At 32.1% G+C, this 272,124-nt stretch overlaps 42 protein-coding genes and 11 long non-coding RNA genes across 83 annotated transcripts; 22 read left to right on the top strand and 31 right to left on the bottom strand.

Annotated features, from left to right (window-relative positions):
• Positions 1 to 6,132: 6,132 nt before the first annotated feature.
• On the bottom strand, positions 6,133 to 9,786 carry LOC107365606 (carotenoid-cleaving dioxygenase, mitochondrial-like). Its single transcript, XM_015933139.3, has 7 exons — positions 9,436 to 9,786; positions 7,596 to 8,341; positions 7,239 to 7,532; positions 7,080 to 7,176; positions 6,743 to 6,849; positions 6,531 to 6,639; positions 6,133 to 6,460 (listed from the first exon to the last, which is right to left on the bottom strand). Exons 1-7 carry the CDS (start codon positions 9,653 to 9,655, stop codon positions 6,273 to 6,275), a joined length of 1,761 nt encoding a protein of 586 aa, XP_015788625.3. The 5' UTR covers positions 9,656 to 9,786; the 3' UTR covers positions 6,133 to 6,272.
• A 178-nt stretch (positions 9,787 to 9,964) lies between these two features.
• LOC107365381 (uncharacterized) lies at positions 9,965 to 11,188 on the bottom strand. The gene is made up of 2 exons (XM_089266016.1): positions 11,051 to 11,188; positions 9,965 to 10,993 (listed from the first exon to the last, which is right to left on the bottom strand). The coding sequence occupies exons 1-2, from the start codon at positions 11,163 to 11,165 to the stop codon at positions 10,083 to 10,085; spliced, it is 1,026 nt and encodes a 341-aa protein (XP_089122142.1). The 5' UTR covers positions 11,166 to 11,188; the 3' UTR covers positions 9,965 to 10,082.
• Positions 11,189 to 13,503: 2,315 nt separating this feature from the next.
• Positions 13,504 to 15,396, top strand: LOC107365382 (uncharacterized). The gene is made up of 8 exons (XM_089265989.1): positions 13,504 to 13,685; positions 13,788 to 13,957; positions 14,104 to 14,320; positions 14,385 to 14,451; positions 14,528 to 14,630; positions 14,698 to 14,841; positions 14,904 to 14,992; positions 15,064 to 15,396. Exons 1-8 carry the CDS (start codon positions 13,568 to 13,570, stop codon positions 15,251 to 15,253), a joined length of 1,098 nt encoding a protein of 365 aa, XP_089122115.1. The 5' UTR covers positions 13,504 to 13,567; the 3' UTR covers positions 15,254 to 15,396.
• Positions 15,397 to 19,463: 4,067 nt separating this feature from the next.
• LOC107365605 (carotenoid-cleaving dioxygenase, mitochondrial) lies at positions 19,464 to 22,553 on the bottom strand. Its single transcript, XM_015933138.3, has 7 exons — positions 22,053 to 22,553; positions 20,932 to 21,677; positions 20,576 to 20,869; positions 20,413 to 20,509; positions 20,157 to 20,263; positions 19,953 to 20,061; positions 19,464 to 19,878 (listed from the first exon to the last, which is right to left on the bottom strand). The coding sequence occupies exons 1-7, from the start codon at positions 22,270 to 22,272 to the stop codon at positions 19,700 to 19,702; spliced, it is 1,752 nt and encodes a 583-aa protein (XP_015788624.2). The 5' UTR covers positions 22,273 to 22,553; the 3' UTR covers positions 19,464 to 19,699.
• A 2,762-nt stretch (positions 22,554 to 25,315) lies between these two features.
• LOC107365508 (uncharacterized) lies at positions 25,316 to 48,468 on the bottom strand. Of its 9 annotated transcripts, XM_089266046.1 has the most exons (7): positions 38,902 to 39,153; positions 37,355 to 37,426; positions 35,576 to 35,735; positions 33,302 to 34,434; positions 32,899 to 33,149; positions 27,618 to 27,748; positions 25,316 to 26,470 (listed from the first exon to the last, which is right to left on the bottom strand). In XM_089266046.1, exons 1-7 carry the CDS (start codon positions 38,942 to 38,944, stop codon positions 26,221 to 26,223), a joined length of 2,040 nt encoding a protein of 679 aa, XP_089122172.1. In that variant the 5' UTR covers positions 38,945 to 39,153; the 3' UTR covers positions 25,316 to 26,220. The 9 variants fall into 9 exon arrangements, with proteins under 9 accessions (XP_089122172.1, XP_089122339.1, XP_089122227.1 ...); XM_089266213.1 differs by lacking the exons at positions 37,355 to 37,426; positions 38,902 to 39,153 and adding an exon at positions 48,030 to 48,468; XM_089266101.1 differs by lacking the exon at positions 37,355 to 37,426.
• Positions 42,640 to 48,012, top strand: LOC107365510 (uncharacterized). The gene has a single exon (XM_089266266.1). The coding sequence runs from the start codon at positions 46,760 to 46,762 to the stop codon at positions 47,723 to 47,725; it is 966 nt and encodes a 321-aa protein (XP_089122392.1). The 5' UTR covers positions 42,640 to 46,759; the 3' UTR covers positions 47,726 to 48,012.
• A 5,883-nt stretch (positions 48,469 to 54,351) lies between the features above and the next one.
• Positions 54,352 to 55,735, bottom strand: LOC107365417 (uncharacterized UDP-glucosyltransferase YdhE-like). The gene is given in 2 exon segments (NM_001323141.1): positions 54,352 to 55,615; positions 55,689 to 55,735. Coding segments are annotated over 2 exon segments (1,311 nt in total).
• An 889-nt stretch (positions 55,736 to 56,624) lies between these two features.
• Positions 56,625 to 57,486, bottom strand: LOC107365384 (CAP-Gly domain-containing linker protein 3-like). Its single transcript, XM_089266300.1, has 2 exons — positions 57,232 to 57,486; positions 56,625 to 57,143 (listed from the first exon to the last, which is right to left on the bottom strand). Exons 1-2 carry the CDS (start codon positions 57,362 to 57,364, stop codon positions 56,713 to 56,715), a joined length of 564 nt encoding a protein of 187 aa, XP_089122426.1. The 5' UTR covers positions 57,365 to 57,486; the 3' UTR covers positions 56,625 to 56,712.
• Positions 57,487 to 57,968: 482 nt separating this feature from the next.
• Positions 57,969 to 59,011, top strand: LOC107365576 (tax1-binding protein 3 homolog). The gene is made up of 2 exons (XM_015933110.3): positions 57,969 to 58,122; positions 58,224 to 59,011. Exons 1-2 carry the CDS (start codon positions 58,075 to 58,077, stop codon positions 58,551 to 58,553), a joined length of 378 nt encoding a protein of 125 aa, XP_015788596.1. The 5' UTR covers positions 57,969 to 58,074; the 3' UTR covers positions 58,554 to 59,011.
• Positions 59,012 to 59,019: 8 nt separating this feature from the next.
• LOC107365575 (uncharacterized) lies at positions 59,020 to 64,453 on the bottom strand. 2 transcript variants are annotated; one of them, XM_015933108.3, is made up of 5 exons: positions 63,830 to 64,453; positions 61,606 to 61,881; positions 60,467 to 61,503; positions 59,682 to 60,389; positions 59,020 to 59,596 (listed from the first exon to the last, which is right to left on the bottom strand). In XM_015933108.3, exons 1-5 carry the CDS (start codon positions 64,111 to 64,113, stop codon positions 59,445 to 59,447), a joined length of 2,457 nt encoding a protein of 818 aa, XP_015788594.2. In that variant the 5' UTR covers positions 64,114 to 64,453; the 3' UTR covers positions 59,020 to 59,444. The 2 variants fall into 2 exon arrangements, with proteins under 2 accessions (XP_015788594.2, XP_015788595.2); XM_015933109.3 differs by lacking the exon at positions 63,830 to 64,453 and adding an exon at positions 62,295 to 62,541.
• On the top strand, positions 62,560 to 64,741 carry LOC107365577 (uncharacterized). Of its 2 annotated transcripts, XR_001569459.3 has the most exons (3): positions 62,560 to 62,699; positions 62,780 to 62,873; positions 63,218 to 64,741. It is a non-coding gene; the product is annotated as an uncharacterized LOC107365577 (long non-coding RNA). The 2 variants fall into 2 exon arrangements; XR_003082863.2 differs by lacking the exon at positions 62,560 to 62,699 and having other exon boundaries at positions 62,778 to 62,873.
• Positions 64,742 to 65,381: 640 nt separating this feature from the next.
• nompB (intraflagellar transport protein 88-like protein nompB) lies at positions 65,382 to 69,777 on the bottom strand. The gene is made up of 7 exons (XM_089266337.1): positions 69,186 to 69,777; positions 68,474 to 69,107; positions 67,904 to 68,018; positions 66,739 to 67,617; positions 66,509 to 66,659; positions 66,329 to 66,444; positions 65,382 to 66,172 (listed from the first exon to the last, which is right to left on the bottom strand). The coding sequence occupies exons 1-7, from the start codon at positions 69,270 to 69,272 to the stop codon at positions 65,626 to 65,628; spliced, it is 2,529 nt and encodes an 842-aa protein (XP_089122463.1). The 5' UTR covers positions 69,273 to 69,777; the 3' UTR covers positions 65,382 to 65,625.
• A 388-nt stretch (positions 69,778 to 70,165) lies between these two features.
• On the bottom strand, positions 70,166 to 73,153 carry LOC107365553 (E3 ubiquitin-protein ligase RNF115). 2 transcript variants are annotated; one of them, XM_015933083.3, is made up of 7 exons: positions 72,926 to 73,153; positions 71,886 to 72,057; positions 71,634 to 71,713; positions 71,469 to 71,528; positions 71,177 to 71,333; positions 70,881 to 71,090; positions 70,166 to 70,415 (listed from the first exon to the last, which is right to left on the bottom strand). In XM_015933083.3, the coding sequence occupies exons 2-7, from the start codon at positions 71,964 to 71,966 to the stop codon at positions 70,221 to 70,223; spliced, it is 783 nt and encodes a 260-aa protein (XP_015788569.3). In that variant the 5' UTR covers positions 71,967 to 72,057; positions 72,926 to 73,153; the 3' UTR covers positions 70,166 to 70,220. The 2 variants fall into 2 exon arrangements, with proteins under 2 accessions (XP_015788569.3, XP_089122549.1); XM_089266423.1 differs by lacking the exon at positions 72,926 to 73,153 and adding an exon at positions 72,304 to 72,882.
• Positions 73,154 to 84,140: 10,987 nt separating this feature from the next.
• On the top strand, positions 84,141 to 85,416 carry LOC149094479 (uncharacterized). The gene is made up of 2 exons (XM_089266502.1): positions 84,141 to 85,166; positions 85,264 to 85,416. The coding sequence occupies exons 1-2, from the start codon at positions 84,198 to 84,200 to the stop codon at positions 85,414 to 85,416; spliced, it is 1,122 nt and encodes a 373-aa protein (XP_089122628.1). The 5' UTR covers positions 84,141 to 84,197.
• Positions 85,417 to 88,069: 2,653 nt separating this feature from the next.
• On the bottom strand, positions 88,070 to 90,104 carry LOC149094480 (uncharacterized). Its single transcript, XM_089266839.1, has one exon. It carries the CDS (start codon positions 89,642 to 89,644, stop codon positions 88,226 to 88,228), a length of 1,419 nt encoding a protein of 472 aa, XP_089122965.1. The 5' UTR covers positions 89,645 to 90,104; the 3' UTR covers positions 88,070 to 88,225.
• Positions 90,105 to 90,520: 416 nt separating this feature from the next.
• LOC107365518 (uncharacterized) lies at positions 90,521 to 110,497 on the bottom strand. The gene is made up of 5 exons (XM_089266519.1): positions 110,346 to 110,497; positions 109,420 to 110,093; positions 108,021 to 108,584; positions 93,388 to 95,950; positions 90,521 to 92,146 (listed from the first exon to the last, which is right to left on the bottom strand). Exons 3-5 carry the CDS (start codon positions 108,336 to 108,338, stop codon positions 91,017 to 91,019), a joined length of 4,011 nt encoding a protein of 1,336 aa, XP_089122645.1. The 5' UTR covers positions 108,339 to 108,584; positions 109,420 to 110,093; positions 110,346 to 110,497; the 3' UTR covers positions 90,521 to 91,016.
• Positions 92,564 to 98,316, top strand: LOC107365522 (uncharacterized). 2 transcript variants are annotated; one of them, XR_016198515.1, is made up of 10 exons: positions 92,564 to 92,702; positions 93,098 to 93,162; positions 93,231 to 93,314; positions 93,421 to 93,521; positions 93,853 to 94,371; positions 94,462 to 95,484; positions 95,683 to 95,994; positions 96,294 to 97,805; positions 97,913 to 98,019; positions 98,090 to 98,316. It is a non-coding gene; the product is annotated as an uncharacterized LOC107365522 (long non-coding RNA). The 2 variants fall into 2 exon arrangements; XR_016198514.1 differs by lacking the exons at positions 92,564 to 92,702; positions 93,098 to 93,162 and having other exon boundaries at positions 93,178 to 93,314.
• LOC149094481 (uncharacterized) lies at positions 98,867 to 101,435 on the bottom strand. The gene is made up of 3 exons (XR_016198528.1): positions 101,164 to 101,435; positions 100,032 to 101,085; positions 98,867 to 99,955 (listed from the first exon to the last, which is right to left on the bottom strand). It is a non-coding gene; the product is annotated as an uncharacterized LOC149094481 (long non-coding RNA).
• LOC107365520 (uncharacterized) lies at positions 101,898 to 106,153 on the top strand. 2 transcript variants are annotated; one of them, XR_016198483.1, is made up of 8 exons: positions 101,898 to 102,211; positions 102,277 to 103,229; positions 103,335 to 103,661; positions 104,189 to 104,543; positions 104,607 to 104,721; positions 104,791 to 105,000; positions 105,200 to 105,432; positions 105,530 to 106,153. It is a non-coding gene; the product is annotated as an uncharacterized LOC107365520 (long non-coding RNA). The 2 variants fall into 2 exon arrangements; XR_003082866.2 differs by lacking the exons at positions 105,200 to 105,432; positions 105,530 to 106,153 and having other exon boundaries at positions 104,189 to 104,442; positions 104,791 to 104,996.
• Positions 110,498 to 111,560: 1,063 nt separating the features above from the next.
• On the top strand, positions 111,561 to 114,150 carry LOC107365626 (MFS-type transporter SLC18B1-like). The gene is made up of 8 exons (XM_025161497.2): positions 111,561 to 111,996; positions 112,074 to 112,147; positions 112,210 to 112,357; positions 112,436 to 112,592; positions 112,814 to 113,052; positions 113,128 to 113,393; positions 113,492 to 113,585; positions 113,653 to 114,150. Exons 1-8 carry the CDS (start codon positions 111,703 to 111,705, stop codon positions 113,758 to 113,760), a joined length of 1,380 nt encoding a protein of 459 aa, XP_025017265.1. The 5' UTR covers positions 111,561 to 111,702; the 3' UTR covers positions 113,761 to 114,150.
• A 144-nt stretch (positions 114,151 to 114,294) lies between these two features.
• LOC107365625 (serine/threonine-protein kinase ICK) lies at positions 114,295 to 120,790 on the top strand. The gene is made up of 7 exons (XM_015933158.3): positions 114,295 to 114,915; positions 115,303 to 115,357; positions 117,520 to 117,641; positions 117,739 to 118,123; positions 119,424 to 119,988; positions 120,075 to 120,195; positions 120,554 to 120,790. The coding sequence occupies exons 1-7, from the start codon at positions 114,722 to 114,724 to the stop codon at positions 120,564 to 120,566; spliced, it is 1,455 nt and encodes a 484-aa protein (XP_015788644.2). The 5' UTR covers positions 114,295 to 114,721; the 3' UTR covers positions 120,567 to 120,790.
• On the top strand, positions 115,754 to 117,420 carry LOC149094482 (uncharacterized). The gene is made up of 3 exons (XR_016198568.1): positions 115,754 to 115,979; positions 116,260 to 116,307; positions 117,302 to 117,420. It is a non-coding gene; the product is annotated as an uncharacterized LOC149094482 (long non-coding RNA).
• Positions 120,791 to 121,370: 580 nt separating the features above from the next.
• Positions 121,371 to 122,157, bottom strand: LOC112539195 (uncharacterized). Its single transcript, XR_003082873.2, has 2 exons — positions 121,945 to 122,157; positions 121,371 to 121,851 (listed from the first exon to the last, which is right to left on the bottom strand). It is a non-coding gene; the product is annotated as an uncharacterized LOC112539195 (long non-coding RNA).
• A 1,183-nt stretch (positions 122,158 to 123,340) lies between these two features.
• LOC107365700 (sodium- and chloride-dependent taurine transporter-like) lies at positions 123,341 to 129,797 on the bottom strand. The gene is made up of 10 exons (XM_015933255.3): positions 129,515 to 129,797; positions 125,792 to 125,926; positions 125,486 to 125,727; positions 124,936 to 125,187; positions 124,757 to 124,860; positions 124,558 to 124,682; positions 124,382 to 124,494; positions 123,933 to 124,315; positions 123,618 to 123,750; positions 123,341 to 123,553 (listed from the first exon to the last, which is right to left on the bottom strand). The coding sequence occupies exons 1-10, from the start codon at positions 129,720 to 129,722 to the stop codon at positions 123,428 to 123,430; spliced, it is 1,821 nt and encodes a 606-aa protein (XP_015788741.2). The 5' UTR covers positions 129,723 to 129,797; the 3' UTR covers positions 123,341 to 123,427.
• Positions 129,798 to 131,112: 1,315 nt separating this feature from the next.
• Positions 131,113 to 133,235, top strand: und (methionyl aminopeptidase und). Its single transcript, XM_015933183.3, has 8 exons — positions 131,113 to 131,161; positions 131,269 to 131,393; positions 131,454 to 131,736; positions 131,811 to 131,972; positions 132,044 to 132,417; positions 132,498 to 132,601; positions 132,693 to 132,808; positions 132,872 to 133,235. Exons 2-8 carry the CDS (start codon positions 131,273 to 131,275, stop codon positions 133,122 to 133,124), a joined length of 1,413 nt encoding a protein of 470 aa, XP_015788669.2. The 5' UTR covers positions 131,113 to 131,161; positions 131,269 to 131,272; the 3' UTR covers positions 133,125 to 133,235.
• A 783-nt stretch (positions 133,236 to 134,018) lies between these two features.
• Positions 134,019 to 135,292, top strand: LOC107365648 (exosome complex component RRP43). Its single transcript, XM_089267053.1, has one exon. It carries the CDS (start codon positions 134,141 to 134,143, stop codon positions 134,978 to 134,980), a length of 840 nt encoding a protein of 279 aa, XP_089123179.1. The 5' UTR covers positions 134,019 to 134,140; the 3' UTR covers positions 134,981 to 135,292.
• A 4,890-nt stretch (positions 135,293 to 140,182) lies between these two features.
• Positions 140,183 to 143,240, bottom strand: LOC107365702 (uncharacterized). Of its 2 annotated transcripts, none has more exons than XR_003082882.2 (5): positions 143,100 to 143,240; positions 142,553 to 142,929; positions 142,336 to 142,448; positions 141,727 to 141,892; positions 140,183 to 141,405 (listed from the first exon to the last, which is right to left on the bottom strand). It is a non-coding gene; the product is annotated as an uncharacterized LOC107365702 (long non-coding RNA). The 2 variants fall into 2 exon arrangements; XR_016198473.1 differs by having other exon boundaries at positions 140,728 to 141,629.
• Positions 143,241 to 144,768: 1,528 nt separating this feature from the next.
• On the top strand, positions 144,769 to 170,356 carry LOC107365699 (uncharacterized). 2 transcript variants are annotated; one of them, XM_015933254.3, is made up of 4 exons: positions 144,769 to 145,181; positions 149,442 to 149,566; positions 165,220 to 165,392; positions 168,812 to 170,356. In XM_015933254.3, exons 1-4 carry the CDS (start codon positions 145,160 to 145,162, stop codon positions 169,827 to 169,829), a joined length of 1,338 nt encoding a protein of 445 aa, XP_015788740.2. In that variant the 5' UTR covers positions 144,769 to 145,159; the 3' UTR covers positions 169,830 to 170,356. The 2 variants fall into 2 exon arrangements, with proteins under 2 accessions (XP_015788740.2, XP_015788739.2); XM_015933253.3 differs by lacking the exon at positions 144,769 to 145,181 and adding an exon at positions 148,706 to 149,322.
• A 4,727-nt stretch (positions 170,357 to 175,083) lies between these two features.
• On the bottom strand, positions 175,084 to 177,325 carry LOC112539230 (uncharacterized). 2 transcript variants are annotated; one of them, XR_003082896.2, is made up of 2 exons: positions 177,118 to 177,325; positions 175,084 to 177,005 (listed from the first exon to the last, which is right to left on the bottom strand). It is a non-coding gene; the product is annotated as an uncharacterized LOC112539230 (long non-coding RNA). The 2 variants fall into 2 exon arrangements; XR_003082897.2 differs by having other exon boundaries at positions 177,104 to 177,316.
• Positions 177,326 to 178,296: 971 nt separating this feature from the next.
• Positions 178,297 to 180,553, bottom strand: Rad1 (Radiation insensitive 1). Of its 2 annotated transcripts, XR_016198371.1 has the most exons (3): positions 180,031 to 180,553; positions 179,313 to 179,974; positions 178,297 to 179,226 (listed from the first exon to the last, which is right to left on the bottom strand). XR_016198371.1 is itself a non-coding variant. In XM_015933020.3 (2 exons), the coding sequence occupies exons 1-2, from the start codon at positions 180,365 to 180,367 to the stop codon at positions 179,472 to 179,474; spliced, it is 840 nt and encodes a 279-aa protein (XP_015788506.1). In that variant the 5' UTR covers positions 180,368 to 180,553; the 3' UTR covers positions 178,297 to 179,471. The 2 variants fall into 2 exon arrangements, 1 of the variants encoding a protein (XP_015788506.1); XM_015933020.3 differs by having other exon boundaries at positions 178,297 to 179,974.
• Positions 178,567 to 179,276, top strand: LOC107365503 (transmembrane protein 242). Its single transcript, XM_015933023.3, has 4 exons — positions 178,567 to 178,681; positions 178,794 to 178,851; positions 178,918 to 179,018; positions 179,094 to 179,276. Exons 1-4 carry the CDS (start codon positions 178,643 to 178,645, stop codon positions 179,250 to 179,252), a joined length of 357 nt encoding a protein of 118 aa, XP_015788509.2. The 5' UTR covers positions 178,567 to 178,642; the 3' UTR covers positions 179,253 to 179,276.
• A 171-nt stretch (positions 180,554 to 180,724) lies between the features above and the next one.
• LOC107365502 (putative OPA3-like protein CG13603) lies at positions 180,725 to 183,953 on the top strand. Its single transcript, XM_015933021.3, has 2 exons — positions 180,725 to 181,125; positions 181,323 to 183,953. Exons 1-2 carry the CDS (start codon positions 180,815 to 180,817, stop codon positions 181,510 to 181,512), a joined length of 501 nt encoding a protein of 166 aa, XP_015788507.2. The 5' UTR covers positions 180,725 to 180,814; the 3' UTR covers positions 181,513 to 183,953.
• LOC107365498 (heat shock cognate 71 kDa protein) lies at positions 181,527 to 183,689 on the bottom strand. The gene has a single exon (XM_015933018.3). The coding sequence runs from the start codon at positions 183,687 to 183,689 to the stop codon at positions 181,725 to 181,727; it is 1,965 nt and encodes a 654-aa protein (XP_015788504.1). The 3' UTR covers positions 181,527 to 181,724.
• Positions 183,954 to 184,111: 158 nt separating the features above from the next.
• On the top strand, positions 184,112 to 186,949 carry LOC107365500 (uncharacterized). 2 transcript variants are annotated; one of them, XM_025161574.2, is made up of 9 exons: positions 184,112 to 184,264; positions 184,330 to 185,170; positions 185,295 to 185,464; positions 185,672 to 185,888; positions 185,953 to 186,019; positions 186,096 to 186,201; positions 186,269 to 186,412; positions 186,476 to 186,564; positions 186,636 to 186,949. In XM_025161574.2, the coding sequence occupies exons 2-9, from the start codon at positions 185,053 to 185,055 to the stop codon at positions 186,823 to 186,825; spliced, it is 1,101 nt and encodes a 366-aa protein (XP_025017342.1). In that variant the 5' UTR covers positions 184,112 to 184,264; positions 184,330 to 185,052; the 3' UTR covers positions 186,826 to 186,949. The 2 variants fall into 2 exon arrangements, with proteins under 2 accessions (XP_025017342.1, XP_089123101.1); XM_089266975.1 differs by having other exon boundaries at positions 184,254 to 185,170.
• Positions 186,950 to 187,344: 395 nt separating this feature from the next.
• LOC107365677 (MFS-type transporter SLC18B1) lies at positions 187,345 to 191,027 on the top strand. Of its 2 annotated transcripts, XM_015933227.3 has the most exons (9): positions 187,345 to 187,870; positions 188,585 to 188,844; positions 188,935 to 189,008; positions 189,067 to 189,214; positions 189,399 to 189,555; positions 189,803 to 190,041; positions 190,113 to 190,378; positions 190,456 to 190,549; positions 190,656 to 191,027. In XM_015933227.3, the coding sequence occupies exons 1-9, from the start codon at positions 187,795 to 187,797 to the stop codon at positions 190,764 to 190,766; spliced, it is 1,425 nt and encodes a 474-aa protein (XP_015788713.2). In that variant the 5' UTR covers positions 187,345 to 187,794; the 3' UTR covers positions 190,767 to 191,027. The 2 variants fall into 2 exon arrangements, with proteins under 2 accessions (XP_015788713.2, XP_089122865.1); XM_089266739.1 differs by lacking the exon at positions 187,345 to 187,870 and having other exon boundaries at positions 188,382 to 188,844.
• Positions 191,028 to 191,314: 287 nt separating this feature from the next.
• LOC107365431 (MFS-type transporter SLC18B1-like) lies at positions 191,315 to 193,743 on the top strand. Its single transcript, XM_015932922.3, has 8 exons — positions 191,315 to 191,790; positions 192,022 to 192,095; positions 192,161 to 192,308; positions 192,440 to 192,596; positions 192,759 to 192,997; positions 193,072 to 193,337; positions 193,416 to 193,509; positions 193,577 to 193,743. The coding sequence occupies exons 1-8, from the start codon at positions 191,515 to 191,517 to the stop codon at positions 193,661 to 193,663; spliced, it is 1,341 nt and encodes a 446-aa protein (XP_015788408.2). The 5' UTR covers positions 191,315 to 191,514; the 3' UTR covers positions 193,664 to 193,743.
• Positions 193,744 to 193,956: 213 nt separating this feature from the next.
• On the bottom strand, positions 193,957 to 202,588 carry LOC107365385 (uncharacterized). Its single transcript, XM_025161523.2, has 14 exons — positions 201,685 to 202,588; positions 200,718 to 200,849; positions 200,319 to 200,426; positions 198,842 to 198,962; positions 198,232 to 198,375; positions 198,103 to 198,174; positions 197,592 to 197,666; positions 197,107 to 197,172; positions 196,928 to 196,996; positions 196,047 to 196,190; positions 195,818 to 195,961; positions 195,511 to 195,740; positions 194,758 to 195,390; positions 193,957 to 194,578 (listed from the first exon to the last, which is right to left on the bottom strand). The coding sequence occupies exons 1-14, from the start codon at positions 201,902 to 201,904 to the stop codon at positions 194,229 to 194,231; spliced, it is 2,508 nt and encodes an 835-aa protein (XP_025017291.2). The 5' UTR covers positions 201,905 to 202,588; the 3' UTR covers positions 193,957 to 194,228.
• A 1,115-nt stretch (positions 202,589 to 203,703) lies between these two features.
• Positions 203,704 to 204,603, bottom strand: AP-2sigma (adaptor protein complex 2, sigma subunit). The gene is made up of 4 exons (XM_015933175.3): positions 204,450 to 204,603; positions 204,235 to 204,384; positions 203,998 to 204,171; positions 203,704 to 203,907 (listed from the first exon to the last, which is right to left on the bottom strand). Exons 1-4 carry the CDS (start codon positions 204,450 to 204,452, stop codon positions 203,806 to 203,808), a joined length of 429 nt encoding a protein of 142 aa, XP_015788661.1. The 5' UTR covers positions 204,453 to 204,603; the 3' UTR covers positions 203,704 to 203,805.
• Positions 204,602 to 206,383, bottom strand: LOC112539202 (uncharacterized). Its single transcript, XM_025161527.2, has 2 exons — positions 206,245 to 206,383; positions 204,602 to 206,145 (listed from the first exon to the last, which is right to left on the bottom strand). The coding sequence occupies exon 2, from the start codon at positions 206,075 to 206,077 to the stop codon at positions 204,818 to 204,820; it is 1,260 nt and encodes a 419-aa protein (XP_025017295.1). The 5' UTR covers positions 206,078 to 206,145; positions 206,245 to 206,383; the 3' UTR covers positions 204,602 to 204,817.
• A 1,500-nt stretch (positions 206,384 to 207,883) lies between these two features.
• LOC107365589 (uncharacterized) lies at positions 207,884 to 214,134 on the bottom strand. Of its 4 annotated transcripts, XM_015933119.3 has the most exons (8): positions 213,401 to 213,543; positions 212,815 to 212,909; positions 211,878 to 212,093; positions 211,525 to 211,587; positions 210,953 to 211,087; positions 210,084 to 210,705; positions 209,722 to 209,963; positions 207,884 to 209,174 (listed from the first exon to the last, which is right to left on the bottom strand). In XM_015933119.3, the coding sequence occupies exons 2-8, from the start codon at positions 212,901 to 212,903 to the stop codon at positions 209,123 to 209,125; spliced, it is 1,419 nt and encodes a 472-aa protein (XP_015788605.1). In that variant the 5' UTR covers positions 212,904 to 212,909; positions 213,401 to 213,543; the 3' UTR covers positions 207,884 to 209,122. The 4 variants fall into 4 exon arrangements, with proteins under 4 accessions (XP_015788605.1, XP_089122932.1, XP_089122917.1 ...); XM_089266806.1 differs by lacking the exon at positions 211,525 to 211,587 and having other exon boundaries at positions 213,401 to 214,134; XM_089266791.1 differs by lacking the exon at positions 213,401 to 213,543 and having other exon boundaries at positions 212,815 to 213,013.
• LOC107365590 (uncharacterized) lies at positions 213,459 to 215,494 on the top strand. The gene is made up of 4 exons (XR_001569465.3): positions 213,459 to 213,597; positions 213,905 to 214,059; positions 214,355 to 214,440; positions 214,513 to 215,494. It is a non-coding gene; the product is annotated as an uncharacterized LOC107365590 (long non-coding RNA).
• Positions 215,495 to 226,722: 11,228 nt separating this feature from the next.
• LOC107365526 (uncharacterized) lies at positions 226,723 to 231,564 on the bottom strand. The gene is given in 2 exon segments (XM_015933049.3): positions 226,723 to 229,887; positions 231,185 to 231,564. A coding segment is annotated over 1 exon segment (2,742 nt). The 5' UTR covers positions 229,759 to 229,887; positions 231,185 to 231,564; the 3' UTR covers positions 226,723 to 227,016.
• Positions 231,565 to 232,269: 705 nt separating this feature from the next.
• LOC112539193 (uncharacterized) lies at positions 232,270 to 233,847 on the bottom strand. Its single transcript, XM_089266503.1, has 6 exons — positions 233,812 to 233,847; positions 233,650 to 233,753; positions 233,492 to 233,582; positions 233,199 to 233,378; positions 232,612 to 233,099; positions 232,270 to 232,531 (listed from the first exon to the last, which is right to left on the bottom strand). The coding sequence occupies exons 1-6, from the start codon at positions 233,845 to 233,847 to the stop codon at positions 232,270 to 232,272; spliced, it is 1,161 nt and encodes a 386-aa protein (XP_089122629.1).
• Positions 233,848 to 235,201: 1,354 nt separating this feature from the next.
• Positions 235,202 to 241,112, bottom strand: LOC107365528 (uncharacterized). 2 transcript variants are annotated; one of them, XM_089268990.1, is made up of 23 exons: positions 240,903 to 241,098; positions 239,476 to 239,562; positions 239,048 to 239,164; positions 238,779 to 238,920; positions 238,410 to 238,480; positions 238,236 to 238,356; positions 238,117 to 238,161; positions 237,900 to 238,042; positions 237,800 to 237,836; positions 237,667 to 237,737; positions 237,582 to 237,593; positions 237,416 to 237,520; positions 237,222 to 237,350; positions 237,066 to 237,150; positions 236,809 to 236,982; positions 236,701 to 236,751; positions 236,541 to 236,641; positions 236,354 to 236,482; positions 236,252 to 236,290; positions 236,128 to 236,193; positions 235,851 to 236,057; positions 235,674 to 235,789; positions 235,202 to 235,598 (listed from the first exon to the last, which is right to left on the bottom strand). In XM_089268990.1, exons 1-23 carry the CDS (start codon positions 240,951 to 240,953, stop codon positions 235,343 to 235,345), a joined length of 2,355 nt encoding a protein of 784 aa, XP_089125116.1. In that variant the 5' UTR covers positions 240,954 to 241,098; the 3' UTR covers positions 235,202 to 235,342. The 2 variants fall into 2 exon arrangements, with proteins under 2 accessions (XP_089125116.1, XP_089125117.1); XM_089268991.1 differs by lacking the exon at positions 237,582 to 237,593 and having other exon boundaries at positions 240,903 to 241,112.
• Positions 237,483 to 238,083, top strand: LOC149094483 (uncharacterized). 2 transcript variants are annotated; one of them, XR_016199724.1, is made up of 3 exons: positions 237,483 to 237,602; positions 237,690 to 237,755; positions 237,853 to 238,083. It is a non-coding gene; the product is annotated as an uncharacterized LOC149094483 (long non-coding RNA). The 2 variants fall into 2 exon arrangements; XR_016199722.1 differs by lacking the exon at positions 237,483 to 237,602 and having other exon boundaries at positions 237,616 to 237,755.
• Positions 241,113 to 245,068: 3,956 nt separating the features above from the next.
• Positions 245,069 to 246,279, bottom strand: LOC112539194 (uncharacterized). The gene is made up of 2 exons (XR_003082871.2): positions 245,508 to 246,279; positions 245,069 to 245,414 (listed from the first exon to the last, which is right to left on the bottom strand). It is a non-coding gene; the product is annotated as an uncharacterized LOC112539194 (long non-coding RNA).
• Positions 246,280 to 247,306: 1,027 nt separating this feature from the next.
• Positions 247,307 to 253,969, bottom strand: LOC107365525 (uncharacterized). Its single transcript, XM_015933048.3, has 2 exons — positions 253,593 to 253,969; positions 247,307 to 252,298 (listed from the first exon to the last, which is right to left on the bottom strand). Exon 2 carries the CDS (start codon positions 252,237 to 252,239, stop codon positions 247,602 to 247,604), a length of 4,638 nt encoding a protein of 1,545 aa, XP_015788534.1. The 5' UTR covers positions 252,240 to 252,298; positions 253,593 to 253,969; the 3' UTR covers positions 247,307 to 247,601.
• A 4,270-nt stretch (positions 253,970 to 258,239) lies between these two features.
• LOC112539210 (uncharacterized) lies at positions 258,240 to 260,063 on the bottom strand. The gene is made up of 5 exons (XM_089266680.1): positions 259,867 to 260,063; positions 259,705 to 259,808; positions 259,551 to 259,641; positions 258,667 to 259,433; positions 258,240 to 258,591 (listed from the first exon to the last, which is right to left on the bottom strand). The coding sequence occupies exons 1-5, from the start codon at positions 259,900 to 259,902 to the stop codon at positions 258,330 to 258,332; spliced, it is 1,260 nt and encodes a 419-aa protein (XP_089122806.1). The 5' UTR covers positions 259,903 to 260,063; the 3' UTR covers positions 258,240 to 258,329.
• Positions 260,064 to 260,680: 617 nt separating this feature from the next.
• LOC112539208 (uncharacterized) lies at positions 260,681 to 262,522 on the bottom strand. Of its 7 annotated transcripts, none has more exons than XR_003082884.2 (5): positions 262,200 to 262,508; positions 262,028 to 262,131; positions 261,869 to 261,959; positions 261,084 to 261,727; positions 260,683 to 261,018 (listed from the first exon to the last, which is right to left on the bottom strand). XR_003082884.2 is itself a non-coding variant. In XM_025161541.2 (4 exons), exons 1-4 carry the CDS (start codon positions 262,233 to 262,235, stop codon positions 260,959 to 260,961), a joined length of 291 nt encoding a protein of 96 aa, XP_025017309.1. In that variant the 5' UTR covers positions 262,236 to 262,496; the 3' UTR covers positions 260,681 to 260,958. The 7 variants fall into 7 exon arrangements, 3 of the variants coding, with proteins under 3 accessions (XP_025017309.1, XP_089126198.1, XP_089126199.1); XR_003082886.2 differs by having other exon boundaries at positions 261,084 to 261,454; positions 262,200 to 262,496; XR_003082885.2 differs by having other exon boundaries at positions 261,084 to 261,429; positions 262,200 to 262,469.
• Positions 262,523 to 262,557: 35 nt separating this feature from the next.
• LOC149094484 (uncharacterized) lies at positions 262,558 to 265,162 on the top strand. The gene is made up of 3 exons (XM_089270069.1): positions 262,558 to 263,037; positions 263,274 to 263,712; positions 263,813 to 265,162. The coding sequence occupies exons 1-3, from the start codon at positions 262,696 to 262,698 to the stop codon at positions 264,232 to 264,234; spliced, it is 1,203 nt and encodes a 400-aa protein (XP_089126195.1). The 5' UTR covers positions 262,558 to 262,695; the 3' UTR covers positions 264,235 to 265,162.
• Positions 265,163 to 265,314: 152 nt separating this feature from the next.
• On the top strand, positions 265,315 to 266,273 carry LOC149094485 (uncharacterized). The gene has a single exon (XM_089270071.1). It carries the CDS (start codon positions 265,344 to 265,346, stop codon positions 266,076 to 266,078), a length of 735 nt encoding a protein of 244 aa, XP_089126197.1. The 5' UTR covers positions 265,315 to 265,343; the 3' UTR covers positions 266,079 to 266,273.
• Positions 266,274 to 266,385: 112 nt separating this feature from the next.
• On the bottom strand, positions 266,386 to 268,306 carry LOC149094486 (uncharacterized). Its single transcript, XM_089270070.1, has 2 exons — positions 267,658 to 268,306; positions 266,386 to 267,386 (listed from the first exon to the last, which is right to left on the bottom strand). The coding sequence occupies exons 1-2, from the start codon at positions 267,755 to 267,757 to the stop codon at positions 266,572 to 266,574; spliced, it is 915 nt and encodes a 304-aa protein (XP_089126196.1). The 5' UTR covers positions 267,758 to 268,306; the 3' UTR covers positions 266,386 to 266,571.
• Positions 268,307 to 269,567: 1,261 nt separating this feature from the next.
• On the bottom strand, positions 269,568 to 270,994 carry LOC112539200 (uncharacterized). The gene is made up of 3 exons (XM_025161522.2): positions 270,873 to 270,994; positions 269,954 to 270,720; positions 269,568 to 269,877 (listed from the first exon to the last, which is right to left on the bottom strand). Exons 1-3 carry the CDS (start codon positions 270,882 to 270,884, stop codon positions 269,616 to 269,618), a joined length of 1,041 nt encoding a protein of 346 aa, XP_025017290.2. The 5' UTR covers positions 270,885 to 270,994; the 3' UTR covers positions 269,568 to 269,615.
• Between the last annotated feature and the right edge of the window lie 1,130 nt (positions 270,995 to 272,124).

The following is a 272,124-nucleotide window of genomic DNA, read 5'->3' on the forward strand; positions in this document are numbered from 1 at the left end:
TAAATATGTAATGTATGAATTAGGTTTTTCTTTGTCGTATTCAGGACAAAGAGGATTATTAGCAACAGCATGTCTTTTCATTGCAGACGATATCCCTCCTCTAATACCTTTCTCCAACATTAATACTATATCTATATCATTTATGTGATCTATTTCAGCTTTTGTGAATTTTATTGCTGCTGTCCAAGTTAAACCAGGGGTAGACCAAAAATGTGTGGGATCTAACTCGAACTCTCTCAAACTCATGTTTCTGAAATTTTCAAAAATCGATGCTAGAAGTGCAACATCAAGTTGTAAATATATATCATGAAAGTCGCCGAGATTTTTACATTCGAAATCGACCCAAATCTGTTGTAATCTTGAATAAACCTCTTCCGAAATACTTTTTCCAGTTAAAGATGAATTGAATGTTTCAATTGGAGGTAAGCGAACATCTTCAAATTTTTCCCAGCTATCTAAATAATCATATGGTAAGCTCGCTTTTTCCAATAGTAACGAATGATCTGTTTTAGGTATAATTTGGTTCAGAAAATGTAATTTGTTTTCCTTTGTAAGGTTGTTAGCTAAAGAATCGAGACTCGCAGAAAGAAAAGCAAATGAATCAATAAAGGTAAATTGATCCATAGAAAATCCAATATATTTTTCGATAGTTTGTGGTATAAATGCGATTGTTTTAAACATCTCTTTTTTTAATGCTGAAACTATTAGGTGTCCATCGAAATTTTTGAGATTGTGAAATACTATTGGTATTTTATAGTTCCATTTCCATTTTAAATTACATAATTGATGAGCAGCTCCTCTGAATTTACCTGTGAGATGATCATGATCTCTAACTTTCGTGTCATCATGAGTAAATTTTTCTTTGCAAATGTGACAAACTTGTGAAAGGAAAAAAATAGTTTCTTGTTCATTATTCATCGATAAAGGCTTCTCTGATTTCCAATAAAGTTCATTAAGTTCGAATCTTGCTGTTATCAGTGATTGAATGAAATGGGATGCGGCATCACGTCCTCTATAAAACGATTTATCTACAACGTCACCTTTCCAATCAACGATAACTAAACCAAATGAACAGATATTGTGTTCTTGATACTCATATGAAGTTGCAGTTAGGTGTTTATCGATTTTAGATGCAAGCGTTTCAAAATCAGCATAGATAACAAAAGGTTGTTTGAACATCTTTTCGTGTGATGAAAATTTTATTGTTTCGCCTTCTTTAGGTAAAATAACTTTCTGTGGTGCTTTTGTTAAACAGTAAGTTTCATGTGATTTCAATTTCTGTAAATTAGCAAATCCAGATAAACATCGCAAACACCGTTTTGCTTTGTACCCACATCTATTTAGCAAACGGTCAAAGTTTTTGATAAAAAAGTAATGATTTTCGTGAAGCAAAAGGTTAACGTGTTTTTGTTTCATTTGATCATTCACTTGCAATGGAATTATAGTTTTCTTGTTTATACATAATGAATAAATATTCACAGATATGTTGTTTTTCTTTTCGAACTTGTGGATAGAATTCAACGGAACACATCCTCTAACCATACTGAAATCATGATCATTAATATGTTGGGAATAAGCAGTAGTTCTAGATCCATTTTTTGCTTTCGGGTATAAACCAGCAAGTACACTGAACATAAAACAATCTGTATTTGTACTTATGTTTAGAATTGCTTTCTTATTAGTGATTCTTTCTGGTAGTTTGCAATGTGAACACCCTCCTTGATGGGGTATAAACTTTGCAATCCTTATCTCGAGAGCTTTGATAGATTTAACTGTCCATCCACTTCCTTCATGAGTGAGTTGATCAATCCATGCATCTAATTCTTCTTTCGTTTCAAGAAGTGATGAATCTATCTTATCGGGTGAACAGAGCTCTTTCATTGCTGAAAAAATATATATTGTATTTTTATCACGTTCGTCTGAATCTTTAGCAGGTCTCTCTACGTCAACCCAACATCCAATGCGATATTTACAACAATCGAGTTGTTGTAAAATTGAGGTGAATAAGGATTTGAAGTTAGCGATTTCAGTCGTGTAAAGAGACTGAATATCTAAAAATGAAATGTCTGGCAAATAATACACAGCTAATATCCCATCAAAAGCACTTTTAAGCAGTTTAAATCGATCATGGTTAATTAGTTGTGGAATTGGTTCTTCTGAACATTCCTTTATATGTTTCTGAAAGTTTATCAATATTTTAAACTTTTTAGAACATTTATCACACTTATAGGAAACTTTACATTTATGATCCTTTTCGTTAACATCGAGACCACAATACTTGCAGAGTGTCATTTTTGCAATGAAAGTTTTCATTTTTTTATTCTATTTATATAGCATATTCTTAATTAGGTCATAAGAACGTCCACGCCTACGTTTATAATTTATTGTCTTATTTTGAACTGATTGTTTGCAATTTATTTTCAAGGTTGACTTTTATTGTTGTGTGTATCTTTTTAAACTACATTGTCTTGATAAGGTCATTGAACCTGTCTACACCTACATCCATAATTAGTGAACCTGATTTGAACCACCACCGTATAATAGGTTGTGGTGTCATTTCATAGTTCAGTTTTGTCATTGTTTGTGCCATTTTAGGTATATAATCTCCTTGAACCAAATATGTAATGTATTCTGGATAAAAAATCATTTGTTGACCATCAATCTCAAATTTTAAATTTCCTGATTCTTCTTTTGTGATTTTGATGGACTTTCCACTGGGTAAGAGTGTATCTATTTTTGATTCATCTTTCAGATATTCGATAAAGAAATCTCTTATTGCTAAGAAATCTAAAGTATCAAAATACATCGTACCACTATATCTAGATGAGTGTTTAGCAGATAGTGTTATCATTATTTTCGCAAACCACCGATTTAAACTCTGAGATGTAGTTGCTTCAATAGAAAGATTGTATGTGTCTGTATTTTTTAAATGATATGTTGCAACAGCAAATGTATACGTTTCACTGTCATCATCATTGACAATATCTTGATTATCTTTCCAAGAAAGGATATTACTTTCATGAATACCTTCAAAAGGAAAATTGCATTTACGTAGCGCCTTAGCAAATTTATCCTTGAAAGAACTTTCACGAATGATCGCTACTAAATCACTAGGCCATGAGAAATGTATATGACGGTATTTGATATCCATAGACCCACTTTTTGTAAGAACGTATGATGCATCTTTATTTGTCACTTTTATATCATTCTCAGTTATTAATTTCCTCCTTATTTCATTGAATAATTTAAAAGGAATCTTAGACGTCATTTCAACACCTTCCACGCTGTAAATTATCTGAATAGAAAATTTCCAAAACTTAGTATTTGTTAGTTTGCCTTGTAGAAAGATGATATAATGAACACCTTTAACAGATTCTGTGTGTTCAGCTAAATTAATTATATTACTCATTTTGATTTAGATTAATTTGATTTAAAATTTTCAGTTTGCGTTTGAAAGGTTTTACAAAAAAATCAATAAGCTTTATATAGATTTAAGAGTTTTTGTTTATGTATTTTATATGTAATTCTAATGAAGTAACCAATTTAATAACCGGTTTGGGTAGTGAGCCAGAGATGTCATTTTCTTACTACTTGTCAACATTTGGTCTACTTATCGAGTTAATCATTGCTTTTCTCGCTCGATCCAAATGAATCAAACAAAAATGTATTATAAATCTACATCTAATGTATTATTTATATCATTATGAATTTGAGTCTTTAATTGTAGATTGCAACTATCGGACACAGTGAAAAGAAATTCACAATCAGTTATGATTGGGGACTCTCTATTTAGTATAATTATATTAGTGTGAAGGGTTACTAGAAATATTGTATGGACAATGAAAATGGGAATAGTTTCATTACCAGCATCTTTACCAATAAAATTGTTATTTTGTTGATTGGAAACAACTTGGTTTAGAAAAATATCACATTATTACTATGTATACTGCTATAATTTAAACAGGAATGGTTGCCTTTAGGATATAGTTTCTCGAAAAGCGAAAAATTGGTATACTCAGTAATATACACACAAACACGAAGCAAACCCATATCTTGGACAGTTTCAGATTTGCAACCTTCTCTCTGCAATTGATGATCAGGCATCAGTAATCGTTACTGATCGCTTTAGATAAAATTGACTGGCATCGAGAATAAAAGATAGTGACTTGAAGTGAATTAGAATAATTCGATTTATTCAATACAGTATCATAGATTTTACATTTTCAGGATTATTCATATTCTTATTAAAGACTTCATTGACGACTTTCTGAAAATTTTTCAACCATTATTCACATTCAATTCATTTTCCACCCATTGGTGGTGCTCCGGGCGGTGATGCTTGTCGTGCAGAACGGGATCCAGTAACTGGTAACGTTGCTGAAACAGACCCAAGAATGGCAATAAGAGCCATTAGAAAGACAGAAGAAACATACTTAGTCAATTGCATTGTTATTTTGTTGATTGGATTTAACTTGACTTGGTTTAACAGAAAATTGAAATATCACTAATCACTATTACTTTGTATACTTGAAAATTTAACTGATATCATTTGAAGAGAAATGGTCGCCTTTTATACTTATGTGTCTTGTTTATGCTTTATTTAGTTTTATTTTTTCATTTGTCATGAATAATGTATAATTTCTATGATGAATTCATGACTCATTTAGTACTTAAGAAAAGCTGTGTTTATTTATATGAACAATTTTATAAAGTCATTATCTCTGAATGTCAAATTCAACTTAATTGATGCAGCTAGACTGCTCGTGTACACTCAGGAATGATTTCGCGTTATTTATATATAAGCAAACAATGATTCTATGACAATTTACTATCATCTGACAATCATTAAACTTAAGAAGAGCTATTCAGATCCAGCCACTGTGATGTTAAAAGAGGTTTTTTGATGGGGTTAATGGACCGAAAGTAGATTCTATTTCTGATATGAGTCACATAAGCCATCGCACTTGTACGACACGATAAGTCTAGACATATTAAGGGTTTTATTTGCAGTTTAGATATATTGACTTTGCAAGATTATTATTCATCAGAATAAAAAAACATTTCATGCAAATACTACGAATAAGCATTATTTTACCAAATGAATAATCAGTTATGCAAAATTAAAACAAATATAAAAATAAAACTAAATAAAGCATAAACAAGACACATAAGTATAAAAGGCGACCATTTCTCTTCAAATGATATCAGTTAAATTTTCAAGTATACAAAGTAATAGTGATTAGTGATATTTCAATTTTCTGTTAAACCAAGTCAAGTTAAATCCAATCAACAAAATAACAATGCAATTGACTAAGTATGTTTCTTCTGTCTTTCTAATGGCTCTTATTGCCATTCTTGGGTCTGTTTCAGCAACGTTACCAGTTACTGGATCCCGTTCTGCACGACAAGCATCACCGCCCGGAGCACCACCAATGGGTGGAAAATGAATTGAATGTGAATAATGGTTGAAAAATTTTCAGAAAGTCGTCAATGAAGTCTTTAATAAGAATATGAATAATCCTGAAAATGTAAAATCTATGATACTGTATTGAATAAATCGAATTATTCTAATTCACTTCAAGTCACTATCTTTTATTCTCGATGCCAGTCAATTTTATCTAAAGCGATCAGTCACGATTACTGATGCCTGATCATCAATAAATAATCAAACTGTCGGCCTAATCTTTCATTATCAAAAGAACATCTTTGTAACATGTTAGAGAGGTGATATCTGCAATTGGATTTGCAAATCTCTCTATTGGTTTATGTAACTGTTTTATTATCAAAAAAATAAGATGTAATCATTTTGATACGCAATCTTATTGATGTTTTGTGCATTTTGTATTAAAAATTTGAAATTTATCAAGATTTGCATTTCAATGCCAAATTAATATAAGTAAGCATATTCAGATGTGAGTAATTACAGTCCAGCAGCAACTGTATACTCTGTATAAGATGTTTGATTGTTGCGGAACTATTTCTTTCATTTTCGATGTAAAATTGGCAAACACGTTTGTAAAGGAAAGAACTTTTTTTAGTAAAAATTTCTGGTCAATACTGACAATAATCGAAAGCATATTTCGCAATCCAATAAGCTCCGTAAAAAATTTAAACATCTGAAGTTTAAAAGTTAAACTGATTTTTCATTTGTCTCTTTACTTTTGGGACATCCTTTACTTTAAAAATAAATAATCCAAAGTTCATTATTTAAAAATATTGACAATGACTTTAAAAGCAAACATATATGAATGTAATACAGGTTCATTTTAAGCTCATTTTATAATTTTGATAAGTTGGTCTGAAGATTCAACAGGATAGAATAAACCATGGAAATCACTGGTAATTGCAGATGGAGTTTTAAAGTGAGCTCTTGCCAATTCTTTAAATGATTTTCCATCCATAACCAGAAGGAATCCTTCATTTTCAATTTTCTCATACAAAACGGCAGATAAAATGACACCTTAAAAGATAAAAAGATATTGAAATATTTAAGGTTGTTATCAAAATTATTTTGATTAAGAAATAACTACCATCGTCTTCATCGATTGCTCCTGGTTTTGGTATAAAAACTGGCTCAGATGGTGTACATCCTGCATCAGACCAAATCACAGTTTCTTTAGTCTTTACATTGCATTTCAACTAAATTGATATTAAAAATATTAAAAGTTGAATAGTTAACATAGTATTTGATAAAAGTAACAGTAAAACTTGATCTGGCCAGAAATAAAATAATTAGACTAACCAATTGAGTTAGAAGATCTTTCCCCCTAGCAATCGAGTAGAAATATTGATAATTTTTACCATTATAATGATGATAGTTGATTTGAGGCATTTCAGCCATACTTGAACCTGTAAATTCATTAGAATATGTAAAATGAATAAGCATTAGCAAACATTTAAATATTTAAAGAAGCGCTTACAGCAACTTCGTTGGGCAGACACAAAGTCTGGTGAATGAATTAATTGAATAACTGTTCAGCTAAAATTAAACTCTATAATGACGTTAATGATTGTTCCAAGTTAACAGTCAATATAAGTTCTGCCAGTTAATGACAAAAAAGAGAAGCCCAAAAACTCACCAGTTGAAGTTAAAGGTTCGTAAAACACCTCAATCTCATTGCCATTACGTTTAGCTTTTGCTGATGATCCTTTGAGTCTGATGAGGTTTGTCGAAGACTGTAAAAGAAATTTATTAATGATTTGAGTATTTGAATATTCAAAGAAATAATTCATGATACCTCATTTGATGAATCAACATTCAAGGGTAAAACATAACGACGAGCCTGAGATTGGAGTGACTGAAATTCTTTAACAGATTCTGCTTTACTTTCAGCGGCTTGACTACTAATTTGAGACAATTTATCGGAAAATAATGCATTAACTATGGATCCATCTTGATAACAGCAAATATCACAAATAATATGACCATCCTCCTGGTAAGCGTTGATGGTGTGAAAGAAAGCAAAGGGTTCACTAACATAATTATTTGCAATTATTTCACCGTTAGATTTTTTTATCACATTGAAACGAGTCTAGATAAGGAAAATTCAAGATCATAAGTAAATTACAAGGAAATGACTAGATAATGATTTCACCTTAAACTCTGGTCGCCATTTTAGGGATGCACTAAAAGATCCGCCAGTAAAATGATTGAGAAGTATGGATGGAATTGATGAGACTAGAGGCTGCTCAATAAAGATGATAAAATCCTCCGTAACCAGAAAACTATGATAATATGATGGGTACATTGGATGACGAACTGGAATGCTAGTTAAAATTGAAGTTGATGCAAACCCTTTCGACGCATTAGGATCAATCTTAATTACATTGTAGCTTCCTTTTCCACTAAAATTGCTTCCTAAATTGTAGATCACACCATTGGGGTCAGTGTGAGGATGAGCCGTTTGAGTGTTGACAGCAACATATTGGGCCATATTAGTACTGCCTGTTGAATTAATTGTTTTAGGGTCAATTTTATGCAGAAAAGTTGATTCAGTAGAAGCATATAATTCATCACCAACTGGATAAATACTGACAGAGTCATTGTCTGTAAATTGTTTAAATGAAAAGTAACTCATGTACCTTCCAAGTAAACTTTTACATGGGTCAGGATAAGCACGAGTTCCGAAATCAGAAACAACAATTCGATTGGCCTTCATATTTCTTTTATAAGCTTCAGAGCGTAAAAATTTATTACGATAGGTAACATAACCATTATCAATAGTGAATTGGTGAATAAGCGCAAGACCATCAAATAAATGACGGTACTCATCAGGACCAATTTTACGTAGACCTGGACCATTACGTAGTAGATATCCTTTGACCCACGTCGGGATTTGTCCTGAAAATATGAAACAGAACAAGATTATGGCCTATTATATCACGATTAGCTTGTAAATTTACGGATGACACGAAGGCAAATATTGAAAATAAAAACAAAATCAAATAGTGTTTAATTAATGAACTTTAAAACGTTTTAATGGCTGTACTTTTGTTTTCTTAGTGTTTATCAGCATTCCGTTTTCTTCATGATGAAAAAGAAGAAGACGAACAAAGATCAAAGTAAATTCCAAAAATAAGAACCTTGCTTTAGGAGGTCAGAGGAAAGTATAAAGTTGGGAATGACAATATTTATTACAATACAAACACACGTCATTTTTCGCATAGAAGTTTGTTCAACACCTGATAACTATTCCAATAATCTTCAAATATTCTCATTAGCATTCTAAATTACTCAGTAGTGACACACGATGAACCCGGATGTACAGGGGCAATATGTTTGCGACTTCGTGTGGATTTCAACAAATGTCAATGAATCAAGAACAAAGAGAGCAATCAAAACAGCATGAATTGCGTCAATAAAAATAGTCTAAAAATGTTAGATTGATTATTCTCACTTTTTAAAAAAAAGTCGAAAATAAACTTTTCAAAATTTGGTTTTTAGTACTTATGAATCGCTTGTGTTTGATACAGAATCGAAACATCTGCAAACAAATCAATCTACGCTTAGTAGAAACAGGATATGAAATATAAAAATTGATAATTAATAAAAAATTTCGGGCGGCTAAAATTCATTAACTAAAACCTGTACAGCTATTAGCTTTTGATAAATATCAGGTTGCAAATTTACGGATGACACGAATGAAAAATATTGATAGAGATTAGGGTAAAAAGAGCGTAAAAGTAGAGTTTACGGGCATGAAAATGTTTTCGAATTTTTGTACTGCAAGACGAACTGAATTATTCGAATTCAAGGTAAACAACTAGTTCTGATTATTATACCAACAAGATATTGAAGTCATTTTTAAGTGGAAAAAGCGAGATTATCCTCGAATGTCGATTTATATTTGACCAAGATTCAGAGCCTTTATGCTAATGATATTATAGCAAAAACCGATTTGTACTTAACTTATGAAAAGTAATGAAATAACTTACCAACGACTTTAGCAGTAACAGGTTCCGAGCATTCTTGTAGACATGATCGTAGGCTAGGCGGTAAAGCTTTCACTTGATGATCAAAAGGTGTTGAAACTGACGATAATGATGAAGATTGCATTGCACTAAACTGTAACTTCGGAGACATGATATGATTCTGCCATAGTAAACTTGACAAACGAAGTATTAATAGTATTTCGGTGAGACTGTTTGGTGTCATAAAATCATCTTGAGTGAGTAAAGGAAAGGACTTGGTGAGAGAAACTATTAAGATGTCCAGTAATGACAATGTGATGGACCATTAAGAGGAAAAATCAATTAAGATTCAGCTATCACAAGATGAAATGACAGAGAGAATAAACCTCTCGATATCGTAATGATATCAAAATGACAAGGAAGCTTAATTATCGAGGTTCAATCATATCAGATGCTCAGATTTAACTAAAGGGTAGTACAATCAATTGGTCACAAAAGCAAAACCTAAATGAGTTCTATGTGCAGACACCTTGTAATTCACAGGTACCTTTAGGAAATTTTTCCTGGCTAACGCAGGGGGAAACTTTTTAAAAATATGCGCATCCATATTTTTTGACATTTGATGAAAAGTTTTTTAATTGTTATTTGTTAATAGAAAGGTAATTGTTAGACTAGAGTACATTGAAATGTTTAAACTGTTCATTTGAATCAAATTCAACATTATTTTCAGTTGAAAGTTTAGTCTTTTTACTCTGAACAAATCTTATCCAAAAGCTAACAGCTAATGGATACAATATGATTGACCCAACTAGAAGCATCACAGCTCCAGGTTGATGAGTGATTGTTAGAGTAAATACTGAAGTATACAAGAAGGTTGCACCTAACCCAACAATAGTTTCAAGTGCCGTTGAAAGAGTGAAAACTTGTGCCGATTCAGCAGAATCGACAGTAGAAACTATGAGACTTCTAATTGCAACGTTTGAGATTCGTCCACATGAGCCAATCACATATCCAGCAATGTAACCTCGAATAGACAAAAATATTCCTCTGATAATGAAAAATACAGACAATGATAGACATCCAAATATAGCGATACTCGCATCAGAAAAGCCTAAAAACTTGAGCAATGATGGACCGATTGAAGTTGCAATGGTTGGTGGTATGTAGCCAAGGGTCAAAAGTGATGTATATGCATCTTCAGTCAGTCCATAAACCCGCTGAGCAAACTGGTAGGCAATGCCGTCTTCACTAAAGAGTGCAGCATCACAAACAGCTCCTGAAGTAATTAATAATATCAATCGGAGTCGACCCTGATTCGGCCTTTTCTTCGTAAAAGTTGCAAGACATTCCTTGGCTCGGGATAAACGGAAAACGTCCTTCACAACCTGAGGGAAAGAAGCATCATCTTTCTCAGGATTTGTGTCAATAACAAAATTGGCTTTCATGAAAACTGCATAAATCAGTCCAAACACGTACATCAAAAGACTAGTCAATAAAACTCCAACATAATTCTTACGATGATCACCAAACCATGGCTTCATGGCAAATATAGCACCACTTGAATAACTTGCACCAAGCATTCCTGTAAATCATATTCAATTAAAAACTAATCATGTAAATTCGCAGACAACCTTCTTACCAACTTTGACTATTAATTCAATGACAGCAAATCTTATAAGCACAAGATGACTCGGTGTCCCCCATGAGATGGACGTATAAATAGCACTGCATAACAAAAATATGCCTCCGCACATTGAATAAGGAATATACGGCAATAATAAGGCCCACCAAGCTGGTTAATAAAAGATGTTCAATTAAGTTTACCATATTTATCATTACTATCATAATGGCCTATTAAAATGAATCAATACTCACGAGCTTTAAAGATGAAAAGATTGACTAGTAATAATAAAACTTTAAGAATGGCACCAAAAAAGACTGAAATAATCATGAATTTGAAATACTTGGGATAATTTCCTAGCCAATAACCAAGAAAAATGGACAGCAGTAAACATGGCGTATTGACGATGATGAATTGCCAGTTTTTGAATGAATTGGCGACTCGAAGTATCTCTTGTGTTTCACTCGAATCAGGGTGAGAAGTAAAATCTGAACAAAAACTTTCGTTCAATTTAAGGTGATTTAGGCACATTTTATCCTCCATCAATTGAGTTACAACCATGTTTTGTAACAAATAACCAATGGTGCAAAAAATGATCTCAAAGTCCCATTTCATTAAATTTAAAAGGGCGAGAAATGATTTTACATTCATTTTCAGTCTTGGGCTCTTTGATGCGCTTGTTTCAAATAATTAACATTCACTTGTCAAACAAAATACTGAAATGAGGCGATTGAATCGAGAAAACTTTTATACTAACTTTTCATTGCATAATTCAGATCTTATTTGCATCTATCCATCTTAACAAATCTAACTTGAGGATTGAATTAATCGTCAGATTAAACAAATTAATACTTTCGTTAGTGTGCTTGTCATTTTTGTATGCACTGAATCAATGTAATAAGAGACTTCAATTCTTTCAATAAGCCGTTGTTAGGACAATCTTGTTCGATTCCTGGTTAAATTTAAATTGATCAAATCTCAATTTGAATAGAAAGGCACGAAAATTTTCCTCTCGAGTTGTGTGTTTGCTTGAGCATATAAACTGACAATATTGAGTTTATAATTGCTGTCGAAAAATTTCTCTGATGGAGATTTTTCGATGAAAAAAAGGTTGAAACTTTCATCAAAATCATTTTCACTTTTGTCAACGAAAAAATTGACTCATTTTGAGGACCAAAATTTTCTGCTGCTGTAAAACAGGTAAGTTGGTGAGAGTCTAGTTATACGGACACATATAATAAACAGTGCTATAGATTCAAATAAATAATCGATTATTATCGCGCTCTAGGTCGGACTAGGTTAGGTTAGGTTAGATTAGGTTAGGTTAGGTTAGGTTAGGTTAGGTTTGGTTAGGTTCGGTTGGGCTTGGACGGCCTGGGGCCTCAATTAACGGCTTTGTTATTGTTTTGTGTCCGTATAACTAGACTGTTACCGGTAAGTTTGATTTTCGGTATACCTGACACATTCCGTGACCATAAGAGGTAGAGATCTGAAACTCATTATCCGTCGATGAAAATTGTTGGTACACGTCAGCAATAAAAGTAATAAATCCTCTGTAAACAGTTCTCTCATAGGATTTACTGTATTATCTTTTTAAACCTGCTAACACTGTTTCTGGTGTAATCGTATTAATGACGTGTTATTAATATTATATTATATCATTATATTATTTTATTAATAATACGTGGTAATAATAATTCAAGAATACACGTTGGAACTTTTAATCTTGATGCAATTGAAAAGTTAATGTCTAATCAAATTAAATTAAAACTCTCTCAACACATAGACAAATTATTCAATATGATTGTCGCCTCATCAGGAGTCCTAATTAACCAAGATCAGGTAAAAAGTTATATCAACCTCAAATGATTAAATTTTATCAAAATGAGCCCACTCAGCAACAAAAATAACAAATCAGTTAGTAATCATTAAATTACATGGGATTCTATCAAATATTTCATTTACTTATCCTCATGTTGTTTCTGTCCATAGTTGAACTACTTATTGAGTTGATCATTGCTTTTCTCGCTCGATCCAAGTGAATGGACGAAAAATTTATTAAATACTAAAATTAGTAAATGCTGAATACACAAATAACTGGATGAGTATTGGATTGTACCCATAAAAATTTGAATATCCAATTCAGATTAGTCCAAAGAGCATTGTCAATTTTATTCTAAGAATTATTTGCATTAATTTCATTCTCATGTAAATTCTCATGGACTAATATATGCCTTATGAAGTGAGATTAGAAATTCTTGGGTTTGAATAAAAAAATTTTTATTCAGACGCACGCTCAGACTTGACTGCTTTCAATCAACTGCATAAATCTAAAAAAAGTTTCTTGAAGGTTTTCAAAGAAATCGTTCTTCGCTGGATCGAGATCGATTAATTTTTTACAAAGAAAAATCGATAAAATCGATGTTGAAATCGGATCGAAACAACAGAGCTTACGTGTACTTTGTCTGTTATATTTGTTAAGTTGAGAGCAAAGGTTTTTAGTATTTTTTGAAACAATTAAGCATTTGGATCGTTATGGATTTGCCGTCAACCTTCAACTCTGATGTTCATGATGCGAACAAGATCAGTTCTTTAAGGAAACATTACAATTTTCTAGGAAACACCAAACTCGAAGTTTTCAAAGTTGGATTAGGTAAGTTTTATTTTCGATCTCATCTTTAATTTTAATACATTAATCTTTCACAACTGTTGACTGCCAGTTTTTACAAAATATTTGTTGCTTACAATTTTAAAGGAACTGGTATAAGCTTTGGTTTGGTTGATTTTGATGAAAATGGTGAACCTTTTGGGAAAGAGTATGAAATTCGAGCTGCGACTGTAAAGAAAGCTCTACAAGAAGGTATTAACTATTTCGATACTGCACCACTTTATGCCGCTGGTAAAGCTGAAAAGGTTCTGGGAAAGGTAAGTCTTGGTCAATTTTTTCAACGTTTAAATCTTACAACACTTGATTGGTTAAATTGTGTTTTTTATACAAGGTTATTTAAAGTCATTCGTAACCTGTTCTTGTAACTTCAAACGACTATATTAGTAACATTATCTTTTCATAGGCTATTCAAGGATTACCTCGAGAATCGTTTTACCTCGCTACTAAGGTTGGAAGGAACCACCAATGTCAATTTGATTATTCGCCAAGAGGAGTGAGAGAAAGTTTTGAAACAAGTTTACGAAATTTGCGAGTGGAAAGTGTTGATTTGGTAACCATTCATGATGTCGAATTTACCGATAATTTGGAATCTATCGTGAAAGATGTCATTCCAGTACTTGGTAACATTTTCAATATCTTTACATTTTTCGTTTACTCAAAAATATGAATATTTTTCCATTTCAGAGCAATATCGCAGAGAAGGAAAACTTCGTTACATTGGTTGTTCAGGTTATCCCCTGGAACCACTAGTGTAAGTTATTTTATTCATTGTTTATCTCATTGCATTATTAATATTTTTGTTTCATTTAATGTTTTGTTTGAATTAGTAATTTAACTGAACTAGCAAAAGGTCGATTGGATACTTGTCTCTCTTATGCTCGAATGACTCTTTTCAACACTGATTTGATGTCTTCTCCATTAATCAACAATGTAGGTTCAATATTTCAAAATTTTTCATAATTTCTAATGTCTAATGAATATTATTTTTCTTAATCAGTCTTCAATTGGATTGATCAATGCATCACCCCTTGGATGTGGCCTTTTGACACCTGATGTCCTTTCAGATCCTCCAGTTCCATATTGGCATCCAGCTTCCCCTGATCTGGTAGCAGCATGTCAAAAGGCTGCTCAGCTTTGTTTGGTTAGAACTGTCAATTTTTATCGTTTTCCCTGATTCATCTAATTGTTGTTTATTTATTTCAGAAAGAGGGAGTCAATCTGGCTAAAATTGCAACAAACTTTTCTTTAACGAAATGTCCTAAGGCTGCTCTTCATTTGATTGGCATGATTTCGTGAGTACCGCGATAAAATTTACTTTAAGTACTTTTTTACTAAAAACAAATCAATTTCCCTCATCATTTAGGCCCGCTCAACTTGAAAACAATCTGTCAGTTCTGAAAGGTGGCTTAACTGATCAAGAATCGAGAATACAAACTGAAATCAGCCAAATGTTCAAAGGTGTAAAAACACACTGGGAAGGAGTTGAAATAACGAAATATCGCCAGGATCCCAAAAAATTTGCTGATAACTTGCTTTACGGGCCCCAAGAATAAGCCAATTTATTCATTATCCAAATGGAAACAATTCAATAATGTAGTAATTCAGTAACTAAACATTTTTAATGTTCAATTTTGTATTCAAGATAACATGTTTCATGCATAGAATGAATCAATAAACTCGAAAGTTATAATTGCAACGTACCGATCGCCTATTAATATAATATATTGATTGACCCATCAATATCAAAATTTCATGGTGATCCCAAAATTTGATTTGATTATTTCTTTGCAATCAACTTCACCACGATTTTAACACTTTATAATATAACTTTGAAACTCAAGCACAAAGAGTTTTTTAGAATGAGATCTATTGGATCATGAGATCGAAAGTTTTCCTTTAAGAGCAAGCGTTCACCTCAGAGATAAATTAGATTGTGCCTAGACTCTCATCTTTACTTTTCAAGATTATCTTTATTCACAAGGCTTTCTTACTTTTTCTCTTTCTTTCAATTCTTGAACTGGCTTTTAAAATCGGGTTCAAATACAGTCGACCCAAGCCACATTATAATTTTTAAAATCTCACCAACCACAATCTTCTTCGGATTGAAATGAATTGTTTTTGAGAAAATTTTTTTTCACCGAGTCGGGTTCAAGCCCCTATCCTTATATCCCTTTTCCATGCTTTTATATTTGTTTACCTAAATTTCAGCGCTGTCAGTCCTCAATTTTAATTATCTAAACTTCAATTCCTTTTATAACGGGCGCTTATTTTATCCTTGACGGTCGTTTGGACTCATAAATTTTGAACCAGAAGTCGTATCTAGATGATATACGGTCAGTATAATTTCAAAAATCGAACCGTATTGCATACTTTTTCATGCATGGAAATTATTGTCGCACGCAATATTTATCATCGAACAACATCAGCTTTGAATACCTTCTCTTCAACCGACGTTTAGTTATCTATTAATGTAAAGGCATTAGTATCATGTACTAAATCATTAAAGGTAAAATTAAATAGAAGGAAAAATGAAAAATAATGAGTTGAAGTGAATTAGAATAATTTATTTTATTCAATACAGTTTCATAGATTTTACATTTTCAGGATGTTTCATATTCTTATTGACGATTGAATTGTTGGTTTTCGTAAAATTTTCAACCATCATTCACATTAAATTCATTTTCATCCCATTGTGTTGGTTGCTCCGGGTGGTGGTGGTGCTTGTCGTGCAGAACGCATTGGTTTATCGATAGCTGAAACAGACCCAAGAATGGCAATAAGAGCCATTAGAAAGACAGAAGAAACATATTTAGTCAATTGCATTGTTATTTTGTTGATTGAATTTAACTTGGTTTAACACAAAATTGAAATATCACTAATCACTATTACTTTGTATGCTTGAAGATTAAACTGATATCATTTGAAGAGAAATGGTCGCCTTTTATACTGATCTGTCTTGTTTATTATTTAATATTTTTTGTTTATTCATTTGTTTTTATTTTGCATAATTGATTAGTTTTTTGATAAAATAATGTCTCTTCGTAGTATTTTACAAAAAAAGTGTGTTTATTCTGATGAATAATAAGCTAGTAAAGTCAATATATTTGTCAAATTGAACCTCGATTTGGCTATACATATCGTAGGATACAAGTATCGTTACATGTTGATTTAGTCTAGTCAAACAATGACTTTATTTGAATTCAAAGTTATCTACCCCAAAAATTTAACTAAACATTATGCTTTATTTTTCATGAGGTGATCTAATTCTTGAATCTAATTAAGCATGAATAATGATCGTTATCTTTGGTAGACCATTTACAATGTCAACTAGCGTCCTGTTAATAAGTTACATTTTTTGTTTTAAAGTAAAACAAATGAGGGCATAACAATAATTGAATACAGTAAAAATGATAAAAATGAGACAAAAATTAAACGGCTTTAGCATATAAACTATTGAGTTATTAATATTCAAGCTTATTGTCTCAAACTCTCTGAATAGACTATTTGAAGCATTCAAATCAGTTTAGAAATGAAAAAAGGTCAATTTTGTATGGTCTTAATCATCGTTAAGATATATCAAAAGGAAATGCATGAAGTTTATACCAGAGTATACCAAAAAACCCTGAAATTTTAAAGACGCATCGTGGCATACAAGTATTAAATGTATTGGTTTATATTAGTTTTGTCTAGTCAAATAGGCTGTTTCTTGTCTGTTGATAGCACATAATGTTTGCGCTTGATTAACTGGTTTGAGGTAGATAACTTTGAATTCAAATAAAGTCATTGTTTGACTAGACTAAATCAACATGTAACGATACTTGTATCCTACGATATGTATAGCCAAATCGAGGTTCAATTTGACAAATATATTGACTTTACTAGCTTATTATTCATCAGAATAAACACACTTTTTTTGTAAAATACTACGAAGAGACATTATTTTATCAAAAAACTAATCAATTATGCAAAATAAAAACAAATGAATAAACAAAAAATATTAAATAATAAACAAGACAGATCAGTATAAAAGGCGACCATTTCTCTTCAAATGATATCAGTTTAATCTTCAAGCATACAAAGTAATAGTGATTAGTGATATTTCAATTTTGTGTTAAACCAAGTTAAATTCAATCAACAAAATAACAATGCAATTGACTAAATATGTTTCTTCTGTCTTTCTAATGGCTCTTATTGCCATTCTTGGGTCTGTTTCAGCTATCGATAAACCAATGCGTTCTGCACGACAAGCACCACCACCACCCGGAGCAACCAACACAATGGGATGAAAATGAATTTAATGTGAATGATGGTTGAAAATTTTACGAAAACCAACAATTCAATCGTCAATAAGAATATGAAACATCCTGAAAATGTAAAATCTATGAAACTGTATTGAATAAAATAAATTATTCTAATTCACTTCAACTCATTATTTTTCATTTTTCCTACAATAGATACTCTGATACTGAAGATCTAAAGATTTCAGCAACTTATACACAGCATTTCAGCAAGAACTTTCAACAGTTATAGAACTATTTTGCAAAAAGTTCTCAAGCAATTTATACGGTCTCTGATATGGTAAGTATCGATTAAAAGAAACTTAAAGGCTTCGAGTTAAGCGAATTCAGTTTGACTAGATTACATTACCATTTTTTGATTTTCCAATTGACTGGATTTGATTTTCTTGCATGAAATATCAATCAAAAAATTCGCGAATCCAGATAGCAATGAAAATTATAAGCGAAATCAATCAATCAAAGATTGAGAGTCATAGATTCGAGTGCCCGACGAATAGGCCAGATAAATAAATAATAAATATATAATAAATTGGTCCCAGATTCATTCCAGAATCAACTTTAAAATCTTCCTCTTTAGAGTTAGATTCGCAATTTTTTTAATTCTTGATTGATGTAAAATTAAATGATTCTCTAGATTGGAAACTGATTAAAAATTCTCGTTAGTTATATACTTTATAATTAGAGTGTTGCTCGACATTTTGTTTTGAATCGGACGAGGCTGAAACCTAATCAAATATTTTACAGGCCTGGTATAGTAATGTAATTTAGAAATCTCATTAAAAATCTCATTAAGTAATATTAATTTATGCACTTTCCCTTTTAGTTCAACGATATTCAATTTTTCAAACCTAAATTGTTTTTCACAAAAGAAGTCATTCAATATAATTTACTCCATCCCTGGATTAGGTGTTTGTATTTACTATGTGACGGAAATAGTGAATTATTGGTGCTCTTATGAATTCGTTACCTGTCAGCATAAATAAATAAACTTGTTTAGATTTAAAACATTAATTTTAAATTATTAATCAAGCAAATTTCAACTCTTGGTTCATATAAATTTTTAAACATAAGAAATGCAATATAATTATTTGTGGTCTAATTTATTTGATAATTGAAGACAATGAAGTCCTCATTATTAAAAATAAAAATTTTCAAGATTCAATACTAGAGTAATATAAAAATATAATTATTATTAATATTTAACAGTTATCCTACATAGCTGTATAAAATTGTCAGAAACGAAATCGATTATTGTTTTAACCCTTAATAAAGCAAATTAAATGATCTAGAGTCTGATTAGTTAATAGCTTATAAAGACAATTGAATTGAAAGAAACTGGAATAGTAAAAGGATAATTGTAAACAGTAAGTTTCAAATTGCAGAACAGAAGTGAGAATCGTTTTGGGAAATAAAAACAAAAAATGCCAAAACTTCAGTGTTGAATAATATTGACAATAGCTTTAGATATGAATGTAATACACGTTCATTTATGAATTTTAAGCTCATTTGTTACTCTTGATAAGTTGGTCTGAGGATTCAACGGGATTACAGTCCAGTAATGTGAATCGTATTTGAAAATAAATTTAACAAAAATTGCCAAAACTTCGATGTCCAATAATATTGACAATACATGTTATAGCTTTAGATATGAATGTAACACAGTATGTAATGTAATGTAATTCATTGATGGATTTTGCAACTTCATTTGTTAAGTTGGTCTGAAGATTCAATAGGACAGAATAAACCATGAAAATCACTGGTAATTGCAGATGGAGTTTTAAAGTGAGCCCTTGCCAATTCTTTAAATGATTTTCCGTCCAGAGCCAAAAGGAACCCTTCATTTTCAATGTTCTCGTACAAAACGGCAGATAAAATAACACCTTAAAAGATGGAAAGATATTGTAATATTTAAGGTTTTATCAAAATCATTATATTTTTAATAAGAAATAACTACCATCATCTTCATCGATTGCTCCTGGTTTTGGGATGAAAACTGGTTCAGATGGCGTACATCCTTCATCAGACCAAATCACAGTTTCTTTAGTCTTTACATTGCATTTCAACTAGATTGATTGTAAAAATATTTTAAGTTGAATAGTTAACATAGTATTAGATAATAGTAACAGTAAAACTTAATTTGGTCAGAATTAATACTAACCAATTGAGTTAGAAAATCTTTTCCCCTTGTAATTGAGTAAAAATATTGATAATTTTTACCATTATAATGACGATAGTTAATCTGAGGCATTTCAGCCATACTTGAACCTGTAAGTAAATGAATAAGCATTAGCAAACATCTAAATATTTAAATAAGCGCTTATAGCAACTGTTGTGCAGACACAAAAGCACGTCAATATAAGTTCTGTTATTTATTATAATAATTAATGACAAAAAAGAGAGATCAAAAAACTCACCAGTTGAAGTTAAAGGTTCGTGCGTTACCTCAATCTCATTACCATTACGTATAGCTTTTGCTGACGAGCCTTTCAGTCTGTTAAGGTTTGTCAAAAGCTGTAAGAGAAATGAATAAACAGTTTGAGTGAATTTTCAAAGAAAAGGCGACATAACTCATGATACCTCATTTGATGAATCAATATTCAAGGGTAAAACATAACGACGAGCCTGAGATTTGAGAGACTGAAATTCTTTAACAGATTCTGCTTTACTTTCAGCGGCTTGATTACTGATTTGAGCCAATTTATCGGAAAATAATGCATTAACTATGGATCCATCTTGGTAACAGCAAATATCACAAATAATATGACCATCCTCTTGGTAGGCGTTGATGGTGTGAAAGAAAGCAAAGGGTTCACTAACATAATTATCTGCAATTATTTCACCGTTAGATTTTTTTATCACATTGAAACGAGTCTAGATAAGGAAAATTCAAAGTAGGAGTAAATTACAAGGAAAAGACGAGATCATTGTTCTACCTTAAACTCTGGTCGCCATTTCAAGGCTGCACTGTAAGCACCACCAGTAAAATGATTGAGAAGTATGGAAGGAATTGATGTGACTAGAGGTTGCTCAATGAAGATGATAAAATCCTCAGTAACCAGAAAACTATGATAATATGATGGGTACAGTTGATTACGAACTGGAATGCTAGTTAAAAGCGAAGTTGATGTAAACCCTTTCGACGCATTAGGATCAACTTTAATCACATTGTAACTTCCCTTTCCACTAAAATTGCTGCCTAAATTGTAAACCACTCCATTGGATTCGATGTGAGGATGAGCCGTTTGAGTGTTGACAGCAACATATTGGGCCAAATCGATACTACCTGTTGTATCAATTGTTTTAGGGTCAATTTTATGAAGAAAAGTTGATTCAGTAGAAGCATATAATTCATCACCAACTGGATAAATACTGACAGAGTCATTGTCTGTAAATTGTTTAAATGAAAAGTAACTCATGTACCTTCCAAGTAAACTTTTACATGGGTCAGGATAAGCACGAGTTCCGAAATCAGAGACAACAATTCGATTGGCCTTCATATTTCTTTTATAAGCCTCTGAGCGTAAAAATTTATTACGATAGGTAACATAGCCATTATCAATAGTGAATTGATGGATCAGCGCAAGACCATCAAATAAATGACGATATTCATCAGGACCAATTTTACGAAGACCTGGACCATTACGTAGTAAATATCCTTTGACCCACGTTGGGATTTGTCCTGGAAATGTGCAACAGAACAAGATTATGGACAATTGTACAAAGATTAGCGTTTAATAAATATTAGGTTGTGAATTTACGGATGCCACGAAGGAAAAGTATTTCAGATAAAAAGATCATAAAAGTAGAGTTTTATGGACATGAAAATGTTTTCGAATTTTTGGTACTGTAAGACGAACTGATTTATTTTGATTCAGGGGTTGCAATCAGCTATTATTTTACCGACAAGATATTGAAGCCATTTTTAAGCTAGAAAACAGCGAGATTATACTCGAACAAGGATTAATATTTGATCGGCATTCAGAGCCTTCTTGCCAATGATAATAAAAACTGATTAGTATTAACTTAAGAAAAGTATAATAGTAAAATCACTTACCGACGACTTTAGCAGTAACAGGTTCTGTGCATTCTTTTAGACATGATCGTAGGTTAGGCGGTAAAGCTTTCACTTGATGATTAACATCAAAGGATGATGAATCTGATAATGATGAAGGTTGCATTGAACTGTAACTTCTGAGACATGGAATGATTCTGCCATAGTAAACTTGACAAACGAAGTAACATTTCGGTGAGACTATTTGGCGTAAGAGAATCATATTGAGTGAGTAAAGGAAAAGACTTGATGAGTGAAACCAGAAAGATGTCCAGTAATGACAATGCGATTGATGATTAAGAGACAAAAATCAATGAAGACTCAGCTGTCAATAGATGTGGTTAAAGAGAGAGGAAACCTTTTAATATTATCACAAAATGATGACAAGTAAGCTAAATAATTAAGGTCATATTAGTTGAAGATTTAACTAAAGAGTGTTTCAATTAAGTGGTCACAAACGCGAAACCTAAATTAGCTTCATGTACCTTGAACTTCACCTGTATCGTTATGGAACAAATTTGGAAGGATAAAAATTAAACAAAACTACCAGGTGATTGATCATGTGATAGAAAAAAATTAACTTGAATAGATACGTATTCAATTAAATACAATTCCAGATAATATTACGAACAAAGGTGATTGTTTTACAATATAGATGGAGCCAGAATAATATTTTTATGATATTGAGTTAAAACTTTGATAGTTATTGAAAACTCGCAAGGAGTCGGAGTTAGTTTATTTTTAGAAAGTTCCATCGGGAGTACATAAAAAGTATGAGATATTAAATGTCGTTTTTTTTGGTTACAATATTGGCACGTTCACTTATTGCGATTTCATCGAGTAGCAACCTAAAACATTGAAAAGTTTCGGCATCTTTAATCGAGCAAAAAAAACCATTTGGCCAAAATAACTTTCCACTGAGCATTTTATTTTGTATAGAACCTTCCGATAAACCACAATGGTTGAGAAATAGGGTGTAAATCATGAAATGGAGTCCTACTTTGGACGGATCTGGTGTTTGTAGTGCAGAACGAACTTGTAAGTTTGCTGCAACAGAATCATGAATGGCAATAAGAGCTATCAGAAAGACAGAAGAAAAAATTTAGTCAATAACATTGTTATTTTGTTGATTGGATTTAACTTGGTTGACACAAAATTGAAATATCACTAACCACTAAATTACTTTGCATACTTGAATCTTCGACTGATATCATTTGCAGCGAAATAATCGCCTTTTATACTTGTTTATTCTTCATTTTGTTTTATTTTTCATTTGATTTTATTTTGCATGCATAATTTATTTATGCTGTTTTTCCACCACATTTCAAAAAAATTTTTCAAAATATCATCACCCGCCGAAATCCACTAAATTTTAACAAAGTTTGGAGGGAATCTTGGCGTACAGAACGAACTCTTTTTGAATCAGTTGTGAGAAATTTGACATGAGTCATAGCTGAACAGAAACGAAGACGGCAATAAGAGTCATTTAAACGCCAAAGAGATACATTCTTGACTCATTGCATGCCTATTTACGTTAGCATTTGCTTCTACGCGAGATGGAAATATCACAGAATAACTTTGTAATCTCTGAATAAAAATAAGATGAATTGGCGATAAAATCAATTTATTCAATAATGTTTTTGAAGTAAATAATTTCGGTATTACTTCTTGACTAGACGAAGTCAACATGACAATCATCAATTTGAATTTAGAAATTATTCATTATTCATGGCAAACGAAAATAAAACTGAATAAAGAATGTATAAGAATGTAACACTATAAAAAGAGATACTTTTTCATCAAAGCATATCAGTTGAAGATACAAACCTACCGAAGTAATTTAGCTTTATTTCAATTTTGTGTTAAATCAAGTAAAATCCAATCAACAAAATAACAATGCAATTGATCAAGATAGTATGTGCTGTCTTTTTGATGGTTATATTTGCCGTATTCGGTTCTGTTACAGCGCAAATTGCCTCTTTACGAGAAGCTCGAGGAGTTCCTTTAAGAGAAACTAGAGGAGTGCCACTACGAGTAGCTCGAGGAGTCCCACTACGAGAAGCTAGAGGAGTCCCACTACGAGAAGCTAGAGGAGTCCCACTACGAGAAGCTAGAGGAGTCCCACTACGAGAAGCTAGAGGAGTCCCACTACGAGAAGCTAGAGGTGTCCCACTACGAGAAGCTAGAGGAGTACCTTTACGAGAAGCTCGTGGAGTTCCTTTACGAGAAGCTAGAGGAGTACCTTTACGAGAAGCTCGTGGAGTTCCTTTACGAGAAGCTAGAGGAGTGCCTTTACGAGCACTAACAACAAAATGACACCCTGGAAAATAGATGTACATCAATGTAAATTGTACATAAAGGCTGCTTTTCCAGGGGCTTATAACGATAGCAATAAGACAGAAAATGTTAAATCTATGAAACATTATTGAATAAATTGATTTTATCGCCAATTCATCTTATTTTTATTCAGAGATTACAAAGTTATTCTGTGATATTTCCATCTCGCGTAGAAGCAAATGCTAACGTAAATAGGCATGCAATGAGTCAAGAATGTATCTCTTTGGCGTTTAAATGACTCTTATTGCCGTCTTCGTTTCTGTTCAGCTATGACTCATGTCAAATTTCTCACAACTGATTCAAAAAGAGTTCGTTCTGTACGTCAAGGACTAGTAGACGCATCCAGAAGAGTCCATGGAAAATGAATCGAATTTGCATTTTCGTGAAAAATCTACGATTCAATAACGAGTCTTCAATATGAATATCAATAATCTAAATAAAATTTCATTATGAAAAGTCAAAAGCAATAAAATTTTATTGAATAAATGCAATTCGATTCATGCGAATTCGCGTTTTATTGTTATCCAAAATTTCATCTCATTTTATTTGAATATACAGCTGCGAAAATGGAGTTAGACCTCGATACCATATCTTTGGCGCATTGTTTGGTATCCAAGCATACCGATAGTCAATTTTTTTGAGATAAATTAAGCACAATCAACATCGATTCAATGCCTTGACCAATGAGTCTTGAGTTGATGTTGATTAGCAAAGGTCTAACTCATTTTCGCAGCTGTATTATGATAAATGGTATGAAAGTGGAGAAAATCGTATTAAATGTGTATTAAAGTGTATTAAATGTATTTTTTAGACAGTATCTTGAACACTGACCAGACGATCAAATGTATACCGAAATTCTAACAGCTATCAAGAGAACTTTCATCACATTGAATACTATTGAGAATAACTTTTTATGTTTGTGGAAACAATTACAATTGTGCATTCAGTTTATTGTATAAGGTTAAAAGGTAAAAATTTAAAGCAATTAAAGAGTTTATTAAAAGATTAAAAAGAACAGAAAAGGGAATGATTCAGAAGATGGAGAAAGCCAAAGAGAAATAGAAATGGCCATTTCTCTTTGGGTCAAAAATGTACATAAATAAATCACCTGATAATTAGATAAGCACTTAATCTACCTTTGACTCAATTGTATCAATTATCATTCCAACAGTGGAAACTCAACAAATTATTGAGGTTGTTCAGTACAATATGGAGGCCAATATTTGACTCAACAGCTTTTTGAAATGAACTTGGACTGAAGTAAACAAGCGATACGATATCATTCGCAAAGTGAGTTTTAACCAATTGTAATAGCAATTATAATATAATATTTATGGTAATAAATGATAATAAAATAATGATTAAAGGAGAAAGAGATAAACATTGAAAAGAAACAAAGAAATTGAATGAAAATTAAGAAAAATTTCTTTCTCGTTATTCAAGCGGCTTGATGATTCTTCCTTTACTCAATCCAAAAATGTATCCAATGGATGAGCAACTGATAAAAGTGTTAGTAAACAATTGATGATTGTAATCCAAAGGTGGGCAAAAGTAGGTGAGTCCAATTTCAAGCTCCAACACTAGAGAGACAAACGTAGACAATTTCAATAGTAAAAATTGAGACTTAAAATTTAAAGGTGAGAATTGGTGAAAATAGAAAGACCAACAAGTTTTTCTGGTGATAACGCTTGAAATTGAGTTCACAGATCAGCTAAAGAAACATAAATATATATTTATAAGTATAAAAAATAGTTTCTTCTATTCGATTGTTTCATGACGATTTCGAGTCTTTTGTTTGCTTGGCTCTGCTAATTTATCCACTATCCAGAGTAATTCAAACAACGACTTGATCAAAATGGTTGCTCTCTTTAAGTCCATCATTTGATTCATCATCATAATCTAAATCGGAGCTTGGTGAATCATTTCGTGAAGATACAGTTGGTGATACATTAACCCGACTCCTCCATTTTTCCTTGTGCTGTTCAACACCAAAGCCTTCATCATAATTTCCTTTAGCCATGAATAGTTGTTTGAAGTGGACGATACAGTAAAATTTACCTGCGGCTAGCGTATAATTTTCCAATCTACATGGTAAATATGAGATAAAGAGAATGAAAAAACAAAAGAAAAAAAAGATTAGTAAATGCAATTCATTAAAGCAAGAGACAGAAGATGAGTAACAGGAGGAGGTAATACAGGTGAATACATGTTTTTAGATGTAAGGTTCAATAAAATTTAACCAGATTCATTAAATAAAAGCCAGGGTTGTGTTGGCCTTTAGACTCACACAGTTACTGATAAGTATCATGTAAGAGCTAACAAATTGTGTATAAAATGTTAATCAATGATAAATAGGCATTTGAATAGAAACGATTCTTGCGAGACATTTCAAAGGGTAATGAAGAGAGTGTGAAAAATGGTTATCGTGACTCTCACCCTTTGAGAGCAAGTTAACGATTATTTAAGTTTCTCATTCTTGCATATTTAACCGATTCTCATAATAAATCTTGAAATGTTCACAATGATTTTTGAACAAAGATATTGAAGACATGAATAAAAACAATTCAAATATAAACCTAAAAGTTCTGGCAACGTTTCTACCACTCACAGTTCATGAGCAATATAAATACAAGAAGAAAAAAGTGATCAAAATGACGAGTATATTAATAGCTGTTGACTAAATTTAACTAATTAGTTAAAAGTATCCAAGTTGATCAGCTGAAACAGTGTTTCCATGCAAATGAAAATAGATTGTTATAAGAAAATAAACTGATAGCAGTAATAATCAATTGATTTGTGCTTGCAATGAATCTATTAGCATTTCTCACAACTATCAAGTAGGAAACAATTAGCCAAAAATGGTTTTCACGTTTCAGTCCTTGGCCCATATTTTGCCTTTACAATTGTATTGATTTTCATCTTGATCATCATTAGTTGGGAGAGAGAGAAAGAAAATTAACAAAAAGAAATAACAAATTACTGAAGCTAATCATGCACTTGAACCATATTTAAAGCAATTTAGATGAATTTGTTTCAACTGCAAACACAAATACAAAATAGATGATAGCCTGAGAGGTAAAAACGGATTCTGCATGTAAAAGGTAAATAGTAAAGAGTAAACATTTTAAACAATTTGATAGCTCAAGAGGTCATCTTGTGAGTGAAAAGGACAATAAAGCCGAAACAGGAGTAAACACTTGTTGAACCTTTGATGACTAACGATAATCTTACCTTAATGATGAGAAACAGTGACTACATTTGAAACAATTTTTGTGCATTTTCATGTCACTGAATTCAACCTTTTCCATTGGATAAAGACGTTTACCACAAACGGAGCAATCTTCAGTAATATTGGCTTCATTCTGTAAAAGAAATGAAAAGATTAAATGAATAATAGAATCGAAGATTATGAATTTCATGAAAAAAAAATTTTGATCAGCTTGACGACTAAGATCACAGTAATGAATAAAATTTTGCTCCAAGTTGATTTCAGCTGGATGAGGCCGTATTCAGTTATAGCTGACGGCAATCAGGAAATCAGGATTACAGATTGGTCGATAATCAGGGTTATTTTGTATTTAATAAGTTTGTAATCATGGTGATTACATGGAGCTAGATGAGCATCAGAAAAGGTTAAAAGAGGGAAATAGTAAAAGTAAAGGACAAGTTTCATGATGGCACTTGAATCCGGGTAAATGATCACCAATCCTGTTTTTAAAACAACCAAATCCACAGTAATTTTTGTTTCCTAAAGTAACGATTATTACATAGTTAACCAACTTTGTGTAGTTCATTAATTAAGCAAACCAAGAGATGGTCTTTACTCTAAACTTGAATCGTTACATTTGTATTAATTTGTTCATGATTTACCTTTAAATCGGGTTCAACAGGTTTCATACAAACCCAAAGTAAATACAAAAATCATCCATTATTAATGAATCATTAATAACCCAAAATGATAATCATTATCACATAAACATCATCTTCAACATTATTCTTATCTTGCCAAAGATATTATTTTCAATGTTTTCAGCTCCTTGTATAACTGAATACCTGTAAATGATCATGTTAATTATATGCTAAACAACTGTTCAAGATAACCGTTATTATGATTAAATTTTGCCAAATAAAATTGAATCACGAGTTTACATTTGAATATCGGTTTGAAAGTTCAAATTTGATGCTAAATTAACATTATTATCTTTATTATCAACTCAACAATTTGCAAATTAGCTAAATATTACATGTGTATCAACATGATGATATTGACTTTAACCATCATGACCAGTAATGTGATGATTAATGGTAAGAAATTGAGGAAAATCATGAAATTTTTACATGAAAAATCATGAAATTCAAGACACAGTTTCAACAATATGTATTTGAGTTATTACGGTGATAGAGTTAATTTTTAATTAAACTGATTAACAGGTCTAATTGCATAAACACTAGAGTTACATAAACATTGCAATATTTTTATAAAAAATAATGCTCTTTGCTTTAAATTAAAGTTGCTATTTTAACAAAATTATTAACACAATTTACAGGAAAACATGGGAAACAAAAATAGCAATTGTAAAGGTTAGTATTAACAAGTTTTATATTCATGTTAAAGCTAATTTTGAATAATTTAAGGAATAAGCACCCAAAATGACTTGGAACTAAAGTCAAAATGAATTGGATTCAGTTGATGGATAGTCTGGAAAATAAATTCACAAAAATATCTTTATATATTAATAGTATTTTTGCTATTTTCCTTGCGACAAGCAAAAGTTAAGTAACATCTTTTTGGTTATTCAGTGTTAGTTGAACAGATAAATCAGCTCGGGATATTTGGGTTACAGCCATAACCATTTAAAATCATAACGATATTGGAAACATTATTTCAAACGAATCACTTTCGTTTCATGAAAGATTTACTTTGCATGTAAAGGTTGATAGAAGATGATTAAATGTGAAAGAGAGAAATGAAAGATTTTTTTCTGGTAAAATAACTGAAAAAACTGGTGAAATTGAAAAAAATGGTGAAACAAAATAAACTTGAAATCAAGCTGAAAAATGGGTTTATTAATGTTTTCAATTGGGGATGAAAGGAAAGGTGAAAACAAAAAAATTATCAGACACAAAGTGAAATGAAGCTCTCTGTAAATAATAGTAATAATAGCAATAATTGTAATTGTAATAATAAATAATAGTAATCATAAGTAATAGCGATTATTAATTGCATACGAAAGCTTGAAGATTTGCTTTTGGAAGCTTCACTTTTGTTTTTTTTGTTTGATTGCTTGTCAATGTTGTTTCATTTGTTGATATTGCTTGTTGAATGATTAATTTATATTGTAAACATTTGATTTGATTAACCTTCAAGATGAACAAAAAATAATCAAATCGTCAGATTGACTGTAATAACAATTAACGGTTTTTTGGTAAATTTCATTTCATTTTAGACGGAAGAAGTTACTCTGAGACTTTAGTCACTTGCAAACCAAAACCAGTCCTAATCAATGGGGCGATCAAGATTACTGTCAAGTCCTTTGTTGTCCCAAATTATTTACATTTTCAAAATGATATAAATAGGTAAACAGCTAATTGATTGTTTACAATCAATTCAGTGGTTCATTTGTGTAAATAACAATTTAGTGTTAACATTAACATACAACTAATAAGTCAACATGAAAGGACTTTCATATACTTTAAGAGGTGATTTTTCAATGAGATTCAGTTGAACCAAAATTTAGCTCAGCTTTTGTGGGTTTTTTTGGTATCCCAATGTTGGGTGTCTTTGGTGTTATACAGTTGATGTGCTTCATTTACTGGGTAATATTAGACAGCAAATCAGAGGAAAGTAAAAATGGATAACTTTTTTTTGACTGCGGTTTAATGGAGAGTTGAGTTTCTCGTTTGCATTTATGGGTGTTTTTTTACACGCGATTTAGCTCCTTCTGTGTGTGTGTGCTTATCCTTTCAAAGAGCACGCATTCCGTTCCACTTATAATCTTGAATTTACTGTGACATTGAAAAAAAGAGAGATGATGATAGGGAAGGGAAATAAGGTCAAGAGACAGACAAAATTGTTACAGGTAAAGTGGCAATCAATCGGTCGTTTGACTTTCACACATTCAATGAATATGAAATGATGATCAAGCTTGAAGTTGTCTTAGATTTGCATCATTTAAAGTCTATCCAAATGGCATATTATTTATAACAATAATATATTATTAGAAAGGAAAAAGATGCGTAAAAAGGTTCAATTGTCACCTAACGTGCAAGATTTTCATGCATTAGTGTTTTTAATGAAAATATGAGTTAATTACAATTTGCACATTTAAGCAGTGACACAGCCATAATGGTTTGTCAAACATTCAATCAATCAGAAATTAAATGAATGAAAATGGAAGTAAAAATTGCTGATTAACAGAGCTTTTGATTTTTCAATTTTTGCCTTTAAATAAACTTGGATCAGATTGAATCTTAAATAGTAAATATTGATTGTTGAGCAAATAATGAAACTAAATTAGATGGTAAATTTCAATGATAATAATAAGCTTGATTCAAAGTATTGTATTTTGTGTTGGAAATGGTTATTATGGTTGAGGGTTGAGATGAATTATTGGCCATTGATATGGATCATGTTTAATAAATCAACTATGTTGATTGTTATTCCTTACTTTGAACTTGGCCTCTTTAATTGTTAACCAGTTTATATGCTTTCATGGTTATTATTTGGCTGTATCAATATCACATAATAACCAATAAATTAACCGTTTCATTGTTCAACTATTAACAATTGAAAGAGTTTAAATGATTACCTTTCAAATGAGCCTTTTGATTACTAACAATACAAATTAAACGTAGGATGATGGTTTTCATGAGTAATTATTGAGAATAAATAACAACAAATTAGTATAAACATAATAAGGTAATCTAGCCTTGTTGTGGGTTCAATTTGAAATGAATCATTTAATTTAAAGTTAACCAAATTTTGAAAAATTGCAAAAATTGTAAATTCAAAATTCAACTGATTTTACTCAATGAAACGGAAAGCTGAATCAACAAGATAACCAAAAAATGACGGAGTCAAGAGGAATTTCCGATCCAAATTGATTAACTATTGATTTGTTTCAAGGGTTCATCTGATTACGAGATGGGAAATTTGATTAAGAGTGTTGATCAATAGATTGATGGAAGACGGGAAATATGAAATTTGACAGTTTTCATACTCTATTTACATCTGATATCAGGATGAATCCATTAATGTTTAGTTGTTTAGTTGATCTAATTGTGATTAAATGTCTAAAGATTGGCTATTATTGAAATTAAGGTCGAAAGAGACTTGCAATTGCTTCAATAATTTCGCTATTCTTAAGCACTGACAATAACAAGAAATACTTTTTCTGATTTCTTTAGTTACCTTTTTTTTGAGCAAATTAAAACTAATGGCTTTGTTTTATCAAAGCTCTGTCTCGATTGCAATTAAGAGTTTAATTGGGTCGATAGTTGAGATGAATTCAAACTGATAATTTGATTGACTGGTGATCTGTTGCTTCAACAAAATTATGACACGATTAACATTAGAATTGAGATTCTAAGGTAAAAATGAAAAGTTCATTTCCCTTAAACCTTATTTTTGGTGCAAAATTTTTATTAAATTGTCATGTTTTTATCTTCAAAAGGCTCATGACTTTTTAAAATGATAAACTGAGTTATGATCTTTATATGAGTTCAATTCGTCATAATGAAACCTGGAAAATGGGAGGAAATTTAACCAACAAAAGTCAGCAAATATAAAGATAACAATAAATCGCATCAAAAAAAAGAGTTGGACAATTAAACTACTCCATTAACTATAGTCGAACCTAAAAGTATAAAAATTTATAACAATTGCATAAAAAGTAAAAATAAAAAAACCAGAATTAAAGGGTGAAAGTAGAAAGGTAAATTATTACGAAGCTACTCTGTATAATTAGTAGATAACACTTGAATTGATACAGAAATGTCTATAACAATGAACTCTACAGATGTCTACAGATTGTATTATGAAAGGAAAATACAGAATAATTTGAGATATTGAGTTGAAAAAGTGATATTCAGTCATTTGATTACAATGAAATCAAACATCATTCATGCAATAGACAAAATTGTTGAAGTTTGCAAGGAGACACACCAAAAAAATAAGCGTAAGTATATAATTCAATTGCGCTTTGCTTACTAATCACATTAGTACAGAGTGCGATTTCATTATTTCATCAAATAAAATAAAATTAATATAAAACGCAATAAAACATTAATGTGGATGCAGGTTGAAAAAAAACAGGCTTGGTTAAGAAATAAAGAGTGCAAAGGTGACAACATATCATGATGATGGATTTGATAAATGTTGCTATTAAATACAAAAAAATGTTATTATGTGATGTTTTGCCAAGCTGGTCGAGTTAATGAAATATCACTAATACAGTTAAATGATGCAAAGATGCAAAATATGAAGTAAAGTATAAATGAATGATAGACTTACCACAAAACGATTGACTCGAGTTTTGGTCTTTTCTGTTGGTTTGGTTGGACTGTCATCACGAATAGATCCAAATTTGGCAACCAAATTTTTAGTTATCCCATGAGCTGGTAAAGCATCTTCTTCTACATTAATTGAGTTGCGTTTGTTTTCCTTTTCATCAACTTGGGACCAGTTCTCAAATTTTGCGGTCAAACTTCGTGCCAATTTGGGCTCAACTGGAATCACATCTTCAGTCTTGTAGCTTGATTTAACTGAAGGAAAAAGGAAGGAAGAAAAGAAAAGGTTAAAGAAGGTTAGAGTTTAATTTTTTGAGGGATAACCAGAGATGGTATGGAGCAAGGCTGGTGGAAGGTTGAATGTTTGATGTTTGGGTAAATAATTGAAATTAAATTTGGTTAATTACCAATGTTGGGATCACGTTCGGTTTGAGGTTCATTTTCGATAACATCCTTTGTGAACTCTCTTGGTGGTGTGATGCGTTTGAGCGGTTTAGGTGTACCTCCAATGGGTTTATGTGAGATATTTTCTTGGTTCATTTGATTCTCCAATTGTTTAAATTTATTCAACATTTTAGAAGTTGTATCAATTTTTGGAATTTCATTGTTCACATCATTATTTGAGATTACAATATTGGCATCGGGTAAAATTTCAACTCTTGGTCCACAGTCCAAGGCATCACCACCATTACGAGGTGGAGTCATTTCACGAGTTTTACCAAACCCGTTTTCTTTGACACCATTAACCTCACTATCACCTTTACTTCCACTGTTAATATTATTTTGGTAACATTCAAAGAACTTGTATCTTTCTTGAATCTCTTTTGTTTCAATGACAACTTCCTCTTTAACACTTGGATCGCTGCACTTAATTATTTCCACTGGTTTATTTGAGGGCATTGTCTCAGGAATTGGTGTTTCTCGGTTACTGCGAGGACCATTGTTGTTATTGTTGTTATTATAATGGTGGATAACTGGTGAAACAGCTGTTTGCTTGGATAATGTAGCATCCATTTGTTTGAATAGATTTTTGGCTTCACGGGCTGCAGTTTCGGCTTCAGTGACCAATTTAAGATCTTCCTCTTTATCCTTCTTAAATCTTTCTAACCGTCCTTCGTCCGTTTCATTTTCAATTTGTCCTTTTTCAAATTTTTCTTTCAATGAGATAGCTTTAACAGATGATTCAATATGCAAGGATTCAGTCTTGGGTGATGGTGAAACAGACAGGTTGCCACCTTTTTCATAAACTTGTCTCATCGAAGCAGATCGACCAAGACATATTCTTTGTCGTAATTTGTAGAGTTCATCTTTGGTTCCATTATCTTCTCTGATGGGTTCGTCAAGACTTTCACCTCGAGGTACTTTACCAGTTTCCCATTGAGATCGAAGAGCCGACAAACCAACAAAAGGAACCTTTTCTTTTCTTTTGGTCTCACGAACTAAATGTAATTCACCTTCTTCGTCACTTGAATCACCTGAAGATGAGCAAGAGTCAGCTTCTTTTTCAGTCATCTTTTCACCTGATATTGCTGATTGGTATCTGTTTAACAAGAAAAATAAAAACACACAAAAATTAATAAAGGTAAACTATTTGATAGAGTAAAAGGGAAATTCAAGAGATACAAGGTTTTTTTTGGTAAAGTGAACAATAAAGAGTACAGTGTGTTAATGAAGGTTAATGTATAACTATATCAATTTGAACAATCAATGAAATTGTAAACCATTGAGAATCATGATTTTACACTGAACAAGTTACAAATTGACTTGAGTGTTGATTATTAGTTGGTTGAAGGATATCGTGCATTAAAGTTGTAAAACAGAAGTGAAGTGACAATGGTATTGAGTTTTCAATTTGTTGGTTTGTTTCTTTCACTGAATCATATTGGTGTGGAGAAGGTTAAAATAATAGCTGACAAAAGTGGCGCTAATTAACTCTGGGCTGTAAAAATTTGGCTAATAAATGTAATTAGACAGACAGAACAATTAATAGAGACAATACAACATCAAGTTACCTCGTAATGTATTTAACAGGTAGCATCAACTTGCAAATGATGATGAATACGGTTACTTAAGTAACTAAAGCTGTTGTGATAGCAATGACTAACTCTTCAAATTCATCTTCAATTCATCAAATCTCACTCGTTTTATTTACTTTTTCCCTCCTCTCTTTAAAGGTTCTTCAGCACAACAACACCGTATACAATCAATTGATAAATTAAACTATTTCCAAATAAGAAAATCAAAAGGTTCAGGGGTGGGTGAGGAAATCTGAAGCGTTTAAGGACAGTGAGAACAGCTCAACAAATAGTTGTGACACATAAACATTGGGCATTAGTTGTTTCTTCAACAATCACTTCTGTTTGATAAATATGATTGAAATGGTAAAGATATATTCCATTTGTTTAAAGTACAAAAATGAAATAAACAGATCATCATCGATCATTGAAATAAATAAACAATGAGAATGGTGTGTAAAAATCAAATCAAATAAAGCTTAATCAATTATTTATAAATTATAATAAAGAAGACAACATTTCTCAATGATACAGGCAAACAGATAAATCAAATTTCAATCATATTTTTGACACAATGATGAACAGATTTACTTGTAATATGGTCGAAGTCAAGATGAGAAGGTGGAATAATAGGGAAGAGAAAAAAATAAACATGGATAAACATACCTTTGTAAACGTATAAGAAGACTTTCAGATCGTTGAAGGGCTGATTTATCTGGAACTGGAGATGAGATGTACCTTTCTTCCGAACCTGACTCAAATCGTTGTCGTATGTTTGTTATATCAACTTGAATGTTTTCAAGACCATCATCAACTTTAGAGTCACCTAAAAACCGGCAATCAAATGAGTTGAATCAAACAGGAGGGAAGAGTGAGAGAGAGAGAGAGAGAGACGAGGTGAGATGAAGATTGAAACAAGCAAAGGGGAAAAAACAAAGTGGTGAATCTGAAGAGAGGTAAAGCAATGTGTGCACAAGAGTGTATTATATCATTAACAAGATAATTTGAAAAATGGAATAAATCTCGATTAACTTGATTATGATGAATAAAGAAACAAGTTGATTTTAGAGTAACCAATGGTTCCAGGGCAAGCCTTGTTTACCTTGCAACACAACAACACAACACATTACAAAGAGAAAATAAATCAACATCAACAACTTCCACATAAACTCAACAAAAAAACTGGTTGATGGAATACCCGGTAGACAAGAAGCAAAGAGCCGGGCTTTTGTCGGATAATAACAAAAAACTAACAGTGAGCAGATGAAAAAAAGCCCAAAGCCAAAATCCCTCTAACCCAAAAATGTAGAAAGAGAAGATATTCACAGACAGAGAGATAAAGGTGAAAAGAAGAAGGCAAAAAAATGAGAGAGAAAGAATAAAGGAAGTTCTTTGAAGGAAGGAAAAAGGTACGAAGGAATTAAGAATCCGTTTTGATTATGAAAAAGCACATCAACTAATAATAAATAATAACACCACTAGTAATGATGAAGAGAAACAAAAAAAAGAGGTTAAAGATGGTGATTGAACAATTACCAACTTACAAAGATACAAATGGTTTAATTAGGTTGTTACCAGAAGGAAGAAACCAGAAAATAAAGGAGAAAAAAATGAAACATTCAAAAAAGTGTCCTCTGACTATGTACTGTGTAGTTTGGTAATGGTGATATTGTTGAATGATGCCTTGATTGGTTCCAAACTAAAATTGAATTATCAAATGAAAACAAGTCTATCACAAGATAAATCACAAAAACAATTAAACTCGTAACTAATCAACAAAACAAGATAAACAAAAGGTGAAGACACAAAAAAGGATCAAAGCAGAACGAAAAATGGTGATGAAGAGATGGAAGTAGGTTTAAGTTGAGGTAATAGGTAAATGGGTTGTATTCAATTATGTACCTGGTAACCGAAGATGTAGACGATAACCTGAAACCCTTTACAACAGTAACAATAAGGGGAGGACAAGGAGGAGAGATGAAGATACTCAAGATAATTAACTTGTAAACTATGACACACACATCTAGCTGTGGGAAAGTAATGAAGAGGTCATTGTTAAGCTTTTTATTTTAAGCCGTTGTTAACTCTCATAGACTGCCATCTTCATTTTAATCCTAGAACTGTTTTAAACCAATGCCAAATATCAAATGATTTTATAATTGTCACCAACACCAGCATTCACCAGATTCAGTCAAAATCACCAAAATCATAATCATAATCATCTGCTGGTCTATTTGACTATAAATTATTGAACACCCAACATTTCTTGGGCGTAATGTGTTTCTTTTTGTTTGGTTATGTTTTGCTCATCAACAGTTATAGTTAACAATTGAATGGTTGATTAAAATCTCAAAAAGATATCCCAAAAATCAAATTAATATAAAATGTTGAAATTGATAAGGTAAGTGATAATAAAATAATAAAATGTGGATGAGGATAACTTACACCTTACAACATCAGGAGGCAATTCAATGGGAACACTTTCCCGTATTATCATCTCATACCGTTTCTGACGGTCTTTATTTAGTCATCATTATTAATATCATTATTTTATCCATTATCAGGTTGAGATGAGAAATAGAAAGATAGAGAGAGATGAGGATGAGGAAGATTGGGATGAAAAAATAATAATAAAAGAAACAAAAGTAAATGAAATGTAAAGGTTAAACAAGAAAAATGTGAAAACATAAGGATCGTTCTGATGAAGTTAATCAAGGCCAGGAATAAGCATTACTAGGAAATTGGTGATTTATACATAACTAAACTACAGTCTAATTAATGTCCAATTAATGACCAATTTATATGTGAATTATGTCTAAAAGTAAGTTGTTTATTATTCCAGGTTTCAACTGAATATTGGGTTCTGGTTAATTTGGGTTTGTAAACAGACTGGATCAGATATGGATAATGGATACAGACTATCGGATATTAAAGAGCCTTTAAGATATTTGATTGAATGGTTAAACGTTAGGGATTGAATTTGTTTAATTGTGACAGATGTAATTGCATTTTTGAGAAGTGTGATTATACAAATTGTTAGGACAAATCAGGGCAACAATTTAACTGTTAAAAAAGTGATGAATGAATAAAGTATAATGATGATAATAGACATGAATAATGGCGAGATGCAAAACAAAGCAAACAATTTATCAGATAGAATGCAAAAAAAATAATTGAAATAACATTTTCCGGATGGGATAAGATTCAATTAGCTGAATCAATTGCTTGATGAGATCATGCAAAAAAATCAGGTAACTTTTGTATGACAATTGTATGACAATTTGCTTCAACAATTAAGGTCATTTTTCAGTCAATTTTAAGTGTAAGCAAAGGAAATACAATGCACACAAATTAGCAGCACAAAAAATAGGATCAAGATGATTATGATGATGATTATGATTATTATCATCATTAATATGGTGTTAATAGGTATTATGTGAAGAAGTACCGAACAGATTAAATTAAAATTGACAATCCAATTATTGGGTTTCAATCATTTAATGGTGACTTTAGATGGCTTTAAGCAAGAAGTTAAATAATCAATTGAGAAAGATAATAGTGGATTAATTTGATTGAATTCACAATTGGATTGGATGCAGGTTAAAAAGACTAAATCAATATTACAATTGCTATTTCCATTGAAAACAATACATTTAACAATAGATTGATGTTGAAAAGGCAGAGTTAGACAAAAATTGTAATCAATAACCGTGAAGTTTAATTAGATCAACAATTGGCAATTTAAGCAAAAGCTATTTCATTTGACAATGACTTGAACACAGAAAGTCATTCACTTTGTTAGGTCAAACAATAAGGCAAAAAAAGCTTAGAGCTTAGTGTGTTTATGTGTTAGTTACAAGGTAACTTGCCATGCTGTTAATCAAGTTGTTTGATTGTTAACGATGATTGAGATTGTCCTCAGAATGATGGTTAAATTGGTGGATTAAACTGATCAAACAGCAAATCAAATGAAACAAAGATGGTTGACTTACATGGACGAGAGTCTTCATCAACGTCAAATCCTGGTTTAGGCATCGATTTTGATTTTGTTTTGGTCAACTCTTCCTTCCAATGGATGTTATTTAAATAAAGATTCCTTTGTTAAATTGGTTTAAAAATAACACAAACACAGAAGCACAATCAACTTGATTACACTTGGATAAAATTAAAATAATAATAACACCGTAATAAATAGGTTTACTCCGCTTTGGATTGACTTGGATCCTTGTCTTGAACGTCAGTGAATCTAAAGATGAAATGAAAAGGGAAGAAGTAAAAAAGATGATTTTACTTTCTAACGTAAAGTGCAAGAAGTAGAAGATGATGATAAAAAAAAGATGAAAACATTGTTATTAGCATGCGTGGTTATCAAGATTGCACATGATTATTCAGTAATATTGATTCCAATGCTATGCCAGATTATTCTTGAAAAAAAATATCAAAAACTTGACTCTTCAGTTGTCACCATTGAGAGGGTAACTCTATTTCGGGATTATCTGGTTATAAATACTTGTTCAGTATTTTTGCATCTTCATCATAATCTTCACAGTCTCTTCCATCAACGGCAAAGGCAAATTGCCAAAAAACAGTACAATTTCAACTGTTGTACATTTGATTGTTAATCAACTTTTTCCTTGTGCCTTTCAGAGTCAACCTTTCAAACTGCAGTAGATTCACATTAAATAGTCATTATTAATTGAATTTTAACAAGACAGGTCCATAGATTGTTTAGCCATTTTAAACAGTTAAATAATTCAATTAATCACCAGTTAAATGGATAAAATTGTGGCTAAAACATTGACAGTCCATTGAGGAAATGGTTAAACATGGCTTCCTGGTTTTTAGGTTCAATCTTTCCAGCAACATGGCTAATCTTGGAGGGAATAATCTTGTCTTTAAATTTGCTTCCAAGCGATTGTTTAGTCACATTTTCAGGCCATTTCTTGATCGTTTTTTGATTGTTTCTCGATCATTTCATCGTCTCAGTGGATGACACTTCATTGTTTGGCTGCGAGTCTAGACTTAACAACAAGTAACCGGAAATAGATTGATTTCTCTGTGATTTTTAAAACCATCTTTTTTTTCGTGTGAGTCAAACTTTTTCCGTCTTTTAGGTTCCTTAATTGCAGTATCAAATTTGGATGGAAGCCAAGGTAGAGTGAGAAGATAAACATAAGTTTAGGATGGTTTAAAGTGGTGATGCTTTTTGGATTGTTGCATGATGATGATGATAGAGATGGAGATGATGTCTTAGGAAGTAAACATATTCAAGTAAAAATCAACAATAACAATGAACATGATAAACAACAATGGTTAATGCTCTTATCCCATTAATTTTACTTCAACTTTTACCTCTTCTTCTTCGTTCTCCTTTTTGCTTTCTTCCTCCTCCACCATTTTACTCGTCATCATCATACTTTTGCCTCCAAAAAAACCATTCACTTTTCATCCCTAAAATCATGGTTTATAATTCAACTGAAATAGCTGGATCACAATTTACTATCTCTTCCTCTTTTGCCTTCACCAGTTTCTAATCTTCCTCCATCGTCTTGAACTTTCTCTACCAAGGCATCGACCAAACAACTCCAAAGTTTGATGACTTTCCTCGAGATGCCAACGAGAATAAGTTAAGGAAGTTAATTATTCACATCCATAAATTACTATTGACATTGACAAACATCCGTATAAATAGCCACCAGTTAGGTTTAATTAACTTTACAGTCCGATTAACCGACTTCCAATAAGCCAAACGACCAGTTTAAGATGGTTTGATTGGATCAGTAAACACGACTTTAAAATATTTACTACACTTGGACAACAAATGGTGAAGATTATTGTAATGAATCATCACTAATGATTAAAGGTTAACATTTTAAAGCTATTGTATTTAAAATCACTAATCTTAAAGAAAGACAAGATTAGCTTAACTAGATTACCAAGCGAGCGAAAACAAACAAAAGATCTTCTTGAATCTGATTGGATATTTGGTAAATCTTTTGCAAGTCAGACAAATTAGAGCGGTCAATTTGAATACAAAGCAAACTTGAATCAATCAATTTTTGGATTAATAGAGATTAAGTGATTAGCAAAAAATTAATAATATCAATTTGCGTTGAAATTGACAGTGAAAATTGTGCTAAACCCAAATTATTTAAGAAGCTTAACCATTTTTGAAAAATTCATTTTCTGGTTTCATCTTGAACCCAAAAATGGTGTGTCAATGGACAAACCCAATTAATACACATTTAACTATAATTATCACCAACTAATCAATATAATTTAGCCTTTGGGTTTAAAGGAATGATCAATGTGAAAAGATTTCAATGAAATACAAACACTGTTTACAGGGAACAACGATTCACTGTAGGAGATTTGTATTAATCAAATGACGTGACCGTTAAACATTTCATTATCAATTCTAGTCCATTCAAATTATGATTGAAATTTAGCAATCATTAAATTTGATCCAGTTGATTGAATCCTTTAAATTATCATAAATCCAATTCAACCATCAATAGACACACACACACAATTAACCAGCATCAATTAACTGTTTCAATAATAAATTTAAATCATCTTTTAACTTTAAACTCATCTATTGTCCATTTACTGTCAAAATAACATTATAAACATCCATTATTAACAATAGCTATTATCATTTTTATTATTTTCACTATTATTACTAATCTTTTTACAGTCCCTTTCCAATCCCAATCATTAATTGAACCAAAACTAAAATATTAATAGCGATAAAAAAGATCTCTTGATTGACCTAAATTATTCAAATCATGAAGGTCTACAAGCCAAGCCATCAAGCCATTGATCAATCTAATCATGGCCGAGTGACTGGACAATCAAAGACAAAAAGCTGAATAGATTAAGAAAAATTTAACCCAAAAAACCAGAAAATAACCAAAAATAATGAAAGACACAAGCAAAGCTTTAATTTCTAGGATAAAATCAAACTCAAACACCAACAGTAGTAATGAATGGCTGGAGCCAGCCATTTTATACTACTATCGCCTTTCAAAGCTAAATGATGAAAAATGTGAAAATACAATTCAAATTGAACAAGTGTTTTATGATTAGGAAAAGGCTAAATTGATTAAACTGGTAAAAATTGGTGGTAACATGATAATCCGGTATTCCTAATGAACATAAGGTTAAAAGATTAAAAATAAAGCAAAGTTGTTATTTTACAGTTGTTAGTAATAATAACAACACATAAACAACTCGGTCCAAGTCAACATCATTATTACATCTTTTTTTATCCCAATTTTCCTTTATCAATCTTCCTCATCCTCATCATCTTCGCCCTCTTCATTCATCTCTACATTCCTACTATTAGCTTAATTTTTGTTGATCAGCATCCTCATCAACAGGTTGACCACCATCTCGATCATCCCATTGACCCTTTTTAAATCAAATTATTTCTCCTCATTTCTCCTTCTTTCTCTCTTTCTCATCATCTTCATCTTCATTTTAATCATAAATATTATCTCAACCAATAAACAAATGTGTCTTCCAATATTTGTATCAATCTAAAACAAAACAGACATTGAAACCTCTCATTTCAATTCAAACAAACGCTCATATTTCATTTGAATTTCTGTTCATCCTCATAACAAAATTTCCTATCATTCAAATTGAAGTTATTGAGATTATTTAAACGTCTAATTGATCAATGTGAGCAAAATTAATTCTTAATCAATAATATTTTGAACATTATTTTTGTATTTGTTACGTGATTAAAATATATTCAACATTTCAATTGGTGAATTGTGTTAAAGTAATCGTTTCAATGTGTGATTTACAAGTGTGATCTCAATTTTAAATCAATAAACTGTATTAGTATATACAATAACATTGATTAACAATCATCACAATTTGAAACACTATTTGCATCAAAAATTTACATCTTGACACAACAAGATCAAAGAGTGAAATCAATCAAATGAAGGTTTGTACTGAACAACAATTTATCCTTAAATAATGAACACAAATTTTTTACTCTTAGACTCGAATTAACCTAATATCTTAACAAAACTAGAGCTGACCTCAACTGACCTTAACAACATTTTACAACACCAATTTGTTAAATAAATGACCTAAAAATACCAAGAAAAACCAATAACGAGAGAAAGAGAAAGAGAGAGAGAGAGAGATAAATATTTTTCTAGAATGACCTGATCTTAAGAGTCAACATCAACTCTCAACAGGGAACTTACAAGATTCTTGTGATACCTTAACAAGTCTATTTTTTAGCTTCTCATCAAAATTATCCGGTTTCTAGGTTTTTTTTTTTGAGTTGCAAAACCTAAGCTAAAAACCCTGAAAACCCTGAGATATTGACAAGCCTAAGTTATCGTTACATCTTTGGAATCTCTTGAACGTAAAAAATAGTATCATTATTATTCAAAGGTGATTGGTATTCCTCCCGTCCTTTAACCATTGATTTTCATCATCATCACACCCTTGTGTTTCTTGGCTATCAGGGTTGATCCATAGAGAGACTTTAAGTCAATATTGAAATACCGAATTGCTGGTGAACATAGACAGACAGTGATGGTCATTTTGTGGTCCATAATCCAAGTGAAAGAAATGAATTATGATTATGGATTCCTTTTGTGATATTGGTGATATTAATGAGTGTTATTTGAAAGCATCTTGTTCAATCTTGTCCAATCTTGTTTTGATGAAAAAGTCTTGCCCTTCAAGGTAGTAAAATTACATCGCTTTGTTGAGTCTTTTTTTTTGTTTTGACCAAGTTATCAGGACAATATTTTCATGTTATTACTTTTTATATGACATGTAATCATTTGCATTTACTTTGCTTCCAATTAACTATCCTCTTTGAGGTCATTGATCAATTTAAGACCGAAACAAGTTGAGAAAAGAGTTCAAGTTCAAGTTCAAGTTCGAGTCAGTTTTGGGCTTTTTTGGAGTAACCAAAGAGCAAAAAGAGAATCTAGATAAACAAGCTGAATAAGGTCATAAAAACAATTTATCATGATATAAGCAGCTATCACAAATACGTTACAGGTAAAAATTGTAGTTCACTGGCTTAGCCATCAAACCTTGTAGTCACTTTTTTCTTCAATTTTCATCTGTTCACCGATTGTAAACATCATGGACACAGTAGTTCTGGCATTCCGATTACCCTCTGCATAGTACAACGGTAATGATTAACCCAAAGTCCTTGAAGGCGAGAGGAATCAATAAAGAATTAACTGAATTTAAGAACATAATGATAATGGTTTCAATAATGACGATGCTGATGATGTCAGACGATTTCCTTTTGCAATAGGAAATCTTTGAGACAAGGTAGATGGTGATTAATTTTTGGCTTGTAAAGAGTGAGAAACTTGTATAAATGAATTTTTTGAACGATTCGGCATTGATCTTGTAATGATGAACAATTTAAGGGGTTTAATCTTTTCCTTAATCATCCTTGGAAGATTTGGTTTTTTATATGCTTATTGGGCATCAAAAAATGTTGATATCAACATTTTCATTTTTGAAAGAGAAAGCAATTTTCATCATCACCACCAAAGTCATGTAAATATGAGCTTATTTCATGGGCTTGTTAAACAGGCAAACAATCCTTTAACTAACGACGAGTTAGACGAGTGATTCTAATTTACTTCTTTTCATTTGATTCAGCTTTTCCTTTCAATCTTGAGTTAAACCCTTTTCTTTCAAATAAATTTCAAAAAGGCTCCTTTTTTCATCTCTTCAGTCAGCTTTTCAACTTCTTTTTCTTGGCAAAGTTTACTGGATAATTGCACGTTTAGGGCATCATTTTGAAGGAGGGAGAAGATGAAAAATTCACACTGAAAGATGAGGTAAAAGATGACGCCGAAAGATTGAGAAATGTTGATTAAAATGAAGAAAAAAAGATGAACCTGCCAATGGAGTTTCTTCAACAGATTATAATAAACCAAACCCAGGAGAGCATCGTGAATTATCAAACATCGGTTCAACACCTTTCGAGAGTTTAACAAGTAAAATCTTTATCCTCTGAATGAAATCATGCACTCTGTTTTACTATACTTTCCAGCTTCAATCCAGACTGCTTGACTTTCCCTTTCATAACCAAGTAGTTAACTGCTTCATTATGATGAGTAGTATAATAACGATGATAAGTATTATTATATTTTTCATGGTTCCTTCTCCTTCCCATGGTTTGGTGGTTAGGAAAATGTATAACTGATAGGTTGAAAAACTGGATTTCATGTTTTTTTTCTGAATTTCTTTTCCTTTCTCTTCAATCTCTTTCTTCTCTACAGTAAATTCAACGTAGCCAGAGAGGTTAAAAATTGCGAGAGATGAAAAATGATAAATGATAAACGATAATGAAGATGAGGATGAGATGATCAGATTATGTATATGTTGAAACTGTGGTTAAAAGTATCCTTGAGGTTGAAAAAGATGAAGTCAAAATGACAGCATTATAATGATGCAGTTGAATTGGAAACAAAATCAGGTATCTTCCCATAACTAGTGTTGAGTTGATTGCTGAGAGTGTATCTGGTTGAAATAATTATCAGCCGTGTAAATTACCAGAGTAGGCAATGGTTGAGGTATAATAGTTGAATTAACAAAGGCAGATTTTCATAAAAGATTCATGAAAAGTTGAGTACATTCAGAGGCCTAAACACGAGTAGAAAGGTTTGTAACCAACATACAATTGATGATATCATTCCAATGCCAAATCCTCAAAGTCCAATTGATGTCACCAGACCGGTGATGGCCTTCATGATTATCTTTGCTGAAAGACTCATTGAAAGATTACAGGGTAAACCTGGTTTGAACAAAAAGTTTGCTTGAAGTTAAATAATCTCGTTCTTTAACCGCCATCCATTTCAAGTCAAACACTTTCAGTTTTTAAAAAATTCAATTCATTGTTTGATCCATGAGCTTGTTCGAGTAGATTTTTTCATGAATTGAATCCATTGAGGGTATCCCATGAAACCCATTGTTGAATATATTCTCACTATTCATCAGCATATTTTTCATTGTTGAACAGAATCCTTAAATCCAAAAGAAATGTTGACTTGTTTCATACATTTGATGGTTTTGATGTTGCCCATAGAAAATGATGGTTAACTTTGCTTCATTAATACACCTATTGCTACTTGAGTTGTTGTTGATTATTGTTAGGGTTACACAATTATTTTAGATATAAGTTGATTGACCATGACGATAAAGAAAAGAAATAACCATGACCATCATTGTCCATTTTTGTTCCTTTGGCCAAACCATACAATGAAACAAGGGATGATGTAGATGATAAAATTTGTTTGATTGTTCTGTTCACCCAAATGTATAAACATATCTTATGGAGAGTGAAAATGTTAACTTGTAATTGTTTTGTTTCCTTCAATTTCTCCTTGTTTCCATTTTGCTTCCATGTCAATCAAACCAACCACATGAAAAAAAACTGGCACCAAAATAACTTGAAAATAACTCCAGACGATTTGGGTAATTCATTTGTTGATCACATTGTCGTTGGATTTCGGTGTAATTGGTGTAACAGGTAACCAAGATGTCCCTTCAGGTCCAACAGCTAGTAAAAATACTCCAGAGAGGTCATCCTGGTTTGACAATACGACTCCTAATTCACTAAAACCCAAGCTTTTCCAATTACCATACGAGAAAATAACCAATCCATTGTCCTCATTTATCTCCTGGATAACACGCAATGACCGCAATGTACGCATTTATGATAAACTCTATTTAAGTGGTAAATCAACAGGTCAAAGGTATCCCGGAGTTATAAATAAATTAACATCAGCAAGTAAAGCAAAAGCAGCCACAGTAACTAGTTCAAAGTCATTATCTTCACCAATGACGTCTTCAAGCAACATTAAACCATTGGCAGTTTCACCTTCAACCGATTTGTCATCGTCTGGTTCATCTTCACCATTGGCAGCCATTATTCCCTCCATAAGATCCTTTCCAGTTAACCAAAGACGTCAAGATATTTCGTCTTCATTTTCATTTACTCGTCCCTCTTTATCTTCTGCTTTCTCTTCCAGTTTACCAATTAATTCAGGACATAGGTCAAACATATTTGGCTCCAAAGACCTTCCTTCATCACCGCAATTTAGTATCTCCTTTCCACGATCAACACCAGCAAATAAACGTCAACTTTCACAGTTAACATTGGGTATGATTGCTAAATATAATCCTAAACCAAAGGTTTTTTTTATCCCCAAATATTACCCTTCACCTTATCAAGTTGCTGTTCCCTTTATAACTCATGATAAATTCCTAATACCACCTAATCAATCATTTCATGGTGGGAATAGAGGTGATGATGAGGAAGAAAATGAAGATCATGGAGATCGTGACTATGATAGGGATGAACACCGAATCAATGAATCAATTGAGAACAATAGTATGATGACAAATGAAAACCCTGATTCTATCGATGATGGTGATTATTATCGATCAAATAAACGCGGAAATCGTCGTCGACAAAATATACGCACTCAAAAAGCCAAGTCCAACCAGAATTACCGTCATCCATCTAAACCCGGATACTCTACAAACCATTTGGTATCATCTGTTTCATCTTACAATTCACCCATTGTAAACAAATTATCAACAGATAAACCCTTTCCACCATCAAAAAGACCCAGGCAAAGAAATAAATCTTCTTCTTCATCATGGAGAGTATTGAATAACAATTCTGGCTTCCATAGACCAGCGCCTTACACTGGTAAAGCCCAATATTCAACCATTGACAACAGTGCTGATCCAATGAGCCCTTCAGCTTCACAAGTTTTCCCCTTTTGGGTTAGACAATGAAACTTTGACACCAAATTATCTTTCAAATAACACCTCCAATTCCTAATAATTATATCCAGTTGATTATTGACTACAGCAATTGATTGACTAAACACATGAAATCAACTAATTGATAGCTTTCACGATTTTGATCGACCAATAAACCACCAAATAAGACATAATCAATGCAATCTTTCAACCCAACGTTTACATCTTTAAACATTTCTGTTTTTTTATCAACCTTTCATTTATACACAATAATATTAACCCAACAATTGTACAGCAATTAAAAATTTTTATCAAACAAATTAACATGATAACTCACCTTTATTTATTGTAAATCACTTGCAATGAAATTCCTGGAATTTAAAATATTTCACGTAAAATTGACTATTTGGTTAATAGAGTTGACCAGATGATGAAAGGTGTACCAAATTTTTGGGTGTTTTTGTAACAATTATGTAAAACAGTAATTTTAAATAACAGCAATTGAGAGCACCAAGGACAATTCAAATGAAGATGACACTTGATGGAAAGGTTGATAGAAGGACTCTGAATAAAGTACAAGATCAAGGGTCAAAACACAATAAACACTTAACCAGATTAAAATTAGTAACAAAGAGCTATTTTTTCTTCTTCTCTTCACCAACCAGATAAACAAATGATTTTAACTTGGTAGATGTATGTTGATGTGATGTGATGGTTTGATGAGTTATTGTTGATTATTGTTGTTGTTTCAGGCCGACTCGTTGTTTCAAAACAAAATCAGGTTTTAGCAGTAGTAAAAAAAATAACTCTACATCTAACTATCTTTCAACTAACCCCGCCAAATCTCACTTTTGCCTCATCACATGATCATTTTCCCTTTCTCTCCCTCCCTCAACCAACCTCACAATCTATGAAACCGGTCTTGATCATCATCATCACCACCATTACCTTTACCTTTTATCATCGTCATCAGCCTCTACATTTTCATCATTCTGTGTCTACAACACACAAGTTGACCTGAAAGTGGAATGGTCAGTAAGCCTCCGCCCATGAAAAAATCTGCACGATTTTTCTCATCGTTATCAGACGGACATTGAGAGCAATGGAGCCAGAAAAAGATGAAATAATCAAGTCCAGAGAAGCATCTAGGAGTAAACTTGCCCAATTTTTAATAACCTCCAAAGAGACGAAAATTTAACCCGATTTCTGGTCTTCTTCACCCAAAATTTTCTGGTAACTCATCTTCACAAGAGCTGCTCTTTTCCCTCCCACCTGCAAAATTTTGTTCACCTAAAATATTCATAAAATATAATCTCTTGAACCCTTTACTTGACCAAATGATTTTTTTTGACTTTTTTTCAACTGGTAATATTGGTGCAACTAGCCAACCATTTTAACTCATTTCTTTGACTCCTTGTTAACATGATCAGTATCATGGGAGAGGAATTTCATAAATTGAATGTTGCAAATTGAATTTGATTTTTTTCTGAAACTCAATTGGTCAACACTTGATATTTGTGCTCTTATAGATTCTGGTTGACCCAACGTTTTTTGTCGACATTTTGCTTTCCTTTCCTTCATTGTTGTCCTCTCTGTTTTTTTTTTCATTTCACTGACACTTTTAATTTTAACGTTAATTTTGATTTAAATTGATTAATGGATGTCATGTTGAATGAGTAAGTGTAACACTTAAAAATTGAAATGAAAAATTGTCCAAAAAAACATGTCAATCAAGATTGTTGCTATTGCTTTCACTGATTCGTCTGTCCTCATCGATTCCCAATTTTTGGTTGACAAACTAATTGGAAAGGGTAGGAAAGATGATTTGTTTGTAAGCAATCGGTTGCTTTTAAACAGGAAAATCATGAGATTTAAGAGATTTGTATAAAACAAATCTGGTTTAGGTTGTTACATGATAAATCAAATTCAATTGAAACTGGAAAAATATGAGCTTTCATTAATATTTGAAATGCATCCAAATGAAATTACATTACACTGTTCATTAACAACTTCAATTATCTTTGATCCATGATCTTTGTTACCAATTAAGGAGTTAACCCTCAACTGTTTCAAAATCTCGGACCTTAAATGGGTAATTTGGTTTAAAAAAACAGTCCAATGATTAATTCATTGTTGCACGTTATCTGCAGACGATAGGGTTATTTGGGATAATTGGAAGCCAGGTGATGAGCATTAGATTTGATATTTAAATCAGAGCTTGTCATGAGAGATAATCAGGAATAGCAAATGCTGGTAATGATGATTGTGTCATTTCTCATTATCATTGTCATTCCAATCCATCCTAATCAACATTTGCGGTCGACAATGAACGAAACAATGAGGCTTCCTGTTGAAGTACTGTATTCAAAAAGAGTAACATCAAGCTTCATCAAGAAACAAAATTAGCTTTCAAAAAAAAGATAAATTGTTACCAAGGTGTGTGCCAATTGTTTGTTTACCTGCGACACTGAATAAAAATGATTTCCATGATTACGGTTTCCGTTTGTTTGATAATGAAACTTGAATTGTCCTTCCATACACGAGTCATTAAGTTGAAGGTGAACAACAGTCCATTCATCTTAACACAAAAAATTTGTGTTTAGGTGACCAACATATTTACCAAAGTGATCCGAATAGTCTTGTCAAAGAACTCATTTTTGCTCCAATTTAACTTTTCTTATTTAATTTTAACAATTTATATTCGAAATATTTGTACTTATAATTTGATTTAGGAGTGATAAATCAAGATATTGTCTTTAAATAATAACAAGTATGAAAATTGTATCAAATTAAAGCTCAATAAATTCGTTATCATCGATAAAAACATAGTAAATATATTTTTATAACTTTCACTATTTACTTGGTTACCAGATCTGTGTTTACAGTAAAAAGATAGATTGAAATTTTGTAAATTCAATCCTATTTTTCTGAATTATTTTATGATAAACTTAAAAGCATGTTGCTGCCATTCATGAGGACTCCGAAGGATTTGGCTTTACATAGAATAGCTCCAGGATTCCGCTAAAATTAATAGTCCAATCTCATTTCTTCATTACAACACTATGTTAGGTGTTGTACTTGATATTTCATTCTTGACATGAATGAAATCGCAAAACGATATTAAAAACGCCAACTTCCCTAATGCTGATCCCTCAATAAGACCAAGATTTTCAACAATAAGTGTTCACATCATTGAAGAAACCTAACTGTCCTTAAATATTGTGTAAAATTATTCATTTTTCATTATAAAACAATAAACTCAATCATAAATCAATGCATTTGTTGCTGAAAAGACACAATAAACACATTTGTAACATTTATGCATCAAACTTGTGAACTAAATGGCCAAAAACGGGTAGAAATTGATTTCTTGCAAATTTGGATTATGTTGGCTTGTAGAGAAATAAAAACTGTGTCTTTTAGTGCTATTAAAAAATTTCTAAGATCGATAGTTTTCACGAAAATCGAGGTCAAAGTTGTAACTTCGATCGCATTTTGTACAGTTGTCTGAACAGATTTTTTCGTTAAACTTAATTCCCTGATGTAATTTTTGATGCTTAATCAGAAAATGCACTTATCTCGCGGAATGAAATTTTCTGTTTTCTGCAAAACAGATAAGTTCGATTTTCACTGAAAATGACCGATACCTGTGACTGTAATAGTTAGAGATCTAAAACTTATTTTTCTGCCATAAAAATTGTTTGCAAAAATCATGAATTGAATATTTTTTCAAATTTATCAATAGTTCTCTTGATATTGGCCATTGGTCTAAAAAGTTTGAGCCTCGATATTTCGAGAACGAAATAACATACAACCATCATTCTCTTACTAAATGTTAGATTTTATTATGGGCAATAATATGGTATGAGATAATGCCAGTAAAAGCTGAGTTAATTCCTTTAATAATGATATGGGTTTGAGCACCCATTTAACTTTATAAGCCAAGTTTAGAATCTGGTAACATGAGTACACCAATGCTATAACTTTTTACGTAGAATCTTGAATAATTTATTTTTTCAGCATTTATAGTACATAATAACATCTAATGTTTGACTAAAGAATGATGATCATAGGAAATGTCGTTCTCGAAATATCGAGGCTCGAACTTTTTAGGTTAATGGCCAATATCAAGAGAAATATTGATGAATGCGAAAAAATAATGAATCCATGATTTTTGCAAACAATTTCTATGGACGAAAAATAAGTTTCAGATCTCTACGTCTTTTGGTCCCAGAAATAAGTCGGTTTGATTAAAAATCGAACTCATGAGTTTTACAGAAAATATAAAACTTTATTTCTCAAAGTAAGTTCATTTTCTGATCAAGCATTCAAATTTACATTAATGAAATGCGTTTCATGAAAAAATCTGGTCAGACAACTGTACAAAATGCGATCGAAATCTCAACTTTGGCCTCGATTATCTCGTGAACTGGTGACTGGAGAAATTTTTCGTTAGCAATAACGGACACAGTGTTTATGCTCCTGCAGGTTAACAGAGTTATAATTTGCGCGAAATCAATTTTTACCAGTTTTTGGCCACTTTGTTCACAAGTTTGATGCATAAATGTTACAAATGTGTTTCTTGTGTCTTTTCAGCAACAAATGCATTGATTTATGATTGAGAATATTGTTTTATAATGAAAAATGAATGATTTTACACAATATTTAAGGATAATTAGCTTTCTTTGATGCATCGTTGTATTTTCCGGTTTAGTCTGAGTTTACAACAAGTTGATCAGATGAAAAAGTCTCTTTCTTTGTCTTGGCCAGTTAGACTTTTGGACTTCATGAAAACCCTTCAATTTATGCTGCTTTATGTAATATCAATCCAAACAAATCCCTTTATTACAACGCTATGTTAGATGTTGAACTGTTATTTGATTCTTGGCATTGATGATCGTAAAACGGTATTAAAAACGCCAACTTTCTCAATGTTAGTCTCCATGGGACCAAGATTTTTAAAGCTTAGCGTTAGCCATCATTGAAGAAACCTTATTGTCCTGAACTATTGTGTAAAAGTATTCATTTTTCATTATAAAACAATATTCTCAATCAAAGATCAATGCATTTGTTGCTAAAAGACACAATAAACACATTTGTAACATTTATGCATTGAACTTGGGAACAAAGTGGCCAAAAACGGGTAAAAATCAATTTCTTGCAAAATTAAACTCTTTGAGCTTGCAAAGACATAAAAACTTTGTCCAATAGTACTATTAAAAGATTTCTATGATCTATAGTTTTCGATTAAAGGGAGGTTGAAGATGAAACTTCGATCGCCTTTTGTACATTTGTCTGACCAGTTTTTTTTCATTAAAATCACTTAACTGATGTAATTTTTGATACCCAACCAGAAGATCAACTTACTTCGAGAAATAAAGTTTTCTGTTTTCTGCAAAACCCATAAGTTCGATACTGAACCAAACCGACGCATTTCCGTGACCACGATAGTTAGAGATCTGAAATTTATTTTTTGGGCGTAAAAAATGTTTGCACAAATCATGGATTGAATATTTTTTAAAATTTATAAACAGTTCTTGTGAAACTGGCCATTGGCCTGAAAATTTTGAACCTCGATAGTTCGAAAACGGCATTACTTACAATCACGATTCTCGGACAAAATATTAGATGTTATTATGGGCTATGATATGGTGGAATTTTAAATCAATCAAGATTCTACGTAAAAAGTTATAGTATTGGTGTACTTATGTTACCAGATTTCAGACTTGATTCATAAAGTAAATTGGGTACTCAAAAACAAATCGTTATTAAATGAATTAACTCAGATTTTACTGTTATATTTTCAATTCATATTATAGCTCATAATAAAATCTAATATTATGGCAAAGAATGCTGATGGTAGAAGATGCCATTCTCGAAATATCGAGGGTCAAACTTTTTAGGTCAATGGCCAATATATAGAGAACTGTTGATAAATTGAGAAAAATATTCAATTCCTGATGTGTGCAAACGATTTTTATGCTCGAATAATAAGTTTCAGATCTCTTACTGTTGCGGTCACAGAAATCGGTCTGTTTAATTAAAAATCGAATTTACGAGTTTTACAGAAAATATAAAAATTTATTTCTCAAAATAAGTTCATTTTCTGATTAAGCATTAAAATTTACATTAATGAAATGAGTTTCATAAGAAAATCTGATCAGACAACTGTACAAAATGCGATCGAAGTTTCAACTTTTACCTCGATTTTCTCGTAAACTGGTATTCTGAGAAATTTTTTGTTTCCACTAATGGACATAGTTTAATGTCCATATCGACCAACAGAGTTTAAATTTCCAAGAAATTGGTTTTTACCCGTTTTTGGCCCCTTTGTTCATAAGTTTGATGCATAAATGTTACAAATGTGTTTATTGTGTCTTTTCAGCAACAAATGCATTGATTTATGATTGAGTTTATTGTTTTATAATGAAAAATGAATAATTTTACACAATATTTAAGGACAGTTAGGTTTCTTTAATGATAGCTAACTGATAGTGCTTAAAATCTTGGTCATATTGAGGGATAAGTATTAGGGAAGTTCGTTTTTTAACAACGGAACTTGAAAGTTTAACTGTTATGCAAAAATGGTAGTAAATTAGAATAGTTTAATCAAAGTTAAGGTAAAACAAAAGTATTGGAAATGAAATATTTATTGGTAGTTAAAGTGATTTGTTTCGAGCAAGTTGTTCAATAAGAGAAACAACTTTATCCCTTGAATCAGACTGTTTCAGCTCTTCGCTTACTCGAGCGACATTTGAGTGAATCTCTTTATTTTTGAGCACATCTTCAATAGCTTTTAGTAACTTTTCACCACTAAATTCATGCAAATCTATCCTAACACCTAAACCAAGATCAACTATTCGTTGAGCATTATCAAGTTGATCACCAAATTGAGGAATAACTATCAATGGTTTACACTCAACTAAGCCTTCAATCAACGAATTGCTTCCTCCATGAGTTATGAATAAGTCAACTTTGGGTAAAAGAGCAACTTGGTTGATATATTTGTCTCCCCACATGTTATCATGGAGCTTGATCGAGTCACCATTAACACCAGTTGAAACGATGAAACGATGAGGTGAGTTGGCCAATGGAGTTAGTATCATTGTTATTAACTCAACTACAGATGAAGCCAATGTTCCCATCGAGACATAGATGAGCTTTCCTGGTTTATCTTTCAGTTTCTCTGGTATTTCAAAACTCGCCGTTTCTGGTGAGCGAATGGATGATTCAAGACGAACCCAGTTTTCTTTTGGTGGACCCAATTCATGGTAATCCAATGGACCAGGGTAAATGTAAATTCCTAGTTGCTTTGCATAAAGCTGTGGTTTGAATTCAACGTCAAACAATTTGTACAATTCCTTTGCTTTCGCTACAATATACTTTTCGCACTCTTCCTTCAACTTGCGATATTCAGACCAAAGCTGAGGTGGATCATGCACTGAATATCCTGAACCCATTGGTGGACCATTATACAGATCAACTGGCGATGCTGACCAAACAGGAATCACTGGACATGAAGCTTTAACAGTCCAAGGCATACACCAAATATGATCGACTAAACAGACATCTGGCTTTATCTTCTCAATCAGGTTCAACATTGCACAGTTTTCACCTTTTGCAAACTCAACTACATAGACTAGGCCATCCTCAGAATTTGCACCAGAATTAATTGACTCCTTCAAAATGTCCAAACTTGAGTGTTTCATCGACAGCTCGAAACGTTTCTTGAATACTTCGCCAAGATTGGGCAGCGCATTCATTATGGGATAATTTTTTTCATTGTATTCACACAATGATAAGTAGTGGAATCCATGCTTTTCAATAGTTTCCTTGTTTGCATCGTAATGGGCAAAGTAAATTTCATGACCGCGTTTACGAAGAAGGGAACCGATTCCAATGCATGCATGTAAATGGCCAAGGCTGGAAAAATAAAGAAACAAGTGAATACAATCAGCAAACTTTGCGATTCTGCAAAGACTCAATATTAACTCACCCAATCATTGAAGTCATTAAAACTTTTAGAGCACCTTTTTCATCCATTTTGCTTTGACTATTGCAAACGAATACAAATGAATGAAGCAGAATCAAGTTTATATAGTCGATACAAAAATTACTCCAACTGTAAGAGTAGGTGCATAAAACTTTGAAGATTAACCAAATAATAATTCAGATAACTCAATCCAGTAATTCGGATGACTGCGATTAGATAAGGCCCAAGGTTTTTGGGTACGAATAGCAAAATAAAATAAAAATGCTATAAAGTGTTACAAAGCCAGTCCAAAGTCGCAAGGTAAAAATCCATTTTGATGACTCCTCGTTAGCCGAAAAATCTATCGAGTTGATTTTAATGTACCAATTATTAATGTAAGTAAAGTCTATGGGGTCATATTTTTTTACTTTTAGGCTGAGATTTTAAGTCAAAGGTCCCTAAGAATGTCTAGGAATGAATTCTAAGCAAAAATTTATTTATTTAGGTTAAGATGATAACGAAAATACGTCGATATCCTTTTATGCAGTTGAGGCAACAGATTTGTTTAAACGCTAATATCACAGTAAACTAAATTCTGATTAAGCTTTGACTATTCTTCGATATTGTAGTTTAATCATATCTTTCATGCTTATGAAAATTTTTCAATGGAACCCGTTTAGCTTGGACACTGTTTGGCCACAAAAAATCATGTTTTTTATATTTTATAGCAAATTTATTTTATTCAATCTCTCAAAACATTTTGTTTTCAAAATGTAACACTTGACAAGAGTTTAAAATAGTATATCAAAAAATCACAGTACAAAAAATGCCAGATAGGCCATTTTCAGGTTTACAAGTGAAGTAACGTTTCCCTTGAACGGTCCCATCATTTTTACCATTGGCACTTCTTAACTCTAAGCCAAGCCAAATACCATCAGCAGAGTCAACAGTATATCTAACAACTCCAACTTCATTTTTAACAAAAACATTAACACCAAGAGTTAACCAGGAGGATGAATTGTTATTGGTTGGTGGTAATGAGTTGACATTATTTGAAGATGTGACTGGAGGTGGGTGAAAATGAAGATGATTTAAGGGAAGATCTTGATCTCAGACGACGCATAGTTAAAGGACTTTTGGCTCTTTCAGACGAACTGCGGCTCAAACTTAAACTACATTCTGAGCTTTCATCATCAGCAAATATTTCATCGATAGGTTTTCGTGGGCTCTTGGTTACTCGAAGTATCCGTCCAGGAGGAACAAACAGTCCATGAGATGGTTTACAGCCAAAATATTTAACTCCTTCACTGGATTCGTCATTTTTTCCAATAGGTTTGGACAGTTCGATCCCATACCAAATCCCTGAGGCAAATAATGTTTCACCAACAAATCTCACAACTCCGATTCGCTTATCAACTAACAGGACTTTATCTTTAACTTCAGCTACATTAGCAGAACGATATTTTAACGAATTTAAACCTGAAAAGAAAAATTTAAATTAATATAAAGTATAAAGTAAAACACAAATCAGTCTTTTGCGGACAGAAATTTTAGTCAGAATTATTACCTGTTTCAACTTTGAGTGTTACACGAGAAACATCGACACCAGGATGGTTAACAATTCTAACGGTTTGATTTGTTCCTCTAATATTCCGCCAAAGATTATCATATCGACAAATATACCGTGATTTGGCGGACATCTGAAGGCGAAGAAAAAACAATTAATATTCATAAATCAAGGTAGGAAATTTAAATAGTTATTAAAGACGAAATTAATACCTAAAGTAACTCGTTGAAAAGTTCAGTCATGTTTACCCTCTGGTTCTTCAAGTTCAATTCCAGCCCAAATTCCAGAAGCATTGTGTGGCCCCAAAGAATCTGATTATTCCTGATTTAACTCCTTTTATATCGACTTAATCACCTAATTGAAGATCCAATGCTTGAATGAGAACCTTACCGGTAACTGGACCTTCAGAGGGGAATGTTTCACCAGGAATTGTGGAGGGAATCAATACACAAATTGGCTGCTGCAATGGTTAAAGGGGTCCACCTTCAAATAATGGCCAACATCATCAAAAATACAAGCACAGTCACTGGTGGTCAATTTTTAGTCCAAATACAAATCGTTAACTCACTTTAACATGTTAATTTGAACAGAAAACTCTAAGTTAAGATCAGCTACTATTATGGTTTTTATGGTTTTTTAGTACCAACCCCATCCGTTTAACGATACTCTGAGATGTCACCATGACAACATCAGCTGCATCAACCTTTGTTTTGTTATTTTCATCTGTTTCATCATCTAGATCCTTAGGAAAACAATTTCTTTTTGTTGTTATTTATACTTTAATATTTTTTTATTAATTTTGTATTTAATTTTAATTTTTGGATCTAAATTTTGTGATAAGATATGTCTACATTCCAGCATGAACCTGGTACAGCAATCGAATGTCTTTCAGTAAGTTTTTAATTGTTCATTTCTTGTTATCTTTATTGATATTTTTGGAATCAATTTCTAAATTCTTTATAATTTCCTTCAACTTTCAATTAAATTCCTAGATACCCATAAAATTACAAAAAGAGATCTGTTATGATGCTTATGGTAACGAGATAATGAAGTGTGGCTTCTCGATTGGAGGAGGAATTGACCAGGATTATCTTCAGTCACCTCAAGGATTCACCGATAAGGGTATTTATGTTACTGGTGTAAATACTGATGGACCAGCATGGAGATCTGGACTGAGAATCGGGGATAAAATATTACAATGCAATGGATATGACTTCACTATGGTTACTCATAAAAAGGCTGTTGAGTACATCAAAAGAAGTCCAGTATTGAATATGCTAGTTGCTCGACGAGGAGTTACCCAAGCCTGCTACAACGAATGACCATCATTCTAATCAAGACCAATTGTGATCAAAAAACAAAGAAAAATATACTTCTATTATAAATTTGTCACATTTCCAATGTTACAAATGATCTCACCTTAATTACTTCGTGAATTTCAGCTGCTCGATGTGTTTCCTTTTTTAAGAAAGAACTGTGAATTTCATCCAATATGGTTTCAAAATAACCATTTTAATCAACAAGTCATGCAGATGCTTCTTACCCAATAAGCTGTTGCAAACTAAATCATTTCTCATGAATTGTAACTTTCTTGTCAATCATTGTTTTATTATCAAGCCCATGTTTAAACAATTTTATACATTGAATAATAATATTTTGTATATTATTTACGATGAAAACAAGTCAAATATTGATAAATTGTCAATCTTCTTTAACTCATTCATGAGCTTTTTATTGAATTAAAATCTTAATAAAGAGAAAAATTCAAAGCATTTATAAACTGTTGAATATTTTTACTAAATTGTAAATGTTGGTTTATTTCGTTTACTGAAAATTATTACAATTCCATTAAAAGGTACAATCTATGTGATTTTGTCATTCAAAGTAGTTTTCCAAAGATTTTAAGGCAAACTGGAAACTTTTACAATTATTTGACAATTAAGCTGTTGTAACCGATTTCATGTAGTGAATTTTATTCAAATTAAAATGAAAATAAAAAAACAAACACGATTTATGACTAAGTTTATCTGCACGAGTTGAAAGATATTTTTGCAGAGACTGTTGATGTGTAAAAAAGGAGAAATTAGTTGTCACTAGAAACATTGATTACATGTAATTGACACTTCAATGATCGTTCATTAAAGTCAAGTTATGATGAAAATTAAAGCATAAGAAGTGCTTGGCAGTTTGTTCACACAAAGAGTTATTTAGAATTAGAATTGTTTTGACTGATTGTAAAAAGATGATAACAAAGCTAAAATAATGGCCAAGTATAGTGATGAAACCAAGGAAAAAGCGGAGCTACATTGAATTCCAGCGTGAGTGAACTTGAATTTGGCTTGTTTTGCGTTAAGACACTTTTTATCTGGGAATTAAAATGACAATAAGATAAATTAGATTAGAAAATTTGTTCGATTTCGGTTAGCTTTTTGTTGTAATTAATTATTTACCTGTGCACAGATTATTTGCTGTCATTCCTTGGTCAGGGATTGAAATGGTAAAATAGAAGGGTTCACAAGTCTGTAAATCTCTGTCTTGACATGGATTTGAAACGTAAATGCGAATTTCTCCATTCTTTCTTGTCTCTTCATCGTCTCCATAACATCGACCTGTTTCTTCAGGGTTAGGATATCGACCGAAGCAAACTCTCATATTTCCTTGGGCACTATAAAATTTCATCGAAACATCGTAACTTTTGATAAAATATTCAGGATACATTGCCCAATATTGTGTTTTTCCAGGTGTTATGTAGCCTTCGAAAGCATTATTACTCTCGGTACTAACTCGACGACAATCAGCATATTGGAAGACAGCAGGAACTTGACAGATTTTCTCTGATAGTTCTCTAGCCATTACATCTGATAAATCTTGGTCTTTGATTACATCTTGAGGTGCGTTTATGTAATCAGTCAAATCATTTTCAGCGGCATTGGTGAGCAAGAGTATTTGAACATCCCGATGATTGGTTTTCAAATTGTTACGAGCCATTCGAATGTTTGAATCAATACTTCTAGCCGAATAAGATCCACCCATAATGATAAACGGTCTGGCTGGAGCTGCCGGCAAATGCCATTTATTGGCTTCAAAGTCACGCAAAGTATCATTTATGCGAAGGTAAAGATCAGCCGATGGAGCATTTATGGGATTTCCGTAAGTATCTAAAATATCAAAATAAAAATAATCAAATTAGCTATTGAAAATAATAATCCTGAGACTAAATAATCCTGAAACTTACCTTCTCTGGGGTAAGTCATAGAACAGCCTGGACAGCCTTTATTATAACTGGCCCATGCCAAATGTTTCAAATTATTTCGAAAAGTTTGCCCAGTTTCGGAAGTGGCACTATCTTCTCGATTCAAAGAAAGGACAGTTGCTGAAGAGCCATAAATACCAAGATTCAGGTTATTGATCAAGCGAGCTGTCAAATTTTTGTATTTGTCAGCATCGGGAGATTGAAGATCAATCGCAACAAATAGATCAGTTGGAGTTTCACAATCTAATTTACCAGTCATTCCCCCGCCGGTAGAACAATATTCAGCATCTTCTGGTGGAATCATTCTAGCTTTGACATAAGCTGCTTCGATTTGCTGTCTTTTACCTTCAATAGCCAGAGTCACTGCTGCTTCTTCTGGGATAAGATTGCCTTTGATACCGATTTCGTAAACTTTATAGTAATTAGTTGCAGTATCTCTGATGCTTCGGTCATCAAGGGTAACGGAGGATTTGTCACAATAACAAGTACTGGAAATCCTACCTCCAACGTTATCATAATAATATCGTAAGATTTGACTCAATCTCAATTTCATTCCGGAGGGAGTTTTTGATAAGCTTTTGGCTAGTTCACCAATGTAATATCCATCAATACCTCCACGAATATTAGCCAAAGTAGCTTCAGACGGATTTTCATTGTTTAAAGTATATTCCATTGTGCATGCTGCATTATCCCAGGAACCAGATACTCCAGGAACTTCTATCTTTTCGCCTTCCGCAGCTGACATCGCCATAATATTACTTAAAGTTACTGCCATTAAAGGATTGATCACCTCATCAATATTGATTTTAGTGTTAGTCTCATATTGAAAATCAGGTTTCAATTTAGTAAAAATGTCACGAAGAGCTATACCCGGGCTATTAATTTGACCTGCTATCACACCAAGCAACAAACGATTCAGAGCGATTGCATTGTCAGTATTAGATCGAAAACTTCCCACACCATATTCACGAGGTTTTATAGCTGAGGCAGTTGGAGCATAGTTTACATTATTACCATATCTGGAATGAAAATCAATTATTGAAAAGTTGTAAATCGTTTAATCAAAGCTATTGGTTGTGTATCAATTGTGTACCTGGTTAGCTAGACTAAAACAAACCTACCTTGAAGTTCCAACTGATGGTCTTGAGTTCATTGGTGGAGCTCGGTAAGCACTGTTGTACCGAGATGTTGAACTTGCCTTTTCTGTTTTATTGATTTGATATGAAAGCATATAGTAAAGAGAGCATCTTTCATTAGTCGTTAAGATCGTTTGATCGTCAAAATTGACATCAGTCGTCGAGTCCAATAAGACATCTTCAATCCTATCAATGCCTGCGTAGGGCGGAGATTGGTCAAGGAAACTATTGGTTCTAATCACGTTACCATCGGACCGGAATCTGAAATTGAAAATTTTAAATCAATAGAAAGTCAATTTCTTAGAGAGGGAAACATGCAAAAGTAATCCAATTAACCAGGTAGTAAACATTGATTGGCATAATAAATATTAACCTAATCATTTAGTTTGATCTATTTTACCTATGTTAGGTATCTAGGAGATTCTTTAATACAAACAAAATATGCTCGTCTTTATATCAAATAAAGAAGTAAGATTGGATATTACAGTTCATTTGAAATGTAATCAACTGTTGATAACTCGAAGGTTTCAATTGTCAACAAGGTGATTCATTTCACTTTAATTGATTCTTAAGATGAAGAGAGAAACAAGAGTAAAGATGAAAGTAGACATTAATATAAAATATAGATCAAACAGAACTGTTGAAAATATGTTTATAATCATTATCACAAGTACCTCTTGATTACTTTCAATTCTCACATTACAGAGACTTATGTTATTCCATGGCTGCAATAAAGACGACTAGTTGAATTTGTTAGTTACAATGTATTACCAACGATGAAATAATTACATGGATATTGTCAACATGCATCGTTAATAGCATGGGGTCGATTTAATGTAAAACATTAATGAAAATAGCACAATTTAGCAAATCAATCACAAACACGAGAAAAATGTAAACAATAAATCAATGGCGTAATAAAAGTAGAAAAAGATTTATCTTAAACAAAGAGCAAAGCAAAGAGTAAAGCTTTACTGACCTCTACAGGCCGTTAATTAATTTATAATTTAAAAATGAAAGATTAAATTTTTGTTATAAAAGCAGCTTTTTGTGTTTTGATCAGCTGAATATTGCTGAAGGTTAGTATCCCATTACTTTTGACTATCATTTAATTAATTTATTACCAATTTCAATGCAAAATCTTAATTTAATTATTCAGGAAATATAATGACTTTCATTAAGTTGATAGACATTTCAAATTACTGGGATTATGTGCGCTTCTTAAAGGCTCCTATGGAATCAACGACTTGCCTGTAAGTACAAATACAATACTATGTAATACTATTTTTCCCGGATTTCCTTAATTGTTTCTTAATGTAATTGATATCGAATTATTTAATCAGGTGAGAGTCTAGCTACACGGACACATATAATAAACAGTGCTATAGATTCAAATAAATAATCGCTTATTGTCGCGCTCTAGGTCGGACTAGGTTAGGTTAGGTTAGATTAGGTTAGGTTAGGTTAGGTTAGGTTAGGTTTGGTTAGGTTCGGTTGGGCTTGGACGGCCTGGGGCCTCAATTAACGCCTTTGTTATTGTTTTGTGTCCGTATAACTAGACTGTTACCTTTAATCATTTTTAAAATTGTTTGAAAAGCATTGATTTGTGTCTGGTGATTGATTGGTAACGTTTTTCATTACGACTGCTTAAGATTGCAACGACCATAGTAATAGTTATGAGGAATATGAAGATCAAGAATTGCTGCTTTTAATGATGACTATTTGCAGATGACAATGATTTTGATACAGGAGTTATGGTTACGTTTTTACTCAAGTGGCTCAAAGGAAATGGAAAAAGATTGATTATCTTTTGTTTATTCAATTCTTATAACGGTTTGACTATTGAAATCAGACTGTGTAACCTGGTTTACGATGCAACAAAAACCTTGGACCTCTAAGAGCAAAAAAATAATGACTAATTATTGTACGTTCACCCTTAATCTCCAGCAATTCAAAAGGAATACCAACGATTTTTGACTCAAGTATCAATGATTAGCTAAGGACAAGCACAATAACAAAGTCAACATGAGACATTGAAAAAACATTCTTGGTTTCTTCTTTACAAGCTTTAAGGATCTCGCAAGTTGGCTGAATGATTAAGGATGGCTGCTGGTGGATTTTAGATTTAGTAATTACGGAATTTCAAGTAAATCTGTTTTCTTTAACTTGCACTTGGATAATGTAAAAACATGAACAATCCTTTACTTACTTTTTTAAAATGGTTGCTGCTAAATCTTTCGCTTGCATGGTACGAGTTGTTGAATTTTCAATCTTTTCAATCAAGGCGATCAAATTTTCAACACTGGCAGCCAAAGGTGGATTTGTTTGTCCATTAATGAGTGGTGTTATTTGTCCCATTGACCGTTGACGACCATAACAAAGTTCAAATATTTCTTGTTTCCTCGAGGCACTCATACTGATGGAGAAAACAGTTGGAGCAATGAGTAAAATGGTCAATCCTAAAAGCGACATCCATGTTGAACGATAATCCATGATGATTTTAGATAATGATCACTGGTATAATAATTTAGTCTGTAATTCCAGTCTGATGTCTCAGACTATTTCAACTCAATGGAGGCAAGTAAACTTGTGAACAATTATAAAAAGAAACTTCTCCAATTCAAGTAAATTAACGAATTTGCGTTTTCATTATTAACTATTCGCGAAGACTATTTTAACTATGGTGATGGTGTTAACCATGAAGTGTCAATATCGAATGTTTCGGGTGTGGTTATCAGATACTTTCTATTTCTTTATTGGATTTCACCTTAATTCCCTCTATCACTTTTTTTTATAATAGTTCAGAGTTACAATGCTGATGACGATGTGAAAATCACCAAAGTGAACCTCTGTTCTCTTTATGTTGTTTACTTGAACAGATTATTATATTAATAAGATAAGATAAAAAGAAAAACCAAAACTTATATTCTAATAAAAATCATGATAACCTGACTTTTTCCCCCTTCTTCATCATCATCATCATCATCATCATCATTTCTCCCTTCCTTTTCCACTGATTATACAAAGTATTATTCATCCATTTATTTCCAACGGTAATCAGATAAAGATGGTTATTAAACGATATCATGATAATAAAAGTCTACCATCTTTAATTTTCAAAGATTTGACTCTGTTTTTGACTCACAAGTTAATTCAAACTCTAGATTGTCTCTCATTTTACTATAATAACACACAAAAGTAATTATTTGTTTAATTGCCATAAAATAATAATCAACATTCATTGAACTAAAAATTCACACATTAGACAAGAACACAAATAAACGTGAATCTAATCATGCAACAATCAAAAGGCCTTAGATATTAGCAAAAGGATTTTGTTAATTTTTCCAACTCTGAAAATTGAACTTCTTTACCAATCAATTAGGTTGCTTATGTGGCGTAAATATTAACTATATATTATTTAATGATTCACCTAAATAAGGCTTTGAGATATTTTCCCACCGATCTGAGGTGCTTAGGAAGTTTTAATTGTTAACAATATTTGTGTCATGTTTATATATGGTAATGGACACTGGTTTATATTAATGACCTGTGAATATTATTTTATATAAAAGTGAATCTCTTTCGACCTTTAGTAGAGTTGGAATCAAGTAAGAGCGGGAGTTATCAAGATTTGTTATTGTCAATTGTAATCGACCCTTGAATGTCTAGCCATCTTTAAGCTGTTGCCATGATTTTCATACTTGCATTGATAAAATTTGATTTGAAATAATTAGCGGTAAAGTATGGATCGGTCCAGATTAATGATGTTAACAGTTTTTATTGATTTAGGTAGTTCTGCAGTTAGTTAAAACTATTGTCAATTAATAGCAACTAATTTCAATAGATGTTTGGTCATAACAACATAACTTGTTTCCTTGACAGATTAAAACAAAACATTATCAATCGATTGAGTGGTGTAACAAGTTTAACAATTGGAATTATATGAGTCTGTTGACATTGTTGGTGCGTATCTTTGTCTGCTATTCAATGAATATTGAATAGTTATTCAGGTAAAATGTCTACAATTTCATCATTGGTAAATTCGTCATCTTCATTCCTCTTCCTCCAAGAAGTTGTTGGTCGTTGTAGTGCTCCATTTAGAGTGTCATCGTCAAGAGCAAAGGCATCATCATATTTGCCCTTATTTTCAATTAAATCAAAAATTGATTTCTTTTTACTTCCATTCTTGGAGTTCATTGAAACTGATGTGACATAGCCTGAACTGTTGCTGCTTGCCGAGTCTCCTCTTGAGCTTTCAGCCGAGGTTCTATTTGTTGAGGAAGCTCTTGAGCCACTTCTCTGAGATCGTCCACTTTGTGATTTACGTTCCCTGGATTCTCTTGCTTTCTCCATTTTTTTCAGTTTCTCAGAATATTCATTGTATTCAGGTAAACCCAGATCATTACAAATACGGACCAAGAATTTGACACATTCAATGTTATCCGGAAATTTACGATGAATCATTTTGTAACATTGTAATGCTTGCTGGTAATTCCCACTGCGTCGGTAACAAACAGCTATCAAGAGATACCATTTAACTTGATTGGGCCTGTGAAAATATATTTGGTAACAATTAATGTCTCTGGTTATTCATTCAATCTTAAGTTGATGTAATTAACAATTAGTGACATTTGTAATGTTACTATTTGTAGATGCAATTTTAACTGATCAAATCTAATAGAATTTACGTTTACGAGTTACTTACTGAACTGCAGCTGCTTTCTCTAAGTAACGTATTGCCTTTTCATAAACCTGTGTCTCAATATAATAACCAGCCAGCCTTTCGATTGTTGGTATATGGGACGGAAAATAGCGATAGCTCTGTAAAAAGAATAGAAAAAAGAATAAATTTCAATACACAAAAATTTTGAACTGGGAAACTTACATCATTAATGTATGAAAATGATGAATGTTGGTCAGCTTCTTTAGCTGCAATATCACTCATACGGTTAAGGATTGTTGGATCAGACGGTACGAATGTTATTAATAGTTGAAACCAATCCATGGCAGAGTCCTTATTGCCCATCAACTCGTAGCTGAAACAATTTGAATTGAGATAAAATGTGAATGATTCAAGGTGATAATAAATGATGATTTATCTTAAACATTACTTACATGTGAGCAACTTGGTAAATGACATTTGGATGGTTAGGAATGATACTATTAATCTTGAGAAGACAGTTTAAGGCAACATCAAATCGAGTCAATTTCTTGTTTGCCAGTGCTAGATTATAAAGAGCTTCAATACAGGACGATTCATTGGCCAAAGCTTCCTTATAGAATTGACTTGCTCGTTCATAATCACCTAACTTGCTGCAGCAATTGCCCTTGTTTACCAGAGCACTGGAATTGAATCTATCAGTGTCAATCGCTATATCAGCATATCGATCAGCAGTTTCAAGCTCATTTTGTAAAAGATATAAAAATGATAAATTGGTTGCCGCTGTTGATGCTGCTTTTCCTTCCTTCTTCTCAAACGTTTTAAGTGTCCCAATGGCTTCGGTGAATTCACGTCTCTTCAAATGCTTAACAGCTTTGTTGATCTCTATATCATCACCAATGTCCCCACAACCAGCTGATCTAATAGCATCAACACACCATTCATAGCCTTGAGTGAAAGTTTCCCCAATTACTGGAGAGATTAATTGTGAGGCTAACAAGATGCACCAATCTCGCTCTTGTTTACGCTCTCGTTCCCATTTACGAAGTGAATCTACTTTGATTGCTTCCAGTATTAGAGTTGCCAGTGTATCATCGTCATCGGTAATCATCTCATACCGATCAGAGGAAAAGTTAACATCATATGTTTCCAATAGTTTGAGGAATGCTTTCTTCATGTTCTCTTTATCTCCAATGGCATAATGGCAAACAATTAGATGAAGTGCATCACGAAAGTCACCCTTTTCAGACATTATGTATCCAAATGATGTTATCGCATCAGAATATTGATTAAGTTTAACAAACGATAGACCAATGTTTCGCATAACTCGCATTCTGGAAAATTGAATCAAATAGAAAAATCAAATATAATGAGGGAAAATAATGACACTGAATCAATATTAAATAATGAAGGTTAATAGGTTAATCGTTGATAGTTCAACTGTAAATATTTTTAAACAAGAGAAGCAAAAAACAAAATTGAATAACTTTCACGCTTTGAAACTGTTGAGTGATTTTTTAAGTGTGAAATAACTGGTTCAATATGCTAATAACTTTGCTATTGATGATTGAAATTCCGGCTCAATATGGAAGGAAATGTTGAATGAAATTTTAAAATTACCTTGTATGCCTTTGATCAGTTGGAATTTGATCCAAAGCTTTTCTAAATAATTTAATCGCTTCAGGATAATTACCTTGGCGATACAAAATGGTACCAATGTTGAGTTTAAGACGACCTGGAAAATATATCAATGATTTGAATTAGAGGAGTCGGTATAAAAAATTACGTTGTATAAATATTATAATATTTTCGCATGAAAACAATACTTTTATATGAAAGATCAATAATATTTATCATGAAAATAATATTTTTAAGTGAATCTCTATTTGCATCCAAGGACAATCAAAATCAATATACCTATGATGTATGATAATTGAAATTGAATTCACCTTTTAACCACTTGTTTGATATAAAATCGTAATGTAACAATCAACTACAATAACCTCTCACCAACAAATAAGTTACTCGATAAATCATTATATTTTCAATATTCAGCTAATATTCAAAAGTTTGAGATATTTTACCGCATTTGCAGCTATTCAATCACATGTTAATAAAATTGACTTTCAAGAAATCGACATTTTTTGGCATCAACAGGATTACAGAATCAGTCAATTTAGACATATTTACCTGAATTGACATATGTTCTTGAACTTTTGGTTAATTTGGTGAAGGTACTGATAGCATCTGAAAACATTTCATTTCGAGTGAACTGAATACCAAGATTGAAGAGAACAGCAAATGTTAACTCAGACGCAACTGGATGCAAAGGTGAATCAAGTTGCTCCTTTTGCCTTGAAAGTGACTTTTCCTTGGTTATTGCTTGTTTAGCCTTGTCCAGAGCCAATTTATATTCACCTCGATAGGATGCTTCAATTGATTCCTCCAAAAGATCATTAACTTTCTTCTCTAATAATTTAATCTTTGCTTGGGGTGAACTTTCATCTTTACTGACAAACGGTGAAGACGATGTTGACTTAGATTGACTCAATGGATCAAACACAGCTGATCCTGATGGACTTTTATGGTATGAGGTATAACCAGCACCACGAACTGCTGTCATTGGACGTGCTGTTGATGGAGCTTGCTGTTGTTGATTGATACTTGAGGCTGATGATTTACGACGAGATGATAAAAGAGTACCACGATTGTAACCAGCTGTTCCCATACGCGAGGCTCCACTTGTCCTGTAACCAGTATTACCTCGCCTTCCATAGCTACTTTTAAGAACGGTTTGCTGGAAATCTTCATCATATTGTAAAGCCTTTATAAAGATAATTAGAAATACAAAATTAAAAATTTGTTGAGAAATTATTCGCTTAATTAGCTCAAATTAACTCACCTTTGAATCTAGAGCAGGATTAAAATCATTAAATCCAGAATAAAGATCCTCTAAACTTGGTACTATAACAATACGTTCAGACATCATTGAGCTAGTTTACTTATATCACACTTAATTTAAATTATGATTTACACTTGAAACAATAAGTAACGAAAATTTAACTATATTATTGGGTTTATCAAATAAGGACCCGTTAAAAGGTGACTTCATGTGTAGCAATCTAAGACCCATTGTTATTTTTTGGTTTGTTTGGTAACAAAATTGCCAATTGTTACCTAAGTTACCTAGACAGGCGTAAAAACGAAAGTTGTCCTCATTTTTATGCTTCCTTCCCAGTTAATCCTTCATTCATCTCTGGTTTACCCTGAGACTCAATCTAATTAATCTAGAATCTAAAATGATGCAAATTAAATGAAAAGGGTTGACTTGACTGTCGATGCAAATAAATATGAACATTACATATGTAAATCTGAAACATTTGATAGAAAAATAGCGAAAAAATTTGAATAAAAATTCTCGATAGTTACAAGACCAAATAAGAATAGCTAAAATCGATAAATAAAAAACAAATAAAAATCATTTTCATTGCTTAAAAAATAATAATTCACACTTTTAGTTGGAATTGATTTCATATTCTTGTTGAAATATGAGAGGCTTGTGAATACAAGCTCATGACGCAAATATTTTCTAATATTTAGATTGGCTGGTTGAAAACTATAAAAATTGATAAATGTTTTTGCTCTACATTTTAAAATGAAAAGTGAAATTTGTGCAATTGGTTTCCAGTTTTGATAGTTTGTATGTAATTTCATTATAAAACAGAAAGCAATTATCGCGAACAAATAATAATCAATATATCCTTTTCCAATTGGTTATGCTACAAGTATCGATTTGATAAATAACTTCATTAATTTTGCATTTACGTCTGGTTGATCTGTCAATTTGCTGCGTACATCGAGGATTTTAAATAAGTCACAATCTTTGCCAGTAGTAGAAACAAATTTCAATGTTTTTCACTTTTTATACAGTTTACATTCAATCATAATCCAATAAATCACGGTAACCCGAAGGATGATTAGTCTGGTTGCTACTACTTGATGATGATCTTTGATTAACCGGTTGTTGCTGTGATGTTGTTTGTTGATTATTGTTTTGAAGAGAGCTTCGACTTTCACGTTGACTCGGTTGGTTTTCGTTCAGAAGCTTACGACAGATAGGACATGTTCCATGCTGGAAAAAGAATGAAAAAGAGGAGAAATTAATTCAATTAAATATTAATAGAATACGTAAACATTTCAGATACACTTTAAGGTAAATATCACAATAAATTCAAAGACTATAACAAGATTTTTGACTTGGTTTTATTCAAATATCACTGGATAAATTTAGACAAACTCATGAAAATCGATTTTTCGCGTCATAGAGTTCCATAAAGAATCACAATCTTATCGAGTCACAACCTTAGCGGGTCTCATTTAATAAATATTAAATTGTTTCCACAATAAGGCGAGACGCAATAGAGACTTTGATTTTGAGATTAGCAAACATCCTTGTTTATTGTGTCTGCAGAAACAACACTACAAAAATTAAATTAATGGGCATGATAAGTTATAGACAAATAACCAAGTTGTATTGTGAGAAGAACCCAAATAGTATCAAATAAATATCAATAGCATGAAAAAAGTAACAACTCACCATTTCTAACCATGGAACAATACAATCATTGTGGTAAACGTGATTACATGGTAACACTCTAACGGGTTCATCTAATTTATAGTCCTCCATGCATACTGTACACTGAAGATTTTTATCCACATTATCTTGACAAATGTTAACAGTAGGCAATTTTTCAATTTCTTCTTTAGGCATAGGTGGAGGACCATTATTTTCTATCGTATTCAAGAGCTAGAACATTTGAGAGAAATGAAAACCATGAATTAGCGTTTTAAATTGTGACATATTGAGAGTTTAAATAATGACAGCGAACATACCTGTGTAATGATAGTATCAAGACCTTGTGAGCCCCAGGCATAATCACCAGGATTTCCATGAAGAATTTGAAGATAAGGTATGGCCATTTCAAACATTCCACGCCCTCGATTACCTCTTTGATTGGCTTGTTGATCCCCAGAAAATAATTGAAGAACCCTAGAAGCATATAATTGAATACCGTGATGATCAGGAGAAGTAAAAAAAATTAATTAGAAAGATAGCTATTAACAGGATTAAAGATTAACAGGATAGATAACGAGTATAAAAACATTGCTGAAATTGGCTAGATACCGTAAAATTTCTCCAGCTCGAGTATCCTCAAACCTTTCATAATTTTCTAAGTGTTCAGAACTAGAATGGATAAAAGAAAGATAAAATAAAGATAGAGTTAATTTAAAATAAATTTACGATATGCAAATGAATAAAAGAAAATATAATACGAGAAAGATCACTTACTCATCACTACTGATGTCTAGGTTTGCATCACTGGTTAACTCTTCAATAAATCCTTCTCTACATCCTGGGCATTTAAATTCCTGTAAACAGAATAGCAGAGAAATAGACGAAAGGTTAAAGAAAGGAACAACAACAGTGATAAAATATGTTTACAGACATTTGTGATGGTCTGCTGGTTGTCAAAAAAAAGAACCGTTCTAGGGTTAAATGTATGCGTAAGAGAGAAATAAAATGAAAACAAAATATACTCACTGGTAATACGGGATTGATTTCTTGGTTACATTTATGGCAAAAGTAACGAGTAGGCAGATTATTTATTAGACTCTCCGCCATTTGAATGAATATAATCCACAATCAGTGTTTTTTTCAATATCTACAATTAAGTCACAATTATTAACAACAATAAACCCAAAACTTGATTGACCTGAAAGAGAAACAAAAAGGAAGGAAGAAAAAAAAGGGAGAGAATTAATGTGTATTGCGTTTAACGGTAGGTGGTGCTAAGTAGAAGTATACTATTAATAATTTAAAATGAGAGATAAACAAATTAAGTTTGCTTTTACTGAAATCTGTATACAAATTAGAAAGCGTGTCCAACGGGTCAGGTAAGCTATTTGTCTTAGATGAATGAGAAAAGATAAATTCAAAAGAAAATGACGGTAAAGCTGACCTCAATTGTGGACTTTAGATTTAAATGCATTGTTGGATTGTGATGCAGAATATTTAAAGAAATAATTCAACAGCTGAATAATAGTGATCTGATTGACCAATTAAGCAATCTTATTGTGAGTTGGTTCAATAAGAGATGTGGATTGAGAGATTGGATGTAAGAGCTAAAAGATGTAAGATGATGTAAAGGAAGTCAAGAGTAATGAAGAGACGAATGAAGAGAAAATATCAAAAATAAAGTCACTTCCTGGTTTTATGGATGAAGCCAGATTATCTGGAAAATAAACCCGTAAGATGATTTATTTTTCAATACCTTGATAGAAAAACAAATCTTGAAAATGTGTAGAATAAAATTTAGATGAAAAGCTATTTAGCTATAGCTAAAGAAATGCATGATAAACAATGTTAAATATTAATCTCATAACTGTAACCCAGAAGTCATCTGGTTGGAAAGAGAGCAACAGAAAAAGGTTGATTGAATAAACAGATGAAAATCATGAAGATATGGTTAAATTGGATTTCATTTTCATTGTCAATGTAAAATGGCAAGACTACACAGATAGGTTCTAGAGAAATCTTTCCTTGATAACATCACAACAATTTGAGATTTTATTTATTCTTACCAATATAGTGGTAAACAGATCCGTGAAGAGCAATTAGATGATTTTTTTTATCAAATCCAGTAGAGGTACAACTTTTATATGATAAATTTTCAACAAACACTGATTCAAGAGTTTGCTTCGTCACAGGAATAAATTACTAAATAAGTATTCAAGATGTACAGAGATCAACTATAGATAGAGATTAAAATATTTAACATCTTAATTCAAACAAACATTGAGTATTTTATTTCACTATTTAAATCCTAAGCAAAACTTACGCAAGATGGCAGCATTAAAAAATTGCTGGATAAATAGACTCTTAGCTATTTACAGAGATTATTTTGTTGTTACCCAAACATGAGCGGGAAAGTAAAGTAAACAACGTCCACATTTTTTTTTGTTTTTAATTTAATAATTCTAATTACTTTTCTATCTGTTATTTAATTTGACCTTTAACATCTTCAATGTATTCCTATAAGTGCTGCGAGTGATTCAAGCCTTTAGTTCGTCGTGAACCTGACTTGGACAGTTTACAAGCAACTTGAAATATTTGGACTCCATCTTAATCCTTTTTTTAAATCCATGTCCAGTGCAAAGCTTGTCTCTATGTCGTTTGTTTTGACTTGTCTTGACCATGCATCTTTGACCATGTATTTAAATGTTTAAAAACATATGCTTTTCTTGAAGTTGAAATATTTCTTTTTTCACCTCATTTTTATCTTTCATTTTACATTTCCATCTTTATTTTTATCTTTTTACTGTGTTTTTGCTCAGTTTTTTTAATTTACGTCGCTTAATTATTTAGGTTAATCAACTTTAATTTTTTACAAAATGACGAAAAATCTTAACCACTGTGATCTTGACTGTATCAACTTTGAACCTGAAACTGATTGTAAATCTGCTTTTAGTGTTGAAAAAGCTTTTCATTCTTTCAGGCATCAACGTGATATCTTCTATGAGCTTTATAACAATTGGAAGAGTTCCCAAAGTCGACCATCGCTGTTTTCATCGACGGATCCTGGAGATGTTAAAGGTCAATTCGAATCAACTGTCAACCGGCTTTTATCCTTTTCTCATGACGCATCAAATAGCTACCATTTGAGCAAATTGTTTGTATCACAACTAATTCGTACCTGTATCATGGGTGGTACCAAGGATCTATTGTCAACCGATCAACTTACATCGTATATACAAAATGATAGATTGAAGAAACTACGTAAACGTTTAGATCATAGTAATTCTAAACTTCATTCAACGTTTAATGATGAAGAACGGTTTTTCCATGAATTTATCATCAACGTAAAAAATTCCTCTTTTCATCATTTTCTAAAATTGATGCTTATCCACAAAATTTTAGAAACGAACGACTGCTCACCTTTATCTGGTGAAATTGACAAGGATCTAGTTAGCAGCGAGCTCAACAATTTGAAACCGAAATTTAACCAACTTTCTCTGACTTTACAAGTGTTGGCAAAATTTCTCGGCTTGGTTGTTTACTTACCATTCCAGATAAGTAAAAGCAACTCGCTTCAATTTATTGAAACTCAAGTCTTTTTGAGAAAAGATGAAACTTGCTGCCTTAATATAATTGGCCTGTTGAAAGAAGCTGTAGAGGTGAAAAAACTTTCATTAACTCTTCCATGGATAATTCAATTTCTACGACAAATGGACTCTATATCTCCTCGCCTTAAATGTTATCAAGAAATCATTCGCTTTATTTGCAAGCTCGATGAAAATTTGCAAACCAACAAGATAAAATGTGATCCAAGTACCAGAGCTTATCTTATCAACATCATTGAACATTTCATCTCTGATTATAGAGAGTTCAAATATTTAGAAACTAGTTTTTCGATTGGATGTCCAAAGGATTTATCATCTTCGATTATTAATTTCGATGAATACAAAGGCTTAATAGATGACGACTCCTCTGGTACCACTTCAACTATATTAGCTCCTCCCGTCACCAGCCCTGTTAAATCACCTCAAAAAGATCATAAATTGACACCGAGAAAGATTCGTCCATTAACGCTAACAGGAACTTTATCAAATGGTTTATCCTCTATTCGACTGGAACAATTTCAAGAAGACAAAATGGAAAGTAGTCGGGATTTAGTTCGAGAGCTTGAAAATAACTTCTTGAGTCTACATCCACTTTCAATGGTTAAAGTAATTGATCTTGTTTCTGACCGAGTCTACTCTCGGTGCATCAAAGAGCTTAAAAATTCTGCGATTTATAAAGCAAAGGGAACAATTTCTGATTTTGAACCTGATGGAACTATCAGCTTAAATCGAAAAAGCAGTGTTGATACAATCCGAAAGTTTTGTTCCGATTTCGCTCACAATTTTTGTGTCCAAGAAACAACGAAGATTCTACCTTTACTCCTATCTCAACATGATTATACTCAGGATACATTAGACTTTGCTGCCAAATTAACTGCTCACAAATCATCTGAGAAATGCTGCCAATGGATTGTTGGCAATATCAATCCCCAATGGTTAAATAATCATTTTAAAAGTTCAAATGTACCTGTCGAGGAATCGGAAAAAGATGTCTATGATTTATCTGGTCCTCTTGGAGCGATACGAGATCTTTTAAGAGAATCTTTGCTCGTACGGAAAAAATCTTGTCCCGATTTACATAAAAGGACAAAGCTATTATTTTCTGATCTTTCAAAATTACGACAAGCCGTCAGTGCGGAAGATAAAATTTGCAAAACAATGGACCAGTGTGTACTCGATTTAGTCATCTCGATAATCGTGAATTTGCCATCTCAAATTGACAACAAAATTTGTCAATGTTGGTTTGATTATTGGATAACATTTAACATCAAGTTGAAGAAGCTCGTCAGTGCCAGAAATATTAAATTGCTAAATGGTGCAAACAACATTTCCAGTTGGGATAAATTTTCCTATTTTGTAACAAGAGCTATTAATTCTGGTTTATATTTAACAAAGCTCTTTGAACTAGACTGTCTCTCCGTATTAGAGTCAAGCAAAGATGATAGATTATTGATTTCATCAATCAAATCAGTTATTTCCAATTTACGATCGAGTTCGAATGATCTAGCTGTACTTTCCAACTTTTTATACCAGCTCGATGAAATTGAATTCCCAGCACTAAGTTAATTTTTTGTTGAGTTACTGCTAATAGACGCCATTAATTATTGCCACTGTTTAACTGTTTGCACAATTTTGTATATATTTAATCTGAATCAAGATATAAAATGGCTTATTATTGAAATATTATAAATTATTATACAATAAATTTTAAATCTTATTGAAAAATTTCCCTTTCAACTCATTTTTCTTCTTCGCAATCAAAATAATTTACTCTTACCTATTACCGTATATGAAATTATCACCAACCTTTAACCGATTGTATATTATATTGAACTCGATTACATGCTTCCTCCATGGAGGTAAACTGTATTCATTATTCAATCCCTCAAACAAATCTATTAGAGGCTGGAAAATATTTTTCTTCACCATTTTGTCCCTCTTAGACGGAAACACATCTATAAAATATCTTACAAGTCAGAAATGGTATGAAATCAAATTGATTAATTTTACGTCTATGATCAACTTAATTCCGCGAAAAAACAAAATTGATTAATTTAGTATTATTCTGGAAGATTTATTGTGTATTGTGAGCAACTATTAATGATACAATCATAATAAAAACTCAAAATAAAGCTGTACCCGACAAATTTAACATTAGTTAAGACTAACCAAGCTGATGAACCTTGCTTGACTTTAATTCATTGAAATGGCAACTTTAAAAGTCGAAAAGTTAAGGCCTCGAGTGAGTTGTCAACATAAAATTTTTCTTACGAACATTCGACCACAAATTGATGACAAAATTAAAATAAATTGGTTTTTCATCAAGTTCTTTACAAATTGTTCGTTAAAAAGTAAAATTATCTGGAATACTGGTCTTATTATACTGACTGCAGTTCCGTTGACTATCGCTTTATTCAAACAAAAATTTTCGTTTGAAACAAACTTGGATCGTATTTTAACCTTGAATGCTTCGTCAGAATATTTATTTTTGTTTTATGTAATAATTTTTCATCAATGGGATTTCCGAGAGTCAGTTGTTAACCAAATAAATCAACTTTGGTCAAACATAGATTTACCTGTTAATCGACATCTAAAGCGTCGCCTATTTAAAGAAAGATCAATCTGTGTAGTTTTGGCCGCCGCTTTTATTGCATTAGAATTTGTTAATAAAATAACTTTGGGATATTTCAGATTCGACGATTGGATTTCAATACTGAAAAGCGTCTTCTCTTTGGCTAGTTTACTAGCATTTGGCATATTGAACTGTTTCTTACATTTTCAATTTCTAATGGAAATGGTTATTCTGATAACTGCAGCATTCGATCACGTTAACTATTTGATTGAACTGCAAGCTGAAAATGGTCCAACTTTGAATGACATTAAATCTATTCGTCGTCTTTACTCTGACATTGTCCAGTTGACCGATTATTTTGCAGAGTCACTTAAAACATTCGTTACATTGGTTTACCTGAAAACGGCTTATCTTATAGTCAGCATCTCTTATACAGCTTTCATTAGTGGTTATACTGTTTCGAAAACTTTTTGGATGGCTTTGGTCTATTCCACTGGACCTGTCCTCGTATTATTCCTAACCTTTCGAATAATCAGGGTTAATATATCGGCATATTCATCTTTTGATGATTTGTACTCATTAACACCTTATGCTACAACAAAAGAGATGAAATTCGAGGTAAGGTGCTATCATTTATCCTAAATTGTAACAACTCCAAGCAAAGTATACTAATGTTTCCATTTATCGACAGTTATTGATGTTCATTCATAGAGTTGCAAGGAATGATGTTGGACTAAAGTTTTGTAAATCAACTCTTATTGGACCGAACTTTTTCTCAACTCTTTTAACCATTTGCGTAGCATCGTTTTTTGTTGGGATAACATTCGTTATAGAACCAAATTAACACTAGGTTCATTTTTCGTTGAGTTACTGCAAATATTAGATGCCATTCAATAATTGTCAATGTAATTGACTGTTTAATTGTTTGCACAATTGTTATATATTTAATCTGTATCCAGATATGAAATGGCTTTTATTAAATTATTGTTATACAATAAATATCATTAAATCGTATTGCAAAATTTACCATTTAACTAATTTATTCCTTGTCGTAATCAAAATGATTTGCTTTTACCAATGTCGGAATGCATAAAGTGATAAGTTGTTGCAACAAAAATCGGGATAAAATTATCACTAACCTTTCGTCGTTAAGCTTAATTGATTAAACTGGATTAAATCCTCTTTCCATTGACCTAAACTGTTTAAAACATTTAACTCTTCAAACGCATCTAAAAATTCTTGAAAGTTAGGAATAATATGCAATCGAATTGATCGATTTTACGTCCATGGCTAACTTAATTGAACAAAGAAAAAACAAAAATTAAATTGATTAATTTATTGTTATTCTAGACGGTTTATTGTTACAATTATAATAACAACTCGGAATAAGCTTTTACGCGACAATTTCGACATTTGTTGCGACTGTTGAGACTGCATGTAAATGAAAATTGTAACATTAAACTTTGAAAGAAAACATTGAAATGTCTAATTTAAAAGTCGAAAAGTTGAAACCCCGAGTAAGTTCGCAGCATAATATTTTTCTTACCTCCACTCGAACACCAATTGATGCCAAAGTTGAAATAAATTGGTTTTTAATTCAATTCTTTACTAATTGTTCACTAAAAAGTAAAATTCTTTGGAATAGCACTCTAATTACTTTGATTGTAATTCCTGTTATTATCGCTTTATCCAAACAAAAGTTTTCGTTCGAAACAAACTTGGATCGTATTTTAACCTTAAATGCTTCATCAGAATATTTATTTTTGTTTTATATTACGCTCTTTCACCAATGGACCTTCCGAAAGTCAGTTGTTGATCAAATAAATCAACTGTGGTCAAACATAAATTTAACAGCTAATCAACATCTCAAACATCGCCTGTTAAGAGAAAGATCAACATTCGTTATTTTGGCCCTTGCTTTCATTTCTTTTGGATTGCTGAGTAAAATAACTTCAGAAGAATATCAATTTGTCGATTGGATTTCAATACTGAAAAGCGTCTTCTCTCTGGCTAATCGTCTAGCATTTGGCATATTTTATTGTTTCCTACATCTTCAATTTCTCATGGAAATGGTTATTCTAATAACTGCTGCATTCGATCACGTTAACCATCTCATTGAACTGCAAGTTGAAAATGGTCCAACTTTGAATGAAATCAAATCTATTCGTCGACTTTACTCTGACATTGTCCAGTTGACCGATTATTTTGCAGAGTCACTTAAAATATTCGTTACAATGATTTACCTGAAAACGACTTATCTTATAGTTAGCCTCTCGTATACAACGTTCGTTAGCGGTTATACTGTTTCGAAAACTTATTGGATGGCTTTGGCCTATTTCACTGGTCCTATCATCATTTTAATCTTAACCTTTCGGATAATCAAAGTAAATATATCGGCGTATTCATCTTTTGATGATTTATATTCATTAACACAATGCGCGACTACAAAAGAGATGAAATTCGAGGTGAGATTCTATTATGTATCCTAAATTGTAATAACTATAATACAATCAAAATACACTAATATTTCGATTTATCAACAGTTATTAATGTTCATCCATAGAGTTGCAAGGAATGATGTTGGACTAAAGTTCTGTAAATCAACTCTAATTGGACCAAACTTTTTCTCAACTCTTCTAACCATTTGTATTGCATCGTTTTTTGTTGGAATCGCACTAATTTTACAATCGAATTAGCATTCTTTTCTCTTGAAATTAAGCACATGAAACTTATTTCTGATTCTCTGTAAAAATCAAAAACTGAATTGTATGTTCTAACTATCAACATAAATATTCAAATGTACAATATCTTTAGAAAATAGTATTCTAATGATATTTAAAATCCAGTTCAATTAATTAATTAAAGTAGTTTTAAGGTTTATTTCACTGAACATCAACCATTTTGGCTTACTCTAATACTAACTTTTAAATGCTTTTTTAAGGTCAATTAGTCAATTTCCATTGCGCTAGAATATGAATGCCCATTGTGGCGAATAACTTTCGTCTTGTACTGCTATTGAATTGTAAAATATTGAAACACAGCCATTGTTCAATTTTGTATTATAAACAGTATTTTGTGTAAAGCAAAATTGATTGATGTTGCGTTATTTTATCGATAATTAATGATCCAGTTTCATTGTTCAACCACTTTTGACACAACCAGATTTGACAGCAATCAGTTCCCCAAGAAAACATTGTCGTTACAATGAATATTTGCTCTTGCAGCGCAATATTGTCCAATTTTGGATAACATAATGTTCATTTCGTCCAATTCCATCCAAATTTTCATTTTGAAAGGCTTCTATTTCATAGAACTAATTATTTCGATTTAGATGAAGGAACGAAATGAAAATCATAAATCTTGGTGACATATTATTGACAATTAACATTAATCATTACACAGCCATCAAAATTAAACCTCCAAATCAATACTTTGGTAACCTTTTACACAATAAGCTTCGTTAAAACTGTGATCGCCTAAATCGTAACCTAATTGAATACGATTTAAAACAGTGTAGCAATTGAATTGTAACAAAATGATACAAAGTGATCGCCAAAAGTTTATTGGTACAACAGATAGCAAAACAATTCCCATAATAAACTTTTACATAGACAATGTTTACGGCAAAACTAAAAGAGTTAAATTGCTTTGGAACTTCGTTCTTGCTATTTGCCTTATTTTCCGAGTCCATGGAAGTTACAAACACTTTTCACAGAAACCGATCAAAGTTGTCGGTTTCTTACCAATAGAAATGATTAACGCACTTCTATCTGATCTATCACATATTTACTTATTATGCAGTCATCAATGGGTATTCCGATCGACCAACATTGAACCCATTTACAATTTGTGGTCTTCGATTGGTTTACCAAGCAACAAGGTTAATCTGAATTATGTTTCATCTCGTCGTAAAAAGTCTCTCATTTGCTTCATGATACTCATTGGATTACTGTTTTACAACGAGACTCCGATCTCATTAAAGACGCGCTACTCATCGGCACTGTGCAACCTTATTCATAATACAATATCATTGTTCATCCGTTATTGTTCAGTTGCCATTAGCTGTTCAGTTCATGGTCCCTTCTTGATTGAACTGGCCATTGTTATATCGGCTGCTTTCAACCATGTCAACCTTTTGATCAGTAAACTCGATGAAACCAATTTGTCACAATTAGCTGAAATAAGGCGACTTCATTCACAGATCATTATCTTATCCAGAAAATGCAATTCTTTGTTCAGTTTCTTCATTCCTTTTGCTTTCCCAATCCAACTTTTTAAGATCATTAACATCTTTTACCTTCTTTTGTTTGATCCAATCTCACAAAACAATATTAACTTGAACACATTGGACATAGTCAACAGCTTTATTGGCCCCATTTACCTTGGATTCACAGTTTTCCGGCTAATGGAAGTTTATACAAGTTCAATCGCTTGTTCAGATAGTCTTTATGCTCTGTCTCATCGCATTCAGTCACCAGAAACTCAATATGAGGTAAGTTTACTGAACTATTGTACAAAATGTATTTCTCATCAACTGTATGCTTTGCTCTACTTAGATTGTCTTATTCATCTTTCGAGTTGACAAGAAGGACATTGGCTTCAAATTTTGGCGACTGGCAATCATTGGACCCAATTTTTTCTCATCTTTAACTATCATTATGATACCGTTGATTATTTCTTTACCGATACTCAAAGCAAATCCCTTTCAATATTTTTAATCAAATTCACACCTCGATTTAATTAAATGCCACCACTCAATCAACTAAATTGAGATCACAGTAATATAAAAATATTATGGCTTTTGTTGCGAGAAATATGTTTTATTTCAAGCACTGTGTGCACAACTGTTATTTGTTAGAATTCATAGATAATTATGCTTAATACTGCAATACAAAAGTTTACACATTTGCGCAAATTCCTTTATTATTTGAGTTTTGTACAAAACTTCGGTGGTTATTATTAACCAATTTGTTTTTTTGCCACTGGATTTCAATTAGAAGAGGCTACAATTGCAATTAATTTTGATAGATATACTGTAAGATCACAAAAACGAATATAAATGTAAATGTTTATTGAGAATACGGACAATGTAAATTACACCAGCTTTCGACTTTTATCAGTAATAGCTATTGCAATACAACAAATAATCGAGTTACAATTAGGATTGCGACGCATTAGAATTGAATTACATCAAGACTTGAAATATGTTCCATTTATATCGTTTGAGTAAAATAGATCTTCAATTTGATTGTAAAACAAATGCGATTCCAACACAAAACGATGCTATGCAAATGGTTAAAAGAGTTGAGAAAAAGTTCGGTCCAATTAGAGTTGATTTGCAAAACTTAAGTCCAACATCATTCCTTGCAACTCTATGAATGAACATTAATAACTGTTGATAAATTAAAACATTAGTATATTCGATAATTTGATAGCAGAGTCACAATTGATATTGCAATTCAGCACATTTATTAATAAAATAACCTTACCTCAAATTTCATCTCTTTTGTAGTAGCATAAGGCGTTAATGAATATAAATCATCAAAAGATGAATATGCCGATATATTAACTTTGATTATCCGAAAGGTCATGAATAAGACGAGGACAGGTCCGATGATAAAGGCCAAGGCTTTCCAATAAGTAGTTGTAATTGTGTATTCACTAATGAACATTGTATAAGAAATGCTAACAATACGATATGCCGTGTTTAAATAGATCAAGGTAACGAAAATTTTAAGTGACTCTGCAACATAATCAGTTAACTGGACAATATCAGAGTAAAGACGACGAATAGATCTAATTTCATTCAAAGTTGGACCATTTTCAACTTGCAGTTCAACCAGATAGTTAACATGATCAAATGAAGCAGTTAATAGAATTACCATTTCAATGAGAAATTGAAAATACAAGCAACAATAAAATACTGCAAATGCCAAGAAATGAACAAAAGAGTAGACACTTTTCAGTGTTGAGATCCAGTCGACAAATTGATGTTCTTCCGACGTTATTTTATGCAGTAATCCAGATGAAATGTAAGCAATGGTCATAATTACGCATATCGATCTTTCCCTAAACAAGAAACGCTCGATTCGTTGATTAGCCGGTAAATTTATGTTGGACCAAAGTTGGTTTATTTGATTAACAACTGACTCTCGGAAGGCCCATTGATGAAAGAGTAAAATGTAAAACAAAAATAAATACTCTGATGAAGCATTTAAGGTCAAAATACGATCCAAATTTGTTTCGAATGAAAATTTCCGTTTGGATATACCGATAATCATAGGAATTACAATCAATGATATTACACAAGTGTTCCAAACAATTTTACTTTTTAATGAACAATTTGTAAAGAATTGAATTAAAAACCAATTTATGTTAACTTTTCCATCAATTTGTGGTCGAGTATTTGTTACAAAAACTTTATGTTGATAACTCACTCGAGGCCTTAACCTTTCAACATTTAAATTAGACATTTCGATGCGATTGAATCACATATCAAGATTTATTCTCATATAACAAGTTGGTTAGTTCACATTAGTTCACCATTCTCACTGAATGTCAAAAATAAAAGTTCATTTGTAAATTGATCAATAAAGGTGGAACAATGGATTCGCTTTCCAGAAATTTTAGAACATTAACGAAGCTGGAGATTTATTATTGAATGAAGTTATCCCAGAAGTGAAGTCAATCAATATCATTATATTCCAATCAAAACCTTCCTAACAGATAGATTAATATTGAACCGATTTACAATTTGTGACGTTCAATTGGTTTACCGAATAACCAAGTTGATATGAATTACATTTCATCTCGTCGCAAAAAGTGATGCTGATTGGTATCTGTTATATCGATCTTTTATTAATACAATGCCTAATAAAATCTCTATATCGATCGAACAGTTCTGACGGTTCCCTCATTAGACGGGATCTAAACTATCCAAAAAGTCAGTAATAATATGAAATATAATTTATTAATTTAGTGTTATTCTTGAACATTTATTGTTAGTATTACGTATAAAATAGTTTTGTTGTAGTGATACAACCACAATACAAACTAAAAATAAGGTTTTACGCCACAGTTCTGACATTTGTGGAGACTCACAAATCTAATGCAACTTGATTGTAACTGAATTGGATCTTTGTATTTAAAGTATGCAATGAAATGCTTAATTTAGAAGTCGAAACGTTGAAGCCTCGAGTGAGTTATCAACATCACACTCGAACACAAATTGATGATAAAATAAAAATAAATTGGTTTTTAATTCAATTCTTTACAAAGTGTTCGCTGAAAAGGAAAATTATTTGGAATGTAAGTGTATTCATACTAATTGTAATTCCTATTATTGTTGCTTTATTCAAACAAAAATTTTCATTCGAATCAAATTTGGATCGTATTTTAACTTTGAATGCTTCATCAGAGTATGTATTTTTGTTTTATGTTTTACTCTTTCACCAATGGACTTTCCGAGAATCAGTTGTTGATCAAATAAACCAACTTTGGTCAAACATCAATTTACCAGCTAACCAACAGCTTAGACGTCGCTTATTTAAAGAGAGATCAATGTGCATATGTTTGACCCTTGCATTCATTTCATCAACATTAGTGAATAAAATAACTTCGGGAGTATACGAATTCCTTGATTGGATTTCTGTATTGCAAAGCGTCTTCTGTCTGGTCAGTTTTATAGCAATTGGCATATTTTATAGTTTCCTACATGTTCAATTTCTCATGGAAATGGTTATTCTATTAACTGCTTCATTTGATCGCGTTAACTATCTGATTGAACTGCAAGTTGAAAATGGTCCAACTTTGGATGAACTTAAATCTATTCGTCGTCTTTACTCTGACATTATCCAGTTAACTGATTATGTTGCAGAGTCACTTAAAACATTCATTACACTGATTTACCTGAAAACGGCTTATCTTATTGTCAGCATCTCTTATACAATGTTCGTTAGTGGTTATACTGTTTCGAAAACTTATTGGATGGCTTTAGCCTATTTCTCTGGGCCTGTTCTCGTCTTATTCATGACCTTTCGAATAATCAGAGTTAATATATCGGCGTTTGCATCTTTCGATGATTTATATTCATTAACGCCTTATGCTACTACAAAAGAGATGAAATTTGAGGTAAGGTTATATTATTAATAAATGTGCTGAATCGCAATATCAATTGTGACTCTGCTATCAAATTATCGAATATACTAATGTTTTAATTTATCGACAGTTATTAATGTTCATTCATAGAGTTGCAAGGAATGATGTTGGACTAAAGTTTTGCAAATCAACTCTAATTGGACCCAACTTTTTCTCAACTCTTTTAACCATTTGTATTGCATCGTTTTTTGTTGGAATCGCATTCGTTTTACAACCAAATTAACATTAATTTTATTGAATTGCTTCACATAAAACGCATTTCTAATAAAATAAAAATATCTCAAATATCTCGCATAAAAATTAAAAACTGTTATCAATTAATGTAACCATGAATTTTTAATAGTCATCTTTAATTTCATATTCATGCCATTGTGGCTACATAAAACGTAATAGCACTCATCCATTATTAGTACAAGTAGGTAATAGTAGGTAAACTTTTGCTGCAGTTGAATTGTAAAGATTGAAACACCGCCATTGTTCAATTATGTATTATGAACGTCAATCAACAGAAACCTTTTGTTAAAATCAAAATTGATTAGTTTTATTTCATTAATAATTTTGTATTATTTTAACTAATGGTCCAATTTTATTGTTCAATCACTTTCTTTGAATTAGAGTCACATGAATATGTTTTCCAAAGAAAAATTGTCAAAGTTTTGGATTTTTGCTGTTTTAACGCAATATTGTCCCATTTTATTTACAATCATTTTTCATTTTCGTTAAAAGTTTCCATTTGAAAGCCTTCTATTTCATAGAATTAATTACTTTTGATTTAGATGAAATCAATATCCATAAATCTTGTTGACAACTTTCATTAATCAACAGGTCACCATCAAAATTAAACGTTAAATTCAATCTAACCAAATCTTTCCCTGTCAATCCAATATTTTAGTAACTTTTATCGTAAACTGTAACTTCTTAAAATTTATCCTAATTGAATGAGCCAATTGATTGTAACATCATGTCCCAAATGGAAGCCAGAAGTCCAACTACAATGACTACTGTAATAACCAAAAAATCCCATAATAAACTTTTCATTGACAATGTTTACGGTTAAGAAGTTTATATTATAATATTTGGTCTTAAAAGAAAAAAGTTTTGTTTTGTTGCTACACAATACAACTAATAATTGTAACGCGATCAATTTAAATAGAAATCAGATCACAAAAACGAATGTAAATATTAACTTGATTTCAGAAGCTAATGATACAAGTACAAGTGTTATCATGCAGTAATTTTAGCTAACATAACCTTTATGAGGAATTAAGACCATTCGTCACCCAATAAAAACATTTAACATTTTATGTAAGCATTTATTCCAATACAACGAATAATCAATTAGATTTTAATACATTTTCGATTTGAAATGGATTGCAGTATTTAATTGACATACATCGAAACTTATATGATGGTCCATTGGTAGCGTTTGCGTAACGACAATTTTTATTTTGATTGTAAAACGAATGCAATTCCAACACAAAACGATGCTATGCAAATGGTAAGAAGAGTTGAGAAAAAGTTTGGTCCAATTAGAGTTGATTTGCAAAACTTTAGTCCAACATCATTCCTTGCAACTCTATGGATGAACATTAATAACTGTTGATAAATCGAAATGTTAGTTAATTTCGATTGAAGTTAACACTATTTAGGATAGATGATCTTACCTCAAATTTCATCTCTTTTGTAGTAGCGCATTGTGTTAATGAGTACAAATCATCAAAAGACGAATGTGCCGATATGTTAACTTTTATTACTCGAAAGGTTAGGATCAAGATGATGACAGGTCCAATGAAGAAGGCCAAGGCTTTCCAATAAGTGGTTGTAATTGTGTATTCACTAATGAACATTGTATAAGAAATGCTAACAATACGATAAGACGCTTTCAAATACATCAGTGTGATGAATATTTTAAGTGACTCTGCAACATAATCGGTTAACTGGACAATATCAGAGTAAAGACGACGAATAGATTTAATTTCACTCAAAGTGGGACCATTTTCAACTTGTAGTTCAATCAGATAGTTAACATGATCAAATGAAGCAGCTAAAAGAATTACAATTTCAATGAGAAATTGAAAATACAGGCAACAATAAAATACACCATGAACCAAGAAATGAACGAAAAATAAGACTTTTTGTAGCATTGAAATCCAATCGAGAAATTCATATTCTGTCGAAGTTATTTTATTCAGCAATCCAGATGAAATATATATAATGGGAAAAATTACACACATTGATCTTTCTCGAAACAGGCGACTCTTGATACGTTGATTAGCAGGTAAATTTATGTTTGACCAAAGTTGGTTTATTTGATTAACCACTGATTCTCTGAAGGTCCATTGATGAAAGAGTATAAGATAAAACAAAAATAAATATTCTGATGAAGCATTTAAGGTCAAAATACGATCCAAATTTGTTTCAAACGAAAAGTTATGTTTGGATAAAGCGATAATAATAGGAATTACAATCAGTATAATAACACTAACATTCCAAATAATTTTACTTTTTAGCGAACAATTAGTAAAGAAGTGAATTAAAAGCCAATTTATTTTACTTTTTTCATCAATTTGTGGTCGAGTGTTTGTTACAAAAATTTTATGCTGATAACTCACTCGAGGCCTTAACTTTTCCACCTTTAAATCAGACATTTCAATGTTATGAGACTTAAAGATTGAATCCAGTTACATATCAAGATCTATCCTCACACAATAGGTCTCACAAGTTACATTAGCTTGGTCAGTCTCAATAATGTTAAAATTGTTCAATGAAACCAAATCAGAGATTTAACAATAAAGGTGAACATATCAATATGGATTCATCGATGACTCCAAATATCAATAATCATTAAGTAGTAAAATAAATTTCATGAATAAAGATTGTTTCTTGCAACAGTAAAATACATTTAATTTTTAGCAAATCAATATTTAACATTTTAAAAAATACAAATGCAATGTTTTATTAAAAAAGGACGATTAGTGATGAAATTTAAAAGCAATATTTCGAACAGAAATTGAACTTAAAAAAGCAATCTTTTATTGTTGAGGTTGAGTTGAGTAAGTGGTGAAGCCTTTAAACATGATTGCCGAATTGATAACAGGAATTGCTGTTTTAGCCAACTTCTTTTCCAACCGACGAGCTGACCTGGATCCGTGGTGACGATGATGTCTACGGTGCTTTCCATGATGTTCGGGTTCGGCTGGGTCACTTTCCATTGCATTTGGATTAGTAAACTGGTTGGGATTATCAGCATTAGCATTGGCAGTATAACTTGTTCCCATTCCGTGTTTACTTGCGTGTCTTCGCGATCTGGATGATCTTTTTCCAGACAGCAAAGTTTCAAGAGACAACTTTTCTTGTCTCAACTGTTCAATCATTGATCTTAGATTGTTCATCTCCATCATCATGTTTTGTTGAACATTATCACTTGAATTATAATTTGGATTACTGGAAGCTCCGTTGCTTGAGCCAATCTGATATTGATTGTTACCAGTACTCATAGCTGTTGAAGACATGATGGGTTGATTACCAGAATGTGTTACCATTTGTTGTTGTTGATATTGTGATTGGTGTGAGAACTGATTGGAAGAGTTCATTGATAGTTCACTCGTTGATCGAGATAAATTAAATCGAGTTCTTTCCAGTTGAGCTGTTAATGAATTTACTTCTCCAGTCAATTTACTGATTTTAATGTCTCGAGCTGCAATTTGAGAAGACATTTCTTGCATGTTCATTTCTTTTGGTACATCAAATTGATGATATGCCACTGGTCCGGTGTTTTCCTGGACTTCATTCTCCAGCTCCACAATACGTTGCTTTAGCCTTTCATTTTCAGTTCTCAATTGGGTGATTGCATTGTTAGCAGATGATTTCAAAGCATCATATTCATCTTGTGAAGATTTCAATTCATCTTTCAAGTCTTGAGCATATTTCAAATTTTTCTTCATAGCGTCATTGGTTGCTTCTAAAACGGACAGTAATCTAATGTTATCCTCTTTCAATTGTATCAGCTGTTGCTCTAAATCGACCAATCCAGGGTTTAAAGAAGGTCCAACTGATGTTGATGTATCAATCTTTGAGAGAGATGTCAACATGTTGTCTATTTTATTGGTAATCGAGACACCATCAATATTTGGAACATCAAGAGCTGAAAGTTCAATCCAAGAAGCATCACAGTCACTGTGTTCACAATCAGAGCTACATTCATCTTGTGAATCGCTTCCACTTCCACTGCTTAGCATTTCTTTTTCCTGTCGACTTGATCGATCAATCTCACTAGGTTTCAATGTAGATGTGTTGGAAGGATTAAACGAGGAATCCAATTTACCGCCATGGAATGAAGATGGAGCTGAGTTGGAAACCATAGGTGAAGGGTCGGCCATGATAACACCAAAAGCATTATTGGTACTTGATGCAAATCCGGCAGGTTCACTGGGGGAAAGTGAATTAACCATTATTCAGTAAAAAAACAAAAACAAAAACAGAATAAAAGATTGGTTCAAGTTAATAGGTGAATGGCAAAACTGTAAATGATTTGTAAAAGGCTGAAAAATATGTTTATATGAAGTTGCCTTTCATGCGTCACACTGGCCTCAGATATAAACAGGTTTTATCAGGAGATTATGGCTAATAAGGCTTTGATGGGAAGCACGATTAAGAAGATAAATCCAATGACCTGGTTTAAAGAAGTAACAAAAGAAAAGCAAACGCAATATCAAAGCAACTTTACTAAATTTTCAATTGGTAGTGATACGTGTCTCAACAAAAAGAAATTAACTTTCCTGGTTTCACGTTAAGCACGCAGGTAATGACGGAAGAGTGAGAAAGTTGAAACTTGTCTTCGTAGTTATCATTATGATTAGCATTATTTAATGTTGTTGATGACGATCATCTGAACGTTCAGTTACCTAAACTCAACAATATCAGGTTTACAAGTAGCCTTGGTTACCGGTTGCATTGACCAGTGACAATCAACTACGAAATTTAATCGTTGTTTTTCATCAAACCCATTTCGCTTTGGTTCAATGAACAATTAATTAATTTTTTCAAAACTCACTTCGATTGTTTCTCTCGCAATTTAATATAAAAAGCAGCAAGACTTCACTGTATCTACCTTGATGCTTCTAAAAGTGATAAATGTTGGTTATTTTGCTCAATCAATAACCTAGCAACTTGAGTTAAAATTGCCAATTAAAATCTATTCAATTGTTCAATTGAATTGACTTTATTGACTAATTGATGAGGAAGATACAAGGAAATTCCCAATAATAACAATGAATACATTTAGTCTATTACCTTGATTTGTAGCCAAACAATCAGAAATAACTTAAATCTTAGAAATGTTTGCTTTTATTGTGATCTTTTTTTTAAATCGTTCAAGTTCAAGTTATAACTAGCAAACTTGAGTGATAATTTATGTATGAATACAATTAAAATTGGAATGAATGAGAAAAGCAAAAAGAAAGGCTAATTATCAATTCTAATTATCGATAAAATTGTCATCAGAAGAAACATGTAAATTGACAAATTGATTGTAAAATCATTACAATGTAAAATGTGGTAAAAAACAGGCAAATTTGATTATTTAAGTAACAGTTGTTGAGTTGATAAACAACAATTAGTCGGTTCAAGTTGAAAGCAACATGAGCTATCAGCTAATTGAAAGTATTTGAATTTTTGTAAAATGAGCGCATTTGTAAACAACAGTTAAATAAAACAAAAGAAACAGAAAGAAAGCAAAAGATGTCTCTAGATCTTTCTAAATGATACTTTCAATCTTATCAAATGTTCAACATTTTATAATATTTAGTGGCCATGGCAGTTGATTTAATTGTTTCTGAAACCATATTCAGATGATGAAGATGATCCATCCATTTGATTGCACAGTTCAAGGTGAATTGTTGATCGCGGTTGGTTGTAGTTCAACTCTTTTCTCAGTGATCGACCAATGTTAATCCTTTGGTTGGGATCAGTAAACAAAGAGTAAAGGTTGCCTCGTTGTTTTGGCTGTTCAGTGACCCGTCCCCAGCTTGTGTTGGAATTAATCAACGATGAGGTTCTCATTGAGGATAAAGGCGATGATGATGATGATCGGAAGCATTTCAATTCAGTTTCCAGGAGACATTTGTCGTTGCCATTTAGAGTAACTTCACGTTCATTGATATTTACATTTGTTAATCTTGGATTGTTGTTGCCATCACATGGTTTCAACAAATCTTTCAATGATGATCGATACAGTGATGATCCTGATTTCCCTGTGATTCGTGAATTATTCAACATGCTCATTGAACCAACTGGATTGGGTGGAAGTATCCTTCTTGATCTCTCTCTTGGATGGACTGGTTGACTTGAAGACGGTGGTGTCTCTTTTACCGTGTTTGATCTGATAGGATGGTTGTCCATCATGTAATCATAAGCAACCTCTTCATAAATGTGATACTCAGGAAGGGAATGGTAAGACGACTCGCTGGCTGTTTCATTATTACTGAATATATTTGGCACCAACTCGATTGAGCTTCTAAATTCGGCTGAACTGGGTCGAGATCTTTCTTTGGTTCTGCTTGTATAGGATTTTTCCCTTAACCGTACAGTTTCCAGTTTGGGTAAACGATTTTCAATTGAATTTTTCATCTCAATTTCATCCAGAATACCAAGCATACATTTTGCCATTTCGCTTATTTTACTCTTTGACGTTGGATCCAACATGGCATCTGGGTTATCCGTTGGCATACCATTTCTTGTTGGCCTCTGTTTTTGGTATTTCCCATTTGGATGATTTAAAGATACCTGACTACCAGAATGATTGAGATTTTTATTATGGTAAAGATAATTCGACGATTCGCTTTGGTAAGTTGCTACATTAATTTCATTGGTTCCTTCATCTAGGCTCATTTGATCAGATGGATGATGGTTATTGGTATTTTCTGTGTAACTCGTAAAAGTTTCACTGGCGTGCTCTGTGATAATAAATAAAAGAGAATTAAGGGAAAAAAAGAAGAGATAAGTATCGGTAAAATCTTGATTCAATGTAACAAATTGTGTTGTTTATTGTTATTGGTTGTCTTATTGAATGTTTCAATCTTTTGTTTTCTAGGTAACTTCAGCCTTTTTTTATTATTTTAATATATCTCCCTCTCAATCCCGTTAACTTGCTAAATGGATTGATGGATATGTTTCATTGAAAGGCTTAATCAAATAACCGGATTTCCATGCTGTTGTCTCACCATGTTTCTCATCTTTAACCTCATCTAAAGATTCTAGTCTATTACTACATTCCAATCTCATTTTATTGACCATAACTTACATTCACCGTCCAAAAGTCTTTATGGCCATTTCGTGATAATAATGGAAACAACAACATTCAACTTGAAGAAACCAACTTCCCTACCGGTTTCTTGTGGATTCCCTTCATGCAACTCATTATCCTTTCCTAATCTAAAACAATTTACAGTTTTTCTTGTTCTCCTGTTTTCATGATAAATTGTGATAGACAGAAGCTGATAGCTGAATAATGTAAGTATGAATTTGCCTACTATTGAACTACCTGTTTTCATGTGAATCGTGAAAAATTAACAGCATCACTCATATTTACTCTCTTTCCTTCTTTCAAATATACCTGCATGTTGTTCAAGCTGAACTTTATTCAGTTTTAATCTGTTTACTTGTTTTCGGTTCAAGTCAGATTTTATTGATTATAATTTTTATAATAAAAACAAACACATTTTTGACATTGTCTTGTAAAAAAGAAGGTAAATGATTAACTAAATCAATTATGATGTTCATTATTGCAAAAGTCTTTTCACCCAAGACCCATCTCTTAATTTTATATCCAAAATTATTAGCCCCAGGGTCATCTAACCTGACTTCAATTATCTTCCTAATGGAATGTTGACCTTAATCTTGTTCAGCAGGTTATTGTCAATTATTAAAATTGTAAAGTTATTAAATAATCTATGATTTAAACTATAGAATGGTAAGATTTGTCAATCGATCAGCTGGTTAGAAGAAAAGGCTTAACAAAAATTGTCTCTTTTATCAAAGTGTTGAATCTTTTGCCATGATACTATGATTCAGATTCAAAAGGTTTGAATTTACACTTTCAAGTGGACGGTTTTGCTGAAAAGGGTTTGTATTTGTTTGACTTTCACACTCTTGATCAACCAAAATTAAAAGATTGAGTATTCAAATTGAAACTAACCTTGTGATTTTGTTTTATTCATTTTATTTCCAGTTCGATATTTTTCTTCAATCATCTTAACATACGGAATGTCCAATGGATCATCTTGAACTTGTTTATACAAATCATTTGGCTCTTTGAGTGTCGACAAGGAGGTAAAATCAGGATCATTTGATGTGATTTGGGTTGTTGGCAAAGCAATTGGTTCATTGAAACGTTTCCCATAGAGAAGTGAATCAATCTCATTCTCTAAAGATTGAGCAGCATTGAACATTCCCGATTCAATGGACGATCTTAGGTTGGCACAAATTGGATCTTTTAATATTGATTTAGTGGAAAAAGTGACTGCAGATGATTTTAATGATGAACAGCTTCCAATACCATGATTAATGCCATTATAAATAGAGTTGCTATTATTACTGTTACTGATATGCTTATTAATATTGTCGTTATTAATGATATTATTACTGTTGTTGTTGCTTTCAGTAATTCCGTTAACTCTATTATCATTAATACTGCTGCTCAAACTAATACTACTTGCACTACTATCAGTATTAAGATGGCCTGAGGTAACAGCTATTTGAGCCACGGAAGAGGTGTTAGTTGCTGCCAATGAGATTGGTCTCTCTGTTGGCTGTATTGGGTAATCAGCTATTTCAAGAGAGGTATTGCTGGATATATTTAGGGTTGCAGGTTGATAATTGGTAAATGGTGTTATCATCACCTCATCAAATCGGACTGACTTATTAAATGAAGATGAAGAGGTTAAAGAGGTTAAGGAAGAAGATGAATAGTGCTGTTGTTGCTGTTGACCAATGACATCAACAGATGTAGCTGATGGCATTTGTGTTGGTGTTGCTCGTCCAACATCGGCTGAGACAGCAGACGATGTTAACACTGGTTCCATTGATTGATGATCGTGAATTTGTGAAGGTGGATTGTTGATTCGATTGTATCTTGTACAGTTTAATGAAGGATGGCCATTTTGATGATACGATGCTAAAGGTGAGTAATGATTTTGAGAATACCAAGGTTCAGGTGAGCCTGTTGCTGGTAAACGTTTACTTTTACTCATCATTGTTGAACCATTGCTAGAGGCAGCTATTGATGATGATGGTGATAATGAGCCAGATATGATTGAGCTTTGCTGGTAAATTTGATTAGAAGTATTAGCACCCTGGATAACTCCGACCGATAAAGAAGACGATAAAGATGCAAGACCTGGGGTTATCTTTAAATTGCTGACTGTTCTAGGAATAACTGTTGACGCTGGACTGGTTGATCGACTTGAAATTACTGGACTTGCAACCCGTGAATCAGTTGGAGTTGATGTTGAAGATTCACATTTTTGAATTGCACTTATAAGAGATTGACGGAGAGTCAATAGATGTTCAAGATGTGCTGTCGAGGACTGGGTTTTCAATCGAGTTACCATTTTGTTATTATATAAGCTATTGGATGATGTACTGTTTGTGAGTGAAGGAGCACAACAGTTTGACGATGTTATCCGTGCATCATGAGGTTTAATGGATGACAATTTTGACTTTGAAAGGGAATCGGAATAATGAGGTTTACTGTTGTTGCAGATTGTATTTAAACTGGTTAACCGTTGGAGTGCTGGTATTGATGAAGACGAATGTGATGACACCATAACAAGACAGGAATTGTCTTGTTGACCATTGATTTGCAATTTATCACTGACGGACGAGATGTCGGCTGTTTTATAAGGTAAAAGGTTGGATATTGATTCTGGAACTTCGGGTGTTGGACAGAGACTTTTGTAACCACTATCAATAGAGTTGGAACCTGCATAGCCAATTGAATCAGCATCACTTGAACAACAGGAATGTAAATGATTAGGAGAGCAACGGAGAGATCGGTCAGACAACATTCGCCTACATCGACGTCTTGCTCGTTGGTTAATAACCTTGCTTCGAGTTACATCATAATCATCTGAATCACTATAAGGATCACTTGAAGTTAAACAACTAATGGTGTCTAAAAGAGGATTAGCCAAGGAAGAGTTTGACCCAGAATCACTTTGATATCCAACTAGATTTGTTGATGGTTTATCATTATTTGATTGACGAGCAGCTAAAAATTTATTCCTATTAACAGGTATGGGTCGAAATTTTTGATTCTTATCATTGTTAGTGTCACTATTTGTGATACTATTTTCAGTACCAGACTCGTCTCCCGTTGAAAGAGAAGTGACTAATTGTGGTGTGTCTTTAACCACAGTTGATTCCTTTGTTTGTTGAGAGGTTGACATTTCTTTGTAATTATTAACATTAGCTTTTCCCGTTTGATTTTCAGTTTCTGGTGAACTGGAGCTGCTAATACTTTCCGAATGAGAAACATTGGTTACTGGAGGTGTTAAAGGTACTGTGCAAGGTTTACTATCACTATCTTTACTACTGGTACTGTTTGGATTAATGCTGAGCGATGAAGTAGACGACAATTCCATTAGGGTTGATCTGGATCGATCATCCCGTTGTCCTGAACCTGAGATCATATCTTCAAAAGTTGCATACATGTTCCACATTTGTTTGGTAAAATCATCTCCTTGGTGACTTAATTCCGTCTATTACGAAGCAATTAGTTAAAAAGAGGAAAAAAAAGTAAATGGTAAATTAGCTTTTTATAATTAGATTGATATTAATTGTTGTTGACTGGTTGAATGGTCTTTTTAAGGCGACAAAGAAAGGAGAAAAAAGTTACTTATTTCTTGCTGTAAGAGTAAAGTATCAATAGAAAGACAAAACTACTTTGAGCCTCTAATTTCAAGTTAAATTGATATTGTTTCCAACAATGATCAAGATAATCGATGAAAGTTTTCACTCCCAGTGGAAGTAACAACGAAACCTTACCATGTCTACCATGAGCATCTATTTTATGTCTTTTTGTTTCTTTTTCTTCTTTAACAGTTTGCTTTATTGAAAGTTGTTAAGTGAAACAACTTGAATTACCAACAATCCATCGGGAATAAATCTTGCATCAAGACAAGAGACACAAAAAAGAGTGAAAATAATAGTAAACCAAAATGGATGCCGAAAAAAAAGAACTGCTGATTGACAAAATTGCCATGGCGTATACATTACATAATGGATTCAGTTGGTCTGATTGATTATAATACTGTAAAAATGGCACTTTAGGAATAAAGAACCAAACTAAGGAGTTACCGAAGGAAACGAAAAAAAATATATTTTTAAATCAAAGGTAGATGATGACAATGAGCGAGTATAATTACAAAGGAAAGAGGAAAGGTGGAGTAGAAAAGGTTGGCTGGTTGGATGAAGATGGAAAAATGGACTTGCTGACGAAGAGATAAATAATGAAATAGAGGGAACCACAGGAAATGGGAATGATGGTGATGAGGATCAAACGATTAAGATGAAAAATGGTCAAAGCTGTTCAATTTTTTCCCTACTCTTCTCCTTGTTTTGGCCTTTTGGGTTTAATGTTATATACTTGAGTTTACATTGTCAGATGGAGTAAAGTCTAAGGGAATGAGATAATGATAGCAAGTTGTGAAGATGCTCTCAAGATGTGGTAACGGAACAAGGAAATACCAGAATGGAAAAGGATTGGGAAACTGGATAATTTCATGGAAGATGGTTGAAAGAAGAAGGAGGAAAAGAAACGAAAGAATCAATATCGACTGAAACCCAAGTAAACAGGAGGAAAAGTGATGGAGAAACAAAAGGAAAGTTATATTGTTATGGAATGATAAAGATTGTGAAAATCAATGTAATCCAGATTGACACAATAATTTGTGTTTCCATACACTTTCATATTCATTAACATCAAGTTGCTCAAGTAATCAACATAACTTGAGTCCATCAAAGGAAGATGGCAATTTTTTTTCCTCTCTCGCTTCGTTTGACCACTTCTACCACTCTCTTTAAATCCTCCTTGAAAGGTCAAGTATTCACCTTTCCAGGGAATCTAAAGGGAAACCTTTAGACTTGACCTCAACATCTTCACGTTATGAGCTTTTGAGGATACAATTAGCGGAAGAAAATAGCGTATTAATGTTAAAAAAAGCAAGATAAAGATGAAGATGAAAACCACAGAGAAGAATCTGGTTTTGACGTTTAATGGAATCTTGATTCAACTTTGAAATGAAAATTGATGTTAGTCATTTTCTTGTTTTCCTTTTCATTTGTTCAGTTTTATATAGAAACTTATCCTTTTCTTGGCTTAAGGATCAAGCCAAAGTTGATTCAAGAAAAGTCCAAACTTGAAACATCTCACCTTTTACCTCTACAATGATGTTGATGATGATGAATAAGAGCCGTATTTGTTTGTTTATCAATAATAATTGTAAGCTTGAGCAACACACAAAAAAACTAAATTACAACTTGTAATTTAACAACGGCCTCTTAGGTTAAGATTGGCAAAGAAGAGGGAAAATATTGTTATTAAACAGACAAAAGGTAAATTTTGAAAAGCTAAAAATACTATTCAATTATTGTTTTGTTAAAATGTTTTACTTCTTCCCAATTGACATCTAATCATCTTATTTTCATGTTTTCACTCTCAGTGTGCCTAATATCATCTTTACCTATCATAATAATCATCGCCATCGTCAAAAACAGTATCATTATGTTTACCATTTTACCTTGTTTTGTCTATTGATTTTTGTTGAAGGTTTGCAGCAAGAAAAAATATTTGCTACCATTTTTTTCGTCTGATGATTTGATTTTACTTTAACTTGCAGATCATTTTGACATTTAATTAAGCTGTTATAACATTTAATCATTCCAATTGACCGGTCATTTTCAATTTCTTGTGGATCACTCAAAATCAGACATGATTATCATTCCCAAATTTATGGTGGTAAACACGCTGTATTATCATTATGTGATCAACATTCATTATGCTTGCCTTTTCCAACAACTTGATCAGTGAAAATAATATTAAATTATATTATTGGATTTCATTCAATTGAAAGTCGGACTTTTTCGCTAATCTTGCTATTCGTTTCTTGCAGCCTACAGCTTTAAGTAAACTTGAAACGAGTCATTAAATGATAGTCAATAATTGGTTGCGATTAAGATACATTTTGAGGAGACATTGCATTCAAGTTTGTAATGCAATTGAACAAAATATATCACAAAACATTGAATTTCATCAATTGAAAATAAAATAGCTGAATGAACAATGTCATGTCTCGATAATGATCATAATGACTTGATAGCAAATATGAAATAAACAACTGTTTGCTTTTTGATAATCAATAGCAAACGATCGAGTTTATGATCTTTTTGGACATTTTCACTCGATAAAGTCATCTATTGATATTTGCTTTAAACATCCAAAACATGATAACTCTGATAAACAAAGATAATGTAAAATGTATGAATAAAACAATACGCAGTGTCATTTGAAAAATGTTTACTTTAGTTCATTTTAAAGTCAACATTAATGATCATGTTTCTATAGATTAAATTACACTGTCTTATGAATAATTTATTCATTGAACCATTTGAATTGCTTGAAGGTTCTGAAAGTGAATTTACACAAAATGGACATTAACATTGTCTCATGTTTGATTGTAAAACATGAAGAATTGATTCAACAATTGAATGTCAATAGTGACAGTTGTCATGTAACAACTTTTAATTTTACACTTGACTTGCTGTTAATTAGATTGATGGTAAACAAGTGTTTATATAATTGTATTATTGGTATGATTGGTAAGATTAATTAACCATGTTTGCTCCGAACACAATTTTGTTCAAATGGACCATTGGGTTGAGAAAATATTGAATTAGTTGATTATCATTAAAGGCCAGCAATGGCGTGTGTGTTTTTTTTCCTTCATTTGCCTCATTACATTCAATATGAGATTGAATGCAATATATCATCAATTTGTGATATGTGAAGGTCAAATATGGTGGATAATGATGAAGATAAAGGATAAAGAAAATGATGATGATGAGATGAAATAATCCATCTTAGCTTATCATCATCATTAAGTTAATTGACCTGCAATCATTCAAATGATTAGCATCTCTTAGCACAAATAAAATCATGGCTATGATGGTGCAGAAAAGTTAAATAAACTCATTGATGCTGTAGAGATTTTTAATGGTGTTATTGAAGGAGAGAGAGAGAAAGATGATGATGATGATGAACGAAAGTACATTAAATTATATTTACAACACCATTTGAAAACAAAAATGGAAGCTGAAAGTTGAGGGAAGACTTGAGCTGCTCTTTTTGCTTCTCTTATAAAGGAGTGTCTCTCATTCACATAATGGTGAAGCCAAATTAGCTCAATGGTTTGTCACGAGTCGCCAACGGTCATCACGATTATGATTGACACACCTTAAAAACAAAGTGTTTACCTTCGAGATTTTACCCACGATATTATCAGCTGATTAATGTATAAGATGAAATTTTGTTCTTGTTCATTCCGAAGAAAATGAAATGCGAATCCGGATTCTGGTTTTGACAAGGTACATCTAATAATAATAACTAACACCAACAGTTTCAACATCGTTCAGACTTTGCTTTTGTTTTTCCTTTTCAATTCTTGGCTAACCATCATCATAATCAAAATAAATTAATGAAACAGGAGCTGGAAAGAAAGAAAGAGAGAAAGAAAATGTTAATATCTTGGAATGTTTGGAAGCTTCTCATTTCTCACAACTTACCTTATCATCGCAATAATCTTCACTTCTTCAGAGACTTGATCATCATCAAAGATCTACCAATTATTTAATCATTTCCGATTCGTGATTTGGGCTTGCTCCAGCAAACTAGTAACCAATGCTACTGATCATCAACTACTGGCTTCACCATCATAATCAACAATCATTTTCAGCTTTACATCTTTTATCTGTCAATTTATCTTCAATTTTCAATTTTGTTTACTCACATTTTTCAGCTATATATCATTACAGAATATTTAATTCAATAATTTTGAGCTAAAACTCGAAAGCCTGACACCCTGCTATTTCATGATAATACTAAATAAAAAGATTGTAAGAGAATCTCAAATCTATCAAAGCTGACTCGAGATTGAATTACTTCAATAATTTCTCTATTTCTCTGCAGTCTTTTAAACACTAAATTGTTACTTAATTGTTGGGTAAACCATTTCAAGAATGGTTAAATTCAATTGAATTGGAGCGAGTCTAGGAGATAATTTGAACCTTCATATGGATAGCCGTTTCGGTGATTCATTTTACTTCTGTCTCTTGTGATGTTTATTTGTGTTTGAGAAAGGCATCAATGTGTTTTTTTAAAGCAGGTCAAGCTAAAGGTAAATCCTTGCTCTTTCATCATTTATCTTGTTTTTTGTCTGTCTGTTACTCATATGGGTATGAATTAAGCTTTGGAAGACCAATCAGGTAAACAGTAAAGGTAATGGTTAGCCTCATAAGTCATTATTAACTACCAATTTCATTTAGTGAGAGCTTATTTTTACCTTTTTTTGTGTTATATTTCCACCAAAAATACACACCAAATGAGATGAGACAGAGAAGAAAATATCAGGTAATAATAAAATAAACTTGAGGCTAATCGAATATCTTCAAGTCATTTCTAGACGTTCACCTTAGGCGTTTATCATGCAAATAATATGGGGCTTTTTGTTATTACCGTTGCAAAATTTGTTCCAGCTAATGATGATGAAGATGATGATGAAACTGAGACTTGGAGAACAACAGCAAAATTTTGTTTTTTTTATTTGCTGTTTGAAGAAGGCTAAAAAAGAGAAGAAAAAGATCATTGATTAGAGAAAAAAAAGTAACCTTAACTAACCTTACGGCCAAATCAACTTACATTTAGTCAAATTGAATGTTGCTTTTTCGGTTCACTTAGTTGTAACTTTGTATTTGCCAACAAGACCTCACTTGATATTCAGATAACTACGTTGTATCAGATTATTTAAAATGAGGATGGAAAACACGAAAGAATGTCTTTTTACTTTAAAAAGAAAGATAATTGCTGTTTGATGTCAATGGAAATGAATTAAAAGAAAATTAATGGCAAAAATGAAGAAAAAAAGTCAATTTTGATTAATTTTACTTTTGTTGCTGTCTATTATCACTGATTTTCATCTCTGATAATAGACCTTTACTGTTATGCACACAGAAGTTGCTCTGAGTATAACTAGAAGTGGACGAATCGTAAAGGATGAGATTGAAAACAAATATCATTTGCTTCGATATTTATTTCAAACTATAGCGACAATTATCGATTTCTAGTTTCAATTAACAGATTAATAGAAATTTTCATTGAATTTTACATGAGAATGCTTGCTACAGAGTTCATGAAGCAATCCATTGAACATTTTCTGTGTTTAATTCAATCAGAAAAGTCGCCAGATTTAGGAAAAAATTCATGGAAAAGAAACAACAAACTGAGTTTTCACCTTTTAATCCAAGTTGATACATGTGTTTATATTTTAATTTATAAATTTTGGATTAAAATATTTAATTTGATTAATAAATTATCGATATTAAAATTTGGCGTATCGATAAGATCGAGACTCTAAATTATCGATAACTATCATCGGTATCGATAATATCATCCACCTGTTTTTGTTGGATTAGCGGCAAATTTCTTATGCAATAGAAAATTGATTGTTAATTAAATTATGATTCCAGTTTCATCAATATAATTTTCTAATGGATTTTGGATGGCAGGTTATGCAAGGTTTAAATTTTTGTTTCAACATCTGATCGTTAACCTGATTGAAAGTCATCTATATACAATTGAAGCTTTCTTAAATCCTTAAATGGCTTCAATGGTCAGTAATTGAACCTTAGGTCTAGTTTTACATCAACATTTCATCTTTATTCAATCAAGTTTCCATTATTTCGTTCAAGTGAGTATAATTATTCCCCGTTTCTCCTGTAAGTGTCTTAAGATTTTTTTTTATTTTCATTGTAGCATAATGGAAAACAAGCAATAAACTGAAAAGAGCAATAAGTAAATCGGATTAAACTGTCAAACATTTTCAAAAATCTCTGTTGAAAATGTGTTGGAGTGTTAAAATTGCGCTGATCTGATTGGAAATGGAGATTGTATTTTGTTTTCACATCCTGATAAGCTCATCTTTAGTGTAGTGAATTTTTACCAATAGCATCTTTAACTGTCCCATTTGGGTTGAAAGAAACAATGGTCTTTACCTTTACAACAACTAATCCATTTGCTGGTGACAATCAACCCTTGCCGACAATCAACTTACAATTATTCAACTATTAGGAAAAATTTTCTAATGTTTACTCAATTTTTTTCTCTCCAACACTCAACGCTTCCGTTTTGAACAACCTATTCGTTATGCCTTTGGGCAACTTTCTACTGGCTCCATGTGTGAGTTTGTGTTAAGCTTGTTTAATTGGCCTTCGTATCACAGTTTACCTTTGCAAAGACATCAACAACTGTAACACCAAAAGATGGGTTTAGTCGCAAGCTATTGTTAATCAATCTTTGACCCATTATTATCACCACCAATTCACTCTTATGGATGTTTAAAGGAGTAAAGGTTAAAGAAAGCAAAGGTTTCCACTAGAGGAGAAGAGCGAAAATTAAGCTCACCATCACTAGAGTTACTTGTGATTCTCATGGTAATAAAACAAGAGGTTCCTGCTGGTTAAAAGTAACCTTAATTGACCTAAATTACCAAAAAATGGGCTACATTTCATTGCTAATAACAAATCATTACAACATTTTGACAAGTGCTATGAACAATATTCCCATTTCAATATTTTTAAAACTGGAAAATCCTTTTACCTACCACATAGTGGAAATTTATATGTGAGATAAATTGCTCATATTAATTAAAACCTCAACAAGCAGTTACATTTAATTACTTTATCATCGCTGAACATCTCAACTGTAGAGTAAGTTTTTATGGATTCAAAATTGGCTTTTCAAGTCAAATATTGTTTACTTGATTATTATTTGAAGCATGTTGTTTAAAACCACTCTTTTGATTTTTTTCATAGACAACTCAGGTGGACATTAAAAAAGGACTAATTTTTAGATGAATTATCCTATCGTTGATGGCTATTGCACAAAAGTCTTGGGAGTGCCTTTCTCATTATCATCATTTCCAGCTTATGTTGATGAATCTATTGGTGGGAAATCAAGATGATGTCTTTTTCCTGAAATGTTGACTAAACAACCAAGACTTGACTGAATCCCTAGATGTTAAAGTTACCACGAAACATCAACTTGCAATGAAAAAAAAGATGAAAAGAAAGGGAGATGATGAAGAAGTATTAGAAGGAAAAGAGACGATGATGATGATGATGATGAAGTTATAATGAAGAGTAAGTCAAAATATCTCAGGTCATTCTAGATTTTATAATCTTAGGCTTTACCCTTGGGAAACGGAATATCGTCATCCTCAGTTTCCCACATAATATTGTTATAATTCAAAAAAAACACATCTTGAAAAGCCTTCGAGCAAAGACCAGTAAAATTATGGTTAACTGTGTCCCACGAAGTCAGGTACCTTTCAATGATCTGATTCAATTCAAGTTGATGAAATGGAAAGCGAAAACATTTCCTCTAAAATTAATAGTTAATAACAAGATGGAAAGGAGCAACACAAAAATATATATTCAATCATTTTTTCCTGATGATATTTTTCATACCTAATTTCAATACTATCTGTCAACTCTGATAGAGTGTAAAATGAATGATCTGACAAGAAAAAAAGTAAAAGAAACGACAAATTGAATATCTAGTTTGAATATTATTAATAATGAGATCTTTTTATGGTTGACCCTTGTCCTCTTCTACCTGATTACTGTATATTGACCTTTGTTTCTTCTCTCTTTTTCTCATCTTCTAGGTAATCATTAACCAAATTTGGGCCCAATCTTTGCAGGTCAACATTTAAAGTTGCTCATTGAATTAAAAGCCAATATACCGCGTTCAAGATTGATGTATTATTTGGTTTTCTCTCTCATTCTCTCACTCCCGTCATCTACATCATCTTCATCTTTATTTTTCCTCTACTTTTTACCCTCAACTTGACCTGAGGGTATAATAAGGAGACACCAAGTATCCATTAGTGACTTTAGTCTAAGCAGAGGCAATTCTATGGTAATCATTATCTTCTTTCACCACCATAATAGCCTCAGTATCCATCGTATTTAATTACAAAATTGAAAGCTGTAAACTCTATTGATTGGTATTGTTTTAAAGTAACTTTATACTGACCATTCATTTGATTATTTATTGATGCAAACATTTCATTTTAATTACAGTTTTTACATTATAATCCAATCAATTGGCCAATTAACCTTTGAAAATGGTAAACCTTTCAATTAATGGTAAACATGGAATGCTAATAAAACAATAACAATGAGAAATGGGATTCAGGTATTTATTTTTCTCTTCATTACAACAATCTTTACATTTTTATTCAATTCCCATTCTTATCTGTTCCAGATTAACCCTGTGGCTTGGTACAAATTGACAATTTATTAAGCAATAAAAAAGGACAACCTGAGATGACATTTGATTCTGTGAGCCTGTTATCATTAATGGTGAAGAAAAATGAATGAATAATAAGCGGATGCTTTAAAAAATGGTGATAGTCAGGATAAAAAAAACTTGTTGTGGTTTCCTGTTAAAAAGGTCTTGGTCAATATATTAATAGTGAGCTTCACCATCATTCATCTTCAACTTGAATAGGACAAAATTTTATTTTCCCATTTTGCTGTTGATTTTTTGGCAAATAATTTTCTTATCGTTATCATTAGTTAGATATATTTTATTTGCATAATGATAAGTTGATCAATCAATTTAATCAAAATGTTAAATCATTTCTTAAATATTTTATTACTTAACGATTTAGATAATGATTGGGAGAATGTTAATGACAGTTTTCAAAATGGTTTGTCAAATAGATGATTTTACCATTTTATTATTATCATAAAGGCTATCATCGCCATCACCAACATCATCAAGCTATTATCCATTATTAATACCATCATCATCATCCTCAAATAATATTTACATCACTCTGTGACCAAGATGATTATAAAGTGCAGTTTCATTAACAGGAATCAACACCAAACCCCTCTCAAGGTATAAGCCTTTGTTATTTTGCATATTTTATCCTTATTAACACTCAATCGCATTTTACTAATTATTCAATATTTTCTTTTAATTACCATAATTTCAGACACTCAGCATCAAGACTTCATCCAAAGACTATTTGCCTTTACCATTAACAACAACCAGAGGAATGGAAATGAACCCAAAGAGTTTTCATTTGTTTCCTTGATCATTGCATGGTAATTTGTCACCATTGATAAACTGTGATTAAGATAATGGTCTTTGATGGAAATAAACTGTTAATGAAACTATTAAGTTTGACCATTAACTGGAAACAATAAAGCCAAGAAACCTGACAGTGAAGGCTTTTTTACACAAAGGATGGAAACGCTTTGATTTCTTTGGACTTAAAAAAGCATCAAAAGGACTAATCTTTTTGAAAGATTAAGGTCATCAAGGAATCAGCCAAGATAAACGGTTCAACTGATTATTCAGATTCTAATTTAGATTCACTGTTAAATGGTGTTATTAAGAAGAAGATAACAAAGCCATTCTTGTTTCTTTCAACAAAACCCATCTCCACCTTTAACCACCCATTTGAGGGGAGGGTTACACACATTAATATCTGTATCCATTACATTGGCTAACGTTTTGCAGCTGAGGCACAATTAATCATCAATTTCATCAACAGTTTTCAATTTAATTATTTTGTTATAATTTTATACACACATAAATACTGAATCAACTTCAATCAATATTGAACTTGAACATATCAATTGAGAGTGATTCAAAAAAGGTGATAATTTCACAAAAAGGTCAACAAATTCATCAAATGATTAAACAGAGATATTTTTTGATGAATAAAAGTAACAAGAAAAAGCAGAGCAATTTAAGAAACATTGCAACACATGTAATCCAGGCTGTTAATTATCCTTGCAATTAAAGTCCTGGTCATTTTGATTGTATAGCTCAATGATTTATGGTTCATTTTGTTGATCATTTGTTACCTTTTAATATCACCTTTTACGTAACATAATTATACTTTAAGTTAACTCTAAATTAACTGAAAACAAAACAAAAAACTAAATCAAATGGCAACAAGTTACAATTTAGCTGAAATCATTGATGAATTGCAAATGTTAATCATAATCATGCAATTTTACTGAGCAGATGTAAACAAGACTAAATTGATTTTATAACCATTAATCAGAGAAAGAGAAAAGTGAATCAAGATGATTAACAAAATTGCTGTTAAAAGCTAATCAATTATTATGGAAATTAGAATTACATTTCCAGTGAAAATATAATTGTAACATTTAAAAACAAACCAAATCAAAACTCAATTGTTTAAGTTGCTTCAATGTAATTTTAACATTGTGCAGAAATTGATGGTTTTCATGGTTTCATCAAAATTCAGTTCATCATGAAAGGTGAATTATTTGAATAAATATTTTCAAGGATAAAGTGCAAGAGTTTTAAAATGCTTCAATAGGATGTAATGATTCAAGGGTCTGAGTGATGAGGATGAAGAATGGTGATTAAAAAGATGAAACTGGAATGATAATGTTATTTTCAATTTGAAGAAATGTTTTTCCCTTGAAAAGGTAATGATCAAAGTATTTACATCTTTACAGAAACATGTATTGATTAGTGTTAGATGATTGAAATTAAATGTATTTCATGAAAACATGAACAGATTATACATCAACAAAGACACCAGGAAAGGTTGAGACTGTAATCAAAAATAAATCAAAAGACTTTGATATGAAAAAAGCAAAATTAATCGTATTATTAAAGCAAGCTAATAAATATCAATGTTGGAAGGGTAAAATTGAAATATGAATTTAAGATGAAAAATGTAAATCATTTTAACCATATTAAGAGTGTTAAACATGTTAATATTGATTGACTACTTGAATAAGCAAATGGTCAGGAATGTGAACATGTTTTGTAAATGACCTTTTCCTCGATTAGGACAACCATTTGAAAATAAATATCAAGTGTTAATTGTTCAGTTTTGAGGAGAGAGAAAAGGAAAATAATGAAAAAATTTGTCAAAATTGACAGTTTACAATACAATAAATGTTGACCTGGAAAATTGAATATTGAAAAGACTGTTTAACAATAATAAGAGGATGATAACCTTTGCCAGGTAAAAAAAGGTCATCAGCAACATAAGGTAAGAAGAGACAAATGGACCAAAAATCGTTGTAAAATAACGTTGAAAATGTTGGCTTTTTTTCTTGGGTTTGCTTTTAAATTTTATGTTGGTTAAAGAGCAAGTAAATGGCCAAGATATATCATTTGATTTACATTATTCAAGGTATTTGTCCGCAGGGTTAAAGGACTTGGTGGTCAGTGGAAGAGGGATGAAGAGGATAGAAGAAAGGTTTTGAAAAGAAGAAGAAAAATAAATGATAATTCAGTAATTAGTAGTTTAAAAAGAGGGATGAAAATGAATAAAAATGAAAAATGGTTAAGAAAATTATAACTTTTTTTGCCTTCTTTGTAGCCTTTTGTCTGAAACAACATTTTTACAGTCAACATGATAACTGTGATTACTCTTTAAATTATGATTCCATTTTAATCATGAGTTAATTAATGAATTCATTGCTTACCATTCCTTTGCGAAGCTTTTCAAGTAGACAATCCATTTCTGGTTGTTTCTCATTTAAATTGCTTGAATTGGCTAATTTAATTGACTCTTGGTTATCAGTTGTTGGTGAACATTCAACATTGTAACCAACATTTGATGTTTCATTCCGAGTCTGGTTTGTTGATGATGATTGTGATGATAGTAAAGGGACATTTGAAGACAATTTAGTATCATTATTAATATCATCTTGGATAGGATTAACGGTATCACTTGGATAATCAACATTTACCGTTGATTCAGGTTCACTTTGTCTTGATTCATGTTCATTTGTTTCATCCATTTTTGGATTTTTCTTGTTGTTTTAATGTTGACTATTCACAATCAATTAATTAAGTAGGCACTTGAATACATATAAGTAGTCTTAATCACTTGAAATAATCCGTTTAAGCTTGAAAATTGGGTTTGATGTTCATTTTTGAGACTGTTGATACTTTTGTTGTTGGTTGAATATTTAATTGCTATTCATGGGAGCTTTTAATTGTAAAAAGTGTCATTTACACGCTGTTAATGGTTTTGTTTAATGTCACTGTGAACAAAAGTAGAGCAAAAATTTAATTGTATTATCAAAGGGAAAAGGTTTCACAAAAGCTATGAGAAGTAAACAGATGTAAATGTTGATGTTGGTTGAGCGCAAGTTAAAATTCAATTGAACAGCTTCCAAGTTACAGTAACTGGAAGATGAAGAGGGAGAGAAGAGAGAGAAAACTAGTTTTTCTTAAGGATGATGATGATGGAAATGATGAATGGATGAGCAAGTGAAAAGGCAAGAATTACCTTTGGACAGGTTAAATAGACGAAGGACTCGCAAGATTGGTTGAAATGGGCAAAAATGACTCATTTAGCCAAGTTACTGAATTTTGAAAATGTGTGAATTGCAGACTCAAAATGAAAGTCCTGATTGTTATTGATTTGTTTTGAGCATTTGCGGTCGTTGAGTTGAGCATTTATTAAATCAGCCAATTGTCTGTTTCTTATGTTGACTATTTAACTTGATCTGGTCAATGGTGATTATCTGACCATTTAAGACAATTGGAATGAAAAAAGGATAATTTTTCTTCTCTTTACCAATCGTTATAAATAATATTAATGTAATAAGCTACTCATCAGTAATGAAATTATCGCATTAACATTGAATTATTGAGTTGGGTTTGAATGGGTAAAGTGGTAAATCTAATGTAGTGCTTGAAATGAAAAAACAGAGAAAGCTAATTATTATTGAAAAACATTAATTAATATCATTAGGATATTGTTTTGATAAGGAATGAGGATTTGTTGGTGTAGTTGATGATGAGGTAAAAAATAGAGGATAAAAGGATGAAAAGTGATGATGGTAAAGAAAGGAGTTTGTGTGTGTTTCTTACCAAATGTATAAATATCGATTGACGAAGATGAAGATGAGAATGAACAAAAACTCAGCTATTCTGTTGATGTTACAGTTTTATCATGAAATTGAAGAAAACCAGGGAAATAAAGGAACCAGAATTATACTTTCACTTTCGCTGTAATATAGACAGAGTCCAATGAAAGATGAAGTAAAAAAGGTATCACAAGGAGTCAATGAATGAATAAATTGGTGATCAATGTGTGATCAGAATGGGTAAGATGATGATGGTGATGAGTTAAACAATGAATTAATAATTGAGTATAAATTGAAATTGGTTTGGGCTAACTGGATATAACAAGGTATAAATAGACAATGTGATGTTTTGTTAACCTGGTGTAGTTACAATCAATTGAAGCATCCTAAGAAAAGGTAATGTTTGAACCAGAAAAGTTTATTGATCTATTAATAATAGATGTTGCTGAACAATCGATGGTTGTTTCAAGACTGCACTTGGACACTTGTGATTGCCATTAGTTGATCAAGTTAAACATCTAGCCATTGTTATCAGCACAGACTTTGGGATTGCAAAATGTTGACCAAACATGGATGACGATAGCGAGTAGTTGGTCATCAGTGAACCAGTGGTTAAACAAGTGTTGACTGTCAAATGTGAATGAATCGGGTCAGGCAAGATTGGACGTTGAAGAGCACCTAAAAGTATATGAAAATCAGCTGTGAATATGTCGTTAAATATAATGACAAAAGCACAAAGCAAGGTTAAGGTAGTAGGTGAAGTGGTAAGGAAGAGGAAGGGAACATTTAGATTTCACTTGAGCAATTCATTTGGTGGGTCCAAGAATCTCTGACATAAAAAGAGGGAAAAAATGAGAAGACAAATGATGATGGTGATGATTGTTGGGTTAAAAATGGATGCGCAAAGCCAATATTCAAATTGATTTTCACCTTATTGTATTGTTCAACCATTTTATCAATCACCAAGTCGGTCATTTTTATCCTGTTAGTTGATTGCCATTAAATTGTGGACCGAAAATGATTAAAACTAAACATAAAAACAAAGAAAGAATTAAAAACAAAATAACATTCACATGTTGACTTGAAAATAAGAGAAATATGATTCATTGTTAAATCGATATTAATGTATCTTTTAGGACTCAATCTTTGAGCTTTGGTTTTTTGAGCTTTGATACCATTTTAAACTTCGCATTTGTTGATTGTTTCAGAATTTCTTTCAGATTTAATTTCAGATTTAATTTCAGATTAAAGACAGCTGAAATTAATTTAATGCTGAATATTGAATGATTAATTGATGGCAAATTGATTAAATTTAATTTGATAATTTGCTGACCTTCATGCCATCTATTGGTTGAAATACATAATACTTAACCCTAAAAGATTGTTATTTTTCATCAACATTGACTTTGTTTTTAATAAAAAACTGTTTTTTCTGTTAGATTTGATTCGCTTGTGTTGCTTTGTTTTTTTTAATCTAAAGATAATTTAATCTTTGCTTACGTGTTTACAATTTGTTACATGTTATCGATATATTATGGTGTAAAGATCAAGCTCAAAGGGTTTATTCATCATGTTGCAACACATTGATTATTTACAAAGCATGAAGTTTCTGTGATAAGTACAACAAGTGCTGTGTTTGACAAATGGCGTGTTGTTTGTTTAAGAAGTGCCTGATTAAATCACCTGTAAATCACTGGATTTCATTGATAAGTTTTTGCTATAATTAGAGTTTTAAATGAATGGGAAAACCCACCCATCCGCAAACGCCTGCAAATATATTTACGTTTTCACTTGAAATATATCATGAACAAAAATTACATTCAGGTGCGAGCCATTACCTAATGTTTCTCGCTAATCAGGACTCACTAAACCAGAGATAGTTCAAGCTTCGGTTTATCTAAAGGTGCAATCTTAGGTCATACCCCGTAAGTTTCTTTATCAGGCAAACAAAGTGATTATGTGTTATTTAAATCCAGATATTTTTTTTCAATCTGTTCAAATGATTTGTCCACTCATTTAGGAAAGTTAATCTGTTTTTATCGCTATCGCTTATAACTACAAATCCTAACAATCAAGAAATCTTTAAGTTACTTTTTAATCTCAATTTAAATATAATTCACAGTAAATCGCTTCACACTTGGATTTTTACTCCCCTTTTAAATGCATCATCTCATTTCATTTAATGCTGATGTTTTTATTTAATTCATCCACAAGTTTCCAATCACATTGATTTCCATTTCAAATTATTCGTTAATTTTGATCAAGTTTTTACTCAATTTTCACCACAATGCCTAGGATTACAGATGAAATAATTTCAAGTGATGACTATGAAGCTTCAAAAGGCGATTCCCGAGAAGATTCAAACGTTTCTGGATTATCAATCTTCACTCGACGGGATCAAGTTTTATTCATTTGTGCTCTGTGTTATGCCAACTTTGCCGAAGCGGCATGTTACTCACTTCAAGCGCCTTTCTTCCCAAGAGTCGCCGAAGAAAAAGGTGCTTCACCAGCTGTTTATGGTTTCATCTTTAGTATCCTCGAAGTTACCATTTTATTTACCTCGCCAATTTTTGGTAAATTAGTAAGTGGAACCGTTTTCTTATCTTCTAAACCTGTCTTTAAAGATTTCAAATGATTAACTGATTATTCAACCTGCAGGTCGCATATATATCATGTAATATTTTGATGCAATTTGGTCTCGCTGTTTCTGGGCTGACAGTCATTTTATTTGGGTAGGAATTTATCTCACCAGTTAAATCAATTGTTAGATTAAATCTTTTTTTTCCTTCCTCAGATTTACTATTTACTTGCCAAATGGAATAACTTTTATCTCAGTCTGCTTCATAATCAGAATTATCGATGGAATCGGTGTTTCTGCCAACCTTACCTCAAGCTATTCAGCCATGGCTAAGCAGTTTCCTGAAAGAATCGCACTAATTTTTGTGAGTTATTTTTCAGTTTCATCCTTAACACGTACTAAGTGTGATCAATGATGTATTTAAAAACTAATACAATTTCAGGGTCTGCTCGAAGTCGCCTTCTCTCTTGGATCAACATTAGGTCCAACTTTTGGAGGTTTACTCTACCAAATTGGTGGATATCGATTTCCATTCTTGGTTCTTGGGCTCGTTCTTTTTTCAGCGACATTCCTTAATTACTATTTTGCTCCAAAAATAGGTGAGATACTTGAATTTTATAATTTATTAGGAGAGTTAAAAAAATCTAAACAGTGATTCTGAAGCATAACCTCAACAGGCTTTTCAACGATAAAGTCAGTTCATTTTTAATTCAAGTTTCTAATCGATCTGGTGGCATATATTATAAATCTTCGAGAAACTATTTGCGCTCTTAAATTGCCCAATTTGATTATAACCTCCAAATTTATTATTTTCCTACAGATACACCAGAAACACGACGTCCAGTTGCTATAACCACCTTTTTGGCTGACTTTGAAACTTTGGTTGATCTCATAGGCATTTGTGTTGCTTTCACGGATTTGGGTTTATTGAATGTTATATTAGAGCCTCATGTCCGACAATTTAATTTAGGTCCCATTTATTTGGGTCTAATTTTTGTTACTCAAAGCGTTTCCTATGCAATTTCCAGTCCAATAATCGGATGGATCGTTGATCGAGGAGTGAGTTGAACTGCATAAAATATCACCAATCAACTGTATTAAACACACTTTACCCAATCTTTTCTACCAATTCAGGTTTCTCCTAAAGTGATGAATCTTATTTGCTGTCCAATCACTTTGATCGGTGCATTATTTGTTGGCCCAATTCCAATAATTAACATTGAACCTAAAGTTTGGACAATCATTCTCTCCCTGGTTTTCATCGGAATAGGCGAAGCTGGTCGAGCCTTGTGTGGTTTTGTCTCCATTAAAAAAGATACGATAACTCGAAGAGGTTTCTTTGAAAGCATTGAAACATATGGTCTTATCACAAGTACATTTCTGTCATGTACTAGCGTTGGGTACGTACAAAAGAGTGCATTTCAAGTACTTACATGTGTACCGGTGTGTACTGTGTTCAAGCAAAAGCATTAACAATCAACCTTTCTTGTTCGGATAGATATTCAATTGGACCTTCAGTTGGAGGAGTGCTTCTTGGAGCATACGACGCTCGAGTCACAACTTATTTTATGGTAGCAACAAACATCGCCATGGTGAGTTAGCAAGCTTCAGCAAATGTTTAATTTGAAATCTAATTTTTGTTTTATTTGCATTTCTCAGGCAATCCTGTTAATTATAAACCTGGTTTACCGATATTGTTCAAAATCAAGTGAAAAGGATGACACTTTAAGCTTAATTAGGAATCAAATTACCTCCAATGGTCATTAACTTAATTTTATTTTTCACTTTAAATTTGATCAAATTCATATCAACTAGTTACTAAATTTTGTAAAATACTTTTAACTGTTTTATATTTGATAGATGTTAAATGTATGTAAGACTTGTTAGATTAATTACTCTACAATTTTCATTGGCTTTTAAATCTTTGAATCATCGATGACCGAGAATCAAGATGGATTTTAAATGTCTCTGCTTCATGGCCAATTCTGATGGATGTAACCATGAAAGTCACCTGTTTATTTGCATTTACAAATATCCATAATACAGGTTGCCATACTATCTTCATGGAATGGAAACGAGCAAGAGATTCTCATTGTCATTAACTTTCTAAATACAGAAGCTACTGAGTAAATGTAATATAAATTATTTTACTTTTCACTTTCCATTTCTCTTTCATTCATTTCTATCATCATTCTCATAATTATCATCATGGATAACGGTTTTGTTATCAAAAAGAGTTGCCAGTGTTTCCATGGAAAACCCAATTCTGATTGTAAATCAACTTTTCGATAACCAGTTTATGTCTAGCATTCAGTTTGTACGCATGTTAACGATTAATTCAAGATAACAGTTGATTCAATTTAACTCTACAAAATTGTTTCTCTTTAAATGGAGTAAAATCATTAAAACTCAACACTTGACAACAGTACCAGTTAACCAAGAAACAACCCGAAAAGAGTAACAACCAGGATAAAGGTTAAATGTACAAGTACATGTGTATGCACCTTGATTTGTGATCGCAATCTGATCGACAATGTGTAAATTGGATAATAATTGATTGTGATTCCATCTAAATCAGATATTAATCTCAAAAAAAACATGTCGCCCTTTCAACCGTTTTTCAAGCTATTCAAAGCTGTATTTCCCTTTGACCACTTGTGAATCGTTAATTGGATTATATTTCACAGTTTTAATTGTTGTCTAGTTTGATAGATTAGTTGTTAGTTAAATGTTGTCTCTTATTGAACCTTACCTTGAACTAACTACTCCAAGTGTCACCCGTAAACCAATCACTCGGGAAGGAATCATAACTGCTAAGGGAATGAATCGCTATGTTATGCTAAGTCAACTTGGTGATGGTACTTATGGTACAGTTTTACTTGCTCAAAGACTAGACACTGGTGAAAAGGTTGCCATTAAAAAGTGAGTTGATTCATCATTAATCTTTGTTATCCTGATTCTTGGAATAAAATCATCATGGAACCCAAAACACCTAAAATAACCTGAAAATTAATTTTACATTTATGGTTAGGTAAACCTTTGCTTTTTAAGAGTCAACCCAATCAATCAATTGACTCATCCATCAAACCTTACCAGGGATAAAATTGTACAATATTTTTATCAATGGTGATAATTGATGACTTATAGTGAGGCCAGTCTTGTTAAATTAATTGTTGAGTTCAGGCTTAGTGTAACAATTTAGGGTTTGATTCCTATTTTAAAGCAAACTATTTTTAAATATGATTGCTACTGTATTTCAATGGGTAATAATAATGATATGAATACTGATGAAATCAATTTTGTTTACAGAATGAAGAAACGCTACTATTCATGGGAAGAGTGTATGAATCTTCGTGAGGTCAAGGTAAGTCACTTTCACGATCTAAATCAATTTAGTCCTATGGTTAACTGTATTATCCATTTGTAAACACTGGCCTTTGGTAATCTATTGACAATTATCAGGATGTTTATTTTGGCTCTTCAAGGTTAACAGTTATTGATTAATTTTCCTTGTTTCATGATCTAATAACTGGATTCGTTTTGTCTTTCACTAGCTATTTAGAGGTTAATTATTCATTCACAATTTAAATGTAAATCACGATATTTATCAACGTTCCTTTTATAATAATTATTTTATTAATTGGAGAGTTTCCAATGATGGTCAATTAATCGATTGTTTCATACGATCTGTGTACCTGATATCAGATATCAGATATGTAATGATCAATCCAACCTTGGACCAGATTTTACACTAAATTGTTGATCAAACGTCGATCGTGTTTATGTTAGCTTTATATTTGTTAATCTAACTCAACAGTAGCTGTTAATAATGATTGTGATTATTGTGACAAATTAGATTGTACAACAAACGATTGAGTTTAGTATTGTTCTTGTTGTAAAAGATGCGCTGGATTCTCGATTTATTTTCCCTGTTGGTTCACTGGATTATATTCAAATATTAAAATGGTTTCTATTAAGAATTTAAGGTAAGGTTTACTTTTACGGAGAAAGGCGTAAACATTAAAACATATGATTTTTTGGTTAGGTAAGTTTGATCAAGGGGCTGTTGGTTGGTCGGTCAGGTTAGGTTAGGTTCGGTTAGGTTAGGTTTGGTAAGGTTAGGGTGGGCTTAGGTCGGCCTGGGGCCTTAATTAGCTTCATTTAATTCAATTGTTCATAAAGAGCGCTCTTAAAAAACGTCTACCATTGGATGATTTTTAATGTTTACGCCTTTCTCCGTAAAAGTAAAACCTTACCGGATTTAAGATCATTGAAACAACACACTAATTGTGATTGTGATTGTGATTGTGATGGGTAAGATGAAAACAGATTTTAACTACGCCACTTCATCTTTAGCTTCTTTGGGTATTTTTTTGTGTATTGAGTTTAATGATGCAAAAGATTCTTATGTTAAACTTGTAAATTATTATTCACATCAATAGCGATCAATTAATTTTCGATCAATAGATGAATTTCCATGTATTGAACTTTATCTGTTCATTTTTTCAGCTTAAATTTTAAATTATCTTCTCAGCAAACAAGTCAAATCAAACAATGAAATTTTTTCGTAAACCAGAAGTTGAAAGTCCGGGTTTGAAGCTTCATTTTTCATTCGATCATCATCCAATTTATTGATTGTTCAATTTTAGCTTAAATAAGTTGATATTTTTTGTATCATTCGTCTTCAATGATGATCAGTATCGATATATTATTAAAATTAATTCATTACTCACAAGTTATTGATCATCTAGTTTATTGAACTTGAGGTTAAATACTCTAAGACAAAAGCCCATTACTTGGTTCTTGTGAATGAATGACATTTCAACCAAGCAAGACTATGATAACATCAGGCAATGATGATTCAATCAACAAATTAATGAACAATTTACATGAGCACAAATATAATAAGAATCCTGAGCAAAATAAGCAGAGTTAGAAATTGATTAAACAAAGAAAGAGTATCTCATGGATTTCACTTTAACCGAAGAGTAACACTTTGACTCAAACGTATATTTATCATTTAAGGGACTAAATTGTAATTGAATTGATTTAAATTACAAACTGGTCAAAGAACAATTAGGCTCATATATTTAAGATAATCTCAGGAATCAAATCAACATGATTAAACATGATTTCTCTTAATAACAATGACAATAAAATAGGTTCCCTTTGACTTGAATTTTTGGAACCTTTTTTCTGTTAAAACAAAGCTGTAAAATGTATTGTTTAGGTTCGATGGCTTTAATTTTTCTTGATACTTTTACTTCATTATTAATCTTCATTTCTATTCATCTAAATTGTCATTTAGGTTTGGCTTTGTTATGTTTAAAATTAAGATACTAATGATTTACAACTGAAGCTGGACAGTTGTTTTATCAATGGATTTACGGTTAAACCTTGTTGCAAATATGCAGTGTTTTGATTTTTAACCCTTGCATTAGCCTAATATTTTACACTTGCAAGTAATTTAACTAAACGTTATTACCAATATGATGATATTAATATTGTTTTTTGCTTTATTTACAGTCGCTTCAAAAGTTAAGCCATCCAAATTTGGTTAAATTAAGAGAGGTTATAAGGGAAGATAATATACTTTACTTTGTCTTTGAATATATGAAGGAAAATCTGTATCAACTGATCAAAGATAGGTGAGTTTATCTAATGATTTTCCATGGATTTTTCGATTTTATTTAAATTTCCTTTTATCATCTGAGCTGATTTAACTAATTTACTGTTCTTTGACAGGGAAAAACCTTTTGCTGAACCTGTGATAAGAAACATAATGTACCAAATACTGGAGGGACTCAATTTTATGCACAAACATGGATTCTTCCACCGTGATATCAAACCTGAAAATTTACTCTGTAATGGACCTGAATTGATTAAGATTGCTGACTTTGGATTAGCCCGAGAGATACGATCTCGTCCACCTTATACTGATTATGTGTCAACTCGATGGTACAGAGCGCCAGAGGTTTTGTTGCGATCAACCAATTACTCTTCACCCATTGATATCTGGGCCGTGGGCTGCATTATGGCTGAATTGTATTCACTGCAACCTTTATTCCCAGGGCGAAGTGAAATCGATCAAATATTCAGAATATGTTCAGTCCTTGGAACACCAGATAAGGTACGAAATTTTCAATATTTATCGTTCTAAGTTCACTCCAACTCATAGTCTCATACTGTCAATATTAAGGCATTAGATGAACAAAACAGAAGCAACTTTGCTAGATACCCAATATATATGTGGATCCAAGTTCTGATGAACTAATAAATTGATGATGATTTTCCTACTTGTAAGGGCATATTCAAGTCATATTGTTCAGCTAATATTAGCTATTAGATATTATATTCATGTTTGAATATGATTCAATGATCTTGTCATTTAACAGTTGAAATTGATTTATATTTAATTCTCAATGGTTTTATATTCACCTTTGCCAAATATTCAATTAGATACAAATTCAATGTCAATTATGTAAATCATCTCATCCAAAGGGTCACCAGAAGATTATAAGATTTTTGTCCATTTAATTCAGTCAAACAATTAGCTGACCTTGTTGAATAACAATATCGATCAGATGATTTAATATTAGCTGATTGTTTCGATGAAGGTCAACATCTCCAGTTATTAAACACATAATAAGTAGTATTATAATAAAGGTACATGAACAAGTACATGAATTAATTGATGATCAAAATAGACTGGTAAAAGAGTTTAAATTAAGCCAAGCATAACTCATTAGTTCAACTCTGTTTCATGATATCATTCAAAATGAAAACCTTCCAGATTGAAACCCAATTGTCCAAAGTGGTGAAGTGACCTCAATCCATGAGAATAGACAACGGAAAAGATTGTTCAACAATTAATTCAACAGCCCTTGCTGATAATAAACAGCCAATATTCATAGTTAATTACTGTTATTATTTTAAACAATTTTTTAGCATTTTCCCAAATTTCCAGTTAGTTTGTTTGAAATTGAACAAGACAAATTGAACTGGTAAAACTGACTCTTGGATCAATATTGTAATATTAACAGTTAATGTCGATAAAACATGAAAATGAAAAAAAGGAATCAAAATATTGTATCTTCTTGAGCTACAAGTTGAAATTTTGTTGAAAGACAATTTCATCTTTAGACAGAAACGCATGAAAAAAATAGATTAACCATCACACAGGGAACAGGGAAACTTGAATGATCAATCGACACGAAAGCTGGTTAATATATGATCTATGATCATACGATTCACAATTGAATCAAGTAATAATCAATTGATAATCGATTAACGGTTAAATACCAATTTGGTAATATTTTACTTTGAATCTTATGAGTTGAGCATTTACTTGGTTTTAAATGTATTTTTTTGCCTTTCAATTTCAACAGTTAAACCCTTTTCTAATTTATTTTTATATCCTTTTTACACAGCGTGACTGGATGGAAGGTTATCAATTGGCCTCGACGATGAACTTTAAATTTCCCCTGATGAGTCCGATAAGTTTGGAATCAGCAATACCTAATGCTAGTTCAGGAGCAATTGATTTAATGGTTGATATGTTAAAGTGGAACTCATCAAAGCGGCCAACAGTTTCCCATAGTTTACGTTATAGCTATTTTCAGGTTAACCAAAAATTAGGAGTTCAACAGATTACATCGTCCAGTGTAAGGTCATCAAATAGATCGTCTAATTATTTCAAGTCATCTAATAAGTGGGATAATAATAACAGTGATAAAGGGATCATTCGTGATTATGATGATGGAGCCGATGGAGGAGGAAGGCGAAACTTACCTAATCAAGGAAACTCAGGGCTTGGGCGACTTAAGGAAGCTCCAGTTGAACGACCAGATTCACCTCTTACCTCAAGCCTTGAACATTCAAATCAAATGAGTTCACAGTCAATACGCAGTTCAGGAATATCACTGAAAGACCAATATTTAACCAGATCAAGGTACATAGCTGGACAAAATACTAAAAATTCAGCCTTTCGAGGAGGTTAGTCATTTAGTTGCACTAAAATTGGTTTTTATCTTCAGTTGTGATTAATTTTTGAAATATTTTCTTGCATTCGTTTCTTATAGTTGCCAATAATCCAGTTCGAAGAGTGTCAATTATCTCGCTCAATTCAAATCAAAGTCAAGCAGCATCTCGATCTTATCCTTTAGCGGCCAACGTGACTGGTAAAACCGATTGGTCAGCAAAGTAGGTGTAACAGATGGCAAGTAAAAATGAGAAAAGGTTCAACCGGCAATTCCTAGGAATTGGATTATCAGATTGACTCAAAATTTTCAGAACTAACATGAAGTTAGTAGAAACATGTTGAGGAGCATAGAAAGGAAACATTAGGTACATTATATCATTAGCATATCCACTTTGGTGTTAGACAGACTTGGAGTGAATGAATCCATTAGCTATCGGTGTTTTATGCTAGATTCAACTCATTTGGCTCGTGAATGAAAAGGTTTCATATTTGATGAAACCTTTTCCCATTTTTCCTTGCCATACAAATGTTTTAAGTCAGAAATGTTTCAAAATTTAAATTGTTTATTTATATTTACAGATATCTCAAGTAGGACTCCAAGTATCAATTTTTAATCTCTCCCAAGTAAACAAGATGATAGAGAGGTTGGAAGGATGAAACATTGGTGTTCTCATGCTGAACAAAAACTCACCTGGTAATGTTGTTACTCCAAATTCACTTTGTAGTGAAACTCTTTGTAATAATTGTAAATTTGAGAGTAAATACTTTCAACAATAAAGGTATTTTACAGTAAATAAAAAGTAGTGGTCATGGTTAAGTTAATGTTTTACTTGTGTTGACTGGCTAGTCGCGACAGCTTTCAAAGAACTACTGTATTCAAGATGGAACCACAGTTAAAGAAACTCTAACCTGGATTGATACAGATAATGCGGTCTTTAGTCTGGGCAAACATCAATGTGACGTGATGATTAATATTGTAATGATGAATAGACATGATTCATGATACCTAAGTGTTATAGATGTTACATTAAAAGACTTCGAAATACGGTCATTGAGATTTCTTATCATATCATTTTTGGTTAAGACTTGAGCTTTAAGTTGAACACATAAATACTGAAGAGATACATAAAAGACATTGTTTTTGTTTTCAATTATTTGCTGGCATAATTTTTAAAATGGTTTCTGATTGTTGTTGAGATTAAAATTGGCAACAAAATCTATCTTGATAGTTGAAAGTGAACAATGGTCCAATTTCTGGGTTCTCACCACACTCATCTTACATTATTGAATCTGTTCACCAATAACTCAGCGGTTTAAATGTCAATGTTGCTTCATGAATCGACTTATGGAAACCCAGTTGAATAAAATATAATAATAAATGAATTGGAGCGCAAAATTACAATTAAATTATCAGTTTTATTCATATGAACATTTGAAGACATTTTTTGCTTACAGTAATCTTCAAACAAATCCTTTTGTAAATAGCCTGTCAACTAAAGTTAAAGTAATTGATTACATGAATTATAGTAGAGGCGAATAAAATTCTGATTCAGATTAAATTAGATCCATTTTATATCGATAAACTTAAAAGCTTGTTGTGACCTTATATGCTAGGTAATATTGAGAGTCCAAGCCTTGTTTCAATACCAGGCATTAAGAAATGGTTTATCGATAAAAATGAAACAAGGGTCGAATTGCTTACAATAATTAATTTTAAGTTCTGCTTTTTCTATCCTGACACTTAGTAATAGTTGATTTCTGTCCTCTACTTGTAATTAATTACGATTACGATTGGCTCTTGTCCATTCCAGTGTTGCTTGGATTTCATCCATCATTCTGTGTAGTCTTATCAACTTTAATACTTTAATTTGGAGTGCCTGTGAGACAAAGGAAAATAATGAAATTAGATTAGAATTGAACATAATTTAGAATAATTACGGTTAAACTTATTATTCAATAAACATAAATACCCGTCTTTTTCGATCTCTTTTTCTCTGAACTTTTACCAAACTTGCGATAATGCGAACCATTTTAGAGAACCTTGTTAGTTATTTCTTTCAGAATATACTGTAGTATATTGTAATAAACAAAGTCTTGTACTAAATTGTAATACTGTAAACAATAACAATTAAACAATGATCAAAATAGATGGTTTTCGGACAAAGGCAAAGCTTGTTGCTTCAAATGCCAAGTAAAAAAGATAAGTGGTTGAGGTTATATGTACACAAAGATACTATCCGATATCTGTATCTGATACCACCAATAATAACTAAATTTTTCGTTTAATGAAACGAAAAGCCTTAATCTGAAGTTAGAACAAGAATTTTTGAGCATTTTAATGATGTTGATGAATTGAAGAAAGGATTTAAATGAAAATTTAATAATGGATTAAACTGATCTCAAATCATTCTAACAGATATCTGTTTCAAATTTTGCGGTAAAAAAATTGCACTCGTTCAAGTTTCTAGAAACAAAAAATTTATCAAAACTAGAATCGAACCCTGACCATAACCTTTGATTTCGCTACACTCTAACCACTGAGCTAAGAATTAATTTTCAAATATTGATTGAACTTATTGAGTGTATTGTTTAAGCAGGCATTGTTAAATGAAGTCAATACGTTAAACTCATCCCTCTGGCGTTAAGGTACATTAATTTATGCATTCTTTGAGTGGGATTTAATAAAAATTGATCAAAAAATTAACTTTTAATCAATTATTAAACTATTATTTGAATCTTTCCATTCAACATCATTATGTGTACGGTTAACTTAATAGTTAAAGATACACAGATTTGTGTACATATAACCTGTTCCAAGATAAGTCTTTCATCACAAAAAATAGAGACCAAACCACGTGATGAGGGACCGTTGAAGAAAATTATCTTATCATTGGATTGGACTGATTTTAATCAAAATTATTAAATTATTGCGATCTTTATTTGGTACATTTGAAGACCAGCATTGAATGACCTTTTTATATTTGTAAATTTTAGCTGAAAAAATCTTGAGGCTGGAGTAAAGAAAAATTCACTCTGTTCTAAGCGAGTCTTCGGAATTGACTGATAAGAAACTCCTCGACCAACAGATAACGGATTGAAACTCAGAAAACTATAAGAATTACAAATTTGACTAAAAAAATCTGATAAAATAGACTTGATATTAAATGATAGAAAAATCTGTAAACAAATATTGCTAAAGATGGTCCGTGTATTGATTGAAATGAAAAAATTGTACCTTAATAAAATGTTATTTTTATGAAAAAAAATCTGATTTTATTAAAAACTGGTCATTCGGTTTGCATTCAATGAATTATTAAGAATATTTTTAGGATTAATCAGGAATGAAAATGGGAATATCTTTGCATATTCTGTAACTAATTGTAGAAATTTAATTCTATCAAGTTAGGTTTCACTCTTCTGTAATTTAATTAACAGAAAGAGAATCTAAATTATCTATAATTGACTAATCGTTATGTCATCTACTTTATGCTTTGCATCATTATGTTCACTGGATAATGCCATTCTCATCTTATCTTCAAGGAATGATGATGGCGACCTTTTCATTAATATCTCAAGTTTCTGTTGAAGAGAAAAGAAAATAGCAATTAATTTCTAGTAAATTAAGTAATAATATTTAACCAACCTTTTTGAGCGAATCTCCTGGAGTCACAATGAGAGCGTAAATTATGTAAACTGGAATAGCAACCATTGAGCTCAACGATAAACACCAGCCAAATGCTATGGCCCAACTTGGATATACATAAGTATTGTTATATCTGTAGCAAAGCAAAAAAAAGAATGTAAGATTTGTACAAACTAATCAAAGTAGAGCGGAGACGAAATCATAGCAATCAGATCATATGTTTACTAAATTTACGGCTCTTTGATTCATTATAAGTCAGGCTAAATGATCTCATGATTTCCTCCCCTCTTTCACCAGATTCTGATATAAGATTACTTGATAGGTTCGAGGAGAAAAATTGAAACAATGAAAATGGCTGCAGTTAATAAAGGAGTTAAATATTTCCAACACCAAATAAACCAAATTGAAATTTCCATTCCAACCATTTCTTTGATGTTTTTCCTAAAACGATCAGCGCCATATAGCCAAGCAATTGTAATACATTCGAAGAATGACATCCATAACAAGCACATTCCCGATGCACCATAAAAGTCGAAAAGTTGGAAGACATACATTCCTCCTCGTGTTACCATTGAAAGGCCAAGTATGAATGATATAAAACAAATGAATGAGATGAAATATTCACGTCGACGTCCAACCCGTAAAAATTGTGGATACAAGTCAACAATCGCAGTCACAAAACCTTCAACCGCTACAAACTGTTGAAATAATTCAATAATAAATATTTCAATTTAGCGATAAAAACTAATCTCAATCTTAATTACCTGACTTCCAAGCCCCAAAAGTATAATCATTAGAAAGAAAAGGACTGCCCAAATTGGTGCTCCAGGCATAACTGAAACTCCTTTAGGATAAGCTATGAATGCTAGACCAGGTCCTGTTGAGATATTACCAGAGCATCATATTAGTTTATTTATTTTCAACAATGAATCTAACTTACCTTTATCAGCAACATCGGCAACATTGACGCCTTGTTGGTGAGCCATGAACCCGAGGACTGAAAATATTGCAAAACCAGCAAAAATGGATGTCCCACTATTCATGAAACAAACAAAGAAGAGTTGACTGAAAGAAAAAACAGAATTGAGTAATTAATTGAACAAATTTCGATGGTACAGCTTGTTCGAAATTTCACTTACTGGTAGAAGTTATTATGGAAATCATTATAACTTCCAAGAGCAGTCATGGTTCCAAGAGCAATTGCATAAGAAAAAAATATTTGAGTTCCAGCATCGATCCAAACCTTGATATAAAGTGAGATTGATTTAGAATTATTAAATAGAAAAACAGGAAAATGTAAAAAAATTTCTCAATTTACCTGAACTTTCATTAATTTGTCAAATTCGGGTTTCATATAAAATGTGATTCCTTTACCAGCACCAGGCAGTGTTATTCCTCTTATGAAAAGGATAACCAACATAACGTAAGGGAAAAGCGCAGTCACATATGCTGATTTACCGGTGGATTTGATTCCTCGCCAGATACAGAAAAAGCACAGAATCCAAGCGACCGCCAAAGAAATAACCAGTTTCGGTTGTAACCCATCCACAGCGTTGATCCCATCCGAGATCTTATCATGTATAATTTAATACCTTTAAACAAGATTATAGCAATATCGGACATTTTAGAGGTTTAAAAGTAAGCTTCGATCATTTGATTTCAACTAAAACCTCAATTTAAACAATATATTTACAATGTAGAGTACTGATCGAAGCTTGGGAAATAGTTTCGAAAGAATAAAATCTACAAAAATATTTCGTACTTTTACTCTTATGGATAAATCTGATCGAGCTTTGATAAACAGTGAACTGGCAGAGACTAGAAAAATCGTCCGGAAAAAAGTAAATCAAATTAAGTCAAATACTTACTTGAAGAATCTCTCTTTCCCAGAACTCAACTGCAGCATCTTTAGTTACTCCAGACGCATTTCGAACAATTGCGTCGACTGAATTGCCTGTGAAGCAATTAGGAGTATTCCATGGATTGTTACATGTTGCCCAGGGAAGCACTGGAGAGAATGAATAATACAGGTAAAGTAAGGCCCAAGCCAATATTACAATGTAATAGATATTCAAGATGAAACTGATGATTGAGGTTCCATATCCAATTCCTGAAATATGAGAAATAACAAAGGGAAAAATTAATTTCTTAAACAACTGAGCAGCTGATTTTACCTTTAAGTAAGGGACAAATCTTTTGCCAAACTGTTATTCCACCTTCCTGCCAATATTGACCAATGGCCACTTCCATAAAATAGATCGGTACTCCACCGGCGATTAAACATATCAAATAAGGTATAAAAAAAGCACCTAAGTGAATGAAAGCAAATTAAACAATTCATTAAATCTCTAACAAAAACAGAAAACTTTGAGATTGATCTTGCAACTTTGATCGTGTTTTGTACAATTATGGAAGCAGATTATTTCATGAAACTGCATTTAACTGATGTAAATTTTGATGATCAACAATAAAATGCACTTGTTTCGAGTAATAAAACTTTTCTTTTTCTGCAAAACAGGTTAGGTCGATTGTCAGTTAAACCGACCGATTTCTGTGACCATAAGAGTTAAAGAGCTTAAACTTGATATTTGTCCATAAAAGTTGTTAGTACATATTATGGATTAAATACTTTTATCAATTTGTTAACAGTTTTCTTGATTTTGGCCATTGGTCTTAAAACTTTGAGACTCGATATTTCGAGAATGGCATCACTTACAATCTTTTTTCTTTCACCAATTTATCTCTTTACTAATTTATAATTGTATATAATGCAATCCATTACAATTAATTTCCATTAGCGTGTTTAGGCTATGATGTTTGGGTTTTAAATGCACGAGAAACAACTTAAACAACAAAATAAACTCATCTTAACACATTTCTTGCTGAATAAACCAATTTTCTGGTAAAATTATAAATGTACTGCAAAGAGGGCTTCCAAAAGCTGGTATATTTAGAGCAAGCGTTGAGACTTGCTGTGCGTTTGTAGGGCAATAAAAACTGAGTCCAGTAGTACTATTAAATAATTTCTCCGATGAATAGTTTTCGACTAAATCGAGGTCAAAGATGAAACTTCGATCTCCTTTTGTACATTTGTCTGCACAGATTTTTTTCATTAAAACCATTTAAATGATGTAATTTTTGATGCCCAACCAGGAGATGTATTTATTTTGAGCAATAAAGTTTTAAATTTTCTGCAAAACCCATAAGTTCGATTTTCAATCAAACCGCCCGATCTCCGTGACCAAAAGAGTTGAAGGTCTGAAACTTATTTTTTGTGCATAAAAAATGTTTACACAAACCAGGGATTTAATAATTTTCTCAATTTATAAATAGTTCTCGCGATACTGGCCATTGACCCGAAAAGTTTGGGTCTCGATATTTCGAAAACGGCATTACCTACAATCACCATTCTTCGAACAAATATTAGATTTTATCATAGGCTATAATATTATGAAATTTTAAATTACTCAAGATGCTACAAAAAAAGTTACAGCATTGGTGTATCCATGTTACCAGATTTTAGACTTGGTTGATAAAGTAAATTGGGTACTCAAACACAAATCACTATTAAATGACTTAACTAAATTTTTAATGTTATTTTTTAATATTATATTACAGCCTATGATAAAACCTAATGTTTGGTCAAAGAATGGTGATTGTAAGTAATGCCGTTTTCGAAATATCGAGACCCAAACTTTTCGGGTCAATGGCCAGTATCGCGAGAACTATTTATAAATTGAGAAAATTATTAAATCCCTGGTTTGTGTAAACATTTTTTATGCACAAAAAATAAGTTTCAGACCTTTAACTCTTTTGGTCACGGAGATCGGGCGGTTTGATTGAAAATCGAACTTATGGGTTTTGCAGAAAATTTAAAACTTTATTTCTCAAAATAAATACATTTCCTGGTTGGGCATCAAAAATTACATCATTTAAATGTTTTCATTGAAAAAAATTTGGCCAGAAAAATGTACAAAAGGCGATCGAAGTTTCATCTTTGACCTCGATTTAGTCGAAAACTATTCATCTGAGAAATTATTTAATAGCACTACTGGACATAGTTTTTATGTCTTTACAAACTTACAGAGTTTAATTTTGCAAGAAATCAATTTTTACCCGTTTTTGGTCACTTTGTTCACAAGATTGGTGCATAAATGTTACAAATGTGTTTATTGTGTCTTTCTAGCAACAAATGCATTGATTTATGATTGAAAATATTGCTTTTGAATGAAAAATGAATGATTTTAGCAGCATTTTAGGACAATTAGGTTTCTTTAATGATGGCTAACGCTAAGCGTTGATAATCTTGGTCCCATTGAGAGACTAACTTTAGGAAATTTTGCGTTTCTAATACTGTTTTACGATATCGTCAATGCCAAGAATTAAATAACAGTTCGATATCTAACAAAGCGTGCTAATAAAGGGATCATTAATTAGTAAATTAGCAGAAACGGAACGGTTTTCATAAAGTCCAAAAGCTTAAATGGCCAAGACAAAGAAGAGAGACTTTTTGTTATCTGGTTAACTTGCTGGGAATAAACTCAAAATAAACCAGAAAATGCAACAAGTTGAAACTTCGATCACCTTGCGCTCAGTTGTCTGATCTGATTTTTTAATGAAACTCATTTTCCTTTGTTAACTTCTGCTACCCAGTCAGAAAATGCCCTTATTTTGAGGAATAAAGTTTTCTATTTTCTGCAAAACCCATAAGTTCGATTTTCAATCAAACCGCCCGATCTCCGTGACCAAAAGAGTTAAAGGTCTGAAACTTATTTTTTGAGCATAAAAAATGTTTGCACAAATCATAGACTGAATATTTTTTTCAATTTATAAACAGTTTTCGTGATGCTGGCCATTCAACTAAAAAAGTTTGGGTCTCGATATTTCGAAAATGGATCTATCATCATCATTCTTAGAAATCTGTGAAATTGAAAAGCTTGTAGGAATTGAATGATAAATTGCCTTCAGTTATTATTAACCTAAAAGTTTTGAATTTAACTATTGAAATGTCAGCTAAATATGACCAATCTGATTATTGAACTCATTCAATAGTTTAATAGCAGCTTATCCTGATGCCATTAATCTTGATCAATGATTTTAATGTTCAGTGTAAATCAGCAATGGAATGAACCCAATGAAAGAAGACAGTTTCCTTTTTATCAGCGACAAATCACAGACATTACACCGTGAAATTAAATTGGCCATTTCCTCAATCAATGATTTCTATAATTTTAATGAAAAATATCGAGTTCTCTCTTCATCCTTTTTCTTTATCCACAAATCCATTAAAGTGTCTGAGACTTGAGACGATCTTTGATACAAATTAAATTTGATTAAGAAAAATCAGACTCAAAAAGCATTTCAAACAATTTCAAGTTCAATGTTGTTTAGATCAAGAAAATGTATAAAATTACTTGAGACCTTTTCATTTGCAAATCAGGGTTAACTGAAACATTGAATAACAATAGATTCTAGATGCAGAACTAAAATTGGAAACAACTACATGTGAAACTCGGAAAACACTTTTTTTCATGTTAGCTATTCAGTTACGGTTTCATGTTTGTTGTTTACCCACAATTACATCATTTTTATCCTTTTTGTCTTCACTTTTGGACTGGTTCCAGGTTTATTTGTGGGTAACAACTTGATGAACAAGCTTTGACAAAAAATACTTTTTCAAATTTTATTGAAATCAAGATCAACAACATGTTACTTGAAGATTGGGTAAATAACCTAGAAACAACAGTTTGTCAGCTTTTAACCCAATCTGTACCTTCCTGGTTGCGTTTTCAACAATCCAACAAAACTCCCAAATGTATACCATTGCACGATATACATTGATGACAGTAATGGATGAACCCAAATTAAACCCAATAAGGCAAAAAAGATAATCTTACCTCCACCATTTTTAAAGCACAAATAAGGGAATCGCCAAACATTACCCAAACCAATGGAGAAAGCCATACATGAGGCGATGAATTCAAACTTGTTGGCCCATTGTTCACGCTTACGGTAACCTGAATCTGATTCAACTGGAGTATTTTCATTAGTCAATGGAACACTCACTTCATTGGAAGATTTGTTATCAGATGTTGATTCCATCATGTTACACTTTATACAGATTTAAGGTTACTGAAGACATACAATTTGAAATGAGACTGACTAAATGAAAAGATTTGAGGAATGGATGAAAGTGAGCAACATGAGGATAAAGATGATGGAGTGAGAAAAGGAAATGAATAGACCAGAATTTTGTTTTCATTTTCAAATATTACATTCTCTTTGTCATTTTCTTCCCTTTTTTCACCCGAAATATCATATTTAAATGTGAATATTTAATTTTAAGTAAAAGCTCTTATTACAATTTAATAACATTATTAATGCAAGTAATTCAATTAGATTTAATTGCCCAGCCTGAGAGTGAAAATAAGATGAATCTATTCAAAACAGACAGAGTTACAGCCTTGAGATTCACTTAATTTAGGAAACTGCTAATTTAACTTTAGCTTTGGTTTAATCTACTTTGATTGCTTTTCTGACAACAAAATTTATAAATTACTTTTCCTTTTGCTAAATTATTTTGTATCAATTTAAACACTATTATGTATTAGCAATTCATAAGTCACCACAAGTCGAGCAATAGATTGATACCAATGAAAGAAATGATATTATCGATTTTTTATTCAATTTTATTTCTATTGAATTTTGTGCTTACATATTACAATACTTTGAAATATTAGGTGATTCAAGATCAAAGGTAAAAGACATTCAAACACAAAGCTTATAATGTGTTAGAAAAATATTCATTATTAAATACAGTAATATAAAAAGTTTTTGATCGTTGCTGTGTAGCGACAATTCCTATCGAAAAATAGGTTTAGGTCAGTTTGACTGAAAATCCAAGTGGTTTTTTTTACAAAAACAGAAAATTTTATTTCATGTGATGAGTTTAATTCTGGTTGACCATCAAAAGTGCCAATAAAATGAGTTTCATAAAAAAATCTGCTTCCATCTGAAAAAGGCGATCCAAGTTTCAACTCCGATCTCGATTTTCCAGAAAACTGGCGATCTGAGAAATATTTGATAGCAGTAATAGACTCAGTTTTTATGCTCTTAAAAACCCATAAAGTCCCAACTTGAGAGTCAAAGTTTTTGTCCATAAGGAACAAGTTAATTCAAATTGAGTCTAAATACTTCAAATACTGATTTGATTAATTTTCCTGCAATTGGTGAATTAATAAAAAATAATTATAGTCAAAACCTATGATATTAATCAAAGGGAAACACAATCAACCAGGATAGGTCGATTATTTGAAATTTATTTATGCTTTTTTATCAATAAAAACATTGGAAATACATTTACCTGATGTTGGAGTTGTATAATAAATTTGTATTTACCGCGAACATTGGAAGGGAAACAACAAGAAAGATGTCTACACAAGCGATTTAAACCTCTGCTGAAAAAAAAGAGAAAGCATTTTTAATATTATTTTTCTCATTTCTCATTAGTTAACTTTAATTCTTAAAATCTCATCTCATTTAAGGTAAGTTTATATTTTATTGATTTGTCCGTAAAAAAAGATATGTGATTGTCGTTAAAGACTGGCGTCATTTTCAAAGTCTTTGTTCAACTGTCATTTTTTTCATCTAGCATCATGGCTTTGGAAGCTACAACACAACCCGAGGTAGATGATAAAACATTAGAAGAAATTGAAAACGTTTCGAATAGCTGTGAACCCGGTAAGAAACAGAAGAAAAAGAAGTCCAAAAAGAAAGGTCAGTATAATGTGATTAATTTAGAAAGTATGCTTATTTAAAAGAAATCTTTACTTATAGCCGCAGTGAAAGAAGTTGATGAGATCGATACTACCGAACAAAACAACGAACAGGATGAACAACAGGATGGTAACAATGAACAACCAGAAAACAATCAGCCACCAAATTCGGGTACCACAGGGAAGAAGAAAAAGAAAAAAAAGAGTTCTAGTGCTAAGAAAAAAACTGAAGGAGATGTGAATAAACAAACTGATCCTCCATCCATTCCTATTAATCAAATATTTGCCGATGGAAATTATCCGATTGGTGAAATCATGGACTATCCCAAAGTAGATTATGACAAGTTAGTAGAGCTAAGACTTTTTTCCTCATTATATAATACATGCTAAAATTGTGATTTAAATTTTCTTGAAACAGTCGCACAGCAATTGATCGTACAAGCAGTGCTGAAAAGAAAGCCTTGGATGCTGCCAATATTGACATGTACAAAGAATTAAGACAAGCTGCTGAAGCTCATCGACAGACTCGTAAATACATTAGAGACTTTATCAAGCCAGGAATGAAAATGATTGACATATGGTAAGAATTTAGCATTGGTTTCTCAAGTTGAACACATCTAACTCGAATATCTGTATTTTGTTGAAAAAAAGTGAAACTTTAGAAGGTATTGCTCGTAAACTAATTGATGAGAAAGGCTTAGAAGCTGGACTTGCCTTTCCAACCGGCTGTTCATTGAACCACTGTGCTGCTCATTACACTCCTAATGGTGGTGATAATACAGTTTTCGAGTACGATGATGTTTGTAAAATTGACTTCGGTACTCATATTAATGGAAGGATTATTGACTGTGCCTTTACGTTGACTTTTAATGAAAAGTATGATAAGCTTTTAGAAGCTGTTCGTGAATCAACCAACACTGGAATCAAAGCTGCTGGAATAGATGTACGTCTTTGTGATATTGGTGAACAGATTCAAGAAGTAATGGAATCTTACGAAGTAGAAATAGATGGGAAAGTTTATCCAGGTAAGGATATTTTGAATTCCAATTTTTTTATTCTGGATACTAAAGTTATTTGTTATGTTATTTGTGTTGAATTTCTATAGTTAAAGCAATTCGTAATCTGAATGGCCATTCCATTGGACCCTACAGAATACACGCCGGTAAAACTGTTCCAATTGTAAAAGGAGGTGACCAAACTGTTATGGAGGTGAGAAGTCATATTCGCGATTGCATGTTAAAGTGTTCAGTGAATTACCTATTTAATTGAATTTGCATTATTCTCAATTAAAATATTTTAGGAAGGAGAAGTTTATGCCATCGAAACATTTGGTAGCACAGGTCGTGGTTATGTCCATGATGATCAAGATTGTTCTCATTATATGAAAAATTTCGATGTCGTTCATGTCCCGTTAAGGTTTGTTTGATTTCTACCTGGTTTTTATTTTTTTCTAACATTAAATTATTTTCTCAATTTCAGATCAACTAAGTCGAAACAACTTTTAAATGTAATTAATCAAAATTTTGGTACATTAGCTTTTTGTCGTCGTTGGTTAGACCGATTGGGCCAAAGCAAATATCTTCTTGCTCTCAATGATTTATGCCAAAAGGGAATTGTTTCTCCATATCCTCCACTTTTTGATATCAAGAAAAGTTATACTGCCCAATTTGAACACACAATCATTTTGAGACCAACTTGTAAAGAAGTTGTTAGTCGAGGTGATGATTATTAAGAAAGTATCAGATTCAATTGAGAATCAAAGCCTTAATTAAACTCACCCAGATTGTCCACTTGATGTTGAAACAATTAGAAAGTCAATAAAAAAAGACTTTTTATATAATGATATTTTAAGCTCGTCTTAATCAGCGAGGGACTAAAGAGAATTAATTTCATTTTTCTTTAACAATAGAAAAAATATCGTAATCTGATTTTCCAGAGCATCTGTAAGTTTAGTATCTACTTTGGAATAAACCTAAACTAATTCAGAATCTCTTGTTGGTGAAGATTATCATTTATCCAGTAAAGTGTGTTTTCAAATAAAATCTTAGTTTCCCAACCAGACTGAGTATATCTCAATATTTTTGAATGTGAATGTTTATTTGAAATACTCTGAAAGAAAGGGTTAATATTCTCAAACAAAAAGACCTTGTTATGCACTCGTAATTAAAAGGGTTATGCTGATTGCTGAGTATCACTACATGAATTACAAATTCATTATTATGGAAATAGATATTTCTGAATTCAAATAAAGAATTGAAAATGAAATTAAAAATTCTTTCAATAACGTTATGTAGTGCTTTTAAAAATTAATCAATATAAGCATGATATTAATTGAATAAACCCTTATATAATAAGTATAACGATTGAGTCTAATCAATAAAAGATAGCAATCAAAATACATGCTGAAATTGGTCAAAAATGATTATAAAATTCTAAACTCAAGGTTATTTCTAATGACTCACCTCAGATAGCATAGCTTCCTGATCAAGTTGTAACTCCATGAACTATCAGGACATGATATTAATGGAAAATAATTTGAAAAAGTAAGGGTGAAATTAATAGAAGCTAGAATTTCATATTAACAGTGTTAATTTAACACTGTCTTTTTCTAATTCTTACACAGTCCCTAACAGCTGACTTACACGTTTTTTTTTAAATTTGAATTTTGCTCTGTTTAGTATTCAATTGCTAATAGAAACACCTTGATCTTTTTTTGTGTTAAATATTACTTTTAATTTTGTTCACATCATGGAGTTATTGAAAATTCATCATGAACATTTCTTCAGCAAAGGAATCAGAGTGGATGGACGAAAATTTAATGAATTTCGTGATTTATTAGTGAATATTGACTCGATTGAAACAGCCGATTCATCCATTGTTGTCAAGATAGGAAGTACTACTGTAATGTGTGGTATCAAAGTTACTCTAAATGAAGATGTGAAAGCTCTTGAATCCGTTAATTATAGTGATTTGATTGACTTGGAAATAGCTCTACATCCACTGGATGAAGATAAAGGAGAACGAGAAGAAATAAACAGTTTGCTGGTTAAGCTAATCAAGGGTAATGTTTTATTTGACCATAAACCATTGATTTGTGAAGATGAGGATGGTGAAAGGCAATATTTAACTCTAAACATTGAACTGATATGTCTCAATAATGATGGTAATGTTCTTGATGCCTTCATAATAGCTTTTCTGGGGGCCATTAATTCACTAAAATTTCCCGATTACAAGAGTATATGTGACGAAAATTTACACCCTCAACCGACAAGCAAACCTAGCAGAAACAATGCTGAATATAAGCGATTAAACGTGCTGAAGTTTCCAATCAGCATAACCGCTGCATTGATGTCAAATGGTAATGTTCTTGTAGACCCAAATCGTGATGAGGAACAATTAGCAACTGGTCTAATATCTATAGTATTTGACGTTGCAACTGAAAAAATTATCATGATTGAGAAGCAAGGAGGCACTCCAATGGATGATGTCAGTCTGTTAAAGCACATCTCATTTTCAAAGTCGATGGCCACTAAATTTTTTAAAACGATGCCGATACTTCAATCAAAAGGTGAAGCTATGGAAACGTGAATTACCTCATCTCTTTAACTGAAGCTGCTTTGTGTTTGGATTTCTTGTTAGAGAACAGTTCATAATCTCTTCTCATTCTCTATGTTACAAGATGATTCAAGTATCGGTCTAACCTATATGCAGCTGTTATGATGTCCATCTAATTTTTTTCTCTTATGGTCAAGCTTCAAAGTGTTACAAAGATTGAAGGATTTTTCTCTTCTGCAAAAGGTGTCATATGATGACTACTTCAAGATGGATTATTATTGAGAATTGTGCAAACATTATGCAAAAATGACGAGTCCAGCAATTAAAACTGACTTTTCATCATTATTATGTCATCTTCATTTGACCATCGTTTTTTACTGTGTGTACAAAAAGAAATGACCTCATCGTATTTGATATCATCACTTATCTTGTAGTAAACAATGTCCACAGTCTGTCTGGAGCTGGTAAATAATCTCTCTCTTTGGGTTGAAAGGGAAAGTGATATATGGAAAGAAGGGGTCCATTTTGAGGATAAAAGAGGAGAAGTGGAAACAAGCTAAACTTATTTACCAGGAAAAAAACTGAAAGCCAAGTAAAACCGAAAGGGCAAAGAGAAGTGTTAGAGAAAGTATAACTGATCGTGTGGAGGAGTTAGAAAGAGTAGGAGGAGGACATGGCGATGGTCATCTCATTATAACTGAAACCATTGAATCGCCAGCCGTCGGTTGATCCATTGTAAGAACTGATTTAATATAAATAAATGGAACGCGAGACTTCACAGACAAAAACATGATTGAGTTGAGTCACAAACACATCATCTATTCCCTCATCCTTTCATCTTTTCTGGACTCTTTAACTCTCTCCTTTTATTATCTTCCTCCCTCACTTTTCTTACTCTCTACTTTTCTTTATCCTTCACGTCTTCCTCTCTCCGTCTCTCTCACTAATAACAAACTCACTTATTGTACCCTTCACCTCATATTAACGGTACCTCACTTTTTATCCAAAATTTGAACCCTCTCTCCATCTCTCACTCACTCTCTCCATAATAATATCGTGTATATGGTTAAGAATGTTATTAATGCGCACAGCTTGAAACGGTTAGGCAGATGTTGTTTTTGTTGTTGTGTCCACTACAAAAACTAACCCCTACACATCTCCCTTTACCTTTACCTTTCCTCATGCAAACTGTTCTTTCCCCAAAACTCTTTATTTCAACCCATTCTTTTACCCTCTACTTCTCTCCTTTAGCTGATCTCGACTCACTTTGTGTCTCTTAAAATGTACAGCAGTGAATGGGCTAATTCCTCAGATTATACTGATATTGGATGAGTTGAATTTTGGCAATCGGTCAAAGGATGGTCATTGTAAAGAGTAAAAATGTGAAAAAAGAATCGAAGGACAAGCAATCAACAAAAAAATGGAAGCAGGAAGAGGAGGAAGAAAAGCAAAAGAAACAGAAAAGTTATCCTTTCTCTTTGGCTGAAAACAATCGTAATAACATATTTTATGTATTGAATGATGTCCAAATGAAGCTGATAACCCCAAAGTGAAACTCATTTTTCCCCTTTCCATACTATTAACCGTTAGAGAAGTCCAAAGACTGGGAAAAGAAAGAAAAGAAGGAAAGTCTATCGCCCAAAGTGACCATTGGCTGCATCCGTTTTCATCAACTATCCCAATATTATTTTCAAGCCATTTTTTCGGTAACCCAAGAAAAGGGATTGGACTCATTCAATGAACCCTCTCTATTCTCTTTCGACACACTCCATCATCATTGCCACTCTAACTGTGTATTTATCCTCATTGCTGTTTCTCCTTTTTTTCAACCATTTTTGATATGTTTTACTGCTCACTTCAACTATTTCCTCCTTTGTCTTTTCACCATTTTTTTTTGTGCATATCAAAGTCAACTGAATATATATACAAATGTGAATGCAAAAAACGATAATGATTACATGTAATCATTCAAATGGCATAACCCATAAATATATAACATTCCCTTCTTTATTGTCAAGACGGTTGTTCACTTACACAGAACTGTAATGATGGTGATATTGATGGCGATGATGATGATGATCTCTACTCATCTAATGGTTTATTTTTTGCTGACTTGCAAGCAAAAAAACAAACCTGGTAAAGTTGCTACAATATGTGTAATACCTAACCTAATAAAGCGTCTGTTTTTGATAACCTTAGCTTTATCACTTTCACTTGCAAAACTCAACCAAGTTCATCTTTTTTCACTAACCTTTAAGGTTACTTGTAAGGTCACTATCATATAGATATATATTTATTTATGTAATTTATTGTTATAATATTTCCATGTCCAAGTGATTCAGTAACATTATTTCAACCAAAAGTAGAGCCAAGTGATAAATGAAGGTTTCATCAGATAATAAGTCAACATTACCAATTGGTAGCTGAAAGTTTTACGTAAAAAATTGTGATTCAATATTAGTTCAGTTAAAATCTGATAAACAGGAAAGTCAACATTGAGAAAAAATGGACTCAATGACATCTTAATTTGTTGCAAGCGAAAAATGTTTCTTGATCATTTACATTGTTTGACTAGCAGTTAGACTAGCGTTGGGCCTTACATTGAAAAAAGTGAAGTCAATTGTTGAGACTCTAATAAATCATTATTTACATTTTGTAAATTATGCCTTTTACCTTGGTTTGATCACAATTTAGCTTGTAATTTATCTCAACTATCAACAAGGATAACAACAATAGAAGAGCGTTTCTCGGTTAATTTAAACACTCAATTTCCTTTGGACGCAAAATAAACCATTTCCTATTTGAAATACAAATTAAGGTGCAAACCATCTTCATCTTCCTCTTTCCCACTAAGATGCTGATTATGATTGAGATGATATTTATGATTAGGACGATGATTTATCTTGTGTAAACGATCCTAAAGACAAGGTCAAGTATAACATATTAGTGGGGCTACTTTATTTTAAAGTAAAACTTGAAAAGGTAAACTCCAATTGGCTTCCAATTTATCTTCATAACTATCTTTATCCACACCATTATTAACTAAACTTGGTCACAGTAGCAAAACCCGAATATTGTCCAATGTCCTGTTGATTGTTTCATTACAATAGTCGAGACACAAATTTTTAGGTCCTTTTTGTTCTTAACACAAAACAAAAGTCAAACTTGGCATCAAAATTGGGAAAAAAAGCTTCGAGATTTGATCAAGCAAAAGATGAAAACAGCTGATGGAGCGGCAAGCAAATTGGCGGATTATTTGAAAGGATTGAAAATATTTTTCACTTGTTTTAATTTCCTTTTACTCAGTGATGATAATTATGGTTCATGTATTCAGGTTGATTGATGAATTCACAGACAAATTTTTGGACTGAGCAATGAAAAAGTAGCAAAAATAAGTGAATTTATTGCGTGAAAAAAAGTGAACCTCAATAAGCTAGCAAAAGTTGACTGGGAGTGAGATTAATGATAGTTGAATGAATATAATGATAACAATAATAGCATTTTTTATAGGTTGAATACCTATAAGTTGGTCAATGATAAAAAACTCGCAAAAAATTTGAGTCAACCTATATTTGAATGAAAATATCATTGGTAAAGACTGGCCAATCCAAAGAGGAGCCAAAAATATCGATCAATTTTTTTGCAGATCAAATGAAGAAAGAAATGCAAGTTTGAGATGAGGAAAAAAATTGATGATGAAGAAGATGAAGATGATGATTGAAACTAAGATGGACAAAAAGGGGATGAGAAGGAAAAAAATGGCCGATAAAAATGGAAGCACAAAAAACATGGTAAATGGCGACAAGAATCAAATAATGAGATGAGAATTGAAATTGGAATATGCTCTTTCATCTTCAACTCTCCATCTTTTTTTGCTTCTTCTTCTTCATCATCATCATCCAAAGGAAGAGAGATGATGAAAAGTAATCATGGCAACTGGCTTTTGTGTGTCCATCAATTGGTCATCTCTAGATTGATGGGTATTAAAAGGGAAGAGAAGCGCACTGAAGATGAAATTTGATTAATATTTTAGTCTCGGTGGTAACAAGGATTTAGGAATAAACCAGATTATCATTGGAAATGTACAATTTAAATTGAACTCATTGTTGATCTCATTGGTAATGAACATGCAAATGAAAAAACACGGTCAAGTTGGAAAAATCAATATTAACTAAATACATTGAAATTGTCTATTCTAATCAAATCAATCACATCAAAACTGTGACTGTGAATAAGGTTTTGGTTGAAGCAGTAAAATAACCCTTAAAACGATCACAATTCAACCAAGAATTGAACTCTGAAAATGAACAATTAACCCTTCAAAACTATCATAAGACTCAATGAAATGACATTAAAGTTAACCAAACCAGTTGATTAAACTCTGGTTAAACCCGGAATCCAAATAACATTAACCTGCTAAATTGCTTTAATCCTTAAAAAAGTCTCTGGTAATCTTTTTGGTTTAACCAGCTTTTTGTTTCAATGACAACACAACATAACCCGATAATCTTGTCCAACTGTTATTAACCAAGTCAGCTTTGAGTTAACTTTTTGTTCCTAAATATGATTTTCCTGGTTAAACCAATTGGTAAATTGTTGAGACAAAAATTTGAAGTCAATGAGAGTTGGAACATTTGACAAAACCGAAAAAGATGATTGACTAAACGATGGTAAAGCACAAGTTTTTGAGTAAAGACTGGACAGGTAGTGATGGATGTCAATTGTCATCTAATATGGTAATAATTTATTTAATTTGATAACAAATTAGATGTGAAAAGCGTTCCAAAGTAGGGCGTTACAGGGTTGACCAGAATTGGTGACTTTAGTCGACTTGCATTTACTTGACAATTTTGGCTGTTGATAGCACGATCCAAAAAAAACGATGAAATGGTTCAACAACAATAGTTCTAGTGTGTTGTTGTTGTTACCTTGAGACGGATGGACGTGCGACTTTTGTGGCGCTATTAAACCTTGAAAATTGAATGGTAAATAACAATAATAAGGAGGACACACAAACAAAAATGAAGGATAAGATGTGGAGGTTTATATTGTTGTTGTTTATTGTAGGAGGAAAGGTAAAGATGACGGAGACTTTGTGACCTTAAATGTACGCCTTTTTACGTGTTAATAGGTACAACAATGGTGCAACAATAATGGCCTAATGATATGGATTCATGTTTATTCATTTATCAGCTTATACCGATGAAGCGTTCAATAATGAGGCAAAAAGAGATGGAAAACTGAAGATCAAGACTTTTTTAATTCATCAACATTTAATACTTTAATACATTAATTTATCCTCATTTTGGATTGAATTTATCTTTACTAATGATAATTTATGTTACTGGAAGTGTAAGAAATGAAGGTTTTACTCATTGCTTTTCAATGAAAAGGTATAAATCAATTTGCTTTCATCAAGAGATGTTTTTTTGCTGGCTCCTTTAAATTGCTTCAACGTTTGATTCATCTTTTTACATCGCAAATTGATTTACTTGGTTGTTAACCAGTTAATTTGGTTCATTAATCAGAGGCAATCAATTTAGATTAATTGAAGTAAAAAGGTTGAATTGTAAAGACAAAATGAAGGAAACAAAATAAGCTCTTTTGGGTTATAATTTGGACCAATGAGATGAAAATGGTCATTTTGTTACTTTTACCAGTCAATGGTTATTAGTAGCAATAACCTTTTTTATTTCATCGATTCTGACTCCTTCCTTCACCTTCATTATCATGTTTTTTGTCCTTCCCTGAGTTGTTATTTAATCATTATACGATTCATATTAGTCTAGTATGAAAATTTGGGTTATTAGATGTTGAAATGATACATTTTTTTAGGATTGAAATTGCTTTAAAAATTGAGACTGATTGAGATTGTAAATGAATGTAAATAAAAGACTAAATAATAAAAGATTTTGCTATTGTAAGAATATAAATTTGATTATTGATTGAGCTGATCAATGAAGGATTAATTGATGATAAGTGAATGAATGAAACAGAGTTTGCTCAGGAAAAATTGGTTAAAAGAGGAAAGACCGAGAAAAAAAGATGAAGAAAGGGAAAAGTAACCAGAAAAAGTGGTAATTCACGTCTCATGATCATGATGGTAAAGATGGAGTTACCAAGAAGGGCTTCAGATCTAAATGTATTTGAATAAGATTTATCTTTCTGTTGGAACGGCAAATTTCACCAAGTAACTTGCGTTCTGTGCCGAGAGATGCAGAAATCATGAGATTGAAAGCTTTCAATGTTGATAACAATGTTGCCATAATACAACATGATTTAGAAATTAATAAATTTCCAGCTTGCAAATCAATGGAACTCGATGGAACAGAGAAACTGATGGAACCAATTTTTCCAAATCTAATCAACTTGAGCCATTAAAAGCTGCTGTAGATGAAAGTAAATGTTGCCATAGCGCAAGATAACCCGATGATCAGTCCGCTTGTTAAATGGCGATCCTAGAAATATGGTAAAGATGAGTGCAGAAGAGTTCAAGCAGAAGAAGAAGATGATGATGATGAGAAGGATGCATTGATGGTTAAAATGATGGGAGAAGTGAATTGGTCAGTTTGAAAGATGAAAAGACTTTGAATGGTCACGAGACTCGTTATCATCAAAGATTGTTGTTGTTGACAGGAATAAAACCTCATTCCGATCAGCACCCACCCTCGCTGACTCGCGCCTTTCAATGAATGTACAATAACAATTACAAAAAGGAAGTAAAAAACTCCAAAAAATAGAGGAAACAAGGTTAAAAAACATAGTTGAAGGAGGCTTACGTTGTTTACAATCAGATTTTTGCCTCTTTTTGTGATGCAGTTTTTTTGTCTCCGTTTTTTGCATTATTATGCTTTGTTGTTGTTGTTGTTGTTTTCATGAATCTCCCTGCTTTTGAGACTCCTCCATCAACAATCATCTTCATCTTCATTTAAAATATTCCTTTGGCTGTTTGAACAAAAAAAAGAGACTTGGATCAAAACTTTTTGCCTTCATTTGTTGACATGCGTTTTCATATCGTTACTTAGTAATATAATCATTATTATTATTCCTATTATTTGTATTATCAAGCATTCAAAGTGATTTTTGATAATGATAACTGATATAACATGATTAGGAGACAATTTGTGTAAAATGTTGTTGTTTGCCTTGCTTCGTTTTTTTAAAAATGTTGATGTTAACAGTAAAATAAAAATCAAATTGAAATGCTGTCGATGGTAACATAATAACAATAATAATATGATAATAATGATAATGATGATAATGTTATAACTTATAAGAAAGTTGAGAAGCTCTTTGACAGAAGCTGATATTATAATGCATTTATCTTGACCATTATCATCATCATTTTTTATCACATTTCACATTTACTTTTACTGTTTTTCTCTCACCTTACTCTTCCTCATCACCATTATCAGCATCATCATTATCATCTTGTTGCTTGTATTTTTTGGTGTCTCCTTCTTTCTCGAATACATCATTTTGTGTGTGTTACCTTTCTGACCTGATATTTATTTGAAAAAAAATGATCAAAATAAATGTATGATTGTTGATAACCTATAATCAGCAACACGCAAAGTCGCTTTATAACATCTCACAGATACTGACTTTCCGTTTAACATTGATTAATCTTTCCAAGTTTCTTCTGAATTTCGCTGTCTTGGTAATAGTATTAGATGAATCAAGATGCTTAAATATTCCAGCATTTTCAAGTTGCTAACACGAAGCTCGACCAAAAATTGTAAAACATCTAATTTATGAATCTCAACCGAGTAACCAACGTTTAGTCTTATAAAGACTTATCGCCCAAATCGAACATCGACTCAATTCCAAATCAAAATTTGTAATATTCATGGTATTGAATAAGATGAAAAACCAAGACATGTTAAGCGAGTTTCCATGAAGCAGCTTTAATGGATCCTTGGTCAGACTTTTTCACAGACTGTTAGTTGATTAAATTTAAGTTAACCAAAGATTTCTGGACACTGTAGATAACAAAGTAAAATAAAAGACATTAAATTAGTAATATTGACAATTAAAATAAGACTTTTTGGTTGTGTTTCCATAAAAGTCCAATAAATTGGAGCTTTGAGCAACTCTTGGATAATCCTTTTGAGTGAACACTTTGAGTAATATCCATAACCAAGCTATTCACCTATTAATAGATTGTAAACAAAACACAATAAATAGACAATCATGAAAATTAATAAATAAACTGCAAACCCAAAAAATTAAAGCAAACAAAATGGTATACAAATGTGAATAAATCTGGTTATTATAAAGAGTGACAAGCTGAAAATGCAGAAGTCATTATTACCATAGAAACCAATTGATTGAGCCAATCGGATAACGTAATGAAAGGGTTACAAAGTTGGAGGTTAAATTAAATTGCAATAAAAGCAGGAAAATGGTCAAAAAACAATGAACAGTTATCCAAGTCAATCGAAAAAGAAACCCAATAATTAGATGGAAAAGTGAAATTTGTTGTGAAAAAAAAGTGTAGATAAATATTGACTCTATTGTAAATCACTAATTACAGTTTAACTAAATCTATCAAGCATAACAATCTAATTAAAGTAATAACAGTTTCAACTATAATTTGGTATAAAAGGTGAGTGTGAAAAAAGACATGAAAAGGTGGTCATTTTGAAAGATGGACATGAAAGTGTTGGATAAAAGTTGAACTGATTAAAAGGAGATTGAATTACACTGAGAATACGTAAAATGCATTAAGAAACATTTTCACATCATCATCATCCTAATCATCCATATCATCCTTGGTTGTTTGGGTTTTTGGCCTCAACAGCGTTTATTTTGTAAACAAAACGGGTCCTCTTTTTGCCTTGACTTTTCCCCATTTTTAATATGATTGATTATTGTAACTTGATTTTTTTATGGACATTGAAACACACTGTATCAACCTCAATGGACTTTCAATGTAAGTTATTATTGTTCAACTAATGTGTAACATAATTCAAAATCAATACGTCTTAATCAATTGTCCAGCCCATTCAAATTGAGATAATTAAGTGAACAAGAATCAAACATTAAGTTATTCAATCAATCAAAATTTCAAATCTTAAAATTTACTCCCAGTCTTCAGCTTTCATTGTTAAACAATGAGCAAATTGGCTTCTAATTGTAATCAATTGAACATTGTCTTTGAACCATTTTCAATATTGATCGGGAAACAATTCAAATCAAAGACAAATGAAAGTAAATTGAAAAAATGGATTCAAATCTAAACAATAAATGCAAATCAATATTTTCATCTTCAAGTAAATCCAAGTTCATTCAAATATAATTCATTTGATTTTCATGAAAAAATGAATCTTTTTCCAAGAAAATTTCAAAACCAAAAAAAGCTTCGCTCAAAATGTTCAAACTCAATTCATGAAATTGCCATTTTCGCCTTAAAATTATCCAAAATTTATTTCAATTCACAATTAAAGCTCAAACGAAGTGATATTTTGCTTAAAAATTGAAACAAAATTTGAAACAAGAATTGATTGAATATTGGAAAGAAATGGAATCTGATTTTTGGTTCAAAAGATGAAGTTGATTTCATGTAAATGAACACTTTTTTAGACTCGACTGGAAATAATAAGCAAATTGAATGTTTTATTTGAATGTTTTTTGGCCTCGGAGTCGAATCACTTTTGGTAAGTATAATGATGAAGATGAAGATGGGGATGATGATGAAGAGGAGGAGGAAGGAGTGGATGTTAGGTTATAACTAAAAAAAGAAGGAAAAAAATATAGAAAAAGGTGGAGTTTATTGTATTATATTATTATATGTTCATCATGTGATTTGATGTTGATGCCAAGGTGGAGCTATAATGATGAAAATTTAAAAGATATTGGTTGGAAATGATGAAAAATATACAAAAATAGTCAATTTTTTTACATCTTTTCTCATTATATTACATTTGCTTCATCATCATTTAGATTCATCTTTAATTAGTTAAAATTAAACTTTTAATACATTTTCACATTCCTCACCATTGTGTCCCATTTAAATGTAATTCATTCATTATAATCATTCATTGTGCGCCATTTAATTTCATATGAAATACATACACTTTCATCATTGTTTTAATTCAACATCAACATTGCTCATTGTTTAACCGTTAATTTGGTCGTTTTTGTACTTCAATAATAGTGAATATATCAACTGGATTAACTGATTTGTGTTTCGTCTAATCAACTATTCAAATGGTTATTGTAATCACTAAAGGTAAGTTGACATTTTACTCAATTTTCAATCCTTTCTTCCCTGTTTTCATTCAACGTTTTAACAATTTTGCTCATTCCATTCAAGTTGATTGGGTTTGCTTGCATTAACTGTTGGTTGATTCATTTTAACAGTGTTTTTGGCTTTCGATTGGATTTGTTGATGAAATGTAATTAGCTTTCAGTTTTACTCATTTTACTTGTGTGTTTGGTTTAATCGTCTTGCTCTTTGACCAAGAATTCATCTTTAAATGGTTTAATTTGGTGCTTCATCTGAAATTCATAATTGGTTCTTTGAATGCATTTTCATGATTAGATTTGCATTTTAAAAAGGTTTTTTAAGATTCAAATGAAAAGATTTAGCAAAGTCGAGAGGTGCCATCTATTGTTGGTCAATCGAAGTATGCCATTAAATGTTTACCTTCTCGATGCTTTTAAGCGGAACAGGTTATATGTACACAAATCTGTGTATCTTTAACTATGAAGTTAACCGTACACATAATGATGTTGAATGAAAAGGATTCAAATAATAGTTTAATAATGGATTAAAATTTAATTTTTGAACAATTTCTATTAAATCACACTCAAAGAATGCATACATTAAAGTAACCTAACGCCAGAGTAACGAGTTTAACGCATTGACTTCATTTACCGATGCCTGCTTGAAGAATAGGGTTAATAAATTTAACCTTAAATTAAAATTAATTTGTAGCTCAGTGGTTAGAGTATAGTGAAATCAAAGGTTATGATCAGAGTTCGATTCTAGTTTTGATAAATTTTTTGTTTCTAGAAACTTAGACGAGTGCAATTTTTTTACCGCAGCATTTGAAACAGATATCTGTTAGACTGATTTGAGATCAGTTCAATGCATTATTAAATTATTATTTAAATCCTTTTTTCAATTCATCATCATCATTAAAATGCTCAAAAATTCTTAAACCAACTTCAGATTAAGGCATTTCTATTCAGTAAACGAAAAATTTACAATTGTTAGTTATTATGGTGGTATCAGATACAGATATCGGATAGTATCTTTGTGTACATATAACCTCAACCCTTTTAAGCATCGAGATGATGTTATTGAATGATTATCCGATTATTTCATTTGCACAGGGATTATCCATGTCTATAAGTGATGAAGAAGAAGATAGTTTGGGATAATATATCTAACAGCTTAGTTGTGAACAGTGTTGGATAATTGGTGAGAGGTTTTGCGAAAATAAAAACAATATTTGATCGGATTACGTCTTGAGTTGTAGTTGATTTTGAAAATTGAGCTTCAAGCTCCACTCTCGCTATTCAATAACCCATATTTTTATGCTATTTTCTTGAGAATATATTTGGATGGAATTTATTATTTGATTCATTAATTACATTCTCCTTAACGTTCGGTTGCAATTTACAGCTAACTTTGGTTAACAACATGAACATCAATTCACCAATACCAAAATCAAAGATTTATCAATTGATGTAGTCGGGTACTTTTTGAATAAATTTAATCTAGAACATCGATGGCATTGAACTTTTCAGCTTTATCCTTCACTCAGATGAATCGGTAAAGAAATATTCATTTATCTACTTTCAATATTAACTGGAAGAAAAAATAATTGACAATCAGATTAAAACTTGTTTTCAAACATAAAGGTTCATTAAAGAGCTTCAAGATTTGAGAGTCAAGTGTAGTCAACTTACAACTCACAACTTGTCAGAAAAAAATAATCAAACTGGAAAAAGACTATTCAATTCACCTGTTTATGTTATCTCCATATTAATTCAGTGAGCACTTATTATGCAAGACTAATATCCGAGCATTAATTGCTGAGTTTGTGGATAACAGTTAGGCATATATTTCCAGATTAGCAAATTTATAGATTTTTATTGCACTATTGTGAGAATAATAAATAGATTTCAGGACAAGAAATATAAAATTTTAATAACCATGATGGTAGTGAATGATGTTTGGTAAAAATTTTTTCCAGCCAAACATATAAAGTATAAAATCAGCCTCATAAAAACTTCCACTAATATTATTGGTACAAAAACTCGAAGTTTACGAGTCCAGTTATTTTCCAGGATAATAGATGGCAGTACAGAATGTTGAAGAATCCTATTAAAAACAATAGATGGCGACTCATGGAGTTTTGCTCCACAAATTGAGCTTAACATAAAAATATTGAGGATTAAGTTTGATTGCTGTGAAAAGATTAAAGAAATAACTTCGACTCGTGAAATCATTAGTAAATTAAACATTTCTGGAAGCCACAATTAAATGCTGTGTCCAATTATCAGTTCAAAAAGTTGTTTCACTCACGTTTTGTGTAAAATGAGAATCAAAAGTCGCATGTTATCAAATTAACAAATAGTGTGAATACCTGAACAAATTGAAGTCTCGATAATTAAAACACTTAAATTTAGGATTTTTGCAGACAATTTCGATGAGAATCAATGTTAGATATGAATTAAAATGGATAACAAAACTGTTGAGCTCATATTTCAGATTGAAATCGACTCCATCCTAACATTGATGCTTATTTTTGTTAATAGATGGCAATTACATACATGTAATAACGCCAAAGCGATTCAATTGCTTAATTCAATTGTTTAACTCGCAAGAGTAAAACAAAACAATCAAATTTCGATTTTGAACAAGATTTAAGTGCTAACTATAGATGCTATTTAAAAAGTACAACTAACTCTTGATGATCCTAAGTAAAATAGCGTGAATAACGGTTAATTGATATAAATTTCACAATAAGGAAATGCAGTCAAAATTAAGTCAAAAATCGCCGAAAGATGCCATTGTTTAACCAAATTGATACATCTAGACAATACAATACATAAAGTCAAAAAATTCAAAATTTTGCGGGAAAATTGTGTCCAAACTGAACGAGCTCTAAAGAAAATTTTCACATCACATTTTGATTAAACTAAATCTAAAATATAGTCTTAGCTTAACCAGAATTCAGGTTACTGGTGAAAACATTCTCGGTTCAGTTTGATAGCTGATTGTAGTGCATTTTGAGTATATTTAAAACTTTGTTTTGAGTTTGTCAGAGTTTGACAAAAAATCTGGTTCCTCAACTGTGTTAATTGAAGTTTCTTAAGTTAATAATTTGAGCCTTCCAAATGTGGATTGAATGTATTGGGTTGAGTAAAAATCAATCAGTCTTGATCGGGATTCCGCTTGAAAAATGTAAAATTGCAATCACCTAAACCATCCAATTTGAGTACACAAGACCAGAAAACGAACCTAACCAAATAAAAAACAGACAGAAATTAATTAAACAGAAACACAGAACCCAATGGTTAACCAAGATGACCAGAAAACAAAGATGATTAAAAGATGATTAGAAAGGTGTTTAAAAAAAGATGTTAAAATGATGAAACAATTGAGATGAAAAATACTGTTTAAAGCCATTTGTTTAGGATTGAAAATGAAACGCAGACGCAATGTCGAATTTATGTTTAGGGGCGCAATTTTTGATTTAGGCGTGGCATTCATTGAAAAGCAAAAAGTGTTTACGCATCTGAAAGAAAGAGATGAAAGAAGAGAAAGAGATGAAAAGAAAGAGAAGATGTTGAAGAAGAAGGAAAAAGAGTGAGAATGAAAAATAGAAAAACAAAGTTTGAAGAAAAAAAAAGTCGAATGAAAAGAAGATTTGAAATCATTTTAACATCGAGTTGAACAATATTAATCTTTGTTTTTTGATAACTTGTTAACCATTCAAAATCAATAATCATCTTAAACTAGCCCATACTTTTGGGTCATCCTAATCATTGTAATCATCCCTGATCATCAAGCAAGTCCTTTCAAGTGTTTCAACAACAGACGTAAAAAAAGTAAAAACAAGAAATAAAACAAAACTGAAACTCATTTAGTCTACAAATCATTTTGTTCAGTCTCATGAAACACTGAACCTTTAACTGAGTTAAACTTCAGGCTTTTATACCTGGCCGGGACTAACCATTTGCTAATCACCTTCATCAACCCAACATGTCATCAACAACAGCCAAAGCAACATCAACCAACACTAAAAGTGACAAAATTGTTAAAACTGTAAATATCTTGAGATGTAAAGTTGTTAATATTGATAAACTTCAAGATCTTCTTGGTCATTCAATAATCATACTCAGAGGATTGATTTGTAAGTGTCAGTGGACAATGTTGTCAAAGTTTCTCAATATAATTGTTTACATGAGAATCGTTTGAAAAAGCGTTCAATTGAACTTTATTTTTCTCTTGTTTTTGTGATCAACTCTAAAGGTGAACCTGACCAGATAACGGCTTTAACCGGTCGAAGACGAGGTCGATGTAAATGGTTCAATGTGGCCAAAGGATGGGGATTTATTACACCCAATGATGGTGGACCTGATGTCTTTGTTCATCAGGTAAGTGTTGATAACTTTAATTATTGTTTGGGTTAATCAACCAGAGTCAAGGGTTTCAAGTTTTCCTTCAAAGTTTACTGTTGAAGTGCATTTAACATTGAATGTGAAACGTTTACCTTGAGTTTTACCAGTGCTTTAGATTAAAGTAAAATGATAAAAAAAATGAGCGTTTTCGCCAACTGAACAGAGAGTTAATCTCTCATGAGAATTAACTTGATGTATCATCCGAATCATCAACAAAAACTGTAAACTTTCAGATGATTGTTCATCCAATTTCACCTTCCAACCAATTTGACGCAACATCATCTTTATCCTCATCTTTCTCATCCAGTTGTCAGTTTCATCAGTAAATGTGACGCTCAGTTGCCAGTTCAACACTTATATTAATATCAAGCCAAGTGTCACTTCATAGTAAAGACAACAAAATGTTTCAAATGCAAATCAATTGACAAGCGAAAATCAGTTTCATCTCTTTTCCTCCAAAGTTTCAAATTTCAACTCTAATTCCTACTCAAAATTGCCCTGAAAAGCAATTGAAATTGACTCATTTTCAAATTATCTCAACTCGATCAACTTTGCTTAAATGAATTGCGTTTAAAAATGCTTATTTTATCTTGACCAGTTTAAGTTGATTTTTGTGAAAAGCTTTTTTGATCAGACTTTGGGTCAACCAGATGAGCCAGTAAAGCTCAAATTTTATTTAAAATTTTTGCTCATTTCAACTATTTTAATGAAATTTACATCAGAATCAAAACGATTATTTTTGGATTTTCTGAAAATCTTTTCATTCAAAATAAATGAAACTCAATGTTAACCCAAATCAGCCAGAACTTGGAGTTCAATCTTTTTTTTTCTTATCGATATTGAAATATCAATCGATTATCAAATCAACTTTAATCAATAAATGATTTTCTGTGCAAAAAACATGACTTATAACCTGAGATGGTTAGCTGGTTAGTGGGTCACATGAGTTTATTTAGTTTCATTTGTTGCTTCTGATAGCCATTTGGTAACCTTGGCCTTGGAAATCGATGGATGACCATTTCTTGTGGGTCACTCCAATCATGTAACATTTATTCTAATCACTATCATCTGACCACATTCTAATCAATACCAGAAGAAGCCATTTCATCTTGAAAATTGTCTTCATTCTCCTTCATCATCATCATCATTCTCATAATCCTATCATTATCTTCATCAAATTCATTGTTGATTGTTAAACAATCAAAGCTATTATTAGCTTAACACAATCGATTGTGAATATTTAGCCAAAAAAGACTGACCAAGTCGTAAAAAAAGGTCAAAAATGAAATGAAAAAGTGAAACAAATTATTGATTTTTTTACGTTTAAAAAAGCCAATTATAACAATAGATTGAAACATGTAATTTGAATAATACAATTGGCGTCTCATCAAATTGTTAAGGAAGATCAACTTGATGATGATTCTTATATAACATATCATTATCAAACTACTCATTGGAACCATTTTTTTGTTGTTATTGTTGAAACTTCCTGAAAATCATTATCATTGATCCAGTCTTTTGCATGGTCAAAAAAGTGGACAAAATGAAGAATCATTATGATTATAAAAAAAAAGTAAAAAATTAATGTGAAAAATATCATGAAAAAGGAAACTCCTTTTAATGAATATTATCTCATGAAACTGTAAGTTGATTACACCCACTAATAATAATAATGATTTTTTCGGTTCACTTTTCAAATGGTTGATTCTTATAGGAACTTGAAAGTTATCAAATTTTAAAGGCGAATCACAATTGAGTTGAAAAACCTATAAAATTGAAAGTAAAAGTTGCAAAACTGTTATCATTAGCTTTTATTGTTATCTTGGTCACTTAAGAGGAGAGTTGGAGGAAGATGAGGATGAGGATGGAAGATGGATGATAATTCTTTGAAATGGAAAGGGCAACAGAAAAGATAACATCAATTGAAGCTTCTGTAAAATAAATAATAAGGTTTAATGTTGACTGGTTAGGTAAAGATGAGAAGGAAGATGAAGAGAAGGAGAAAGATGCGGATGAAGATGAAGATGAAAATTGATGACTTTTTAGATAAAAAAATTCTCTCTCCTTTTTTAGCTTCTTGTCACATCAATCTCACTTTTTTGTTGTTGTTTGGAGTAAAAAGTTTTTTTTTATTGGTGTGAAGTAAAATTTTATGGTAAAAAATATGTGATGATAAGGATGAAAAAAGCTGAACGTGACTGGACATTTGGCTGGAGAGAGTAAGAAGAGGAAGAGAGGATTGAAGAGATGAAGATAAAAGTGAATTATCATTAAATTTTGTGCCATGTAAAAGTAAAGGGAGAATTGAGAGAAGATAAAGTTTTTTTGCTGCTGATTCAATTGGAAATGGAAATACTTTTAAAGGATAATGATAATGATGATTGGAGCTAAAATCCAGTTACTCATCATGGAAGTTCGTGAAATGACTTTACTGTATGTTTGTTTGGTGGGCAAAGAGACTCTCTGTTAAGTTGATGTTCATGTCTCATTTCCTAACCAGGATCACTTTAGTGGTGATTAAAATTAAGGTTAAAATGGAAATGAGGATGACCAGATGATGATGAATATTAAGATGATGTGGACAGGAATGAATATACAAAATATTCACCTCGCAAAGTACCCTTGATGTATGTTTTCTTGGTGCACAAAGAGTCACTTTGCTAGGTTGAGATCTTCATGTCTCATTGCCTAACCAGAATTACTTTAGTGGAGATTACAGATGTAAAATTAAGGTTAAAATGAAAATGAAGTTGATGATAATGATGATGGTAATGATGGAGATGAAGTTGGTGATGATGATGGTGGTCAAGATTATGGTGGCGGTGATGTTAAACATGTAGAAAGTGATGAAAATGAAAAGAGCCGTGCCGTGAAGAGCCGTGTGAAAAGGCCCTTAATGTGTGTTTGTCTAATGGGCAAAGAGTCACCTTGTTAGGTTGAAAGGTTTGTGTCTTATCACCCAGTCGTACGGTGCTTTGATTATGCTGAAGCTTAATGTATGTTTATCAATCCATGATTTTGGTTCAACATGATGTGTTATTTATATTAATGGTTGAATTTTCAAATTTAGTTCTATCATGAGTTTATGGTGAAACATGGTTCGTGATTCAGTGTAATCATTTTGAGCCTTGTTTTGTCTGTAATGGTCAATTTTGTTTCATCATTATTGATGAAAAATTGGTTGAAACAATGTAAACTTTTGAACCATTTTTTGTCTCTCATTAAATATTCATATTTTCATGGTCAGTTATCATTATGTTTCAATGATTATCTCACTGTAAATGGGTTCAGTTATTGCAATCTTTCATGTATTTAAATGTGGCGATTCAATTTTTGAAATCTTTCTGTATTTCATCTCAACTAACCCTGTTGCTTAAGGCTTATCCAACCCTGAAATGAAATGTCACCAAGGTTAATATCATCTTCATCTTTATCATCTTCCTTCCTCTTCCTCACTCAAGACAATGATACCGGAAATTATTCAAAGACATTTCCTTCATCATTTAAATCAATTTTTTTTCTTCACCTTATTTTACTTTATGCACTTCCTTGATTGAATAGGTTTTCAGTTTTAATCAACAATTTTCAATTGATTCATGAATTCTCATGCAAATTTCTCGGTTTTCTGTCTCTATAACTTTACTTTGAGTTGATGAAATTTGAATGTCCATTTTATGGTGAAGAGGATGAAATGTTAGGAAGAGGAGGTGACCAAGGAGGAGTTTCAAGATTAAAATTTATTTTTGACGACTTTTTGCCCTTTCCAGTTGTAAGAGCAGCCTCAATGGGTCAACTTTTGTTTTGATAGTCAACTGGATCGATAAAGTTTAAAACCCAAGTTTTGAATGTCGGCTGAACCAATGAGAGTTAAGAAGTAGGTTGAATCTGATGAGAGCAGAATCGCATGTTCATCAAAATGAAAATTTACATTTACTGGTCAACTTTATCTCGATAAAGATCAAAAGCATGAAGATGAATTTATTCAAATCAGATCAAGGATTAGATAAGCCAGAACTTGGAAAATGTCAATTTGCAATTCAAATTAACTGCAATTGGCTATAATTGGATGATCTGAAAAATCGATTTTTAATTATAAACCTTTAAGCTTCACCTTGAAAGCATCAATCACTTACTTTTAAAATATCGATTATCTCGATTCTTTGTCAATCGATTCTTATCGATTTTACTCGAACTTTAATTTCCTGAAAAACTCAAAATATTCATTCAAATTCAACCAAAGATCGAACCTTAAATTGCTTGAATTTGATATAAAAATATTCAATTAGAAAGTCGAGAGCGAAAGTCATTGATCGATGTTCAGCATTTAGATCAATGACAATTATTAATCGATTGTTTAAAATCGATTTTTCGCCCAAGTTAAATTTTCATAAAATTTGATGATTGCTTTAATCGTGATTGAGTTTGCTTTGAAAAGTGAATCTCATCTTTGCGTCTCATGTGTTGAATCTTTTGTTTAATGTCATTTTGACAGCAAACAAAGTTGATGAAGATTAATACAAGTGAAACTTTTAATGATTATCAACCTTAATGATTGTTAACTATTAAACAAAATCAGCGTAATAAGCAAACATCAACTCTGGTCAAAATGGTTGAACAAAAACAAAACCACAAATGAGATGAAAATTGACTCTATTATAAATTACTTTAATTTGTATCTTCATCAATCAATTGCCATCATCTTAACGTTCATCACCATCATTATCATCATCATAATATTCAATCTGTACTTTTTATCGTAGACTTGAATAACAATAAAAAGTGAACATAATTGATAACCAATTGAAGAGTAGAAATAAAAGATGCGAAAAGGAATGAAAAAATCAATAAAAAAACTGGAAAATTGCGTGTTTTATGTGAACTTTTTTCAATTTTATCTCCTCATCTTCATCACCTTTACAAACATAACACCAATGTAATAAAAAAAAGATGCTTTTAACATCCAAACATCAGATGGAAACAACGCTGAACCAAAGCTGCACTTTGAATTGTTTGTGAAAATTTCGTGATTCCTCCTCCCACATCATAGCTTCAACCATCACCATCACCATCATCATCATCATCATAAACATCCTCATAAGCTGAACATCTGAAGGCCAATAAACATTAAAAAGGATGAAAATGTCTGGTCAAAAAAACGTTAATGTATGATAAAGTAGAATCCGCAAGACGACAAAACAGAAACAAAAGTTGGCGAAGAAAAGAAAAGAAGAGGAAAAAAATTGATGATGAAGAAGAGACTGTATCTGGTTTAATGGTGATCATCATTAAAAGTGACCTTAACTTTCCCTTACACTCACAACAAGATATATTGACCTTAGATATTACATTTTGTTGCCTTTCATTGCTTTCATTTTTGAGATTCCCGTACAAAAGAAGACAAAAAATGAAGTAAAAAAGTAAAACCCAAAAAAACTATTTTCATGGAGTGACCAATGAACCCAATGAAGTTTTCCTATTTTTCATTTTACTTGAAGCATTTTTCATTCCCAACGTTATCCTATCTTTCATCCTCATCCATCTCACCTTCCTCCCTTCCTCTCTTCCCTCATCTTCATCCTTCTCAATCACCTTCATCATCTTAATACTCCCTCACTTTTCATCTTGAACACAACATTTGTGCCTTCCTTTCAATCCAAACATTTTTCACTCTCAACATTTTATCATCCTCATCTTCATCCCACTCTTGATTCACATTTTACAAAATACAAAATCGATTTTCTTCTTCTTCACTTCTTCATCTTTGCTTTACATTTATCTTCACTCTTCCTCATCTTCACTATTTCACTTTTTGCACAATTTTTCCCTTTCCTCATCCAATACAACAAAAGATGAAAGGATGACAAAGTTGACAATTTTTTTCTCCCTGAACAACATGAAGAAACTCGATAATAGGATTCACATTCCCATTTTACTTGATATTTTTTTTCCTCTTAAATCTTTTTCTTCTTCATCATCATCTTTTTTTTACTTGTTTCACTTCAATTTATTTTTGGTAACTCACAAGAGGTTAACAGATAAAATGTATTCTTCCAGTTCCATGAGCAATTGTTGAAAAAATCCGGAAAGTTCTGACCTTCTAATATTTCCATTGCCTTGTCTTACACCTAATTACATCCTCATCCTATTTCATCTTAAAATTAATTTTTTTGTTTTCAAAGTCAACAATTGAATCAATTTATTTTCTGTCACATTCAATCAAAAGAGGAAATTGGACAACTCTGAAGATTCCAAATGAATTATCGATTGAATGATGAAAAGTGTATCATTATTATAATAAAGTCTTTTTTTTTAAAAAAAGAAGAAGACCTTTTCTCATTATAATATCATGTTCATGGTTGAAATGATTTCCGAATAATTAGTTTCCTAATCATGATAATAATGTTTTCATTAAAAGATTTACAAATTTTAATCACGTTAATCAGCTTCAGTCAATAATTTGATGGTTTCAATTGAGTTAAGATGCGTGCCAATGCAAGTATAAAGTCAAACAAAAATGTAAAGTTTCGTGATTCAATGGACAGTCTTGAAAAGGAATGGAAAGATTGCATGGCAAAGCCAATCTGAATATTCAATGTTGATCAACAATTTAAAGTTAATCTCATTCTCAATTGATTCAGTTGGCATTCAGTTTCCATTGAAACTTGTATTTACTCAGATTAACCTTTTTCTTGATCAACCTTTTTTATTGATTGAACAAGATCAACTGTGAATCAATTTTAAATTAACTTGCAATATCCAACTTGAAATTGTTCAATCAACGGTCAAAATGAATCTGTGAATAATTCATTGGAATAAAAGTGATGAGAAAAGGTGGCAAAAATGAAACTCATTTTCAGATCGAAATATATCATTATCGTTATTATCATGATTGCATCTTTTGTTGTTATCATCGATTAGATTGTTTTTTTTGGTGAATGAAAATAATGAAAAGTAAAGTAACCAAAAAAATGTTATTTTATATCAACATCCAGAAAGTAAATTGTGTTTTTGCAATATAATCCGCTTGATGGAATCGCATTACTTTTTTATATCTGAAATTCATGAAAGTGAATGATAATAATGAGGTGATCAAGATAAAGGTTTTCAGGGTAAAAAAAGATGATCAGTATAAAGCGAAACTTCAACACTCTTGAAATTAGATTGCAAGCTAAAAATGAGAGAAAAAGTGGAAACTCGAAAAAAAGGATTTTCGATCTCATTTCGATTGACATTCTCATGATGAACATTTTGAATCAATTAAATTGGATTGTATGCGAAATAAATTGTCGCCAAAATTGGGCCAAACTTATTAACACTTGAATGAGTTGAAATGATTGACAAACGTGAAAACAAGTAACGAGCAAGAAAAAATTTCAATCAGTTGACAACTCGTTAACTGACTCATATTCAAGTTGATCCTCATCATCAGCATCATTATAACAATAACTCATGTCCATTTAATCAAGCTCAATCTTATTGATTGAAGATGAAGACAAGATTCGCAATGATGACCATGAAGATGATGAGGAGAAGATGAAACTTTTCACTTTCAAACAAACAAAAAAAAACATACAAAAGTAAAGTCCATTATTGTCAAAGACTTGAAATGATAAACTGAAAGGGTCAAGAGAATGGAAATGTCGCCATTTAAAAGGTTGCAAAAATGATGAGAGAAGAAAAGTTTGTCTTCCAAAAAAAGATGAGACATGATTCAACACATATCAAATAATGCCTCCAGGTAAAGTGTTGTCAAAGTGCTTGCTTTCACTGTTTTTGCAACATTCATTTCCAACATTATCATCATGTTATTAGTAAGCAAAATTATCACTCAACTTTAACTGGACAACTACAGTTATTACGTTTGGTTCAATTTTTTTTGTTTTTTTTTCTACTTTTTTCAGTTTTCGTTTTGCTGTTTAGTCTAACTTTCAACGGAAATCCTAGAGTCCATTTTACTCCCAACTTTTCATCCTTCATCTCACTTCATGTTAGTCTAGATAAACATGGCTCCAAGCTATTTGCTGAATTTGTGTTCAGTCCAATCATGATGACTTGGAAAATGTTTTCCCTTTTGCATTACTTTTATACTTCCGCCATCAAACTTTACCCACCTTGAGTTTGTCTTCAATGTTTACACTGAAAAACACAAAGGTATTGACAATATTTTTTTGCAAAAAATCAACTTCCGTTTCACCTTTTCAACCAGTATCAACCTTCAGCTGTAAAGGTTACTTTTTTGCGAACAAAAATTATGGTTCAAGTCCAATGTTCACACTTTGACAACAAAATACAAAGTTGTTGTCGGGTTATCGGAAACACTATCAAGCCTAAAATAACTCGTCCAATGAGTAAAGTTTCATTTTAAATGATGAACGAGTTCAATTTATCCTTTTCACACTCTCAAACTTGCAGTACATTTTCACATTATAAACTGTGTTCAATGACACATTTGTAATATTAGCACAAATTTAGGATTATTGGACACACTTCGAGCGAGTCACACTCTGTCCTTTTTGTTGCTGTCTATACACTCGAGTCCTGTTCAGAAATCGAAAATTTCGTCTTTGAAAAATTCGTGGCTGTTAGTCTGGAAACAGGCAAAAAGGGTTTTAGATCACAACCAGATTTGACTGACTTTGCCGGTTGCTTTAAGTTTGTTCCTGCAAAGACTCGACTGGTTTCCCTCTGAGTTTGAATGATATCATCGGCTTATTTTGCATTAATTTTTATGTTTATTTTCAAGCAGCCAATGAGCTAAGTGAAGCGTTGATTTGATTCTGATAAACTTTTCACTTTAACCTGAAACTGGTTATTCATCAAGCTTGGGTGAAAGTTGTGAATAAAAGTTTTGCTCTGTTATTTTCTCGGATTATCAGTTATCTGTTATTTCAATTGGATCCCTTTCTGGTCTTTTTATTTCACCAAAGAAACCAGCTAAACATGGAATTCTGATTTGAAATGTTTTGCCAGATTTTTATGCCCAGTGAAAGGCACAAATATGAAAGTATTTGGTTTTGGTGGCAAGAAAAATGAAACAAGATGAAAAAAAGAAGATGAAACGAGAAGATAAAACAAAAAAGTATCCAACAGAAGATGAAGATGAATTTGAAGCTAATAAATCTTAAGTTGAGCCAGTGACTACAATTTGCAATTAATTGATCCCATGTTTCCATGAGACTGTTACTTGTCCATATAATTCCTATTGTATTCAATTTCTTTTATTTTTTTTCATCTTCCTTTTCATCCTCATGTAATATCATCTCATCATCCAAGTGAGATTGAAACAACAAATTTGAAGTAAAACAAGAGCAAAGGAAAGAGGCAAAAATTCATGATGAAAGGTCCAATGAAAGTCGACTTTTTTTCGTCGATTTTTTCAATTTTTGAAAAATTAAAACAATCGAAATGATTTGCTCAAAAGATGATTAAACAATTGAAAGGCGGAGGTTGATAAGGAGGAGTTTTTCAAATGTTTACGCCTCTTTAACATCTTCAAAGTTATCTTCTTCCTCATCTTCATCATCATCTTTTTTTTAAAGGGAAAACATTTGACTCTTTCTCTACTTTTAAGGTTATCATTATAGGTTTTATTTTCGGTGAAAAATTCTTCTTTTTTTGGTCTTTTCTTTCAAAAAAAGGATGCTGAGGCAAGATGATGATGATGATGATAAAAGATGAAGAAAGAGAAGAATGTTAGGAAATTGAATTTTCTTTTTTTTCGCTCTCTTTCTTCTTTTTCTTTTTTATTATTATTTTCTTTTTCCAATTCTCAGTGTAAAAAAACGAAGAGATGAAGATGAGGATGAAGAAAGTGAGGGAAAGAAGATGAACAACTTAGGAAGCAACTTATTTTTTAAGCTTCAACAACTTTTTGCCTTCTACAATCATCATTGTCATCATTATTATCATCATCATTCTCTTCAACTATCATCATCTTTTGAAGAGGAAAACAGCTAAAATGATGATGATGACGATCATGATGATGATGATGCTCAAAGTCATTCTTTGTTCTTCATCTTGACTCAACTTTTTTTTTCTTTGGAAAAACTTTTTTTTTCATCTTCTCAGAACTTTTATTGTTAATATTGAAGGGAAAAAGTTGAGAAGGTGGAGTTTGAGACATCAAATTTATCCTCATCTTTTTTCATATTTTTAAAGCCAAACTCCTCCTTTAACATCATCTTTCTCCTCCCAGTTATGTAACTTTACTATCCAATAAAATGGCTTCAATTTTAATTTTTCATTCGCATCACTTTTTTGTTTCCCAACAAAATGAAAATTCAATACTTATTTTACTCTTAAATTTGACAAATTGTCTCCAACAAACCGTTACGTGTCACCTGCACAGACCCATGACATTGAGTAAAATGTATTGCAATAAGATGATACTTGATAGGTTGCAAGTTAGACAAAACTGAGTGAAAACAAAAAGACGCGACTCTTTAGTTTATTTTTGTCCGGCAAGGTTAACCTTTCTCGGTTGTAACTTTGCTCTTGCAGTCGTACTTATTTTTTATCCTTTTATTGTTTTATCAATCATGGCCAGGCCCATATCATGTTGTGCAATATGGTCAATCGGCTCAATGTGCTGCCACATTGGCCTCAATTTTGACTTCTGTTTTTTATGTTTGTGTTTGTCTTCGCGAATGATCACGATGAGACCCCCCAACAATGAGCTTATTGTTGTACACAAAGGTGAACCTTCTTAGGTTGAGACTTACTCCATTTCATCCGATTCAAATTTAATTTAATTTTTCGTTATTTTCTCTCTGTCTCTTTGCTCTTGCATTTTCAACTTGAATGACCTTTATCTCTCTCTCTTTCTGTCTACCTCAGTCTTTCTTTTGCTCTCTCCCACACAAATAGACAAACAGACTTATCATCATTGACCGTCTGTCAAAAAATTGTATTGACCCCAACCAAACTGACCTCGAATCTTTTCCCTTTTTCTTCTTTGGACACACTTTCCATTCACTCCTACATCAGTTTTCATCCTTCTTGTCATCCTTACTCTTTCCTCTTTCTCTCCCATTTTACCTTTTCTCTCTCTCTCTCTCTCTTCATCTTCTTATCCTCCAATCTTCCATTGAATTTTAATCTCTAATAGTAAATGTCCAATTTTACATAATTTACTGTCCATTGAAAGCGAAAAAAAGTAAAAGTAAAATTCAACATTTCATGTCCATTAACCTTTCAACTTGAACCATTCATATTCAGATGATGACCATGAGTAAAAAAGATCATTAATAAAACCGTTTCCTAATCTCAAATCTCATGAAAAGTTATTACAAATGATGTCCACATATGATGGTCATCAATGATAATTTTGAGCTGCTCTGTCAAACCGACAAGATTTGCAAACTTTGAAAATGTAAACAACAATTTGCATAGTAAATATCAATCTTAATCATTTCTTTATCATGATGGTCAATAGTAAACAGTTGAGTTTGCAAAAAACCCTCATTAATCAATTGTAATGAAAACACATGTATAACAAATAAGATTAAGCAAAAACAGCATGATGATGATAATGATGATGGTGGTGCTGATGATGATGGTAAAGATGCGAAAGCAAATTACAGGCGAAACAAAAATCTTACCTCAATAATTATTGGCATCTTTTTGACCAGGTAAATGGCAGATGATTGTTTTACTGCATTTTGTTACCTTTTAATTGTCAATTTATTCAGTGAAAAATTGTTAGCCAACATTGACATTTACTCGCCAGTCGAGATGAAATGTTTACATTTTTACTTTTGTTTACTGGACATGTTTAAAGATGTGTGTTTCCTTGTGTATTCAAGATAATAAATGATTAGAGTTACCTTATCATCAACATCTCATCCTCATCCTTCTTTACCTTGGTTATTGATACTTTTTACTTTGCTTTGTTGTTGTTATTTGTTGCCTGGCCATGCTTGGACTTGAAATGAATAGAAGTGAATCTGTGAAAAGTGAGATGTAAAAGGATGAAGAAGGCAGCAAAAAAGTGTTAAAGTGATACATGAGAAGTGAATTGAGTGGTGAACTTGGTTATTTCATTTAAACCGATTTATTATTTTACTAATAATATATTCTTGCTTGCTTCTCACGTTCCTATCTTCTTTAAACAATCATCTTAGATCAACAATTCCAAGGAAGAGAGGGATGATGATAAATGAAAAAAGTGAAAATGATCAGGTAAAGTTGGAGAGAAATTCATTTTTGTATGAAAAACTCGAAACTCGGAAAACAATTTAACATTGAAACATTTATAAAATCTATCAAATCGTGTACAAATGAAATGGTTATGAGAGCCAAATCAACAGTCAATTCATTCAACTTTTATCAATTTGTTCTTAACGCAAAAATGATCTGAGACGCCAAATTAACTCTGAGTTTGGACGATAAAAGCTATCTTAGGGTTTGAGCAGATGCTATCATAATCTTTGCTTTTTGTCTAAAGTCAACTGTTCAACTTTAAAAGCTTGAGTAGCAATAAAGATACACAAGATAGCACACTTTTCAATCGATAATTGATTAAACAATAAAAATTGAACTCTTAATCAATACAACTTAACCCTTGAAGGTAACTTTGTCACAAAATAATCTGACTGCAAACTAAACTCTGAGTTAAACTAATCAGTAAATCTCAGAGTTTAAGTGACTTTAAAATAATCATTCAGCGGCGATTCAGTCAGTTTTGTTCCTTGATTTTAGCGATATGATAAAGTGACTTCTGATAAACTTCAAAATTGCATTTCAAATGATACGAAATGTTACTGCTGTCAGTCAAGTAACTGATGCCATTCGTTTTGAGTAGACTTTATTTGGTTCAATTAATTTCTTGTTACAATATTAATGCAAAATAAGTCGATAATATCTGGTTATTGACTTGATAAATGAATGCTGACTTGACTCAATAACTATACATTGAAATTTTTCAAACAAAAGCTAATTTGTTTATTTAATGAAGGCAAAAAGACTGATGATAATTATGGATTAAGCAAAGCGCAAAATATGAATCGACATTTTACGTTTGATAAGATTGCAATAATTTTGCATCTCTCTATTGAAATGGTTAATGATGGGGCATTAATTATTGAAAAGGTTAACTTTAATCATTACCATTTAATAACATTTACCATAATGATCAATAATTAATTTACATCTATATATGAATAGATAGTAAAAGTATAAAGTAATGATGCAAAAATATATAATAATGTAATGCTAATAATTTGTAAAAAGCAAATTATTTCATCAGTTATTCAATTTATTACCAATTAAGGGAAACAATTCCGGTCGAGATGAAAATATCAAGACAAAAATAGAGCAATTAATTGATTAAACTGGTCAAAGTCGAATCGAAAGAACGAAAAAAAAATCATTTCATGAGAAAAAAAGTTTGAAAAAGTTGAGAGAAATGGGAAAATGAGTGAAAAGATGATCAACAATTTGACGCAGAATACCTTGATTATCATGAAAATGAAAATGATGATAATAGTAATGATAATGACAATAACAATAATAATGATGAAAAAATAAGAAATGAAAAGAAGACGAGAAAATGAGAAAAGATTATGGCGGAATCATCCAGGGAACTGGCGATTGAGCTTCACAAATGTTGAAAATATATATCAATTGTATTGAATGCATTTGATGAGGTTGATGATGATGATGAGATGTAATGCTGGTGAACATTTAAAATGATGATTTCAAATGGCTCTTTTCCTTTAAATGTTTTAATATGAAAGTAAGAAAAAAAGGCAATTTTGGAACTGTGATCAACCAAAATGGCAGCCAAAAAATGGACTAAAGTGGGTGGACTAAAAGTAAATGGGTTTACAGGGAGGGAGACCAGGGATTGACTATAGCCATTCTCATTCCCTGTTCCCTTTATTTCTCACTCTATTACACTTTACAAAAGTCTAATCAAGGCATTTCTCCTTTCCCTTGTTGTCCACAAAAATAAAGTGACCATTAAAGTGAAAATATATTGCCATAACAGGCAACTTTTATTTAGTATATATTTTTTACTCCCAATTGCTATTAGTTCAAATTGTGATATATGTTATCCAATAACTGACTAACTCTCATTGTTTCTCTTTCTCTCTCTCTTATCATTTCATCTTGTCTCGCTTTCAATTTTTCATTCCCTATAAAATGATAAAATTCACTCCCAGACTCAAATCCCTATAAAATTTTATCCTTTAAACTGCATTTGATTCTTAGGCCAAACACTTGTCAGACTTGTCACAATTGAATTCAGTTAACGTTGAAATGTTCAACACTTTTGGCCAACTTTAATGATAAGAATAGATGAGTTGCAGTTTCATCTGAAAATCAGTTTTTTTTTCGCCATTTTTTTCGTTGTGACTTTTCTTTCTCTTTTTTTCTGAGCAATTCTTTTTCACTCCCTGCAGCATCTTATTTCTGGTCCATAGATTTTTCTTATTTTTATCTTCTTTGTCTTCTTCATTGCAATTCCTTTCGCTTCAACTCTCTTTTTCAGTCGAGTTTTATTTTCTCAAGGAATTCTCATGATTTATACTGCTCATCTTTTCAAATTATTGGACCTTTCGAGTTTTTCATGTTTTTTTCTTCTTCTTTTCCTCTTCTTTCGTTTCTCTCCATCCAATTCAATTGCCAATGACATTTACTTTTTTTTTCATTTCAACCAAACTAAATGGTCAAACAAGATTACACTTTCATCATTATTGTTTACCTTGAGAAGTTTAGAACAAGAAAAGTTTATAGAACATTATTTTGCGCACGAAATGTCCAAACTTTTTTCTCTCCGTTCCAAAAAGAAATAGAAAAAAGTCGAAAATTGAAAATGTGTTAACATGTAAATCTGCGTTTGAAGAAACAAAAGTTTCCTAATTGTCTTGGTTCGCGTGACTTGGACTGACCACGAGTCAGGTAAATTAGTGGTTAGACCATTTGAATAGCCACAAGAAGAGGTCAACATTTTTGTACACTTTTGTTAAACTTGTAAGGCCTCTTTGGGTCAACCTTACGATCACGGTTTTCGCATAATGTTTAAGAGTGAAAAGTTGATTGAAAAACTTTTGAGATCACCTTTTGCCTTGGAATGGAGTAAAATCAATTTTGCTTTTCATAATCAAATTAACTGAATTTACTGAATGGAGCAAATTTGCTGTTGGTCATCATTAGTCTTGCCGATCATATTTGTTTAATTTTGTGCAACATTTTGACAAGTAAACTTTGACTCATTAATCTTGACCACAAACATCAGCAACCTCAAGGCTTATTTACAGGTAAAAGTGATGATAATTTTCATGTTTCCTAACCTTTTTCATCATTTCATTTCATCTCATTTCTTTGTGTCAATTTGATTTATTTAACCTTCACTTTAACTGTAAACATATTATTTATGTTATTATTGTAATCATTAAAGTAAGTTGAATGATGAAGGATAAAATGTCCGATCAACTGAGAAAAATGAGAAAACTCTTTTTTTCTTCATGTTCACTCAAAAGTGATCGTTTCTGATCATTTTTTGGATAATTTATCGTAATCTTTGATTAACCTGTGAAATTGTACTCTTGCGACTCTTTTTGATTAACCTTAAATGTTTCCCTTTGATTTGCCATCAACTAATCACTTTTCACTTGCCTTTTCAGTCTGTTATTCAAATGAATGGATTTAGGAGTTTAGGTGATGAAGAGGAAGTTGAATTTGAGTGTAAAGTTTCTGATAAAGGGTTGGAGGCCACTTTGGTTACTGGTGTTGAAGGGTTGGAATGTAAAGGATCACATAGAAGGCCGATTTCAAGGAAAAAGTTTAAAAAAGTTCGGTAAGTAAAGTTTAACTTATAATCTAATGAAAAGTGCCATCAACTGTATTTATGAGATCGATTGATATATCAATGATATTTGATTAAGAATGCAATTAACTATTAACTGTTGATTGTTAGCTTCATTAATGACAAATTTCATGGATTTATTCAAATCTGCGAAAATTTCCTTTCTTTTGCTTTAGTTTGAATTTACATTCAATAGCTTTTGATTAGCTGATGAAATTACTTTACACTTTAATTTGAACGTTAATCCGGTTTGAATCTTGTATTTGCATCTTTTGCATTAGTTTTGGCCTTTCAACAATCGAAGTTTCTTTTCATCTTTACTTTTTATTGTTTCAATTCTCATCTTTGAATCTATTATTTGCAATAAATTCACTCAGACTTAGCACTTTATTGGTAAAGCTCTGTGAAACTGACCAAATGATGATAATATACAATTTGTTTTTTGCAATAAAACGATAATCTCGAGGTCTGTTACGGTTCAATCGAGAAGTAAATTGTACTTTTATTTCTGTCCAAATTGGGTAAACTTTAAATTGTAGTTTTCAACTATAATTGGAATCAATGTTACAAATTGTTGCCCGTAAACGCGAAAAAATTAAAGTGGCCAAAGACTAAAGACTGAAGAGTGTAAAAGTTGTGAACAATTAACAATGAAATGGTCTTTGATTACCATTGATCTGTAAATATGATTAGTTTCCGTTTCTCTGGACTGCTGTTAATATCATTGGCACTTGGACTCACACTTTTGTGCCTCTTTTGATTGAACCTCTGCGTTTAAAGGTATCATTATCACAATCAGTTTGAGCATTAAGATTGTTAACCAAGGGAAGGCAAAAAGCAAGGTAAAAGGTAACCTTAACCAAAAGGCCATTATTATAAGGTCAATAGCAAGAAAGCGGAATGAAGAGACAAAACAAAACCAGAAAACAAAGCGAAATGGTAAAGTAATTGTAACTGTATTCAGCCATTATTGAAACAAGGTTAAAGGTTAGACCATTATCCGGGTAAAAGGTGCAGATGTGCCAAGATTATTAGCTTTTTAAATCCTTTTCAATGTTTTCCGTTCAAACATCGAAATGAGTGAAAAAAGTAAAAGTTAATTGTTATCAAAACCATTGAAAGATCATTATTACCATTGTAATTGTACAAGACAACTAATGATAATTATGTTACCATTAGTTGATACGGATGAACGAAAGATGATAAAATGTACACAAAATTACTTCTCATAATCATTGATGAATTAATCTGAATTAATGTTGTTCCAAATGTAGTCTGTTGAACCTCTAATTGAGACTTTTTTACCAACAATTTGCATGTTGGCACGAGCTGACCTTTGGCCAGTTTCAAGGTAAAGTAGGTCACGATGTTGAGAGAGAGAATAGTTTGTATGGAAAATTTGGGCAAATTTTTTGGTTTTTTTTTCTTTTCTTTTTTTTCTCTTTTTTTCCTCTTTTACCTTTTACTTTCTCAATGTCAACTTCTCGTCAAATGTCCAGTCAGAGTGACAAGGGAGAGCAAAGGACAAACTGGCCTCTTTTTTACATCATCTTATTCATTATCTTCGCTCATTGACTGACCATCGAAACTTTTCATTATTTCATTGTTGATATTATCATAATTTGCTTCTTTTCATAAGTCTTTACCTTTCCCATGTTTTTCAACTTTTTTTTATTTCATTTCAATTTTCCTCTTCACACTGGTCAGTCCTCTTTGGCCCTCTGATGTTGTTGTATAAGTTGTCGTCGTCATTTCAAGTGAGTTGATTGTTGATATTGTCAGCTTAGTCTGTCTCTTTGTGGCTCTACTCATTATTGTTACATTATAATAGCTTGTTGATAAGATATCTTAGTTTTTGGACTTTTTTTTCGTTTTTTTTCGGTTCCCTTTTTTGTTCTGTTTTCATATTGCTTTTATTTGAGTATTTAATTTCACGCAACTCAAATACCTTTTAGCGCACTTCACTTGAAAAATCTGTTGAAATGTTGTTGATGAGTGTGATGATGATAATGATGGTTAAGGTAAGGGAAGATGAAAAAGAAACGGAAAAAAGAGACTTTGTTATGCTGACCATTGGATGGTTAATTGGCAATCAAGTTGAAAAGTGTCACCAACATTTATCAGATATTTTTACCTGAAAAGACAAATACAAATGTGCTCATCAAATGGAAAAGTAAAAGTTGAAAAATTTTCAAATAATGTTCGAATGAAATGTTTACAAAGAAAAAGGTAAAGGAAAGTAAAAGGCGCAACGATTCAAGTGATGATAAAGTAGTGGAGCATTCGAGTTGAGGTCACACTTAACGTTTTTTAAGCAAAGGTCAAATGTGACTCGTGCCAGTAAAGGTAGTGAGGTAACAATGAGTAAAGGTAACAAAAGTGTCGAAAGGAAATGGACAAAAGATTGTTAGAAAAAAATGGGTCAAAATGGACAAGAAAATGAAATGTTGAATTTGTAAAGAGCTAAAGTTGTGGGAGGAAGTGAATTATTTAATGGTTCCCTTGGACTGTGATGGGCCATTGTGAGACGGACAAGGGTAAAGACCAACAGCAACTCCCCCGCATTTACCAGATTTGCCAGGGAGAGAAACCAGATGAGAAGCTGGTTCGAGCTGGACAAATGAAGGGAAGAGACAAAATAAAAGGATGAAAAGCGATGAATGGGAAACAGGGTTACAGTGAGGGTGGTTTGGGTCAGGGAGGGGTACAGGAGAGAGGATATTGATATGGATAAACAAGGAAAATGGACACTTTGGCACGATAGCACGTTGGCACGAGCCAAGGTTGTAAAAATTGTTGTTTATCATCTTCATCTTCCTCATCATCATTATGTTCAATGTGTGTGTCTACTTAAAATCGAAATCTTTTGTTGAGTAGAAAAGGTTTACTGGCTCTAAATTGACCATTGAATTTTGAAATGTTGACCAATGTCCAGCTGCCCTTTGATACATCCTTGAGCTAACAAACTCACTTACACCCTCAATGTACAACTGATTTTTTCTTCTTCTTGTTGTACTTATTGTGTTCGTTAATCGTACAACTGTGCATCTATGTGTATCAGATTTAGCCTCGAGTCACCCACATCAGCTGACCATTTGATCCGTTTGACCAGAGTATTAAGTTTTCTTCACTTTCCTTTTCTCTCGCCATTTGTATCGTATGTTGTATATTTTTAAATATCATTATCATTGAATTATCCATTATATAATCCGACTTTTGAAGCGCTTTACAAACACTCGCTTTCACAAAATATTGTACCAACTTCAAGTGTTAACATTTTTTTAGTTACATTGGCATATCAATTTCATTGGTACTCATTCAATCTCATCTTGAATCGATTAATTTTTCATTAGTTTATCGAACAGAAAATTAATCATTTTTTTCTCTTCTTTCCTCATTTACTGATTTAGATGTTATAATTGTGGTGAATTTGCAAATCACATTGCAGCCAAGTGCAATATGGGACCTCAGCCAAAAAAGTGTCACCACTGTAAGGCAGTTGACCATTTGATTGCTGATTGTCCAGTTAGTAAGCTGAAGACCAAGAAGAGCAAACAGCAACAATCGGTTAGCTCGGATGGTGATGAAGATGAACAAATTGAGGATGAATTGGATGATAAAAGTGAGGATAAACCTGAAGTAAAGTGTGAAAATAAAGGTGAAAATAAAAGTCTCGATGAGGTGAAAGATGTTGATGAATCAAGTGAATTAACAACCAATGAATCAACAAGTTTAAAGGCAACTGAAACAAGGCCAACATCAAGCTGCTGCTCAACCGTAAAGGAAGACCCAACAGGATCAACTCAAGTCATCGAGTCCCCATCGACACCGTCACTCAGCTCAACCTGTTTAACCCAAAGTGAAACCTCTATGTTGACCTTATCCTTACCTGTTCCTGAACCTGAGTCAAGTGAAGTGAACGATGATTGTTGTGTAATAATTATGAATAAGTTGAATGTTGAGACTAGTGAAATGGGCTCAGAGGATGATGTTTCCTTGGTTACAGTTGAAACTCAATCGACAAGCTCATCAGTCTCTTCAGATCATGGTAAAGAGGTTCGCTCTGATTCAGGAATCATTGTTCGTGATGATGATTGCATGAATGGCCGGAGTAACAGTAGAAACAGTTGTGATATAAATAATAACAATAATAATGATAGTAATAACGATGATAGTAAAACTAATGAAACCAATGATACTGACCATTCCAATGATATTATGGACAGTAAAATTATCGCAAATAACATTAAAAACGTTGAAAATTGTAACAATTCATTCAACAACAATAACAATAATCTTAACCTTAACAATAAGCTATTTAGCACAGTTGAATCACTGACAACAGGCAACAATTTATTAAACACAGAATCAGATAAACATTCAATTGCAAGTTCATTAATCCAATTACCTCAACCTGAAAGTTCATAAATGCAAAAAAGGTGAAAAAAAGAAAAGAAAAAAAACGAAAAAAAATAATTCTGTAAATAATAATCTTCCCCGTCTTGATAATCATGTAATTTGATTCCCATTGTAATATCAATTAACAATCACTGTTACCACCTGAACCTGTAAGACAAAACTCCCAGTAAATTCCCGAGACTAACTTCATGATAATCAGATGCAAATTTGGTCAAAATTTTTTGCTTCTTCACTTATCGTTATAGTCATTCCAGATTAAAAGTTAATCAACTTTTAACGAGCTCGATAAAGTTCCTAATCGAGTTGCAAAGCTGTTGAATCAGGTTAAAGCAACTCACTCAGAATTCATTCTGACGCCGTAGAGAATTGAATCAAAATAATCATTTTTTCTCTCTCATTGTATATAAGACTTGCAAAAATGTTTCAAAAATCATATCAAATTAGTGTATTTACATGATGAAAAATGTAGAAAAAAAGTTCATTTGTCTGTAAATTTGCCCGAAAAACTTGAACAAATAAAGTTGAATAAAAGTAAACTTGCGATTCCCTTTATTTGATAACATTTTTCTATACAGAATGTTCATCTTCCAATGATAAAGCTGAAAAGTCCAGTGAGAGTCAAAATTTGTAAAATAAACTACAAGAGGATGATGATAATGATGATGGTGAGGAGGAGGACAAAAAGGAGGACAAAATGGGAGAAGAGAAAATCAATGAAGAAAAAAAACGAAAATGTTGTTCAACATTTTATCGATTGTCATCTTTACATTATCATTGGCTTTTTTTTCAAATCCATTTTCAAACAGGGAGTTTATTTCAATAACAAGTTTCTTATATTTCTTTCTCGCTCTCTCTTTGCTTGTTTCCTATCATTATTATTATTAAACATGTTCAGTAATGTTATTAGTTTTTTCATATTTCCAAGCCATTGACTTTGTCCTGTTTTCAAGTTACAGACAAAAATTCATCTTAATAAGTTGTAAGCCAAGTGAAGGGGAAATGTTTCACTTTCATTAATTTATTATTTGGCGATTCAAGACAAATTGTTCATCTTTTTACACTAAATTTACTGTTTTCCAGTGAAACTTGATTTAATTAAACAACTTGAAGGAAACAAGAGATTATTCAGTGAAGAAAATTTTTCTCATTTATTGATATTCAGAGTTTCAGTTTTCATTATTAAAAGCCACTGACTTAGCGTTACATTGAAGACTACTTTCAACTGTAATTTGACTTGTTCAGATCAAACTCTGGAATAATTTTATGAGCGATTTAACAGAATCTGAATTTTTCGAAATTGTGAAGTTCTTTTTTGTGTGTAAACCAAAATGATTCAGTGCTGAAAGTTTACATTATTTTAACTTGGTAAACCTTTGGTAAAATCTTTCGATAGGTTTTTGGAAGCAGCTTCAATGGATATTCTTAGACATTAAAACCATGGTAAGGATAACAATTCTTATATGAGTTTCCTTCGATGCCACGATGTAGTCATAATAGCTATGCAAATGGCCATCACTTCGAGGACACTTATCAATAACTAATTGGTTCAGTTTCAAAACCTTTTTGGGTGAAATCTTTTCAGTTAAAGCAGTTTAGCTCAAGTCAAAATAGACAAAATCGAAAATTTCTCCTCATTAGTCGAGTTTCTGAGCTCAACCTGGATCGATTGAATATAAAAGCGTCTTTTGAATGGAATTCATTTTTTTGTCCGAAATTCATTGCTAAACGAAGCAAAATGAAAAATCGAAAAGAGAAATTCGAAGGTAATTTGAGCTCATCATAGTTCGCAGCCTAACGAACCTTTCGCGAGTTGCATTATCTATTTTAATTAGTTGTTTTAACCCTTTTCCAAAACATTCAGCTTTCATTTGGTACTGTTTATGTTGAGATTGATTTACCTATTGAAAAGTGAAATAAAGTGTCAACATTCCCTTATAAATTGCAACCCAAAGTTACAAGTGAAAGGATTGATTTTCATTTGGTTTTGCTTTGATTGCTATCGATTAAATTGTTGCCTTCATCAGCTGGCAATGGATGAAAATTAGTCAATTGAAGGTAAATAGGTTCAACTTAATCATTGGTATTTACTAAACGGTCATTTCATTTTTAAATCGATTGCAAATGTTTGTAATAAACTCACAATTTAGATTATTGATTGAAGGTAAAAAAGGAAAAAACTGAATCGATTTACATTTTTGCGCTTCAAATATTTGCTATTCAATTTGGTCAGATAAAGAAGAGAGAAAAGTATAAATTAAAAGTTTCTCCAATTTCGCTTTACCTTTTTCACAATGAATACGAAAGGGAAGAAAGAAGAAAGAAAGAAAAGAGAGAAAAAAACTGACCCTATTATTATGGGTCAGTTACATAGTGGACTAAGTATCTATGGAATAACACGGCACGCGCCTTCCAAAAATGACCAAAGGAAAAGGACAGAAGAAAGTGAAGAGAAAAGTAAAGATGAAAAGAAATGCAGCTTAAGAATAGAGTCCAGTTTGGATTATTTTGAACCAACTATTACGTTCGAATCAATAATAACAATAATAACTATTATAATGATAACAAGGACAATTCTTGACCCATAAATCTGTGTCCAAAAACTGTCCCTTAAACAAGGCCAGACAATAAACAATTTGCGTCACTTTTATTTGATCAATGAAAAGCCAAGAATTGAAAATTTACCTAAAAAAGGTGGAAACTTTTCACACCATTTCATTGGATTAAATCATGATAAAACTGTTTACACAATCATGATCGCTATCAAAATCATTGAGAGCAGCGTAACAATTGAAAGTGAACGATTCATGGAAACATTTAATCTCTTAAAACATCAGCTCATTCAAATGTCCATCTCGATCAAATCATCGACAAAAATGTACCAAAACATTAGATTTAAAGAGATCAAACACATTAGTAGATCAAAAGATACAACACACAGAAACATTGACAAAAATTGTAAACAGAACATAAAATTTCTAGGAAGTTGAAAAAATCAATTTAGATTTTTTGCTCAATGGAAAGTACTCGCTGTGTAAATACACTCTTTAATCGTCTTAACTCGATGAGTTCAAATCTTGATCAAAGATCATCACTAGGGCTTGGATTTTTGGGAATGAATTTCAGCTTTTTTTGGGAAACGAGACACAAAATTGGGAAAATAAGCAGTTTTTGACGAAAATTTTGGGAAAATTATCAAAATTTCATCTAGTTTCACAGCAAATAGTAAGAAAGCATAAAGGACAATATAAATTTTGACTAATTATCTAGAAGTACTTCTATTTTCAATCTAATTTATGATTTCACCAAAAATATGAATATAAAGTGTTCAGGTTCTAGAGATTTTGCAACTTAAACTGACCTAGAATTGACTTTCCAGACATAATTACTCTAAATTTCAACATGTTTTAAGGTTCTAAATTTTGGGAATTTTGGGAAGAATCAGTGGATTTTGGGAAAATTGGGAAAGTTAGATGTCATTTCAATCTATTTCTCTGAGCTACTATTGTCATAATATGGTGTTTTTAGCCCTTTAGAACCAAATTCCAACTTTGGGAAAATCCCAAAAATCCAAGCCCTAATCATCACTAACTTTTTACTCGAGTCTTCTGTTGGTACTTTATTCACACATTGCAATGAAAAAAGACTAAAAATGAATGATTTGAATTGCACTCATCAAGTTGAGATGCTTCTTTATTTTAAAATTTGTCCCAATTTTCTGAGAACGCATCTAAATACTGTATGAAAACTTTTGAAAAAATCTGAGTTTTTCTGGTTTTACGTTTGACTTAAGATTTCGTCTAAGCATTTTGAGAAGCCGTCTAAACATTATGGGAACTTGTCTTAAGTCACCAGAAGTTTTAAGACGCTTCAACAGACTGACATTATCTGTTACTTTACAGTAAATAAAAAAATGCTAACTTTAATTTTGCAACATCGAAACATTGGCACAACAATATCAATAGACTTCAACTTGAAAACATTATCGAATGGACTTTAAAAGTTCAGAAAACTAAATCGAAATTGAAACATCAAAACATTGTCAGATCAACAGCATAAACATGAGAAAATTTAATCACACCAATATCCATTTGAACAATAAATTCAGAGTTGAAACATTAATACATTGGCACATCGATAACACGAAAACATCGAAGCATCAAAGCATCAAAGCTCAGGTCGACCAATCCAAGTCTTGATTTGAACGATAAAAATCAAAACATTGGCCCATTGAAGCATCGCAGCAACAGCATTGCCAATGAAATGATCGGAATGTGAAATGTAAAGATATTTTAACCTGTCAGTTATCACATTACAATGAGCGCATATTTGGCGATAAAATTGGCGCAATTTGATAAAGTTGGACTAAATTATGTCCAATTTATAACTGATTTATTGCTAAATTATGGAGCCATAATTATACTTGATATTGTTACGATTATCATTATTATTAAGGAATAAAAAAAACATGTTGAACCTCCTTTTTATTATTTATTATTTTGAACATGTTTTTTTGTTTTCCAATGAAACGACCAATGGTCAACATTTGACTGGACTTCAATTATAAGGCCAAAAAAGTATATTAAATGGGAAAATAAAAGAATATTATTTTATTTCATTTTTTGTTCGCTTTCTTCGCCTTTTTCGCCTTCACTTGTTTCGTTTCCATAAGTAACAATTCTCACGGTTATTGGCGTTGAAATGAAATGAAATATTACAAGAAATTCTGTTAACACTCGGTTTATGACTTTATATTTATCATATTTTATATGAATCCATTTTGTTTGAACCTTGAATTGTTATCAATTGTTGGAGTGAAAAAACGACTGTATAATCATAATAATGGTCAATTTGAATGTTGATGATTTCATGTTAACTCTTGACCACTATTCAGTGCATTATTATCATTATTCTGATTTATCAGTGAAAAAAAGCAACATTCAACATTTCATCGTTTCTCTCTGTTATTATCATTGCCTGTAAATTGACATTCTGGGTTATTTTGGATTCTCAGTTCTGTTTAGTTACCAAAAATTATTATTACAAAAATGGATTTAGTTTTTTTTTGCTGTTTTGCTTTTTCTCCTTCAAATTGTTTGCTATTTCATCTTGATGCCTCTGAAAGCTCACAAATAAAAAGCTTTCCCATTATCATTATCATCATCATCATCATCATCATCATGATAAAGTTGAAAGAAAGGTTCACAATTTGATCAAATAAATGCTGAAAAAGGACAAAAAATGAAAGTAAAGCAAAATGAAAATATGAAATGAAAAACAGAATAACTTTATCACCAGAAAGAAGAAAAAAAACATAAAATGAATTGAATGTTAGATAATCAAAGAATAGCAATGAAATAGGAAATTATGATGATGATGATGATGGTGATGGTGATGATAATGGCCATGGCTGATTGGAATGAGAAGTTATCAGCAAATTAGATTACAATTTTCATTTCCAATTTCAACTTTTTCCATGTTAATTTATTTCTCTTGTCAAATTGTTTCCATCCATTTAAGCTCCTTTCCAATGATCAAGTATTTTTAGGTTCAACTGCATTTGATAACCTTTTTTTTCAAGAGTCGTTGTTGTGCTTTTGATGAGTTTCAACTTTTCACTGGTCATCATGATTATGCTTATGGTTATGGCCAACTGTGATTCTAATGATAATGATCTTGAACCTGAGTTAAAGGTAATTATTTGACCATATGATGAGCTTGATGATGTTCATGTTGGTGGTGGTGGTGATGATGATGAGAATCATTATCATTGTTGTTGTATAAAGAAGCATTGACTTGATTTTGATTTATGGTTGGTTCCATTGAAGACGACTTTTTGATTCTTAAAGACATTCAAAGACATTTAAGGACGACAAATAGCCTTAACATGTTGACCTGATCACCAGAAGATGATTATCGTCATCATCATGGTGATGATGATGATACAATTGCAATTGTTAACAATGTTTAATGATGGAACAAGATTTGTTGACAGATTGATGAAAATTGAATTAACAGTCAACTGTTATTTTCATTTCAATTGTTTCCCTTTTTTTTAGTCAACTCATCTTAATTGTTAAATCATTATCAAGGCATGTGGGAACAAATTATTAACTACAAGTTGACTAGTTATTTTAATTTGTTTTAATTTGGATTATAATCAATGATTAATTGACTTTGCCATTCACTTGTTATACAATGACTTGTCCTGGCCATTGAATAAATGATCTGGCAAAGTCAATTAATGTGTTTGCTTGTCTGAAAGATTAAACAAAAATAGAAGCCATTGATTGTTATAAATTTAACAATTAGATCAATGACAATCAAAAAAGTGTAAACCTTATGTTTTTCATGGTGATCATGTCTAGGTTTGACCCATAATGATGATTAGTGAATGTCATTTACAATTAGGTAATCAATTTAACCAGTTGATATTTTTGTATTTTTAAGCGCAAGGCAAAGTTGGTATAGATTGGACAATCAATGAATCATAGTCAATGAAAGACTGGCTTTCAATTAATTTCACTTTCAATTAACATTTGGCCAATTATTAATTGATTTGCTGATTTTGATATTTAAAAAGGCTTGTCTCTTGCTTCATGTTTCAAGTGTTAATTTGCTGTGTACAAACACCTTAATGGGAAAGTCAAACAAGATGGTTGATTGAAGTATTAAACTTGTTAATTATTCGGCTCCGGACTTTTGTACGTTTTTGTGTGTCCATTTCATTGTTTACTCCTGTTGATGATTAAAAACCAAACAGACAATTTGCCTCCAGTCATTTGATAATCCAACCATTTGTCAACATGAAAAACATTAATAACGGGCGCTTTGAGAGATTTATCTGGAAAGAAACTCGTAACTCCTTTCAATGTAAAACATGTAGCAGCAAATAGAGTTGTAGCTTGAGCCTTTTCCTTGGACATGTCCATCCAATTCACCTCTTTTTTTACTCAATTTAATGGTTGAAGTAAAAAAGTAAAAGTAAAACTCTGAAAAATGTCCAATCAACCATGCGAACCATGAAAGTGATAACAACGCCAAGATGAAAAATCAAAGAAACGAAAAGGAAGCAAGAAAAAAAGGAGAAAGCAAAAAGCTGGAAACTCCATTTCAAATGATAGATTCATCAGGCAAAATAAAAGTTCCAAGTCTCCTGAGAGTTGTAGAGTCCAGAGAAAAGTAAATCTAAAAAGTAAAATACAAAATAAAGATTGAAAATAGTGAAAAGAGGAAAACAGGAAAACAGAAGAAGACAGAATAAGGGTTTTAACGAGAAAAGTTACCTTAGACTTTTTACCTTTTCTTCATGATTCTTCCCTGTTGATCTCCAAGATGAACATAGTTAACTTTTCCATTGTTACACAAAGTAAATTACATTTCTTCATAATCACCATCAATTTAACTACTAACATTATTGTTGCTTAAATTCAATTAAAGGTGGCAAAAATATAATATTAATTGAAAGCATTGAATTCATATTACAAAGCAGAATGAAAACAAACAAAAAATCAATATTGCCATCTTTTGAATTTATTTTTAAGTTTATTGATATAATCGATTCTATCGCAAGTATCTTATTTATATCTAACACTTTTAGCCTTTAATGTTGTGATTTTTATTTCAATAAATTGCTGATTATTTCATTGGTAATTGAAATTTTTCAATTCAATTAAAGTTGCCTAAACATTTACCCAGCATCATGTTGATCACATCAAACGGAAATTATATTCCAGTTGATTCAATTGGATCTCCACTCAACTGTTTATGTTCAGCTCTCTCCTTCATCTTGTATACATTTAACATTATTTTTGCTTCAAAATGTTTCACTTCTCAAAATTGATCCTAAATTTTACCAGTTTTATTGATTTTTGGTTCCTCCTTCGGGAAAGAAGAGAGAGAGAGTTTGAAAGAAAGAGTCTGTCCAATTGCCTTTTACAATCAAATTTTGTTATTTTTTTCATCATCATCATCCTCTTTCATCTTCTCTCGTCTTCCTCATCCTATAAAATATATAATAACTTGATCTTGTTCACTTTTTTTTATATTATATTTTATACTTAGATCTGAGTATAAATATATTTGCTTCTAACTGTAAAATTTTTTTACTCTTAAGCATATTAACTCTTCAAAGTTATAGGGTTTTTCATCAGGATAAATTGTTTACTTTTCATCAACATCATCATCCTTTTATCCTTCAATATTATTATACTTTTCTTGTTATTATTTACCTTTTTGCTTGCACTCAATTTGATAATGCTATTATCGATGTTTTGTTTTTATTAAACTTGACATTTATTCTCATATTTTTTTCCTGTTAAAATTGTTTCCTTCATTTTCAAACTTCTCCAAGTTTGATTCTTTAGACAATCTTTTTTGAGCTTTGGTACGATTTGATGACATTTACGAGTAATTGAGTTGAACAATATTGGAAGAAAGCTATGAATTGTGGAAATTTAAGAAACACAATTGAATGCAGTTGTATTTTAGCTCACTTGTCAGTTTATTGCTTGAATAAGTTTAAATTTATGTTTGAGAAAATTAAAATTTTCGTTAATTGAATCTTTGTAACAGTTTAAATATGGGTGTAAAACATAAGAAGGCACTTGGTTAATAGGAGTATTTTTGTATTAATTTTAAACATCAATATTATGTGAGACTTTAGAAACTTTGAATGATTTTAATTCAGATTGGAGTGGAATGAAAGTAAACGATAATAGATGGCGATATGTGATGGCAATGTGTTGTATTATCAGCTGGGAGCGGAAAACAAATTGTGTTGAGTTAAATTGAATATCTCATGTTTGACGCAATATTCCAATAAAATGGCCGAGGAACCAACAGAATCGCAGTCGATTGAGCAGGTAATTGAAATATTTCAATTTAAAATATGTTGATTCGTTAAGACTGTTAGTATATCCTTGACTTTGCCTTGCATTTTGACTTGATTTGTATCTAATTTTTTTCTTGATTCAGTATATTGAGTTGTTATTTGAATCGAAAAGTACCAGTGATAAAAAGGGTTATCTTCCTGGTGAGTAAATTGACTATTTGAATGTTACCCAAGATGTCACATATTTACTTTCTTCTTTTCGCCCAGAGATATTATTATTCAGTGGACTCGCTTCAATGTCATTGCTGGCTGGGTTCGGTTCATCTATTGTTTTAACGAAAAGACAAGATCCTGAGGCTTTTCAAAAGGTAAGATATAATTTTTATAAGCACCATAATATTTAATAATTTTCGTTTAATTGATTGTATTTTCATCACATTCAGGGACTTCAAAACGCTCAAGCGGCCTTATACGAGAATGGTGTATCACTTGCTTTGAAAGCATTGAAAAGAGCGACCATCTATTCTGTTTCTGGAGCCACATTGTTGTCTATTGTTGTATACAAATTCTTCCTTCCTAGTTCGTTGCCAAAAAAGTCATAATAAACAATTTATAAAATTTATAAAGCCAAGATTGTGATATGTCCAGTTGAGTACACTTACTAAAGATGTGAGCTTCGCCATCACTTACTGCTTCGTTAAAAGCACAGATCTGTTATACTGGATATTTCAAGGTTCCAGCAAAGAATTGTCTGTTTGACGAACATTTGTGGGAAAATTCCAATGGCAATTATTTTTTAATCACTGATATAGTTTTTCATTTTAAAGATCGTCCGGTCGATTGGCAACACAGAAAAATCTGGCAAATGCAGCACGTTCGGTTTCCAGTTGTATACAAAATGTCATCGATAAAAGTCCATCATTGTTTGTACTAAGGTTAAATTTACTTGCTTGATTCAATATTTTCTGGCTCAGTTTAATAAATGACATCTGATAGAAGTTGATCTGGTTTTCGTTGCATTCCAAAGTAGTCACTCCTTTACAACTGGGATATAATTCAATAGCTGTTCTTTCATAGCTACTTTTAGTTATGAACCTTAAGCATTCTGGGTTTGTGGAAAATTCAATACCGAGTTCCTTACTAGCAGAATCAAAATCAGCCCAAATCTCTTTATAGTAGGGAACATCTAGGATAGCTTTATTAGTTATGTCAGCATCATCCAATTCAATATTGAGTGAATCTTGAGGATCAAAAGTGTATAATTTACACTCAGTAATACACTTGTCTTCTTTTCCGATTGACAAATAGAATGGATCGCCCATACCTAATGGAAAAAACAGATTGTTAGAGTTTTTAAGATTAAATGACAATAGTAATTACCTTTGTATTTAAGTTTTAGAGTTGTTCCTTTTTCGCTTCCTTCCTCGAGCGGCTCATCGTTGTCACCAGCAAATATGGATAGGAACATAATTAGCTCTTTAGAATTGATCGAAAATGAAAATGAATCCTTAATGGTTGGAGATTCTTTAAACAGAGCCCATTCCAAAAATATTGAAAGCTGGCAACATTTTGCTTGTTCAACTTTTAAAATGATTCCTTGTTGATTAACGACTACTGTAGCTCTGTCTCCAAAACAAATGGACTGTAGTGCTTTCAGCAAGACCCGACAATCTTCGATAATAGCTTCAAAACTTACATCATCGCCACGGTTAGCCATTTTGAGTTTCAACAGGAGAATAAAACTTTTCCTTTGCTAGGCTGGTTACAAGATCAATTGATGTCAATCCATAAATAACAATAAACTATAATTGTTGTATAACCAAAGATATTATTAAATAAATTGGAACTGAATAGAAATGAAAGTTGGTTGAAAATGATAAACATATGAGTTTAAGAAAACACAGAGAAAGTCAATGGTGAAAGGGATTTTCCTCTAATTATGATAATTTCTTTTTCCCGCTGTAGCAACATTTGAACAAAAAGAGAAAAGAAAGAGAGAATGAGAAAAAGAAAGACTGCAGTATGTTTTTCCTTGAACTGATAAGACTGACCCTTCGTGTTCTTTACTGTAAACATTTTATCATTGAAAACAAATTATTTAGTCAATTTAAATTGTAATAGAAATGATCTAATTTTATGCTGTGATTGATTGATATAAAATAAAATGGTGGTTGCTGCTTTTCCTATTGTAAAGCTTGGAGCTTTAGCTGCTCGTCAGATAAGTAAACCATTAGCTAAAAGAATTCAAATCAAAGCTAAAACATCGCCAGTTTTAAGGACTTACCTGTGTCTACCTTTAGCTAATTTTTATCATCGTTTGGAGGTAACATTCAAGATGCGGTCATTGAATCTTAAGAAGCCAGCCAAAGTATCCAATTTAAGTGAAACAGCAGCTGTTGAATTGGGTGCTGAATTACTCGGAGAGCTTATTATATTCACTATTGCTGCTCTAACCGTGACATTTGAATATAGAAGGTGAGTGAAGAGTTGCAATTGGCAATCATTAGTTTTCATCACAGGTGTATTGTTTTGTCAATTATTGATTCTCAGGCCCTTTAATACTGAAGAAGTGATTATTGATTAAATATAACTTTGATTTTAAAAGGTTTATCTGCAGTTCTAGATGAAAAGCGATGAATTATTCTCATTTTTTGCTTAATTTTCTTTAATAGACAATCAAAGGCTAAGCAAATCGAAGCGGCGCAAAGCGAAACGAAATGGTCTAATTTGGTTGGTCGTTTAAGAGACTTGGAAATGCAGATGGATACAGTGAATGCTCAATTAAGACATTTTGAAAGAACTTTACATGATATTGATAGTAGAACAAAAGATAGAAATTCAAAGACTACCGATAAGAAATAATAAATGATGCAAAATTTAGTCAACTAGCGTGTTCAGATTTTTATTAGAGGAGGGAGTTTATTGTTACACCCATTACTCTTTTTGTATTTATGATCATAGAATCGAGCAAAATGAATAAAGAAACGATAAAAATGTATAGTTGTTACACCAAATCGGTTTATCTGATTTTAAACAAAAATCGTCATTACATCTGGCTAACAAAATTGATTTATTTAATCAACTTCTTCAATAGTTGGTCCGCTACCAGCACCAGCTCCGGCTCCAGCTCCGGCTCCACCGGCTCCTGGAGCACCACCAGCAGAAGCAAAGTCGGGCATTCCACCGGGAGCTCCACCGGCTCCTTGGTACATTTTAGTGACAATTGGGTTGCAGACATCTTGCAATTCCTTTTGCTTGTGTTCAAATTCTTCTTTTTCAGCTAACTGGTTAGCATCTAACCATTTAATGACTTCATCGACCTTGTCCATGATTTTCTTCTTATCATCTTCAGAAATTTTACTACCTACACTTGGCTCTTCCATGGTTGACTTCATGCTGAAGCAATAACTTTCTAAAGCATTCTTTGCTGATACACGGTCTTTGACCTTTTCATCATCTTCTTTGTATTTTTCGGCCTCGTGGACCATCTTTTCAATCTGTTCTTTAGATAATCGTCCCTTATCATTAGTAATAGTAATTTTATTTTCCCGACCAGTAGATTTATCAACGGCAGATACATTTAAGATACCGTTTGCATCGATATCGAATGTAACCTCAATCTGAGGAACACCTCTGGGTGCAGGAGGAATACCCGAGAGTTCAAATTTACCAAGAAGATTATTGTCCTTAGTCATAGCACGTTCACCTTCATAGACTTGAATAAGTACTCCAGGTTGATTATCGGAGTATGTGGTGAAAATCTGAGATTGCTTAGTAGGAATGGTGGTGTTTCTCTTAATTAATGGAGTCATGACTCCGCCAGCAGTTTCAATACCCAAAGATAATGGTGTTACGTCAAGAAGAAGTAAATCTTGGACAGATTCGTCTTTGTCACCACTTAAGATAGCAGCTTGGACAGCGGCACCATAAGCAACAGCCTCGTCAGGGTTAATGCTTTTGTTTAACTCTTTACCGTTGAAGAAATCTTGAAGGAGTTTTTGGATCTTAGGGATTCGGGTTGAACCACCAACAAGAACAATTTCTTTGATTTGACTCTTGTCTAATTTTGCATCTCGTAGAGATCGCTCAACAGGCTCGAGAGTTGACCTGAATAAGTCAGAACACAATTCTTCAAATCGAGCACGAGTGATGGTAGAGTAAAAGTCTACTCCCTCATGGAGTGAATCAATCTCAATGCTAGCTTGAGAAGATGAAGATAGGGTTCGCTTCGCTCGCTCACAAGCAGTACGTAAACGACGAACAGCACGTTTGTTTTGAGTAATATCTTTCTTGTGTTTTCTCTTGAATTCTTCAATGAAGTGGTTTACCATTCTGTTATCAAAATCTTCTCCTCCAAGATGGGTGTCACCAGCAGTGGATTTTACTTCAAAGATACCATCTTCAATGGTAAGAATAGAAACATCAAAAGTACCACCTCCAAGGTCAAAAATAAGAATATTTTGTTCACCGGCACCTTTTTTATCAAGACCGTAAGCGATAGCAGCAGCGGTAGGCTCGTTAATAATTCTCATTACATTAAGACCAGCAATAGTACCAGCATCTTTGGTTGCCTGTCTCTGAGAATCGTTGAAATATGCAGGAACAGTGATAACTGCATTGGTAACTGGTTTACCAAGATAAGCCTCGGCGGTCTCCTTCATTTTAGTAAGAACCATTGAGGAAACTTCTTCTGGGAAGAAAGTCTTGGTTTCACCCTTAAAATCAACTTGAATTTTTGGTTTTCCATCAACGGATACAACCTTGAATGGCCAATGTTTCATATCAGATTGAATCATGGGATCATCAAAACGCCTTCCTATCAATCGTTTAGCATCAAAGACCGAGTTTGAAGGGTTCATGGCAACCTGGTTCTTGGCCGCATCACCAATCAACCTCTCGGTATCAGTAAAAGCTACATAAGATGGGGTTGTTCTGTTACCCTGATCATTGGCGATAATTTCTACTTTACCATGTTGAAAAACACCAACACATGAATAGGTAGTACCTAAATCTATACCGATAGCGGGAGCCTTAGCCATTTTAGTTTAGAATTTGCGATTTAAAGAAAAGGGTTGGGTTACAAAATTGGAATTTAAACTTCCTTTTAAACCGGGATCGAGGTGAAGAAACAATTTATAAGTTCGAAGAGCGGAAAGAAATGAAAAATCGTACAACAATGTAACAACAAAGTAAGCAGATATAATTTAAGATGATGTGATAATAAATAAAAGATGGTCACAATTAAACACCAATAAAGAATGAAAAAATTGCAAATGAAATGACAAAGAAATAAGTAACAATAATGGCTGCTATGAAAAATGCTGCTTACCAAGAGGAAGTTAAGTTTGTTCCAGAATTCTCTTTGAAATCTCCATTCTTTGTAATCACGCGACATCTATGCTTTAACTTTGAAAGCTTTTTAATGCAAGTACAATCGATTCATTTGAAGAATCGATTAAATTTCTTTCTGAAAACTCATGGTAATGTGATGAAATAAGCTAATTAAATATCGTTTATTATTAATGATTGATCAAATATTTAACAACTCAAGCACAGATAATTATTATCATGAAAACGATTGATAAACCAAAACATTGCTGTTCAGTCGCTTAAGGTAACAAACCCAAATTGAAACATTTTTTAATCTTCTTCTAATTTATTCTTATTTATTTATCCAAGTAATTAAATGCCTTGACCAATTTTCAATAAGTGCTTTGGACTAAACTTCATCTGATTAAACAATCCAAGAGGTCTGTGAATAAATCGGCAAACGACTTCATTGGATCTAATTACCTAGTAAGGCAAAAGCTTTCTTGAATTGGAGATGTTGAACAGCCGTGTTTAACAAGATTAACATCAATTGCTCTAGTCTATTCCTTCATTTTAGATTAACCCTAAATTGGATTGTAAATATAACGATATCTAAAATGAAAAATAATTAAATGTCTAACAATTTGTAAGCTGAGCACCATAAATCAAGATTTATCAATGTTATGTTTAACAATGTTGTAAGATTTTCAAAATCTGTAATGTATTCCCATCTCCTATTTACGTTGTTATATACAGCTCGATATAAACAAATATTGAACATGAACCGCCTCTGATTAAGATTAACCATTATCATGTTATGCTCGTAAAATGTACCAGTAACTTAAGCCTTAATCAGGTTTTTTCTCACTGTTTTAATAACTTTTGTCTACAATAGATACTTGAGATTTTTAGTCTAGTAATTAACAATCACTGCAAATGTTAACAAAGGCACTTTATTTGCGAGCCATGAGATGTCACTGTTAACTTTATTGTAGATGATTTTGTTTTCAGTTAGCAGATAAGATTATCTTATGGTGAAAACGAATGTCTCCATTTATTATTTGTGTTTAGTATTTTCGAAACGATTAAGTTATGGATTTGCCGTTAACCTTCAACTCTGATATTCATGATCTGAACAAGATCAGTTCTTTAAAGAAACATTACAATTTTCTAGGAAACACCAAGCTTGAAGTTTTCAAAGTTGGATTAGGTAAGTTTTGTTTATATCTCGTCTTCTGCCTCTTTCAATTTCTCTTTTGTTTTGTGCGAAAACATTTTTCTTTCACAATTGCTGACTTCAAGTTTTTCTTCTGTTTCTTCCAACAATTACAAAGGAACTGGTATAAGCTTTGGCTTGGTTGATTTTGATGACAATGGTGAACCTTTTGGAAACGAGTATGAAATTAGAGCTACAACTGTGATTAAAGCTTTACAAGAAGGTATCAACTATTTCGATACTGCACCACTTTATGCTGCTGGTAAAGCTGAAAGGGTTCTTGGAAAGGTAAGTCTTGACCATTTTTTCAATGCTAAGTTTTACAACACTTGATTGGTTAAATTGTGTTTTTGTTTATAACTGTTGTATCGTGTAGACTACAAATTTATCTTCTGCGAACTAGAGCATTTGATAGATGAAGTGCAATTTTGCCACTGGTGAAGATTTATTCAATGGTTCAAAGTTATTGTCTAATATTAAATTATCTTTTCATAGGCTATTCAAGGATTACCTCGAGAATCGTTTTACCTCGCTACTAAGGTTGGAAGGAACCACCAATGTCAATTTGATTATTCGCCAAGAGGAGTGAGGGAAACTTTCGAAACAAGTTTACGAAATTTACGAGTAGAAAGTGTCGATTTGGTTACAATTCATGATATTGAATTTGCCGATAATTTGGAATCTATCGTGAAAGATGTCATCCCAATACTTGGTAATTTTTTCAATTTCCTTACATTTTTCGTTTACTCAAAAAAATGAATATTTTTCAATTTCAGAGCAATATCGCAGAGAAGGAAAACTTCGTTACATTGGTTGTTCGGGCTATCCTCTGGAACCACTAGTGTAAGTTATTTTATTCATTGTTTATTTCATTGCATTATTAATATTTTTGTTTCATTTAATGTTTTGGTTGAATTAGTAATTTAACTCAACTAGCAAAAGGTAGATTGGACACTTGTCTCTCTTATGGCCGAATGACTCTTTTTAATACTGATTTGATGAAATGTTCTCCATTAATCAACAATGTATGTCCAATATTTTAAGATTATCCATAATTTCCAGTATCTAATGAATATTATTTTTCTTAATCAGTCTTCAATTGGTTTGATTAACGCATCTCTCCTTGGAATGGGCCTTTTGACACCTAATGTCCTTTTAAATCCTCCAGTTCCATATTGGCATCCAGCTTCCCCTGATCTGGTAGCAGAATGTCAAAAAGCTGCTCAGCTTTGTTTGGTTAGAACTGTCATTTTTTTATTTTTTCCCCTGATTCATCTAATTGTTGTTTATTTATTTCAGAAAGAGGGAGTCAATCTGGCTAAAATCGCAACACATTTTTCTTTGACAAAATGTCCTCAAACTGCTCTTCATTTGATTGGCATGATTACGTAAGTCACATGATAAAATTTACTTTCTCTACTTTTTCACTAAAAACAAACCAATTTTACTCATCATTTAGGCCTGATCAACTTGAAAACAATCTGTCAGTTCTGAAAGGTGGCTTAACTGATCAAGAATCGAGAATAGAAGCTGAAATCAGCCAAATGTTTAATTGTGTAAAAACACACTGGGAAGGAGTTGAAGTCTCAAAATATCGTCAGGATCCAAAGAAATTCACTGACAATTTGCTTTATGGACCCCAAGCCTGATCTAATTTATAAATTATCTAAATGGAACCAATTTAATTTTTAACAATTTTCAATTTTGTATTCAACCAAACATATGTTGGCCATGAAAATGGCTCAATAAACTCAATAGTTTTACTTACTCAAACACCAACGGGTTGTAAATTTAAAATCTACAATTGAACTTGATTACTTACCTAATAAGACCGGATCTATCAATATACCAATCATCAAAAAATGATTTACTTAAAACTCACATCGTAAAATTTAATATCAATCTCACAATTTGAAATCAACTTCACCAGAATTGTACACTTCATTATGAAACAAGAAAGCTTCACAATAAGATCAATAGGATCATGAAACTCGAAAAAAAGGACAGTGGTTGGTTTAAAACATCAGCAATATGAGTGACCATAAAGCAAGGTAATAAATGGTAAGACGGCAAGAAAAAGTACAGTCCAACATGATTTTACTGTGGTTTTTTTCAAAACAAGTTTCATTTTAAGTACAAGCGTCCGCCTTAAGGATAGGTTGTACTTGTACCTAGACTCTCATCTTTCCTTTGCAAGATTATCTTTCTTCCCAAGACGTTTCTCTTTCTCTCAATTCTTGAACCCGTTTTTGAAACCGGGTTATAATACAGTCGACCCACAAGGACACTAGAATTTTTAACTCACCATCTTTTTTGTTTTCACTAGGCAAATCTTTCATACCATTGTGAAAAAAATGATCTGTTCATTTTGTCAATAATTTCATCCTAATTCGTAATTTGAACTTTCAACTAAAATTGTGTAAATTATTCAACTTTTACAGTTTGCATTGGCAGTGATCTTATCTTTCCATCTAACCGTCTATTCAACAAAATACTGGTTTACGTGGTTTCATCTCATTTTTATCAACACTGGATGACTTATTTTGTTTGACCAGTTTCACCAGTAATTTGACTTTTTTTTTACTTACGACTGTGATTTTAACCAAAAAGGATATAATATGACTTCTCGCACTAGATATGGTTCAGAAGTCAGTTCCATACGATTGTCGACTCGCTCAGCTCCAAGATACTGGGGTAAGACTTGTTTATTTATCTTGTAACTATTAACAACCCAAATAACATGTAAGTGTTAAGAGCCGTTTAACAAAAGGAAAAAAAACATTGAATTGATAAGACAATCTATTCCTAATTAATAGAGATTAGCTTCTGTAGGAAAACTAGGAAAGCCAATGATCTAATTTTTGTCATCTGATTATGTTTAGTGCAATGGGTAACGGAATTGGTGTGAATTGAGGTGAACATTACAAAGAAATCAAAATCTGAAAATTAAATGTTATTGTGATACCAAAATGAGTGTGTTTTGATATTGAGTATGACAAGACAATAGACAAGCGGAAATAATCTTTAGATAATTTGATTCAAACTTCAATTTGTCGATACATTCAAAATACTAATATGTGTATCAATCAAGCAATGTCAGAGTGCAGATGGTGTTGATTAATTGATAAAAATGAAAACTTTAAACCTTTCCTTTTTAATAATAAATGACAAGTTTGGTGGCAAACACTAATACAAATAGTGTTTCTGCATCTCTAATAACTTGACTACTGTTTTCACCCTACAGTACCCAAAATTAAGATTCAGTTTTGGGTTTATATCATTTATATTGTGTAGTCTTTTGGTTAATTTTCAACTGTAATTAATTTTCTACATTTTAAATAATCTAAAGTTTCTGTTTATATTGTTTCTCCTATTTACCAATCATGACCGCAACGACTAAACTGTCAGGTCAATCAGTGGCTAGTGGTGACTACGAAGCTATAAAAGGATCACAAGAACCTGGCTCATATTTAACTAAAAGACAACAAATTTTATTTATTTTTGCTCTGTGTTACGCAAATTTCGCCGAAGCCGCATGTTACTCACTTCAAGCACCATTTTTCCCCAAAGTGGCTGAAGATAAAGGCGCCTCACCAGCTGTTTATGGTTTCATCTATGCTGTCCTCGAAATAACCATTTTATTTACCTCGCCATTTTTTGGCAAATTAGTGAGTTTACCCCTTTATCTATCACCTGTTTAACTATTCATTTTGTGATTTTTTAAATTTTGTTCATCGTTATAACCATTCAAATTACAGGTCGCTTATATATCATGTAATATTTTGATGCAATTTGGTCTCGCTGTTTCTGGACTGACAATAATTTTATTTGGGTAAGAATTTATTTCCCTATGTAAACAACTGAGATTCAAATTTCATTTTCTGTTTTAGGTTCACCATTTACTTGCCATCAGGACCTACTTTTATCATAGTTTGCTTCATAATTCGAATTATTGATGGAGTTGGTGTTTCAGCCAACCTGACTTCAAGTTATTCAGCCATGGCTTCGCAGTTTCCAGAAAAAATTGCGCTAGTTTTTGTGAGTATATCATCCTTTCCATCTAAACTGATAGGTTTTTTAGCCGGTTAAACTAAACTAATGCTAATGTAATCAAAGACATATTAAAACTTTAACTTCAGGTTTATTACCTATGATTGAATTTCGATAAATTTCATTGGATATCAGGTTTTTTTAACAGATTAGTTTCAATTTATTTTTTCAGGGCATTCTTGAAGTTGCTTTCTCTCTTGGGTCAACGTTGGGACCAACTTTTGGTGGTTTCCTTTATGAAGTTGGAGGCTATTCATTTCCATTCATGGTTCTTGGATTCATCCTTTTTGCAGCGACATTTATTAACCTCTATTGTGCCCCAAAGATAGGTAAGATATAAGAGTCAACTTAACCATTGTTAAAGGGCAAATTTTTCAGCATGAATTTACACCACCTGAGAAACTTTAAAAATGATTAAAGCCTATGCATATTATTTCAGGCTTTAGTCAATATAATGAGTTTGCTAAAAGAAACTTTTCCTTTTTAAAATTCATTTGATTGATTTGCCCAGTTTATCATTTGTTACATTTTTTGCAATCTTATTCTGAAATCATTTCGCTGTTAATTTACTTACAGATACGCCATCAACTCGACGACCGGTTTCCATAATCACCTTTTTGGCCGACTTTGAAACTCTGGTCGATCTATTAGGAATTTGTATTGCTTTCATGGATTTGGGTTTATTGAATGTTATATTAGAACCTCATATACGACGATTCAATCTCAGGCCTTTTTATTTAGGATTAATTTTTGTTACACACGGCATTGCCTATGCAATTTTCAGTCCAATAATCGGTTGGATTGTTGATCAAGGAGTAAGTTCAATTATACAAATTATCATTTTACTCAAAATATTTACTTTATTCAATCATTTTCTTTGAACCAGGTTCCTCCTAAAGTGATGAATCTCATTTGTTGTCCCATCTCTCTGATCGGTGCATTATTTGTTGGTCCAATTCCTTTAATTAACATAGAGCCTACAGTTTGGACAGTTGTTCCTTCCCTGGCTTTCATTGGAATAGGTGAAGCTGGTCGAGCCTTGTGTGGTTTCGTTTCCGTTAAAAAAGATACAATACATCGAAGAGGTTTTCTGGAAAACATTGAAACATATGGTCTTATCACAAGTACATTTTTGGCATGTACCAGTGTTGGGTAAGTAAAGAACGGTACATTTTAAATGTTACACTTACATGAGCAAAAATCTAACAATCTTCTGGTTTTCTGTATAGATTTTCAATCGGACCTTCCATCGGAGGAATAGTTATGGAAGCATACGACACTCGAGTCACAACCTATGTAAATGTAGGAACAAACATCTTCATGGTGAGTAAACAAGGCTCAGCAAACAAATTAAATTTGAAATACATCATTCCGAAATTGAATCTAATATGAATTTATTTTGAATTATTTCATTTTTTCCATTTCTTAGGCAATCATGTTAACTATATGCCTCGTTTATCGTCGTTACTCAAAAGCCAGTCGACCGGATGACACTTTAAGTCTACTTAGGAATCAAGTCCACGCCAATAGCCATCATTGATCCTGTATTACATTTTTAATGTATCAAAATTGGAATTTTTAGTGTTCACAAATCCAGACAATAGATTCTCAATGTAAACAAAATGAGTTTTTTTGGTAAAGATAAATTACCTCAATCAGAAGCTGGAAAAATGCTCATTATCCGGATTAAATGATTAACTAAATAAATTATTGAAACTAGTTTTGTAAAACTATTGTGTAAAACTAGTTTACTATTTTGATTGTTGCCATAAAAAATTAAAGGTCTTAATTTTTTCACTTATTTTCAGATGGATGCAATATTTGTATTTTTATAAAATTTCATTGAGTAACCCAAACAAGTCAGAATCCACGCATTTAGTCGAGACTGTTGATACAAATGAGTCTTAAATAATATAATTAAATACATAAACAGACTCTCATTAATGATACAAGCGTCAATTAACTCTTTTTTAGGCATAAAAGGATTGCTTAATGTTTACTGATCAAAGAAACCCGTGGTTCTGGTGTCGTTAAACCAATAACTGTCTGACATATTAAAACATTGAACTTATTATGTTCAGACCTGGTAAACATATTTTCGGCTCAATGTTGAGAATTTTTTCCCAATTCAGTATCATTTTCTATTGCTTGAAATGAATTTCACCCAACTTAAAATTTACTGTTCAATTTTTAATGCTTTATGACAAGTGTTTCGTGGTCAACCTCAACGGTGTTTCATTTTTCTTGTATCATTTTTGAATCTTTTCATCAACCGGTATTAATCTATTATGGCAGTTAAAGTCAAAATTTCAGGACAGTCAAATAGTGATTGTGAAGCTTCGAAACAGAAAAAAATTTCCTCCGCTTTGACTCGAAAAGATGAAATTTTGTTTATCTTTGTCTTGTTTTACGGTAGTTTAGCTGAAGCTGCATGTTATTCCCTTCAAGCACCATTTTTCCCCAGAATCGCCGAAGAGAAAGGTGCTTCACCGGCTGTCTATGGCTTCATCTTCGGTATTCTTGAAACAACCATTCTATTCACTTCACCAATTTTTGGCAAATTAGTGAGTTTAACTTTTATATAATACACTCCATTCCCTTGTAATCGGACTCATCACAATTAAAAAATCTATGCAACTCTATGTAGCTCTATGAATATCTTAACATGAAAATATGCTGCATAGGCTATTTTTCGGTACTCTTGTTATGAAAGGATTGAGTGTATCTTTGAACCTCTTTTTCGTTATGATCTGTTTATACTGATTTCTTGGTTGGTTTAACCATTCAATTAACAGGTTGCTTATAAATCATGTAATATTTTGATGCAATTTGGTCTTGCCTGTGCTGGCTTGTCAGTCGTTGCTTTTGGGTGAGTATTTTTGTACTTTTGGTCTTTTGAGTTGACTTTATTAACAATAATGTTTTCCCAACCAGCTTGACTATTTACGTACCATCGGGTTTCCTTTTCATTGTGATTTGTTTCATCGTTCGAATTGTTAATGGAATTGGTGTTTCAGCCAACCTTACTGCTTGCTACTCAGCTATGGCTGAACAATTTCCAACGAAAACGGCAATGGTGTTTGTGAGTTATAATTTCATTTTATTTGCGAAGTTAATTTTGAAGCGTAAGAACCGTTTTCAAAGCAACATGAAATCCTTCTTAAATTGGCATTTACCTCGATTCATCTTTAATCTTAATTTATTCTTGATTAGGGTATTCTTGAAGTTGCTTTCGCTCTTGGGTCAACATTGGGACCAACTTTTGGTGGTTTTCTTTATGAAGTCGGAGGCTATTCATTTCCATTCATGGTTCTTGGATTAATCCTTTTTTCAGCAGCAATCGTTAATCTCATGTTTGCACCAAAAATAGGTAAATATTCTGTGACTTGATATCTTGATATTAATATTTTAAAATTTTTAAAAAATAAGAGACGCAATATGTTTAAACATACAATTTACTCAATTTGAATTAGAGGAATTAACTTTGAATCCCTAAATTTTTTCTTTTTGTTCATTCTTATTTTAATTCTAGGCACACCCGAAGTTCGGCAACCAGTTTCTCTAACTGAATTTCTGACTGATTTTGAAACTTTGGTTGATCTTTTAGGCATCTGTGTTGCTTTCATGGATGTGGGTTTATTGAATGTTTTATTAGAACCTCATTTAAGAGCCTTCGATTTAGCACCGACTGTTTTAGGCCTATTCTTTGTTTGTTTAGGCATGTCTTATGCAATGTCTAGTCCAATAATCGGTTGGTTTGTCGATCATGGAGTAAGTTCAATTTTAAGCTAAATTATCAACCTTTCTTATTAATTTATCAATATGCTAAACCTTCAATAATCCAGATTCCTCCAAAAGTGATGAATCTCATTTGTTGTCCCGTTATTTTGACTGGCGCTTTATTCATTGGCCCGATTCCCAAAATAAACATTGAGCCTCAAATATGTATAATTATTCCCTGTCTAGTTTGTATTGGATTCGGTGAAGCTGGTCGAGTGTTGTGTGGATTTATTTCTGTTAAAAAAGATGCAATAAATAGAAGAGGTTATTTAGAAAGCATGGAAACCTATGGAATGATAACGAGTGCTTATTTGTCATGCACTAGCATTGGGTAAGCAATTAGTATTTAATATTACCAAGTCTATAGTTTCAAAACTACAATCAACAGCTAACTTGATTATTCCAATAGACTTGCAATCGGACCTTCAATCGGAGGATTAATCTTGTCGGTAGTTGGACCACGAGGTACTACTTCTTTCATTGTTGGATTGAACGTCTTCATGGTGAGTTTCTCTGCTAAATTTGTCCACACGAGCGTATATAGCCTGACTTTTCATTTTCTATTTTCAGAGTGTTCTTTTAACGATGAGCCTTATTCGCCATTTTCGTCAAAAATCGGCCAAAAAGCTGGGCAAAATAACACGTTCACTTTACTAATATATACTATTGTCTGATCAAAGCAATTATTCAATAAAGCTTGCAATGTAAATATTATTTATTTACACCATTCTTTGAAATTTTGCATTTATTATCTTCATCTTCCTTGAAAATCGCAATCCTAAAAAATGTGGGTTGATTTTTGTATGCTCTGTCATCTGCATCTATTGTTTATGAATCTGATCAATCGATTACCAATTTAAAGCTGTAATTTTTGTAAAAGGACGGAAAAAATAACTTGACTGCTCGATGCCATCGGCAAATATTACTGATTCATTATTGACCTTAAAGAGTTGCCTGTTAAAGAATGTTTCTTTTACTGAGAATTTGTTGGTATGTACAAATTTATAATCAAATTTAACAGTACAACATGAATATTAATAACAACAATGAGTTGAATGTCAAATGATAAGTTACATTATTTACAAAAACATTTGAAACGAAAGTATTTAAGAAACCTTGATTGATCACAATTGAACAAATGAACGTTTCAATGGAAAAGATTGTGACACATCCACAGAAGTCAGTTTCTGTCTTGTAAATTTTTCTGAATCGTTGCTTCATCTCATTTGATTCTCATTTTAACGATCTCTTTCTCGGAGGATACATGGTTCGTGATTAATCCATTTTTGGTGATTGAATTAACAGCCGCCATCGATAAAACCGAGCAATTACTTGATCTCGTGTGGTCAAGTGAACTCGTTCCATTTGAAGGAACTGAAGAAGAATAACGATCTTGGTGCATTGATCCAGATGAAGTCCAACCAAGTAACGGTCCTAAATGACGACGAGCTTGTCTGAGATATTTAGTTGCCTTGCGACGAAAGCCAGTTGGAGCTGCAATCGTGTATATCATTGGATTTAAGGCACTGTTGATGGGTAATATAAATACAACCAGCCAAGCATATACTTTAGCTAGAGAGGGAAAAAACATTTGATTTATCAGAATAATTACAGAAATTTGTGGCACTAAGAAAGTGTAAAGCTAATCATTTTTATGAAATGTTTTAAAGGGATGAAGTTGACAAAGATGGAAAAGGAATCGAATAATGAAATAAAAGATATTTTGCTGATATTTTGTTTCTTATACTTACGTGATATGTACATGTAGGTAAATGAAAATATTTTGATCGACACAATTGGTACCCAGCAAAGACAGTCTGTGACAACAATACAAAAGAATCGAAAAGCGAGGATAACATCTTCATGATCTGCCTTTCCCAATAAAGCAGGTCGAGTTAGCTGACGATCTCTTTTAATTACAAGAAATAGTCGAGTGTATAAACCAATAATGGCCACAATAGCGGGCAAGTTGATGCCGAGGAAGATAAAGGTGGAAAATTGCCAGCCAAACATGAAAGGATCTTCCAGGTGAAGAGGAAAACAAACTCCGTTTGAAGCATAATAGAGAGGGTCTTCAGGGTCTGACCAATATAAAATAGGAAAGAGTGAAACTGCAAGCGAGACAGTCCAGATTAGAAGAAGAATAGATGCAGTCCATCGAAGGGTTACCAGTCGACAAGTCATGGTGATACTTCGATATCTTTCAATGGTTATCATGAGAACAATGAAAATTGATAATTCAGAGGAAAGAGTGGCTAAAAATCCACAGAAATTACACTTCCATGAGTGCATCCATTGTAGAGCATAATTATTATATTTTTCACGGAAAACTTGATCATATGAGCCAATGACCACCAAATAAATTCCCATCATCAGATCAGCAACTGCAGAAAAAAGAGTTTTTTCTCATTAATTTCCATTCGATAAATTGTTTAGACTCACAACATGTATGAATGTGTCGCGTCAATACAATGATAAGTCATTAAGATATTAAAGTAACATACTGGCTAAATTTTTAACCAATAACGAGAGGGATTGGTGCTCTTTCTTGGCCATTGATCGCCAAACAAGAACCAAAGTGTTACCAGCACAAGTTATACCAGCGACTATCCAGACAGACATTCTGAGAATTGGATAAAGGAGTAAATGTTTGACCGATGAGACACCATCACTAAACGGTCTACAAACTCTCACACGAGGAGCATACATGCAGTATCGAAATTTGGAAAAGTACCTAAGGAAACGGCAAAAATGTCGAATTAAAAATAAGATTAAAAATGTAGACTTACTGCAAACCAATACAATACTTACACATGACGAAGTGCAACGGTTCGATTGAAATGTCCCGGATGAATATTTCGAATCTCGATTCCAGATAAATCAAGCGATTGAAGTGCATTTGATTCTTTGAAAACATGTCGAGGTAAAGTTGTCAACGGATTGTAACTCAGATTCCTTAAATAAAAGCAAACAAAAGCAAAATTACTCAGAGTTAATGAAATGGCTTAAAATGCCATCTTGTAATGGAAAAGAAAATTACAATTTACGTAAATCTCGAAGATTATGGAAAGCTGTTACATCGATAGATTCAATTGAATTAAGAGCCACCTCCAAATGAATCAATCTCTTATTATAATGAAACGCATCGGCTGGTAATCGTTTAAGTTTATTAGAGCTTAAATTCCTGCGAAAAGAAGCAAAAAATTGATTAAATTAATTTAAAATCTTATTCAAATATAGTGACAATATCAAACACTAGATTGTACCACTTTTAACTCAAAAGCTATTCAATGTTTACTTTTTTAACTGGTCATGAAATAACATGGGATAATGTACGCTAAATTTAATTTAATTTTGAACTTGTGTCTATTAAAATTTCTTGATCCAGCTCAATCAGACTGTAAACAGTTTATATCAATATCTAACCTTTCAAATAATGGTTTCACTAACAATAAACCAAACTAGTTTAACTCTAGTTATTTTGTGACATTTTAAAATGTAAAGTTCAACAGTTATCTAACTGGTTTCTTGGTTCAAATGTGTATTTACTTTCGTTGAGCAACCATTATGTGATAGATTAATGTTAATTAATTTTGTTAACTTCTCTCACTGACGAACTGACTTTGGAAGCGTTTAAATCAATAATTTTGGTTCTACTTCTACAACCTCGGTTTAAACTGCAGACTACATGCAGTTAAATGGTATTGTAACTGTATTTTAAAGTAACAACACAACCAATCTACAATCCAATCAATTTCATCATGTTTACTCCAACTGTTTCATGGTTATGGTTCTGTGTTTCTGTTTTATTTTTGGCAATTGAAGATTTATAAATATTATAATCGCTTCCCAATGGACAAAATGAATTCTGATGTTTAATCAATTTACTTTCAATGAGTGAGAGTAACAAAAATTACTTACAATACTTTCAAGGAAACAAGGTTGCGGAAAATGTCTTGAATCTCTGTCAATTGATTGTTGCTCAAATCTCTGGAATTATAAGTTTCAATGAATAAATGGGAATACAAGAAAAAGAAAGGATCCAAAGAAATGAAATGTTAATTGTGATCAATGGTTAACAATTGTAATGTCTTACACACATCCATCTTAACGAATCGAGATGAGGAAATTTTCCAACGGATTTCAGCTGATTAAATTCCAGATACCTAAAAAATTGAAACCCAAAAAAGGAAAGGAATTAAATTGAATCCAAAATTTGACAAAAAATTGATTGGAAAAGGATAAAACTCAAAGCTGATTGTGACAACCATTGAGTTACTTTGCATCAATGCGCTGAAAAATGGATCCAGAAACAAATTGAATCGATTCTTATATACATTTAATCTTTCCTGATTAACATCTTTAATGGGAAACATTTATATCTCAAATAATACAGCAATGTTAATGGCTATTCATTGTTATATTATTGGGTTGACCAAATGTTAATCTGCTTCTTATAAATTGCCATGTTGACCAGAAAAGCAGACATTTATTGTAAGGTCAATCCAATTGCATTTTGAGATATTAATGGGAATGATGAACCCAGTAATGGATAGATATAAATATAAATATATTATCAACTTACAAAGTTTCAAGTTTTGTCAACCCTTTGAACAATTGAGCAGCATCGATATTTTCCAAACGATTTGTATGAAGTTCTCTGAAATTGATAACAAAATGATTAAAAATTGTAAACCAAAAGTCAATGGACTTTGTTACAACAAGTTGTCATTAACTCTGTGTTACACAAATTTTTACCCATTTTTTCGGGTTTTTTGTTTCCATTGAAAGCTTGACATGAATTAAAGTCATTGGAAACAAAAGAGTCTGATGAATATAATGAACTGAACTGTCAAAACATTGAAAGTGTAAAAATTGAAGTTGAATCTTGAATGATTTACATTGTTGGATGTAAAAAGTTCAAGAAAAAAAAACTGTAAACTGTAACTCTTTCACCAAATTGACTGTTGAACAAAAGAGTGATCACAAAATGTTGACAAAAAAGGCAATAAATATCCAAACCAATGAATAATGAATGTTAATGGAAAGCTTTAAATTTGATTAAAGAAAACAAAAGAATTGAAAATTTTACTCACAGAAATTTAAGATTAATCAACTTTTGGAATGCATCTTGATCAATGTGATTGATTTGATTTCCAATCAGATAGCTGTACAAATGAAGGAAACGTTAAAATGACTTCTACATTGAATCAACAGATACTTACAGTCTTTTCAATTGGATTAAAGATGAAAATGAATCAGATTTGATTGTTGTTAAACGATTGTTTTTCAATGAAACTGTTGTTAAATTGAAATATTTGGCAATTACTTGAGAATCAATTGAATCGATTTTACCATTATCAAGATTACTATAAGGAGGAAAGAAACGGTTCAATTAACAAATGGACTTGATTTTTGCTGTTAGCCTTTGACCAATCATTACAATTAATAGTCTCAAATGGATGGACTTAATTAATGAACTACAAATTTGACTTATGTAAACTGTTGACCCTAATAGGGTTGAATTAAGGGTTGAATGGAGAGACAACATTGAAGATATCAAAAAATGATTGACTGTAAATGATGAATGAAATAAATGGCTTTTAGCTTCCATGATAGTGGAAACCCTTTTGCTTTTGTTGGTCAAAGATTAATCTTTCAGTTGAAATTTCATCATGAAAATGATAATGGTGATGATACGTTTATTGGCTTCTCATTGATTTATTATCAAATGGACAGGAAAAACAAAAACAAGGTTTACTCTGGAAATGGCCTTTTACCGTCAACTCTGCCATTCTTTTCGCATTTTAAGCTCATTTCTCATTTAATACTCACAGAACTGTTATCGTTGTCGACAGATTTGAAGGTATTTCAGTGAACTCATGGTTTGTACACAAGATTCGTTGGCTATCATTGAGAATGCATGGACAGCGACTTTGATAAATGTCAGCTAAAGCTGTAAAGTTGAGTTGAAATGAAGAGAAAAATGTTAACAAAAAGAAATGTATTAAATTATTATTTATTATTTTCTGTATCATCATGTTCATATCATGTAATCTTTATGTAACATCAAGTTCATTGACTTAATGCAAGTTCTGACCATTTTGCTATTTTTTGCTTCAAAGGAAAACAAAAGTGAAAATAAATGAAGCTTTCAAAATTTGATTTATTTTTGCTTCTTCTTTGGTGAAAAGTGAATTTCAATTGCATCTTTCATAATATTCAGCTTCATGGATTGGCTATTCATCTTTCAATGAATTATCTCTTCTTTTTTTCATAATCAAATAATATCATCAATGTTATCATATCTATAATTGTTATTAACATGGTTCAATCATGAATCAATTTCCTGTTAACTCGTTTTCCGTGACTTTACTTTAGTTATTGATGATCAACTGTAATAAGTTAACAGTTCAGATTGCCTTTTCTCAAGCTTTTTGCATTATTTTTATTGATTAATGTTAACAAGCTTTCAAAAGTGTATTGTCAATTGGATTGAAATCTGTTGAGTATTAACAATTTGGTTGCAATTTCAATTCTGTTGATAAGATAATCGTGTTTCAATGAAAAAATTAATCAAATTTTGAAGGCGAAATTGCAACACTTGCCGATCAATTTGACGGCTAATAGCAAGTCTCTTGTCTTTAGCTGTAAAAATGTTCAACTTTGGGTTGTTTTGCCTTTTTACCAGAAAGTGCCTTTAATGGTAAAGGGTTTGATGACCAAAGATGATAGGTGATCAAGTATGAATAATGTCTTGGAGCTTAATTTGTGACGATTAACTTGATTGATTCATTGGGTTGTTTTGAGCTTGAGATTGAGACATTAACTGGTGAAACTGAAACCTAAAGTGACTAATAGAGATTATTTCAACCTTGATGATTAAAGTTGATTTGATTTTAATAAACATTTCGTTTAATTTCATGTTAAATGTTCAGATTTGCTTTTGTCAAATATCAACAGGTCGTTTTGTTTTTGTGATTACAGTTCGAGACTTTATAAAGTGATGACAAAAGCTGATTTTATCCGGATGAACATTTAATTTTAAATCAACATTTTGATTGTAAGTGAAACTGGCAATATTATTAAATGAAAAAGTCAAATCTCTTGACGTTAAACATGCTTTGACTGTTAACAGGCGCAACAAATGTTAAGCATCAAAGGTTGTCTTGAGATGAACATTTACTGATCTAGATTGATCTGATCAGGTAAACAGAGTTATGTCACTGAATTGTCACTGTTTCATGTTTGCTGTTAAACTTGACAATGAACATCATCTAATGGCTGGATAAACAAAGTAATATCTACTTACTACAATTAGCATGGATAAAGTTAGATTGTGATTTGTTTGAGACAATTAAAGTTCCCCATTTTTTGGCCTGACGAGTAAAGTGTTCATCAAGAGCGCCATAAATGTCATCTGTAGAGGCCAGGAAAAAATGAATTAATTCACATTGTATAGCAAATCTGAGGGAAAAAATCAACAAAAAGATTCATTTTCCTTGCAATGAATGTTGATAATTGACTAACAATTTTAATGTCAAGTAATAATGAATGTTGATCAGTTTTTTTTCACCAACTTTCGCCTTCGCTCATCATTTTTCATTTTGACAAACACACAACACTTTTGATTTAAAGCCAATACGAGTGTATTGAAAGGTAAAATCATTGATTAAGGTTGAACAAAAAATGAAATCTATTTTTTACTTACTGCACTCTTCCTCGTCTTCACCATTTGGACAGTCTTTTACTTTGTTACACTGATAATCGCGATTTAAACAAATAACTTGATTATCCTGATCAAATGATCGATGGCAAGGGAAATCATAAATGTTGGCACAAACTGTAATGAAATAAAAGTTAATCAAATTTAGCTGACAGATGATTGAGTTGATTGAAAAATAGTAAGCTTCAAATTGCAACCTTGACATTGGTTGAAACCAGAAAATGATTTATTTGCTTGAAAATTGTTTCATTTTAAACATTTACTAATTGTTGGGACAATTAAGTGTTTCAACAAACTCATCATGAGTCTGATATAACTATTACAATCGCTGAATCACAATCAGTCAATAAAAGCTTAATAGGTGACCTAAAAAGGGTGAATATCAATTTAGGTAAAAGGTTGGAAAGGAATCACTTTTTTCCAGATTCAATCATTAATATTTTCTTGCAATATTTTGATTTTTATGAATTTTTTTTTCTGTTTTTGTTAAATTCTTAATTATTCAGCTATTTTAGGATATTAACAGTTGATAGCAGCTAATAGCAGTTAACAAATCATATTAACACATAATTTATCTTAAGTTTAGTGGTAAACTTGGAAAGATGAAAATGTTTAAACTTTTGGCTATTTTTTGTTGTAAAGCATTTTAAGCATTTTGTACAAGTTTACTTCCTCGTTCAACTCTTTATGTTCACTTCTGTGTTCGCCTTCTTCCGAATGTTTATCATGTTTTCTGATTAAATATGGAAGGAATTTTGCTTTCTCATGAATTAACAGAAAACCAAGTGTTTGATGTAAGTCAATCTGATTAACTTGACATGTTGGTAAACACAAGAATAAGGTTAAGTTGTTTAGGAAGCAAAGTGTTGATAAAATTTTATTTTTTTGGAGTTTAACCATTGAAAGTATATATTGAACAGAGATGACACTTGAGAGGGTTAATGATACTTACTTGGAGTTTCAGGATCTTCATCTGAATCCAGTGTGGAAATGTTGATGGAAAAGTTGCTCGAATTTTCATCGGAATCGGAAAAAAGGTCCAAATGAGGTTCATTGTAAGATCGTTCAATGTTGGCCACATCTTCACCAAACAATAATATCAAAGGTAAAAGGAAAACCGTTGCAAAGATTGCAATCAAGGAAATAACTGTACAAACTTGATTCAAAGTCATTGTTTAATTACGGTCATTTGGCACATTTAAACACAAATAAAGATGAGTGTGAAAGGTAAGAATAGACAAAACGATTTCGGCAAAGAAAAGGTCAAAATTTAGATTCTTTTTTCGCCAAACAAGTCGAAGGTAAAAACACTGGAAAAAGTCGACTCAGGGTAAGATGAAGAGTTGTGAGGTTGATCCTAATGGAAGTGATAATGATGAGGAGAGTGATGATGATTGTAACGATTGATAGTCATATTTTTGTTGGTTGCTTTGATTAATTGTTAGTTGATTTGTGAAGGTTTCCTATTACATGTTAAATGTTAAATGATCATTTGTTTGGATCTTGTTTTATTTTCATCTCTCATTCAATTGTAACATTATTTTCACTTGAAATTGTTGTCTAATTAACTTGGCTAAATTAGCAATTAATGTTGAATTGTTCAATGTTTCACAGGTTTCAATGTACAAAAGAGTATCCATCATTTGAATGTATTATAATAATAAGGATTCAACTGTTGATATTGAAGTATTCAAAGTTAATCATTTTTCCTGTTTCAATTTGTGATTTGCCTTTTATTTCAAGTTGATTTAAATGGTGAAACAAAAGTGAAAATAAAAACACAAGTTGATTAATAACAATTTAAGGACTTTGAAAGTTTACCTTTTGTTGGAGGCAAACAATTTTTTCAAACTCAAGTTGAACTGTTGATTGAATGGGAAGAAAGTTAAACCTTGGTATATAAAGATGAGTCTATTTGAAATTAGTACAGAGCAACTCACAAGAATCATGATGATGGTGATGATGATGAGCTTAGTGTTTGAATAAAATGATCAGATGAAGATAAAAGATGAGTTAACCAATTGATTTTGATCACCTTTTTTTTGCCCAAATATTGGGTTAACAAAGGATAACCCAAGTTAATCGTTTCTTATCCAATAACTTTCACTCCATCTTATTGAGGGAATTGACCTTATCATGGTGACTTATCATCTTGTCAAACATTTTAGATTCAATTTTTTCTTCTTCTTCTCTTGCTATCCACTCAATCTCCTGAAAATGAGAAACTTTTTTTCTTCTGTTCATCTCTCCATTGACTGTCACTTGAAAAGGCTTTGCTGTCGATTGAAAATGAGTCGATAAATTTACCTGCTGCTTTAACCAGCCTGGTTTTGATGGTGATTGGTGATTATTATGTTTATTAGGATGATGAAGATGAATGAAGAGGAAGAGGAAAATAAGTCACAGAGATTTTAAATAATAAGGTCATTGGTTTAGTAATTTGGTTTTGTGTGTTGTTTTCACTGTTTCATAATGAATGTGAGTGTAAGTCTGTTAACAGGTTTACTTGACTTGTTTTTTAGTTTCTCAGTCAAACAACTGTAACTGTTGTTGGGGTTAGTAATTGTTGGTGTTGATTATCATTAAGCTTGCATTTTGATTAAATTGGGTTGACTAACCTCATGGAAGGGAAGGTGAAAATCATTGTTAACCAAATGATCCATTACCGTTAAATGAATGGGGTAAGGGAGGTAAAAATATCATAGAAATAGTCAGGTCAAGGAGATATCATCATCGCTTGTTTTACCTTTGTCTCTCTGTTTCTTGATTGTTATTTGGTTTTACTGTTGGTCTATTTTTTTCCTTGTTGGTCACTATTATTGTTGTGTCAACAGATAATCATCATTACTTCAGGAACCACTTTACCTGATGAAAGGTTTCCGATGAAAAGGTTGTCAATTGTATTACAATTTGACATTCTCAGTTGAAACTGAAAATTGTGATTGAATCTTGCTTATAATTATTTTCAAGATTATATTAGAAAATTTTGTTTCATTTTATTTAGCAGAGAGTTACACACAGTTTTCAAACATAATTTGTTGCAGCATAATTTTCTACATAAGTTACTGTAAAATTATTCTAACGAATTGTAGATGAGAAGCTGTTTTAACACTTTAGACTGACTAGTCTCTCTTATTTCACCGGCAAGAAACATTTCATCAACAACGCTGTATACCTGTTAAAAGAATAGAAAAGAAATGTAAGGATGAGTTAATAAAGAGCAAGACTAGGTTGATTCATAAATGAAATGAAAAGTGATAGTTACCTTGTAGAAATTGAAAACAAGATCAAGTTCGCATACATTGTGGAAATATTCATTGAGAACCTCGACGAAATTGTGAATAGCTTCAAGATAAGCGAGGTTGTTATCCGAGACATCCACACAGATACAAAAGTAAAGACCGGCATAACGACGATAGACTATTTTAAAATTACGAAACTGTAAGGAAAAAATAGAGATAAAATGAGTATCGAGCAGAAACATGAAATGTATTAAACATACCTCAACAAAGTTGGTATGCTTAGCATCCCTAACTGTAACAACAGCATGAACTTCTTCAATTAATTTTTGCTTTTCATCATCATCAAAATTCATGTACCATTTAGCAAGTCGAGTTTTGCCAGCTCGGTTTTGAATGAGTATGAAACGGATCTAGGAAAATAGAGCAAAGAGTGAAAAATGATGAATGAAATAAATAAGAGAAAATAGAAACAAACCATTACTGTTTTGATGATTAACACAACTGTTTTTTGATGGGCTTAATTTTACGATACGATCCAAAATACGATAAGTGCCTAAATGAATCCAGAAGTGTCACAAATAAAATTTTAATCAACCATCAAATTCCGGATACTTCTCAGAAGAGGAGTTTTTGCAGCTTGGAAAAAAATTTTATTGGGAAAATTGTCTACAAAGTACAAGTCATATCCATGGAGATCACAAAACACAGCTGCCATCTCTCGTATCTATAAGTTAACTTTCTCTCAAACTCAAACAAGTCAATCTCTGGCTTAGCCTTGTAGGCTGGTTTCAGATCAAGTTAATAGGCGAAATTGAAAGCATTCAAAACAAGATGAGCAGCTGGTTAATTTGTAAAGTCAGAGGGCTTATCTTTTGAAAGACTTTTCGGATCAGATTGTTGACTGATTGAGCCACTGGTCTGGTGAAGTTCTGGTTGTATGCATCTCGTCAAAGGTTTCAACGGTTTTAATGCCAAAGCTTGGCAAATATTTTGCTCATTTTTTTCATCTTTTAGTTCGAGACTGAACTTTTTAGTATACCAATAAGTAACAATAAACATGACAAGTGCTTGAAATATGTGTCCAACAATAGCAAATAGAAGCCAAAATTTAATTGGGAATCTTGGGTATCTAGTGGCAAGGCCAGATGCGATGAGTAAAAGTATTGATGAAAATGAACAAATAGCCAGGAAAAATGTGTGACGGAATTTTTTTAAATTGGTTTTACGCAATGGTGATAGATGTATCTTGATCATTTGATAATAAGCAGCAGCCATTATTACCAAAAAAGTGGTGATTGAGTAAAAAATTAGTCCATAAACCATTGCATTTAAAGCAGTGACTTTAGTATTGGGTGAAAGAGTTGGCAACCAGAGCATCGCTGTTTGAGTTATATTAGACTGGACAAACATAAAAATTATGATTTCGGACTGAGTAACTTTTTCAAATGGCGATCGAAAATTGTCTGAATCTTGAGAATTCAATTGAATTGGAGTAAGTGATATCCCAGCTCCTGGTACGAAGGGAAAGGGTTCGACTTTACGATAAATTGCACTGTGGATTCTAATCTTCAATTCTGGTTCACGGACATCAAGATCACGGAAATAAATTTCTGGTGATTCGGGTTGACCCGAATGAGCAATACGAATTTCATCTACATTGGATAGATTAGATGTTGTATACCAATGAAGTAAAATGACATGGTATTGGACCCCTCTGAGATCAGTGTAAATATTACCATGCTTTCGATATGAAGTAATTGGTATCATTAACTGGCCAATCCTTTCTTTAAGAAAGAAAAATTTTATGCAAATGGACGCGGATGGATCTCTATATGATGATGAAAGCATATCACTTCTCAGTCTAACTGTGTAGCATCTTTTAACTTGTCCTGGTTTGATTGAATAACTTTCGTATTCCAAGTCGTTTTTGTCATCTAAACTAAACTGTTTCCATCGATCGCGAATCTCAAAGAAAACGTATAAAATAGAAAAATAAAACCAAATAAATGCAAGCATTCCAATGGACCATGATGACCTGAAGATTCCTCCATCCGACATTTCAGTTTTGAGCAACAAAATATCCTCCCAATAAGAGCGCGACATCGTTAAATCACAACTAGTCAAACAATAGCTGGAGATATGAAAATTATTTATCCTTTATTTCTTATTCCCTAAAGAGTATTAAGAAAATTGACAGAATAACAGAAATAATGATTCAAATACGATAAGTTCAAAGATACAAAATGAATGAATCAGAAATTGAAAGTCACCTAAGATTTTGTTTCCTTTTGAGTTTAACTTCGTTTTTGGGTTAACACCAACTTCATATGTAACATCATCACCAGCAAGCAGAACCTTATCAAAGCAGCGATTCCAGTGAAAACTAATGTTTCTGTTGGTAGCTCACATTGATTTAGATAGCTTCGTAAGACCAAACCATGTCTAGATAAATATTATGCATAGACTGAAAGCTTGTTAATAATAAGCAGTTGTTCCGTTGGATAGTATCATGAGATAAAATCTTAACCTGGGATGAGACTTTCAAGAAAAATTTAAATCCGAAAGAATTGGTGGGCAGTTTGAAGGTTGAGGCCAGCTAAAAGAAACAAGAAGACATCAATTACAATTATGATCTCATACAACCGTTTTTATGAAAGCAAATATGATTATCACCTTGTATTAATCAACTTCTATTGATTACTAATTTTCGTGAATTGCTAGTTATGTCTAACAGAATACCAAGTTTAGAAAAAGTAAAACTTCCTGTAGTCAAACTGCTTTTAAACTCGAACTCTTATTTTGGGTAAAAGCAGCTATGAAAACATTGACAACTTTCATGAATAATAAACAAATTAAAACTGACAATTTGCTTAAAAAACGTTCTTTAGGAAACTTTAACTATTCTAACCAATAAGCTCAAGTTATTTTCAAAAAGACGAGTAAAAATATCCCACATGATGATCAACTTATTCAATTTAGAATACTTACCTTACTATGTAGATTTTGTATGGAATAACTTGTATAATCTTCTCCATAATCAAGGCTGATAATGATATATCAAAGTTTCTCGTTAAACAATGTTGGTTAATCTCACTGCCAGTTAACAGAAATACGCATTTAATTGTTATAAAAAAATAAACTAAACCAGGATTAGATTAGCTCCAGTATACGAACAACATATGAGATAAAAGCTGGTGCTTCACCCTTGTGTTAAATCTGATGACTGTAGTCTATTAATACAACGCCTTCAATTATTTTACTAATAATAACAAAGTCTTTTATCAATCTTGATTGATTAACCTTGGTTTAAGTAATGAACAATGATTATTATGGATACAATGAAATGTTAGTTACAAGTTACAGTTCCATATCTGTTTTAAACTGGGACAATAAATGATTAAACACAAAATAACTTTTCAATTGAAAATTGCACTTCATCATTTGCTTTCAACCTCTTTAATTCAGCTTTCCAAAGCAATACAAAAATTTTCATCATCCATGTTTATTTTTACAGAAAGTGATTTTTTCAAGTCTAAAATCTTTGCCGTTAAAGTCAATTAAGACAAAGAATTGACTATTTTATCAGCTTTTAGAATCAATATTAAATTCAGAGAGATTTTGATAAAATCTTTATAAATTTTGTCAGAAGAATGAGAAATATAAGTTTGTAAGCGAGCTTCACTTTAAATAGACAATACTGTACATAGAGTTCCGTTTATTAGCCAGTAATTTAGCCAGTAAATTAACGCGACTGTGGGATAATTAAACGATTGGTTTGTATTTGAAATGACTCAAAATCTCTTGATCAAAGTGAAGCATGACTTAACGCCCGCTAATCCAATTCTAGTTCTAGAAAAGGTTGTTATGGATAGTTTCCATAACAGTTGTAATAAGTGAGAGACGAGTCAATTAGATGAGTTTAAATACTGTTAATTGCAATAATTTAAACAATGGTTCTTTAATTTACAGAAAAAGGAGTTTTCCATCCAATGTTAAAAGCGCATTCGCATCATCATAAAGATGATAAAATGGGTAGCCAAGTGAGTTATCATTCTGCAATTGGAAAAAAGGATGAAGATGAGAAAAGAGAAGATGAGAGAAATTAAATGAAAAAGAGTTGAAGAAAAGAGAAAGAGAAAGTGGCCAAAGTATAATTAGAAGAATCAATCTTCCTGGTTAATTGAATCTGTCAGCAGAAGTTTCATTTTCATTTACACATAGTTGGATGTTGAATCATTTTTGGTTTACTCGGGTAACTTCGGCCATTTTTCCATCAATATGATGTGCGCTCTTTGTCTAGACTTGATATTGCAGATTCGGATCTTCAGTTGACTTGGTTTTTGTTTTGCAATTGATATTGTTAATATTATTATGATTATTATTATTAAATTTAATTATTATTTTCCAATATTTTTTTGTCCTCAGCATTTCTCTCCAGATTAACTTTTACATCTCCTTGTGCCATGCAAACTAATCAAATATATAACAAGTCGTTCCCACGTTGATAGCTTGGTTACTATATTCCTGGTTAATTGACCATCAATGCGCTTAAGAATGATTTAAATTTTCCAAGTTGATGATGGACTTTTTTCATTGACAAGAAATAACAGTAACAAGGATTTTGAGTAGATGTTTATCTGCAATTCAACGTTGTGAGGTTGACGATGGTTTGAAAGAAAATAAATATCGCTAGTATAAACCTGAGCAATTTTGGTTCCGTCTTCATTTTCATTTACACGTTGCAAATGTGAACATTTAAATAAACTTTTATAGATATACATAATAAATGTATCACAAATCGTGTGTCACTGATCCTTTAAGAGTTTTGGTTTCTTTTCATGTTCTTGCTGACTTCAAATTTTCAGGTTCACATTGATTTGGATAGCTTCTGAAGACCCATCCATGACTAGATCAATATTGTACATAAACTAGTAGCTTGTTAACATTAAAGAGTAAAATAATTGTAAAGGGTTAAACAAAATATTGAAGAGGCTGAAAAGTTGTATAGTTGTTGTTTGAGATCCGATAAAAGTTGGTTGAGTTCAAAAAAATAAAGAAACCATATCGCTACGGCAGTCTTGAGAGACAGCTATTCCATTGGATAGTATCATGAGGATGAAATGAAATTTTTAACCTGGGATGAGATCTTCAAGAAAAATCTAAATCCGAAAGAATTGGTGAGTAGTTTGGAGGTTGAGGCCTGTTTTATAAAAGAAACAAAAAGATACAATTACAATTACAATCTTTAACAATTGATTATATTATCTTAAAAATACTTCACTATGCGCGAAGATATCAATAACTCGGAACTCAATTTCCTATGCTACATGGAAGTCGTTCTTATAAAGCCAAACATTATTACTATCACCTTGATTTATCTAATTATTATTAACTAATATTATTCATGAAAAGTAATTTATTTCTAATTGAATTCCAAATTTAGAAACTTCCTGTAGTCAAACTTCATTCAAACTCGAACTCTAATTCAGGTTTAATATAAGCGCAGCTATGAAAACATTGATTATTTTGAAAACATTTACTATTCAACAAAGTAAACTTGATAATTTGGCTGTTGAAAAACGTTCTTTAGTATGCTAATCAATAGGCTTAAGCTAATCTTCATAGAGACGGGTAAAAGTATCCTAAAAAGGGCAAAATCTATCGATAAATGTGAGTGTTAAAATAAGATAGAGATCCATTTCCCGGATGAGTTAGAGTAAACTTCATGAAAAATATAAATAACATACGTTGTTACAGGAAAATCTTGAAGAGCTTGTTTCATAGATGTAAATATAGCTTTGTTTTCGTCCTTATAACTTTCAGTGAACAATTGTGATAGCTCATTCAAAAAGGTGTCAAAATTGTCAGTAGAAGGCTTCTCCTCGAGATTGGGCACTCGTACATTGTCCAAAATTGATATGAAATTATTCCTCAAAGATTCATAATATTCCGTTAAGTAGGCTGTTTGTTTACTAATTTGTTGATTTTCCTAGCAAGAAAAAAAACAGAAAATGTTGTTAGATTAAGATTGAATAATGCAACTGAAAAGTTTGTTGGAAAAAAGTTTAACAATAAACTTTGTTTACACGTGGAAGAAAGATCAACATACCCTTTCAGTGTGCTTAATTTGTTGCTCAATGTGATTTATATCTGATTTCACTCTCATCATTTCATTTTCATATTTGGCGTTTGACTCTTGAAGTTCATAGATTTCGTCTTCTAAGCTTTTAATATCGTCTTGGTGTTGATCAAAGTTCCCTTCTTGCTCCATAGAAGCATATGAGCAGCTTGATACACTATTAGTCACACTACCAGCTTGGCTGATATGATTACCATTGGTACCATAATTTGGTGTCCAAATCATTGTTACATTGAGAGTATTTGTTAAATCATCTAATTTGTTTCCGAAATTTCGGCTCGCTGAACCTCCAGAGCCAGCATTACTACTACAACTACTATTACCATCAACACATATACCACCTCCAGCACCACTACCACCCGTACCAATATTGCTACCATAACCAACTGTATTGATATTATCACACTGCTTAACTTGATTAAGACAGTTAGCCATAGAGGCTGGTGATGATGATGATGAGGTCGCCACTGAAATACCATTACTTGTACCATATACATGACTTGAATTTGCTCTTGGGCACCCTGATAGACTACGATGGGTTAAAAAGCTACCGGTTATATGACCAGAGCCATCACAACCAGGTGTTGGACAGCTAAAGAAGGAAAGAAGGAAAAAAATTTAAATTAGTAAAACATTGAAGCAATTGACACCTCACTAGATCGACACTAAAAAATTTTGAATCAAGGTTCAAAGTCGAGAATCGCTGAGTCAACATGGCAACACACAAAACAAGTAGCTCAAGGTTATTTAATGGAAAGAAAGCAAAAATGATAGGATACTAAAAAGATAAACATCTTGATTCAGTTGACTTCTATTGAAGGCAGCAAAAGTTAATTTACCTCAATCCTTCATGTTTAGAGGATCTTGTTTCACTTATATCATTTGATTCTCCCCCACTTCCGAGAGGTGACATACTAGATACAGATTCTCCTCTAGACCTTCCAGATCGAGCAGCTATTGGACAACCAGAGGCGCTGTAAGAAAGATCAAAAAGTATGGTAAAAGTTAGAAAACTTGTAAGAGATTTGTGATATTACTAGTAAACAGAATGTGATGATATTGTTAGAGGGTATCAGTAAGAGAAGAAAATCAGGATTTCAAGTGTAGATAAAAGGGTAAGGAGAAGGGAGAGAAGTGAGAAAGATTAGGGAGTCAAGAACGATGACAGATGATAAGCGTAAAGGGCCGAAAGAGTGAAAAATAAATGAAAACCAAGGAAATGAAAACAGAATGATTGAAGAAAAGCGGTAATCATGGAAAATGTCAAAGCAAAAGATGGTTTCACAGATAATTTGCGTGTTTGCATTTTGGATGGTTGGATCTCCAAATCAACAAAAAATAAAATAAACGTGGAAATTAGAAAATAACTGAAAAACATTCGGAAACAATTTTGGAATTAGATTGTTGTTACCTTCGATGGGATGAAAATTTTCCGGTTATATGTCCAGTACCATCACACCCAGTTACTGGGCAACTTTAATTTAGTTTGATGAATATTACGTTAGATGAACAGACGTATTATCAAAGAATAGAGTCAAAAGATCGTTCGGAAAGAGAGAGAGAAAGAGAAGAGAAGGATGATGATGATGGTAGTGAATTTAATGATGATGAGAAGAGGGAATAGAAGAAGAAAAAACATGGAAAGACGATATGAAATAGGACAAGAGTAGAGAAAAAGTAAAGATCCCAATAAGAATAGGTTAGTTAGTTGGATTGATAGAGAGGGGGAGATGATGATGATGATGATGTCAAAAAAGAACATACCGAATGTTGGGTTCAGCTTCTTGCCTTTCGACGATTGATTTTTTTATCAGGGAAGATTTCTTTGGTTTATTAGCTCTCGGACATCCTGAGAGACTACGATGGGATGAATAATTGCCGGTAATGTGACCGGATCCATCACAACCCGGGGTTGGACACTTAAGTTCGACATGTTGAGCTTGGACTTGAGATCTGTCAGCATGAGGACACCCAGAAAGACTGAATAAAGAAATAGAAAGCAAGAAGTCAAGTTTAGTTAGGTACACGTAACAGAATAAGATGACAAAAAACAGATCATCAGCATTGATGCGTGAGCATAGAGATCGTTGAGAGATGAGACAAAAAAGCATTAGGGAAAGAAGGCATAATCAACGAGAAAGAGGGAGAGAGAGAGAGAGGGAAGAAGAAAGGGACAAAATGAAAAATAAAAAGAATATTCAATATGAAGTAATTAATGATAAATAGAAATATCACCAGCTATATTAAAAATTGGCACAAAAAAGTAACGTCAAAGTATGGATAAATAGGAGGTGGTGGAGGAGGAGAGAGAGAAGCTAAAGAAAGAAGAAAAAAAGAAAGAAAGAAAGAGAAAGAGAGAAGCAAAGAAAAAATACATAGAATGTGTTAAAAGAATTATCAACATTCTGAAACAAACTTTGTACAAACAATTATATTACCAGAAAAAGAGAGGAGAGAAAAAAAAGATTTGCGGTGAAAGCAAAAGATCTTGGTAAAACTATTGAAATGGCTCAGGGTAAAACAAGATGAACATGGTTAGTTAATCTCTAAACTAATTGTAATGAATAATAATTTTTGGTTAAAAGGTTGAAATGGACAAAAATAATGATGAAAACAACCAAAGACTTTGCCATTTCCTGATAATTATTTTCCTCTAAGAAAAAAAGATGACTTACACAAGTTGAGAAGAAAGTTAACTTACCTTCGATGAGTTGCATAGTTGCCCGAAACGTGTCCCATTCCATCACACCCAGGAGTCGGGCATTGCAGTAATTCTCGTCCATCTCGCATTCTAATCTATTAACGGGAAAATGAAATTTAGGGCAATTAATAGGCCCATAGTTTGGATAAACTAACAAAAAAAATCAGAGTGATATGGAAAATTTGTTTTGCCTTATTTCCAACAAAAATCATACTCTATCAACAATGAAGGCATGACATATAAAATCCGTACATTTAGTTAACAAGGTGGCTCCATCTATTATCAGTAAAACGACCCGCATAACTTTTGCTCAAATTTTCTGAAGTTTGGCTCTTGAGCCTTTTTTTCATTATATTTGGTTGGTTAAATTTTCCTTTTTTGTTCACTTCAACTCATGTTTAATTGTTTGCTGATTGTCTTGAACCTTATGAATAACTGTAATGGTTATCTGGATAATTCGGTCAAACAATACAGTTTCATGTATTACAAGTTCAAGGAGGACTCGGTTTAAATTATAATTCAATTTTAAACAGCAAACAATTGTTTTCCTCTCACCACTCTTATACAGTACACATGGTAAACTTACATTGAAATGGTACGTGGTTGTTTCTTTTTGTGTTTGATGTCTCCTTTTCTTGTGTGTCGATCTAAATTTATCACGTTTTCACCATGCTGATGATGGAACCAATGGAAGAAATAATACGTTATTGCTGGTTGCTGCGGCTACTGCTGCTGTTTTAGGATGATGACTGTGAAGATAGGAGGTGTTGGTGAGATTTTTCGGTAAGTAGAGAAAACTTTTTTTTCCTTCTTGTTCTTTTCTCTCTTTTTTTTCTCTATCACTTTGCTTGTTTCTTGTTGATTTTAATTGATACTGTTGTTTGATGTGTCCTAGTCTGCTTTTTCAATGGACCTTTACACAAATTAAAAGAAATAATAGAAACAATTGTTAGATAATTAATTAGAGTAAAGTAAAAACAGTGTTCAACTTGAAAATTAGTCAACGGTCAACATCAAAGTTAACTTTCTTTTTTTTTCTATTCTAACTTTTTTCTCTCTCTTTCTCTCTTTCTCTCTTCTCTTTTTACAGGTTTACACATTATCAATTTGGGTTCTCCTTCTGGTTGGCTGTATAATGTTAAAGGATGGTCGAGGAAACTTATGGGTGTTTTGTTTTCATTTGGTTGTGTGTTTGTATTTTTGGTTAATCGCTGGGTTGGCAAGGTTCCCTGGTCTTTAATTCAGGTTAGCAACACAGAGTGTTATATTAGCAAGAAGTTTGAAACAAATTCAAATGAAACAAGTTAAAAAGGAACACCAGAGAAAGTAAAAAAATTGACAATTTTACCTGAAAGATGTCGCAAAAGTTTGCTGATCAACAATTTAAAGGAAATAGCTAAAAACTCCTTTTTTATTGTTCCATGTGTAGTTACTTAATATATATTATAGTAAACCCGTGATTACACTGATTTTTCTCACTCTTGCTATCTCACTCTTTTCTCACCTTTGCTCACTCTTTTGCTTTTTCTTTCTATTAAAGGTAACCATGATCAAGCTTACCGGTATTTCTTGTCATTCAACTATCAAGTTGAGCGGTAATTTGAGTTTTCACTTTTAATTTGCAAGGTAAGCTCCAACGATTTACATTTACATGCAATCTTATTCATTTAACTGATTTCTATTTTCATTTTTTCACAGATTCACAAATGGCACTGATTTGATACCAATTCAAGATGTCGAGCTCAATAGAAACGAATTGCCATTTTCTTGTGAATATTATTCTGTATTGGACATCGTTCTGGTAAACTTTCAAGTCATTTTACAACCGCAAAGACAAAGACAAAGATTCCCGAGAAATTGAACAAGTCAAGGCTCAATAGACTATTATTGTCAATAAGATGATGTGATTAGAAATAATCAATGGATGAAGACTACGCGTATCAATAAGAAGTAAAATTGATGACAAGATTAAACTTAATCCATTGTAACCTTGTTAAATTTATCTAACTGTGGTAACCCGATGGTGCATGATCAAAGTTGACCAAATTTTGCTGCTAAAAATTCAATCAATGAATTTTCCTTCATCAACGGTTACACCAGCTTGAAAAGTTTTACCCTCATTTGTGATAATCAGAAAAGATGGAGGAGAAACAACAAGAGAGAAGCAAAAAGAAAGGATAAAAATCAAAACGACAAAGGAGTAAAGAAAGGAAAAGTTGCAGAATGAAAATAACAAGGAAGCAAACAAGAACAGAACTCCAAGAAAAACTGAAACTCTACGTGAAGTGTTTAACTTATCTGGAAAAAAGGATCTGATTTTAGTTCATTTAGGCTGGCAATTGTTGAAATTTAAAATTAAACCTACAAGAATGTTTAATGATTGTTGAGCGACATTTAATCATTATAAATGTCTCCAAACTTTCACTTGGCTTGGCAATGATTTTCATCAATAACAATGGCAATGATTGAACCAGAATCAGATTTTCGTTTAACCCGATAAAACCCAAACAAGGTTCACCTTTAACTTACAATTCAATAACAATATCTATATAGATATTTAGCTGATATTTATATTTTATTTTATATAAAACAGTCGCTCAGATAATTGAGTGAAGGGTGACTCTATTATCAATCATGACCATCCTTGGAGTAAAATAAAACTTCTTGGTAACAAAGTAAATCAACTTGGGTGTAAGATGAAAGGGTTGGTTAACCGTGTGTAAATAATAATAACCGTCTCACGTACCTAATTAAATTACTTAAATGTAAAGAGAAACCAGAAGATGATGATGAAAATGATGGTGATGGGAAAGATGAGAAATGTTGCTGTGATGCTGATATTGCCTACTGCTGATGATTAACAAGAAAACCCAAAGATGAAGTCAAGAAAACAAAAAATCTTTCATTCTCTGGTATCTTTTCATAGACCAAATAATTATTATAATAATAATGGTTAAATGATCAACAAGATAATTGTATTTAAACAGTTACACTGTTGGTAGACGATAATTTGCGGACAAAAGGATTCACTATTAGCTAATCTGCTAATTGTATTAACATGACAATATTTAATTAATTGTTTGCTGCATTTGTTATTTGGATTTACATCACTCAGTGCTGGTTAAATGCAATTTAATCAAACTGTTATTTTGTTTAACAGCACATTTAACCAGCACAGTTAACATCAATTGTTAACATCAAAAAACATCACAGGTCTGATAAAAATGGACTTAATAATTTCTTATCAATCTAGACTTTTTCAATTTTTAGTTGATGAGTCTTTGTGGTCACCAATCAAATCACAATTTGGATATTTTATCAATTGGTCGTGACGTAAATCTTTTAACTAACTGCAGACTCGAAGTTATATGATAAAACAATCTCGGGCTTCGCCCTCGATAGTAAATCATATAACTGCTCGTAGCAGTTAGTTAAATAATACTTACAATCAACTCCAGTTAAACCTCTTTTCAACCAACAATAATGGCAATACGAATAACTTTTACCCTTCATTCATTAACAATCAATAATTTGGTTAAAAACTGGTTGATTGTATGATAAAATTCAATAATTATAAAGGTTTAATTTGAAAAGGTTAAACCTCTTCTAAGCACAAAATTAATGGTTAAACCACACAAAAATAGATTTAATACAATATTTCAATGGCAATATTAATAATCACCTCATTAATAATAAAAGGAATAACAATTAAAGCTATTTTTTCATTATTGAGCAATTGACAAAATTGATTTAAATTATATAAATGACTTTTGATAATAATAGTAAATTCAAAGTGAATCCAAACCAATTGAATCAAAAATGGAATCACAAGTCAACGTTAAATTGTTATTTTTTAGCTCTTCAAATTATCAATATTAACACAAATCTGATTAAAAGTATTATTGAATGAAAAATAAAAATAAATAGACTCTATTAACCCATTAAACAATCAAATATCAAGCAAACGATTTTAATGATTTAACCTTAAATTGTTCAGCAAAAACACCGATTTCCTGTTAATTGCATGACAATAAAGTTAATATTTCAAAAGCACTTCATTTTAATAAACAATTGATCAAAGTCTCAAACTGTAAATATCAAGAAAATATGAATAAAGATTTGAAATAAATTGAGTTTTAACCAAAAACAGTTTCCAATCAAACTCCAAATATCGATTTGAAAAAATAGCATTTCACATTTCCTTAAACAACAATTATCCGATCTAATATTGAAATGAGATGATTAAAGCAACGACAATCAATCTTGATCAAATTATTTGATCAACACTGAGCAAAGTGAATAAATTTTGAACATTTTGTACAAAAAAAGCATTGAAAAAGTAGCTACAAATCAAAGGGATTTCAGTCTGAAAAATTGGATAATTTGAAGGAACCGATGATAATTGAAACTATAACCTGAAATTATCCAATTAAACGTTTGAATAAAGTGAAAAATCACAGGAAGAAAGAAAAAGGTTGATGATAATAATGTTTGATTTATCAAATTAGCTTGACGATCTTAATTAATTGCTTCAATACATCACCCAAACAGGAAGCAAATCTGTTACTGCTATTAACCAAGTTTACCTCCTCACAAGATGATAACTCACCATCTTGCCGATTCTCCTCCTCTTCATCTTCATAATCATTCTTATCTTTCTTCATTTTCATCATCCATGGATCTTTGGATGTTTATTTTTAAAAAAACACAAACCTAAATAAAAAGAAAGGATAAAAATATGTCTCAAAGGAGAAACCTTTTCATCAGTCCAGTGAGCTGTTCAGTCAGCCATTTTGAAAAATGATTAATGACCCTTCTAATCGATTGGCCATAACTCTCATCATCATCGATTATGTAACACGTTTCTTAAGGACATGTCCAGACACTTTAAGGGATATCCAAAGATGATGATGAAGAAGGATGAAGATCAATGCAAGTGGGAGTTGAATTGGCGTAATTTATAAGATAACAAAACCTATACAATGAATTATACAATTGGTTAACCCGTTAACTTGAATTTTGTTCAACAAAATTCAACTTCTCCATCTTTATCCATTTCTTCCCTGTTATCATCATTTCTCCCTCTAAACACACAGCTTTTTCATCGATCCAAAAATGAAGGTTAAAAGTAAGATGATGGTGATGATGGTGATTACAATAATAATGATGATAATAATGAGAAATAATAATATATTGATAATGATAATGATGAGACTGGGAATGATGAATAAAAATGTAGCATTCAAGTCAAAGGATTTAAGAAGAAGCTCAGAACACTTCCGGAAAACTGAACACTTCCTCAGTTAGCAATATATAAATATCCAAATACATTTACCATTATCAGTTTTTATAAATAATATTCACTCCCAGTTTAACTGGGGAAAAGTGTCTTAAATAGGAAATAACAGCAAAAAGTAAATAAAAATGCAAACATCAATCCAAAACTATTATTGTAACTGTTATTAGTAAAACTTGATTCATGTTGATTAAGATGATGGTGAAGAGGATAAAATATGATGAGGACAATGAGGACAAACTGGGAGTAAAAGTAACTCGATAAGTCGCTCCAAGAGAAACATATTTTGATACCTTTTCCTTGGAGGCTTTCATCTTCACTAATCAACTTGCAGCTTAATTAATTTATCTTAGTTACCCTTTTCTTGATCATCCACTTTTCCTCTTCTCCATCTTCCCTCTTCACAGCCCCTAATGAAGCCTGTATCACGTGATGTAATTAAGTAACCCAATTAAAGAGATGAAAAAGTGTTCTGTTTAATTTGAGAACCTGAAACGAATAGTAAAGGTTCTTCAGATTCCCTCGATGCAAGATGAACTTTTCTTCCCTTCATATCTTTCTTGTCTCATTCATTCCCTGTTTCATTCCCTGTTCATTTTCATGTACTTTATTCATATTAACCTGTTTTTTCCCCTCATTTTTGTGCTCGCTTGTGTTTATAATTTCAATCTTAACAATCTTAATCACCAACAACTTATGCTCATTGTATTGATTGCTATAAGTCTGTTTCTCATCACAATCAAATTCAAATGTTGAATAATTAAAAGCAATTTCTTTAAATTGCTAATAGCTAATCAAAGCAACTCCAATTAAAATAAACATCTAACCTCGATATGTTTACATGTTTTTTTGGGTTCAATCATTACTATTGTTTGGATTGACAGTTTTAATCACCAATTAACTGATCGATTTAATTGTTTGACATTTTTTAATATTTTCAACTTTGAAAACTGATTCAAATCGTGCTGCAAATTCATTTCAAAGGTTTAGATATTGAGTTGAAACTAAATTAGTGAATCCAGAAATGAGTTTAGACTTGAAACTGTTCACTGGAATCGATAGTTTAATGAAAATCAAAAAATTTAATGTAAAATAAATTTCTTTATTTTTCATTTCCATTGCCAATGGTTAATGAGTTTATTATTGCTGCTTTAATTGACATTTTTTTACCTTTTCATTTGTGATTGTTTAAATCAACCTTTTCAAATTAAGTCAAGTAAAATTTTCGGGTAAAATCGATTGATTTCAATGATTAAACTTGTCTGTAAGATTATGGATTAAATTGGAAATTAAAAAAGACTGAAACAGCAATCAAAATCCAAAAATCTAATAACCAAAGTAATGATACATTTCAATTTATGACGTTATAACTAAACATTTGAATGGGATAAAAAAACATTGTTTATGGTTACAATTTATAAATGGTTGAAATTGATTGTTTCATTTTGGTTAATGTAATCAACTCAATTAATTGTGAATCAATCAATATAAATTACAAAAGCTAATAAAACGTTTAATTTATTCAAGAAAAAAAGGAAGACTAAAAAATGGCTGCAATCACAATTACAAGATACAATTGGCAGTCAACAATATTGGACATGAAGACGATCAAGCTCATTATCATCATCAACATCATGATGATGATGATCGTCATCATCTCATTATGAACCCTAAATATAGAGGAGAGTGAAAAGCCTTAAAGACTTTGAAAGGTCCAAATTTTGCCTTCAATTTCAAGTTTGCTTCTCAGATGCTGGTGAATGAAGGAGGAAAATGAAGAGGAAGTAGAAGATGAAGGAGAAGATGAGAATGATGAGAATGAAGAAAAGGCCAATCAATCAATCGCGATTTACCTCTAGAGATTACAAATTCTAATGGTCTCAATATTTTCTGTCCTTAAGTTTTACGAGTGAAAAAAGAGACTCTATACTTGTTCAAATGAAGATGGAGAGAGAAACGAGTAACGATTTTTCCTTCTCATTCCCATCACAATTAAGACTGATGATGGAGAGCAACTAACAGTGAGAAAGGATGAAAATCGTTGTCAAAGTCCTTCTCAATAACCTGATCATCCCAATCTTCATCCTTCTCATCATCAACATGGTACCTTTATCATCCATCCTCATCTGTTTCCCTTCTCAGTACAATACAATCTTTAACTTTAATGTTACATTCATTTTAAACTTGAATCCTTTTCTTGGTTACCAAAAAAATATGATCAACACAAAATTCAATCAACAATCAATAATTCAACAGTTAATTATTGGCAAATAATCTTGATTAAACTCGCAATTATTCAGCTTAAAATTGTTCAACTTACAAATTTGAATCATCAAGTTGCATTGAATTGAAAAAGCACCAAATTTAGGTATTTCAATGAAACCCAAAATTGGGTTTAACCAAAAGTGAATGAAAATTTGATAAAGAAAATTTTGGGTTAAATTTGTTTTTATAAAATATCGAAAGCTGAGATTAAAATTGAATCAATTGTTGAGGCAATTAAAAAAGTTGAAATCAATTAAGATTAATTTTCCCTGTTGAAAGCTGGTTCAAAGGTAAATGGATATATTTAGATGCATCTGAACCTGTAAATGTTATATAAATGGCAACTTCCGAAATTATTTGAAAATTGAAAGGAAAAAATAAATTACTCCGGAAGTTAAATTAAATTGAGAGGTAAAAATGGACACAAACTCATCTTCATCCTTTCATCCATCTTAAGATGAAAACAGTGAGTATCCAAGTTATTGCAAAGTAAAATTGATTGCAGCTTAGGTGAAGGATGAGAAGATGATGATGATATTATCAGCGAAAACATCATGAAAGGGAGAAAAAATTTCCATTGATTCTGTTGGTTTTCATTGAATTGGCATCAAATTTTCAAGTTGAATATAAAACTGAAATGACAAAAGTACCCATTACTGGCAATTTGTCATGAAAAGACTACATTAGAGTAAAATGATTAGTCAAGAAAATGGACAATTTTGTAACAAAGAGATGATCAAGGTGATGGTTCATGAGCTTTTCAGGGTAAAAATTTGAATAACATGTTCGAAGAAAGAAAAGGATCTTCGACAATTTACATGCTCATCTTTTCATGTTCATCTTTTTTCCTCAGCACGTTCATCACTTACTTGCCATACATTTACAATGAAGTTCAACTTTTGTTTTCCTTCTTCCATCGTCATTATCGTCACCATTATCATTTCCATTGAAAAAGGTTCATTCATGGAAATGGGTGAAAATTAAAAAACAGCCCAATAACAGTTTCTTTGAATAAAAAAGTTGTTAGTGAAACTTCATTCAGATCATGCTTTCAACTCTCTTGGTGTTTCTCATCATCATCTCAAGTTGAGTCTCGATTCATTGAATTCATGAAACCACTGAATACGAGCAACCTTTGAATACATTGGATTAGATATTAATTCATCTTCAGTGAATCCTTTGATCAATCTGTTTCATCTTAATCATTTTTCACCATCAACATCATTATCATCTAAGTGATAAACCTTTAACTGAATCAGAATTTTAAATTGTTTCAATTGTAATCATTAACAGCAATAAAATTGAACATTGAACAGACAAGTTTCAATCATTAACTTGATGCAATTATTGGTTGAAAAGGATTGCAATTTGTCAACAATTCAAATGACTTGAAAATCAACAGATTTTCTGGGTTTGACAATCTTTTGATTTGTCGATTCGCTTGATCATTATTATACCTGGAAAGGGTTCATTTTTGTGATTTAACTGGAAACATTGCAAGAGATGATAAAGAAGGGAAAATGATGATTTGTTGTTGTTCGTGTTTATCCGATCGTTTTTTGTTTTGTTCAGTTTGTTCAGTAAATTCACTAAAATCTATTCAATGTTTACCTCTTTACTTCTGAGGCTTTCCAATAGAGAAAAATGTTGTAAATTGACTTGATTAAGGAACCAATGATAAAGTTTCTTCAGGCTTCTAACAAGAATTGAGAAAAAATGAAGTCGACAAGTTTATGAGTTTTTCTTGTTTGGTTCAAAGTTTTTTTTTCCTGATATCTTGCTTTAAACTGTAACATCTTAAAGGTAATTTGTCTGGTGAATTTGAAAGTTGAAAAAGGTGAGAAAACTGTTTTGACAAGCTTCAAGTAATTAAAAAGTAGAGTCACATTGAGGGTATAAAATGATGATTATATAAATTTATATTTATATATGTTGATGGTAATGGTGAAAATTCAAGATGGCGAAGTCAATTTAGCCAATAGACCAGCTATTAATAATGTAATGAGTTTACAAAGTTTTTCATTCAACCTTTTTCTTGCCTTTAAGCTTTTCCAATAGCATAAGCTGATGAGTGATCATTTGTAGCCATCTTCAATTGTTGACTTAAACAAGCAACAATATCGACATCATTAACAGTGGGTAAAAGATGGATAAATTGTGTTTTACAATAAATGCCTACGCTTGTTAAACCTCCGGTCAGGCATTTTTAAAAAAAAGCGGTAACAAACGCACAATACCGCTTTGGGTTTTACCTCCTAGGCCAATACCAACTGGTATAAAATTTGGAGCAGCTTGGGTTTGATTTAAGTTGCTCTCAAGGTTGGATAAGTGAAAAAATGTTACTGATAGGAACAAATTAAGGGAAACAATAAGGTAAATCGGTATTAAACAGTTTGGATTACATTTAGTTTTAACCCAAAAGTTGGATTCACAGAGGATCACACATAAACCAAATGAAAACATGAGGTTAGGGAAAAAAAGAGAGGGATTTAGACACAACATGTAGAAAGACATTTCTAGACTTACCTTTTTTTTAATAAAATGAACACCAATCAGTTAATTACAAACACAGAATGTGAGTTAATTACATGTAATCGTGGTTATTGGACATTTTGTTAAAAGACGAGTCAAGTAAAACAGACACGACACGACTGTCAATGAGAAGGAGGTGAGCATTTAGAGAAGAAAATTGAAGATTATGATTGACTTTCTTAATGAGACAAATTGTCTAGAGTAGAGATGTTGATGGTTATTGTTGATGATCGGAAGAAAGAGAGAGAGAAGAGAAACAATTAATAACAAGGAAACAAATAAAGACGGTTAAAGAAAGAGGAGAAAGGGAAATGGATGGAACAAATTTTAGGTAGAAAAATGAAGTTGAAGTTACACTTAATTACATTGATTAATCTGGTACAGAGACGAGGATACTTTAGGTTGAACTGTCATTAGATTTTAAATATTACAAGCCGAGGCAAAAAACTGGTTAAAGTAAAGGAGATAGATATGGATAGACACAAGGAGAAACAGAGAGTTTATCTGCAAGAGTTTACCAATGAAAGTGGCGAAGATGTTACCAAAAAAGCGAGAAAAAAAGAGAGAGCTAAAAATTAATGTTAGCTAAAGAGGACAGAAACAGAACAAAGGAAAGAAGGGAAATATCTTTATCCAGTGTTAACCAAAATAAAGCACACGATGCCAACAAAATAACGATCGAGAGGTGGCGATTTCATTTGCGCAATGAAAATGCGATGGTAAAGAGATTTATAAACAAACTGAAAAGTGTATCCTTGCGCAGACAGAGCGAGATATCAAAAGAGAGGAAAGAAAGAACAAGATTCTTACCTTGATCGCTGTACAGTTTAATGTGTACATTTATTGATCGGCGAAGCGGTTGTAGTACAGCTTAAATCAATTGCCATGCGTATTGGTCAATTTAATCCACCAACATTTAATCGTATCTGGATGAAAGTTTAATTTTTTTACCTCTTTCCTTTCCAATTAATCAATTGTTTATCCACAGCTTTTTGCTTATTACATTACTTGCTTACTCACCTCACTGTCTCGCCATTTCTCGACATTTCTTTAAACTTTCTTTCAGTTCTTTTCTTTCTTCTCTCTTCTTTTAAATCCAGACTTCACTCTTAATGATGCTTATTAATCTTGATGTTATATTGAGTCTTTAATCAATGCTTAATTTTTATTCGTTTTTTTATTTGGAGGCAAAATCAGTTTTATTTATCTTTTATACAAAATTGAAGATACCGATATCCAGACAGAAGATACTCGATACAAAGAGCAAATCCAAACAGATACATTCGACTAGACTTTGAAATTTAGAGTTTCTTTATTTAATTTGATCGTTGTTTTATTTTTTAATTTATCTTCCAACACTTTCATCCTGTATGCTCAGTTACTTCATGATTTAGTTAACTCTTATCGGTGTCTGAAACTAGAATAAGGTAAGTATTAAAAGTGTGACTGAGAATTAACTTGTTAAATTGAGTAACAAATCTAATATTAGAATACTATAGGAAAATTTGATTGGGTATAGTTGAAGTTAAGGGTTAGGTTTAGAATCTAAAAAAGTTGAGGTTTCGATTAATCAAAGCTGTTTTTGAAAGAGATTAAAAAGAGACGAAACAACCGAATAGACTGCTTTTTGAGTTGGAATGGAATCATTCCCTGGTTTTATCTCTTGAAACTAAATTTTTTGTTTCGTCTCCATTGGAATCAGTGACTTGAATTTTGGGTCTTTAGTCCAAAAATGAAGTTTTATTCAACTCGGGTGAAGTTTTTACGACAGTAAGTTGATAAATTCCAAGTTAATAAGAGGTAAAATGGCAAAGGTTATTTCACTGTGAAAGGTTCCAGTCTCAGGCGTCCATCTGTCAATTGATTTTTTTATTTATGAGCGTTTTTATTAAACGGTCAAGCATGTTGAAGTATTTTAATTTCAAATGTTAACATCTTGGCTTACCTCATTTGATTTAAACTTAACTACAATAAAATATTGAAATGATGAAATTGCTAAGACAGTATCACATAAAAATGTATCTTGAATCACAACAAAACCAAAATTAACAGATTTTAATTCAATTTTTTTGAATTTAAAACAAAAATATATGGAGACAGATTTACTTCCATCTAGTGGATGAAATTGGATACATTACCTTCAAATGCTTCAATTTGCTGTTATCATAATTTTTGTCAGAGATTATTTTTTGTAAAAATCGGTTGACTTTTGTTATAAACTTTTGTTAATTTTTTTAGTTAACCTTTAATAGGTTGACTTATTGATTTACTTGCTTTAATTGATTTATTTGGTCGCTCTTACACCAACTGGAAATTGAATGAGTCCAGGATGAAAGATAAATATAAAGTTCACTTGATTGTAATATCACTTTTCTATATTGGTTAGGAGTTAGAAATTGTCACAACTTGAAATGAAGGCTTCATATTATAACCTGAAATTAACTTTATATTAATTTCATGGTTGATCATTTACTTTTTTTTCTTCTTTCACCAAGAAATATTAACTCTGGCCTTTCTTCCTCTTTCCAGGCCTTCTTGAAACATTCAAATAAATGTATTGATTAATATTTCTCTAACAGGGAAGAAATCAATTTCACCTCGCCACTTTATCTTCAACTTTCTCCTCTTCTCTTTCAATTTAACCTTTACTCTTCATCTTTCTTCCTTGCCCTTTGAAGCTTTATTGCCATCAAGTTTACAAAATTTGTTTCTTGGGTTATGATTTGAGTTAATAATTCAATTAAGCAATCAATCCTGGTTGTATCGGTGCATCTGAATTATCTTGATGAATTGTTGACTTAAAAATACAACAATAATCCGAAGGAAAGTTTATTTCAAATGCTGATGATTTGAATCTTTTGATTCTGGTAATAATTAAAATTAAAATTGGAGAGAATGGGTTGCATTAAATCAATGATTTTACTTTCATGTCTAAACAGAATTATCTTCATTCTGTTTCAACTCATTTAAAGAAATCCTAGAATCTGTAATAAGTAGATCTTACAAGGGAAGTAACCTCGTTGGTACTGGCAGATCATAATGAAAGTGGGTTTATTGGAAAGCCCGTACCAGAAAACCCCTAAAAACATTAATCTCCCATGGAGGAAATTGATCTGAAAAAAGTTACAGGGTCGCAAATGTTTTAATCACGGAGGTCAAAATGATTAATAAAATCGAAGTAGAGATAGATATTTTTATCAAAATAAACTATTTAGGTGTAATTGATCATGGGGGATGCAAATCTGAAATCAGTTTATTCCTAAACTTTTTTGTTTTCGAAAAAATCACAAAAAACCTCAAAAACACTCGATAAAAATTTCTGGATAAAATTCAAATATGAAAAAAAACTTTCTTTAAAATGAAGCTTCAATACAAACATTTATGTGGTTTTTTGCTATTTTTTCGAATTTGTGGCCCTGTAACTTTTTTCAGATCAATTTCCTCCATGGGAGATTAATGATTTTAAGGGGTTTCTGGTACGGGCTTTCCATTAAACCCACTTTCATTTTGATCTGCCCGTACCAACGAGGTTACCTCCCTTGTTAGTATTTAAGATTTAAGATTTGATTTTTTGTCCATTTTACACTATTTAATGGTTTGATTGCAAGTAAAAGCATATTTTAAAATCAATATCTGTAAGAACTGATTGCGTGAAAAATTACACTCAATTAATGCTCAAAGACATTTCCCATTGAATGGATAAAAGTTTCATCAAATCTTATCAAAGAGACCAACCTTAATTTTTCACATTTTCACCAAATTCAATTCACAAAGATGTCAATGGAAATCTGGAAGCTTAAATTAAAGGTATTCAATTTAATCAGAAGGTATTTAATGAGTATTGGAGGTTCTTTTTCATGTTTCAGGTGATTACAATTGATATACACTGACTAGTGATGACAGTTGACATTAAAGTAATCAGAAGATTTCAAAGTAACCTTCAACTGCCATTTCTGCTGGTTAGCTTTGGTTAGCATCACAAAATGGTATAAAAACAAACTGCTTCATACTCTACAATAATTTACTTTGCACATTCATTGGACATTTATCTGAAATTAGTCACAATTCCGCATTGTTTTGACAATTTCCTCTTAAATTGTTGATTACAATCAATTTACCAGTGATGCTTTTCGCTTCTCTAATCGCACAATTTTTGATTGCTTTAAAGTAGCTGTTATTTGATCTTGAGCTGGTCTTATTCGATTTTTGGTCAAAGGTACACGACTAGGCATCTCTTTGGTTTCTTTTCGTGAAGCTGGTAAGTTAGATTGCATCTTAATAGCTTCACTGGGCGATGAGGGGAGCTTCTCATAAGTTGAACTCCGAGTTAAAGTTACTGTTGCCGGTGATGAATTATTAGCAGTTGAATTTGAGGGTGATGTTATTGTTGTAGATGAAGTTGGTATCGTTTTACCAGTTCCAGTTCCCTTGTTTGATTTAACCAGGTTAGAACTGTTGTCACCTTTTGGAGGAACATAACCTTGAGTTGTAACGTTTTCTTTCTCTGGATGAGAGCGTTTCCAAAGGGAAGCAATTTTACTCTGGACTGGAGTCTTTTTGTTCAAAGATGAGATTGTGGATGAATTGTTATGACCAGATAATACAGATGATTGAAAATTTCCATTCATTTTATCAATATTATGGATGGAAGCCGAATTGCACATTTTATTTGTTGAAACTGAACGATTTTTAATTCCACTTGCGTTAATGGTATTAATATTACTACAATTATCATTTTCTGAAGTTCCACCTGGAATGTTACCAACTCTTTTACGGACCACAAAAGTTTTCGAGGAAAAGTTGCCATTGGAAGATGCCTTTTTAACCGGTGTTGTTGGAACAGAAGTGCTATGTCCAGTGTTACTATTCTCATTTTGAACTTCATGTGTTGATTTTGATCGATTAGCACGAAGAGTTGTTGTCTTAATGGATTGGAAATTGGATGATTCCAAGCTCAATGAAGCCTCATCAATACATGAAGGAGGTTTAATACTGTTGATGTCGCTAGATTCAAGTGAATACAATGAGATGGATTCATGAGCAATTGGTTGACTAAGAATATCATTGCTGTTGCTTCCTTTCATTGAATCCATGTTGTTCTCAGCGATCCCACGGTTACAAGCTTCTTGGACTTGATTAATGATTTGAGTAGCTTTTTCAACTTTTGTGCAAATAGATTCATTAATTTGAGTAGAAATAAGTTCGGAAATTTTCTCTTGATTTGATTTTAAATGCTCTTCAGATGATTTTGTCCCAAAACAATGGATTTTTTCAACAGCTTTTAAATCAAATGGTTGAAATGATTGCACATTTGTTTGAATTTTGTCATCAGGATAACCGTTTAACAAACATGTTAAAGATTCTGTCTGAGTAGGTGAATCTGGTAAATCTGTTGGTGAAACAGGGCCACTAGCAATTTTACTGAATTCCGAGCGAACAGATGATTGCGAAGTAGCATTTGATTTTGCCTCTAAGCCCGAAATTGAACCAAGTGAACTTGTTCTTGAAAACATTAACGGCGTTACATCTGTTGAGGTAATACAATTGTCACCAAAACTAATCGATTGATTTTGAGAAATGATGGAAATGTTTTGAGCTGGATTAGTAATTAATTCATTATCATCTGAACTTTTTGTCACCGTTTCTTCTTTCTTCAAAATTTCTTCATTTTCCTCTTCAATTATTTCACTTTTAACCTTTTTAGAGTTTATAGATGGAAGTTCAATCAGATTGCATGGCGATTTAAATTCGGTAGTTTTATTGGTGGGTCTTGAACAAGTGTAGGTAAGTCTATTGAGGGATCTACCCTCAAAATTTTTCACCGAGGAAAGATTTTTCAAAGCTGCTGCTGAACCCATTGAGATCATCTTGTGCTTTGAGTTAACAAGATTTCGCAGCATGGGAATGGCACCCAATTCAATAGTTCAGAGGTAATTCAGAGTTGATACCAAAAATTTAAGAGCACCTTCAACCGCACAAATCTCTGCTTTGTTTGTTGTTGAATGTGCTGACAGATTCCAAAGAGCTGTTAAAATTGATTTGAGAGTAGATTCTTTTCTTGCTTCAAGAGCAGCTCTCATGAGCATACGAACTGCACCCATTTCTCGGAGAGTGTCTTTTCCTTGATCATCAGCTTTCCAGGATAAATTTCTTAAAACTGAAGCCGTCACTTGACGAAGCTCTTCTGATGGTGAATACAATTGTTCAATGAGACTTCTAATAAATAATTTATTGGAACATAAAATTGATTTATTGGTTCCATCACCAAATGTAAGATTGGTTAAAGCCATGAAAGCATAACGTCTCACAGTAATGCATTGCGGTGATGTTGTGTTTCCATGATATTTAGTATCAAAAAATATTAATTCAGCGATTGCATGGAGTCCACCAAGAAGACAAATAGCGACTCGATGTTCTTCATCAAATGAAATTTTCATTAAATGAGATGTTGCTTCACTTGGATGATCCATAGAAATACTTAAATCTCCTTTACCACGTTTAAATTTGTCACAAAACCCTCGAATTTCCTCCAAAAGTTGAAGCACTTTTATTTCCTTTTTACCGGCTTTGGTGTCTTCACTGTATTTTACTATATTTCTCAGAGCAATTGAAGCTTTATTTCGTATTTCCAATTCTTTAAGATTTTCTTCTCCTGGGTTTCTTGATCTGGAGCCGAAATGAAAACCATTGCAACCGTCATTATCATCATAATCAAAATCACCATTATTCTCCCTGTCACTATCAAGATTATCTGCAAAACAATCAACTCTATCTTCATCATGGTACCTTGTATCTTCTCCAATTGGATGAATCAATTGTATCAATAAAGGGATACATCCATGACTTCGCATTTCCAATGAGATCCTTTTGATCCTTGCTTGATTCAAATGACATAGTCGATTGATTGAAGCTATTTATCATCTTGTCAGGTCGGTTGTTTTATCGGCTGATATTCATAGTCTTTTAACCAATGCGTAGATCTAAGAGGCAACAATAAAAAGAAAAATTTATTAGGATTGATTTATAACAAGGATCAATGATGTACTTTATGTTAGGTTTCGAGAAATATCCAACACAATTCGATAAAAATAACTCACACTTCTCTGTGAATCTTGCCCCTCTAGCTATTTGGACAAATGGTTGGTTAAAATAATAGAGACCAACAAAGAAAATCAACAGACTTGCGCTTGACTTATATGATTCATACCTCTAGATGAGAGGTAAAGATGAGGATGAGGATGAAGATTGGGATAGGCTGGGCTTATCATGTATTATTGGGTTAACAACTGTAACTTTATTGTTGATTGCTTTCATTTGGCTTGGATATGAACACGTAAATGTACAATTAAAACAAGTTAACTATTAATACAATAAAGCTCTGGGTTTTTGTTGCTAATGACCCTGACAGTTCGTTTACATATAAAAACTGCTAACTATTAGTTTTTCATCAAGCTTTTTTGTGATATTTCCAGATTATGAATAATTAAGTGTCGTTAAGCTCAAAATCTCGTGATGAAAATGGTTTACTTAACCCATGGTAACATTAAATAAACTGTAGCTCGAGAAAAGTTCAGAATTTTTTAACCGACCAACTCTTTCTCAATTCTTTTACTTTAAACAATTTGACTTTCACAACCCAGATTCGGGTGATTATTCATATTTAAATTTTGGATGGACTCCAAAAATTAAGCATTTTCAATGGCTTCATCAGATTGGTACATGATATGTTGCTATAATCAATCTCCTGAGTTGATTGGTATAATCAATTGATGCATTTAAGATGGACTCAAAACCAGAAATACCCTGAATCAAGTTGAGTACCAATTTTTGATTGAAATGTGAGTTTAGCGTTTGGATGTCACTCAAAATTGATCAAGCTGAAGAGTAATCTGAGCGTTCGAGAAAGATGAATAATTGCATGATTCATTTAGTTCATGGCATTTGAATCGAAGGAGAGCAAAATAAGGTTGCACAGGAGGAAAAGGAAGCTATTCAGTTTGCCTGTTAGACTTCAAGGTTACTTCCAAAATTAGACTACACTTTGGATATTTACATTGTAATCATGATTGATCTACCGGAAGATGTTGCAAGATGAAGAAAGGGAAAAATTGAAAATTCTAATACGTAATAATCGAAACTGAAAATGTCAACATACAATAATCTCTTAAAGATTCATGAAATTCACCTTCATCTTATGAGAAAGATAACACACCAGCATGAGAGTTACACATAAACTCGAAACAATGAAGCACAAAATACATATGTGGATTAACTTACCTATAGCTTAAACGGTAAATCTCAAGTAAATCTCGAGTAAATCCAAACCAGCAAGTCAATCATTGAATAATTGGCACACAGAAGTTTAATGGTTTTAGGAAAAGGAGTGACAGACGACTAATATTGCAATAGAGGAAGCATAAGAGTGTATCTAAAGAAGACCTTTGATGAACCAAAACAAATAAAAGCACATTTTCTAGAGTTAACGAAGGTTCAATATTACCATTGAGTCATTAATTAAAGTGATGTCAAATTGATAAAATATCACAATCAAGCTGAAATTAATTAAAAATTGAAATTAAAGCACATCAGAAGAGCAAAACAAAAAGAAAACTGTTCAATTCATTTATTGATCGGCGAAGCGGTTACACAGCTTAACCAAATTTTTCACTTGTCATGCGTCTTACACAACTTAATCAGTCTCTCGGAAGAGGTTCATCCCGTTGCAAATTGTAGTCTTTTGTAATTTCCTCTCATATTGTAAATCTCATATTCATGTCTTTTCTACATGAAAACTTGTATTTTATCTATCATACACCTTTGTAGTTCGCGTGCCCTGCGAACAAAGAACACCCTCACCTCAGAATCTGGTTCATCTGTATTCACTTCACTCAATACGCTTTTCATTTCAAGAAATAGACTTTTTTTGCACAGAAACAATTCATTACTTCGAGTACATCAATATTTAATTAATCTAGGGAATAATTTGTTAATAAAAAGCGGAGTTTTATCATTCTTTGATAAATAAAAAATTTAAAGGTTGGTGGTCATGTCTGGTCATGATTTCAAGTATTTGAATGACAACATCTGAAACACCAGAAATATAATTAACCAACAGCAGCATGTTAACAATTTTCAAATCAAATCGAAAATTGTTAAATTCAAATCAGATCAACTTACAGATTACCATAGAATCGGAAAATTGCGATATATTGACAATTTTTCTATCTGTTTAAATCATTTCATACCATTTTTATATTTTCATTTGAATGACGATCTTTAGATAATAATGTTACAAACATGAAGCTTTCCGTCGGATACTGTAATTTTAATAGTTTAAATAGTTAATATATTTTTTATCCCATTCACCTGAATCGAGCGAGGAAAGCAACAATCAACTCAATAAGCAGCACAAATATTGACAGAATCAAAACAAAGATGAGTGTATAAAATATTTTATAGCACCCCTTGTAATTTAATGATTGCCAATTGAGATGATCGCCTTTACCAGGAGCTTCAGACTTGTGAAAGTCGTATAAGGTTGCAGGATAAAAGGAAAGAATGAAGTCAACGTAAATATCTCCTTCTACTTTCGCAAAAATGCCACCTTGGATCATCCGACGAGATCTGTAAAAATTAGAAAGGTAAGATTAAGTGTTTGTAATCAATTTTATGACGATTTAATAACAATAACTTAATTCACTCACAGAGTATCATACTTTTTTCTCAGGTAGTCGGAAGTATTATGGCTGAAAAGTATTGCTTGTAATGATTTATGAAAAGGTTTTGCTGAAAAATATTGCACTTGATTAGGTTTAAGCAAATTAGATCCAGCAGCAAACAATGGAGCCACTTTCCTTCCAATATCAGAAACGAAAGTGGCCAACTTTTCTAATCTATATTTATCGGCAATAGGTCCTAATGGCATTGGTTCACCAAATCCATTGGAAACGGCCCGTTCATAGATCTCAGCATAGTCTTTATTGACTTTGCCTTTGAAGAAGTCATACATTGAAATGCCTTGGATAAAATAAGGCATATTTCCTTGTTTAATAACATCTTTCAATGTATCAATCTTGTAATCCCTGTCTCCAACTATAGTTTGGGTACTGAATGCAGCATCAAAGATGAATACTGGAAACATTAAAATTAGCATTTGAATGAAGCAAAGCCATAATGATCGATGAGATAAATCCTGGTAAAATGAGATACCGAAGGATCTAAAGATGGCTGTGAGCAATGCTTCAATTTTGAAGTGTTTAACAGCAATTAACTCCAATATTCATATTGTTACAATAGCTAATAATAAAGGAATCGCTTGTACTGAAGTCAAGCTTGAGATGAGAGCTGAACTTGCATCATTTAAATAACGATGTGTAAGGATGTAATAGTCCATTTCTGATATAACTGGAGTGAAAATACCAGGAGCCATTTGGGTATCCAACGGTAATGGCAATAAGCACATATCAACCGTCTAGTGTTCATGAGTCAAAAGAAAGTTAAATCAAAGTACAAAAGAGAAAATTTTGTTTGTGTATCGAAATGACAGACTTGTACGAACTCACTTGCCACATGAACTGTACTTACAACTTCTTGTAATAAACCTAAAGCTCCATCATGATAACCAGTCTCTGTTAGCACTCCCAATTGTCCTTCCTTGGGTAAAATGAATTTCAAACTGCATAACACAAATCACAATCAATCGACAACTAAATTATTATACAATTAGAGATAAAGTTTCTTACTTGAAAGGACCATAATCCGAGAGAATGGCTGCAAATCGTTTAAGAGACTTCAATTTAGGAACAACTTGATCATCTTCTTCGACAAATCCTTCGGCAAATGGCACCTTCAATAACATACAAAATATTAAGTCAAAGATGCAACCAAACAGTTAAATTGCTTACAGAAAAAGCTCCAACAGTTAAATTGATTTCTTTCATCTCGATTGCAGTTGTCAGAATTCGATTAAAAAACAGTGAAAACTAGAAATGAATTGCGAAGCAAAATAACTGTCCTTTTATAAAATTTTAGTCCAACAGACCTTTTGACATCCACAAAAGTTATTTATTTTAGACGCAATCATTTCATAACTAGACCTTTGAAAATGTATTATTTTATCGATATGTTTAAATAAAGTAAATTATGTGAATGTAAATATTTTTTGAACATTTTGATTACTAGTTCGGTAATGGAAGATATAGAAATATTGACATGTTAATGATAATATTTTATATTGCAACGATAATCTTGGCAATTTTAAAACTATTTTCATTGTAATTATTTAACCACTAGACCATTGAAAATGTATTTTTCTTAATATGTATCAATAAAATTAAATTGCATTTTAATATTGATTATTTGACACCTCATTTATATCAATAACATATCATCGCGCAAATTCCTACTAATGTCAGGTAAGAGGTATAGACGGTACACGATCTCTCTAATAGTTTGTATGCACCACAAGACTTTAGTTGAATGGAAAGAGACATTGAGGCAAACACAATGAGACTACCTAGAATGAGTTACCTAAAAGACGCAACACAATTGTCATATTCATTCACAAATTGACACAAGTTGACACAAATGGGCAAAAACGGATAAAAATAATTTCTATAATTTCTTTCAGATTTAGACTCTTTTAGCTTGTAGGGACATAAAAAATGAGTCCATTTGTGCGATTTAAAGATTTCTCTGATGGACAGTTTTCGAGAAAATTGAGTTAGAAGTTGAAACAAGAATCGCTTTTTGTAAAATCATGGAAGTATATTTTTGCATAAAACTTATAATATTTCAAAGATGTATAATAACTTTTGATGACAAATCAGAAAATTGTCTTTCTTTGAGAAATGAAATTCACCTTTTTCTGCAAAACAGAAAAGTTCGATTTTCAGTTAAACCAATCGCATTCTGTGATCGTAAAAGATAACGGTCTGAAACTTATTATTTGTCCATAAAAATTGTTAGGTCATCAGGTCAAACATCATGGTTTGAATATTTCTAACAATTTAACAACACTTTTCTTGGTTTTGGCCATTGGCCTTTAAACTTTGAGCCTCGATATTTTGAGAATGGCATTACCTAAAGTCATCATTCTTTTACGAAACATTAGATTTCATTATGCACTATATTTAAAGATAACGTAAGTTAAATTTTCTTGTTACCTCCTTCATTTGCAAGCTATAACTTGTTACACCCTTTATAATAGTATGAGTTGCCTAGCATGTTAGCTTCGTAAAATATTAACCGATAAACTAAATGAGTTTTACTCGCAATATGCAGAAACCAATTCAATTCGAATAATCAAAAGAAATTCGTTTATTAGACTTAGAAAATTTTATTGCTTCATCAGATCGAATATAACTCAAAATTTGGAATGATTATTGATTTAAATGTTTGATATTTCCGTTTGATTAACCACAGAGACCCGTGACTCTATGCATCATCGATTTTAGGGTCAATCTCGCGCTTATCTCGGACTAATTGGTTGTCTTCTTGACTTGTAGCTTCCACACAAAGCACAATAAATTGACTTGAGCATTCATGCTTTTCTTGATCCAATAATTTACCATGAAGAAGGGAACTTGCGTATCCATATTTTTGCTGGTTATTGGAATGCCAAGCATCACAGTATGAATCGACATCTCGAGCTCCTCGTTTATTGGCACCATGCCATATCAACTTTTGAGGCCTGAATTTAAAATAAAAAATAGTTGATGAGAAACAGAATTTTGCTAACAAGTTGAATCGAAAAACTTGAACATGCCAGTTACTGTCAGCCAGCACATTCCGACCATCAAATGAATATATCCTTGGAGGGAAGAGGAATGGAGCACCAGATCCAATGAACAAATCATGCCATGAATTGAAAAGTACCTCGCCCTTCATGATAAATTAAGTTAAAATTGAATTTCAAATCATCAAATTCTCAATCATTACACACCTTTAAGTTAACAATCGGAAGTTTTGCATCTTGCATTCGAACAATGCTATCCAGATTTTGTAACCTTGAGGCCAAAAAGGCTCTAAATGTTCCTTTCAAGTTATAACGTCTCGATTGACGGTAACATTCATAATCCACTCCTCGAATACCGTGCATATCACCAGAATATGGTTGGTTCAAAGCTACCATTCGAAGTTTCTTCTGAGTCTGTTAAATCGAGGAAAGAACAAAAGTTTTTTTATTATTTGCAATTTTCAGGTTAATTTTATCAACCAACTCTTTCAATCCTATCGTCCAGTGTTTGGTCAAATCTGGGCTTGAATGCAACTTGCGGTGTTGTTGGCTGTGAAAAGAACTTGGAGTTTATTAAAAGGGCAACAATAGACCTGAATAAAAATTACCTGACTATTCTCAGACTCTGTCTCTACCATTGATCCAAGCTTTGGTTATAAAAGAGAGAAAAAACAATTAGTAAATTTCAAAAGGTGATTTGGTTGACCTACAGAAACATATTGCCATCCTCCATTGACTCTGATTAAAAGTGCTTGTTCATCAGTTATGAAACAAAGTGTTCCTGGAGAGTTTATAGTTGTCATTCGTCTCAGTGAGGCCATATCTTTCACGATTACAGCCTAAAAAGTTTTGATACAATATTAATTTAATTTAACTGAACTGAAATCTCGAACTTACTCCAGGCACGACTGTTGATTTATAATCCTGTGAATCATATTGTCCGGCTGACCCAGGAGGACCTGGTGGCCCAGGTGGTCCTGGAGGTCCTCTTATTATCTCTAAAAAGTTGGTATTCGGCGATTAATTTGTTTTCAATGAGATAAAGACATAAGTTTACCTGAAGCTTGTTTGATGGACGATTTAATATCCTTCAGATCTCGATTTACTTCTGATTATCAAGACAAAACTATTAATAATCATTTTTTATCATCTTGATTGGGCTAACCTTTAGGTCCACCTAAACTGTTTTCAAGCCATGACAAATCGAGTTCTCCTGGTGGTCCTGGAGGTCCTGGTGGCCCAGGCAAACCTTGAAATCCTCTCGGTCCTGGTGGACCTTCTGATCCAGGGTAGCCTTTACCAGGTGGACCGGGTGGGCCTGGAAGACCTGGACTCGCAACTAGATTTCAATTGAAACTCATTTTCATTACTTTGAGGACATTTGAAGTTTAAACTATTATTCTGTTATTAAGATTCTCATACCAGGACTATTAAATGAAGTCAATGTCTTTAGAGCAGATTCCAAGTCATCATAGCTTCCTGGTGGACCTGGAGGACCTTGGTCACCCTGAAATGCGTTAGAAAACAGAATCAGTTATTTTCATCTGGAAATCAAGCATCGCCCAAATATGTACTCACTTTATCCCCTTTGAGTCCTGGATCGCCAGGAACACCATTAAGACCAGGTTCACCAGGAAATCCATCCATTCCTGGCTTACCTGGTGGACCCGGTTCACCTTTTGGGCCTGTTATGTACACAACACCATCCTGTGATAATTTATAAAGAAATATGGCTTCGTATCAGAACTTTTCAACCCAGATCAAATAATCACCTCTTTTTGAACAATTCCAGGTGGTCCCGGTAGTCCAGGCTCTCCTTTTTCTCCCTTTATTTCACTCTTTATCGGACCAGCCAGCTGTTGTTTCTGTATCTTTTCCTTCAGGTGAAATGAAAGAATGTCAGAAATTTTGGATTATATCAAATATCGAATAACGTACCTCTATTTGATTCTGTATGAAGTAAGTTTTAGTGACCATAAATAAGAGATTTGAAATGTTTTTCTTTGTTTCTACCAAAACTCACCCAAATTTGCGATATATCAACAGTTCCAGGAGCACCAGGAGGACCGATTGGACCTGTTAATCCTTTTTTACCTGCAAATGATTGTTCAAGTAAATTAATCTCAACTTTTCTTTCAATGAAAATTACTAATTACCTCTTCGTCCTCTTTCCCCTTTGGTTCCTTTTTCACCCTAAATCAATGAACAGAAACATGAGAAAATTTGTTTATGCTTCGAAATATGATTCCAACTTACTTTGATGACCATTCCCTTTTCATCGACAACTACTCCTGGAGGTCCAATCGGACCTCGCTCACCTTGATCACCTTTTAATCCTTTCTGACCTTCTGGTCCTTCATCACCGCGGTCACCTTTATCACCTTTAGAACCAATGTCACCTTCATTCAATTGTTAAATAAATAATTTTTCAAGACTTTTCTTCCTTTTCATGTCAATTTAATAATATTGATACCTTTTTCCCCTTTCGTGCCTGGTGTTCCTATTGGTCCAGGTTCACCTAAATAAATTCAAAAACTTTAGTCATATCTTTCTTTTACTTGACTCTTGACTGTACCGAAAACTCAAACTAACCAATATCACCCTTTGGTCCGACTATTGAATATGAATACTCTTCGATATCTTGAGGATCGTCAATCTCGAACCGATGAGAGTGTCTCAAGGAAACTGCTTGTTGACATTCACCAGGTTCACCCTGAAATAAAGCCAGTGTTAACATTTTGTCAAACCACAGTCTTAAATAGTCACCTTCTCTCCTTTGTTTCCACTCGGTCCGATGGGGCCAGTTGGTCCTGCAGGCCCTGATTCCCCTGAGTCACCTTAATCACAAGAAAAGTGAATTTTTCATTAGTTTATACATTTCACAGTAGAAACAACGATTTCAAGCTAAAATTGAAACCAGTTGACGTTTTGTTGAAGCCTTAAAGCACTCAACAAAAGCTCTGTTAAAAACAGGTTACTTTGGCTGATATTTATGACTGTCATCACTTCGTATCAATGAAGACAAATTATTGATAGTCTATCAATTTTCATCAAGACTTTGCCTCTAGATTTTGTCCAATTATCTGATTCATAATCACTGATTATGATAATGATTTGATTCAAGTCATTGCTCACCTTTAGAACCTTTGCCTCCTCGATGACCTGACTCTCCTTTGTGTCCTAAATCACCTTTAATACCCTTCTCGCCTTGTAGACCTCTATCACCTTTTGGACCTTGTCGACCCATTGGACCGGGAGGACCCATTACACTTGAACCCTAAAAGTTGATAAAAAAGTCAAGGTCAAATGTTCAAATAAACAGTTAATAAATGACAAATGTTGAATGTTGAATCTTTTTGTCTTTTAAATTCGATGTTGATTATTTGCTTTTAAGATTTTCTTACAGTTTGATACATTGAATCACTTAAAGTCCACTCATCGAATCTCGATAAAGATCCAGGAGGACCAGGCGGACCTGGAGGGCCTGGTGGTCCTTCAACTCCTGGTTTACCATCACGGCCCTGTAAAGAATAATTATTTCCTCGATTTTTCAAATCGTGAAGTGTAAGATGATGAAAGTAGCTATTAGTGCCTCCAATCGAGAATGGATTGGATCTGAAATTCGATCTAAACTGCGAACAAACTTTGCCGATTCCTATCGATAAAGTTTAAATTAGAAACTCGTTAGCAACAGATAGGTTTGGAATGATTTGGTTCATTGGATCTTTAAAATCGTGAAATGGAGAGAGTGACAAATAAAGGAAATGCACTATTTCAACCATTTCATCATCTAGAGTCACTTCATTACTTTATGAGATAATTTGTATATTACCTTAGGACCAGGAGGACCTGGTAATCCTTGTGGCCCTGTATCTCCTTTATCGCCCTTGTCGCCCTGCACATCTTTCAACGTAATAACCTACAATTTTGAGAAAATTTCTTTTTGATAAAATTGGTTTCGTGAATAACCCAATGAACAAACTTTGATGCATCTGAATAAATAGATCAATGTATGTCTTATTTCTACATCCAATTGTGTTCATTTTGTCAATGAAATGTTTAATCAAAATATCAATGACGGTATTTAGATGCATCTGAACCTGTAAATATTATATAAATGGAAACTTCCGAAATTATTTGAAAATTGAAAGGAAAAAATAAATTGCTCCGGAAGTTAAATTAAATTGAGAGGTAAAAATGGACACAACCTCATCTTCATCCTTTTCATGATCCATCTTAAGATGAAAACAGTGAGTATCCAAGTTATTGCAAAGTAAAATTGATTGCAGCTTAGGTGAAGGATGAGAAGATGATGAAGATATTATATTATCAGCGAAAACATCATGAAAGGGAGAAAAAATTTCCATTGATTCTGTTGGTTTCATTGAATTGGCATCAAATTTTCAAGTTGAATATAAAACTGAAATGACAAAAGTACCCATTACTGGCAATTTGTCATGAAAAGACTACATTAGAGTAAAATGATTAGTCAAGAAAATGGACAATTTTGTAACAAAGAGATGATCAAGGTGATGGTTCATGAGCTTTTCAGGGTAAAAATTTGAATAACATGTTCGAAGAAAGAAAAGGATCTTCGACAATTTACATGCTCATCTTTTCATGTTCATCTTTTTTCCTCAGCACGTTCATCACTTACTTGCCATACATTTACAATGAAGTTCAACTTTTGTTTTCCTTCTTCCATCGTCATTATCGTCACCATTATCATTTCCATTGAAAAAGGTTCATTCATGGAAATGGGTGAAAATTAAAAAACAGCCCAATAACAGTTTCTTTGAATAAAAAAGTTGTTAGTGAAACTTCATTCAGATCATGCTTTCAACTCTCTTGGTGTTTCTCATCATCATCTCAAGTTGAGTCTCGACTCATTGAATACATGAAACCACTGAATAACGAGCAACCTTTGAATACATTGGATTACATATTAATTCATCTTCAGTGAGTCCTTTGATCAATCTGTTTCATCTTAATCATTTTTCACCCTCAACATCATTATCATCTAAGTGGTAAACCTTTAAAGAATCAGAATTTTAAATTGTTTCAATTGTAATCATTAACAGCAATAACCTACAATTTTGAGAAAATTTCTTTTTGATAAAATTGGTTTCGTGAATAACCCAATGAACAAACTTTGATGCATCTGAATAAATAGATCAATGTATGTCTTATTTCTACATCCAATTGTGTTCATTTTGTCAATGAAATGTTTAATCAAAATATCAATGACGGTAAACTCACCGTTAATATGATGCAAAAAAGTAAAAAATAATCCAATTTGATTGATTCCATTGAATTGAACTAATTACACAGAAAGAGGTAAAAATGAGTTTAAATTGTAAAAGGTTAAAAAAATGTTGAAACTATCACAACACTGAATATCAAAAAAGGTTCAACAGCAGGATTTCGACGAGTTTCATTGTTTTTGCTGTGATTACTTGCAATAGACTAGAGTTGAATGTCATAAACTAAGACCAAAACTGAAGCAGTTAAGGAATCAGGTAAGAAGATAAGTTGAGCCGAGAATGCGTATTTCCAAGTCGCACAATTTACTGAGATAAAACTGAAAGAAATTAAATTCTCCCGTGTATTCGAATCGCAAGAAACATTCAATACTTTAGAATGAACATGAACTCAAGAGATTTTGATCTTTTATTGACCTTTCTGTCTAACAAACTAATACCGAGTGTGGCATAAGTCAGGTACAGCATATTTTTCGATTTTTCTCGTGCTCGTTTTATATCATCAATAAGTTTGGTTAAACAATTAGGCTCTAAATTAACTAACTTTGCTACTCATGTTTTTGGTCAATTGAAGTTGAATGTGAGAAAACAAGAGTTTACAAAGAAGATGATTAAGGTAAATAGGAAACGGAAGAGAAACGTCTTCCTCAGAGTATCTGGGAATAGAAAGGAAAGTTTGATGATAAAGGTTTGTAAGCATCTCTAGATGACTTTGCTCAATCAGCTTGTTATGCAGTTTTTGTTTTGGATGATAAATTTGGGACTTTTTTTCTGCTTCAAAGGAGCTTCATCAGATGGAGAAACATTTGAACGTGACCAGAATCAACAATTGCATCTCCTTCAATTTTGTAACTCTCAAGATCGAACCTCATCATTCAAAGTTTCACATCTAATCTTTTCTCGAAAACCAAATAGAAATTTATTTCCTTTCCTAGTTACCATCACTTAAAATGTAAAAGTGCTAATCACTTCAAATAGCAATTTTGTTGATCAAATGTGCAAATTCGGAGCAAAAAAGTTTTCAACTAACTCGATGAAAATGATTCGATGCTTTTATCCAAGTTATACAAACTAGCGAGAAACAGAAAAAAATTGCATTTTGAAGTGATTATTAGCACTTTTACATTTTAAGTGATCGTAGCTAGGACTCATCTTTTGCCACAAAAAAGAATGTGTGATTCGATGGCTTTTGGTGAAAGTTCCATTTGATTCGTTTAGGCGCTTATTCGTTCATTCATCTCTTATAAGTTTGAGTTAGAGATGCAAGTGAATTGAAAATATTGAAATAATGAAAATGTTTACTTGACTAATCGATTGATTGTTGACTTGTTTGAGAAAATTGAGACTCTGATATTGAAATGAAGGAAACAGTCCACAGACTCTTGAGAGATTCATCTATTGATGAAAGTTCATGATCAAGCAAAACCCATTGAACCTATTTACTATTTTTTCTCATAAGATTAACTCTTCCCTGAGAAGAGTGAAATTGAGTTTGATATTATGTTGATATTTTTCAGATGTTATATTTTTCTTGATTGCAAAAAATTCTTCCATCTGATTGATAATATTTACCCAAGAATAAAAAAGCTAGCAAAAGCTCTTTTCCTTATAAAAAGATATAAAATTTTTCCTCTCTATTTTGATATAAACGTCAAAATGAAAAGAGATACTTTTATCAACAAAGTAATACTGATCAATTCCAATCACGAGTTTCACTTGATATCCATCATGTTAGGAACAGTTAATATGAAGTAAAGTTTCGATGAAGTAAAGAAAGAAACAAAAGTTTCGATTTCAGGGTAAAAATTGTTTCAATAATCACCCTTTAGGGTTGCAGTAATGGTGAAAGTATCATTTTGAAGGGTAACTTGAAACTCTACCAAAACCAATGTCCAAAGTTGCTGGATTGATATTGGCTAGAGAATGAGTAGAAAAGAAATGAATTATTTTTTTCATATTTATCGCAATAACATTTGATCAAGTTTATATTTGATAAATAATCGATAATTTTGTTGAAAATGAGTGTTGAAAAGCTGTGACAAGTTTGTAAAGTAAAACAGTAAAACAAGAGAAACCATTTTATTCCCATGAGCATTTTGCTATTCAACCCATTTCCTAGTTATTCCACTTTAAGTGTCTCTCCATTAAAAGACAATGCTTATGAAACTGGTTAAATCAAAAATGGTCCAAAATTGGATTTCGATCAAAAAAAGGTTCAGATGGAATCTGAAAGCTGATTGAGGTTTTCAAAAGTAAGCTTCATGAGTAGTTGTGAGGTTTGTCTGCAGATAATAATAGTTGAGGTTACGCTTTTAATGTTTGCCTGCAAAATTATACTTTTACAGTTCAATATTTTTTTCGCTTTTCCAGATAGATTTATTTATTTATCGAAGTCTTCTTGATTTACAATATCATACCGATCTTAAAATGAAACGAGATGTAACCGTGTGAGTAGTTTCACCATTAAAGAGTGTTCATCATTGATGTGATTTGAGTAAGAAAAGTTTTGTAAAAGTTTTAATCACAGTTATTGTAACTCAGTCTTGGTGCTAACTTTCAAACTGGATTTCCACTGTTGAATTTTTTGGAGTTGATCTAAATAAAGTTAGAAACGAACAAATAAATGTTTTGTATTACATTTTGTTTTTGTATTATTTTTTTTAATTGCTTTTGAATTAGTGAAAAGGAATTAGGAAACGAAAACAAAATTTTTCGAATTTTTGATTGAAAAGTAAAAATTGAGGTCAAATTGCAAATTAAGTGCGTCATCGAGAGGATAAAGGAAAACGTAACTTAGAGATAAAACAGCTAACAGTTAGTGAAAATCCCATAGAAAATAAGTTTAAATTTGAAAACTTGAAAAATTGTTATTAATATAATCAAAACTTACTTTTATCTGAATTACAGTCACCCTTCCGAAACTGCACCATTCTGAAACTGCACTTATTTTTTTCAATGGACCCTATTAAGGAGGAGTTAGATCTACTTTCGCATTTCGTCGATTTTTGATTCAATTTTTTTAATTACCAATTGACTTAATTCAATTTTCTTTCGTGAAATATCAATCCAAAAACTCGCGAAATCAGCTTAAAGCAACATTTTAGGTTAAATTTGGTCTATTAAGGAAGATTGAAAATCGTGAAATATGTTGCCCGACCAATAGTGTAAATAAGCTATTTCCCGAGAAGTGCAGTTTCAGAAGGGTGACTGTAATATCAATAATTTTGAGAGAAAATTAGACAAAATTAAAATATAAAAAATCAAAGTTATTATTATTTAAACAAGCTGAGCCAGATCATGACTGATCGTAAATTTCTTTCACTGAATACAATCCAATCCAAATTCAGATGAATCAGAGACTCAAATTATTGATGAAAAACCATTGTCAATGAGAAAAACTAAAAAAATTTGTGTTGAGATTTGAAACTTTGTTGGCTGTGTAGGTATACAACTGATTTATTTATCCTTCTAATGCAACAATAAACCATCAACCTGGATAACCAAAAAGTTTTTCCCCCTAAGTCAATAGTAAGAGATACGGATTCTGCATTTTTTTCCCTCAGCCTGTTTGGACACTAATTTCTCAGTAACCTCAGTTTCGAGCTCTGGACTATTTTTCGTGGATGGAGTTTAATCATAGCTTTCAGGCTATATGAAAATTTTCTTCAGAATCCTTTCAGTTTGGCCACAATCTTTACGCAAAAATTTCATGTTTTGACTTTATATATTTTATAGGTTTAGTATATTATAAAGTATATTGGTGTAGATGGTGTAGATGTGTAGATTGAATCACAATATTTATTGAGTCAAATGGATTTCAACACTTGCAGGCAAAACTACCAAAATTCAAAATAAACTGACCATATACCACTAATATCTTGACCAGAAAACCAGTTTCGGTCTACGGCATTAATTATGGGCGAGTTAAAGTTGGTGGTTAGGACTCAAAACCGAGAAGGACAAAACAGTGTAAACAAAAAAGAGAAAGTCAAATGCACTAAAGACATCGTATATTGTCGTATAGAAGCAAAAATTTTCATCTTTCTTTTATTGAGTTTTATTCAGTTCGTAATTATCCATGATTGAGGAAAGAATTTGATTGAGCAAATTCAGTTTATGGCAATCAATGCATTGTGCTTAATTTTCAGAAAATACTCCAATCAGTTTAATTATTTAGCTTCTTTATTTTGCCCTTTGCTATTTCGCCTTTCTCTGTTCAAACATTCTCTGTTTTGGCTTTCGCCGTATTGACCCTACACAACATAAGCTTTCGATTGATATATGGTTCATTTTATTCTAGATCTTAGGCCGATTCGACGATTGTCCTTTTTTGTTTCGTCTCCATTGGAATCAGTGACTTGAATTTTGGGCCTTTAGTCCAACAATGAAATTTTATTCAACTCGGGTGAAGTTTTTCACGATAGTAAGTTGATAACTTCAAAGTTAATAAGAGGTAAGATGGCAAAGGTTGTTTAATTCACTGTGAAAGGTTCCAGTCTCAGGCGTCCATCTGTAAATTGATTTTTTCTAGTTATGAGCGTTTTTATTAAACGGTCAAGCATGTTGAAGTATTTTAATTTCAAATGTTAACATCTTGGCTTACCTCATTTGATTTGAACTTAACTACAATGAAATATTAAAATGATGAAATTGCTAAGACAGTATCACATTAAAATGTATCTTGAATCACAACAAATCCAAAATTAACTGATTTTAATTCAATTTTTTTGAATTTAAAACAAAAATACAGTAGAGTACTCCATAACTTGGTAGAATTTCGTGTTGGCGCCACCTATTGGATTAACAATTTCAGAACCATTTTTATCCAATTATTTAATTGTTTTAATCAAAATAGCTTGAAATTTAGCCAAAAAAGTTGAATTAGCGAGTCGACATTACATAAAAATGGTTTTCCTCCAGTATTAATCAGTTTATTCTTCTAATAACTAGAATGTCTTTTTTTCAATGCTGCTCTTCACTTTTGTAGAGATGCGAAAATGTTCTATTCTATTGAATAATCAAAATAATGAGTTTCTGACTTATTCCGATTTGTTTAACAAGAAATTTCTAATAATTCTAGTAAAGTTGACTCGCTAATTCAACCTTTTGTACTTGAATTTGAGTAATTTTGCTTAAAACAATTAGAAAATTCAATTAAATGGTCAAATCCAATAGGTGGCGCCAACACGAAATTCTACCAAGTTATGGAGTACTCTACTGTATATGGAGACAGATTTACTTCCATCTAGTGGATGAAATTGGATACAACATCTTAAAACGCTTCAATTGGCTGTTATAATTTTTGTCAGAGATTATTTTTTGTAAAAATTGGTTGACTTTTGTTATAAACTTTTGTTAATTTTTTTAGTTAACCTTTAATAGGTTGACTATTGATTTACTTGCTTTAATTGATTTATTTGGTCGCTCTTATACCAACTATGAGTCCAGGATGAAAGAGAAATATAAAGTTCACTTGATTGTAATATCACTTTTCTATATTGGTTAGGAGTTAGAAATTGTCACAACTTGAAATGAAGGCTTCATATTATAACCTGAAATTAACTTTATATTAATTTCATGGTTGATCATTTACTTTTTTTTCTTCTTTCACCAAGAAATATTAACTCTGGCCTTTCTTCCTTTCTTCCTTTCTTCTTTCTAGGCCTTCTTGAAACATTCAAATAAATGTTGATTAATATTTCTCTAACAGGGAAGAAATCAATTTCGCCTCGCCACTTTATCTTCAAGTTTCTCCTCTTCTCTTTCAATTTAACCTTTACTCTTCATCTTTCTTCCTTGCCCTTTGAAGCTTTATTGCCATCAAGTTTACAAAATTTGTTTCTTGGGTTATGATTTGAGTTAATAATTCAATTAAGCAATCAATCCTGGTTGTATCGGTGCATCTGAATTATCTTGATGAATTGTTGTCTTAAAAATACATCGATAATCCGAAGGAAAGTTTATTTCAAATGCTGATGATTTGAATCTTTTGGTTTAGCTAATAATTAAAATTGGAGAGAATTGGTTGCATTAAATCAATGATTTTACTTTCATGTCTAAACAGAATTATTAATATATATCTTCATTCTTTTTCAACTCATTTAAAGAAATCCTAGAATCTGTAATAGTATTTAAGATTTTAAAATTTGATTTTTTGTCAATTTTACACTATTTAATGGTTGGATTGCAAGTATTATAAAAGCATATTTTAAAATCAATAGTTCAAGAACTGATTGCGTGAAAAATTACACTCAATTAATGTTGAAAGACATTTCCCATTGAATGGATAAAAGTTTCATCAAATCTTATCAAAGAGACCAACCTTAATTTTTCACATTTTCACCAAATTCAATTCACAAAGATGTCAATGGAAATCTGGAAGGTTAAATTAAAGGTATTCAATGTAATCAGAAGGTATTTAATGAGTATTGGAGGTTCTTTTTCATGTTTCAGGTGATTACAATTGATATACACTGACTAGTGATGACAGTTGACATTAAAGTAATCAGAAGATTTCAAAGTAACCTTCAACTGCCATTTCTGCTGGTTAGCTTTGGTTAGCATCACAAAATGGTATAAAAACAAACTGCTTCATACTCTACAATAATTTACTTTGCACATTCAATGGACATTTATCTGAAAATTAGTCATAATTCCGCATTGTTTTGACAATTTCCTCTTAAATTGTTGATTACAATCAATTTACCAGTGATGCTTTTCGCTTCTCTAATCGCACAATTTTTGATTGCTTTAAAGTAGCTGTTATTTGATCTTGAGCTGGTCTTATTCGATTTTTGGTCAAAGGTACACGACTAGGCATCTCTTTGGTTTCTTTTCGTGAAGGTGGTAAATTAGATTGCATCTTAATAGCTTCACTGGGCGATGTGGGAAGCTTCTCATAAGTTGAACTCCGAGTTAAAGTTACTGTTGCCGGTGATGAATTATTAGCAGTTGAATTTGAGGGCGACGTTATTGTTGTAGATGAAGTTGGTATCGTTTTACCAGTTCCAGTTGCCTTGTTTGATTTAACCAGGTTAGAACTGTTGTCACCTTTTGGAGGAACATAACCTTGAGTTGTAACGTTTTCTTTCTCTGGATGAGAGCGTTTCCAAAGGGAAGCAATTTTACTCTGGACTGGAGTCTTTTTGTTCAAAGATGAGATTGTGGATGAATTGTTATGACCAGATAATACAGATGATTGAAAATTTCCATTCATTTTATCAATATTATGGATGGAAGCCGAATTGCACATTTTATTTGTTGAAACTGAACGATTTTTAATTCCACTTGCGTTAATGGTATTAATATTACTACAATTATCATTTTCTGAAGTTCCACCTGGAATGTTACCAACTCTTTTACGGACCACAAAAGTTTTCGAGGAAAAGTTGCCATTGGAAGATGCCTTTTTAACCGGTGTTGTTGGAACAGAAGTGCTATGTCCAGTGTTACTATTCTCATTTTGAACTTCATGTGTTGATTTTGATCGATTAGCACGAAGAGTTGTTGTCTTAGTTCTTTTGATGACTATAGATTTATTTTTGGTGACAATCGAGTCGTTTGATGAGTGATTGACTGTGGATGATGAAGATGATGATGAGCTGTTAAATCGTCTTATAAAAGAATTGCCATGATCATTATTGTTTTGATTATTTGAAGGTTGAATTCGAAGAACTGGTTTAACAATCCGTGCTTTTCGAGGGGAACAAACATAGGTTGCCTTAGAATCATCTTCGGATTCATTTTGTCCATCACAATTGAAGGTATCAGTTCGTTGTAAAGTTGGTTTAGGAGGAACGTTTGATGGATCATTATGTGATTCTGTCAATTGAATAATGTCTTGGGTTTGTTTAGCAATCAACTTTGTTGCTTCCAAATCAAACTCTTTTACCACAGGAAAGGTCAAATCATTTAATTCAGAATCTATAGAGTTTATAGATCCACAGCTACTCGAAAGGCCAGAGATGGCATCCATATCAGAGGGTGGATTAGTGCTTTCTAAAAGTCCTTCAATGTTACCATTTTTACGAGCTTGGGCAGATAAAATGGTTGAAACAACTTTTGGAGGAGCAGGTTTGGTAGTGAACTCCATGGATTGGAAATTGGATGATTCCAAGCTTAATGAAGCCTCATCAATACATGAAGGAGGTTTAATACTGTTGATGTCGCTAGATTCAAGTGAATACAATGAGATGGATTCATGAGCAATTGGTTGACTAAGAATATCATTGCTGTTGCTTCCTTTCATTGAATCCATGTTGTTCTCAGCGATCCCACGGTTACAAGCTTCTTGGACTTGATTAATGATTTGAGTAGCTTTTTCAACTTTTGTGCAAATAGATTCATTAATTTGAGTAGAAATAAGTCCGGAAATTTTCTCTTGATTTGATTTTAAATGCTCTTCAGACGATTTTGCACCAAAACAATGGATTTTTTCAACAGCTTTTAAATCAAATGGTTGAAATGATTGCACATTTGTTTGAATTTTGTCATCAGGATAACCGTTTAACAAACATGTTAAAGATTCTGTCTGAGTAGGTGAATCCGGTAAATCTGTTGGTGAAACAGGGCCACTGGCAATTTTACTGAATTCAGAGCGAACAGATGATTGCGAAGTAGCATTTGATTTTGCTTCTAAGCCCGAAATTGAACCAAGTGAACTTGTTCTTGAAAACATTAACGGCGTTACATCTGTTGAGGTAATACAATTGTCACCAAAACTAATCGATTGATTTTGAGAAATGATGGAAATGTTTTGAGCTGGATTAGTAATTAATTCATTATCATCTGAACTTTTTGTCACCGTTTCTTCTTTCTTCAAAATTTCTTCATTTTCCTCTTCAATTATTTCACTTTTAACCTTTTTAGAGTTTATAGATGGAAGTTCAATCAGATTGCATGGCGATTTAAATTCGGTAGGTTTATTGGTGGGTCTTGAACAAGTGTAGGTAAGTCTATTGAGGGATCTACCCTCAGATATCGACTTCGTAAGCTTATCTAGTCCTTCACAGTCTGAAGCTTGTTTAACAATTTCGCTTTCTGAGCCATCAACGCTTAGTTTACGTCTTGGTTGCTCATTTGGTGAATCTTTTGTAGCTAGAGTTACATTGTCATCACTTGCACTTTTGACTCCTGATTGAAGTGAGTTTAAGCATGAAGTGAATAACTGTCCTTTTTGTGAAGATAAAAGACTTTCAACATTACGCTGAGCATTTTCCAATATTGTTTTATCAAATGAATCAGAGTTGGTTCTCACTAGAGTTGAAGGTTGATTTTTTTCCCAGTTATCACCAGCTACCTTGATTGGATATGCATGGAAAAGATGACTCAAGTCGTTGGAGAAAGATGATATATTTTGTGAGACTGGAGGCAAAGGAGGATTAAAACCATGAGATGATGAGCGAGAAAGAGTTGGTGCAAGTTGAATTTGGCCGTTATTATTGGGTAAATTGTGAGTTTGATTGAATGGATAATAAACTGGTTCTGAATGTGTGCTTCCAAGACTATCCTTACTTGATGATTTGGACATGTAAGGATAGGGATTTGATAAGGTGGGAACAGTGAATGAAGTGTACATTCGATCGGGCAAATCATATCTGGATATTGGTGGTGGAGGTTGAAATCGACGAACATGAGCAGGACTTGATTTAGGAGATTCAAGGTTATCACAAGTTTCGGACAAACTGTCATCCAATTCTGGTCGAAAGTTATTTGTTTTACGAGCAAGAAGGGTAGGAGTGCTGGTTGTATTAGGTGAACAAGACGAGTTTCGTGAGGACGAGGAACAGCTTGAATCAGCTTCATGAAAATTTTTCACCGAGGAAAGATTTTTCAAAGCTGCTGCTGAACCCATTGAGATCATCTTGTGCTTTGAGTTGACAAGATTTCGCAGCATGGGAATGGCACCCAATTCAACGAGTTTCAATTGATCTTGAAGACAGCGAGCGGAAAGGTTCCAAAGGGTAGCACAAGCATTAGAGACAATCGTTAAAGAAGGTGATTTGAGCTGTTCTAAGAGAATGAAAAGAGTATCAAACTCTCGAAGGATTGTTCGTAAATGCTCATGCCGAGCAATGTAACTTGAAACATTTCTCAGTATTCCACCACCATTCTCAATTATTACCATGGTATTGTTGGGTGATTGGTAATTCAAAGTTGATACCAAAAATTTAAGAGCACCTTCAACGGCACAAATCTCTGCTTTGTTCGTTGTTGAATGTGCTGACAGATTCCAAAGAGCTGTTAAAATTGATTTGAGAGTAGATTCTTTCCTTGCTTCAAGAGCAGCTCTCATGAGCATACGAACTGCACCCATTTCTCGGAGAGTGTCTTTTCCTTGATCATCTGCTTTCCAGGATAAATTTCTTAAAACTGAAGCCGTCACTTGACGAAGCTCTTCTGATGGCGAATACAATTGTTCAATGAGACTTCTAATAAATAATTTATTGGAACATAAAATTGATTTATTGGTTCCATCACCAAATGTAAGATTGGTTAAAGCCATGAAAGCATAACGTCTCACAGTAATGCATTGCGGTGATGTTGTGTTTCCATGATATTTAGTATCAAAAAATATTAATTCAGCGATTGCATGGAGTCCACCAAGAAGACAAATAGCGACTCGATGTTCCTCATCAAATGAAATTTTCATTAAATGAGATGTTGCTTCACTTGGATGATCCATAGAAATACTTAAATCTCCTTTACCACGTTTAAATTTGTCACAAAACCCTCGAATTTCCTCCAGAAGTTGAAGCACTTTTATTTCCTTTTTACCGGCTTTGGTGTCTTCACTGTATTTTACAATATTTCTCAGAGCAATTGCAGCTTTATTTCGTATTTCCAATTCTTTAAGATTTTCTTCTCCTGGGTTTCTTGATCTGGAACCGAAATGAAAACCATTGCAACCGTCATTATCATCATAATCAAAATCACCATTATTCTCTCTGTCACTATCAAGATTATCGGCAAAACAGTCAACTCTATCTTCATCATGGTACCTTGTATCTTCTCCAATTGGATGAATCAATTGAATCAATAAAGGAATACATCCATGACTTCGCATTTCCAATGAGATCCTTTTGTCCAGCGACATTGAATAAAACTTGTTACACATCTCTTCCTTGATGTTATTACATGTTAACATAAAGAGAAGCGAATAAACTGTCTCCACTTTGACCTCCAATTGTTGCTGGTTTTTATAAGCAGAACTGGCCTTATTATTTGACCGGTGGGATCCAAAACTAATTATCGAGCAGGTGTCAAGTTCATCATCTCCCCTCTGAGAGATGCTTGATTCAAATGACATAGTCGATTGATTGAAGCTATTTATCATCTTGTCAGGTCAGTTGTTTTATCGGCCAATATTCATAGTCTTTTAACCAATGCGTAGATCTAAGAGGCAACAATAAAAAGAAAAATTTAGCAGGATTGATTTATAACAAGGATCAATGATGTACTTTATGTTAGGTTTCGAGAAATATCCAACACAATTCGATAAAAATAACTCACACTTCTCTGTGAATCTTGCCCCTCTAGCTATTTGGACAAATGGTTGGTTAAAATAATAGAAACCAACAAAGAAAATCAACAGACTTGCGCTTGACTTATATGATTCATACCTCTAGATGAGAGGTAAAGATGAGGATGAGGATGAAGATTGGGATAGGCTGGGCTTATCATGTATTATTGGGTTAACAACTGTAACTTTATTGTTGATTGCTTTCATTTGGCTTGAATATGAACACGTAAATGTACAATTAAAACAAGTTAACTATTAATACAATAAAGCTTTGGGTTGTTGTTGCTAATGACCCTGACAGTTCGTTTACATATAAAAACTGCTAACTATTAGTTTTTCATCAAGCTTTTTGTGATATTTCCAGATTATGAATAATTAAGTGTCGTTAAGCTCAAAATCTCGTGATGAAAATGGTTTACTTAACCCATGGTAACATTAAATAAACTGTAGCTCGAGAAAATAAGTTAAGAATTTTTTAACCGACCAACTCTTTCTCAATTCTTTTACTTTAAACAATTTGACTTTCACAACCCAGATTCGGGTGATTATTCATATCTAAATTTTGGATGGACTCCAAAAATTAAGCATTTTCAATGGCTTCATCAGATTGGTACATGATATGTTGCTATAATCAATCTCCTGAGTTGATTGGTATAATCAATTGATGTATTTAAGATGGACTCAAAACCAGAAATACCCTGAATCAAGTTGAGTACCAATTTTTGATTGAAATGTGAGTTTGGCGTTTGGATGTCACTCAAAATTGATCAAGCTGAAGAGTAATCTGAGCGTTCGAGAAAGATGAATAATTGCATGATTCATTTAGTTCATGGCATTTGAATCGAAGGAGAGCAAAAAAGGTTGCACAGGAGGAAAAGGAAGCTATTCAGTTTGCCTGTTAGACTTCAAGGTTACTTCCAAAATTAGACTACAATCTGGATATTTACATTGTAATCATGATTGATCTACCGGAAGATGTTGCAAGATGAAGAAAGGGAAAAATTGAAAATTCTAATAATAATCGAAACTGAAAATGTCAACATACAATAATCTCTTAAAGATTCATGAAATTCACCTTCATCTCATGAGAAAGATAACACACCAGCATGAGAGTTACACATAAACTCGAAACATTGAAGCACAAAATACATATGTGGATTAACTTACCTATAGTTTAAACGGTAAATCTCAAGTAAATCTCGAGTAAATCCAAACCAGCAAGTCAATCATTGAATAATTGGCACACAGAAGTTTAATGATTTTAGGAAAAGGAGTGACAGACGACTAATATTGCAATAGAGGAAGCATAAGAGTAATTAAAGAAGACCTTTGATGAACCAAAACAAATAAAAGCACATTTTCTAGAGTTAACGATGGTTGAATATTACCATTGAGTCATTAATTAAAGTGATGTCAAATTGATAAAATATCACAATCAAGCTGAAATTAATTAAAAATTGAAATTAAAGCACATCAGAAGAGCAAAACAAAAAGAAAACTGTTCAATTCATTTATTGATCGGCGAAGCGGTTACACAGCTTAACCAAATTTTTCACTTGTCATGCGTCTTACACAACTCAATCAGAATCTGGTTCATCTGTATTCACTTCACTCAATACGCTTTTCATTTCAAGAAATTGACTCTTTTTACACAGAAACAATTCATCACTTTGAGTACATCAATATTTAATTAATCTAGGAATTAACTTGTTAATAAAAAGCATTTTTATCATTTTTTGTTCAAGCAGAAAATTTTAAGAGTTGTTGGTCATGTTTGGTCAGGATTTCAAGTTGATTTTTCAGCAACCGTATTTGATTGACATCATCTGAAATGCCAGAATTATCATTAACTAATAGCAGCATGTTAACAATTGTCAAATCAAACCAAAAATTGTTAAAGTCAAAGCGGATCAACTTACAGATTACCATAGAACCGGAAAATTGCGATACATTGACAATTTTTTTATTGTTTAAATCATCTCATACAATTTTTATGTTTGATTTGAATAAATGACGATCTTTAGATAATAATGTTACAACCTGAAGCTTTCCGTCGGATACTGTAATTTTAATAGTTTAAATACATGTAGTCAATATATTTTTTATCCCATTCACCTGAATCGAGTGATGAAAGCAACGATAAACTCAATAAGCAATACAGATATTGACAGAATCAAGGCAAAGATGAGTGAATAAAATATTTTATAGCACCCCTTGTAATTTAATGATTGCCAATTGAGATCATTGCCTTTCCGAGGAGCTTCAGACTTGTGAAAGTCGTATAAAGTTGCAGGATAAAAGGAAAGAATGAAGTCAACGTAAATATCTCCTTCTAGTTTTTTAGATATCCCACTTTGGATCAAACGACGAGATCTGTTAAAATTAAAAAGGTAAACTTAAGTGTTTGGAATCAATTTTATGACGATTTAATAACAATAACTTAATTAACTCACAGCGTATCAAACCTTTTTTTGAGGGATTTGGAAGTATTATAACTGAAAAGCATTGCTTGTAATGATCTGTGAAAAGGTTTTGCAGAGAAATATTGTTCTTGATTAGGTTTGAGTAAATTAGATTCAGCAGCAGACAATGGAGCCAGTTTCTTTCCAATACCAGAAACGAAAGTTGCCACCTTTTCTAATCTATATTTATCGGCAATAGGTCCTAATGGCATTGGTTCACCAAATCCTTTGGCAACGGCCCGTTCATAGATCTCTGCATAATCTTTATTGACTTTGCCTTTGAAGAAGTCATACATTGAAATGCCATCTATAAAATGTGGTGTATTTCCCTGCTTAATAACATCTTTCAATGTATCAATCTTGTAATCCCTGTCTCCAACTATAGTTTGGGTACTGAGTGCAGCACCAAAGATGAATACTGGAAACATTAAGATGAGCATTTGAATCAAGCAAAGCCATGATGAACGATGAGATAAATCTTGGTAAAATGAGATACCGAAGGATCTAAAAATGGCTGTGAGCAATGCTTCAATTTTAAAGTGTTTAACAGCAATTAACTCCAATATTAATATTGTTAGAACAGCTAATAATAAAGGAATTGCTTGTACTGAAGTCAAGCTTGAGATGAGAGCTGAACTTGCATCATTTAAATAACGATGCGTAAGGATGTAATAATCCATTTCTGATATAACTGAAGTAAAATTACCAGGAGCCATTTGGGTATCCAACGGTAATGGCAATAAGCACATATCAACCTTCTAGTGTTCATGAGTCAAAAGAAAGTTAAATTAAAGTACAAAAGAGAAAGAAAATTTTCTTTGTGTATCGAAATGACAGACTTGTACGAATTAAAGTGCATTAGTCTTTTGATATCTCACAGTAAATTTTTACATTGATTGCCACATGTTCTGTACTTACATTTTCTTGCATTAAACCCAAAACGCCATCATGATAACCAGTTTCTGTTAGCACTCCCAATTGTCCTTCCTTGGGTAAAATGAAATTCAGACTAAAAAGACAATCCGTTAATGTATTTTAATAGCTAGCGATTTCAAAAGAATCACAACAGTTTCTTACTTGAAAGGACCATAATCCGCGAGAATGGCTGCAAGTCTTTTAAGAGACTTCAATTTAGGAACAACTTGATCATCTTCTTCGACAAATCCTTCGGCAAATGGCACCTTCAATAGCAAACAGCATTTAACATTAAATGGGAATTCAATCAGAGAGATTAATTTCTTACAGAAAAAGCTCCAACGGTTAAATTGATTTTTTGCATTTCGAATTCAGTTTTCAGAATCTGATTAGAAAACAGTGAAAACTAGAAATGAATTGCCAAGTAAAGTAACTGTCCTTTTATAATTTTGTAGTCCAACAGACCTTTTGACATCCACAAAAAGTTATTTATTTTCAATGCAATCCTTTCATAATCATTTCATAAACATTTGATAATGTATTATTTTATTGATATGTTTGAATAAAATAAATTATGAGAATGTAAATACAATTAAGTATTTTTTGAGCATTTTGATTACTATTTGGGTAATGAAGGATATAGAAATCCTGACATGATAATGATAATATTTTATTTTGTGACGATAATCTCGGCAATTTTCAAAATCTATTTTCATTCTAATTATTTAACCACTAGACCATTGAAAATGTATTCTTTTTAATATGTATCAATTAAATTAAATTGCATTTTAATATTGATTATTTGACACCTAATTTATATCACAATAACATATCATCGCGCAAATTCCTACTAATGCCAAGTAAGAGGTGTAGACGATACATGATCTCTCTAATAGTTTCTATGCACCACAAGACTGGTTGAACGGAAAGAGACATTGAGGCAAACACAATGAGACTACCTAGACCTAGACTACCTGAAGACACAACACAATTGTCATATTCATTCACAAGTTGACACAAGTTGTCACAAACGGGCAAAAACTTTTGAAAATTAATTTCTTTCCAATTAAGACTCTGTTGGTTTGTAAGGACATAAAAACTGAATCTATTCGTGCAATTTAAAAGTTTCTCTGATCCTCAGTTTTCGAGAAAATCGAGTTCGAATTTGAAACTTGAATCGTTTTTTGTACAATTATGGAAGCAGATTTCTCCATGAAACACATTTTCCCGATGTAACTTTTGATGGTGAACAGAAAATGTACTTCCTTTGAAAAATGAAATTTATCTTTTTCTGTAAAACAGTTTAGTTCGATTTTCAGTTAAACCAATCGCATTCTATGAAGAGTTAAAGGGATGAAACTTATTATTTGCCCATAAAAACTGTTAACTCACATCATTGGTTGAATACTGCCAACAATTTAACAATACTTTTCTTGATTTTGGCCATTGGCCTTAAAACTTTGAGCCTAAATATTTCGAGAATGGCATCATCTAAAGTCATCATTCTTTTACGAAACATTAGATTTCATTATGGGCTATAACATTTTATGACTGAATATTGAATAAAATTTCATCTAATTCATTTATTAATGAAGACTCTGCCAATTCATAAGATTTATGTTTACTAAACATTCAACTTAATAAATCAAGTCTTAAATCTGGTAACATAAGGAATAAAATGCATTAAATTTTTTTTCAGGATCTTGAATAATTTTCTATTTCAAAATATTATAGTCCCTAATGAAATCTAATGTTTGGCCAAAGAATAATGATTTCAGATCATACCGTTCCCGAAATACCGAAGCTCAAAGTTTTTTAGGTCAATGGTCAAAATTAAGATAACTGTTGATAAACTGAAGAAAGTTTTTGGTCATTGATGTGTATCAACAATATTTACATACTAAGTTTCAGTTCTCTAACTCTTACAATCACAAAAAAAGATTGGTTTAACTGAAAATTGAGCTTGATCTAGTTTACAGACACGGAACATGTTTTTCTCAAAAATAAGACCATTTTCTAGTTTGTCATCAAAAGTTACATCTTTAAAATCTGCTTTCATATCTAAACAAAAGGCGATCGAAGTTTCAACTTGGATCTCGATTTTCCCGAAAACTATGGATCAGACAAACTTTTAAATCACACAAATGGATTTAGTTTTTATGTCCATACAAATTCACAAAGTCGCAGCTCTCAACTCGAATGTTCGAGCCTTTGGAAGTACTTTTTGCATTACGTTTGCAAGTTTAACCAGAAAATTGGTTTATTTACCATGGGTTGAGATGAGTTTTTTTGTTAAATAAGTTGTTGCTCGTCCATTTGCTACCTAAATATCATGCCCCAAATGCGCTAATGGAAAGCAATTAAATTGCATTGAATTATTTATTAGTAAAGAATCAAATTGATTGAAAGAATGATGCTTGTAGGTGCTACCGTTCTTTGAATAGTAAAGTTATGAACTTGGAGCTTTCCAGTAAAGCTTTATGGCCAATACTTTACTTTTAATAGTTTAATACATTTTTCGTCCAATTCACTTGGATCGGGTGAGAAAAGCAACGATCAACTCAATAATCAGTACAACTATGGACAGAATCAACATAAAGATGAGTAAATAAAATATTTTATAGCACCCCTTGTAATTTAATGAATGCCAATTGAGATCATCGCCTTTACGAGGAGCTTCAGACTTGTGAAAGTCGTATAAGGTTGCAGGATAAAAGGAAAGAATGAAGTCGACGTAAATATCTCCTTCTACTTTCGCAAAAATGCCACCTTGGATCATCCGACGAGATCTGTAACAATTGAAAGGATAAAACTAAGTGTTTGGAATCAATTTTATGACGATTTGATAACAATAAGTTACTCACAGCGTATCAAACCTTTTTTTGAGGGATTCGGAAGTATTATAACTGAAAAGCATTGCTTGTAATGATTTATGAAAAGGTTTTGCTGAAAAATATTGTACTTGATTAGGTTTAAGTAAATTAGATCCAGCAGCAAACAATGGAGCCACTTTCCTTCCAATATCAGAAACGAAAGTGGCCAACTTTTCTAATCTATATTTATCGGCAATGGGTCCTAATGGCATTGGTTCACCAAATCCGTTGGCAACGGCCCGTTCATATACAGCAGCATAGTCTTTATTGACTTTACTTTTGAAGAAGTCGTACATTGAAATGCCTTCGATAAAAAAAGGCATATTTCCTTGTTTAATAACATCTTTCAATGTATCAATCTTGTAATCCCTGTCTCCAACTATAGTTTGGGTACTGAATGCAGCACCAAAGATGAATACTGGAAACATTAGGATAAGCATTTGAATCAAACAAAGCCATGATGATCGATGAGATAAATCCTGGTAAAATGAGATACCGAAGGATCTAAAGATGGCTGTGAGCAATGCTTCAATTTTGAAACTTTTAACAGCAATCAACTCCAATATTAATATTGTTAGAACAGCTAATAATAAAGGAATTGCTTGTACTGAAGTCAAGCTTGAGATGAGAGCTGAACTTGCATCATTTAAATAACGATGTGTAAGGATGTAATAGTCCATTTCTGATATAACTGGAGTGAAAATACCAGGAGCCATTTGGGTATCCAACGGTAATGGCAATAAGCACATATCAACCTTCTAGTGTTCATGAGTCAAAAGAAAGTTAAATCAAAGTACAAAAGAGAAAGAAAATTTTCTTTGTGTATCGAAATGACAGACTTGTACGAACTCACTTGCCACATGAACTGTACTTACACCTTCTTGTAATAAACCTAAAGCTCCATCATGATAACCAGTCTCTGTTAGCACTCCCAATTGTCCTTCCTTGGGTAAAATGAATTTCAAACTGCATAACACAAATCACAATCAATCGAAAACTAATTTACAATTAGAGAGAAAAGTTTCTTACTTGAAAGGACCATAATCAGAGAGAATGGCTGCAAATCGTTTAAGAGACTTCAATTTAGGAACAATTTGATCATCTTCTTCAACAAATCCTTCGGCAAATGGCACCTTCAATAACATACAAAATATTAAGTCAAAGATGCAACCAAACAGTTAAATTGCTTACAGAAAAAGCTCCAACAGTTAAATTGATTTCTTTCATCTCGATTGCAGTTGTACGAATACGATTAAAAAACAGTGAAAACTAGAAATGAATTGCGAAGTAAAATAACTGTCCTTTTATAACTTTGTAGTCCAACAGACCTTTTGACATCCACAAAAGTTATTTATTTTAGACGCAATCATTTCATAACTAGACCTTTGAAAATGTATTATTTTATCGATATGTTTAAATAAAGTAAATTATGTGAATGTAAATATTTTTTTGAACATTTTGATTACTAGTTCGGTAATGGAGGATATAGAAATACTGATTGTTAATGATAATATTTTATATTGCAACGATAATCTTGGCAATTTTAAAACTATTTTCATTGTAATTATTTAACCACTAGACCATTGAAAATGTATTTTTCTTAATATGTATCAATAAAATTAAATTGCATTTTAATATTGATTATTTGACACCTCATTTTTATCAATAACATATCATCGCGCAAATTCCTACTAATGTCAGGTAACGAGGTTAAGAGGTATAGGTATAGACGGTACACGATCTCTCTAATAGTTTGTATGCACCACAAGACTTTGGTTGAACGGGAAGAGACACTGAGGAAACACAATGAGACTACCTAAAATGAGTTACCTAAAAGACACAACACAATTGTCATATTCATTCACAAGTTGACACAAATGGGCAAAGACGGGTAAAAATAAATTTCTTTCAAACTTAGACTCTGTTAGCTTGTAGGGGCATAAAAAAGATTTAAAGATTTCTCTGATGGACAGTTTTCGAGAAAATTGAGTTTGAAGTTGGAACAAGAATCACTTTTTGTACAATCATGGAAGCCTATTTTTTACTGTACTTTTAATAGTTTTAATACATTTACGTCCAATTCACTTGGATCGAGTTAAAAAAGCAATGATTAACTCAACAAGCAGTACAACTATGGACAGAATTAAAATAAAGATGAGTAAATGAAATATTTGAACGAGTCCACTGTAATTTACTGGTTTCCAATTGAGATCATCGCCTTTACGAGGAGCTTGAGACTTGTGAAAGTCGTATAAGGTTGCAGGATAAAAGGAGAGTATAAAGTCAATGTAAATGTCGCCTTCTATTTTCGCAAAAATGCCACCTTGGATCATTCGACGAGATCTGTAAAAATTAGAAAGGTAAAATTAAGTGTTTGGGATAAAATAACAATAAATTAATTCACTCACAAAGTATTATACTTTTTTTTGAGTGATTCAGATGAAGTAAATAAGATTCGGTTTAAGTAAATTAGATCCAGCAGCTGACAATGGTGCCAGTTTCCTTCCAATGCCAGAAACGAAAGTGACCATCTTGTCTAATCTATCAACACCGGTAATGGGACCTAATGGAAATGGTTCACCAAATCCTTTGGCAACTGCTCGTTCATAGATCTCAGCATAGTCTTTATTGACTTTGCCTTTGAAGAAGTCATACATTGAAATACCTTCGAGGAAACGTGGTATCTTTCCTTGTTCAATAACATCCTTTAATGTATCAACCTTATAGTCCGTAGTTCCTACAATCGTTTGGGTACTGAATGCAGAATTGAAGATGAATACTGGAAACATTAAAATTAGCATTTGAATCAGGCAAAGCCATGATGAACGATGAGATAAATCCTGGTAAAATGAGATACCGAAGGATTTAAAGATGGCTGTGAGCAATGCTTCAATTTTGAAGTGTTTAACAGCAATTAACTCCAATATTAATATTGTTAGAACAGCTAATAATAAAGGAATTGCTTGTACTGAAGTCAAGCTTGAGATGAGAGCTGAACTTGCATCATTTAAATAAAGATGTGTAAGGATGTAATAGTCCATTTCTGATATAACTGGAGTGAAAATACCAGGAGCCATTTGAGTATCCAAGTATTTGAGTATTGTGCGAATTCAAGTGCATAAGCTCGAATAACCATTACATGTTTTAGTCTAACAGTAATTTTTACATTGATTGCCACATGAACTGTACTTACATTTTCTTGCATTAAACCCAAAACTCCATCATGATAACCAGTTTCTGTTAGCACTCCCAATTGTCCTTCCTTGGGTAAAATGAATTTCAGACTAAGAAGACAATCCATTAATGCATTTTAATAGTTAGCAATTTGATAAGAATCACAACAGTTTCTTACTTGAAAGGACCATAATCCGAGAGAATGGCTGCAAATCGTTTAAGAGACTTCAATTTAGGAACAACTTGATCGTCTTCTTCAACGAATCCTTCAGCGAATGGCACCTTCAATATCAAATAGCATATATCATTACATTAAAGATGCAACCAAAGAGTTTAATTATTATACTTACCGAAAAAGCACCAACAGTTAAATTGACTTTTTGCATTGCGAATGCAATTCCAAGAATTGGACAGAAAACAATAAAACAATGAGAGTTTGCCAAGTACTTTGCCGAGTAAAATAATCCATTTTATAGTTTTGTAGACCAATAGAACTTTTGACATTTGCAAAAAGTTGTTTATTTGCAACGCAATCATTTCATAAAAGGGCCTTTGAAAATGTATTATTTTATTAAAGGTGAATCCGATAAAAAAAATTTTTTAGATAAAATTTTTATTGAAATAAAATCTTTTAGTTAGATTAAAAATGCTTTTATCTACACTAAAAACCAAGCTTTTTCGTGTAAATAGCTAAGCTTCACTAGCTATTTACCAAGCTTAAAACGCGCAGCTGATTACGCATTTGTTGTCTTAGTCAGCAAACAAACAACATCAATTTGATTTTTTTGATACTTTTTTGTGTTTTTATAGTTTTTTTTGGTGTTTTTTCTGATTTTTTTATTTCAAATGTTACCTGCAAGAATAATTGCCCAAGAATTTGACATCAGCTTCAAAGAAGCTCAAAATTTATTAGAAGAAAGTGACGATGTTGAGGAAATATTACAAGCCAATAGACTACTCTTCGGAGAGTTTTTAAATGTTTATACTGATAGGTTGAATACATTCAGACGTTTTAAAAAAACATTTCAGTTTAGAGGTATGGCCTTTTCTGCTGTAAAAGAGGAATTGATTTTCGATGGTGAGGAGATTTCTGCTGCCGCTGCCAATATCAAACTAAACCGTGCTATCAACAAGACATCATCTATTTTGATTCAAAAAATAATGACAAAGGACAAGTATATTCACATGGTAAGTTTACCTTTATGTTTAGCTTTCTAATACCTTCGATTCCGAAGGCATTAGAAATCTAATAGATCAAAACAATAATATACTCGGATTCGAGAACATTATTGCTCTGATCTATTCGTTTGAAATATGAATTAAAGCCACCAGAACAATAATATACTCGGATTCGAGAACATTATTGTTCTGGTTGTAACTGAAAGTTCATCAAATACTTAATTTTCTTTCTTTTCTTCCCTCAGCCAAGGTACTTGATTGGGCTTCCGAATTACCGTGGCCACTGTTTCTTCATACCAGCATTTGTACCATTATTCAATAATTATTTGTTTGTCGAAGCCCTCAACGCTGGATTTAATATGGCGACTGAATATATACAAGGTTTAAGGCTACCAAGACCCGAAAGTATGAGAGAAAGATTTTCAGCCCTCGAAGCCCCTTTCTTATGGACCAGAATCATTAAACGTTTTTTCCACGCTTATAAGAAAGCCAGCTATAATGGTCATTTGAATATTGAAAATTTCCCGATACCTTTGGATACTGAATATCCAGAAATTTATTCACAGATGGTGAGACAATATCGTTCCCAAAACAACTACAGAGATGATCTAAGATTGGATAGGAATCTAATGAAAATTGTACTCGAGTTAGCTGACTACAAGTCTAAATCTTATGAAACTCCAGGTAATTATAAAATTTTTAATGCTTTTCTGAATATTTCTTCTAATGCTAAGATTCAAATTTTTTGGATAAATAATAATCGATGTGATTTTTTTTCTTTCAGGCGGATTTGTCACACATTTATATCGCTGTATCATCGGCAAACTAGATTATGAATACACAGAAATTGGCCAAACCTCCCCATTCAACAAACTTTTTTTCACTGTTCTGGCTTTTGATTATATGTGTCATGGTAAAGAAGCACATTTAGGAATTGTGAAACTTAAAAAACGCCTAAGCCTTCCATCCATTCGCTTTCCAAGCCAACATGAAAGATTCAAGTCGCTACAGGATATTTGTGACCATCATCAAGATTTGATTCTCTTTCAAGAAGATAGTTGTAAAGAAGTCAAACAAAGTATGTTTTTTATTGACTCATGCTTTGCCTTGGGATTACAAGGTAAAGCAAGAGTCAATATCAGGATAATTGAGTCCAAATTTGCCTTGGGATTTCAAGGTAGATCAAGACTCAATTTTTGTGATTGATTGAATGATTCCTAAATTTATGTTATGTTTTCTTTTCTAGCCTGTATTTGTAATGAAAAAATGAAAGACATCAGCAATGTGTGTTTCAAACAATTACCAGATTTGCTGGTATTTGAATCTTTTGAAAGAAAAAATCGGAGGTACCGATTTTTCAAAGTTGAAATTCCAGACATAATTGTTTTTGCTGAAAAAAAGTATAAAAAATTTGCCTACAGTTGTAATTTTGAATGTTGGGCTAACAAAGATACCAAAGAGTTAAAATCAATAAGAGAGGTTGAACCTGATGAAGATGATGTGTCTGTAGGTTGGCATGTTATGGCGCAAATTAAAACTACAAGTGGATATATGGAAGTGAACAATCATCAAGTTTTTAAACCCAAGAGAGCTTACAGTAAATGTAGACCTAATAATTTGATTTTTTATATCTCAGAGGAGAAGCTAGATTTTTTGCCAAAATTAGGCAACTATTACTTGGATGAAGCAAATTTGCTCCTCAATGTTGCTCCAGCAGAAGATCCTGGTGTAGTGATTTGGGATATCTGATTTCATATTTCATTTTCATTTTGTATTTCATTTTGTATTTCATTTTGTATTTCATTTTGTGCTTCGTTTTTCTGACATTTTTGAAGTGAAACCTCAAACTTAAACTTTGCTCAATCAACTTTTGTAATCAACTAGATTTTGTTATAAAACTATCTATCTTTGTGACAATTATTTTGAATAAAAGGAATCATGAATCTAACTGACATTATAATTCAAGTTCAGAACAACAATGAAACTGCGACTAGCCTTTTTTCCGCGGCGATTATTCAACAGAATGCTTTAATGGATTCAGCGATTGTTTTTGCAAACCATAAAAAGGTAAAAGTTTTGCAAATTTTAACAAAGTGTACAAAATTGTAATTGCCTTCGGATTCGAAGGTAATTACAAGTTTGTATAAAGATTTGAAGTTTTGTTTGGTATTTTTTGTTGTTTGAAATATGAATTATCTTCGGATTCGAAGACAATTCATAGTTCAAACACAAACAGGTATGATTATAATCAAGATATATCTCTGCTACAGATTCCAAGAGAGATATGTAGAATCAAGTCGGAGAGATTCCTTATTATGGCAGATCAAGTTGACAATGAACAAGAATTTATAAAACGCTATCGATTGAATCATGCTGAGTTTTTCTGGCTTGTGGATAAGTTCCCACCTCTTCAAAGATCAAATTGGGATTTAAGATTACAAACAATGATTTTTCTTGATTGGATAGCCTCAAAAATTCACATCATGCAATTAGCTTCTATGTACGAGATGCCAAAGTCAACTGTTCATGATACAATTAAACGAATTATGGCAAATGTTTTGGCTCTGAAAAATCTAATAATTAAACTTCCTACTGAAGAAGCAGAATTGCATGAAATTTGTGCTGGTTTTTATCAAAGAGCTAACAATGAAAGATTTTTCAGAAACGTAGTTGGAGCTATTGATGGTTCTTTGATAAGACTCTGTGTTCCAGAAGATCAACAAGAAGCATATTACGACAGACATCTGAACAAATCGATGAACTTAACATGCATCTGTGATCATAAAATGATTATAAGATTTTTGATTGTCGGTAAGACAGGAGCGTGTCATGACATGAATGTTTTGAAGTCTTCCAATCTCTACAAGCGTCGATTATACCCACCAAGAGGCTATATCTTATTAGGGGATTCTGCCTATCAAAACACATTAGAACCGATTTCGATCATTGCTCCATATAAAAAAACTAATGGCCAAGAGTTATTGGAGGATTACAAAGTTTTGTTCAATACAAAACATTCAATTGTTCGTTCAACGATAGAACGTGCTTAAGGAAATATAAAAACTAAATGGAGAAGGATACATCAAAATGTTGTAGAATCTAAGGTCAAAATTGCTCCAGATATCATTGCCTGTGCTTGTATTTTGAACAATTTAACGCTCGGAAATTTTCATTGCAAAGAGCAAACATTCAAAGACGCGCCGAGAGTGGATACAACAATTAATTTTCAAAATGCAAGAGACTACAGAGAAAGTATTGCTAGACTTTATGCATGATAGCAAGAAATTTGTACATTTTCATTTGACTATATTTAAGACGAAATAAATATTATAATATCTTTTCTGAACTTATGGAATCTTTAATGAAATTTTTGAATGAGAATGTTTATTACAAAAAATTATCTATTACCTTCATTGGAGTGTCATCGACTTAAATCCAAGTTTATGACATCTTTCAATGAATACAAAGACTTGATATATCAATATATAAACTGTTCAAAGACTCACCATCGGCTCGAATCCGAGCTTATAGTGATTCTTTGATCTAAGTCGAACTAGATGAGAGATGTTTCATCAAAAAATCATGAAACGCAACCGTACTTTGCGTAAAGTTATGTATATCATCTCCAATTCTTTCTAAATTTTTTTGTCCATCCATAATTAGTTCACGATACGTTGGTGGTCGTTTTCTGACTCTAACTGCCAAAAAATTGCTCAACTGTGATGATAATTCACTAGATGCACTATCCTGTTGTTCATTATTATTAGATCTGCCGGTATGGTCTGGATCATCAAATGAGAAAAAATCGTTTGGTGGACTGTGCGAATCAGTCGCATCATTATGTGTGGTTTGACTTTCTATATTATCTGGCATCGGAGATTCACACAAATCATTCTCAGGAAGATAGAAGAGAGTTTCATCGTCATCTTGTTGGGGTTGGCATTGCTCTGCTTGATTTTCACTTGAAGTCTGAGGTTGAATTGTTGGCTCAGCGGTAGAATGATCTGTACTTAAATTTTCATTTTCCGTACTTGTTTCAGGAACTGAAGTGTCAATAACTTTCAAAGGATTGTATTTTTGGTTGTCGATAATTGCCTCATGTATTAATGTTGAAAGTTTAGTGATTTTATTGCCAAAAGCTACATCTCCCGCTATACCAGTCTTGGGTTTTCTGAATTTACTAGGAACTCCTGTCTTTCGTAGATAATTATATCTTGATCTAACAGCTTCCCACTTTATATTCCAGCCAGCAGCCTTGACTAATTTTATCCAAGAGTCTCCTGTGTGATAATCTTTAATAAATGTTGCATTCATTGATTTTCTCAATTCCAAAAGCTTGATACAGTTATCAATGTCCCCTGTTTAAAAATCATAAGGTTAGCTTTCTGAATATGAACAAGTAAAGAGTTACAATAGCTTCGAATCCGAAGACATTGTAGCTCTTTTCAATGGCCTAGCATTATAGCTTCGATAAACAAGTAAAGAGTTACCATAGCTTCGAATCCGAAGACATTGTAGCTCTTTTCAATGTCCTAACATAATAGCTTTGAACGACTAATTGACACCAAAGCCGGTGATAATTAGTATTCCAAAGACTCATAGTCATTCAAGACTCATAAATATACTTACAGTCAAAATCTTGTTTCTTGCGTTTTTTCCTAGTATTTTCTAATTCAAGAAAAATTGTTTCGATTGAATTTTCACTACGTTGGTTGGATGGTTGGTCCATCAGAGAAGTTGAAAACCGAATAGCACTAAACTAATTAACAACAATAAAACCTAATTTAATGTTTAACACAAACAAAATTCAAACTGAGCTCAGTTTTACCACGTTTTTCAATGAATGAATGCGCAAGTCAATAATGTGAGTGAAAAATTGAGTTCGGAAAACATAAAAATGTGACGTCTCAAATACGTCACACTTTTATGCAGTCTTATCTATTTTATTCACACTTATCTCATTTCATCTAAATAATTTTTTTTATCGGATTCACCTTAATATGTAGCAATAAAATAGAAGTAAATAAAAATTTATTTTGTTTTCCAGTTATGAAAGATGTACCATTTCTGGTATAATTTCACAGTCCATTTAATCAGTAAAAAATATGAAACAAAACAGTCAACAATTTAAAGAGAAATATTGGACAATTTCATCAAATCAAACATATTAAACCGTATTTATTAATAAGTTCAACTTTACAAATTTGATCAATGATTGGAAACAAATGTCTGCCGTACTTTTAAGTTACAAGACGTACCTTTATATGGTCACAAGATACATGCGATAGATACATTGAGGCACTCAGTGAGTCAAGTATGCAATGATTTTCATTACCAAAAGCGCCTGAAACATTCATAACGATTTGCTAAACATCATGATAACTGGAGTTAGAAATTTCAATCCAAACCATTCAACTTTTACTAACAACGAATGGTCTTCACATGTTACAAAAGTTAATAACATCTTGCAATGAATATCAGCATAATCATTATTATTAACAGCATTAGAAGCATTATTAACTTTGCCTTTGAAGAAGTCTTACATTGAAATGCCTTCGATAAAATGTGGTTTGTTTCCTGTAATAAAATCTCTCAATGTATCAATCTTGTAATCCCTGTCTCCAACTATAGTTTGGGTACTGAATGCAGCTTTGAAGACGAATACTGGAGACATCAGGATAAGCATTTGAATCAAGTTAAGACATGATGAATAGTGAGAAGAATGCTGTAGATGAATGAGATTCCTCAGGTGTTTGCAAAGTTTTCAACTTTTATTTCGTGCTAAAATTATTCTAATAGGTAACTTTCATCGTGCCTTTAGTTTCAAAAATTGAGACCGTTCGTTGTAAGTTTCCAGTTGAATTAGAACAGAAAAGCAATGTTCATTTCGATGAATAGTACATCTTTTAAATTCCCATTCACAACTTGAGTCAAATCAAATCAAACAAAATCATCAATTAGAGCTGAATAAAATTATTCAATGTTTAATAACGAATTGGCCACTTCTCCTGATTAAACATTGACTATTTATGAATACAAAATTGTCAATTTTAATGATACTTTTAATGGGTTTTGACAATAAGAAATCAAATTATTTTATAAATGTTTATTTATGCAAACCAAACCAATTGAAAATTCATCATTTTACTATTATCACTTATTTAAACTAGACCAAATCCAGGCAAAATTGTTGTATCGATCGAATGATTAACACTTAATATATTTTGTTGCAAAATGTTCAAGGTATAGTTCGCCATTATGGAAGTTTTTCAATCACTATTATTTAAACCGATTTTTGACCTATTGCTCTGATCAATCGAGAAAATTTCGTTGGTAAGCGAATAAATTTCATCTAAAGTGGATCCATTAGATACCAGAACAATCACAACCAGTGATTGTTCTGCCCCGAATGATATTGAAATGGTCAAGATTCATGCGGTTATAAGGTACAAGTTATGATTTTGTATTTATCGTTGGTTACTCAAGTTACGAATGTTTCTGATTCTTTTGGTAATCATGATTTTTCCATATTTGTCTTTTTGTGTTTACCTGAATGTCTCTTGTATGCAAGATTTAATAAGTTTTATTCATTTATAAGTGTAATACAACGCAATGCTGAGCTCAATCAGCTGAACAGTTAATATCATAATCACTATAATTATATAAATAAAGAATATTTGATAGAATTTATTGTAGTCTAATGACTGCCAATTGAGATCATCGCCTTTAAGAGGAGCTTCAGACTTGTGAAAGTGGTATAAGGTTGTAGGATAAAAGGAGAGTATAGACTCAACGTAAGAATCTTCTCTCATTTTCGTAAAAATCCCACTTTGGATCAACCGGCGAGATCTACAACAATTAAGACGTAAAATTAAGTATTGGGATAACGGGATTCAAAACGATTTAATAACAATCAAATACTTACAGAGTATCGAACCTTTTTCTGGTGGATTCGGAAGTATTATGGCTGAAAAGCATAGCTTGTAATGATCTATGAAAAGGCTGTACCGAGAAGTAATGCTCTTGGTTAATTTTGCAATATGTAGATACTGAACTCATTAATGGAGCTAGTTTTCTGCCAACACTTGATAGGAAAGTGACCATCAATTCGCTCTTTTCAAATACAGGAACAGGTCCTAATCGAAATGGTTCATCCAATCCATTGGCAACGGCCCGTTCATAAACATCGGCATAATCTTTATTAACTTTGCCTTTGAAGAAGTCGTACATTGAGATACCTTCGATGAAAAATGGTATCTTTCCCTGTTCAATAACATCTTTTAATGTATCAATCTTGTAATCCGCAGTTCCAACAATAGTTTGTGTACTGAATGCAGAATTGATGATGAACACGGGAAACATTAGGATAAGCATTTGAATCAAGCAAAGCCATGGGAAACGGTGAGATAAATCTTGGTAAAATGAGATACCGAAGGATCTAAAGATGGCTGTTAACAATGCTTCAATGTTGAAAATTTTAACAGCAATCAATTCCAATATGAATATGGCCAGAATAGCAAATAATAAAGGACTTGCTTCGACTGATGTTAGACTTGAAACAACTGCTGAATTGTCAAGATTCAGGTTTCGTGTACTAAATATATTGAAGTTTTCTTCTGATACAACAGAACTGAAATAACCAGGAACCTTTTGGGTATCCAGCGGCATTGGCAAAAAGCACAAATTAACCTTCTAAAAGCATAAGTTAATAATAAAAAAAAAGTTAGCGAGAAAATTTTGTTTGCGTATCAAAACGATAGACTTGTCGAATTCAAGTGAATCAGTTTAAACAATCATTAGATGCTTGACATCTCACAGTTGATTGTTATTTGGACTGTACTTACCCCTTCTTGCATTAAACCCAAAACTCCATCATGATAACCAGTTTCTGTTAGTAAACCCAATTGTCCTTCCTCGGGTAAAATGAATTTCAGACTAAATAACAAGAAACCAAAATTATTAATACTTAAACCGTAAGTAGAGTTAATAAAACCTACTTGAAAGGACCATAATCCAATAGAATTGCTGAAGCTCTTTTAAGAGACTTCAATCTAGTAACAATTTCAGTATCTTTTTCCATAAAATCTCGAGCAAATGGCACCTTCAATATCAAACAGCTTATATTATTAAATCAAAGATGCAACAGTTAAATTTCTTACCGAAAAAGCACCAACAGTTAAATTGACTTTTTGCATTTCAGATACAATTTTCAAAATCAGATCAGAACATAAAATAGTGGCCTAAAGTCCAGATCTGAACCACAAATTTGTTTTCAAATGCTGAATAACCTTCAGAATAAAGTTACTGTTTTGTAAATTGTTATTTTAATATATTTTTGGGTATCATTTGTGATTTGCTAAGTTACACTAGATCATTGAAAATGCATCAGTAAAATTTAATTACATTTTAATATTGATTATTTCCACACCTCATTTATATCACAATATCATCTCATCGCGCAAATTCCTACGAATGTCAGAAAAGTAGTGTACTTTTCGTATTAACTTTCGTACAGCTTTTTAATGCTTTAATTAACTCTGACCAATTTTGATTTCAACCTTTCAAGCATTTCTCTAAGCAATGTATCAATGAAATTGAATTACATTTGGTTGTGACTAAAAAGACAAACAACACAATTCATACACAAATTGACACAAACACTGAAAAAATGGGCAAAAACGGGTAAAAATTAATTTCTATCAAATTAAGACTCTGTTAGCTTGTAGGGACATGAAAAAATGAGTCCATTTATGCGGTTTAAGAGTTTATCTGACCCATAGTTTTCGAGGAAATCGAATTCAAAGTTGAAACTTGGATCGCTTTTTGTACAATCATGAAAGCAGATTTCTTGATGAAACTCGTTTCACTGATGTAACTTGCGATGACAAACCAGAAAATGGAATTATTTTGAGAAATGAAATTGATCTTTTTCCGTAAAACAGATAAGTTCGATTTTCAGTTAAACCGATCACATTCTGTGACCGTAAGAGGTAAAGATCTGAAACTTATTATTTGTGCACAAAAATTTTCTGTACTCATCATAGATTGAATAATTTTTTAAATCCACCAATATTTCTCTTGATTTTGGCCATTAGT

This window comes from Tetranychus urticae, chromosome 1 (genome assembly GCF_039701765.1).
Source record: "Tetranychus urticae isolate SD_2017Ah chromosome 1, NJAU_TeUrti_SD_1.0, whole genome shotgun sequence".
NCBI lineage: Eukaryota > Metazoa > Arthropoda > Arachnida > Trombidiformes > Tetranychidae > Tetranychus > Tetranychus urticae.

Excerpts from the sequence above, each read along its gene's own strand:
- LOC107365606 (XM_015933139.3), bottom strand. The coding sequence starts at position 9,655 with ATGACACCAAACAGTCTCACCGAAATACTATTAATACTTCGTTTGTCA. Across the intron at positions 7,177-7,238 it reads ATGTTGATTCATCAAATGAG|TCTTCGACAAACCTCATCAG; the intron begins GTATCATGAATT and ends TTTCTTTTACAG. Across the intron at positions 6,850-7,079 it reads CGAACCTTTAACTTCAACTG|GTTCAAGTATGGCTGAAATG; the intron begins GTGAGTTTTTGG and ends ATGAATTTACAG.
- LOC107365381 (XM_089266016.1), bottom strand. The coding sequence starts at position 11,165 with ATGTGCGGAGGCATATTTTTGTTATGCAGTGCTATTTATACGTCCATC. Across the intron at positions 10,994-11,050 it reads TGAATTAATAGTCAAAGTTG|GAATGCTTGGTGCAAGTTAT; the intron begins GTAAGAAGGTTG and ends TATGATTTACAG.
- LOC107365382 (XM_089265989.1), top strand. The coding sequence starts at position 13,568 with ATGGATTTGCCGTCAACCTTCAACTCTGATGTTCATGATGCGAACAAG. Across the intron at positions 13,686-13,787 it reads AGTTTTCAAAGTTGGATTAG|GAACTGGTATAAGCTTTGGT; the intron begins GTAAGTTTTATT and ends ACAATTTTAAAG. Across the intron at positions 14,321-14,384 it reads AGATGTCATTCCAGTACTTG|AGCAATATCGCAGAGAAGGA; the intron begins GTAACATTTTCA and ends TTTCCATTTCAG.
- LOC107365605 (XM_015933138.3), bottom strand. The coding sequence starts at position 22,272 with ATGATTCTCTTACGCCAAATAGTCTCACCGAAATGTTACTTCGTTTGT. Across the intron at positions 20,870-20,931 it reads AATGGCGACCAGAGTTTAAG|ACTCGTTTCAATGTGATAAA; the intron begins GTAGAACAATGA and ends TTCCTTATCTAG. Across the intron at positions 20,264-20,412 it reads CGAACCTTTAACTTCAACTG|GTTCAAGTATGGCTGAAATG; the intron begins GTGAGTTTTTTG and ends ATTTACTTACAG.
- LOC107365508 (XM_089266046.1), bottom strand. The coding sequence starts at position 38,944 with ATGCCTAAACCAGGATTTGACGTTGATGAAGACTCTCGTCCAT. Across the intron at positions 27,749-32,898 it reads CTCGAGTCAATCGTTTTGTG|AATGAAGCCAATATTACTGA; the intron begins GTAAGTCTATCA and ends TTTCTTTTACAG. Across the intron at positions 26,471-27,617 it reads CACTGTTTCTCATCATTAAG|ATTGGAAAATTATACGCTAG; the intron begins GTAAGATTATCG and ends TTTACCATGTAG.
- LOC107365510 (XM_089266266.1), top strand. The coding sequence starts at position 46,760 with ATGACGTCTTCAAGCAACATTAAACCATTGGCAGTTTCACCTTCAACC.
- LOC107365384 (XM_089266300.1), bottom strand. The coding sequence starts at position 57,364 with ATGTCCGCCAAATCACGGTATATTTGTCGATATGATAATCTTTGGCGG. Across the intron at positions 57,144-57,231 it reads AACACTCAAAGTTGAAACAG|GTTTAAATTCGTTAAAATAT; the intron begins GTAATAATTCTG and ends TTTTCTTTTCAG.
- LOC107365576 (XM_015933110.3), top strand. The coding sequence starts at position 58,075 with ATGTCTACATTCCAGCATGAACCTGGTACAGCAATCGAATGTCTTTCA. Across the intron at positions 58,123-58,223 it reads CAGCAATCGAATGTCTTTCA|ATACCCATAAAATTACAAAA; the intron begins GTAAGTTTTTAA and ends TTAAATTCCTAG.
- LOC107365575 (XM_015933108.3), bottom strand. The coding sequence starts at position 64,113 with ATGGATTATCGTTCAACATGGATGTCGCTTTTAGGATTGACCATTTTA. Across the intron at positions 60,390-60,466 it reads TATGACTTACCCCAGAGAAG|ATACTTACGGAAATCCCATA; the intron begins GTAAGTTTCAGG and ends TTGATATTTTAG. Across the intron at positions 59,597-59,681 it reads AGCAAATAATCTGTGCACAG|ATAAAAAGTGTCTTAACGCA; the intron begins GTAAATAATTAA and ends TTTAATTCCCAG.
- nompB (XM_089266337.1), bottom strand. The coding sequence starts at position 69,272 with ATGATGTCTGAACGTATTGTTATAGTACCAAGTTTAGAGGATCTTTAT. Across the intron at positions 67,618-67,903 it reads ACTGATCAAAGGCATACAAG|AATGCGAGTTATGCGAAACA; the intron begins GTAATTTTAAAA and ends TCAATTTTCCAG. Across the intron at positions 66,445-66,508 it reads CATTTTCATACATTAATGAT|AGCTATCGCTATTTTCCGTC; the intron begins GTAAGTTTCCCA and ends TTCTTTTTACAG.
- LOC107365553 (XM_015933083.3), bottom strand. The coding sequence starts at position 71,966 with ATGGCGGAGAGTCTAATAAATAATCTGCCTACTCGTTACTTTTGCCAT. Across the intron at positions 71,334-71,468 it reads CGAGCTGGAGAAATTTTACG|GGTTCTTCAATTATTTTCTG; the intron begins GTATCTAGCCAA and ends ATATGCTTCTAG. Across the intron at positions 70,416-70,880 it reads TTGTTCCATGGTTAGAAATG|CATGGAACATGTCCTATCTG; the intron begins GTGAGTTGTTAC and ends TTCTTTTTCCAG.
- LOC149094479 (XM_089266502.1), top strand. The coding sequence starts at position 84,198 with ATGCTTAATTTAGAAGTCGAAACGTTGAAGCCTCGAGTGAGTTATCAA. Across the intron at positions 85,167-85,263 it reads CAAAAGAGATGAAATTTGAG|TTATTAATGTTCATTCATAG; the intron begins GTAAGGTTATAT and ends ATTTATCGACAG.
- LOC149094480 (XM_089266839.1), bottom strand. The coding sequence starts at position 89,644 with ATGGTTAATTCACTTTCCCCCAGTGAACCTGCCGGATTTGCATCAAGT.
- LOC107365518 (XM_089266519.1), bottom strand. The coding sequence starts at position 108,338 with ATGGATGAAACAAATGAACATGAATCAAGACAAAGTGAACCTGAATCA. Across the intron at positions 95,951-108,020 it reads AAAAGCTTCGCAAAGGAATG|ACGGAATTAAGTCACCAAGG; the intron begins GTAAGCAATGAA and ends GCTTCGTAATAG. Across the intron at positions 92,147-93,387 it reads GAATAAAACAAAATCACAAG|AGCACGCCAGTGAAACTTTT; the intron begins GTTAGTTTCAAT and ends TTATTATCACAG.
- LOC107365626 (XM_025161497.2), top strand. The coding sequence starts at position 111,703 with ATGCCTAGGATTACAGATGAAATAATTTCAAGTGATGACTATGAAGCT. Across the intron at positions 112,148-112,209 it reads CTGACAGTCATTTTATTTGG|ATTTACTATTTACTTGCCAA; the intron begins GTAGGAATTTAT and ends TTCCTTCCTCAG. Across the intron at positions 112,358-112,435 it reads AAAGAATCGCACTAATTTTT|GGTCTGCTCGAAGTCGCCTT; the intron begins GTGAGTTATTTT and ends ATACAATTTCAG.
- LOC107365625 (XM_015933158.3), top strand. The coding sequence starts at position 114,722 with ATGTTGTCTCTTATTGAACCTTACCTTGAACTAACTACTCCAAGTGTC. Across the intron at positions 117,642-117,738 it reads TATCAACTGATCAAAGATAG|GGAAAAACCTTTTGCTGAAC; the intron begins GTGAGTTTATCT and ends GTTCTTTGACAG. Across the intron at positions 118,124-119,423 it reads TCCTTGGAACACCAGATAAG|CGTGACTGGATGGAAGGTTA; the intron begins GTACGAAATTTT and ends CTTTTTACACAG.
- LOC107365700 (XM_015933255.3), bottom strand. The coding sequence starts at position 129,722 with ATGATGGAATCAACATCTGATAACAAATCTTCCAATGAAGTGAGTGTT. Across the intron at positions 125,188-125,485 it reads GGGAAAGAGAGATTCTTCAA|ATCTCGGATGGGATCAACGC; the intron begins GTAAGTATTTGA and ends ATACATGATAAG. Across the intron at positions 124,683-124,756 it reads TTCCATAATAACTTCTACCA|TCAACTCTTCTTTGTTTGTT; the intron begins GTAAGTGAAATT and ends TTTTTCTTTCAG.
- und (XM_015933183.3), top strand. The coding sequence starts at position 131,273 with ATGGCTTTGGAAGCTACAACACAACCCGAGGTAGATGATAAAACATTA. Across the intron at positions 131,973-132,043 it reads ATGAAAATGATTGACATATG|TGAAACTTTAGAAGGTATTG; the intron begins GTAAGAATTTAG and ends GTTGAAAAAAAG. Across the intron at positions 132,602-132,692 it reads GTGACCAAACTGTTATGGAG|GAAGGAGAAGTTTATGCCAT; the intron begins GTGAGAAGTCAT and ends AAAATATTTTAG.
- LOC107365648 (XM_089267053.1), top strand. The coding sequence starts at position 134,141 with ATGGAGTTATTGAAAATTCATCATGAACATTTCTTCAGCAAAGGAATC.
- LOC107365699 (XM_015933253.3), top strand. The coding sequence starts at position 149,172 with ATGTCATCAACAACAGCCAAAGCAACATCAACCAACACTAAAAGTGAC. Across the intron at positions 149,323-149,441 it reads CATACTCAGAGGATTGATTT|GTGAACCTGACCAGATAACG; the intron begins GTAAGTGTCAGT and ends TCAACTCTAAAG. Across the intron at positions 149,567-165,219 it reads CTGATGTCTTTGTTCATCAG|TCTGTTATTCAAATGAATGG; the intron begins GTAAGTGTTGAT and ends TTGCCTTTTCAG.
- LOC107365503 (XM_015933023.3), top strand. The coding sequence starts at position 178,643 with ATGGCCGAGGAACCAACAGAATCGCAGTCGATTGAGCAG. Across the intron at positions 178,682-178,793 it reads AATCGCAGTCGATTGAGCAG|TATATTGAGTTGTTATTTGA; the intron begins GTAATTGAAATA and ends TTCTTGATTCAG. Across the intron at positions 179,019-179,093 it reads ATCCTGAGGCTTTTCAAAAG|GGACTTCAAAACGCTCAAGC; the intron begins GTAAGATATAAT and ends CATCACATTCAG.
- Rad1 (XM_015933020.3), bottom strand. The coding sequence starts at position 180,367 with ATGGCTAACCGTGGCGATGATGTAAGTTTTGAAGCTATTATCGAAGAT. Across the intron at positions 179,975-180,030 it reads TCTAAAACTTAAATACAAAG|GTATGGGCGATCCATTCTAT; the intron begins GTAATTACTATT and ends TTTTTCCATTAG.
- LOC107365502 (XM_015933021.3), top strand. The coding sequence starts at position 180,815 with ATGGTGGTTGCTGCTTTTCCTATTGTAAAGCTTGGAGCTTTAGCTGCT. Across the intron at positions 181,126-181,322 it reads GTGACATTTGAATATAGAAG|ACAATCAAAGGCTAAGCAAA; the intron begins GTGAGTGAAGAG and ends TTTCTTTAATAG.
- LOC107365498 (XM_015933018.3), bottom strand. The coding sequence starts at position 183,689 with ATGGCTAAGGCTCCCGCTATCGGTATAGATTTAGGTACTACCTATTCA.
- LOC107365500 (XM_025161574.2), top strand. The coding sequence starts at position 185,053 with ATGGATTTGCCGTTAACCTTCAACTCTGATATTCATGATCTGAACAAG. Across the intron at positions 185,171-185,294 it reads AGTTTTCAAAGTTGGATTAG|GAACTGGTATAAGCTTTGGC; the intron begins GTAAGTTTTGTT and ends ACAATTACAAAG. Across the intron at positions 186,413-186,475 it reads AAGCTGCTCAGCTTTGTTTG|AAAGAGGGAGTCAATCTGGC; the intron begins GTTAGAACTGTC and ends TATTTATTTCAG.
- LOC107365677 (XM_015933227.3), top strand. The coding sequence starts at position 187,795 with ATGACTTCTCGCACTAGATATGGTTCAGAAGTCAGTTCCATACGATTG. Across the intron at positions 189,009-189,066 it reads CTGACAATAATTTTATTTGG|GTTCACCATTTACTTGCCAT; the intron begins GTAAGAATTTAT and ends TTTCTGTTTTAG. Across the intron at positions 189,556-189,802 it reads CTATTGTGCCCCAAAGATAG|ATACGCCATCAACTCGACGA; the intron begins GTAAGATATAAG and ends ATTTACTTACAG.
- LOC107365431 (XM_015932922.3), top strand. The coding sequence starts at position 191,515 with ATGGCAGTTAAAGTCAAAATTTCAGGACAGTCAAATAGTGATTGTGAA. Across the intron at positions 192,309-192,439 it reads CGAAAACGGCAATGGTGTTT|GGTATTCTTGAAGTTGCTTT; the intron begins GTGAGTTATAAT and ends ATTCTTGATTAG. Across the intron at positions 192,597-192,758 it reads CATGTTTGCACCAAAAATAG|GCACACCCGAAGTTCGGCAA; the intron begins GTAAATATTCTG and ends TTTTAATTCTAG.
- LOC107365385 (XM_025161523.2), bottom strand. The coding sequence starts at position 201,904 with ATGACTTTGAATCAAGTTTGTACAGTTATTTCCTTGATTGCAATCTTT. Across the intron at positions 195,962-196,046 it reads CTTCGAGATTTACGTAAATT|GAATCTGAGTTACAATCCGT; the intron begins GTAATTTTCTTT and ends CTTTTATTTAAG. Across the intron at positions 195,741-195,817 it reads ACCGTTGCACTTCGTCATGT|GTACTTTTCCAAATTTCGAT; the intron begins GTAAGTATTGTA and ends CCGTTTCCTTAG.
- AP-2sigma (XM_015933175.3), bottom strand. Across the intron at positions 204,172-204,234 it reads AGCATACCAACTTTGTTGAG|TTTCGTAATTTTAAAATAGT; the intron begins GTATGTTTAATA and ends TTTTCCTTACAG. Across the intron at positions 203,908-203,997 it reads TTGTTTTCAATTTCTACAAG|GTATACAGCGTTGTTGATGA; the intron begins GTAACTATCACT and ends TTCTTTTAACAG.
- LOC112539202 (XM_025161527.2), bottom strand. The coding sequence starts at position 206,077 with ATGTCGCGCTCTTATTGGGAGGATATTTTGTTGCTCAAAACTGAAATG.
- LOC107365589 (XM_015933119.3), bottom strand. The coding sequence starts at position 212,903 with ATGCGAGATGGACGAGAATTACTGCAATGCCCGACTCCTGGGTGTGAT. Across the intron at positions 212,094-212,814 it reads AACTATGCAACTCATCGAAG|TCTTTCTGGGTGTCCTCATG; the intron begins GTAAGTTAACTT and ends TTCTTTATTCAG. Across the intron at positions 211,588-211,877 it reads GAAGCTGAACCCAACATTCG|TTGCCCAGTAACTGGGTGTG; the intron begins GTATGTTCTTTT and ends ACTAAATTAAAG.
- LOC112539193 (XM_089266503.1), bottom strand. The coding sequence starts at position 233,847 with ATGAAAGAAATCAATTTAACTGTTGGAGCTTTTTCT. Across the intron at positions 233,754-233,811 it reads TAACTGTTGGAGCTTTTTCT|GTGCCATTTGCCGAAGGATT; the intron begins GTAAGCAATTTA and ends ATGTTATTGAAG. Across the intron at positions 233,583-233,649 it reads TCGGATTATGGTCCTTTCAA|TTTGAAATTCATTTTACCCA; the intron begins GTAAGAAACTTT and ends TGTGTTATGCAG.
- LOC107365528 (XM_089268990.1), bottom strand. The coding sequence starts at position 240,953 with ATGGAATCAATCAAATTGGATTATTTTTTACTTTTTTGCATCATATTA. Across the intron at positions 237,351-237,415 it reads CTGGAATTGTTCAAAAAGAG|GATGGTGTTGTGTACATAAC; the intron begins GTGATTATTTGA and ends AAATTATCACAG. Across the intron at positions 235,790-235,850 it reads TTCCGATTGTTAACTTAAAG|GGCGAGGTACTTTTCAATTC; the intron begins GTGTGTAATGAT and ends TTTATCATGAAG.
- LOC107365525 (XM_015933048.3), bottom strand. The coding sequence starts at position 252,239 with ATGATAAATAGCTTCAATCAATCGACTATGTCATTTGAATCAAGCATC.
- LOC112539210 (XM_089266680.1), bottom strand. The coding sequence starts at position 259,902 with ATGAAAGAAATCAATTTAACTGTTGGAGCTTTTTCT. Across the intron at positions 259,642-259,704 it reads TCTGATTATGGTCCTTTCAA|TTTGAAATTCATTTTACCCA; the intron begins GTAAGAAACTTT and ends TGTGTTATGCAG. Across the intron at positions 258,592-258,666 it reads AAAAAAAGGTTTGATACGCT|ATCTCGTCGGATGATCCAAG; the intron begins GTGAGTAACTTA and ends CAATTGTTACAG.
- LOC112539208 (XM_089270072.1), bottom strand. The coding sequence starts at position 261,752 with ATGGCTCCTGGTATTTTCACTCCAGTTATATCAGAAATGGACTATTAC.
- LOC149094484 (XM_089270069.1), top strand. The coding sequence starts at position 262,696 with ATGTTACCTGCAAGAATAATTGCCCAAGAATTTGACATCAGCTTCAAA. Across the intron at positions 263,038-263,273 it reads AGGACAAGTATATTCACATG|CCAAGGTACTTGATTGGGCT; the intron begins GTAAGTTTACCT and ends TTCTTCCCTCAG. Across the intron at positions 263,713-263,812 it reads TAAATCTTATGAAACTCCAG|GCGGATTTGTCACACATTTA; the intron begins GTAATTATAAAA and ends TTTTTCTTTCAG.
- LOC149094485 (XM_089270071.1), top strand. The coding sequence starts at position 265,344 with ATGGCAGATCAAGTTGACAATGAACAAGAATTTATAAAACGCTATCGA.
- LOC149094486 (XM_089270070.1), bottom strand. The coding sequence starts at position 267,757 with ATGGACCAACCATCCAACCAACGTAGTGAAAATTCAATCGAAACAATT. Across the intron at positions 267,387-267,657 it reads CAAGAAACAAGATTTTGACT|GGGACATTGATAACTGTATC; the intron begins GTAAGTATATTT and ends ATTTTTAAACAG.
- LOC112539200 (XM_025161522.2), bottom strand. Across the intron at positions 269,878-269,953 it reads AGAAAAAGGTTCGATACTCT|ATCTCGCCGGTTGATCCAAA; the intron begins GTAAGTATTTGA and ends TAATTGTTGTAG.